Genomic DNA, 283,801 nt, shown 5'->3' with positions numbered 1-283,801 from the left:
ACCACTTCAGGCAACCATAGACTTTTCTAAACAACCCCACTATACCACAATCCCAATACCTACCAAAACCCCAAGACAAAACACACCACATAATAAACCCATTTCACACCCTGGCCTGACCAAAGTAATAAAGAAAACACAAAATACTAAGACCAGGGCGTGACGGACTCCCGGCCGCACAACTAAACCCAAAGGGGAGGGTCCGGGTGGGCGTCTGTCCACGGTGGCGGCTCCGGCGCGGGACGTGGACCCCACTCCAACAAAGTCTTAGTCCATTTGCATCGCGTCCCTAGAGAGGCGACCCTCGCCGCCGACCTTGGCCTAGTAACCCTCACCAAGGACCCCACTGGACTGAGGGGCAGCTCGGGACTGAGGGGTAGCTCGGGACTGAGGGGTAGCTCGGGACTGAGGGGTAGCTCGGCACTGAGTGGAAGCTCGGCACTGAGGGGAAGCTCGGCACTGAGGGGAAGCTCAGTACTGAGAGGAAGCTCAGTACTGAGAGGAAGCTCAGGCAGGTTAATGGAACTGGCAGATCCAGGCTGACTGGCGTTTCTGGCAGATCCTGGCTGACTGGGGGTTCTGGCAGATCCTGGCTGACTGGCGGTACTGGCAGATCCTGGCTGAATAGCGGATCCATGCTGACTGGCGACTCTGGCTGCTCCATGCTGACTGGCGGCTCTGGCTGCTCCATGCAGACTGGCGGCTCTGGCTGCTCCATGCAGACTGGCGGCTCTGGCTGCTCCATGCTGACTGGCAACTCTGGCTGCTCCATGCTGACTGGCGGCTCTGGCTGCTCCATGCAGACTGGCGGCTCTGGCTGCTCCATGCAGACTGGCGGCTCTGGCTGCTCCATGCAGACTGGCGGCTCTGGCTGCTCCATGCAGACTGGCGGCTCTGGCTACTCCATGCAGACTGGTGGCTCTGGCTGCTCCATGCAGACTGGCGGCTCCTTGCAGACTGGCAGCTCTGGCGGCATCCTGCAGACTGGCAGCTCTGGCAGCTCCTTGCAGACTGGCAGCTTCTTGCAGACTGGCAGCTCTGGCGGCTACTTGCAGACTGGCAGCTCTGGCGGCTCCTTGCAGACTGGCAGTTCTGGCGGCTCCTTGCAGACTGGCAGCTCTGGCGGCATCCTGCAGACTGGCAGCTCTGGCAGCTCCTTGCAGACTGGCAGCTCCTTGCAGACTGGCAGCTCCTTGCAGACAGGCTGCTCTGGCTGCTCCTTGCAGACTGGCAGCTCTGGCTGCTCCTTGCAGACTGACAGCTCTGGCTGCTCCTTGCAGACTGGCAGCTCTGGCTGCTCCTTGCAGACTGGCAGCTCTGGCTGCTCCTTGCAGACTGGCAGCGCTGAACATGCGGGAGACTCCGGCAGCGCTGGAGAGGAGGAAGGCTCTGGCAGCGCTGGACAGGCGAGGCGCACTGTAGGCCTGATGCGTGGTGCTGGCACTGGTGGTACTGGGCCAAGGACACACACAGGAAGCCTGGTGCGGGGAGCTGCCACCGGAGGGCTGATGCGTGGAGGTGGTACTGGATAGACCGGACCGTGCAGGCGCACTGGAGCTCTTGAGCACCGAGCCTGCCCAACCTTAACTGGTTGAATACTCCCGGTCGCCCTGCCAGTGCGGCGAGGTGGAATAGCCCGCACTGAGCTGTGCAGGCGAACCGGAGACACCGAGCGCAGGCTGGTGCCATGTAAGCCGGCCCAAGGAGATGCACTGGAGACCAGATGCGTAGAGCCGGCTTCATGACACTTGGCTCGATGCTTACTCTAGCCCGGCCGATACGCGGAGCTGGTATGTACCGCACCGGGCTATGCAACCGCAAAAATACATTTTTGGGGCTGACTCTCGGGCTTCCATCCGCGTCGCCGTGCTGCCTCCTCATACCAGCGCCTCTCCGCTTTCGCCGCCTCCAGTTCTTCTTTGGGGTTGCGATATTCTCCAGGCTGTGCCCAGGGTCCTTTGCGGTCCAATATCTGACCAAAATAATAAAGAAAACATAAAATACTAAGACCAGGGCATGACACAACATTTCTCCAAGTTTCACCATCATTGTAAAGCCCTAGTTATTTTGTTGCTTTGACAAAATCATTTCTGAAGATTATTATTTATTTATTTAATGTGATCCCTTACTGAAAAAACACATGATTTCACATGCGGAAAAAACACATGATTTCACATAACATTTTATGTGAAATCAGATGAAAACTTGTTGTTGGAACACTTCACATGACCACTGCACGTGTAGTTTCATGTTATCACATGTTGCTTTACATGTTGTCACGATATCATATTAACTTCAAATAACATCACAGGTGATCACATGAAAACATGTGTTTTTACAACACTTCCCATGTGATCACGTGAAATTCATGTGTTTTTGTGGTAAGGGATAACACGTCAATCCATAGATAGACAGGCTTACATTCAATTGCCACACCCTGTTGCACACAACAAGCTCACTGTCACACGGTGATTTATAGCCACCCTGCTACTTAATTTGGCACTTAATAAGCATTTACTATAGTAATTTGTTAATTTAACCTTTTGAGATCGAAAAATGTGTTTTTAGGTGAAATCTAGACTCATTATGAATATGCAAATAAGATTCGGTTTTTGGTTACTTTGTGTATTAACAACATTGAAATCTGTATCTACATAAACCAAATTACATATAACTTTAAAAGAACTTGCTTCCCACAGAGAAACTAAACTAAACATACTAAATGTACTAAATATACTAAACAACATGTATTAAAAATTCCTGTCCAACGTCAAATCATCAGCATGCTAATGAAGAAAAGAGGAAATACTGAATATTTCCCAAATCAATTTAAAAAAATTAATATTGTTATGTAGCTACTGTACAACATTTACATGAGAGAAATGTGAACACTATGGGGATGTTGGCCTTGATGTTTAAATGGAATTTACATGAGCCAAGTGATAACTGAGCAATGAGCTTTTAACCAATGAATGTTTCATAGACCATGAATACAATTTTAATATTTAAAACAACCAAAACGAAATCAAAGTTCATAACTATCAACTTTTTGAGTGAACTTTGGAGTTTGCAGTCCTGTGGAAGACCTTTGTCTAAAGCTTGTTGAATGCTCGCACTGAATCAATCAGAAAACACAATACAAAAACAACATTAGGATACTGAAAACAATTTTTTGATTGACGTCTTAAAAAGGTAGACTCAGCTGCTAAAGGGTTTGTGTGGCTTTGGAAAAACAGAGTCAGCTGTTACAAAGTTGCCTTGATGTTGCTATGCTTCTCATTTAAACAGGCATTCTATATATTTTTTCAGCAGTCTATGTATTTTTTTTAGCATATAAACAAACTATGTTGCTTGCATAAACTGTGACTTAGGCCTACTAAGTCTATCCTTAAATGTGTCGCCAACTGTTCCTAGAGAGCCACAATATACAATTTTTTCTCCAGCCAAGCCTCAACACAACTGATGCAAACTAATCAACTAATTATGACTCAGGTGTATAAGGCTTAGGTGGAAGAAAAGCGACATAAAATTTAGTTTGTAAAGGGATTGTTGTACTTTTTACAGTAACTTACAGGCAGCTCAGTGGCAAGTAAAATGTTGTATTTCATATTACAGTACATCTACCGTAATCATAATGGATGAATTAAATTATTTGAGGATATGTATTTCACAGTATTTTACTGTAATTACAAGGGATTGGTGCAAGCAGGTTGACACACTACAACATATTAATTCATATTTGGTAGTTTATTTCACTTGCACTTCTAGAGCTCTTAACAAAGGCTTCCATACTTGCAGCGACTACAGGGCAAAACAGATCAAAAGGACATGAAAAAATGCTCAAAAAGCATTAGCATTTAAGACTACCTGCCTCTCCAATCTGTCCCCTATACATTTCGAATTGATGGGACACTATAACTACCCTTCCGGAAAAAAACACACATTTTTCACATTTAAACATGTGGATGCAAAATTTCAACATGTGATAACATGAAACTACACGTGACAACATGTGAGCAAGTGAAAACATGATCTCGTGAAATAAATGTGACAACATGGGGATGCAAAAGTTCAACATATGATAACATGAAACTACATGTGACAACATTTGAGGACGTGAAAAACCAGGTGTCAAATGGAATTGAGAATATTTTACTTTAAAATGCATAACTGACATTACTTCAATTTAAACAGTCATGGTGCCCTGCAGGTTTTATCTAGTTCCTGGTATGTTCCAGGTACGTTTTTAGAACATTGTGACATTCATTGTGACTCAACCTCGCTTGGGATTTGGACTCACAACCTCTTGGTTGCTAGGTACCTGAAGTACCAGCTGCGCCACCAGCTCTGTGGAAATAATGGAGATTATATCTAAAAAAATATTCATATTTTTCCGTCATTGTCTTTTGATGAACGAAAACATGTTCTATCATAGTAGCTCAAAATGTATCAGAAATTACTACTCTGCTTTGCTCTTTGCAATTTTGTTTTTTGTTCTTCCTCCTCACAAACTTGTCCTTTGTCTCTGTGATACTGTAATTCTTGTTCTTTGTTGATATGAACCTGCAACCAGTCAAAATCTATTGAGCAGTCAGTACTGTTAATAAATGGAAAGCACAATGTTCAGGGCCATACAATTTGTCCATTGTACAGTATACAGCCTACAATGCACTGTACTACAGTATACAATACTAAAAGGGACACAAATCAAAGGAGTAAACATGTGATCAATGTGCTTCTTCTTGTCTTTGGGCTGGGTCAGGCCAGAGCACTTTGTCGACATCACAAGCAATATTGTACCTCCTGAGGTAACGGGGGAAGAAGCCTCTTGTGTGCCGTATCCAGCCCTGACATGATTCCTCACCTATATCACCACAGGCTAAATCCATGGCTTGCAGCAGATTTACTCAGGTTTAGGGTTGTCTGTCATACACTTTCCATCTCCAAGAGGAGAAAAACTCCTCAATCGGATTCAGGAAAGGCGAGTATGGAGGGAGGTACAAGTTCATAAACTACCCATTGATGTTAAACCATTCCCTTACCTGAGCAACTCGGTGGAAACTGACATTGTCCCACACTATCACATAGGTGGGAATGGGATTCTCATTTAGCTCTTGACCCTGCTGCTCTTTAACCTGCTGCTCAAATAAATAATATCTTAGATTGGCAATAAATCTTAGAAGGTGCTGGGTGTTATATGGCCCGAGTGTAACATGGTGATGTAGAACACCATGGTTGCTGATAGCAGCACAGATTGTGACATTGCCACCTCGTTGACCAGGGACTTCAACAATGGCCCGCTGTCCAATCATGTTTCGGCCTCTCTTTCTCCTCTTTGTTAGATTGAAGCCTGCTTCATCGACAAAGATGAACTCATGGGGTCTGTCCAAGGATTCCAAGTCAAATATTGTCTGTGTAGAAATGCAATATACTGTATGTAGGATTTTGTAAGTCGTACAGAGACAGTGCATTACTGTAGAGTACAATTAGGCTTCTGATTCACATACATTGTATGTACTGAAGAGTAATGTAATTTACATAGTATGTGTTAAATCAAATCAAATCAAATTTATTTATATAGCCCTTCGTACATCAGCTGATATCTCAAAGTGCTGTACAGAAACCCAGCCTAAAACCCCAAACAGCAAGCAATGCAGGTATAGAAGCACAGTGGCTAGGAAAAACTCCCTAGAAAGACCAAAACCTAGGAAGAAACCTAGAGAGGAACAAGGCTATGTGGGATAGCCAGTCTTCTTCTGGCTGTGCCGGGTGGAGATTATAACAGAACATGGCAAGATGTTCAAATGTTCATAAATGACCAGCATGGTCGAATAATAATAAGGCAGTTGAAACTGGAGCAGCAGCACGGCCAGGTGGACTGGGGACAGCAAGGAGTCATCATGTCAGGTAGTCCTGGGGCATGGTCCTAGGGCTCAGGTCCTCTGAGAGAGAGAAAGAAAGAGAGAAGGAGAGAATTAGAGAACGCACACTTAGATTCACACAGGACACCGAATAGGACAGGAGAAGTACTCCAGATATAACAAACTGACCCTAGCCCCCTGACACATAAACTACTGCAGCATAAAATACTGGAGGCTGAGACAGGAGGGGTCAGGAGACACTGTGGCCCCATCCGAGGACACCCCCGGACAGGGCCAAACTTGGAAGGATATAACCCCACCCACTTTGCCAAAGCACAGCCCCCACACCACTAGAGGGATATCTTCAACCACCAACTTACCATCCTGAGACAAGGCTGAGTATAGCCCACAAAGATCTCCGCCATGGCACAACCCAAGGGGGAGCGCCAACCCAGACAGGATGACCACATCAGTGAATCAACCCACTCAGGTGACGCACCCCTTTCAGGGACGGCATGAGAGAGCCCCAGTAAGCCAGTGACTCAGCCCCTGTAATAGGGTTAGAGGCAGAGAATCCCAGTGGAAAGAGGGGAACCGGCCAGGCAGAGACAGCAACGACAACAGACTGCATAGTTAGCTAAATATGTCCAGGCAACTGAGAACTTTGTTCAGCCCATGGGTTTTAGTGTTTTAGCAATTGAGAAAAACTGTAATGTGCCTAGTTAGCTGTCTTTCATTTTGTGACTTGCCCGGGTATGTTAAAAATGGCGTTGTTGCTCCATCAGTATGCATCAGGTATAATGGTACAATAGTACACATATTTTGCACTTATTAGCAAATTATTAGTGTATTGGTGTACAACATTTATAAAATGTAATGAGTCTTTTGAAAATATGAACATGTACATTTTGTACAATGTATTTTTTGTTGATACTCTTACTAAGAGTTTGCTCAGAGCGTGATGAGGAGAGGCAAATATACTTGTATGGAGTCCAGACTGCAGCAGTAACTTTTGTCTTGTATTTGTATCCATTCCATGCAGTCATTAACCTCTCTGGGATCGTTTGGGACGCTAGCGTCCCACCTCGCCAACAGCCAGTGAAATTGCAGGGCGCCAAATTCAAAACAACAGAAATCTCATAATTACAATTCCTCAACCATACAAGTATTTTACACCATTTTAAAGATACACTTCTCGTTAATCCAACCACAGTGTCCGATTTCAAAAAGTATTTTCAGCGAAAGCAGAACATATAATTTTGTTAGGTCAGCAACTAGTTACGGAAAGCATACAGCCATTTTCCAACCAAAGAGAGGTGTCACAAAAAGCACAAATATAGATAGAATTAATCACTAACCTTTGACGATCTTCATCAGATGACACTCCCGGGACTCAATGTTACACAATGCATGTATGTTTTGTTCGATCAAGTTCATATTTATATCCAAAAACCTCAGTTTACATTGGCGCCATGTTCAAAAATGCCTCCAAAACATCCGGAGAAATTGCAGAGAGCCACATCAAATAACATAAATACTCATCATAAACTTTGATGAAAGATACATGTTTTTACATAGAATTAAAGATAAACTTGTTCTTAATGCAACCGCCGTGTCAGATTTCAAAAAAGCTTTACGGCAAAAGCACAATATTCAATCATCTGAGAACAGCGTTCAGCCACAAAAGCAAGCCATACAGTTACCCACCAAATTGTGGAGTCAACAAAAGTCATAAATAGCATTATAAATCTTCACTTACCTTTGCTGATCTTCGTCCAAATGCACTCCCAGGACTCCCACTTCCACAAGAAATGTTTGTTTTGTTTGATTACGTCCATATTTATGTCCAAATACCTCTGTTTTGTTCGCGTTTTTAGTTCACTATTCCAAAGGCACAATGCGCAATCTCAAATTCCCGATGAAAAGTCAAAAGAGTTCCATTACAGTTTGTAGAAACATGTCAAACGATGTTTACAATCAATCCTTATGGTCTTTTTATAATAAATCTTCAATAATATTCCAACCGGACAATAGCGTATTCATTACAGAGGAAAAAGAAGGCACCGCGTGAACGCACAGTAAACAACTGATTGGCCACAGCCTAGTCCGCTCTGTGGGGGGTGACATCATAATTGAGATCTGGGGTGACATCATAATTCATACAAATGTGAACCTGATGAAAACACTACTGCACTTTTGCATCATGAGTTGATTATAGTACCATAAAATCTGCGTTACTGGGTGCATGCGTAAAATGTGTGTGTGTGTATGTGTGTGTGCATGAGCAACATCCGTTCAACACCATATTGCCCATGAAGCTCATCATTAAGCTAAGGACTCCGAGACTCAACACCTCACTCTGCAACTGGATCTTGGACTTCCTGACGGGCTGCCGCCAGGTGGTAAGAGTAGACAACAACACGTCTGCCACGCTGATCCTTAACACTGGGGCCCCTCAGGGGTGTGTACTTTGTCCCCTCCTGTATTCCCTGTTCACCCACGACTGCGTGGCCAAACACGACTCCTGTATTCCCTGTTCACCCACGACTGCATTGCCAAACACGACTCCGACACCATCATTAGGTTTGCTGATGACACAACAGTGGTAGGCCTGATCACCGACAACAATGAGACGGCCTCTATAGGGAGGTGGTCAGAGAACTGGCAGTGTGGTGCCAGGACAACAATCTCTCCCTCAATGTGAGCAAGAGGAGCTGATCGTGAACAACAGGAAAAGGCTGGCCGAACAGGTGGCTTCTACCTCGGGTTCAGATCCTTGGAGCTCCCAGCCTCACCAGACCGTGAGGCTGCCTGAGAGACTGGCCCATTCAACATCACCAGCTGTCATCATAGGCAGCTCTATGGTGAGAAACATCTCGGGTCCCCAAGGTAAAAACCCTGTGCTACCCAGGAGTCCAAGTACAGGACATAACAAGGCTGCTTCCGACTGTTCTATCACAGATGCCGAGAGCTGACACTGTCATAGTCCATGTGGGGTCAAATGACATTAGGAGGGCTAGCTCGGAACATTTGAAAATTGATTTTAAATAACTGATTTTAGCATTAAAAGACTCAAAAAAACTGCCAATAATTTCAGGTTCGGTACCATTGTTGGGCCGCGGCTATGAAAGATTTACTAGACTGCTGGCATACACATCTGGCTAAAAGACCACTGTAGCTCTGCTGTAGTCAGTTTTATTGACGACTTTGACACCTTCTGGAAACAGAAGATACTTTACAGGAATGACAAATCCATCTAAATCATCTTGGCTCCTGGACTCTGTCCACGATTTTCAAGGCTGCGTTGAAACAATGACTGGTAAATGATCCAAGACCAGCTCAGTTAATCCCTACCATTGTGACAATGAGTTGTCATAATGCTGCATCAAATGTACATGATATTGGGGTCATTGGCAAACACAATGTAATTTAATATATGTATCCCTAATTGCACCGAATACATCTGTTTATCCTACAGCTATTGTAAGCAGTAATCATGAGCCTATAAACCAGAGTTACACTGTTAGCACTGTGCAACAGTAGGAAGACCACTTTATGCAGCTCACCCTGCACTATCCGCTCCAATGTAAACAACATGACGAAGTCTACCTCTGATAATCTTCCCAGTAAAGCATTAAAAACAATCACGCAACCCAGAAAAGTGCTACAAATTCCCATATTAACATATGTAGCCTAAGAACAAGGTCCTTGAAGTCAAGAACTTGCTTGTAACCGATGACATTCATATTCTGACTATCTCTGAAACTCACTTAGATAATACCTTTGATGATACAGTGGTAGCAATACATGGTTAAAACATTTACTGAAAAGAAAGAACTGCCAACGGAGGTGATGTTCAGAACCACATTCCTGTAAAGCTTAGAGACAATCTAATGTTAAATACTGTTGAAGTAATATGGCTACAGGTTCATCCTCATAACCTAAAGCCCATTCTTATGGGAAGCTGCTATAGACCACCAAGTGCTAACAGTCACTATCTGGATAATATGTGTGAAATGCTTGACAAGGTATGTGATATCAACAGAGAAGTATATTTTCTGGGTGATTTAAATATTGACTGGCTATCATCAAGCTGCCTACTCAGGAGAAAACTTCAAACTGTAACCAGTGCCTGCAACCTGGATCAGGTTGTCAGTCATTCTACCAGGGTAGATACAAACAGCACAGGAATTAAATCATCAACATGTATAGATCACATCTTTACTAACACTGCTGATATTTGCTTTAAAGCAGTATTCAAATCCATAGGATGTAGTGATCACAATATAATAGCCATACTGTATCTAGGAAAACCAAAGTTCCAAAGGCTAGGCCTAATATAATGCCTAAAAGGTCATACAATAAGTTTGTAGTGGTTCATATGTTGATGATGTAAAGAATATTTGCTGGTCTGGTGTGTAATGAGGAGCAACCAGACGCTGCACTTGACACATTTATGAAACTACTTATTCCAGTTACTAATAAGCACGCACCCATTAAGAAAATGACTGTAAAAACTGTTGAATGCCCTTGGATTGATGAGGAATTGTATGGTTGGGAGGGATGAGGCAAAAGGTATGGCAAATAATCTGTCAGCCCAACTGACTGGCAAACATACTGCAAATTAAGAAACCATGTGACTAAACTAAATAAAAAATAAACTATACTATGAAACAAAGATAAATGATATAAAGAATGATAGCAAAAAGCTTTGGGGCACCTTACATGACATTTTGGGAAAAAGCCAACTCGGCTCCTTTACTCATTGAATCAGATGGCTCATTCATCACAAAGCCCACTGATAATGCAAACTACTTTAATTACTTTTTCATTGGCAAGATAAGCAAACTTAGGGATGACATGCCAGCATCAAACGCTGACACTAAACATCCAACTATATTGGACCAAATTATGAAAGACAAGAATTATAATTTTGAATTCCGTAAAGTCTGTGTGGAAGAGGTTAAAAAATGATTGTTGTCTCAACAATGACAAGCTACTGGGGTCTGACAATCTGGATGGAAAATTACTGAGGATAATAGCACACGATATTGCCACTCCTATTTGCCACATCTTCAATTTAAGAATACTAGAGAGCATGTGCCCTCAGGCCTGGAGGGAAGCTAAAGTCATTCCGCTTCCCAAGAATAGTAAAGCCCCCTTTACTGGCTCAAATAGCCGACCAATCAGCCTGTTACCAACCCGTAGTAACCCTCTGGAAAAAATGATGTTTGACCAGATACAATTCTATTATTCAGTAAACAAATTGACAACAGAATTTCAGCATGCTTGTCATGTTGGACACTCAACAAGCACAGCACTTACACAAACTACTGATGATTGGCTGAGAGAAATTGATGATAAAATGATTGCGGGGGCTGTCTTGTTAGACTTCAGTGCAGCTTTTGACATTATCGATCATAGTCTGCTGCTGGAAAAAGGTATGTGTTGTGGCGTTACACCCCCTGCTATAATGTGGATAAAGAGTTACTTGTCTAACAGAACACAGAGGGTGTTTTTTAATGGAAGCCTCTGAAATCTATTCCAGTTAGAATCAGGAATTCCCCAGGGTAGCTGTTTAGGCCCCTTGCTTTTTTCAATTTCTACTCTTGACATGCCATTGACTTTGAGTAAAGCCAGTGTCTATACACGTCAGCTACTACAGCGACTGAAATGACTTCAACACTCAACAAAGAGCTGCAGTTAGTTTCAGAGTGGGTGGCAAGGAATAAGTTAGCCCTAAATATTTCTAAAACTAAAAGCATTGTATTTGGAACAAAACACTCACTAAACCCTAAACCTCAACTAAATCTTGTAATAAATCATGTGGAAATTGAGCAAGTTGCGATGACTATACAGCTTGGAGTAACCCTAGATTGTAAACTGTCATGGTCAAAACATATTGATGCAGTAGTAGCTAAGATGGGGAGAAGTCTGTCTATAATAAAGCGATGCTCTGCCTTCTAAACAACACTATCAACAAGGCAGGTCCTACAGGCCCTAGTTTTTTTGCACCTGGACACTGTTCAGTGGCGTGGTCAGGTGCCACAAAAAAGGACTTAGGAACATTTCAATTGGCTCAGAACAGGGCAGCACGGCTAGCCCTTGGATGTACACAGAGAGCTAATAATAATATGCATGTCAATCTCTCCTGGCTAAAAGTGGAGGAGAGATCGACTTCATAACTACTTTTATTTATGAGAGGTATTGACATGTTGAATGCACCGAGCTGTCTCTCTAACTACTATCACGCAGCTCAGACACCCATGCATTCCCCACAAGACATGCTACAAGAGGTCTCTTCACAGTCCCCAAGTCCAGAGCAGACTATGGGAGGCACACAGTACTACATATACCCATGACTACATGGAACTCCATTCCACATTAAGTAACTGACGTAAGCAGTAAAATAAGATTTAAAAAACAGACAAAAAAAACACCTTATGGAACAGCGGGGACTGTAAAGCATACACACACACACACACACACACACACACACACACACACACACACAATAACATACACACTATACATACACATGGATTTAGTACTGTAGATAAAGTTGAAGTCGGACGTTTACATACACCTTAGCCAAATACATTTAAACTCAGTTTTTCAGAATTCCTGGCATTTAATCCTAGTAAGTCCCTGTCTTATGTCAGTTAGGATCACCACTTTATTTTAAGAATGTGAAATGTCAGAATAATAGTACAGAGAATGTTTTATTTAATATTTTATTTCTTTCATCACATTCCCAGTGAGTCAGAAGTTTACATACAGTCAATTAGTATTTGGTAGCATTGCCTTCAAATTGTTTGGTCAAATGTTTCAGGTAGCCTTCCACAAGCTTCCCACAATAAGCTGGGTGAATTTTGGCCCATTCCTCCTGACAGAGCTGGTGTAACTGAGTCAGGATTGTAGGCCTCCTTGCTCGCACACACTTTTTCAGTTCTGCCCACACATTTTCTATAGGATTGAGGTCAGGGCTTTGTAATGGTCACTCCAATACCTTGACTTTGTTGTCCTTAAGCCATTTTTCCACAACTTTGGAAGTATGCTTGGGTTCATTGTCCATTTGGAAGACCCATTTGTGACCAACCTTTAACTTCCTGACTGATGTCTTGAGATGTTGCTTCAATATATCCACATAATTTTCCTTCCTCATGATGCCATCTATTTTGCTAAGCACACCTGTCCCTCCTGCAGCAAAGCTCCCCCACAACATGATGCTGCCACCTCCGTGCTTCACGGTTGGGATGGTATTCTTCGGCTTGCAAGCCTCCCCCTTTTTCCTCCAAACATAACGATGGTCATTATGGCCAAACAGTTCTATTTTTTCTTTCATCAGACCAGAGGACATTTCTCCAAAAAGTATGATCTTTGTACCCATGTGCAATTGCAAACCGTAGTCTGGCTTTTATATGGTGGTTTTGGAGCAGAGGCTTCTTCCTTGCTGAGTGGCCTTTCAGGTTATGGCAATATAGGACTCATCTTACTGTGGATATAGATACTTTTGTACCTGTTTCCTCCAGCATCTTCACAAGGTCCTTTGTTTTTGTTCTGGGATTGATTTGCACTTTTCGACACCAAAGTACGTTAATCTCTAGGAGACAGAACGCGTCTCCTTCCTGAGCGGTATGACGGCTGTGTGGTCCCATGGTGTTTATACTCGCACACTATTGTTTGTACAGGCATTTGGAAATTGCTCCCAAGGATGAACCAGACTTGTGGAGGTCTACAATTTTTTTTCTGAAGTCTTGGCTGATTCCTTTTGATTTTCCCATGATGGCGGGCAAAGAGGCACTGAGTTTGAAGGTAGGCCTTGAAATACATACACATGTACACTTCCAATTGACTCAAATTATGTCAATTAGCCTATCAGAAGCTTCTAAAGTCATGACATCATTTTCTGGAATTTCCCAAGCTGTTTAAAGGCAGGTTCAACTTTCTGAACCACTGGAATTGTGATACAGTGAATTATAAGTGAAATAATGTGCCAGGAGAGGAGCTGGGGGAGAATGGGGAGTAGCCGGTTTGTTGTGTTGCTTTCCCTTTTTGGCCATGGCCTTTTGGTCAACAGCTTAGTTTCTGTTTATTTGTTTTGTTATGCTTGTGTTTCAGTTTTACCTCTACTGGAGTTATTTTGTCGGGTGAAAGAAGACCCGTTTAGTAAAAGATAATAAAAGAAGAGGAACTACAACCAATGTATCTGGCCCTTTAATTTTATGCCTCCCGCCTGTGTTAGGGTGCTTTTGACAAGATGATCCATTTACAATTCATATCTTATATTGTGAGAACATGGCAACCATGTCCTGTGCATGTTTGGTGGGACGGTGGTGGAATATTCAGAAAAATGGACGCGTGAATGTTCTTTCTATGTCCCATAATAAGCTTTTAGACCATTGTTGTATAGTCTGAGAACATTGTAACCACGTTCTGCATAAGCTATGTTTGACATTAAGGCAATGGTCTCCTAACTTTAACACCTAAACACGCTAAAAATGTTACCAGAAGGTTTTTGCTAACATAGATAGTTAGGGGAACATTCTAACGGAAAACTAGACACAAACATTAGGAGAACATTAGGGTTACAAAAAACATGACTTGACTCACGGACTGACTTAGTGACTGATTGAGTTCATTTGAATCAAAGTTTGTTCTTTTCTCTCAGAGGTTGTAAATTACCGTAACTGGTTTGTGTAGTTAAGGACCTGCTGACTGTTAGGATTAAATGGGTTTTGAGGCCATGTGTGTTCCTTTGTGTTGTTGGACAGGGTTGAAGAGCCTAAAGGGCACACTGGACATTCCACACCGCTGTCCTTTCTGAGGCTCTTTGTGGTTCTCATGGTAACGTTAATTTGAGCTCTCTCCTCTCTCTCTCCATCTCTTCCGGTCCTTGTAAAGATGTGTAATAGGTTCGTTCCATGAAATGAGTGCCTTTTGCGTCCCTTTGATACTTTAAGTGGAAATTGTGCACCAATACTGCATTTTAAAAGCCTGTTATATTAAATGATGTGCCCTTTAATATAGACCACATGGAGAATTCAATCAATCTGATTTTTAATATGAATACAAACTTGCTAAAGTGCCAAAATTCAGCATTCTAGGATGTCCCTCTGTGCACCCTCTGTGCACCCTCTGTGACTTATAGAAAGATTTTAACCCACTTAACCCCAACATTTCTCCAAATTGTCACCATCATTGTAAATCCCTAGTTATTGTGTTGCAATGACAGTCATTTCTGAAGACTATAATTTATTTCATGTGATTAGTCAGTTATTTACATCTGTCCCTCATTTTAAGGACAAACCTGTTACGTGAAACTTTTCCTTTAAAACTTTTTTTTTTCAGAAGAATCATTGAACATCTAATAGTCAAATCAAAGTGGAAAAGCTGGTTGAACTGGCTCCCCTCCATTTAGCCATTTGCCCGTGTTTGTGGTGGAAAACTGAGCGGGTCGAGCATAACACGTCAACCCTGTTAAGCACAGATAGGCAGGCTAGAAATAATTTAACAATTTATTTAAAATTGACATGCAAAGGACAGTTTCCAAGAGACCATTCCCTTCATGTCAAATAGAACTTACCCAGAACGTGATTACCATGTTGTGAGAATATTCAATATTAATGTTCTAGACATGTTTCATGGGAACGTTGCAAGAAAATGAATGTGTCCAGTTCTCTAAGGGTTATGAGAGAATTCCATCAATGTTCCACCAAAATACATGGGTGACATGTTCTCAGAATATAATATATGAATGTTCTAGACACGTTTTATGGGAACATTGCATGAACATTCCTGTGTTGCCTGATGGTTCCAAAGAAACTTCCTTGTTTCATCATTACACATCACCCCCTTGTTGCTGTGGCCGAGCACATCAATGGTCTGATTGGTGAACCACTGATCCATTCACTGCCCTTTGTTAACACAAATAATGCATTTAATGTAAAGTGTTTATAAATGTCCATATTTGCCGCACTTTGACATACAGTGCCTTCAGAAAGTATTCACACCCCTTGACTTATTCCACATTTTGTTGTGTTACAGCCTGAATTCAAAATGGATTAAATAGATTTTTTTCCTCATCCATCTACACACAATACCTTATAATGACAAAGTGAAAACATGGTTTTAAACAGTTTTGCAAATGTATTGAAAATAAAAATGCAGAAATATCTCTTACATAAGTATTCACACCCCTGAGTCAATATAACCACCTTGGCAGTGATTTATAGCTGTGAGTCTTTCTGGGTGGGTCTCTAAGAGCTTTCCACACCTGGATTGTGCAACATTTGTCCATTATTCTTTCAAAATTCAGGAAGCTCTCTCAAATTGGTTGTTCATTATTGCTAGACAACCATTTTCAGGTCTTGCCATAGATTTTCACTCTGCCACTCATAGTCTTCTTGGAGAGCAACTCCAGTGTAGATTTGGCCTTGCGTTTTAGGTTAATGTCCTGCTGAAAGGGGATTTAATCTCCCAGTGTTTGGTGGAAAGCAGACTGAACCAGGTTTTCCTCTATGATTTTGTCTGTACTTAGCTACATTCCGTTTCGCTTTTATCCTGACAAACTCCCCAGACCTTAATGATTACAAACATACCCATAACATGATGCAGCCACCACTATGCTTGAAAATATGGAGAGTGCTACTCATTAATGTGTTGTATTGGATTTGCCTCAAATATAACACTTCATGTTCAGGACAAAAAGTTATTTGGCACATTTTTTGGAGTATTAATTTAGTGCCTTGTTGCAAACAGGATGCATGTTTTTGAATATTTGGGGTATTGTGTAGGCCAGTGACACAAAATCTACATTTAACCCATTTTAAATTCAGGCTGAAACACAACAAAATGTGGAAGGGGTGTGAATACTTTCTGAAGAGACTGCACGCAGAATGTTCCCATAATTAACGAAAAACTGGACACTCAAACATCTGGGGAATATTACTAAAACTTTCTCTATCACTAGAATTGTTAGCTTGGATTCCCCCTGTCACAAGGAGTTTTATGGCTGATTTAAGATGTTACGATGAATCTGCAGTGTTTTCTTTCTTTATTTACCTCGTGAAATGGGAAAACATTTATTGATGAAGTTGATCATGTGCTCTTTATAACAGAGTGATAAAATTAGGGGAAATCAAAAATATGTTTTGGGACCATGTCACACTTCTTAAAAGTCACCAAATTGGTGCAACGACCCAATATCCTCTTTAATCTGCCTCTTAGTGATGATAGCTGTGTTTAAGTGTACCTCAATTACTGTATATAGTTCCAGAAATGGTGTATTAACCCCCTAAATGCCCCTGGATTCAGTATGTATTGATTTAGCATGCAATGTGTGAGAAGTGTGAGTAAGAGTCAAAGACATTTGTTTCAAAACTTTATTTCTCTCTCTTTGAGCATATATTTACAATATAACTTAGCAAAAACAAAGCAAAGTACAGTGGTTGTATTTTGAACTTTAGTTTCACACACCAAATAAATCTGTACAAGTCTCCATTAAACCAAACAAAATGACTGTTGTTGATTCTATAATTTGTGCAGGGGTTGCATATGCAGTCTTGGCTGTACATCTGGACTGTATCCTTGATGACTGATGCTGATATGCACAAAGTGCATATAATTTTCACCCATTATTTACAGAGCAAGAAAATTAACAAAGATAATACGTGAATGGTTTCAGATTTAGTTGCAATCTCAGAATTGGTAGGCCTTAACACCAGCAGCATGCTTTTGGGGTATTTTTCATATCAAAACTTGTCTCAAGAGTGTTTTCACCTGTTGGTGGTTCTTTGTGTCCTGTCTAAGCTGTTTCGTTCTGCTCTATGTTGGCCACCAGGCCCTTGGTGTCCACAGTGGCTGTTGGGCGGATGGGGTTGTTGAAGTACAAGGTGTTGTCGAAAGTACACTCTCCCAGGACGGGGGTAGGCATCCGTTTGCGGAGTAGGAAGGCACCGAGTCCTACCACTGTGATTATCACCAAGACGACTGCCACAGCGATGCCGGCATAACCATGGGTAGCTTCCTCCACTAGGGGAGCTAGAAGAAAGGAAGTCACAGTGTTAATGGCAAAATTATTGGTGGAATTGGTTTTAGTCCCTGTATAATGTTCAGAAATGTGGAGTAGAGTGAAGTTGCCCCTAGACGCTGATCTTGGGTCAGTTTTGCATTTTCTCCACTAATGGTTACGGATTGGGTGAGGGGAAACTGATCCCAGGACTATGCCCTGGAGCAAGAAAAGCATTGATTTGACTGTCAAAACTGATCAAATGTATCATTCTTTACGCTAACCAATTATATCTGCTGTGAGACACTCACCAGCAACTGGTTGCTTCTCTGTTGGTGTGATGACTGCAAAAGAAAGAGATAAAGTTGTTCACAAAACATAATTGCAAGACAATTCTAAGCTGATGCAACAAACACAGGATGACTTGAATAATGACTCTGATATCATCCCATCTTAAATACTTGAATCTATCAGCTGAGTCCGACTCACCTTTGGCTGTTTTGCAGATGTACGACTTGTACCGGTTGCAGCTGTTAGTGCTCCAAAGACCACTATCAGACTGGATCTCCACACATTGTTCTCCACTCTTTGGCATCCCTTGTTTCCAGTTGGTATAGTCCACCACACTGTTGTCAATCCACATCCAGTCACCTGGAACAAGAACAATGGGTCAAACCTATATCCTTTGACATGGGTGATTCATTGTCATTGAACAACTATAAATCGATAAACATTGTTTTGAAGAAACGCAAGACGTGGGTTCCCTTCAGGGGTTACTGCTACGCCTTCCTCAACTCTGTGGTGGACAACTGGGCCCACGCCACTGTGGAGATCACCAGGTCAGACAAGGCATTTACTCCATTGGTTGTGAAATTGGGACATAATCTTAGAATTGCAAGGTACTGTACTTGCCAAATTCCGGTAAATTTCCAGTAATTTTTTCTGAATTCCTTGGTTTTCCAGAAATCCTGTTTGGGAATTTGGGTAAATGTCGCTGAATTTTGTAACTATAGGTACTGACCTTCGTGGCTCTTGTGCATGCCAATCCAGAATGACTTGGATCCATCCTGCAGTAGCTCAAGGTTCTTCTGGATGAAGCTGGCCTCCAAGGGATCCTCGACACTCACCAGGGATGCTCCTGTTGTCAGAGAAACTTACTACCCGTATTCATCATCACCATCAATCACTTTGAATTTCTTGCATTCAATTAATATATATGTTCATATGCTCTACATTCAATTAAGACATTGGGTATGTCTCAAATAGCACCCCATTTCCTATGTAGTGTACTACTTTTTGACCATGGAATAGCATGCCGTTTGGGACGCTATTCCATTCTGGTCTGAATGACAGTTGGTGTAAAAGAGGTGAAGTGTGTACCCATTCGGAGACATTCCACAGTGGCGTGGGCCCAGTTGTCCACCACAGAGTTGAGGAAGGCGTAGCAGTAACCCCTGAAGGGAACCCACGTCTTGCGTTTCTTGGGCTCGGGGCAGTTGCCAGGGAGCTGAGGGGGCTGGCTGGGGGCTATGTCTTTAAAAGAGGCCAGAGAAGTTCACATACTGAAGTTGATGTACATGAGATGTAAATGGTCAATGTTGGCACAACTGATACATTACTGCATACAACACCTTTAAAAGACACACTTTTGGATTGATCAAGCATTAAACACAGACATTGTGGGTAAATGGAGTAAAGGCCTTGTCTGACCTGGTGATCTCTTGCACAGTGAGGAGTAGGTGTTACTACAGTCGCCTGTCTTCCACTTGGCGTCTGTATCCATGTAAACACAGGCAATATTGTTCTTTGGCTCATCTACGCCCCATTTGGTGTAAGATAGAGGCCAGTTATCCACCCACTTAAAATGCCCTTCAGTCTGAGAGACAGAGACAAAGACAACAAAACACAATGGGTGAAAGGTCCAGCTGAAAACTTACAGGTTTAAAAACACAAAACCGCTTTGGTTTCTTAAATGAACACGTCAGAGTAGGAGATCCAATGGATAACAGTGGGAGATCATGTCAATGCTAAGTCCTCTTTGGCGCTGCACTAGCTCTTAAACCAAAGTCCTAAAAATTAAGTCATTTTTTACATGCTGTGCCTTGTAAAAATGAATTTTAAGATTTTACAATTATTGAACTAGGCAAGTCAGTTAAGAACAAATTCTTATTTTCAATGACGTCCTAGGAATAGTGGGTTAACTGCCTTGTTCAGGGGCAGAACAACAGATTTATACCTTGTCAGCTCGGGGAGTCGATCTTGCAACATTTTGTTTATGAGTCCAACGCTCTAACCACTAGGCTACACTGCCGCCCCAAGATCACAAAGCTCCATAATTAAAATTAATCTGATCAACATATTGTTTAGAATATTTTGTCTCTGTAACCCAAATGATTGGCATAGAGCAATGTCAGTACCATAGCAGGCAGGCTAGCGGTTAGAGCGTTGGACCAGTAACCGGAAGGTTACTGACAAGGTACAAATCTGTTGCTCTGCGCCCGAACAAGGCAGTTAACTCCCAGGTTCCGTGGATGTTGATTAAGGCACCTCTCGGATTCAGAGGGGTTGGGTTAAATGCGGAAGACACATTTCAGTTGAATACATTCAGCTGGACAACTGACTAGGTATCCCACTTTCCTCCTCTTTTACCAAATTGTTGTTGAGGCCAATCCACATGGGCCCATTGTATTTTTGGATCTGCATTGTGATGAAGGCCTGGGTGATGGGGTTCAGGATGCTAGCCATCTCTGCATCGTCTGCTTTACATTGCCTCCGGGCCTCGTCCCAGTTCATCTTCTGGACCACCAGTTTGAAGGAGTCATTTCCCAGCTTGTAGAATGTCTTCGTTGACTCTGTGGTGGCAGGGACCACAATCTGAGAATCTGAAACCAAAGGAGACTTGTTGGAGGGGAACCTAAAGAGGGATACTCTATTGGACCACATACCGAAGAATTGGATTTGAACAGCCTCACTAGGGTTGTCGATAACTTGCCAAAAACTGGCAGGTTCTCCAGAAATGCAGCTTGGAAGATTCACGGATTTCTGGAAAACCTGGGGATTTTGAGAAAGTTACTGGAATTTTGCAAACCTAGAGCAGCCTCACTGAACTATGGCTTCTTCTCACCAATATTCCTTTTGCAGATAAAACCACGGGATACTAAGCAGTCCTCGACCTTCCACATTCCTGTCTGTTTTTGAGAGCTGCCCACCAGAACCACACAGTCAAACACCTGGAAGAGAGATTGGGAAGGAGATGAAAAGGTTAGATTCCTCTTCAGAATTCTCATTTGACTGGTTAAGGCTGTTTTGCATTTGGATTTATTGACAATAACTCAATCAAAATCCCAAAGCCTAACATCTTAAGGTTCCCAAACCCAGATTGAAGGCGCAGTCCTGGATTAAAAATAATTCTCAATAAAGAATCTTCCGTGAAAGTAGATTTTAGTCTACCTACTTTCAAGGGGGATTCTCTATTCAGAACTATTTTTTATCTGTTTCCAGGAAGTCACTTAATCTGTGTTCAGCAAACAGCAGTTATTTTTACTGTACGTCTTGTACCTCTTCCATAAATGAATATCTTCCGTCTGGCACTGACGTTGGATGCCCTTTTGCCCAGTTGGTATAGGAAACCCCTCTCCCCTCCGTCCATAGGAAGCGCATCTCCCAGTTGATGTCGTTCAGACCTATCCAAATGTCCTGGGGATTCCCAAGCATCTGGGTGGTAAGGAACGCTGGGTGGAAGACCAGTCAGAACAATGAAGAGTCAACAAGTGAATCCATATATACTGTTTACATAAAAATATTTATCAACCCCTGTTCCATTGGTTAACATTTCAATTATTTGGCACTCGTTAACCAATGTCTATAGGATTTCTTGTTGCATGCTTATAATTGCACAAATCCTCAATATAATTGAACACACACAATTTTACAGAATAGCTCAGGTAGCTTTAGCAGTGAGGTGTAAAGGGATAGACTTCTCACCCACCTTGCTCGTTCTCGCTAAGGACAGAGGCCAGGTTCCCTCCCTGGTTAATGCAGTAGGTCCTGGCCTCCTGCCACGGCTTCTTATCGCTGTCTCCAATGAATTTGTAGCACTGTGGAAACATGATGCATCATAGTAGTGCACTATGAAGGGAATAAGGTGCCATTTGGTATGCAGGCAATGACTCAACTCTCCACACACAGGTCAGCATCACATTGGGTCATCACCCGGGCCTTGATTTTTTTCCTTGACACATGATAAGGAAAGTAGTTTGTGTGAGGTTCTCTCTGCTGATGCACCATAGGCTACATACTATACAGTATGTAGCCTATGGTATGATTTTATAGTACGTGGTGGTGGTACTGTAGTAGTGTACCAGTTACCTTCCCCTGGAAAGCAATCCATTCTGGGGCACATCCTCCCTTGGGTACAGTGGTGGGGGCCATGGTCGTGTTAGTGAATCTGGTGGTTCTTTTACAAATGGAGGCCAGCTCTACGCCACAGTTGATGTCATTCCAGTACCCTAGAGATGCAGAGAAACAAAGAGACACAACCCGATATAGACCCAGCTTACAAAATGACATCCTGGGAGCGTCCCCTGAATGTTAGTGAAAGTCCCATGGACGTTGCAGTATAACAACACTGTAACGAGAGCATAACTGCTAAATCCCTCTGGAATTAGACGTACCCATACTCTTGTATATCGTCACACAGTTCTCATCATTGTTGGCGAAGTTGGGTTCGTTTTGATCCCATGCGGTAAACACAACAGGAGACCCATCCAACCAGCTGAAACATACAGTACACAAACCTAGTCTGAACTGTGAGCATCTATTCAATCAACTACACACCTTGAAAGCACACGTTTCTCCACTCGACAGAGAAGCACAGATTTCAGGCATGTTCACTGGACTGTGACAAACAAAACATGCTCATGCACAAATATCTCTGAAAAGAGATGGTAGGACTTCAGGTTGTTTTAAATGTCCAGGGAACAGTCAACAGTCATTTTACATACCTAAAAGACTTATCCAAACCAACGGTCATTCCAATGTAATATTGTCCCTCGGATCCTCTAGATATCTGGAAAAAAGTTGCAACTCTTTGAGGAAACAACCATTTCTAGATTGAACATTTCAGTGACACTTGTTGTTATCCTGTCATAGTGTAAAATCCTCTCTTTATCAGATCCCAAGAACCAAAGCTTTTCGGATGTCACAGGACTGCATATACACAAATATAAACACAACATGTAAAGTTTTGGTCTCATGTTTCATGAGCTGAAATAAAACATCTCCGAAATGTTCAGTAACGCACAAAAAAGCTTATTTCTCTCAATTTTAGTGCACACGTTTGTTTACATCCCTGTTAGTGAGCATTTCTCCTTTGTCAAGATAATCTGTCCACCAGGTAGGTGTGGCATATCAAGAAGCTGATTAAACAGTGTGATCATTATACAGGTGCACCTTGTGGTGGGGACAAGGAAAGGCCACTCTAAAATGTGCAGTTTTGTCATACAACCCAATGCCACAGATGTCTCAAGTTTTGCGGGAACGTGCAATTAGCATGCTGACTCCAGGAATGTTCACCAGAGCTGTTGCCAGATCATTGAATATTCAGTTCTCTACAATATGCCGCCTCCAATGTCATTTTAGAGAATGACGTCCAACCGACGTCACAACTGCAGACTACGTGTCTTGTGGGTGAGACAATAATGTGAAGAGAGTGCACCATGGTGGCGGCGGGGTTATTATGGTATGGGCAGGCATAAGCTACAGACAACGAACACAATTGCATTTTATAGACTGTGACGATATCCTGAGGCCCATTGTCGTGCCATTCATTCACCACCATCACCTCATGTTTCAGCCATTGAAGAGGAATGGGACAACATTCCACAGGCCACAATCACCAGCCTGATCAACTCTATGCGAATGAAGTGTCATGAGGCAAATGGTGGGCACACCAGATACTGACTGGTATTCTGATCCACGCCCCTAAATTTTTTCAAGGTATCTGTGACCAATAGATGCAAATCAGTATTCCAAGTGATATGAAATCCATAGATTAGGGCCTAATTTATTTATTTAATTGACAGATTTACTTACAGTACCAGTCAGGTTTGGACACAGCTACTCATTCAAGGGTTTTTCTTTATTTTTACTGTTTTCTAATTTGTAGAATAATAGTGAAGACATCAACACATATGAAATAACACATATGTATGAAACACACACATCATGTAGTAACCAAAAAAGTGTTAAACAAATCAAAATATATTTTATATTTGAGATTCTTCAAAGTAGCCACCCTTTGCCTTGATGACGTCTTTGCACACTGTTGTCATTCTCTCAACCAGCTTCATGAGGTAGTCACCTGGAATGCATTTCAATTAACAGGTGTGCCTTGTAACAAGTTCAGATGTGGAATTTATTTCCTTCTTAATTAATACATTTGAGCTAATCAGTTGTGTTGTGACAAGGTAGGGGTGGTATACAGAAGATAGCCTTATTTGGTAAAATACCAAGTCCATATTATGGCAAGAACAGCTCAAATAACCAAAGAGAAACGACAGTCCATCATTACTTTAAGACTTGATAGTCAGTCAATTCGGAAAATAAATTTCAGTCCAAATAAATGCTTCACAGAGTTCAAGTAACAGACACATCTCAACATCAACTGTTCAGAGGAGACTGCGTGGTAGAATTTCTACAAAGAAACCACTACTAAAGGACAATAATAATAATAATAATAATAATAAGAGATTGTCTTGGGGCAAGAAACACGAGCAATGGTCATTAGACCGGTGGAAATCTGTCCTTTGGTCTGATGAGACCAACCGCCCTATCTTTGTGAGACGCAGAGTATGTGAACGGATGATCCTCATATGTGTGGTTCCCAGCATGAAGCATGGAGGGGGAGATGTAATGGTACTTTGTTGATGACACTGTTGGTTATTTATTTAGAATTCAAGGCACACTCAACCAGCATGGCTACCACAGCATTCTGCAGCGATACGCCATCTAATCTGGTTTGCACTTAGTGGGACTCTCATTTGTTTTTCAACAGAACAATGACCCAAAACACACCTCCAGGCTGTGTAAGGGCTATTTGACCAAGAAGGAGAGGGATGGAGTGCTGCATCAGATGACCTGGCCTCCACAATCACCCGACCTCAACCCAATTGAGATGGTTTGGGATGAGTTGGACCACAGAGTGAAGGAAACGCAGCCAACAAGTTCTCAGCATATGTGGGACCTCCTTCAAGACTTGGAAAAGCGTTCCAGGTGAAGCTGGTTGAGAGAATGCCAAGAGTGTGCAAAGCTGTCATCAAGGAAAAAGGTGGCTACTTTAAAGAATCTCAAATATAAAATATTTGGATTTGTTTAATACTTTTTTGGTTACTACATGATTCCATATGTGTTATTTCATAGTAGTGATGTGTATACTATTATTCTATTATGTAGAAAATAGTAAAAATAAAGAAAACGTGTGTCCAAACAGTTGACTGGTACTGTATATGAACTGACATTTTTTCATGTTGCATTTATATTTTTGTTCAGTATAGAAGTGTCTACCTGTTTCCATATAAACTTCCTCTCGCTCTCTGCAGTGATGACCACCAGGTCACCAAAGTTCTTTTTACAGAATTCTCTCGCCTCGTCCATGGGGAGATTCTCAGTGTTGAAGAAATACTGAGTGTCGTTGTACTCAATCCAGCCGTCCTTTGTAGTGTTGTACACTGAAAAGGCATGTAAAAAAGGAGTACATTTCCTGTTAGGCATTTTTAATAGTACATTTCACAGAGTACATTTTCTCTTAGTGTTTGTGTTGAACTATGCTTCGCAAACTAAATGATAGAAGAAGGTGTGCAATACATTATGTCCATTGATTAATTTAACTTAAGGGAAAGGCCAAGAGCTTGAAGGAGAGCAGGGATAGTGAGAAGGAGGAAGTGGAGACAGGAAGTGGAGGAATGAGAAACAGGAAACTGGACATATTCCTAAGATCCTATGCATTACCTGGCTCAACTTGAGTGGGATGGGGCTTTGGGGTAACCCCTGTGGATATCAAAAAAAGTTTGGGTGAGCACATCTGCAAGGTTGAGGGTCAAAATTCTATGTTCATCAATAGTTTCATGACTGACATGAACTGCACGCCCATTGGGCACACACACTGGTTGAATCAATGTCGTTTAAACGTCATTTCAGTGAAATGACGTTGAACCAACGTGGAATAGATGTTGAATTGACGTCTGTGCCCAGTGGCCGGTGAAGTCAGTGCTCCAGCAGATATGGTCTACTGTACCTTTGCGAATCTCGCAAATCCAGTCATTGTAGGCATCACAGTGTCGATCATTCCAATGGCGTCCGAAGTAAAACTGGACCTCTGTGCATTTTTCATTATCGTTGTAGTCGTTTGGTTCTCCAAATCCCCAATTCTCATAGCTGAACTGGAGAACAACATTGGAATAATGTTACACAGTAGCACTGTATGGTGTCCATATTAGCCTCAGGCTGAGGCTGTCCTTATATGGACACCATAGTACTGTATTAAAGACAATGACTGCAAATCAAAGATTGAAACAAGAGTAGTGAGTAATAAACTACTTCTAAGGAGAAGGAATATCACAGTAAAGATGAGGTGGCAGGCTACTCACTGCTGATCCGTCAGCCCAGACGAAACCTGCGGAGGGATCCAGATTGCTGAGGCCGATCCAGGCTGCATCAGAGGAATGATACCTGAACAGAGAGAATGGAAACCACAGACAGTGGTTATTATGACTGTGTGGTTTTCAACCACAGACAGTGGTTATTCTGACTGTGTGGTTTTCAACCGCAGACAGTGGTTATTCTGACTGTGTGGTTTTCAACCGCAGACAGTGGTTATTCTGACTGTGTGGTTTCCAACCGCAGACAGTGGTTATTCTGACTGTGTGGTTTCCAACCACAGACAGTGGTTATTGTGACCATGTGGATTTCAACCATAAAGAGTGGTTATTATGACCGTGTGGATTTCAACCATAAACAGTGGTTATTACGACCGTGCTGATTTTGATTTCAACCACAGACTGTGGTTAATAGGACCACACTGGTTTTGACTGATACTCATGGCAACAGAAACAGTTATGAGGATAACTTACGGAGAGCTGTTCAGGTCTGTGGCACTGTGAATGCTCATCAGATCACCACCAATGGCCTTGCAGAATTCCCGCGCCTCTGACCATGACTTCTTGTTTGCAGTCTCTTTTCTGTAAAGCTTATTGAGGGGAGAGAAAATGATTATTGATGAATTATTAATTAATTATTATAATAAAGGATTATCAATGATTTCATGCTCATTGATTAAATTATTGATAAAAGCAACTATTCACTTAAATTCACTGATCAAAGTGTTTGTTTCACATACAGAACATGTACAGCATATACCCCAACTGTACCTTGTAACAGACATTCCTTTTAGCAGCAGGTGACCACCCAGAAGGACAGCTCAGTGCCGGGGTGGTGGGAGGAGCCATTGTTGATGTGACGCCCTCCGCCATTTTCTTACAGATGTACTTCTCCTTGTTGCTGCAGCTGACCACATCCCACAGACCAGCAAACATTCCAGTTGTCATAGCTACGCAGCCTTGTTTTCTGTCTTTTTTCAAACACACAGAAAGATGAGAAAAATTGAGTAGTTTAATTTAGTTCCAACATTTGCCATGCAGTTAAGGTGTGGGAGAAAGTAGTCGTCATACCAATGACAGTTCCTGCTACAAATCTGTCACGCACTGGCCATAGAGAGGCTTTTATTCTCTATTTTGGTTAGGCCAGGGTGTGACTAGTTTGGGCATTTTAGTTTCTTTATTTCTGGGCAAAGGCTGGAGAGTATCCGCGTCCAAGGGGGAGATAGAGGCGGCGAAAGCAGAGCGGCGACAATACGAGGAGTTGGCACAGCGGAGCAGGCACGAGAGGCAGCCCCCCCAAAAATGGGGGGGAGCACACGAGGAGATTGGCTGAGTCAGGTTGGAGACCTGAGCCAACTCCCTGTGCTTACCCTGGGGAGAGTGTGACTGGTCAGGCACCGTGTTATGCAGTGATGCGTACGGTGTCTCCAGTGCGCACTCATAGCCGGTGTGTTATATTCCAGCTCCCCGCATTGGCCGGGCTAAAGTGGGCATACAGCCAGGACGGATGGTGCCGGCTCTGCGCATCTGGCCTCCAGTGCGTCTCTTCGGCCCAGGATATCCTGTGCCGGCTCTGCGCACTGTGTCTCCGGTGCGTCTGCACAGCCCAGTGCGTCCTGTGCTAGCACCCCTCAATTGCCGGGCGAAAGTAACCATCCAGCCAGGACGGGTTGTGCCGGCTCTACGCTCGAGACCTCCAGTGCGCCTCCACGGCCCAGTGTATCCGGTGCCTGCTCCAAGAACCAAGCCTCCAGTATTTCTCCCCAGCCTGGTGAGTCCTGTGCCTGCTCCCAGAACCAGGCCTCCAGTATGTCTCCCCAGCCTGGTGAGTCCTGTGCCTGCTCCCAGAACCAAGCCTCCTGTATGTTCCCCAGCCTGGTGAGTCCTGTGGCAGCTCCACACACCAGGCTGCCTGTACGTCTCCTCACTCCAGTGATGATCTATGGCACAAAGCCTCCAGTGGTGATCCATGGTATGAAGCCTCCAGTGACGATCCATGGCACGAAGCCTCCAGTGACGATTCATGGCACGAAGCCTCCAGCGACTGTCTCCAGTCCGAAGCCTCCAGCGACTGTCTCCAGTCCGAAGTCTCCAGCGACTGTCTCCAGTCCGAAGCCTCCAGCGACTGTCTCCAGTCCGAAGCCTCCAGCGACTGTCTCCAGTCCGGAGCCTCCAGCGACTGTCTCCAGTCCGGAGCCTCCAGCGACTGTCTCCAGTCCGGAGCCTCCAGCGACTGTCTCCAGTCCGGAGCCTCCAGCGACTGTCTCCAGTCCGGAGCCTCCAGCGACTGTCTCCAGTCCGGAGCCGCCAGCGACTGTCCCCAGTCCGGAGCCTGCAGCGAGGGTCCCCAGTCCGGGGCCTGCAGCGAGGGTCCCCAGTCCGGGGCCTGCAGCGAGGGTCCCCAGTCCGGGGCCTGCAGCGAGGGTCCCCAGTCCGGGGCCTGCAGCGAGGGTCCCCAGTCCGGGGCCTGCAGCGAGGGTCCCCAGTCCGGAGCCTGCAGCGAGGGTCCCCAGTCCGGGGCCTGCAGCGAGGGTCCCCAGTCCGGGACTTGCAGCGAGGGTCCCCAGACCAGAGCCGCCACCAAAGTAGATGCCCACCCGGACCCTCCCCTATAGAGTCGGGTTTTGCGGCCGGAGTCGGCATCTTTGGGGGGGGGGGGGGGGGGGGGGGGGGGGGTACTGTCACACCCTGGCCATAGAGAGGCTTCTATTCTCTAATTTGGTTAGGCCAGGGTGTGACTAGGGTGGGCATTCTAGTTTCTTTATTTCTATGTTTTCTGTTTCTATGTTTTGGCTTGGTATGGTTCTCAATCAGGGACAGCTGTCTATCGTTGTCTCTGATTGGAAATTATACTTAGGCAGCCTGTTTTGCCACCTTAGTTGTGGGTAGTTGTGGGTAGTTGACTTTGGTAGTGGCCTGTATAGCCCTAGTAAGCTTCACGTTCGTATTGTTGTTTCTTGTTTTTGTTGGTGACATTCATAATAAAAAGAAATGTACGCTCACCACGCTGAACCTTGGTCCGGTCATTTCCCTGACGATGTTTGTGACACAATCGATCATCAGTTGCTACAATCAATCACCATTGTGGGAAAAGGACACTGTACCTGGCATGCCCACGTTGAAGTGGGTGAACTTGACCTCCGAACTGGTAGTCCACTTGAACGTGTCTATATCCGCCATGTTGGAAAGTCCACTCCAGAAGTACTTCTCCGGCCTCAAACCCACCAAACTGACCAGGAAGGCATTTTCATACCTACAAACCAACCAACAAACACACACGTTCAATCTGTTATCTGACAACTTATCTTGTCCAGGATATGACTCAAATAAGTGAGTCAAATATATCTTATCCTTATAAAATGGTCATGATGTGATACCGTACCTGTCAGCCACTTCCACCAGGATTGAGTCACTCTGCTGGCAGGTCTGCTTGGCCTCATCAAATGTTTTGGTTTCTGATCCAACTTTGTAGCAGTAAGAACCATACCGGATCCAGCCCTTGATGACAAAAATACAGAAACAATTATCCTCCTACTGGTGGATCTTTGTCAGTCAAGATGACACCATTCTAGTCCTTATCTAGAATCATTTTCAAGCTTCCATTTCATGTGATATAATTCTGTATTCATTAGTTACTGTACTCTCCCTTTCAACAAACAGGAAATGACCTCACTCACCAGCTTACATCCTGGACTATCTTCCTCCGGGGCACCTGCCACCGGTTTGGTGGAGGCCTTTTTCTTACACATGTACCCGTAGGTCTTCTCACACAAATTATCAGCCCACTTCCCATCCTGTGAGAGAATATGGAGTCCACATTGTCACAATACCACATGTATTACTGCGTTGACACCACTGTTAAACGTTGTCATCATTGCCATTGTTAGCCGTAGCATTCAGCTAGTGTTCGCATTTATCTAGCATCAGCATTTACCTAGAACTAGCATATAGCGAGTGTTAGGGTTAGTTATACAAAATCTGTGGTGTAAGCATTTAGCTAGCGTTAGTATTAGCATGAACCTAGTCTGTCCATTGAGGGACCAATGTGAATGTTACCTTTCCTCTGATCAGGACACAGTCCTCCTGGAGGTTGGCACCGTGAGAGGGCTCCCCTGTCTGCCAGTGGCTGAATGTCACATGGGATCGGTCGGTCCACTCAAACAGCAATGCGTTCCTTTGGTCATTCAGGCCGATCCACAGCTCATCTGTGGCCGCTGAAGTCAAGCAGAAGGACATTAAGAGTCAGAGCCAGGAAGACAGTGATAAACACCTGATATACTTATCATTGCCTTTGGCTGATCAAATTGACTGAGGTGACATTATGATTATTATTATTTATTCATGGAAGCCCAATTTAGACCAGGGTCTCATTCACAATCATGCCCTGAGTACAAACATTTTCACAATGAAGAAAATTAACATTCCAAAGAAAACAAGACGAATAAAAAGTCGACAAGGTACAGTTACAGTACTACCATTTCAACAAATGAACCATTACATCAATAAAAACAACTTTTATACTTTAGCGACAAAGCTAGGTAAATTAGATGTTTGTGTAGTGGAACGTTGTAAATAGAAAGGGAGTAATGAACTGATCTACAGGACTTCAATGAGGACCAGCCAATGTTTTGATACAGGATGCAGTGGTGAGTATTAAAATTGTCACCTGTGATAAAGTGAAGGAAATTATGGTAGACGGCATCCAAATGTTTAAGACTTGTGGCTTCTGCAATCTGGTAAATGGTGTCACCATAGTCAAGAGCGGGCAGGAATATTGACGGTACAATCTGCTGCCTGCTATTTAGGGAGAAGCCAGATCTATTTTTTTTTAAATAGCTTTTTAACTAGCTCATCCGCATGCTTTTTAAACATCAACTCTTTGTCAATCCAAATACCCAGACTTTTATTGGGACACATCTCAGAATGGTTTTCAAAACTGATAGAAATGACAACCCATGAGAAAGATCCTTGAAGTGCATAACAGATCTATCAGATATAGAGGTAATCGTAGCTACAACATGGATAGTGTACTCACTATATCCTGACTGAGAGATGATGAAGCTTTGTTCTTCTATGTTGTGGATGCTGGCCAGGTCCCCTCCATCTTTGTGGCAGGCGGCCAGGGCATCCCTCCACATCTTCTTGGTACGTTGTAGGTAGTAGCAGTGGCCTGCATAGGGAATCCAGTGACTGGTGCAGAAGGTGGGCTGATCTTTCCCTACTGAGGGGGGTCAAAGTTCAATAGTCAGAGAGAAGGTAGAATGTTCAGAAAGTGGTAGACTGTAATGTTTTATCTGTTTGACCCAAACAACCTCTGGGTCCGTATTCATAATCTATCTCGGGGTGAGAGTGCTGATCTAGGATCAGCCCGCCCTGTCTATGTAACCTTTTTCATTATAATCTAAAAAGCTAAACTGACACTAGCTCAGCACTCCTACTCTGAGACAATTAGTGAAATTTGGCACTAATATATAAATGTTCAGTTTACCCTACCCTACACAACCTGACCTGGTGTTGTTAACCTTGTGTTGCATGACATTTGAACTAAGTCGAAAATCGTGTGTAGGTCATGACTGTTATGTACTGTATGATTCAACTCTTACCTATAGGGGCAGAGGCCAGAGCAGTGGAGTTTCCTTTGCGACAGATATATCCCAGCTTCTTGGAACATTCATTGGTCTCCCATTTCGAGGCCTTGCCAGCATTCAGGGTTGCACAGCTGAGCCCGGGTTCAGTTGATGGATGTCCTTTAGGAAATATTGACCCATGTGTTTATTAATTGTCTTCCTGCAACATTGAAAGTCACAACATACTTGGATAACCTCAGTTGTTCCCTAGGCTGTCAAGTATAGTATGATGTGTTGCATGCAGTTGCACTCACCTGGGGCCCAGTTTAAATATCTGAATGGGTTTCCATTGCTCCACTGCCATCCAGCCTCAAAGTCTAGGCTATTCAGTCCAATCCACAGAGATGTGCCCAGGATATTGGTCAACCCTGCATTAATAAAAAGCATCACAATACGTCCACGAGAGTAGTGTAATATTCTTAATAAGGAATTGACTGTATCAGATTGATTTATCTCTAAATCAAGGTGAGGTTGTAGGTTAGACTGCATTGTAGGACTACATTGTAGGTTGTAGGACATTGTAGGTTGTAGGTTAGACTACCATTCTGTATACATCTGGCCCTTCTTTGGACAGTGTGCTAACAAACCTCCAAACGAGCTTCAATGCCATAAAACAAGCCTTCCGTGGCCTCCAACATAGCTTTTAAATGCTACTAAAACTAAGTGCACGTTCTTCAACCGATTGCTGCCTGCACCCTCCCGCCCGACCAGCATCACTACTCTGGACGGTTCTGACCTAGAACATGTGGACAACTACAAATACCTAGGTATCTGGTTAGACTGTAAACCCTCTTTCCAGACTCACATTAAGCATCTCCGATCCAAAATTTAATCTAGAATCGGATTCCTTTTTCGCAACAAAGCCTGTTTCACTCATGCTGCCAAACATACCCTCGTAAAAGGGACTATCCTAACGATCCTTGACTTCGGCAATTTAATTTACAAAATAGCCCCCAACACTCTACTCAGCAAATTGGATGTATCACAGTGCCATCCGTTTTATCAGCAAAGCCCCATATACTACCCACCACTGCGACCTGTATGCTCTCGTTGGCAGGCCCTCACCACATATCCGTCACCAAACCCACTGGCTCCAGGTCATCTATAAGTCTTTGCTAGGTAAAGCCCCGCCTTATCTCAGCTCACTGGTCACCATAGCAGCACCCACCCGTAGCACGAGTATAAAAGCACTGGTCATCCCCAAAACCGACACTTCCTTTGGCCGCCTTTCCTTCCAGTTCTCTGCTGCCAATGACTGGACGAATTGCAGAAATCTTTGAAGCTGGAGTCTTATATCTCCCTCTCTAACTTTAAGCATCAGCTGTCTGAGCAGCTTACCAATCACTGTACTTGTACACAGCCAATCTTTAAATAGCACACGCGACTTCCTCATCCCCATAGTATTACATACCCTCTTGCCCTTTTTCACCTCAGTATCTCTACTTGCACATCATCATGTGCACATCTTTCACTCCAGTGTTAATGTGAAAATGGTATTATTTTTTGCCTCTCGGACTATTTATTGCCTACCTCACTAATCTTCTACATTTGCACTCACTGTGCATAGCTGTATGTTTGTTTATGTGTAACTCTGTTGTTGTTTCTGTCTCACTGCTTTGCTTTATCTTGGCATGGTCACAGTTGTAAATGAGAACTTGTTCTCAACTGGCCTACCTGGTTAAATAAACGTGAAATTATTATTTTTATTTTTTTAAATAGACTGGCCATAGCGCACTTTGGGCAAATGCCATGGTCCATCTTCGGGCCGGTGTGTCAGAAATGCCTGGGCTGGTTCCTGGTCCCAGTCCTCCCTTGGACAACAGGTTAGACTATACCTCAGATGTAGGTCTGGCCAGGTCTGACTGTACATACCTCAGATGTAGGTCTGACCAGGTCTGACTGTACATACCAGAGATGTAGGTCTGACCAGGTCTGACTGTACATACCTGAGATGTAGGTCTGACCAGGTCTGACTGTACATACCAGAGATGTAGGTCTGACCAGGTCTGACTGTACATACCTGAGATGTAGGTCTGACCAGGTCTGACTGTACATACCTCAAATGTAGGTCTGACCAGGTCTGACTGTACATACCTCAGATGTAGGTCTGACCAGGTCTGACTGTACATACCTCAAATGTAGGTCTGACCAGGTCTGACTGTACATACCTCAGATGTAGGTCTGACCAGGTCTGACTGTACATACCAGAGATGTAGGTCTGACCAGGTCTGACTGTACATACCTGAGATGTAGGTCTGACCAGGTCTGACTGTACATACCAGAGATGTAGGTCTGACCAGGTCTGACTGTACATACCTGAGATGTAGGTCTGACCAGGTCTGACTGTACATACCTCAGATGTAGGTCTGACCAGGTCTGACTGTACATACCAGAGATGTAGGTCTGACCAGGTCTGACTGTACATACCTGAGATGTAGGTCTGACCAGGTCTGACTGTACATACCAGAGATGTAGGTCTGACCAGGTCTGACTGTACATACCTGAGATGTAGGTCTGCTCGTGGAGCTCTACTATACTGAGCAGGTCGGCTCCTTGCTGCTGGCAGCTCTTCCTCGCCTGGTGCCAAGTCAACACAGACTGGGTGTTCCTCTGGTACAGGACACCTGTCACTGGGTCACTGTCCCATCCTGAGGACGCTGAGGGGGACACGGAAACATTAGGACACACTTAAGGTGGGAAAAATAAATCATCAATAACAGTCCAAGAACTGAATCAAATCGTGTTCTGTTCATCTCTATCACTTTATGTCATGACAGAACTGCCCCTCATATCTGTGACTATGGTGGCAGTTCACCAGGAACTATAGTGAAAGGGGGCTTCCTTCCTTTTCCTGTCCCAGTTTTGGAGCTGTGTCAGGGGTAACACAGGAATGAGCTCCAATCAGGATGGAAGGGTAAAGAGACACAGAGCTGCCTCCACAGCTAGAGGAACTAGAGGATGTGTTTGTGTTTTTCTGTCAGGAGGTCAGAGACCAGACCTTTCAGCGCTGACCTGGCCAGTCCTTTATGGCATTTTTTGAATGGGATACCATCCCCACATTTTAAACCATGGTCGTTTGCCTTGTTTTTACAGACTCATCAGAGTCCAGTATAGAGTAGGCAACTGATATTAGAGATTTCTGTACTCCCATGAGTCAAATTGATTTGACCTTTATTCATAAAGCATCCCCGACTAGGAGCGATGATACAGGAACAGGTCCCCTCTTGTCCTTCTAATGTTGATCTGAAAGGCCAAACTGATCCCAAATCAGCACTCCTATTCTGAGATGCTTGATACATACGGCTCATGATTTTTTACAGGTGTCACCTGCTGACCCTTTTCCTGATCACTGGAAAATGGCAGTAAATTACAAAAAACATAGCATGAATTGTGAGGTTTGACTCACATTTCGAGGGACAGAAGCCCCACTTCTTGGCTTTATTGTAATCTGTCTCTGTGGCGCACCAGAGCTGTCCATCTGAGCGCCCCTGCGGAGTGCACTCAGCATACCACTTCTCCCCAAACTGAAAGGGGAACTGGCAGGGACTTCCAAAGGCATTCCCCCCTAGTGTGAACACCTCTGATAAAGGGGACAAAACAGTTTGTTACATTTAACATTTCTGTAATGTAGCAGATGCTCTTATCCACAACGACTTACAGTTAGTGCATTCATCGTAGGATAGCTAGGCGGGACAACCACATACTGTATCTCAATCATAGTAAGTACATTCTTCCGTAATAAAGTAGCTATCAGCTATCAGTCAGTGCTAGTAGGAAAAATATACATTGTTAACAGTATGAATCATCCCAGGTCAGACATTCATTCCCTGGCTTTAAGAAAGTTTATGACAACAGCATCTTACACTTCTGATTCCTACCTCCAATCTCCAACCTCCAGTAACAGTGAGTGTGTCTTGTAGCTTACTTACCTTGGTAGCCCTTGGAGCAGAGGTCTTTCTGAGTACCATACATCTTCCAACAGCTCCAAGACCCAGATCCCTGGTAGATCATCATATTCTTCTCGTTGCGGTTGCCATAGTTTAAGTGCAGCGCCTTGTCTTTGAGGCCGAACAGGGTCTCGTTCTTACACTGCCAGTACTGGAGCTCGCTCTTCTCATCACAGGGGAAGAGCAGCACCTTGACCCAGTCCTTCAGGTCCTGAGCCCCCAGGCAGAGCTTCAGGGAGATGCTGAGGAGACGAGACTGTGAGGCCCAGCGGAATTGCTGGTTCTGGGACGTGTGGTCACAGGGAGCCACTGTGACTTGATTGGCGCTCACCGCCACCACACACTTGTTGTGATCCTGGTTGTAGATCAGGAAGGAGCTGCTGTCTGCAGCACGGGGGATAAGGTTCTTCTTATTTCTTATTTTTTTATCTGTTTTTGTTCTACAGTACCTTGTTATTTTTAGTATTACATTGTTAGTGATTACTGCATTGGTGGGGTTAGAGCTTTCAAGCAAGGCATTTCACTGTAATTGCACATGTGACATTGATACTTGAAACTAAGGACAATGGTGTGATCTATCCCAGGTCTCATCCTTCTTTCAGGCTCTACAGCTGCTCTCATAAACAGCACTGCAATGCTATTTAACTGTGACATTGTGTCTAATTGTACAGGAACTGTAATTTAAAAATATATAAAAATCTAGGTCCAACTACAGTAAGTTGCATAAGAAAGCCTGTGTATATAAATATTTGTTGCACTTTCTTATTTTCTGTACTTTCAGCGGTTAAAACTGTTTACAGCATTCAAATTATTTTCAATAATTTTTAAGAACTCACAGTGTATGTAACTACAATTGAAATACATGTGTTTTTAAGCCACTCAAAAAAATAGGCCACTTTAATGTTTATATCTGAAAGCATCTAAAACGCCTTATAATATTCTAAACGTTATCCAGCTCGTCAAATGGTTCACTCGTGACTCCTGGAATAGATTCCATCACAATATATCTCGCTGTGTCTGCCAATGAAGCAAAACTTACTGAAGGACCTAGAAATTCTGGATATATATCTTACCAGTCTACAAAAATAGTTACTTTCTAGCAGCCTCAACCTTGTCTTCCGTTTATTGGTAAAGCATATTAACAAATATCATTTGTAACACTTTCATTATACAGAATGCTTAACCATTGCATGAAACCAATTAAAGTGGAATAAAACCCTACATACCTATCTCAGCAGTGCAGCGCAGAGCATGCATAAGGCACAGGAGCACAGCGAGGGATGGACTGGATGCCATCGTAGCTAGTGCAAGGTTTGCTATCCCAGGACGAAAAAGGTGGTGTAAAGTAGCTGTACAGACCAGAGCGGAGAGGAGAGAGGGATCTGGCTGTGGTGTATTCAGGTGTCTCTCATGGAAGAACAGTGACACAGACACATGAATGCTGCCCCCTTAATGCAGCCAATGTGTATCCTGTCACATGGGTTGGCGGGGGGTCGGCCAAAACCACTGACATCAGGAGAGGAGAGGGGAAGGAGGAAATGTGCAGCCACTATTCATTCCCTTATCAGGAGCACACAGGGGACGAGAAGAGCCACAGGTCTGAGATCAGCCAGAGCATCAATGAGCCAAGCCTCACTCACTTTGATTGGATAGTCAAACAAGGACCAGCTCTCAGGGCAACTCTCTATGGACGATCTGTAAAATCTAAATACAGAGGTTCGTCTTTTAAAGAATATGGTAGAAGTCCTTTTGATGACTGAGGAACATCCTTAATTTCACAATATTCCATGCAAGAGACCTTTTGCGCCCCTATTTTAAGTAGAAATTGTGCAACAATATTGCATTTTAAAAGCCTGTTATATTAAATGAAGTGCCCTTTAATATAGACCACATGGATAATACAATAAATCAGATTTTTTAGTTTAATAAAAGCTTGCTAAAGTGCAAAAAATCTGCATTTTGACATGTTACTTCCTAGGAAGATTTCAACCCACTTAATACCAACATGTTTCACCATCATTTTAAAGCCATAATTATTTTGTTGCTTTGACAAAATCATTTCTGAAGATTATTATTTATTTAATGTGATTAGTGATTCATTTATGCATGTCCCTCTTTAAGGTCAACTCTAATGTGAACTGAACTCTCGTTTTAATATGGTGAAACTATTCCTTTAAAAATATATATATTTTTAAACATTGAACATCTAATCGTCCAATCAGAGGGAAATTCATGTGAGCTGGCTCTACTCTTTTTGACCATTTTCTGGTGTTTTGTGTTGGAAAAATGAGCAGGTTGAGCATCCCTTACAGAAAAAACACAATTTCACATGTGGAAAAATCACAACATTTCACATAGAATTTGATGTGAAATCTGATAACTTGTTTTTGGAACACTTCACATGATCACTACACGTGTAGTTTCATGTTATCACATGTTGCTTTACATGTTGTCACATTACCTTCACATAACATCACAGGTGATCACATGAAAACATGTGATTTTACAACACTTCACTTGTGATCACGTGAAATGTATGTGTTTTTGCGGTAAGGGATAACACGTCAATCCATAGACAGTCAGGCTTACAGTCAATTGCCACACCCTGCTGCACACAACAAGCTTCCATTCCCACTGTCAAAGAGGTGATTTAATGCCACTGTTACTATTTTTGGCACTTAATAAGCATTTACTATATTAATGTGTTTAAGTAACCTTCCGAGATGGAAAAACATGTTTAGGTGAAATGAATGTTTCTTTTACAACGTACACTTCTCAAAAGGCACCGGATTGGTGAAACGATACAGTAAACACAGAAGACCAGATCCACAGGAAAACTCACCAAAAAAAACAGGCTTCTTGCCAACAGTTGTGGCAAATATTTGGCAAGCTCATATTTTCACATGCAAAGTAGTTGAGGCAAACTTCTCCAAATACATTATGAATATTCAACTTAGATCATGTTTTTTGTTACTTTGTGTATTAACAACATGTTGTATCTACATCGACCAAATCACATTTAACTTTAATGGTAGCGTGAAGCCAAGAGCAGAGAATGAACCAGACCAGGAATCAGCAGCTTGGAAAAAAACAGAAATAATTTAATTGGAAAACATAACAATACAGGAAAACTAAAAACAACAAACACTCAAACTCACGCAGTGGAATCATACAGGGAACATAATTAATGAAATAACAAAGGGAACAGACAACACACCTCGCTTAAAGGGGAAACAATGAAATGATAAGAAACACCTGAGTAACAGGTGGGATTCTCTGCCTCTAACCCTATTACAGGGGCTGAGTCACTGGCTTACTGGGGCTCTTTCATACCGTCCCTGGGAGGGGTGCGTCACCTGAGTGGGTTGAGTCACTGATGTGATCATCCTGTCTGGGTTGGCACCCATGCCCGCTCCTCGGGACCGTAGCTCTCCCAGTCCAACAGGTACTGCAGGGTCCTTAGGACGTGGTGAGCCTCCAACAAACGCCCGACAGTGTAGGCCGGGCGGCCATCCACAAGTCGAGGGGCGGAGGAGTAAGTGTGGGGGGAGAGATGGGACTGGTCCTTAACCACATGAGATGGGAGACATGGAAGGATGGACAGACCCTCATGAACCTGGAAAGCTGGAGACGATAGGTAACCGGGTTGATGAGACTCAGGATCTTAAAGGGTCCTAGGTAGCGAGGAGCGAGCTCCCGCAAATTCACCTTTAACAGGATACTCTGCCCAGACGAGGAACCTGCTCCAGTTGCTGGCCTGGGTGAAGACGAAGCAGCGGAGGAACTTCTCTAGCTCCTGGTTGGCCTTCTCAGTTTTCCCATTCGACTGTGGGTGGAACCCTGAGGAGAAACTCAACGATGCACCCAACAGGGAGCAGAAGGCCTTCCAATACCGATCAACGACCACCAGACCCTTGAGATGGAGGTAGCCTGGTGATAAAGTTTACCAACAGATGAGACCAGGGCCGACTTGGGATAGGCAGAGGTTGGAGCAGCCCGACCGGTCACTGACGGAAGACCTGCATTGGGCACAGATGGAACAGGCTGTAACCAAGGAAATCACATCCTCAATCATGCTGGACCACCATAATTTACACCTCAGGATCTCCAGTGTCCAATTAACTTCTGGATGCCCAGTTAATTTAGAGGAGTGTCCCCATTGTAGTACTCGGGACCGGGGTGATCGCGGAACATAAGGTCTGTTAGTGGGTCCCCCGCCGGGGTTCTCGGGTCTGTGCTTGTCAGACCATGGTCTCAATACTCCATATCACAGGGGCCACAATGCGTGAGCTGGGGATGATGGGCTAGGTGTTGGTGGGACAGGGCGTCTGCTTTCTTATGTTCTTATGGTCCGTCCAGATCACGAAAGGATGAGGTGCCACCTCCAACCAGTGTCTCCACCCATCACGGGCCCACTCAACTGCCAAGTGTTCCTGGATGCCTACATCATGGTTGCGTTCTGCTTGAGAGAACTGCTTGGAGAGAAAGACGCATGGGTGCAGTTTTTTGTCCTCCTCTGGTGGAATAACCGTTTATGTGCAGCACTCAGAATGGACGGACAAGCGCACAACTTTTCTGTTGCTGATGAAAATCGCAGAAATGTGGGAAAGAAACGTAAAGAATGGAAAGACAGGCAAAGGAAGATCTTACGGGATGTGGGAAAGCCCTATACAAATCGTAAGGGTCAAGAAAAAAAACTGGGAAAAGCTGTCCAAAAGCGGTATGTGGAACTAGCTAGCTATAGAGTACAGTAACTAACATGTATGTTCTGGGTTGTCTCATTTGTAACTATAGAGAAAACATATTTACCAAAGTTCATTGGCTACTAATTTATACATTATCGTTACAAATATTATTGCTAGATTATAGAAGAAATATAGATAGCTACTTTTTCTCCATCCACCGGATGATTCGACATGGCTACAGTAGCTAGCTAGTTATATGTAACGTTACACTGTATCCTGCAGGGATTGCACACCGAAGGTCCATTGAGGTTACAAGCTGCATGTTGAAGTGGGTAAAGACAAAATTCACACCACTCACGAAACCAGAGGTGCGCAAGTTGATCATCTTCAGTGACAGATGCTGTGGGCAGAATAACAACTGGTGGATGCTCAATCTGATGTCGATGCTCGTCTCTATGGGTTACTTTACCCAAGTTGAGCAGAAGTTCATGGTCTCTGGTCATTCTTTTCTTCCTTGTGATCGATCTTTTGCCACCATCGAGAAGAGGCGCAAGGTGTTAGTCCTTCATACACCTGATGATGTTTCATAGTTGATACTTGAAGCACAACCAGCAAAACCATTCAAGGTGATGAGCATGCAATGTGAACACTTCAGGCACCTCCTGGACTCTGTCCTCAAGCGACCAGCTCGACTACAGATCACATCAGTGAGGTGGTTAAAAGTCCCAGGTATTGCACAGAGAATAGTTTACTAACATCCCATCAACATGCAACATGTTGTTCTGTCACGATCGTCGTATTGAGGAGACCAAGGCGCAGCGTGATATGAATACATCTTCTATTTATTAATGAAGACCAACACTAAACAAACTATACAAAATAACAAGACGACCGTGACCACTATAGAAACTGAGTGCTAACATGCAACATCACATAGACAATAACCCTCGAACCACAATACAAAACAGGCTACCTAAATGTGGTTCCCAATCAGAGACAATGACAAACACCTGCCTCTGATTGAGAACCATATCAGGCCAAAACACATAGAAACAGACTAACTGGACATGCAACATAGATTGCCCACTCATATCACACCCTGACCAAACAAAACATAGAAACAAACAACTCAAATAATGGTCAGAGTGTGACATGTTCTAACAATAAAATATCCTAATGCTTGACTGTGGAAGTTGTTTATTGATGTCAGGAACTTAAAATGTTTCTGTTCTAATTTCAGTTGAGGATCCTTGGAATCTGTACGCCAAACAGAGCCACAGTCTATTTGAGGGATGGAAGTCGTGGCTGATCTCCAAACCAAAAGGAGGAGCTACACCTCAGCCTCCCTATTTTGCAAGCCACTACCCTAGAGCATATGAGAGTCCTCTGCCCATCAAAAAAAACAAGTACCAAGATCTGATGACCATGCTCAACTACTTGCCAGCTGCTGCACGCTCTTTTTATAAATCACTGCAGAGTGAATAATTTGTTGTTAAACCAAGCTACATAATTAACCATTTTTTCTGTGAGTTTATGATCCCCTGAACCTGTATAGTATGTTGAATCTGAATACATTTCAGAAGACATGTCACCCCTGTTGTAGGAAATTAAATGTATAGTAGGTGTTTTCTATGTGAATCAATTTGTGTATGATTTGAACCAGCACAATATATTGAATGAATGTCATTTTAAGATGTTGTTCCTAGTGTAGAAAATGTTATGTACAATGTGTTCTGTTGAGAATTATTTTGTGTGTGATCATTTGGACCTTTTTTAATCTGAATGAATTAAAAACAAATTAGTCATCACATACAGTATGTGAGTGTTCATTTGATCTTAATTCCCTTTTTTTTATTCATTACAATATACAGTATGTCTCTCTGTGACCACATTTAGCATGAACTCTAAGCAGTTAATACTTATTTACTGCTGTCACCTCAGTGCAGAAGGACATTTCTTGCCTTTAGCATGGGTTTAACGCAATTCAAAACTGAATTGCTTATCATAGTGTTAAACGCAAAGAGAATGGTTTTCTGAACGTTTTGTAATTATTGACCTTCGGGACCTGCATAATGGACATGCATATTGGCACATCACATTTATCCCTATTTGATATTTACAAGTTGTGCTTGTTTTGATTGAATTAATTTAATTGTATTCTATTTTGGTAGTTCTATGGTATGTTCACATTGAGGGCTTCATTTTAAATGAGACTACGATTTCATGACTCAACTTTTAAGAAAAGTCATCAGTGCTAAAATTGATAGACCTCCTTTAACTGAACCTCCATACAAATGAGTTAACTACATATTGCATTTAAGTTATTTACATGAAGGGCATATGTACTTGAAAGTACTTAAAACATCATATCAGGTGTTAAAAAAGGACATCTTACAAGAGTCATGCAAAATGTCACATATACTGTTCTTCCACAAACTGAAATCATCACTGGAGATATACTGTTCTTCCACAAACTGAAATCATCACTGGAGATATACTGTTCTTCCACAAACTGAAATCATCACTGGAGATATACTGTTCTTCCACAAACTGAAATCATCACTGGAGATATACTGTTCTTCCACAAACTGAGATCATCACTGGAGATATACTGTTCTTCCACAAACTGAAATCATCACTGGAGATATACTGTTCTTCCACAAACTGAGATCATCACTGGAGATATACTGTTCTTCCACAAACTGAAATCATCACTGGAGATATACTGTTCTTCCACAAACTGAAATCATCACTGGAGATATACTGTTCTTCCACAAACTGAGATCATCACTGGAGATATACTGTTCTTCCACAAACTGAAATCATCACTGGAGATATACTGTTCTTCTACAAACTGAAATCATCACTGGAGATATACTGTTCTTCCACATTTGGGCATGGTGATATGGGTATGGTGAATTATTTGTCAACCATGAAACACCTAATGTGGTACACACAATTAATAATATACAAATAACAGATTTTCTTAAAATGGAAACATTTTCACGTATATGGTTCTTCGTCTGTAGGATTCAATTACTGAAAACATTTTCTATTTTGACGTCTTGAAAGGTAGACTCAGGGTTGGTTTGGCTTTGGAAAAACAAGGTCTGCTGTTACAAAGTTGCCTTGATGTTGCTCTGCTTCTCACTTAAACAGGCATTCTATATTTTTTTTTCAGAATTCTATATCATTTTTAGCATATAAAAACAATGCTGCTAGCATAAACTTGGTCTTAGACCTACTAAATCCACCTTTAAATGTGTGGGCAACTGTTCCTAGAGAGCCACAGTATACAATATTTTTCTCCAGCCAAGTCTCAACACAATTGATTCAAAGCAATCAACAAATAAAAACACCAGACACCTGGAGACCGTGTCAGCGTGCATTGCGCCCTGCCCGCCACAGGAGTCGCTTGTGCACGATTGGACAAAAACATCCCTGTTGGCAAAACCCTCCCCTAACCCGGACGACGCTGGGCCAATTGTGCACCGACCCATGGGTCTCCCGGTCACGGCTGGCTGCAACAGAGCCTGGACTCGAATCAGGATCTCTAGTGACACAGCTAGCACGGCAATGCAGTGTCTTTAGACCACTGCACCACTCTGGAGTCCTGAAACAAAGAATTAGTAACAAAGATGTTTTTTCTACTAACAATAGAAAATGAACAGCTGTACAGAAAGACTCATGTGAAGGCCAAATTACAGAGAAACGTATTGATTCATTTAAAGCCTTTAAGTCTGGGAAAACTCCAGGGCTGGAATCCCAGTTGAGGTATACCAAACCTTTTTTGATGTACTTAGAAGACCGTTATTAGCATGTTTTAACCACTCCAAACCAAATCTATAATATTAGTAAGAATGTCTCACCTCATGGTCAAAATATATTATGGTTAGACTCAAATATACTAATTGATAAAAATAAAAAAAACATTTATATATAAAAAAATATAAAAAAACATTTTTTTAAATATTTTTTTTTTAAAGAATCATAAATAGGACTGGTGCAGTTATGTCACACTTGCAGCTAACCCACACTAATTGCAGCATTACCGCAGAAAGGAAAGTGGAAGAGGGAGAAAGTAAGGAACTTGTCTGTCGGCCCTGCATTAAAGACCATAATTGGTTGAAGAAAGTTGTGATAAATAAAAAAGTATACCAGTTTCATTTAAGGACCAAAAATGTGTCAGCTGTGCCATATAGATTTTTGATGTTCCGATTCCATGGCACATGGTTAATGAACTGATGCACAAAACTACGCTGGATTCAAAACATCACAGCACTAAAATATATGGCATCTAGAAATCCAAACTGGATGATGTTCAGAGATCAATGGCAGGGGTTGAGTGGAGCTGAATTGAGGGACCAAAAAAAACAACATAACTAATGTAAAATATACTGTGTCGGTAAAATGTATATAGTATGTATAAGCTGGAAGTAGAAGCCTAAGTGTTGTTGCCCATTAGTTTACTCCAATTAGGGGAGGGGTGGTAGGGTTAGGGGACAATAATAAAGGAAAATAGATTTATAAATATATATATATTTACAAAAAAATATATATGGGGGATTGGAAATGATGCAGACAATTACAGGACATTGATGGAAGCCACAATCTATCTGCAATATTAAAGTTGATCTACCCTCTGTGTATCATAAAGCTGAATTCATCTACCCTCTGTATCATAAACACTGTGTATCATAAAGCTGAATTCATCTACCCTCTGTATCATAAACACTGTGTATCATAAAGCTGAATTCATCTACCCTCTGTATCATAAACACTGTGTATCATAAAGCTGAATTCATCTACCCTCTGTATCATAAGCACTGTGTATCATAAAGCTGAATTCATCTACCCTCTGTATCATAAACACTGTGTATCATAAAGCTGAATTCATCTACCCTCTGTATCATAAACACTGTGTATCATAAAGCTGAATTCATCTACCCTCTGTATCATAAACACTGTGTATCATAAAGCTGAATTCATCTACCCTCTGTATCATAAACACTGTGTATCATAAAGCTGAATTCATCTACCCTCTGTATCATAAACACTGTGTATCATAAAGCTGAATTCATCTACCCTCTGTATCATAAACACTGTGTATCATAAAGCTGAATTAATCTACCCTCTGTATCATAAGCACTGTGTATCATAAAGCTGAATTAATCTACCCCCTGTATCATAAGCACTGTGTATCATAAAGCTGAATTAATCTACCCTCTGTATCATAAGCACTGTGTATCATAAAGCTGAATTATTCTACCCTCTGTATCATAAGCACTGTGTATCATAAAGCTGAATTAATCTACCCTCTGTATCATAAACACTTTGTATCATAAAGCTGAATTAATCTACCCTCTGTATCATAAGCACTGTGTATCATAAAGCTGAATTAATCTACCCCCTGTATCATAAGCACTGTGTATCATAAAGCTGAATTAATCTACCCTCTGTATCATAAGCACTGTGTATCATAAAGCTGAATTAATCTACCCTCTGTATCATAAACACTTTGTATCATAAAGCTGAATTAATCTACCCTCTGTATCATAAGCACTGTGTATCATAAAGCTGAATTAATCTACCCCCTGTATCATAAGCACTGTGTATCATAAAGCTGAATTAATCTACCCTCTGTATCATAAGCACTGTGTATCATAAAGCTGAATTCATCTACCCTCTGTATCATAAACACTGTGTATCATAAAGCTGAATTAATCTACCCTCTGTATCATAAACACTTTGTATCATAAAGCTGAATTAATCTACCCTCTGTATCATAAGCACTGTGTATCATAAAGCTTACTTTTTGTTTCACACATGAAGTGTTCCAAAAACAAATATGATATTTGCTCAAAAACCACATTTTCAAAATTTGCAATATTATATGTGAAGTATCATGTGATTATCTACATGTGAAACTATGTAGCCGGTCTGTAAGAGCCCATTTGTACAGCATTTGCACTCACGGGTGCAACAATTGTTGCTGCTTACAAATCACGCCTCAAAATATGTTCATGAGCCAGAAACAACAATAGCATGAGACTAGTGGTCAAAAGGATTTTGGCGCTCCAAAGATACGGTACAGTACTGTATTCTGTGGGGTGGAATTCGAAATACTGCAATTCTTTCCCGACCACAACATTTTCCCACAATGTACTATAATTGACAGCATGCTGCCCTAAAACAAGTATTTTATTGTTGATAATACCCCCAAAATTAATTTTTAAATGACAGTTTCCATTTAAGTGTACATCTCAAAACCATGTATGCAAGAAACCTTGACCTGGTGCACACATATTTCTCTTTCCTCAGTTTGATTGAAGGCCTCAATCTGTCTTTTTGCCTTGTGACTGATTCCTTCTAGAAAGAAAGGAAGAAGCCACGACACAGCTAGCTACTAGTTTAAAGCAATGAAAGATCTAATTATTACAAAGGTTGAATGTATAGGCTACATTTATGAGAATAATACATGCAGCTTATCAAGCTCGAAGACGATACACTCATTTACCACTCAATAAATTGTTATGAGTGAGTGCACCACAAGTATCTTTTCAGGGTGTTGATGCACCCCCTTCCCAACGCAGCCTCTTCCAACACAACGGTCAGAGATGGGCAGTATTTCTGTTACATGTATTTGAAATATATACAGTGGGGCAAAAAGTATTTAGTCAGCCACCAATTGTGCAAGTTCTCCCACTTAAAAAGATGAGAGAGGCCTGTAATTTTCATCATAGGTACATTTCAACTATGACAGACACAATGAGAAAATCCAGAAAATCACATTGTAGGATTTTTAATGAATTTATTTGCACATTATGGTGGAAAATAAGTATTTGGTCAATAACAAAAGTTTCTCAATACTTTGTTATATACCCTTTGTTGGCAATGACAGAGGTCAAACGTTTTCTGTAAGTCTTCACAAGGTTTTCACACACTTTTGCTGGTATTTTGGCCGATTCCTCCATCCAGATCTCCTCTAGAGCAGTGATGTTTTGGGGCTGTTGCTGGGCAACACGGACTTTCAACTCCCTACAAAGATTTTCAATGGGGTTGAGATCTGGAGACTGGCTAGGCCACTCCAGGACCTTGAAATGCTTCTTACGAAGCCACTCCTTCGTTGCCCGGGCGGTGTGTTTGGGATCATTGTCATGCTGAAAGATCCAGCCACATTTCATCTTCAATGCCCTTGCTGATGGAAGGAGGCTTTCACTCAAAATCTCATGATACATGGCACCATTCATTCTTTCCTTTACACGGATCAGTTGTCCTGGTCCCTTTGCAGAAAAACAGCCCCAAAGCATGATGTTTCTACCCCCATGCTTCACAGTAGGTATGGTGTTCTTTGGATGCAACTCAGCAGTCTTTGTCCTCCAAACACGACGAGTTGAGTTTTTACCAAAAAGTTATATTTTGGTTTCATCTGACCATATGACATTCTCCCAAACTTCTTCTGGATCATCCAAATGCTCTCTAGCAAACTTCAGACAGGCCTGGACATGTACTGGCTTAAGCAGGGGGACACGTCTGGCACTGCAGGATTTGAGTCCATGGCGGCGTAGTGTGTTACTGATGGTAGGCTTTGTTACTTTGGTCCCAGCTCTCTGCAGGTCATTCACTAGGTACCCCCGTGTGGTTCTGGGATTTTTGCTCACCGTTCTTGTGATCATTTTGACCCCACGGGGTGAGATCTTGCGTGGAGCCCCAGATCGAGGGAGATTATCAGTGGTCTTGTATGTCTTCCATTTCCTAATAATTGCACCCAAAGTTGATGTCTTCAAACCAAGCTGCTTACCTATTGCAGATTCAGTCTTCCCAACCTGGTGCAGGTCTACAATTTTGTTTCTGGTGTCCTTTGACAGCTCTTTGGTCTTGGCCATAGTGGAGTTTGGAGTGTGACTGTTTGAGGTTGTGGACAGGAGTCTTTTATACTGATAACAAGTTCAAACAGGTGCCATTAATACAGGTAACAAGTGGAGGACAGAGTAGCCTCTCAAAGAAGAAGTTACAGGTCTGTGAGAGCCAGAAATCTTGCTTGTTTGTAGGTGACCAAATACTTATTTTCCACCATAATTTGCAAATAAATTAATTAAAAATTCTACAATGTGATTTTCTGGATTTTTTTTTCTTATCATTTTGTCTGTCATAGTTGAAGTGTACCTCTCTCATCTTTTTAAGTGGGAGAACTTGCACAATTGGTGGCTGACTAAATACTTTTTTGCACCACTGTATATTGTATTACACTGGGCTGAACTACACTCAATGTTTTTTGTAACAAGGTACTTTTGAGAGCTGTAATTTGCATTTTCACCATTTTGTGGCCCCCTTTCACCCTGCATTGGTATCAGAAGTCTGATGGCACTATGGTGTGATATGGGAGTCTGCTTAATGAACTAAATATAAATGTATATGTAAAAATTGGCAATTGCAAAGCATGCTGAGTATTATTCTAATGAGCTCTGTCGCAAAACAAGGTTTTGTCTAGAAGGGTAACACGTTTTTCTAAATTAGCAGGTTTAGGGAATATGGTGTAATTGCAGACTGATGTGGGTGTTCCCTGATATTAGGAAATGCCCATTGATACCTGCCATTGGTCAGTTCCGTTGTGATGAGACTGATGGTTTCTCGAGACAGAAAATTTGTTTTCCTAGCAGGTTAGGTAAATTCAAGTCAAATCAAATTGTATTTGCCACATGCGCCGAACACAACACCTTACAGTGAAATGCTTCCTTACAAGCCCTTAACCTACAATGCAGTTTTAAGAAAAGAAGTGTTAAGTAAAAAATGGATAAATTAAAAATGAAAGAAACACTAAAATAACAGTAGCGAGGCTATATACAGATGGTACCGGTACAGAGTCAATGTGCTGGAGCACAGGTTAGTCAAGGTAATTGAGATAATATGTAGATGTAGGTAGAGTTAAAGTGACTATGCATAGATAATAAACAGAGTTGCAGCAGCGTAAAAGAGAGGGGGACAAAGCAAATAGTCTGGGAGGCCATTTGATTAGCTGTTCAGGAGTCTTATGGCTTGGGGGTAGTAGCTGTTAAGAAGCCTGTTGGACCTAGACTTGACGCTCCGGTAGCACTTGCCGTGCGGTAGCAGAGAGAACAGTCTTTGACTAGTGTGGCTGGAGTCTGACACCGCCTGGTATAGAGGTCATGGATAGCAGGAAGCTTGGCCCCGGTGATGTACTGGGCCGTACTCACTACCCTCTGTAGTGCCTGGCGGTCGGAGGCCGAGCAGTTTCCATACCCGGCAGTGATGCAACCAGATGGTGCATCTGTAAAACATTTTGAGGATCTGAGAACCCATGCCAAAGATTTTTTGTCTTCTGAGGCGGAATAGCTTTTGTCTTGCCCGCTTCACTACTGTCTTGGTGTGCTTGGACCATGTTAGTTTGTTGGTGATGTGGACACCAAGGAACTTGAAACTCTCAACCTGCTCCACTACAGCCCCATCAATGAGAATGCGGGGGGGGTCAGTTGTCCTTTTCCTGTAGTCCACAATCATGTCCTTTGTCTTGATCACGTTGAGGGAGAGGTTGTTGTCCTTGCACCACACGGTCAGGTCTCTGACCTCCTCCCTATAGGCTGTCTCATCGTTGTTGATGATCAGGCCTACCACTGTTGTGTCATCGGCAAATTTAATGATGGTGTTGGAGTCGTGCCTGGCCATGCAGTCATGAGTGAACAGGGAGTACAGGAGGGGACTGTGCCTAATAACCTTAGTGTTCTTGGGCACAGGGACTATGGTGGTCTCCTTGAAACATGTTGGTATTCCAGACTCAGTCTGGGACAGGTTGAAAATGTCAGTGAAGACACTTTCCAGTTGGTCAGCGCATGCTCGGGGTATATGTCCTGGTAATACGTCTGGCCCTGCGGCCTTGTGAATGTTGACCTGTTTAAAGGTCTTACTCACATCGGCTACGGAGAGTGTGATCACACAGTCGTCCAGAACCGCTGATGCTCTCATACATTCTTCAGTGTTGCTTGCCTTGAAGCGAGCATAGAAGTAATTTAGTTTGTCTGGTAGCCTTGTGTCACTGGGCAGCTCGCAGCTGTGCTTCCCTTTGTAGTCTGTAATAGTTTGCAAGCCCTGCCACATTCGGCGAGCGTCGGAGCCGGTGTAGTACGATTCAATCTTAGTCCTGTATTGACACGTTGCCTGTTTGATGGTTCGTCGGAGGGCATAGCGGGATACCTTATAAGCTTCCGGGTTAGAGTCCCGCTCCTTGAAAACGTCAGCTCTACACTTTAGCTCTACCATCACATATCACAGTTGTAGCAAGTAAAAGGTTTTTGTAACCGTTACTGAGAATGTTGTTGCTGTTCAGGCCGGCTACTTGCAAATGTATTTTAGTATTTTAAAATACAAGCATTGTGAAGTTTATATTGATAGAATGATATTTATTGTATTTTGTAATTCAATTTTGTAATTGTGTTTGGTCATTTTTGCCCATCCCATCCCTGTAAGGGAAGGGTAAAAGTGATGTTTTACTTTAATGTCAAGTCAGTTCATATTGTTGCTACCTTAGCTGTTGTGCTAGCTAACATGCTACTGAACAGTGACACTAGCATAATGACATGCATATTAATGATATTAGCTAAAATACAGAAATGTATTCACCAAAAAATATGTGCTTAGGCAAATCATTATCAATTGTGCAAAATATGATATCTAATGTTGGCTAGCTAAGTGCTAGCCACTAACTAACTGGCTTGCTAGCCAGTCAGTGCTGCTGACAGATTGAAACTAATCCATCAACAAAATGTTTTCCACTCTATTCCATAACACATGATATTGCTAAGCAGGCATCAATTATTCAACAAAATGTTTATTAGGATGTTAGACACTCACCAAACAACTTCAGTAGGTAGCTACATTGGTTGGTTTACATTTTCTAACCGATTTTTCTTCACCCCCTGACTAGTCGTCAATGGTTACTGGTCTTGGAACTCATGTGTTCACCAGAAACGGTAAACTGGTAAACTGTTTGCCACTAGTGGCAATACATGTTGTCGCCACAGATTCAAATAGAATCTTGAGAGAATTGTTTGCCAGAAAAAGTTTACTAGTGGCAATAAATATTATTGTCGTAGATTCACCACTAGAGGCAAGCATTTGCAAACTTCTGGCAATATTTTGTGGCACACTATTTAGTTTGCAGCAAATTTGCCATAGATTTGCGGGAAGTTTATGGCACAGGGGGTGACAGTTGGTCATGAAGATGTGTGTGTTTTCAGAGGACAATAATGAGCTGTGTGTCATATAAGGGAACATTTTCATCAGACAGGACATTTGAAAGATACAGTAGGAGGCAGTTTGCACCAAAAGTGTTTGGTGTGTGTTTTATCACACTGCCCACATCATACTCACTGTATGCCGAAAAAAGGCCCTTGAGGTAGATGATACGTGACGAGAGCAGACAAGAGAAATGTGTAAACAATGCCCAGAAGCTTGTATTTTTGGAATTGAAGTGATTTAGTGGCCAACTGTTTTGGGAAATTACACTGTAAAGATGTCAGATCAGCCAAGTGAATAAGGCCACGGTAGCCCCAAATGAAATAACTTTTGCTGACTTAGTGGCATGGAAGGGAGAAGGATGGGAGAGGGATGGGGGAGAAGGATGGGGGAGGGATGGGGGGAGAAATGGGCATGCTCTTCTCCTCTACCACACAGACTGCTGATGTTGTGGATTGGTGGGACAATAACCACTCAGGAGGAATTGTGAGGGCACCGCGGGGATGGATGGTTCTCCAGAAAAGAGGGGACAGAAGAAGGGAGGATATCCTGCTTCCTGCCAGGGGAAGTGAGGGGAGGCCAGAGCGTGCAGACCCATTGTGGAAAGCCCAACATGGAGCCCTGTCACCCTGCACCATCATAGGCTGAACGAGGCTGGGGAGGGCCTGAAAAAAAAACACAATCATGCACCATCATGTACTAACGTACAGAGAAATACATGAACAGAATGTAAACACACATGTAAATGTAGTCATACACAGTCCATGCTCATGTGAAATCATGTCCTGAAACAGATTTCTTTCTCTTTTTCTTTATTATTTTTTACCCCCCCAAAAAATATGTTTCATTTGTACAAACTCACGCTTTGTTTTTGTGGATAATATCATAACCTAGCAAAGAAAATACATCTGGGATGTAAAACAACATTGATGTATATTCTTACACATTCACTGCACTTAGTAATAGAATAGAAAAATCATATATTCTCTGTTATAAAATCTGTAAGAAGTGACATGACAGGTTTTTTACATTCTCAAAGTGCCATAGTTCAGGTTGGGGGCAAGGGGAATTGGAGGGTAAAACAATCCCACTTGGAACAAGGAGGAAATAAGATAACACTGAGACATCACATAGTCATCTGACAGTTAATGTCCTCCCTCCCCTTTACGGGAACACATTACCGAAGAGTTCCCTTTTAACTTGAAAAAAGCACCACAATGTCGTCCTGTCCCTCCTTTCATCAAAATCATCATTATGAAATGGATCCATCTGTCTTGGCTGTGGTGCACACAGTAATGCTCTCCAATTCTTCTCATGTTCTCCATAACATCCTATTGTCATCGCTGTGTGAGCCTGTTCTTGTTTTTGTCTTCCTTTGTTTTGGTGACTCATTTGTCTCTGTCATAAAGTCTATCACAGTCCATAGTTTTTTCTCATACGTGGCCGGCAGCTCACATCAGAACATCCTCTCGGTGTTGAAGACCCTCAGCTTGGTCATGAAGTTGAAGTAGATGAAGGCCAGACAAACAAGCAAGTTCTTCATCAGGTAGAGGAGTGGCGTTACAAAGCCGAAGAAGGCAATGAGGCCGATACGCACAAACAGGAAAGGCAGATCCTGCAGGGCCACGCCTAGCAACGACAGCAGGGGACTGTGGGGCATGACTACCAGCCGCAGGCACGACAGGTAGCTGAAGATGTAGATAGGGAACACCCAGCCCGAGTAGTAGACCGCCGGGTGCCCTGCCACCCTCACCATCTCCACCGTGTCCATCCAGAACAGAAAGCTGTCCACAAACACTTCGGCTCGGGCATCGCTGGCACACAAGAAGCGCAACGCGCCTGTGTAGGCATTTGGTGAGACGCTGTGGTCTGCGGACATGCTGGCCGAGCGTGCAGAGCATGCCGAGCGCGAGCTCAGGCCTGACATGCTGAACTGTCTGCCTTGTATCTGGTTACCTGGCATCCCCTGGAGTGTCCAATTGGCCTCTGTTTGAGACCCCGCCCCGTTCTGGTCCTGCCCATTTGGACTACCAGGTTGCCCTGGTTGTGTAGGGTGCCTGGGCACACCTGGCATTACGGGTGCCGCAGGGTTTTCTGGGTTTACCGGTGTCACTGGGGTTACGTTCGTGAGGAGAGTGGAAGGGATCTCAGCATCTCGGGCCAATTCGTTAGCTGGATGGAAAGACAACAGCACATGGGTATGTTAGCCATGTCATAACAACCCAGATCAGAACATCTCATTATGGCACAGAACCATGGAGCACACCACGTCATTTCAACGTGGAGATTTGGGTAATATTTGGTTGAGACGTTGATAGATAAGATTACAACCTACATTCACTCCCTCAAGAAAACAGCCAAAAGTTTGTTGAATACCAAATGTGTTAACACTATGCTTTCAACCGTCTAAAAGCACAGGCAAATGTTTATGGAAAAACCGTGTCTGATTTTTGGTTAAGTTGTCACTGAAATGTTTTATCACTGCACTTTCAAACATTTTTTCAACAATGTTCAAATGGGAATACGTCAGATATTTTGTTAATTTATAAAAAAAAAAAACATGAATGTGTTACCACTGCGCTTTATCTTATCGCACAACCAAATGACCTGGATTGCAGTACTTTAAAAGTACTTTAAACTATGCATAGTGCAAGTGATCAATGCTCTTTGAAATTCTTTATTGTAGCAATTGTGAAGATTTCCACAGAACTGCGACCTTTGCATGCTATCTTGATTATGCACCCTTTCTATGATTACATAGGAGGACATTATAGTTACAGTAACTTCAAAATGTGGCCGTGGATGTGTTACTCTTTAGGCCATTTACTGTATTAGAAAAGTAATTGTGTTTGGTTGACAATGCAACCAAATATCAACATTTAAAAGGAGATGTATCTACTTCTTGGATAGTTTCATCTGAGCCACTGGCTTAATCCTCTTCTTTAACTTTCATTTTTTGGTAGAGTTGCAGATGTGAATCCAACATATAATTTGTTAACACGTAAATAGGCTATCGACTCTATTGCAAAAGTGATATTGAATTGTGTTTTGTTTGTCAACACAACCAAATGTCAACATTTGAAGGAGATGTGTCTTCTGCTGGGGTAGTTCTTTGCCACTGACTTAATAAATTATATGTTGGATTCGGTCTCCATCTCAACCAAAAATCTAAGTTAAAGAATAGGATACAAATCCAATCACAACTTTGCTGAGAGAGATGGGTTTATTTGCAGAGCAATTTAGTTGAGAGATTCCTGTTGACATATCAGTGCAATGTAATGTAAAGTGTGACCTAGGTTATTCAGACTTTTTTTCATGAAGACCACATATTCTCAACCATTTGAGAGCTTTTCACACAGCCTCATCATTATTAGACTCACAATCTAACACTTGATTTTCTATATATATATATATATATATATATATATATATATATATATTTTTTTTTTTTAAAACTAATCTCACTTCTGATGAAGTCTCAGTCTCACTGTGATTAGTAGATTCCCAAATGACCTCACGATTGGCCAATTCCTTATTTCTTTCCTCTGAATTGGCATGATTGTGAAACAGGGACATCCTTTTTTCTAGTAATTATCTTTTGAGTAAGCAAAATTAGTCAGAAATGTTGTTGTAGCTTAGCTATGAATGTGTGCTTGAGAGAAATGCCTCCCTTCAGACTGTTGTTCTGATACTCTCACTCTGAAAGTTTTCTTATTTATTTATACACTTTATATTAATAGTGCAAATATGAAAATATATTTTGACTCATAAACTTTTTTATACATAGAAAATTGCCTGCTATTTACTCTATTGCAAAAGTGATATAGTATTGTGTTTGATTGTCTATGCAACAACAGCTCAACATTAGAAGGTTATGTACACTACATTACCAAAAGTATGTGGACACCTGCTCGTCGAACATCTCATTCTGAAATCATGAGCATTAATATGGAGTTGTTCCCCCTTTTGCTGCCTAACAGCCTCCACTATTCTGGGAAGGCTTTCCACTAGATGTTGCAACACTGCTGGGATTTGCTTCTATTCAGCCATGAAAGCATTAGTGAGGTCGGGCACTGATGTTGGGCAATCAAGTCTGGCTTGCAGTCGGTGTTCCAATTAATCTCAAAGGTGTTTGATGGGGTTGAGGTCAGGGCTCTGTGCAGGTCAGTCAAGTTCTTCCACACTGATCTCAACAAACCATTTCTGTATGGACCTTGCTTTTTGCACAAATTTGTCATTATATGTTGTACTGTTAAGATTTCCCTTTACTAGAACTAAGGGACCTAAACCAAAACATTAAAACATTGAATTGGCACTATGCATTGGGGCATCCGCCAAACCCATCCGCCTGGGAGATTCATCACTCCAGAGAACGCATTTCCACTGCTCCAGAGTCCAATGGCGGTGAGCTTTACACCACTCCAGCCAACTCTTGGAATTGTGCATGGTGATCTTAGGCTTGTGTGTGGCTGCTTGTTCATGGAACCCCATTTCATGAAATTCCCAACGAACTGTTATTGTGCTGACATTGCTTCCAGAGGCAGTTTGGAACTTGGTAGTGAATGTTGCAACCAAGGACAGGCGATTTTTACGTGCTACGCGCTTCAGCACTCGGAGGTCTCCGAGCCGTTGTTGCGCCTAAACATTTCCACTTTACACCTTTCAGCAATGGGTGTGGGTGAAATAGCCAAATCCACTCATTTGAAGGGGTGTTCACATACTTTTGTATATACTGTATAGTGTATGTTCTGTTTGGATAGATCCATCTGTGCCACTGACTTAGACTGGCTTTAATTCCAATTTGTCTATAAATTAATCAGTTATATGTTGGATCTCAACCAAAAATCTGAAAGAATGTCACGCCCTGATCTGTTTCACCTGTTCCTGTGATTGTCTCCACCCCCTCCAGGTGTCGCTTATTTTCCCCAGTGTATTTATCCCTGTGTTTCCTGTCTCTCTGTGCCAGTTCGTCTTGTCTGTTTCAAGTCAACCAGCGTGTTTTTCCCCGTGCTTTTGATATTCCCTCTTTTGCTAGTCCTCCCGGTTTTGACCCTTGCCTGTTTTCTGGACTCTGTTCCCGCCTGCCTGACCAGTCTGCCTGCCGTGACCTCGAGCCTGCCTGCCACTCTGTACCTCCTGGACTCTGATCTGGTTTTGACCTTTTGCCTGTCCATGACTATTCTCTTGCCTACCCCTTTTGGAACTAATAAATATCAATCACTCAAACCATCTGGGTCTGGCCCTGAGCCCTTATAAAGAAATAATACGACTAAACAGTACTAAATCAAATCAAACTTTAAATGCACTTTAAATCATTTTTATTTGATTTAGTCCTATTCCTCACTTACATTTGTTTGAGATGGAGATGTGAATCCAACATATTAATAACTCACGTGTAGATTACATTTGAAATCAACCAAAGCATGAAACTCTATATTTAGTTGAATCCTGGGTTGAATTGAAACGATACCTGTTCTATATAGGCCTAAACAGTATAATTCATGATATACAGTATGATTAATAATGTATGGTTTCATTTAATTTCATGTCATCAAACTTACTCTTTGAAATCACTTCAATAGCAACAGTGAATCTATAAACATTTTAAGTGGAGAATTCTCAATAGTCATTCTCACGATAGCACATTTGTCGTAGCCAGTGTCAAATAGCTACGCTGGGCTTGGTTGAAACCCTGGATCGGAGACCAAAGGGTAGCTATAGATCAATTCTCCAGTAGGAGGTGCTGCCCAGCCTATTGCTTTTTTTCTGATTGTGGATATAAATAACATTGAAGATCTGACGTTGTTTCAAAAGGTACAAATTCAACGTTATTTTATTATACAAGATGTGTCTATGTTGAAAATTGGTTAGCATTACATAATCCTGGGGTTGAAATTTCAACTTCAAAAAAGTTGGACTTTTTGCAAATCCAATGTGCTTTAAAAACATAGATTCCACATCACAATACATTGACAAATGACATTAGAACAACGTTGATTTAACCAACAAAGTAGAACACAGCACAAATACAGGGATTTTCTGGGCTATGTAGGCACTATATTTGACCAATAGCTTTTCTGATCAGTGGAAAAGGACGAACGTTTTGGATCTGGCCCTTTCTTCAAATAAAGGGATTCCAAGAAAATGACAGCCACCCTTAGAACAACGTCATGGTTTTTGCCAATTCGGCACTGTTACCAATAATCAGTTGGTGGGTCATACATAGCATTTCCTGTTCATTTCCTGAGATAGAGAACATATCCCCTGATAGTGTGAGTATTGTTGTCGTCATGAAATTACACTACTGTTGGTCCCGCTGCATGTGACAAGAGGTTGTGCTCAGTGAATCATGTATTGTTTGGTTGAGTAGATGCAACAGCTGCTCAGCCTGGCCTCAGATCCATACAAAGCATACTACACGTATTTGTGTACATCTACAAGACGTATGATATGTACTAATGGTCTAGTAACTTTAGACAGAAACGAAAGTAGGGAGGTTGGTCGGGAGGATGGACGAGCGTCTAGCAATCCAAAGGTTGCGTGTTCCACTCACGTCAGGGACAACTGTAGCTTTTAGCTAATCCTTCTCCTAACCCTTTTCCTAAACTTAACCTAGTTCTCCTAAACTTTTACATAGATTATCCTAACCTTTGTCATTAGTTCTCCTAACCACTAATGTAAATTCTCCCAGTAATTCTAATTTGTTGTTACAACGCAACAAGCAACATGGTCTCAGCGAAAGACGCATAATACTATGTCATCCAATTCATATGCTACTGTACAACCGAGCAAGAAGTATTATACTATACATCCTCTAATTTGTATGATATTGTAAGACTGCTATTCTATTCACAAAGTAAAGTAATATACACTATATATACAAAAGTATGTGGACGCCCCTTCAAATTAGTGGATTGGGCTATTTCAGCCACACACGGTTCTGATAGGTGTATAAAATTGAGCAAACAGCCATGCAATCTCCATAGACAATCATTTACAGTAGAATGGCCTTACTGAAGAGCTCAGTGACTTTCAACATCGCACCGTCATGCGACAAGTCAGTTTGTCAAATTTCTGCCATGCAAGAGATGCCTCGGTCAACTTCAAGTGCTGTTATTGTGAAGTGAAAATGTCTAGGAGCAACAACAACTCAGCCGTGAAGTGGTAGGCCACACAAGCTCACAAAACGGGACCGCAGAGTGCTGAAGCACTTAACTCGTAAAAAGGCATCTTTCCTCAGTTGCAACACTCACTAGCAAGTTTAAAACTGCCTCTGGGCCTCCCGAATGGCTCAGCAGTCTAAAGCACTGCATCGCAGTGCTAGCTGTGCCACTAGAGATTCTGGGTTCGAGTCCAGGCTCTGTCCTAGCTTGCCGCGATTGGGAGACCAGGAGGCGGCGCACAATTGGCCCAATGTCATCTGGGTTAGGGAAGGGTTTGGCCGGCAGGGATGTCCTTGTCCCATCGCGCACTAGCGACTCCTGTGACGGGCCGGGCACAGTGCACGCTGACACAATGTTTCCTCCTTGGTGCAGCTGGCTTCCGGGTTAAGTGGGCATTGCGGCTGGGTTGGGTTGTGTTTTGGAGGACGTACGACTCTCGACCTTCGCCTCTCCCGAGTCCGTACGGGAGTTGTAGCGATGGGACAAGACTGTAACTACCGATTGGATACCACAAAATTGGGGCGAAAAAGGGGTAAAAAAAACTAGCACAAGTACTGGAAATGCGTTCTCTGAAGTGATGAATCACGCTTCACCATCTGGCAGTCCAACAGACAAATCTGAGTTTGGCAGATGCCAGGTGAACCCTACCTTCCCCAATGCATAGTACCAACTGTAAAGTTTGGTGGAGGAGGAATAATGTTCTGCGGCTGTTTTTAGGCCCCTTAGTTCCGGTGAAGGGAAATCTCAATGCTATAGCATACAATTACATTCTAGACAATTATGTGCTTCAAACTTTGTGGCAACAGTTTGGGGAAGGCCCTTTCCTGTTTCAGCATGACAATGCCCCTGTGCACAAAGCGAGGTCCATTCAGAAAAGGTTTCTCGAGATCGGTGCGGAAGAACTTGACTGGCCTGCACAGAGCCCTGATCTCAAATCCATCAAACATATTTGAAATGAATTGGAATGCAGAGACATGCCTAATCGCCCAACATCAGTGCCGGATGTTCACTAATGCACTTGTGGCTGAATGGAAGCAAGTTCCCGCAGCAGTTTTGCAACATCTAATGGAAAGCCTTCCCAGAAGAGTGGAGGCTGTTATAGCAGCAGAAGGAGGACTAACTTCATATTAATGCAGATGATTTTGGAATGAGATGTTCAAACGAGCAGGTGTCCATATACTTTTGGTCATGTAGTGTATCTTTCTAAATGGAGGGAACTCATTTACATACCAAATCCAACAAATTGCCCTTAGACCAAGTTGAGTAGCTAGCCAATGTTCAATTAAAGTGTGTGTTTAACACAGAGCTTTGTATTCTCACCGTGTCCAGTGAGTCGACTGTGGCGGATCCTCTCCACAATATCGATGCAGATGAGAGAGAAGAGCACCAACGACACGGGGAGCTCTGCAAACGTATCCTGTCTTATACTGTTATTGATCTGCACCTGAGAGAAAACAATGATCAAAACCAATCAGTGATTCAAATCAGACTACAATGCTAGCCCCGATTGTGATCTAATGAAACCGTCATGTGCCAGTCAGGTACCAGCTTGACTTCCCCTCCAAATCTTCTCCAAACACTACATACAACCCTATGAGTGCTGTACATTGAGTGTACAAAACATTAGGAACGCCTGCTCTTTCCAGGACATAGACTGACCAGGTGAAAACTATGATCCCTTATTACTGTCACTTGTTAAATCTACTTCAGTCAGTGTAGATGAAGGGGCTGAGGTTAAAGGACAATTTTTGAGCCTTGAGACGATTGAGGCATGGATTGTGTATGTGTGCCATTCAGAGGGTGAATTGGCAAGACAAAATATTTAAGTGCCTTTGAAGGGGGTATGGTAGTAGGTGCCAGGCGCACTGGTTTGAGTATGTCAAGAACTGCAATGCTGATTGGGTTTTTCACGCTCAACAGTTTCCCGTGTGTATCAACAACAGTCCACCACCCAAAGGACATCCAGCCAACATGACTCAATTATGGGAAGCATTGGAGTCAACATGGGCCAGCATCCCTGTGGAACGTGCCCTGATTAATTGAGGCTGTTCTGAGGTGGGGGGGGGGGGGGGGGGGGGGAAGAGTGTGCAACTTAATATTAGGAAGGTGTTCCTAATGTTTTGTACACTCAGTGTATACCCTCTGTGACACTTGGTTAGTGAGCTAATCACTTAGCTCTGGTATGTACTCTACAGGACACGGAACAAAAGAGACTGGGCTGAATTTATGGCTCCTCTTATGTAAAAGAGAGCAGATAAACCAAGGACCTGAGTCACCCATGGACCTTTTGTAACCTTTAAAAAGTGCTTCATAGACAGCTAATAGGAGGTGGGCACATCACAGACAGGAAGTGGGAAAGTGCCAGACAGACAGCCAATGTGACCAGGATGGCTGGGGCAGGATGAGGAACTCAGCTGCTTATCAGTTGCTCCTTGGTCATAGGTCTGTAGATTGCTCCCCTGAGAACCCAACTGTTCCTCTGCTCTCATTACCTTTACCCCCTCCTCTCTCATAAGACCCCCGCTATGACACTGCACTTCAAGGAACTTTCATAATGCTGTGGTGGTGCCATAATGGTAGAATAGGTAGACTACAGTCGGCATTCTGTGTAGTAGGGTTTGATGTGCATGGAACCATCTAGACAAGGGATGGGCAACTTTATGGGGGTGGGGGCCCACAAAAAAAAACTGAATTCATCATGAGGGGCCGCAGTGGCTCTTCGGTCTGCCCAGTGGCTACTGGGCCCCCCTGTGAGCAAAACATTTTAGCGGCACCTTAATAGCGGCATCTTAAAAAGTTAATTTCCTGCAATTATGCACATTTTGTCATGGGGCAGAGAGAAAATGTTGCCGTTTTAAATGAGGCAGTTACCCATCCCTGATCTAGACATACAGTAGAATGACATAGAAGTGGAGTAGTACAATCCAGACATTGACGTCTACTTGTTTTCATCATTCCTCGACTCCAATCAGGGACGGATTTAGACCTGGTACATCAGGTGAGTGGACTCTCGGGCTGCTCGATGGCATTAATCTATTAATCAGCTACTGGCGGGAGGAGGAACTGAAAACTAGCAGTACTGCAGACCTCAAGGCCTGGGAGTGAATACCTCTGACTTAGAAGGTAACCAACAGGTCGAGTGTCAATGGTCAAACATAGACACACTGAGATGAGAATTAACAAATGATGGATACTACTGGGGTCACATGGTTTACCTCTGAGCTGGCGATGAGAAAGGCAAAGCAGGGTAATGTGGAAAGGATCATATAGACCAGGGCCACCGGCCTCCTGAGAGAGAGAGAGAGAGAGAGAGAGAGAGAGAGAGAGAGAGAGAGAGAGAGAGAGAGAGAGAGAGAGAAAAGGAGATAGATAAGAGAGGGATAGTTTGAGTTATAGGCTAGAGGTTTTCAAAAATTAAAATATTGATGCATTTGGAAATGTACGTATACTGCAAAAACAATTGCAAGCCCGTCGAGAATCGGACACAGCACAGCTACCGGTCAGGTTCACGCCACAAAGACCCGACAGCCATTACTACACCCCAAGGCTCTGTTCCAGAAAACACTGTGCTGTTATATCACAGCTACAGCTCCTAGCTCCTAGCTTAGACAGTGGATTCCCAACTAGGCCACAGACCAGACAGGCCAGACAGACACTCACCACTTCTTCCTCCCGACAAGAAACTTCTTATTCGTGAACACCATGTACTTCATGGGCACCCAGACAAGCAGGGCAGCAGAGGTGACATAGGCGATGGAGGAGGCCACGGTGAGCCAGTAGGCGGTGCTTGCGTCGCCGGGTGGCTGCGCCATGCTCTTGACCCGCGCTACAATGAGGGCGAACCTCTGCATGACGATGAAGAGCGGCACGCACAGGCCTGCGAACTGCAGCACCTCGCACAGGGCGAACTTCAGCGTCCTCCCCGAGGCCATGCTGTGGCAGCCCCTGTGCTGGGGGCACTGAAAAAAAAGAGGGAGGGAGGGAGAGAGGGGGCTGTTGTCGCAGTGAAGCAACCCCTGTCCCTCTGAGGGCTGGTTAGGCCTTGGCCCGCTGCATTGTCTGTGTCCACTAGCATTTTCCACACGCTACAACCCCAGCTCACTGCTCTGCCGTTTGCTTACACTGCACTAGGCATTGTGTACCTATATCAGCGCCAGCGGGACGGTGTGATGCGGCTGCCCCTCTAACCTCTTTATGGAGGTTACAAAACAAATTGTCTCGCTCTCTCTGGCCCTTCAAGGATATTATTTTTCAGAAAGAGGCTGAAGCCTTGGAAGAGATGTGAAACCAAAAGGAAAAGGTCTATGGAGCAGAATCATGTGGAATAATATAATGATAACACCATACATGTCCAGTCTGTTAGTGTTCAAATACTGGAGAGTTGAGACCAAATCACGGACGCTGGACAGAGTGGATTTCAGTTGTAACGAGAGACAGTTTTAATGAGTCAGAGATATCTTGTCCCGCAGTTTTACGTGCACGGACCTAGTTCACATAACTCGGCAAGGAGCCAGGTGAAAAAGAGGCCTATACAATGGTTACATACATTTTTATACATAGAATAAAGTAGGTGGAGTCTTGTCGTTTCGGTCTTCTTGACTGGTCCGAGGGTTGGAGGCGGGCCTTGCTCTAGCCAGAGCGGGCCCCATTGGTGCACAGCAAAAGTTCTTTGCTCTTGGGACCGGCCAGTTAGAGGGAGATGAGATGTGTGTTTATATAAGGAAGAGGGGGTCAGTCTTATGGCTGGGTGTATGTGTTCTTACGACGGAATGTCTTTGTTTATATGAGCTATGTGTATGAATATTTATATAACAAGTCCCATGTTAAATTAGCAGAGAGAAAGAGAGCTCTTCATGCTTTGGCTGTCCTGTGCTTTGCATGTTTATTCATGCCATGACTACACATTCCCATCTTGTGGTACTCTGCAGCACTCTGCCAGCAGTGTGACACAACATAGTGTTGGGCTGCAACCAAAAGCCATAAAAACATCAATCTCAAGAAGTGTGTTCTCTGATACTGTAAAAGAGATGTAGAGATGATGTATCCCCTTCCAGGCCAGACCGAAGTGAGTGTAGGGGAGACAGGAAGAGAACAAGCACAAGGGATGGAGGGAGTAATAGAGAGCGGGGAAGAAGAAAGAGGTGTAAGAGAGGAAAAGAGAGGTAGAGAGTCAACTTTGAAGACAAGCTCGATCAAGTGTTACTGAAGAGAAATGGAATTATGTTAGTCTTGAATTATTTGATCTTATTTGTACTGACATGTATGTGATCAGTTACACAGTACATACACACAAAAAGTAGGCCACACGGCGTTGTGCCGTGAGGTGTTGCTTTATATGTTTTTTTGAAACCAGGTTTTCTGTTCACTTACGCTATATAAGATGGAAGGGAGTTCCATGCACTCATTTGTTCTGGACCTGGGGACTGTGAATTCCGATTAGTAAATGACAAATAAAATCATAATAAAGAGTAACTCTATCTGACTGATATACAAGAAGCTATGAGAAAGATAATCCGACGGGCACTCTGTAGTCGTGAACCTAACCATGCAAGTTTACCTACAATAATGAGATGTATTTATGCGCACTGACTCCCTGCCTCCAGGGTCCTCCCCCACATATAGTCTGCTCTGGGCAGACGTTGGGATTACCGTCTAACACAAACATCGTGCTTGGATCAAATGGCAAATATGACTAGGCTCCCAATTGCATCTACAAGCATCAGGTTACTCTCCAGTGACCCTTTACTGGTGGTGAGGTATTCGCTTGTTGTGTGACGACACACTGCTCGAAGCATGCCACAACATACGTCCTGCCAATTCAGTACTGCTAAAATACAAATACACTGTATAAATCAATAGTTAATAACCTCTCTGGTTGTATTCTGCTGAGCTTACATGCTGGCAATCAAGTTCTGATGTTAATGAGTCGTTCCACCAATTCGGTGCCTTTTGGGAAGTGTACTTGGTCCCTACAAAATGTGATTTCATCTCATTTTTACATTCTGTCATAAAGAACACATGTTCAAGTCCATAAAAAATATATATTTTCCCACCTCAAGAGGGTAGCCCTTTCCTGCAATCAAATGACCTAGTGGCCTCGTGGGTAGAATATTATAAATATTTTGGATAATTTCATAATTAATAAACATTATTTATTTAAAAAACAATGAAAATCTTGTGTTTCTATGTCAAACAGTTTTGTTATATTTCAGTCTGTGATGTATATAAAGTGTACTATTGGGATGCGAACTCAAAATGTAAACTATACAGAGTATCTGACATGGTACAGGTGTCTTCTTTTATAAAGCCCATAACCGTGTGTGAGGTTTATACTTTTGTTTCAAAGTATATTTGTTTAAGACTACCAAGAAACACTCTGTGTGACCCTGATTTAGCCCGCAGTAAAATGTTGAATAAAAACATGCAGTTTGGATTAAGATATAATTTAGATATAATGGAGGCTTTAAGTGAGAAGTTTAATGCCTTAATATTCATTAGTTTTTACCCTCCAAACTCATGTTCGCTATATAAATAAGCCTGTTTAACATTATCTGGTTTGCTATTTAAAAATAAACAATATGTTATTTTTTCACATTACTTTAAAAAAGATTCTCATGGAGCCGGTAGAGCCATTAACAGATAAGTAAACTGCGATATCACTAGGGAATAAATCAGAGTAATTTTTCCATAGATGGACAGGTAGATTTCTGAAGATTTTCCGTCCCTGTCCACGGTTTCAAGATCCTATTTATTTTGCTAAGTTTACTATGAAAGTTAATAGTTTCAAGAGCGTTAGTCTTTTCCGGGATGTGTACACCAAGCACATCAACTTCCCCATCCACCCATTTAATCAGGAGACCACATGGCAATTTAAAGTTTGTATCTTTTGCATACCCAATCTGTAATATATAGTACACTTATCATAGTTGGGTTTTAGTCCAGAGAAACTGGAAAAATTATCCAGGTCCTCAATAAGGCCCTTCAAGGTTGAATATTTAGGACTCAAGAGAAACTTATATCATCGGAGTATATTGATACTTTTGTCAACCATTCATTTTTATCCCCTCAATGTTGTCATTGGATCTGATTTTTACCTGTAACATTTCAATGGCCATAATAAATAGGTATGGTGACAGAGGGCAACCTTGTTTTACACCTCTATCTTTTGGTAACAGGGTTGACACGCAAGGTTTCCCACCAAAAAAACACCGGTACATTTCTGAAACAAGTAGACCCAGTTCACCTGCTTTTACACTATGATTTGACTATTAGTCCAATGTTTCTTTTGTAAAAAAAGTATGTTTTTAAAAGGAATAGTTTCACCAAGGAAATGAGACCTTAAAATGAGGGACAGACGTAAATTAATCCCTAATCAGATTAAACAAATAACAATCTTCAGAAATGACTTTGTTAAAGCAACAAAATAACTAGGGCTTTTCAATGATGGTGAAAACTTGGAGAAATGTTGGGGTTAAGTGGGTTAAAATCTTCCTCGAAATCACAGAGGGTGCACTGAGGGACCTGTCAAAATGTAACATTTTGGCAATTTAGCAAGTTTTTATTCATACATAAAATATGATTTATTCAATTCTCCATATGGTCTACATAAAATGGCATTTAATTTAAGAATCCACCCCTTTTTTTTAATGTTGCCTAAAATAACATACCCAAATCTAACTGTCTGTAACTCAGGACCTGAAGCAAGAATATGCATATTCTTGATACCATTTGAAATGAAACACTTTGAAATGTGTGGAAATGTGAAATGAATGTTGGAGAATATAACACATTAGTGTCACGATCGTCGTAAGAAGCGGACCAAAGCGCAGCGTGGTGTGAATGCATCATTTAATAGATGACAACAAAAAACACAAAGTAAACTGTATAAAACCAAATAAACAAATAACGACCGTGAAGCTATCCTAAGAACCTAAATATGGCTCCCAATCAGAGACAATGACTGACACCCGCCTCTGATTGAGAACCATATCAGGCCAAACACAGAAACAGACAAACTAGACATCCAACATAGAATGCCCACTCAGATCACACCCTGACCAAACAAAACGTATAAACATACAAAGCAAACTATGGTCAGGGTGTGACAATTAGATCATCTTTGAAACGCAAGAGAAAGGTGATAATGTATTATTCCAGCCCAGTTGCAATTTAGATTTTGGCCACTAGATGGCAGCAGTGTATGTGCAGCGTTTTAGACTGATCCAATGATCCATTGCATTTCAGTTCAAAATGTGGATCAAGACTGCCCAAATGTGCATAATTTGTTTATTAATAACTTTTCAAGTTCATAACTGTGCACTCTCCTCAAACAAGAGCATGGTATTATTTCACTGTAATAACTACTGTAAATTGGACAGTGCAGTTGGATTAACAAGAATTTAAACTTTCTGCCATTATCAGATATGGCTTTGTCCTGGGAAATGTTCTTGTCACTTACAACATCATGCTAATCGCATTAGCCTACGTTAGCTCAACCGTCCCGCAGGGGACCCACCGATCCTGTAGAAGTTTTAAGCTGCAATAGGTAACTTTTTCGGACACTGGACCAAATACACATAGAAATGTCATACTCTAACTTCCACTATTCATGCAAGGCCCTCCCCCGCCCTCCTTTCGGCAAATCGGACCACGATTCCATTTTGCTCCTATAGGCAAAAACTCAAACAGGATGTACCCGTGACAAGTAGCCCCACAAGGGTGCGTGCCCAGCCCCCTCCTGTACTTCCTGTTCACCCATGACTGCGTGGCCATGCACGCCTCCAACTCAATCATCAAGTTGGCAGATGACACAACAGTAGTAGGCTTGATCACCACCAACGACGAGACAGTCTATAGGAAGGAGGTAAGGGCACTCAGAGTGTGGTGTCAGGAAAACAACCTCTCACTCAACATCAACAAAACAAAGGAGATGATCGTGGACTTCAGGAAACAGCAGAGGGAGCACCCCCCTATCTACATCGACGGGACAACAGTGGAGAAGGTGGAAAGCTTTAAGTTCCTAGGTGTACACATCACTGACAAACTGAAATGGTCCACCCACACAGACAGTGTTGTGAAGAAGGCGCAACAGTTCATAATTTTTATGAATATTTATTTGAATTGCGTGCCCTCCAGTTTCACCGGAAGTTGTCCCGCTAGCCTATCCCAGAGAGAAAAATCTTTAAAGATTCATACGGGCACAAAAGGCACTCTTTTTGTGGAACGACCCTGATGACTATCAGTTTCAGAGAGTTGATGATAGCCTACCCTCCTCATCTGGCCAGATACCTTCTTTAAGCATAAGGACATACTTGGCAAGAGAGTACTCCAACAATGGGAGGATGTCTGTGATTCAATCACTGAGTTGTGAATGATGCCCACGATCTCCATGTCATTCACACACAGAGAGTAGTAAAGAAAGGATAGTGATATGAACACACACACAAACTCATGAGCACACACACACACACACACTGTGTGTGTCATTGTTGAATCCAACATTGAGACAGAAATTTGAGCACTTGTTGCTGGATCAGGATTATGTGGCCTGCACTATATTTGCTGCCGTCTTTAGTTTACACAAATTTCTACTGGGCACTACGAGTGGAGCTAATTTTACATCCTGCAGTGATGCACTTTCTCAGGCTGTGTCTCCACTACTGAGTGCTCTAGTCCAACACTACTCCTTTAACCCAGTCCAACAGTACTCCTTTAACCCAGTCCAACACTGTCCCTTTAACCCATTCCAACACTGTCCCTTTAACCCAGTTCAACACTGTCCCTTTAACCCAGTTCAACACTGTCCCTTTAACCCATTCCAACACTGTCCCTTTAACCCAGTCCAACACTGCACCTTTAACCCAGGCCAACACTGAGTCTTTTACCCGTGACAACACTGCACCTTTTACTGCAGTGGGCTAAATCAGGGTCACACAGAGTGTTTCTTGGTAGTTTTACACAAATCTACAAAAGTATACACCTCAAACACATGGTTATGGTCTTATAAAAAAGAAGACACCTGTAGATATAGAGTTGAAATGTATTCAATTTTGAGTTTGCATCCCAATATTACACTTTTTAGACATCACATATTACTGAAATATAAGAACACCACTAAAACACCAGATTTTCAGTTGTAATTAAAAAAAAACATGTTTATTCATTATGAAATTATGAAAAATATTCATAACATTCGACCCATGAAGCCACTAGAGGGCGATTTTGTCCTTTGACTGCAGGGAATTAACCCAAATACATTTAAAAACTCCACAGTTAAAGCTTTAGGGTTTTGAATGCAACCCTGATCATACCAAGAGAGAATCTCAATTCCAAAACCTTACATCCTCTCTCCTCGCCTCCTCAAAACCCATTGGATGAATAGGCCAGAGGTCATGCCCCTCGAACCTTCAACCTTCTCCTCCAATGGGTTTTGAGAAGGAGGCGAGGATAAAGGAGAGAGGACGTGAGGAGAATGCAATTGAGATTCTCCCCAAATCTACTTCTAGCCCCTGAAGGCAGAGGGCAGTACCCTACTGTAAATCTGAAAGAGATCAGAGATTGGGAAGAGATCTGAAAGAAAATTCAACATAAAGTGGAGATCATTTGGATTAGTGATGTTGAAGGACATTTTTTTTTAAAAGTTCAACGCCCCAATTGCCTATCTATTTATCCACACTTAAAACAAGTTGGAGCTATTTAAATTGATTTGTATTTATAGATTTGAGAAGGACAAAATTAATGGCACAGAGAATTAGGATGACATCAAACTTCTTGTTATCAATGTAGGCCTAAACTGTTCATCAGGCTACAAAACGAGTTTTATTTTTAATAATAAATGTATGTAATTACCATTTCAAACGTGTAGTCAAGAACTAATCAACAGTTACAGTTACATTAAATTGTTCTAATGAAGGCCTACTGGTAGTGTCACTATGGGTCAAATGTTTGATTGAATGACTCATCGACAGTGGGACTTTCCTTAGGGACTTGCCACCACACGCACTTGTGAAGCAATAGTCCCGCGAGAGGGGTGTCGTGGATACATGGATGCATGACCCTGCTGCTCCCAGTCCCAGTCGCGCTTGCGCAGCGTTTCTGACTTTCCCACTCTGTCCCCCGTACCATGGCGTCCACGGAGGAGGACGGCTCGGTTGAAGAGAAGGAAAACAACAACAAGAAGAGGACGAAAAGTGCCATCGCTGTCGCATGGCTTACATTTTACAACATCGCCATGACGGCCGGGTATGTCAATTATTCTGCCCTATCGCTGATTATAAAGTAGCCACTCCCTTAAAACTTCGTTATGCACCAGAGCGCTGTGAGCAAGCGCGTATGGCTGTTTATAGGTCCGCGGTGTCTCTGACAGCGCAAGTGCCCATTCTGTTGCCGAATTTAGTGACAGACAGCGCCCATGAAGTTTGAACAGTGAGAAAAATAAATGTAAAGGACTTGATAGGGAGGGTGTCCAAGTAGACAATTCTCAAGTAATCAATATGTGGATCTTTTTTATGAAAATAACGGCGGTACAAGTGCGGCCCCCGGCGCGGGTTCAGCCTTTCCAAATACGGTCGATTACACTGTGTCAACGTCACGCCCAGCACTACCTCGACAGTTGCAGTGATAAGTATAGACAGCGCGCTGACACTGGAGCTTCGGTTTGGGCGAGTGAAATGCCCAATAAGCAGATTTTAATAACTGTAAGTTTATGCGCTACAGAGCGCGCTGTGTGCGATGACGCAATTATTTCACTGTGTTCGTATAGTCCTTGTAATGAACACACAAAACGAACTTAATTTAATAGTTGTCAAGTTTTCGATGATTTATTAAGCTGTTGATAGTGTCTTAAGTTCATTTTCATTGGTCTGGGTCACTTGAACTGAGAATGGCACTTTTTGGAGATATGCGTAAAATGCGCATTTATGGAGCTGTTGGAGCCATGTTTTCTCAACTTACACTCATTGTACTGTAGCTCCCATTCATCCATCCTCTGCTACTCACATAATGGGTATTTTAGTATTACATGAAGGTTTGAAAACTAGGTTCATTTACCTAGTTCAAGAGACATGCACATTGAGGTAGTTATAAGCCCCTGTATATGATAAGAGTAAACATATACCAATGCTGATTCAAACAGTCAAAGAGCTGTCAAAGAGCTGTTAAAATTGTGACTATTGGAATCAATGTACATTTGTCCCTTCTCTTGCACTAACCTACACCTATATTATCCAATCATCTTTATATGATAGTAACTGTTAGTAACAGAACCCTTATGCAAGTCCTAAACTATATCAATGTAATTAGCATCAAATAAACCCTAATTAATTATTGTGCTGAGACAGAGATCATATATTTGCAATACAATAGTAATGTACTCTCGGGTAATAAACTGAAGTGGTTGTATTCAGTAGGTCCTAAATGATGTTGATTTTTTTCAAACAGATTGTGTCTTCAAACATATAATACACTTGTTGCACAGCTTGAGCACCTGACCCATTGACCTAGCACCTGAGCACAAACACTGAACAGTAGCCACTAGGCTACAGCAGTAGCTACAAACGTATCAGATCAATCTGGTTTAACAGACGCACATCCCTTTTATAACAGGCGGTGGCAGTAGTGTATGTCTCACTAATCCCTGACAAAGTTTGATTTAACTTCAAGGTACACTCTGAAACGTCACATAAACGGTGGAGATTTACTTGACACCTCGTCGGATTTAGATGATGTCGTGTAATGTCCTAGGACTAAACCTATGAGCCCGTTTACTCATGAATACCGAATCAAGGTGTGATTGTAGAAAATTCCCACTCACTCTCCACCAATTACCAGTCACACACATTTACAGGTTCCTGCAGATACCCTCCTCTCACCTTGTGTTCTTACACAAGCTGTTTTTCAGTGATCTAAATAAGGGACGTCAAAATGTGACAAAAAATTGTAAATTCTTTTGTCGTAAACGATTGTTGGACATCTTCACTCGTTCATTATGACGGTCTAGGTCTGCCGATTTAAGAACGACTACGTGCTTATTAGGCTGCGATAAAGTTCAGTCAGTGTCAGAATTAGTTTGTCTTTATCGTGTGACGTTAGTGTGACAGTGTTACAAGCCGATCTCGGTGACTGACCAATAGGAACACGGCCGGCATTGAGTATGCACACAATACGATTATTGTGAATAGTCAGATTAATATAATATTTTGATTTAAACATTTAGATGCTGTGAAAGAATAACGATTTCCCAAATAAACTTGTTTAGCCTACATGTCACATCTGAAATCAGGCTACTGATGGGATTTTTATAAATGCAAACAAAATAAACGTTCTACCACAGCGGCCATGTTATTTTGGGGAAGCTTATTTGCTTCCGAGTTCGGACATATAAAGTTTGTATGTGAAAACTATTTCTAAAATGCATATATTTTTCTGAACTCTTCTCGTGCAGATACTGAGGCTTGTGCTGCTGGTGCTGGCACATGCGCAAGCCAATTCTTTATTATATCTTTATTATATATATATATATATATATATCTTTTTTTACCTTTTATTTAACTAGGCAAGTCAGTTAAGAACAAATTATTATTTACAATGACGGCCTACCCCTGCCAAACCCTAACATGCTGACCAGACCGGACACGTCGCGTGCGCTAGTGTCGCAAAATACATTTAGAAATCCATGTTATTCAATTATTGCACCCACACTGCTCACGCCAACGAGTGTCTGCGTTACCAAAGGCTAAAATAGAAGTCATTCCTATTTCTGACGCAGAAATAGCATGAAGTCCTGCCTCTCCCATCTCCTCATTGGTTTATAGAAGCAGGTACCCACGTGCCATCTCCTCATTGGTTATACCCACGTGGGTGATTAAAAGACAAACTTTGTTGCCGGTTGTCATGGTAATACAATGAAAGTTTAGATGATAAACCATATAAATTCAAAGATGAAAAAGCCTGGAAGGAGGAGACATGACTAGAAATGATTCGGTTGGCCGTTTTATGTGTGGATTAATTGTCGGAGTAGAGGTGCTTGTGCATTTCAGGTAAAATAACAACTCAATGTTTATATCCCAGGACAAATTAGCTAGCAACAGCAAGCTAGCTAAATAGGACAAATTAGTTAGCAAGTGCAAGCTAACTAGCTAAATTGCCATACATGTTTAATGCATTTTGACCTATCCCCAAATTAATGTCATTGGTTCAGAGTTTGTTTTGATATTTTAACCTGTGTGTCGTGATCGCGTTTGGTTTAGGGGGACAAAATACATTTTTGCACGATAGCGCACGCGCGAAGCCGGTTTGGATTCCGTGTAACCTGGAATTGTAGAATGTCGCAGAATGTGACGACAGAAATTAAGCGAATTGTGCAATCTGGCCTGGTTGATATCAAGATTTTAATTTGGTAACCTCGCACAGTGTGACGGATTATCGTAAAAGACTGGATCCAACGTGCAGTCTGCAAAGACCTTTAGTGGAATAATGGATACAGTTGAGGAAGTGATGGAATTTGGCCTCCATCATTGCTAATACTGTGTGTTTGTGATCCTATAACATTTTTGTTGTTGTGAAGTTACCTATTTTAGAGGAAAAGAACAACTGTATGCCGAGACCCTTAGACACCTTCAGAAACATACCTTCAGAGAGATCCATCGCACAGCTGACCTAGTAGACTAGTGAATGTAAAGGGAGCACAGTCTGTTTCCTCTGTAGAGCTCAACAAGGGACTGTATTTATCAAGCGTCTCAGAGTAGGAGTGTTGATTTAGGATTAGTTTTGCCCTTTAGATCCCAATAATAAAGATTACATGGACAGGGAGGACCTGATCCTAGATCAGAACTCCTTCTCTTGACAAATGATACATACAGCCCCTGGTCTTCTGTGTAAGTTCTGTACAAGAACTCTCACACCTCTGTTTACCCTGATCGTTACCCATGACTAAAGCTATGGATAATTAGCTTTAAATGGTCCTCAAAATGGACCCGCAATTACATTGAACAAAAATATGAAATGCAACAATTTCAAAGATTTGACTGAATTACAGTTCATACTGTATAAGAAAAGCAGTCAATTGAAATACATTCATTGGGACCTAATCTATGAATTTCACATGAATGAAAATACAGATATGCACAGATACCTTCAAAAAAAGGTAGGAGGGTGGATCAGAAAACCAGTCAGTATCTAGTGTGACCACCATTTGTCTCATGCAGCGCTTCACATCTCCTTCGCATAGAGTTGATCAGGCTGTTGATTGTGGCCTGTGGAATGTTGTCCCACTCCTCTTCAATGGCTGTGCGAAGAGGCTGGATATTGGCGGGAACTGGAACACGCTGTCATACATGTCGATCCAAAGTATCCCAAACATGCTCAATGGGTGACATAACTGGCAAGTATGCATGCCATGGAACTGGGACATTTTCAGTACAGATCCTTACAACATGGGGCCGTGCATTATCCTGCTGAAACATTAGGTGATGGCAGCGGATTAATGGCAGTACAATGGGCCTCAGGATCTCGTCGTCACGGTATCTCACAGCATTCAAATTGCCATCGATAAAATGCAATTGTGTTCGTTGTCCGTAGCTTATGCCTGCCCATACCATAACCCTACTGTCACAATTGACCACACAACGCCATACTGCCCAGTACAGTTGACACTGGGACTAATCCGCGAAGAGCACACTTTTCCAGCATGCCAGTGGCTATTTCAAAGGTGAGCATTTGTCCACTCAAGTCAGTTACGACGCCAAACTGCAGACAGGTCAGGACCCTGGTGAGCTTCCCTGAGACAGTTTCTGACAGTTTGTGCAGAAATTAATCGGTTGTGCAAACCCACAGTTTCATCTCAGACGATCCCGCAGGTGAAGAAGCCGGATGTGGAGGTCCTGGGCTGGCTTGGTTACATGTGGTCTGCGGTTGTGAGGCCAGTTGGACGTTCTGCCAAATTCTCTAAAACGACATTGCAGGCTGCTTATGGTAGAGAAATTAACATTTCATTCTCTGGCAACAGCTCTAGTGGATATTCCTGCAGTCAGCATGCCAATTGCATGCTCCCTCAACTTAAGACATCTGTGGCATTGTGTTGTGTGACAAAAATGCACATTTTAGACAGGCCTTTTATTGTTCGCAGCACAAGGTGCACCTGTGTAGTGATCAGCTAATTTTACATGCCACACCTGTTAGGTGGATGGATTATCTTGGCAAAACAAACAATATCACAAACAGGAATATAAACATATTTGTGCACAAAATTTGAGAGAAACAAGCTTTTTGTTTGTGTGGAACATTTTTGCAATCTTTCATTTCAGCTCAAGAAACATGGGACCAACACTTTACATGTTGCGTTTATATTTTTGCTCAGTATACAGTGGGGCAAAAAAGTATTTAGTCAGCCACCAATTGTGCAAGTTCTCCCACTTAAAAAGATGAGAGAGTCTGTAATTTTCATCATAGGTACACTTCAACTATGACAGACAAAATGAGAAAAAAAATCCAGAAAATCACATTGTAAGATTTTTAATGAATTTATTTGCAAATTATGGTGGAAAATATTTGGTCAATAACAAAAGTTTATCTCAATACTTTGTTATATACCCTTTGTTGGCAATGACAGAGGTCAAACGTTTTCTGTAAGTCTTCACAAGGTTTTCACACACTGTTGCTGGTATTTTGGCTCATTCCTCCATGCAGATCTCCTCTAGAGCAGTGATGTTTTGGGGCTGATGCTGGGCAACACGGACTTTCAACTCCCTCCAAAGATTTTCTATGGGGTTGAGATCTGGAGACTGGCTAGGCCACTCCAGGACCTTGAAATGCTTCTTACGAAGCCACTCCTTCGTTGCCCGGGCGGTGTGTTTGGGATCATTGTCAAGCTGAAAGACCCAGCCAAGTTTCATCTTCAATGCCCTTGCTGATGGAAGGAGGTTTTCACTCAAAATCTCACGATACATGGCCCCATTCATTCTTTCCTTTACACGGATCAGTCGTCCTGGTCCCTTTGCAGAAAAACAGGCCCAAAGCATGATGTTTCCATCCCCATGCTTCACAGTAGGTATGGTGTTCTTTGGATGCAACTCAGCATTCTTTGTTCTCCAAACACGACGAGTTGAGTTTTTACCAAAAAGTTATATTTTGGTTTCATCTGACCATATGACATTCTCCCAAACTTCTTCTGGATCATCCAAATGCTCTCTAGCTAACTTCAGACGGGCCTGGACATGTACTGGCTTAAGCAGGGGGACACGTCTGGCACTGCAGGATTTGAGTCCGTGGCGACGTAGTGTGTTACTGATGGTAGGCTTTGGTCCCAGCTCTCTGCAGGTCATTCACTAGGTCCCCCCGTGTGGTTCTGTGATTTTTGCTCACCGTTCTTGTGATCATTTTGACCCCACGGGGTGAGATCTTGCGTGGAGCCCCAGATCGAGGGAGATTACCAGTGGTCTTGTATGTCTTCAATTTCCTAATAATTGCTCCCACAGTTGATTTCTTCAAACCAAGCTGCTTATTGCAGATTCAGTCTTCCCAGCCTGGTGCAGGTCTACAATTTAGTTTCTGGTGTCCTTTGACATCTCTTTGGTCTTGGCCATAGTGGAGTTTGGAGTGTGACTGTTTGAGGTTGTGGACAGGTCTTTTATACTGATAACAAGTTCAAAGAGGTGCCATTAATACAGGTAACGAGTGGAGGACAGAGGAGCCTCTTAAAGAAGACGTTACAGGTCTGTGAGAGACAGAAATCTTGCTTGTTTGTAGGTGACCAAATACTTATTTTCCACCATAATTTGCAAATAAAGTCATAAAAAATCCTACAATGTGATTTTCTGCATTTTTTTTCTCATTGTGTCTGTCATAGTTGAAGTGTACCTATGATGAAAATTACAGGCCTCTCTCATCTTTTTAAGTGGGAGAACTTGCACAATTGGTGGCTGACTAAATACTTTTTTGCCCCACTGTAAATACTAAAATATGTATTTTGATTCAAATATAATTTTACAGAAAGGTCACAAGGTTGGTCTTATTGGTCTTATTACTGTGACAGCAAAAACGTACATATTTGTGTTGTATCCTGATTGTAATAGACCAATAAAGATCGCATTGTATTTAGTATAGTGCTCTACATATTAAACATACTTTATTGTAGATATAAATGGTGTCTGCACCAGATTGTACAGTGATTTCCTTGAAAAATTTTCATTCATTATTCACATATACAGTACCAGCCAAAAGTTTGGACACACCATCTCATTCCAGGCTTTTTATTTATTTGTACTAATTTCTACATTGTAGAATAATAGTGAAGACATCAAAACTATGAAATAACACATATGGACTCATGTAGTAACCAACAAAGGTGTTTTTCCAATCTGTGTTTACATTCTGTCTGGCTTATAGCTGTGCTGTAATGACTGATGTACAGTATAAATAGATTATTGTGAAGTACCAGGCTAGAGATAAAGTCTTGTTCACATTGGCAATTTGAAGTGACTAAAATATATATATATATATATATAATATCCAATTAATCCAATTAATCCAATTAAAATCTGTTATTTTTCCTGCAGTCTGAACAGCCAAAAAACACATGCAATCAGATATTTCAAGCCACATTTCAAACCACCTTCGTGATTCCTGACCATGCGACTCGTCTAAACGGTCAAATCTGATTTATTTGCCCTCAAGTGGTTTGAAATGTTTGACAAGAACATGTGGTAGCTAACTAGCTAAATGTGCTCGAACGCGAAACAGCTACTAAGTGACTGCTGTGGCTAGCCAAAAAGGACTCATTTTTTAAAGCCTCAAAGGATATGATCCAACTTTCAAGTGTTCTTACACTATGATTTTTGAACATTCAAAGCAACTGGGACACGTCCATGGCAGGCATTGTTGTCACCTTAGCTTGCTACATAACTTCTGAGGGATAAAAAGTATGAGCACCACCACCAATCAGCCTACACCACTGTGCGCACACACCCATTGTTACTATGACAACTAGCATAGCCAGGATGACTGTTGTCTGAACACACACAAATCTGATTTGATCACTTGTAACTTGATGTTTGGACAGTCAGAATTTGAAAAACAATACTGATTTGAGTATTAAGGCCTGCAGTGTGTACAAGGCCTTAGATGTCGTGTAGAAGGGAGTTGGCCCTCGCTGTTTCCCCAACTGACGCTGTGTTTGCGTCCCAAATCGCACCTTATTCACTACATAGTGCATTACTTTTGACTAGAGCCCTGGTCAGAAGTAGTGGTCTATGTGAGGAATATGGTGCAATTTGGGATGAATCGTTGGTGATGAGGCATACAAGTTTTGCTGGTGTCAATGCTACTTCCTGACAATAGTACTGGAAAACTACATAGCTCAACACTCACACACAAGTAGGTTAGGTCATAAAAGTTGAGACCGAAAAAGCTAAAAACCCTAACCTTAACTATGGAAACAAAGTGATTGAACCAATAACTTTTGAGATCTAACTATAAAGTGGTACACTACATCAGTGAACATGTCATTCCAAAGTCATGGGCATTAATATGCTGTAACAGCCTCCACTCTTCTGGGAAGGCTTTCCACTAGATGTTGGAACGTTGCTGCCGGGACTTGTTTCCATTCTGCCACAAGAGCATTAGTGAGATCGAGCACGGATGTTGGGCGAGTAGGTCTGGCTCGCAGTCGGCATTCCAGGTCAGTCAAGTTCTTCCACACCGACCTTGACAAACAATTTCTGTATGGACCTCGCTTTGCGCATGGGGTCATTGTCATACTAAAACAGGAAATGGTATTTCCCCAAACTGTTGACGCAAAGTTGGAAGCACAGAATTGTCTAGAATGTCATTGTATGCTGTAGCATTAAGATTTCCCTTCACTACCATGAAAACAGCCCCAGACCATTATTCCTCCTCCACCAAGCTTTACAGTTGGCACTATGCATTAGGGCAGGTAGCGTTCTCCTGGCATCCGCCAAACCCAGATTCATCTGTCGGACTGCCAGATGGTAAAACATGATTCATCACTCCAGAGAGTGCATTTCCACAGCTTCAGAATCCAATGGTGGCGAACTTTACACCACTCCAACCAACGCTTGGCATTGCACATGGTGATCTTAGGCTTGTGTGAGGCTGCTCGGCCATATAAACCCATTTTATGAAGCTCCCGACGAACAGTTCTTGTGCTGACATTTCTTCCAGAGGCAGTTTGGACCGCGGTAGTGAGTGTTGCAACCGAGGACAGAATTTTTTTTTAGGCACTTCAGCTCTCACTGGTCCCGTTCTGTGAGCTTGTGTGGCCTACTACTTCACGGCTGAGCCGTTGTTTCTCCTAGACGTTTCCACTTCACAATAACAGCACTTACAGTTGACCGGGGCAGCTTTAGCAGGGAAGAAATGTGACAAACTGACTTGTTGAAAAGGTAACATCCTATGATGGTGCCACATTGAATGTCACTGAGCTCTTTAGTAAGGACATTCTACTACCAATGTTTGTCTATGGAGATTGCATGGCTGTGTGCTCGATTTTATATACCAACTTTTGTATATATGTAAAAGTATAACCTTAGTCCGTCCCCTCGCCCATACCCGGGCTCGAACCAGGGACCCTCTGCACACAGACAACAGTCACCCACGAAGCATCGTTACCCATCGCTACACAAAAGCCGCGGCCCTTGCAGAGCAAGGGGAACCACTACTTCAAGGTCTCAAAGCGAGTGACGTCACCGATTGAAACGCTATTAGCGTGCACCACCGCTAACTAGCTAGCCATTTCATATCCGTTACATATATAGTGTATCTATTAAGTAATCTTTATCCTTCTCATGTACACTTACTACTTTAATGAATGAATAAATACAGTTTTTCAGATGTTGTAAATATTGTCTCTTTTCCAGGTGGCTGGTTTTGGCTATAGCAATGATGCGCTTCTACATCCAGAAAGGCACACACAAGGGTCTGTACAAAAGTATAGCAAGGACACTCAAGTTTTTCCAGACCATTGCGCTAGTTGAGGTGAGTTTCTGAAATGTCATCATAGTTCACTAGTAGCCACACTCACACAAACACACACTCGTCTCAAAGTATTCCATGAAAACAGATGATAAAGCAGTTAAACGTTGAAATCATTGGCAAGATCCTTCTAATGTGAGCTTGAAATACTCTGAAGCTGAGCTTTGATACTGAGATCCTTGGTTAATACTAAGAAGTGAGAAGAAAGAATTCACCTGATTCGGTTTTTAAAATTATTTTGTTTGGTAATGTGATAAAGAGTCATGGAGTTCTAAAAGTGCAGTGGGCCGGATTTGAATCCTTGCTGGCAGTGGTATATCATACATGTACTTCAGAGGCAGCGGCTTAGACCGCTAGACCACCCAAGGCCACGAGTCACTGATTCTTATTTGTTGTCTTTCAGGTGGTGCATTGTGCAATCGGTATGTATGGTCTTGAATAACAACCATACAATGTGAATATAACCGGATCTCCTACTTCTGACGTTAATGTTGATTTCCATGGTTCTCGTCGTATAGGAATCGTGAGGACCTCTGTAATTGTGACTGGGGTTCAAGTATGTTCACGAATCTTCATGGTGTGGTTCATCACCAACAGCATCAAACAGGTGACTATCTCATTTATCACCAAAGAGGTGTCTTACCATCTACAGTAAGGGGCCTTGGAGTTGGGGTGAGGTGAAGTTTCCCAGAGACTCTGATCTTGGATCAGTTTAGCATTGTCCCCAATAATGGTTAAGTTTAGGATTGGGGGACGGGAAGCTGATCCTAGATCTGCACCTAGGGGACCCCCCCCCCGGTGGTCAACATGGACCCCCTTAAGTGTTAACTATCTTCTTCCTCCTTGTTTTGTCCCATTCTTTGTTGGAAGATCCAGAACGAAGAAAGTGTAATCCTCTTCTTGGCCGTTTGGACGTTTACAGAGATTACCAGATATTCCTTCTATACATTCAATCTGCTCAACCACCTGCCATACTTCATCAAATGGGCCAGGTGGAGATGGGGATGGGAGGGCTGGGTTTTGGGTAGCTCTGGTCCAGGGCGTTTATGTGCACCTTGCTGATGACGAGCGTTCTCAGCATCAGCAAGTCGCATGCAAACGCCCTGGACCAGCACTAGGGTTTCCGGTGCTGTCGCAGTTCTTGGAATGTTGGTCTGGTTTGATTGGTGTTTGCCGTGGCATGCTTCCCACTACAGACAGACTGGTTTCACATCAGTATTGTGATGTCACAGGGAATACAGTAGTAGCCTGGGGAAGGTATCTCCTGGCTTATAACCATACAGCATGTGATCAGCATGAGTGTGTTGTTTATTGATTAGCACCTTGTTAGCCATTCTCTATGGACGTTGGTTGACCTAATCGCTAATACTTAGTACTCTGGCATTATCACTTTGATTTATGCGCTAGGAGACGGTTATCGATGGATTACATGGGAGGTGATCAGGCATTGATAAGCATACAGATCAGAGATTGGAGAAAAAGTGGTCACACTATCAGTGCAGGGATTCAGATTTATTCCGGGGCCATATGTATCAACTATCAATCTATGCTCATTAAGGATCAGTTTTCACAATGCGTAAGATTTTTTTCTTTAAGCAATGGCTTTTTTCTGGCCACTCTTCCGTAAAGCCCAGCACTGTGGAGCGTATGGCTTAAAGTGGTCCTATGGACAGATACTACAATCTCCGCTGTGGAGCTTTGCAGCTCCTTCAAGGTTCTTTGGTCTCTTTGTTGCCTCTCTGATTAATGCCCTCCTTGCCTGGTCCATGAGTTTTGGTGGGCGGCCCTCTCTTGGCAGGTTTGTTGTGGTGCCATATTCTTTCCATATTATTATAATGGATTTAATGGTGCTCCGTGGGATGTTCAAAGTTTTGAATATTTTTTTATAACCCAACCCTGATCTGTAATTCTCCATAACTTTGTCCCTGACCTGTTTGGAGAGCTCCTTGGTCTTCATGGTGCCACTTGCTTGGTGGTACCCCTTGCTTAGTGGTGTTGCAGACTATGGGGCCTTTCAGAACAGGTGTGTGTATATATACGGAGATCATGTGACAGATCATCTGACACTTAGATTGCACACAGGTGGACTTTATTTATTTATTTAATTTTTTTGATTTTTTTTAAACAAGGTTTTCTTTTCATTTCACTTCACCAATTTGCACTATTTCATGTATGTCCCATTACATGAAATCCACATAAAAATCTATTTCAATTACAGGTTGTAATGCAACAAAATAGCAAAAACGCCAATGGGGATAAATACTTTTGCAAGGCACATGGACAGCGGGGAGCTGATCCTATATCAGCACTCCTACTCTGAGACGCTTGATACTTTGGGGTCCTGGTCAAGAGAAGAGTGACATTATCCTCAATATCATGAAGGGGCAGGGTGTAATGTATTTAAGTGATAATGCCCAAGAAGCTGGTGTTTGGAGGATATATTGGCACGGGTGTTGTTAGGCCCAAGATGAAGTCGAGTGCCGGCAAACTGTGCCAATATATCCTCCAAACACCGGCTTTGTGGGCATGATCACTTTTCATTAATTCATTATTTTCATTCAACTTTATTCGGATTAATTTATTTATACTATTTAATCCTTCCACAAAATAAAGTCCCAACTCAAATCTAGAGTTGCTACCCAAGCTGGCCGGCGTCTAGGTTGCCAGAGACGCGATCCAGACGTGCAGTCTTTTATTTCTATTTCTATGGATGCAACCCAGTCGTTCTTTCTAAATGTCCCATTGCCATGTTGGCTGACATCATTTTTATATCCCTTGCTTGTTAGCTAGCCAACTACGGCTAACAAAGTCACATCAACAGTGCAGCCAGAATAACAGCAAAGTAGCTGCATTTGTTTGTTTAAGCTGTTTTCTCTTGACATTTTATTTGGTTACATCCATGACAAAGGGCAATGATGTGCGATTTTGAATGGCATAGAATACTTGCCCTCGTCACTGTTCAGAGGAGTTAGGCAACTACACCGCTAACACAATCACTTCAAACTGAAGCTGGAACGATGGCAAACTAGCTGCGTTTCGTTTAATGTGACCTGTTTGTCTATTGACATTTCTTCATATATATCCATAAAAATTATGATTCATGATTTCGACTGGCTGAGAAAATATATCTCGTCCTGACCTGTTAATCCTCAATGGGACAGTGGAGATCGAATTTCAATATTGAAATGATGTTGCAAATGTCGGAGAGACAGACAGCCAGTGTTGCCAACTCCTCAGTAAGGAAAGTAGCTATTGGTTGTCCTAAAAGTTGATAAATGACGTCATTACCTAATTTGCATAATTGGACATGTGCATGTAATTGTGATGGACGCTGTAGGAGAGAGGAATAATGTCGTGGGAGAGACAAGAAGTGAGTGAAAAACACCCTAAATATGTTAAGAACTACAAAGGAACTTTATTCTGTTGATTCTTGTTTTTTTAATGTCACAACAGGTCTCTTGGGCTTGGGACTGGCAAAAGTGACCCAAAAGAGACACTCTGGCAGAGTCACTTAGTTTTTTATTTTATTCAATTTTTTAGTTTTTTAGTTTAGTTCTTAATTTGGTTTGGTTTTTAACCTTATGGTCCACTTAGGAGCCTACAATAAGTCACAGTAAAACAGGAACATTTTTAACCATAACATTTTTTACATTTTTTGGTATACAATCTTAATGGACCAAAAAGAGACCATAGAAAAACTGTCAATGTCAATGTGAGAAAATTATGGTAACTAGTCTGGCCCTAAAAAAATATTTGAATGTAAGCCAGGGCGGTATCAGCCAGCGGAGAGGAGAACATCTCCTGCTCTGACTGCAGCTGGGAGGGACTGCTGCGCGAGGACTGGACCGCCTGTGAGTGCTTTGGGACAGGGGTGGGGCCCACCGCAGCACCCGCTGCTCATTGAGAAGAACAATACGTGCTTTCACGTCAGAGTCTCCAAAAGTCTCCAATAACACCAGAAAAAGTCGCTAGATTTGTCGCTAGTCGCTGAATACTCGCTAAATACAGCGTCAAAGTCGCTAAGTTGGCAACACTGCAGGCAGCAAGGTTTATTCAAATCTCTGTTGTGGAAAACCAAATGTTAGAGGCAAGGGCAAGGGGAGATAATGTCTAGAGGCTTTTTTACAGTGGGAGATCAAGTTTCTAAATTGCCTTTCTGGGCTGATGAGACAGTGGATTGCTCAATGAGATGGAACAGTAAATACACATTTCAACGTCATAGCTTTAGCCGGTGGTAATTTGTGGAATAGACACCGGTTGGAATACGGTTTTAACCAATCAGCATCAAGGATTAGGCCCAACCAATGTATAACTCCTCATATTCAACTCCTCCAACTGTAAGTCAAAGTGTTATTGTCTTTCCAGGTGTGAATGACATAAGGATGTTGTAATCTTTTGTCTCATACTTTCAACATTAATTCACGCCTCTTTGATGTCGGCTCACAGCTTATGTGGCCAGTAGCACCACTAGTTTTGAGTCTCACATACACTTCACCAGACCTGGGTTCAAATGCTATGTCAAATAAATTAAAATACTTTATCTGTGATTTAGCTTGAGGTTTAAAAGCTTCATGTAAGCTTCATCAACTTGTGTAAAAACCCTGAAGAAGGCCAAAAACCGAAACGCTTTGGTTCTACTTTTAACACTAAAAAAGCTTTTTTATTTAATTCCATTGTCCTCCGAGAGTTGCTGAATCTTCTCTATACTTCAGTTTGCCCCTCAATTCATTCACCTTGGTTGGAAAGCGATAGTGATCCCTTACCACTTGATTAAGCTTGCTTGCCAGCACATCTGACTCTTGAAGCAGTCTAGCGAAAATGCTCCCATAATTTGAATGATTTCAAATATACTGAACAAAAAGCGCTCGCCCACACGACGCCATACACATGGTCTGCGGTTGTGAAGCTGGTTAGATGTACTGCCAAATTCTCTAAAACAATGTTTTATAGCAGCCGCTCTGATGGACATTCCTGGAGTCAGCATGACAATTGCACGCTCCCTCAAAACATGAGACATCTGTGGCATTGTGTTATGTGTCAAAACGGCACATTTTAGAGTAGCCTTTTATTGTCCCCAGCACAAGGTGCACCTGTGTAATGACCATGCTGTTTATTCGGCTTTTTGATATGCCACACCTATCAGGTGGATGGATTACCTTGGCAAAGGAGAAATGCTCACTTACAGGGATGTAAAAAGAATTTTTGCACAGGGGTTGAGAGAAATAATATTTTTGTGCGGCTGGAACATTTCTGAGATCTTTTATTTCAGCTCATGAAACATGGGACCAACACTTTACATGTTGCGTTTATATTTTTGTTACGTGTAGTATTTGAACCCAGATCTGCGCTTCACAGTCTGACATACAGAAACAACTACACACAAAAAATGTTGGGTTATTTGGTAAGGGTGATGGTTCTATGTGGAACACAATGACGTAACGTAACCCTTTTAAGCCCTTCAAAGGTTCTTTACAGTGCACAAAAGGATTCTTTGCTCTTTTAGTGATAATTCAAATGTAGCGGAGGCAGCTCACAGCTCTTTTTGTGCTACCGTGAGTGAGAGTTTCATACCAGTTGATCTAATGTAATGTGTTGTGTTATGTAATTAAATATTATATATCACTATGGCTAGTGACAGAGTTTTGTGAACGACTCATGTATGGCCTTGTGTCAATTAAGAATGGTTGACTAAATCAGTCAGTGGATGTCAATTATTTTCTCATGGACCCCCCCCCACCGGCTGTTCCAAAGGTAGCTTTCTTGATTCAACTTGTCAGTTAACAAAATAATAACACATGGAATTTTAAGATTGAAAGGTTATTTTGTATGAACATTCTCCTACAAAGAGCCATTAAAAAAAGGATTATATTGTATATAGCCCCAAAAAGGGTTGTTACCATAGTGGAACCCTTTTTTTTAGTTGCTATATAGAAGCTTTTTTCATGTTTCATGTTTATATAGAACCTTAGGGTTATTTATAGCACCTTACAGGTTCCATTTAAAACCTTATGAGTATTTATTGAATCTCCCCCCCCCCAAAAAACATTTTTGGGATTTTTATATATATAGCACTAAAGACGATTCCGCAATGGAAGCCAAAAAAACCCAATCTGGTACTATTTTAATGTGTGTACTTTAACACATGGTACCAGCTGATGGTGACAGGGGGTCAGGTGTCTGTGTTAGACCCCAGTCCAACAGCTAAGCAGTGCTGTAGTAAAAATGCCAATTTCTCATGTCTGTCATTATACACGACACTCATAAAAACCTCTATTTACTGCCGCTGTCAGCAGACTGGTGACATAACGTGGGCCTATCAGGAGCAGTAGTGATGTGTAACTGTCAGCCTCGCATATCTGAGGGCCCTCATATGAAATGTGAGCACTGGTGAGGAATGCCGACTACACACGTGGGGAGCAATCCGACCGACCCATAGTTCTGGGATCCTATTGCTAAGAGCACGCTTCTTTCCGTTCAAAATATGAATGTCTAAAAATCCGATTCGAGACAGACACCGTTTATTGGCTGTGTAGTGGCTATGAATTGGGGGGACACTGAGACACCTGCTTTTTGAGTGACTTCAGCAAGTCAGGTCTTGTTCCTGTGACCGCAGTATGGTTCATTCGATATTTTTCATTTACATGTGCGACAGGTCTCTTGGGTTTGCAGGTTTGCTTCCCTTGTCTTGATCAGTTAGTATAGCCCCCGTTCTCCCCCCTCTTGTCCTCCTCCCTTTCCCCATTCCCCTCCGAGTGTTCTAAGGGGTTCATTTACACAGGGAGGGGAGCAGCCAGGCCCACACAGGGAGGGGGGGGGGGGCTCATATTCAGCTGCTCCTGTTTTTAAGACCATCTGTTTTGGGCATGGAATGCTCGCCCAACATTTCTCTCACATCCTCCGAAGACACTCCCCAGTGCCGCCGCCACGATCTTGAGTAAATTCAGGGTTCTTACGCACCGCCGTCTCCACATATATAGATCCCTCTCCATTGATAACCGACTGGTTTGTTTGCCCCTACATTTTTGTGCCCTTTGCCCCTACATTTTTGTGCCCTTTTGGAATTGAATACAGTGGTGTTATAAAAATAAATATTTCTGGGTTGATTATTAACCAATGCAGACGTTTTTATCTCAATATCATTCATTTCTGGGTAACAAGTACCGTACTGTGATGTGTTTTCAGTTAAAATGGTCAAAAATAGCTTCTTGGCAAAGAGTCATTTCACAAGCAACAATTTTGTTAGGACTGTCTGGGAGTGGCCTGGTGAGGAGGGGAAAACAGAACACTAGCTGTTATTGGCAGAGAGGTTTGGAACTCTCTTTCTTATTGGCCTAACTAATTTGCCGCCTGGTGACAATTCCATCCCTCCAAAACAAACAGAAATTTCAGGCAGTCTTTTCAAACAGCTCTTAGACCAAAATGTATTCACAGTATTATTCCAACCTCATGGTGTGGAAATCACGTTTTCAACTGCACTGGGACTTTAAACATCTCCATTGAAAGTGTTTTTAAGTCCGGGACTAGGCTTAATCTGTGTCCAGGAAACAGCGCCACAGTGTTTTAATACCGGTATTTTCTCATGATGTGCAGAATTTTTAAATAAGTGTTCATGATGTGCAGAAATACAATAATGTTAAAACACTTTGAAAATCATTAATGGAGCTGATCCTTTGGGGACATTCCAAATTACACACTATTCCTAGAGACATATATGGGCCCTGAGTAATGCACTATATAGGGAATAGGGAGCCATTTGGGACACCTCCATAGTAACTATGACATTGCATGAAGATACACTGTAACATATTGCTGTAAATTTACAGAAAAACTTTAACAATTAGCTACTATAATTCTATAGTACAGTACTGTAATGAGCAATACATTATGGGAGCTAAATAGCATTATACTACACTATTGTAAAATTACAACACAACTTTACAGTAAAGTACTGTATTATTATATTTACAGCAGCAAACTGTAAATTGTGGAAAAATGTTGTGGGCGGCAAAAATAATCTCCGGCTCATTAACATATTTTGAGGCGTGCATTGTTGCACTAATTATTAAGAATGCGGTACCCCACGGAATACAGTACCATACCATATTTTTGGGGTATTTGTCCTGTAAATCTACAGTAACTTACTGGCTATTGTGCTGCCAGTAATTTACTGTTATTCAGTATGAGAATACACTACCATACTGTATTTTTGAAATCTAAAAACCTTTGCCTGTAAATCTACAGTAATTACTGGCTACTGTGCTACCAGTAACTTACTGTAATTCACCCCCACATAATACAGTACAATACTGTAATTTTGGAGTGCTAAAAACCTTTAGTGAGTGCATGGTTTTGTTGTGGCTCATTAACACATTGAAGTGTGCCTTGTAAGAAGCCATACTTGTTGCACCCGTCAGTGAGAATGCTGTACCAATTTAAGTGGTATGTGGTAGTACTTCCCTAACAATTAATGTATATAGGGGACAGGTCAGAGTGAAAGTAAGTCTCAAACCTTTAATGGGTGAGTGTTTAGCCATATCCTTTTGACCTGTAGTCCCTACCAGTTTAGAAGCCTTTGTTAAATCAGGCCTTTGCAAGTGATATGAGACACCAAATATTTATTGGTATGCTGTAATATGTAATTACATATTCACTGTTAGCAATTGCTGTAATTGTCTTAAAATACAATTGTCTAATAAAAAGCATGAACTGGCACACTCCCAGAGAAAATAATTTAGTATAGAGGCTGACGAACGGTGATATATATATATACTACCGTTCAAGTGTTTGGGGTCACTTAGAAATGTCCTTGTTTTTGAAAGAAAAGCACTTTTTTTGTCCATTTAAAATAACTTTAAATTGATCAGAAGACATTGTTAATGTTGTAAATGACTATTGTTGCTGGAAACTGCAGATTTTTTTGAATATCTACATAGGTGTACGTTATCAGCAACCATCACTCCTGTGTTCCAATGGCACGTTTTGTTAGCTAATCCAAGTTTATCATTTTAAAAGGTGAATTGATCATTAGAAAACCCTTTTGCAATTATGTTAGCACAGCTGAAAAATGTTGTCCTGATTAAAGAAGCAATACAACTGTCCTTCTTTAGACTAGTTGAGTATCTGGAGCATCAGCATTTGTGGGTTCGATTACAGGCTCAAAATGGCCAGAAACAAAGACCTTTCTTCTGAAACTCGTCAGTCTACTCGAGTTCTGAGAAATGAAGGCTATTCCATGCAAGAAATTGCCAAGAAACTGAAGATCTCGTACAATGCTGTGTACTACTCCCTTCACAGAATAGCACAAACTGTCTCTAACCAGAATAGAAAGAGGAGTGGGAGGCCCCAGTGCACAACTGAGCAAGAGGACAAGTACATTAGAGTGTCTAGTTTGAGAAACAGATGCCTTACAAGTCCTCAACTGGCAGCTTCATTAAATAGTACCCGCAAAACACCAGTCTCAACGTCAACAGTGAAGAGGCGACTCCGGGATGCTGGCCTTGTTCAGAGGCAGAGCGCACAGTTTTTATCTTGTCAGCCCGGGGATTCAATCTGAGCAACCTTTCGGTTACTGGCCCAACGCTCTTATCTACTAGGCTACCTGCCGCCCCCACTCTTATCCAGAGCGACTTACAGTCAGTGTATTAAACTAAGGTAAACAAGAATATACCACAGTCATAGTAAGTAAAAAATGTATATTACCATTACTGAGAATGTTGTAGTTAAACAGGCTACTTGCAAGTATATATATTTGTATTAGAAAATACAAAATACATGTATTCTAATGAAACTTTAACAAAATAGGCTGCATGAATTGTAGTTCAGGCCAGTGAATATTTTTATTTTTTTACATACATACATTTTTTTTTAATACAAATTACAAAATGGGTATTGAAAGTATTGAAATACCTATATCAAATACATGTAACAGAAATACTGCCCGACATTGGCACAAGCTACCTGCACTGTAAATTTGCAACAGTTGATTAACCACTGTGCTTCCATTAATGCACTGTAAATTCTAGAAATACAGCATGTTGCTGTAGTCAGATGTTCCAGTAATATGCTGTAAATGTGGTTACAGTAAATGTCATGTAAGTCTATAGTAATTTACTGGCTTCTGTGCTACCAGTAATTTACTGTAAGTTTACAGTAACCTACTGGCTACTTTGCTGCCAGTCATTTATTGTAAAAAATTACAATAAATGTTTTATAGTGTAAGGTGACAAATAGCCTACAGCGAGTGAGACAGCACCATGTCAAATGTTGTTCTGGTGTCGGTGTGTTAAGACAAGTGGTTCCCAACCAGGGATACTAGAACCCCTGGGGAGAAGACTTATGAAACTCATGAGAGCATAGGCCAAATGTACACGAGAGTGTACTTCAGGGGTACACCGAGCAGAGCAAAATTCAATTGGTGGTACAGTGACCCGAAAAAGGTTGGGAACCACTGTGTTTAGATAATAAAAACATGTCAGCTGTCACTTTGGTAATCAGCCAATTAGTGGCCTAATTCTTCATTTTGCAGTGCAGTAATCCAACAGTGTGAATTTCTGTTTTTTAGTTGTTCTTTGCTGCACGGCCCCTGAGCTGAATAGTGTGCATGTGTGTGCATGCCTCTATGTTCGTTAATAATGACTCTCCTCTCCCTGTCAGATACAACATGTTTATCATCATGTACCCTCTCGGAGTGGCCGGAGAACTCCTGACCATTTACACTGCTCTGCCATATGTTCGCAAAACCGGAATGTTGTCCGTGAGGCTCCCCAACAAGTATAACGTCTCCTTTGACTACTACTACTTCCTCGTTATCGTCATGCTCTCCTATATCCCATGTAAGCAGCCTACGTACAACGTGTTTGTGTGTTCAGCCGATAGGTGGACGTCAGTTACTCATGGGTCTTCACTGTCTCTTGTTTTGACCAGCAGAATTGTTGTTCATTTGGAATTGTTTTGGGATGTTTTGAATAATTAGTAGGGCCTAGTGTTTGATCTAACAAAAATTAGGTTCAAGTGCATTTCTGTCTTTTATGGCTAGTTGCATACTAGATCTAGACCCAATACTCACCTCTATCCCAGCCCTGAGAACTTCCCTGAAGGCTCTTTGTTAAAATATTGATCTGGACTGGATAAGTGTTTAGATTGGTGGGTAAATAGCTCTCGCTCTCTTCTCTCCTCTCCCCTCGTCTCTCTCTCTCTCTCTCCTAGTGTTCCCACAGCTCTACTTCCACATGCTCCGTCAGAGGAGAAAGGTGCTTCTTGGGGAGATCATAGTAGAGAAGGATGAGTAGAACCGCCTCACAGTCCAGCAGCTGGCGTTCGTTTTGGGACAGCGAGTCAGCACAGCTCCCCTGCCGCCACATCCATTCACCTTTGGTACCGCGCTCCACCGCACTCCACATGCAACAAAATGGACCGGGAGAGTCGGACGAATACTAACATCGCAGGAATAGCCATGTTATAATCGCGGAAAAAGAATGAAACATCACAGTCACCACAATAACCCAACTGGACTAAATACAGTGCTGCAAGAGAAATCATAACCCAACAGGAATAACAGTCATCAGAATCGTCACTGAATCAGTCATCACCAAATTCATCAATCAACGAGAGGAATCATTACAGAACTGGAATAGTCATCATTGTGGAACGAATGAATAAATATCATCTCTAGCCCGGAATCATTATCATCGCAAAACTGGAACGTACTGCTGCCACTGTGTCTTCACTGTCCAGGTTTAGATATCTAGATCCCCAGAAAGAGAACGCACTGAATCCATCAGCCAGTGTGGCCACAGCATACTGCACTGAAACCTGATAGCATAATACTGCACTGATTACTTTCTACACCTGCTAAAAAAACAAAATACTGGAAGGCGCCTGCTGTCCATTGAGTCAACCACACAGCAGACACATACTGCACCCACCTTCAGTGCAAGATAGTAGAAGTTCAAGGGAACCAGGGAATGGTGATATGGAAGGCTGGAGGAGGAGAGATGATAGTTGAGTCCCCTGAGCAGTTTTTTTTTTTTCAAACGGCTATTTATTTTTGTAGAAATTTATAAGCGTTTTCCACCACAGTGATTTTATACGTAAATAGCGTGTGGCAACAATGACTAGACAGAAGCTTTAAAAAAATAGAAACAATTATGCATAGACGTATTATACCTCGACAATAAACAGACATTTGGGCAATATGCTGCTTCCTTGGTTTATGTGTGTTGTACTTTATTTGTAAACAATGTGAAACAGCAACATTAGTAGGCTATTTTATGCACAGATCGGATCATTTGAAGAATGACTTAATTTATTCACATATCACCTGGTTGGCAATATTATATGGTTTGTAAGGCAGTAATACACTTGTATTGAATGTTATTAGTACGTTCGGTGTAGCTGAGACTGCTCAAACTTCTTAACTTGTTTTCCTAATGTTCTCTCCATGTTGCTTTAATGTTTACCAAGAGCTCAGTCAAATGTATTTACAAGTGTGCATCTTAAACAAAGGTTACAACTTTACAGAAAAGCTCTTTGTTTTTTAAAAGTTCAAGCCAACTTAGAAGACAGAAGATAAGAGAGGAATGATTTCTGAGCTCTCACAGTCTTCAGTTAGTCACTGTTTTGTTCTTTATGCTTAAAAATCTGTGTTCGGGATCCCATTGTCCTGGTTGGTATTGTACTGGTAGTTAGCGTTAGATTCCCTCTACTAAAAGGTGCTACTGTGTCAGATCGTTTCAAACTTCTGTGCAGCTGAAGGAGAAACTGGAATAGGGATGGAGGTAGGAACGGAAAAACAGAATGTGAAATGTTTTGGGGAAAAGATGTACCACTTGAAGTGTTTCTCTAATTATATGCACTGTGATATCGAGCCCCGTGCTACAGTGTACTGAATGAATTGACATAATGCTATGAATCAGGGTTAGACAAGAAAGAAAGAAACAATAAAACTCAATGTTCAAAAATCACTGGACAATTATTATTTTTTCCAGCCACAAATGTACAGTACATGTGAAGATGCAGTACAGTATCTTATAAGTACTGTAAGTACAAAAACGTGGATCCAAGGATGGAATCAACTTCCTAGCACCCTAAAGGCAAATGAGACCTCTGGCAAGATCTCCAGCAGGAGAGACGTGCTGTGTTCTCGCCTGACTATATTACACTGCCAGAACTCGCAGCACCTGGATAGGTGTTCAACCGCCACGTCATATGATATAGCTTTACAGATTCCGCGACATGTAGAAATGTAAAGGTAATTTCCAATTAAGCCGACGTATGCAGTGTTTACCGTGAATGCGGTCTCTGCTAATGCAGTTGCCTTTAAATTTCAATCATGCTGAAAAGCTGAACATCCGCGATGCGGTTTGAATAGAGCCCTAAGTATACTTAACAAAAATATAAACGCAACATGTAAAGTGTTGGTCCCATGTTTCATGAGCTGAAATAAAAGATCCCAGACATTTTTCATACACACAAAAAGCTTATTTCTCTCAAATTGTGTACACAAATATGTTTACATCCCTGTTAGTGAGCATTTCTCCAAGATAATCCATCCACCTGGCAAGTGTGGCATATCAAAAAGCTGATTGAACAGCATGATCATTACACAGGGGCACCTTATGCTGGGAACAATAAAAGACCACTTTAAAATGTGCAGTTTAGTCACACAAGACGATGCCACAGATGTCTCAAGTTTTGAGAGAGTGGGTAATTGGCATGCTGACTACAGGAATGTCCACCAGAGCTGCTGCCAGATAATATAATGTTAATTTCTCCACTATAAACTGCCTCCAATGTCGTTTTAGAGAATTTGTCAGTACGTCCAATCGGCCTCACAACCACAGACCATCCCAGGACCTCCACATGTGGCTTCTTCACCTGCGGGATCGTCGGGGACGGGACGACGGGGTGGGGACGACGTGGTGGGGAAGACGGGGTGGGGGTGGGTTGCTGAGGCATATTTCTGTCTGTAACAAAGGCCTTTTGTGGGGAAAAACTATGCCCTCCCAGGCCCACCCACCTCCCGCTTTGGGCTGGATGAATCAATGTGTAGTTCCTACATGTATAATCTATGATAAGAATTACTGTCTTGCCTCAATTAGCCACAAAATATCTAGTTTGAATGCAACTGTTTTTCTAGAAGCTGTTCTCCCTACATTTTCCCCCACATGGGCCAGCCCCCTAGCAATTTCAGTTCTATGAGCCAATGAACTTCAGTCCCTCGCCATTTGAGTGACAGCTAGCAAGATGCATACATAGTACAGCGAATGAGAGCAATGATGTGGCGTTCATATCTGCAAGTGTGACATGGTACGCAATTTATTTGGCTCGGAATTGTTTTGGCTCATGAGCATTACTTTCAGAATTACTGGCTAAAAAGTGACTATCAAAACCAGGGAACATGAATTCCATTTGTGCAGAAAAATGTACTTTAAATTAGATATTGTTAGGTATGAGCAAGAGGCAGCGTTCCAGGCTGACTACATTGCCGATGCCACACAACGCCTGGAAAGGTGTTTATCAAAACAGCTGCCCACATCATATGGTATAGTAATCTGATGCCCGGCAGCACTGTCGATTATTAGTCCCTCGCTCCCTCCAGGATTCTGCGATTTCACATCTTTTTGAAACGTCAACAATTCCCCGCATACTTGCAAATTTGACAAATCACTGCACTATTTCCTCATAAAACAGTAAAATAATTGCAATATTATCACATAAAACTAAAACCGACCCATCATCGCAGCACATAAATTGGACTCAATTTCAACCAATCACCCACCGTACATTTACCGCAAAAAATATGGTTCAATCAAGCCACATCTCAACAACCTTTTTCCCTCGTCCCCGCATTTTAGTGACACATTGGTCGGACAAACTCATTGCATATTGGCATGCAAAATGTCAGAATTGCCGCAGCAAAATCAAGCATTTTTGCCTGCAGATATCCCTGCGATATCCCAGAGGGACAGGATGATGTGGCGTGCAACCATTAGTTGATGCAATTCAATGTCTGCATTGATACCAGCCTGGAACATGACCATAGTCACTTGTTATATTGTGGAAAGTACAAACTCATACACCATACAGGCCCCATACGCAAATATACAGTACCATACATATAGAAATACTAACATGTAAACTTGTGCAGTCTTGACTTCATTACCAAGCAGACTTTCTGACTGTTATTATGTGTAAATACTTCATTTATTTAGATGAATGTGTATAATAACATACTTATATATAGCTAGACAGTTCTTGATGTTTGAGAAGGGACATATCGGCGACATTTCTTTGGTTTATTTTGCGCATCATTTTGCACCTCACATAATTATGGAGGAACTAGACGATCAACTGTGAAAGACACTGTGGTGAGTCCCATTGGCGCCGTAAAATAATGGTCTACATTGAAAAACCGCAATATGAAAATATACATTCAGATAATCAGTTATAAATGGACTTAACGTCACACAAAAAACAGCATTTAAAAACAATTAAATGAGACAAATCTATATGAGTCAATTACTTTGGTGATTATTAAAAAAATTTAAAAAAACGATTGATCTTCCCCTCAACACTTGATTGTCATGTTGCTGGAATGCAAATTCTGGAAGTAGTGGTCTGGATTCACTTTGGAGGAGAGCTGAATCTGGCTATCAGTGGGGGAAATCTCAGTGAATGCAGCCACAGTCTCGATTCAGGCTTGTGAAGCTTGTCCCTCGTATCTCTCCACATAGCATGTCCATGCATAGGGTGTCAGATGGCTAGTGTCACTTGTGGGCGGGGCCTAATGATGCTCATCATACCGCCTCTGACTCAACCATGCCTCCTCTGTTTCTTCTCCTTCCACAGCGGGTGCTATAATCCTGGAGTTTTTGCTGCAGAAAACGACATTGCTTGTAGATTACCAAACGCATTTTTGCAAACAAAACATCTATGACTAGAAAAAGAACAACAAATATACATCTAGAAAACTTGACGGACAAGACAAACAGACACACAAAGAGACAGAGGGATACTGTAGATGGATACTCACGGATACTCGATGGCTTTCTCGCAGATGTAGCTGATGAGATCTTCACAGAAGAAATCATTCCACAATCCCTCGTGGATGAGGCCAGCGCAGTCCTCTCCTCTCTCGTGCCCATGGCTCCAGTTGTCTGGCTGTCCTGGCTTCCACTGCCTACAGTCACACAGCAGAGGGCACTCACACACTGAAACCTAACTTGAGACACATGCATGTAACTGCGTCTTCCCCTTTAGTCTTGCATTGATATAATGGGATTATCTCGGCTGTGAAAGACTAGCATCGGCCTTGACACTGAGGTACTATACATACGAGAAGGCAGGTTCGGTTCCATCCAGCCAGCGCCATGCATTCTCCTCCTCCCTGTCTGTCAGACCCATCCAGAAGTAGCCCTTTCCAGAGGTCTGCTTTTGCAGCCATTTCTGAGAGAAAACAAGGAAACATGATGTCAGAAATGTCACTCATTTTATGACTGTTTGAACAGTTGTGCTTTTGATTTTGAAAGGCCTCTATGAGGATGACTCTTCTTACCTGTTCATCGTTATCGTTAATGATCACCATTGACGCAGTCTGGGCATCACAGCTTTTCTTTGCATCGTCAAAGTTGTGCAGCTCTTTGGAGAAGTGATAGCATTTGTCTCTGAAGCCAACCCACTCTTGAGGACAACCTGCAGTGAACGGTTATTGTTATACTATCACAATGAACTAATGTCCTGTCTATCATAGATGGTGTTGACAGAGTGATACAGACATATCGATGGTGTATAAAAACAAATGTGTATCACCTGGGGCCGACACAGTAGGAGCGGGGGCCTCACTCTGCATCGAGAAAGGGACCAAAGGCACCGCTGCTGCTGCTGCAGATCGGGCAGTGAGTCCTGGCAGTCCAGGTGGCCCTGGGGCCCCTATGGGCCCCACTGGTCCCCTGGGTCCCTGTGCCCCAGCCGGCCCCACCTGTCCTCGGTCTCCCGACGGACCTTGTGGCCCCTGAGGACCGGCCTGTCCATCTCTCCCAGGGAGCCCAGCAGTGCCTGGCTCACCATTCGCCCCCGGGGGTCCTGCCCTGCCCCCTGACCCTCGGGAGCCCTTTGAACCTGGGTTCCCCCGTGAGCCTGGCTGACCTTTGAACCCTTGTATTCCTGGTGGTCCTGGAAATCCCTTCTCTCCACGTAGCCCCTGCACCCCAGGCCCACCCGTATCCCCTTTCTCCCCTTTCTGACCGGGCTGACCGGCTCCTCCCTGGGGTCCTTTGTCTCCACGCGGGCCTCTTGGACCAGGTGGACCTGAAACAAGAAACAATAAAAAAATATATAAACCTGCGTCTGATCAACTGTTCAAAGTGTAGTAGAGGAGTGTGAGTGTCACTTTACCCTGCTTTCATGTACATACTGTATCTACCTCAAATCCTCGTACCTCTGCACATTGATCTAGTACTGGAACTCCCCGTATATAGCTCCATTCTGTGTCATTTATTTTACTCCTCTTGTGTTACTAAACTCAGCAAAAAAAGAAACGTCCCTTTTTCAGGACCCTGTCTTTCAAAGATAATTAAGTAAAAATCAAAATAACTTCACAGATCTTCATTGTAAAGGGTTTAAATACTGTTTCCCATGCTTGTTCAATGAACCATAAACAATTAATGAACATGCACCTGTGGAACGGTCGTTAAGACGCTAACAGCTTACAGACGGTAGGCAAGTAAGGTCACAGTTATGAAAACTTAGGACACTAAAGAGGCCTTTCTACTGACTCTGAAAAACACCAAAAGAAAGATGCCCAGGGTCCCTGCTCATCTGCGTCAACGTGCCTAAGGCATGCTGCAAGGAGGCATGAGGACTGCAGATGTGACCATGGCAATAAATTGCAATGTCCGTACTGTGAGACGCCTAAGAAAGCGCTACAGGGTGACAGGCCGGACAGCTGATCATCCTCGCAGTGGCAGACCACATGTAACAACACCTGCAAAGGATCGGTATATCTGAACATCACACCTGCGGGACAGGTACAGGATGGCAACTACAACATTTCCCAGAGTTACACCAGGAACGCACAATCCATCAGTGCTCAGACTGTTCGCAATAGGCTGAGAGAGGCTGGACTGAGGGCTTGTAGGCCTGTTGTAAGGCAGGACCTCACCAGACATCACCGGCAACAACGACGCCTATGGGCACAAACCCACCGTCTCTGGACCAGACAGGACTGGCAAAAAGTGCTCTTCACTGATGAGTTGCTGTTTTGTCTCACCAGGGGTGATAGTCGGATTTGTGTTTATCGTAAAAGGAATGAGCATTACACCGAGGCCTGTACTCTGGAGCGGGATCGATTTGGAGGTGGAGGGTCTGTCATGGTCTGGGACGGTGTGTCACAGCATCATCTGACTGAGCTTGTTGTCATTGCAGGCAATCTCAATGCTGTGGGTTACAGGGAAGACATCCTCCTCCCTCGTGGTACCCTTCCTGCAGGCTCATCCTGACATGACCCTCCAGCATGACAATGCCACCAGCCATACTGCTCGTTATGTGCGTGATTTCCTGCAAGACAGGAATGTCAGTGTTCTGCCATGGCCAGCGAAGAGCCCGGATCTCAATCCCATTTAGCATGTCTGGGACCTGTTGGATTGGAGGGTGAGGGCTAGGGCCATTCCCTCCAGAAATGTCCAGGAACTTGCAGGTGCCTTGGTGGAAGAGTGGGGTAATATCTCACAGCAAGAACTGGCAAATCTGGTGCAGTCCATGAGGAGGAGATGCACTGCAGTACTTAATGCAGCTGGTGGCCACACCAGATACTGACTGTTACTTTTGATTTTGACCTCTTTGTTCAGGGACACATTATTCAATTTCTGTTAGTCATACAGTGCCTTGCGAAAGTATTCGGCCCCCTTGAACTTTGCTACCTTTTGCCACATCAAATCAAATCAAATTTTATTTGTCACATACACATGGTTAGCAGATGTTAATGTGAGTGTAGCGAAATGCTTGTAATTTCAGGCTTCAAACATAAAGATATAAAACTGTATTTTTTTGTGAAGAATCAACAACAAGTGGGACACAATCATGAAGTGGAACGACATTTATTGGATATTTCAAACTTTTTTAACAAATCAAAAACTGAAAAATTGGGCGTGCAAAATTATTCAGCCCCCTTAAGTTAATACTTTGTAGCGCCACCTTTTGCTGCGATTACAGCTGTATGTCGCTTGGGGTATGTCTCTATCAGTTTTGCACATCGAGAGACTGACATTTTTTCCCATTCCTCCTTGCAAAACAGCTCGAGCTCAGTGAGGTTGGATTTGTGAACAGCAGTTTTCAGTTCTTTCCACAGATTCTCGATTGGATTCAGGTCTGGACTTTGACTTGGCCATTTTAACACCTGGATATGTTTATTTTTGAACCATTCCATTGTAGATTTTGCTTTATGTTTTGGATCATTGTCTTGTTGGAAGACAAATCTCCGTCCCAGTCTCAGGTCTTTTGCAGACTCCATCAGGTTTTCTTCCAGAATGGTCCTGTATTTGGCTCCATCCATCTTCCCATCAATTTTAACCATCTTCCCTGTCCCTGCTGAAGAAAAGCAGGCCCAAACCATGATGCTGCCACCACCATGTTTGACAGTGGGTATGGTGTGTTCAGGGTGATGAGCTGTGTTGCTTTTACGCCAAACATAACGTTTTGCATTGTTGCCAAAAAGTTCCATTTTGGTTTCATCTGACCAGAGCACCTTCTTCCACATGTTTGGTGTGTCTCCCAGGTGGCTTGTGGCAAACTTTAAACAACACTTTTTATGGATATCTTTAAGAAATGGCTTTCTTCTTGCCACTCTTCCATAAAGGCCAGATTTGTGCAATATACGACTGATTGTTGTCCTATGGACAGTCTCCCACCTCAGCTGTAGATCTCTGCAGTTCATCCAGAGTGATCATGGGCCTCTTGGCTGCATCTCTGATCAGTCTTCTCCTTGTATGAGCTGAACGTTTAGAGGGACGGCCAGGTCTTGGTAGATTTGCAGTGGTCTGATACTCCTTCCATTTCAATATTATCGCTTGCACAGTGCTCCTTGGGATGTTTAAAGCTTGGGAAATCTTTTTGTATCCAAATCCGGCTTTAAACTTCTTCACAACAGTATCTCGGACCTGCCTGGTGTGTTCCTTGTTCTTCATGATGCTCTCTGCGCTTTTGACGGACCTCTGAGACTATCACAGTGCAGGTGCATTTATACGGAGACTTGATTACACACAGGTGGATTGTATTTATCATCATTAGTCATTTAGGTCAACATTGGATCATTCAGAGATCCTCACTGAACTTCTGGAGAGAGTTTGCTGCACTGAAAGTAAAGGGGCTGAATAATTTTGCACGCCCAATTTTTCAGTTTTTGATTTGTTAAAAAACGTTTGAAATATCCAATAAATGTGGTTCCACTTCATGATTGTGTCCCACTTGTTGTTGATTCTTCACAAAAAAATACAGTTTTATATCTTTATGTTTGAAGCCTGAAATGTGGCAAAAGGTTGCGAAGTTCAAGGGGGCCGAATACTTTCGCAAGGCACTGTATGTCTGTGGAACTTGTTCAGTTTATGTCTCAGTTGTTAAATCTGGTTATGTTCATACAAATAAACGCAGTTGACAGTGAGAGGACGTTTCTTTTTTTGCTGAGTTTATTTAATTTTTAAAGGGCTACAAAGCAAGCATTGCACGGTAAAGTCTACACCAGTTGTATAAGACACATGTAAATGTGATTTCATTTGATTTACCCTGTAGGATGGTGAAGTTGGTGATGAGCTGTGAGTGTTTGCTGTCTACCAGCTTCATCTCCTCCATGATGATGGAGAGGCTGGTGACCTCCTTGTCCAGGCGGGCCACCAGGTCGTCCTGCTGCGACCTCAGTGTGGTGGCGTCCGACCTCACGTCCGACACAGTGGCATTCAAGTCGGACAGGTAGTCGGAGTGGCGCCCCACTGTCTCAGCGCAGGTGCGCAGCTCGTTGAGGTTCAGGTTGATGGCGCCCAGGAGTTGGGTAGTAAAGCTGATGTTGCCTGTCACACGGTCGATGCTCCCCTCTGACTCGTCCAGGCGTATCTCCAGCTGGTCGAACTTAGAGGAGGTGAGGTTGTCGTGGTCGCGCTGCTGGTCCATGATCTCCCTAAGAGTCTGGTCGTGGTTCTCTGCCAGGCTGGAGGTGTTCTGGAGCTGTCCAGACAGCGAGGCAAGCTGAGATCCCACGTCCTCCAGGCTGTCGTTGTTGGACTTGGCCAGGGCAGAGGCGTTGGAGGCCAGCACCTGGAGGTTCTGCACCTTCTCCTTCAGCCAATCAGCGTCCGACTTCGTCTGCCTGGCCGTCTGCTCCAGGCTCTGGAAGTCGTTTCGGATCTTCTGGATGGCCTGGCTGGTGTCGTCCACAGATCTCTGCAAAGCCGAGATCAGGCCCCTCTGTTGGGCCTGGGTGAGGTTAAGATTCCCGATGCTCAGCAGGGCCTGGCTCTGCTGCCGAACCTGCTCCTGGAGCTCAGTTTGCAGCCGAGCCGTGTCCTCCTGAAGACCCTCCATGGTGCCACCGTAGGCCCGCAGGGTGCCATTGACCGACCTCAGCGTGGCCGTGTTGGCCTCCAGCAGACCCTGTATGGAGCCCTGGCTGCCCTGCATGTCCAGGCCAGAATCCTGCAGACGACCCAGGGCCGCCCGGTTACTGCTGCTCCTCTCTGCCACCTCAGACAGCTGCCGCTGCAGAGCCCGGATGTTGTTCTTAAAGGCCTGGATCTCTGTGGTAGTGTTCTCTGACTTCTCCCCAGTCTGGTCATCTGGGGACATGGTGTGAAATAAATGATTACATAATGGTTGGTGTGGTTACTCTTCAATCAAAGATTAAACAGACTTAAATGAAAGACTTCAGTAAAAACAGTAACTCTTAACTGTTATTGTTCAACACAATGCACATGCTTAAGTTACAAAGGATTATGCATGGTCAACTTGCTATAGGTAGTGGGGAAACTCACCTAGCTTTTTCAAGTCTGTTTCCACAGCAATGATCTTCCCCCCATAGCTCTCGATACCTTCGGACACATTGTCAACCTTTTGCACGACTGCAACACAAACAACACAACACAGTTCAGGGTTAGCGCTTCAGCACAGTGGTGGGCTCCATACAATATTACGAGTCTGAGAAGGATGGGCAGAATACCCTGCAATCACAGACACCATGTATAAAAGGGATCAGAAAGAATGATTATGAAACCTCACTCAGACACAATATATAAGATGTCTATATGTCTGGTGGGTATGTAATAATGGTCGCCTCAGCAATCACAAGCTTTAGGATTAGGAAATGGTCATGTAATACACAATAATGTCTCAATGACTGGGTGTGTCCATGAAGACTGAGCATGAGACACTGAAGACACTGGCAGATGAGCGCAGAGTGGGTGGGTGGTCAGAGGGAGTAGGGTCTGGAGAGGAGGGGGGATAGGACAGAGACACTGGAGGGACCCTGGGGGACAGGAAGCAACCTGAGGGGGGTCCTCAGTAAACAGGGGGATCAAAGGGTACCCTAAGGAGACAGACGCTGTGTCAGGGAGGGTCTTTACTCCCCCACAGGCGGCAGGACCCTTCATTTCCTCTGGAATGTGTCTGAGATTCCATGGAATCACCCCACCACCACCACCACCACTTCCACAGGCTAGGGAGCCATCTCTAACCAGCTAACTGGAGACCACAGGGGTTACAACTAAGGGAGCACGATATATCGGTACGCATATCAGAATCGGCCGATATTAGCTAAAATGACAACATCGGCATCTAGTTTAATGCCAATGTGCAAAACTATTTCTAACTAGATCTATTTTGAAGTTTCAAAGGAAGATAACAAAAAGGCCATCTGCAACATTTGTGCTGCTATTATTTCCCGAGGAAGGAAGAGAGTGAAATCTTTCAATACCACAAACCTAATTACTCACTTGAAAGTGCATCACCCCCAGACGTTCAGCGACTACTTAAAACAAAATCTGAAAAAAACTAAGCGCACACAACTAAACAAGTTCAAGTCGAGCAGTCATATGAGAGTAAGAACATTTCAGCGAGACAACTCAAAGGCGAAATCCATTAACACCAATATAATGGAATTCATTGCTCTGGACAATTAATCCAATTAATCTCTCTCATGGATGATGCTGGCTTTCGTCCGACTGGTCGAGCACCTCAAGAACCGATAAACACTAACAAGTAGATGCTATTTTTCAGATGTTGCCCTACCGGAGTTACACAGTATTGTTGAAATGCACATCCATGAGCTACTTGCTATGGGCGTCAATGCTATTAGCTTCGCGACTGACATTTGGACCAGTGATGTCAGCCCCATGAGCATGCTGAGTCTGACAGCACAGTGGGTCGACGAAGATTTCATACTGAGGAAAGCCGTATTGCATGCTCAAGAATGTGCTGGTTCTCATACTGATTCTGCCATTTCAGAACATGTTTGAAACTTGGAAACATGAACACACTCCTAGCTCCATTGGAAACAACTGACTTGAGAAATAAGCTCATCAACTGCGTCTGCAGCAGACGTGATACCCTCTGTCAAGGCATTGAAACTCCTGCTCAACAAAACTGCTGACACAGACCGTATGGTTAAAACTTGCAAAAGTACTCTACTAGAGGCTGTGAACAAGCGATTCAGTGGCATTCTCTCTGAGCCTCTTTACTGTGTCGCCACCCTGCTCGATGCTAGGTACAAGGACCTAGGTACAAGGATCAAACTGAGGAATAGACAGATAAAGAGGAGGCAATCAATAAAGTGAGTCCAAGTGAGTCCAATGAAGCGCTGATGCGTGTAACAATGGTGACAGGTGTGCGTAATGATGAGCAGCCTGGCGCCCTCGAGCGCCAGAGAGGGGGAACGGGTGCAGGCATGACAGAGCTGAAACTTCACTGCTTGATATGTATGATGAAATCCTGGTTTAGAATGAAAAGACTGAACAAGTTATTAAAAGAGCACAGCAAGTAAGTGAAAGAAATAGGTTTTGATTTTGTTTTACTGTGTGTGTGTGTGTGTGTGTGTGTGTGTGTGTGTGTGTGTGTGTGTGTGTGTGTGTGTGTGTGTGTGTGTGTGTGTGTGTGTGTGTGTGTGTGTGTGTGTGTGTGTGTGTGTGTTTGTGTGTGTGTTTCAACGATTTAACTGTTCTAGAATACTTAAAAGGCCGCAAAATGTCATAATCGGTTATCGGTATCAGGTTTTTTGGCAATGAAAATATTGAATATCGGCCAAAAATGTCATATAGGTGCATCCATAGTTACAACCAGTGAAAACTATACCCTAGCTGTTATTTCTATCCTCCACTTAAGAAAACAGGTAAAGACCAACTAACTAATCAAGCTCAAAGACCCCACCGAGCTCAACCCTTAAATGGATATCATCATTCACTTTATTCTAGACCACCAAGGGTCGAATCATCATAAAGATCATAAAGACACAAGAGGAGAAGATGCACGAGCACCTCAATTCCTCCTTCTGACTGAGAGCACTGGAGGACATGGATAGATCCCACTGTTCTGACTGAGTGTGTTTATCTGGGCAAGCTGTACAGATGTAGCATCTTCATTTGAGCCAGTTTGCTACAGCAGGAAATGAATCCAGCAGCAACAGGAAATGTGAATTATTATGTGGATTATAATTAATGGGCATTTTTATAGGGGTTGATCAATTTCTCTTAAAGGAAAATCAAGTCTGAAATGTCAAAGTGTAAATTACAAACATCGGGAGACTTTTTAAACCTCAAATGCGCTCTTTGGAAATGGGGATGGATACAAAAGTGATGGAGTATGCACTGCAGGTAGGCATATGTGAATAGTGCAAAAGCATGTCAGCAAAAGCCTCATGAGTATACCATTTAGAAAACATTTGATGGATAGGTTGCTTGGCAAATGCGTGTCAGGATTAGAAAGAATCCGGACACATTGCTGTTGAACCAGCGTTCATTATAATAATGTAAGGGTAGGCTACAAGGGCTTGTTCTTTAATAAAAACTCAAATGGAAAACAGGCAATTGTTACAGGAAAATAACAAATGTTTCTAAATATGAAGATAACTCATATAAGACAGGTAAATTACTAATCATGGCGCTATGGTTTGAAAATAGAAGAGTACCGGCTTTAACAGGTCGAAATTGCAAACAAGTTTGTGTTTGACAATTGTGCTGGCTTAACACCAGCCCAAAATAGAGCCCTATAAATGTAACATTTCCTGCATGGCACTTTTCCAATCATAAGAGGTTACATTTTTTAAATGACTACAGTAAGTGCCTATTAAGTGCCAAATAAAGTAGCATGGTTGACCATAACAGGGTTGTCGATTTCATCTTAAATCGGCCATAAATCAGGGGAAATGGAAGCTTGTTTTTCAAACATTTCTAGCCTGTCGATCTATGGGTAACAGGGTTGACGCGTTACGCTCAACGCGCTCAGTTGTCCAACACAAAACACCACAAAATGGCCAAAAAGAGTAGAACCAGCTCACCTGCTTTTACACTATGGTTTGACTAATAGATGTTCAATGTTTCTTTTGCAAAAAAAAATATTTGAAAAGGAATAGTTCCACCATATTAAAACGACAGTTCAGTTGACAGAACAGCCCACTGGCCACAGACGTCAGTTCAACGTGTATTCCACATTGGTTCAACGTCATTTCATTGAGACAACATAGATTCAACCAGTGTGTGCCAAGTGGGAGGGTCGACCTTAAAATGAGGGACAGGTTTTTGTTTTACTTTAAAATGAATCACTAATCACATGAAGTAAATAATCCATGTTCAGAAATAACTAGGGCTTTACACGGATGGTAAAAACTTTGAGAACTGTTGGGGTTAAGTGGGTTAAGATCTTCCTGGAAATCACAGAGGGTGCACAGAGGGGCATGTCAAAATGCTAATTTATTATATTTTCCACGTGGTTTATATTAAAGGGCACTTAATTGAATATAACCAGCTTTTAAAATTCTATATTAGTGCACAATTTCTACTTAAAATATCAAAGGGAAGCAAAAGGCACTCATTTCACGGAACATCCCAATTAAGGAAGAAGTAAAGTGATGATAGAACATCTAACTAACAACGACAGAGAGGATGGAAGGCAACAGCTTGGAAATGAGAGATGAGAGACAGAAAAACAACAATGTGTCATTCTTCAAACCCGCCAAGGATGAGTGTACTTTTCTCATTGTCAACAAATGCCTTGCGGAAATAGAAACCCAGAAGTTCATGCATGCTTTTAATGACTTGCATGTGTTCGTCTGTAATTGTGCTAAGCTAAAATGGGAGTAGACTGAATCAATTGATTCATGCCATATTCACATGCATGCATAACATGGAATTCAGCCCAAAAGTAGCCTATAATTACATTTTCCCATTTAGATGGAATTTATTTCAGGTGAGTGTCTTATCAAGAGTGCTGTGGTGTTAGAAGCACTCCTACCTGATAGTGTTGACTGGGGCCCATATTCACAAAGCGTCTCAGAGTAGGAGTGCTGATCTAGGATCAGGTCCCACCCCCTTCTTATTCATTAAGATTTAAGGCAAAGATCATCCTAGATCAGCACTCGTACTCTGAGTCTCTTTCTGGATATGGGCCTGGTATGGGTGGTGTCATAGACATGTAGTAGTGTTTGTGAAACTCAGAAGTAATTGCTTTCGCATGTTTCGGAAAGTGTTTACTACCTAAACTCTCTGAATGTATAATCCTCCCAGGATCCCACTCTTTCCATTGCAGGAAACAAGAGATCAAAACAACATTCCCAACCATTCCTAGAAATGTCTCCAGAATTGAAACATAGAAAAGTCATAAAATTATGATGGAAAATGGCTTCATACAGAGTAGACATCCTAATATTTTGGGAAAATCAAGTCGCCTGCATATGGAATATCAAATGCCACTCGGGATTTAGCCTTCTCAACCTGGTGGACGGATGTACACTACGGGTCAAAGGTTTGGACACACCTACTCATTCAAGGGTTTTTCTTTATTTTTACTATTTTCTAAATTGTAGAATTATAGTGAAGACATCAAAACTATGAAATAACACATATGAAATCATGTAGTAACCAAAAAAGTTGTAAAAGATGGCGCCGGAGAAGATGGCTGCTGTTTTACGGACTCCTAACCAATTGTGCTATTGTGTGTGTGTTTTTTTAACGTTATTTGTAACTTATTTTGTACATAATGTTTCTGCCACCGTCTCTTATGACCGAAAAAAGCTTCTGGATATCAGGACAGCGATTACTCACCTCGTACTGGACAAAGCCTTTTTCTTTGACGCGAAGGATTTACTTCAGACACCCAACAAGGCCCAAATCCCCATCATTCGCATGAAGAAGATACAGAAATATTGTGGACGTAGGTCTGGGTGCCTCGTAAGGATCCGACGGTGAGTGAGTAATCCCCCTTGGATAATAAAATGGATGAGATCTGATAAGATGATCCTACCATCGGGACATTAAAAACTGTAATATCTTATGTTTCACCGAGTCGTGACTGGACATGGATAACTTACAACATACGACATGGATAACATACAACTGTCTGGGTGTTTCGGTCCATCGGCAAGATAGAACAGCTGCCTCCAGTAAGACAAGGGGTGGCGGTCTGTGTCTATTTCTCTCAAGGTTTTGCTCACCTGAGGTAGAGTATCACATGATAAGCTATAGACCAAGAGAGTTTTCATCTATATTTTTCGTAGCTGTCTATTTACCACCACGAACCGACGCTGGCACTAAGACAGCACTCAACGAGCTGTATAAAGCCATAAGCAAACAAGATAATGCTCATTCAGAGGCGGCGCTCCTAGTGGCAGGGGACTTTAATGCAGGGAAACTTAAATCCGTTTTACCTCATTTCTACCGGCATGTTACATGTGCAACCAGAGGGAAAAAAACTCTAGACCACCTTTACACTACACACAGAGACACTTACAAAGATCTTCCTCACCCTCCATTTGGTAAATCTGACTATAACTCAATCGTCCTGATTCCTGCTGACAAGCAAAAACGAAAGCACGAAGTACCAGTTACTCGCTTAATGAGGAAGTGGTCAGATGACGCAGATGTTAAGCTACAGGACTGTTTTGCTAGCATAGATTGGAATCTGTTCCGGGATTCTTACAATGGCATTGAGGAGTACACCACATCAGTCACTGGCTTCATCAAAAAGTGCATTGATGGCGTCGTCCCCACAGTGACCACACGTACATACTCCAACCAGAAGTCATGGATTACAGGCAACTTCAGCACTGAGCTAAAGGGTAGAGCTGCCGCTTTCAAGGAGTGGGACTCTAACCTGAACGCTTATAAGAAATCCCGCTATGCCCTCCGACGAACTATCAAACAGTCAAAGCGTCAATACAGGACTAAGATTGAATAGTACTACACCGGCTTCACGCTCATCGGATGTGGCAGGGCTGGCCAACTATTACGGACTACAAAGGGAAGCACAGCCGTGAGCTGCCCAGTGACACGAGCCTACCAGACGAGCTAAATAACTTATATGCTCGCTTCGAGGCAAGCAACACTGAAGCATGATTGAGAGCATCAGCTCTTCCAGAAGACTGTGTGATCACGCTCTCCATAGCCAATGTGAGTAAGACCTTTAAACAGGTCAACATTCACAAGGCCGCAAGGCCAAACAAATTACCAGGATGTGTACTCTGAGCATGCGCTGACACACTGGCAAGTATCTTCACTGACATTTTCAACCTGTCCCTGACCGAATCTGTAATACCAACATGTTTCAAGCAGACCACCATAGTCCCTGTGCCCAAGAACACCAATTTAACCTGCATATATTACTACTGACCCGTAGCACTCACGTCTGTAGCCATGAAGTGCTTTGAAAGGCTGGTCATGGCTCACATCAACACCATTATTCCAGAAACCCTAGACCCACTTCAATTTACATTCTGCCCCAACAAATCCACAAATGATGCAATCTCTATTGCACTCAAAACTGCCCTTTCCCACCTGGACAAAAGGAACACCTATGTGAGAATGCTATTCATTGACAACAGTTCAGCATTCAACACCATGGTGCCCTCAAAGTTCACCTCTGAGCTAAGGACCCTGGGACTAAACACCTCCCTTTTCAACTGGATCCTGGACTTCCTGATGGGCCGGCCCCAGATGGTAAGGGTAGGTAACAACACATCTGCCACGATGATCCTCAACATGGGGGCCCCTCAGGAGGGGGTGCTCAGTCCCCTCCTGTACTCCCTGTTCACCCATGACTGCATGGCCAAGTACGACTCCAACAGTATGACTCCAACACCATCATTAAGTTTGCCGACGACACAACAGCCTGATCACCGACAAAGAGACAGACTATAGGGAGGAGGTCAGAATCCTGGCAGTGTGGTGCCAGGATAAGAACCTCTCCCTCAACGTGATCAAGACAAAAGAGATGATGGTGGACTACAGGAAAAGGAGGGCCGAGCACCCCCCCCCTTCTCATCAACAAGGCTGTAGTGGAGCAGGTCGAGAGCTTCAAGTTCCTTGGTGTCCACATCACCAACAAACTATGTTCCAAACACACCAAGACAGTCGTGAAGAGGGCACAACAATGCCTATTCTCTATCAGGAGACTGAAAAGATTTAGAATCGGTCCTCAGATCCTCAAAAAGTTCTACAGCTGCACTGGTTGCATCACCGCCTGGTATGGCAACTGCTCGGCCTCCGACCGCAAGGCAGTACAGAAGGTTGTGCGTACGGCCCAGTACATCACTGGGGCCAAGCTTCTTGCCATTCAGGACCTCCATACCAGGCGGTGTCAGAGGAATTTTGTGGAATTTCTTTCCTTCTTAATGCGTTTGAGCCAATCAGTTGTGTTGTGACAAGGTAAGGGTGGTATACAGACGATAGCCCTATTTGTTAAAAGACCAGGTCCATATTATGGCAAGAACAGCTCAAATAAGCAAAGAGAAACGACAGTCCAACATTCCTTTAAGACATGAAGGTAAGTCAATTTGGAAAATTTCAAAAGCTTTGAATGTGCAGTCACAAAAACCATCAAGCACCTATGATGAAACATGAGGACCACCACAGGAAAGAAAGACCCAGAGTTTCCTTTGCTGCCGTGGATAAGTTCATCAGAGTTACCAGCCTCAGAAATTGCAGCCCAAATAAATACTTCACAGAGTTCAAGTAACAGACACCTTTTAACATCATCTGTTCAGAGAAGACTGCGTGAATCAGGCCTTCATGGTCGAATTGCTGCAAAGAAACAACTACTAATGGACACCAATAATATGAAGAGACTTGCTTGGGCCAAGAAACACAAGCAATTGACAATAGACTGGTGGACATTTGTCTTCTGGTCTGATGAGTCCAAATTTGAGATTTTTGGTTCCAACCGCCGTGTCTTTGTGAGACGCTGAGTAGGGGAACGGATGATCTCCGCATGTGTAGTTCCCAACGTGAAGTACGGAGGAGGTATGATGATGTGGGGGTCCGTTGCTGGTGACACAGTCTGTGATTTATTTAGAATTCAAGGCACCCTTAAACAACTTCTTTGGGATGGGTGTCCCGTCCACGGAAGGTTAAGCTAACGTAGGCTACTTCGATTAGCATGGAAAAGTTATTAAAAAACAAATTAGGCACATTTGAGCAGTCTTGATACCACATTTTGAACAGAAATGCAATGGTTCATTGGATCAGTCTAAACCTTTGCACATACACTGCTGCCATCTAGTGGGCAGAATTGCATCTGGGCTGGAATAATACATTATGGCCTTTCTCTTGCATTTCAAAGATGATGGTACAACAAAATTTCAAAAGAACGGTTGTTTTTTTCTTTGTATTATTTTTTACCAGATCTATTGTGTTATATTTTCCTACATTCTTTCACATTTCCACAAACTTCAAAGAGTTCCCTTTCAAATGGTACCAAGAATACGCATATCCTTGCTTCAAAATTTAAAAAAAGGAGTGGATCCTTAAGAGGTTTTAATGGCTACCACAGTATTTTGCAGCGATACACCATCCCATCTTGTTTGTGCTGAGTGGGACTATCATTATTTTTTCATCAGGACAATGACCCAACACACCTTAAGGCTGTGTAAGGGCTATTTGACCAAGGAGAGTCATGGAGTACTGCATCAGATGACCTGGCCTCCACGATCACCCGACCTCAACCCAATTGAGATGGTTTGGGATTAGAGTGAAGAAAAAGCAGCCAACAAGTACTCAGCATATGTGGGAACTCCTTCAAGACTATCGCAAAAGTATTTCAGGTGAAGCTGGTTGAGAGAATGCCAAGAGTGTGCAAACCTGTCATCAAGGCAAAGGCTAGCTACTTTGAAGAATCTCAAATCTCAAATATATTTTGATATGTTTAACACTTTTTTGGTTACTACATGATTCCATATGTGTTATTTCATAGTGTTGATGTCTTCACTATTATTCTATAATGTAGAAAATAGTCAAATAAAGAAAATCCCTTGAATGAGTAGGTGTGTCCAAACTTTAGACTGGTACTGTATGTTTCACATTTTCGCCTTCATAGATGACTAACCACCCAAAATACTTTTGAAATACAAAAACAACTATGACAGTTTTGAGAAAGCCATATGATCTATAAAAACTCCCTGTCTATTGAAAGAGTAGTTTTACCTCAGATTGGATAGGTATGGCCAGTCTGAATGAAATGTTACATTGCAAACTAAATGAGACACATTTCCAGACACCATACACTACTGTACCACACAGAGCTCGAAAGACACACTCACATTAAACCATGCATTTACTGTACATTGTTTCTCTGCATAACACACACACACAAACACACACAGACACACACACACCAACACTCACATACACACACACACACACACACTGTATAATATCTGGTCAAGAGCTATGCCCTACTATGGCATGTGTAGTAGGCCAGCTGTGCTGCAGCTGTGGTTTCTGGGTGTCATCCCTTCCTCACACACAACACACACACACCCACACACTGAGCAGGCACTGAGTATGCACGCACAAAAGCATGCACACACACACACACACACGTGTGCATACACACATACACACAACCTGACAACTCCGCTTATTTTGGCTAAAGCTTTGATTATAGCCCAGAATGTAGTGGCAGATCCCATGCACACAGCCTGAGCACAGAGAGAAACAGAGGAAAAGAAAGAAAGGGAAAAATAAATGAATGCTGCAAGAGTGCTGAGTGAGGACAACGAGTGGGGAGACTCCCCCTACACCCTCTAATTCCCCTCTCTGTGTCCTCTCCTTCCTCATATTCATATTTTTCTGATCCCTACCTCATCCAAACTGGGTTGTGTCTCAAATGCCACCCTATTCCCTATATAGTGCACTACTTTTGACCAGAGCCCCCTGGTCAAAAGTAGTGGACTATATAGGGAATAGGCTGCCATTTGGGATGCAGCCCTAGTCTTGCCTGCAAGGAAAGCCTATATCATGGAGGTTCTATATCTCAGTGGAGACCACATACACACCATAAAGAGATAAAGAGACAAAGCGAGGACATTGCTATGGGTGAGAGTAGAGAGCACAGGGTGAGAGATATGCTGTATTCTACAGTACAGAATACAGATGTGAGGTGAATAGAGCATTGGGATCTCACTCCACATAACCATCTGGACCTGACTGCATGTTTAGGCTGGTGGAGCTGTGGTTCCCTGGACAGCCCAGTACTACAGCTCCGCCAGTAAAAACCCAATTTCAGTGGGTTCTGCTAGAGTGGCACCGAGTTCACCGCTCATCTGGTCTAAATTAGGGATGCATTCAAATGTGCAGCGGGGAGCAAGGATGAGGATTGACTGCTGACTGACTGAACCCAATTGTGAGTGTAAAGGACATTACTTTTAATGCAGTTGAGAATCCCCCAATAACCACGAGAGATGTAAACCAGTGTCATTTTGAGATGTTGTAAATAGGGAGGAAAAAAAACATGTGTACACATATGGGAATGGTTTAGTGCAATTATCACAGGAACAGTCTTAAGTTTGGCCTTCGGACCGTTGCGGGACAGTTTTCCCAAAGCTGGAAAAATCAGAACGCAGGAAGTGGAGCTAAGCAAAGCCGCGGGTTGGTTCCCGGAGGTGTGATTGGGGGTGTTGGTTAAATAAACAGAGACAGGGTGAATGGGGGGACGTGTGCAGGGGTGCAGGAAGGGTGCAAGGGGGAGGACAGACAACTGCACTGAGGTTTCGTGGAAAAGCAAAAAAAAGGGGGCAGGCTGCGGGTGGCAGACTGTGTGTAAATGTTACTTTGGAGAGAAAAGGGCTTGTTTTAGTTTCAGAGAGTGTGATGATCTCGCAGAGTGGGATCTCTCAGAGTTTCCATGACTCTTCCACTTACCTTAATGAATAACAATGAAACATTGTCCGACAGCATCTATGTCATGTTTGGGCAGACCGAATGGGGTCACTGGGGGGGATGTTAGGCACACAAACACACAACACACACACAGCCTGGTCCCCCCCACACACACACTCTCCAATGTAATCTTATTTCCTGGCAGGATATGAACAAGGACCCCACGCACAGTTTGGACAATCACTTTCTCAACAAACCAAACGACTTCAGTGAAATATGTCAAGTAGCAACATGCAGGTTTGTTTGAACGATGCTAGCCACCACGGTTGGACAATGACATACACTTTCTATTCTATGTCTCAAAAGTAGCATGCCCTTTTGACAGACACACCAGCATGAAAATATGTCTCTCCCTACCTCTTTAAGGTTGACACCTTATTCCCTATGGGTCCTGGTCAAAAGTTGTGCACTACATAGGGAATATGGTGCCATTTGGGACGCAGACATGCATGCACTTTGACTGACAGATAGATGTGTGTCTCCGCTTACCTTTATACCCGAGGACAGCCACAGCGATGGTGAGTAGAGTGCACAGCACGTAGAGTAGTGCTATGGAGGTCTTTAACGCCCACTCATTCTTACACTTAGTGCACTGGGTCCCCTCCTGGATCCCTACACAAGGGAGAGAAATGCAGATTAATAAACATTTGGGAAAATAGTTAGCATATATCCTTTCCTTCCTACATCAATATTCACAATGTAACCATACGAAGTGAAAGGATGTTAAGGTTATCATACCAAAACATTTATTACATTGTATGAAGGACCTGGGTCTCTGTGCATTGCCTGTGGCAGGGTTATTCAACTCTTACCCTACGAGGTCCAGAGCCTGCTGGTTTTCTGTTCTACCTGATAATTAATTGCACCCACTTAAATCAGTCCCTGATTAGAGGGGAACAATGAAAAAACATAGTGAAACTGGTTTCGAAGTCCAGAGTTGAGTTTGAGGGGCCTAGGGGATAGGGTGCCATTGTCATAAGTAGTGGACTATATAGGTAACAGGATGCCATTTGGAACACATGTGATCAGGTGTCTATTGTGGCTCAGATGGCTGCCGAGTCAGGCTATGTGGAGACAGCAGCGAGCGAGGTCAGAGTGGGGCCTAGCTGGCCCTATGTGGGCTGGGAATCTGGGGTCTATCCAGGTTCTGGGTCTGAATCTCCAGATCAACACATCTGGACAAACAGCCTGGAGGCCACATTAAAGGGCCCACTGGTCCCCCGAGGGCCCGGTTGGTGAGGGGGTGAGGGACACCAAACAAACACATAAGATGAAGAGATATGATACCAACCTCCTCTGATTCAAACCATGGACCTTCAAGTGGGGAAAGTCACAGAGCCACGCAAGCATTCTCCTACATTCTCTTGGAATATTTCTTTCCAAGGATATCTTTCCTGACAGATGAGTGCCGAGATCCGCAGTGCTGACGGGAACACAGCTGTATTTCATTTGAATTCAGGAAGTGGGGGAAAATGAAAGGTCTGCTTTCCATGTACCTGAAATAAAACTCCTTTGCATGTTCAGCGCAAGGAAAGCCACTTCCAAGACATGGACATTTCCATGGTAACACAAAGGCAGCCTGTGCCAATGCAATCTTTGTGTTAACACTTCTTGGCCTATGCTTAATATATGCCTATTGAGCTTCCTGTTTTGTTTAAAGTGATTATGATAAAGAATTATATCCTAATAATTTCCATTAAAAGCATTGGTGTAGAAATTGTGATTTCCATTGTAGCCTAGTCTTAAAAATAAAGGTTCCAGTTGGAACCAAATAAGAACCTTAAATAGGATGGCTCTTTGAGGAAGAGCACACGCCCTATTATTTTATGCAAATAAGGTGTTTAGCCTTATTTACATATTTCCCAGGGTGTCTTTCAAGTGAATTTTTAGAGTACCACCCATGACTATGTTTTCTAGTAACAGAGACATGGTTGTTTCTTTCATTCATTTTTATCCGTGTCACATTTGCCAAGTGAGATCCTAATTGAATGACTCAATGTTTAAAGACAATTTATATTTCATAAGGCCTTATTTTGAGGGTCTAGTTAAACCCTAACAAGGTCACCTGAAACTCATGGTTTACAGGCCACAGCAGGCCTGTAAAGTAATGTGTTATTCTTATTAGAAACCAGACAGAGTAGGGATAACCAGCATTCTGAATTTGTTTTCACCTGCAACCTATATTCAGAATGACTGCTAGGGTTGGGAGGACTAAGATACTGTATGATACTACCTAAAGCAGAGGTATTCAACTCTTACCCTACAAGATCCAGAGCCTGCTGGTTTTCTGTTCTACCTGATAATTAATTGCACACAGCTGCTGTCCCAGGTCTAAATCAGTCCCTGATTAAAGGGGGACAGTAAAAAGAATATTCATAATGCAGTGGAACTGGCTTCAAGGCCCAGAGTTGAGTTTGAAGGACCTAAAGCATCTAAACTGGAACAACTATTTCAGTAACGGGTGCAATAAGTCCAAGTAACAGATTTGATTCGTTTAGAAAAATGTATGTTATTTATATTTGAGTAGCATAAGATTAGTTAATCAATCAAAAACATAGGTATTGAAACAAACAATTCTAAAAATCAATGCATGCTGTGAAATATGATAATGATGGGGGTGGTTTTGCTTCACCTATGGTTATTAACACCAACATCTGCAGCCTTCCATACATTTCAAGAACCTTTTAGAACTTTGAAGAACCATATATGCCACGCGAAGAACCCCACTCTTAACTAAAAAGGTTATTCTTTATCGGGCAAGAGTTCTCCAAGGAACCTTAAGAGCTGAGGAAGAACCATTTAAGAATCTTAATTTTCTTTAGTGCACTGGAACCATTTGGTGCCCGAGCACTTGAGTCACCATCCATACAGTTGAAAAGAGGTATAGCTAGCAAGGGATAGCTTTAGCCAATTAGAAAAAAAACTGGAGTGATCAGGTCGTCATTGTAAATAATAAATCATTTTTTAATTGATTGTAAATAGTTTGTCAGGTTGCTCGGCTGCTATAGAGCCGCAGTGGGACTTGAAGATGCATTGTGTCCACACAGCCAAGTCAGAGTGAACATTTTCTTTACCTGAATGAGTGTTGAGGCACGGACAAAGCAAACGCAAACACAGTTCCACACTCCAAGCTTTCACTAGCTCCTAGCCAACCTTGAGTCATTCGTGTTGACTCAACTCCCTGGCGGTCCGAGCAAGCAGCAGTCCACTAACTTCACTTTAGCTCACCAAGGCTAATTATGCACTCCCCATCGCCCCTAACAACCCCATGGAGCACTTCAGCAGTCGGCACACTGCTCGATGACACAACATGTTAAGACAACACAACTGGAGAGCTGTTCTTTTCATTACTGTTACTCTTTAACAGAAGTCACTACAGCGCATTCGGAAAGTGTTCAGGCCCCTTGTCTTTTTTCACATTTAGTTACCTTACAGCCTTATTCTAAAATGGATCTATTTTATTTTTCCTCATCAATCTACACACAATGACAAAGCAAAAATAGGGTTTTTAGACATTTTATGTTGTCCTTCTGGAAGATTCTCCCATCTCCACAGAGGAACTCCGGAGCTCCTTCAGAGTGACCATTGGGTTCTTGGTCACCTCCCCGACCTTTCTCCCCCAATTGCTCAGTTTGGCTGGGCGGCCAGCTCTAGGAAGAGTCTTGGTGCTTCCAGACTTCTTCCATTTAAGAATGATGGAGGCCACTGTGTTCTTGGGGACCTGCAGATATTTTTTGGAGTACTTCCCCAGAGCTGTGCCTCTACACAATCCTGTCTCGGCGCTCTACGGACAATTCCTTCAACCTCATGGCTTGGTTTTTTTTCTCTGATATGCACTGTCAACTGTAGGACCTTATATAGACAGGTGTGTGTTGTTCCAAATCATGTCCAATCAATTGAATTTACCACTGCTGGACTCCAATCAAGTTGTAGAAACATCTCAAGGATGATCAATGGAAACAGGAAGTACCTGAGCTCAATTTTGAGTCTCACAGCAAAGTGTCTGAATACTTGTAAAAAATAAGATATCTGTTTTTATTTTTAATAAATATGCTAAAATGTCTTTGTCATTATGGGGTATTGTGTGTAGATTGAGGAGGAAAAAGGTCAATTTCATCAATTTTAGAATACGGCTGTATCATAACAAATGTGGAAAAATGAAAAGGGTCTGAACGCTTTCTGAATGCACTGTAATTACAGCTAAAGAAGGTAATCAAGAGGAAGTCAAAGAAGGAGAGTAGAGATGGACAAAGAGCGATAGCAGTTGGGAAGCAGCAAGAAAGAAGAGAGAGGACAAAGACAGAGAGGGAAATAAAGAGAATGAGACAGAAATGAGAGAGAGAGAGAGAGAGAGAGAGAGAGAGAGAGAGAGAAAGAGAGAGAGAGAGAGAGATATGAATGATAGCACCTGTACACCTTGCTATCCTGACATCACATGTTTCCCTTTGGAGCTGAGGTACCTTGTCCAGCTCTCAGTGAGTCACGAATGGCACCCTCACATGGCTTATGATGCCCCCATCTATAACTGGCCCCTCGGTGGCCCCCTTAAAGTCTCTTAACAAGGACTAGCGCTTACCAAGAATATCTCTTACAATCACTGTGCAAGTTCTGTGTGTGCAGTCAGTTACACAGAATCACGTCAGACAGGTCCAATAGCAGCTGACAAATGTCTTGGTCAGTGACAAAGATCCGCTTCAATCTGTGGTTTGCCGCTATGCATAGATCGTTGTAGATCATAGCAATGGTCGTTGAGTATGTAGCCGCCAGGGCTAAACAAAATGGATATCAGAGCTTCCGAACATTTATAACGACTGACGTGTGTTTGGAGTACAAACCCAATGCCGGCTTCCACTGCTAAACAAGCACATGAGAACACCACTTCAAAGTCATCAAAAAGCCTTGCTCCAGAAACAGCAGTGCTATCTAAATATGTTGACAGAGTTCTTATACATCTATTGCTCTGAAAGTAAATCAAAACACTAGAAAATGAATTTCTACAATACACAGACAAGGCGTTCCAACTTTTTCGTCATTAGACAATGTGGACAGGATCAACCGAGCTGCCAGGATTAGCTGTCCAAGTAAACAACATGGAGGACAGCTGTCAAAACACAAACATGGCCGCCACAACAACAAAGCAACCTGCAACCCCCTCCATTTTCCAGCTCATTCCATCCCCACTCTTTCCAATCGATGGTCAGGTTTAGAGAGAAGGGGGCTGGAGGTATCAGATGAAGCAGCTGTGTTCTGTTGGGCTCTTGTGTTTTTCTGCACCCCAGTGAGATCCCAGTGACAGTCTCAGTCCAAGGTCGTGATCCAAAGGTCATGGCTTGGTTGTTTGTCGCCCAGTGGGTGACTTCCTGGATGGGCCCTTCAGTCTGACAACAGACACAGGCTATGTCCTAAATGGCACCTTATTCCCTTTGGTCAAAAGTAGTGCACTCTATAGGGAATAAAGTGCCATTTGCCCTGGTCAAAATTAGTGCACTATATAGGGAATAGGATGCTTTTTGGGACACCGTATAGATGCTGGACTCCTGACTGAGTCACATCAAAGTTAGGTCAATAAACATTGTCACTCACTGGGAAAGCATCGTTATGTTCATGCCGTAGGCACCTGGGATAAAAGGCCCACAGATTCCCTTGTTGAATGTTAGAAGACTAGTAATCATCTGACAGATGTACAATGGACAATTCAAACAAAATGTGAAACATAAACTTTCTGTTCTCATATCAGATCACCAAACCAAATCCACAAAACAGACGGCAACATAGAGTAGAGAACCACTGATAGCTGATGCCATTTAAACATTGAGTTTTGAATTTACCAGAGATGAAGAGGCAAAGCGAGAGGTTTTACTCCGGCCGAAATCTGTCAACGAAAGATGAGCCCACGAAGTGACTGTAGGCTACAGTGACTATACACATTTTTTGAGGAAGGATCTGAGAGAAATTAGAGCAGACTCCAGAGAAATGGAGAAGAATGAATGCGGCGCTTCCTTCTTCACAGTTTAACAACAATGCGTTGTCTATCTGTGGAGTTTCATGGTTCCTTCAGACTGGCTGCTACTCATTGAATTGGACAGTGGGTCGTCATCACTTCCCACAGCTGCACGGTCAAACCTAGGTTAGCCTTGCCGACCACGACCACAAAACAACCAACATCCAGGATACTGAGACCATACTGAGACCACAGACTGACAAAAACACTTTTATTGCTCACAGCAAAACACAATGCTGCTCCAAACACTAAGAACGTTTTCCATAACAAGTAAAGAACACCAATCTCTTTTCCAAACTAAGTGCTGCTTGGGATGAACAGTGTAGGCTATTGTTCCTCTAATATTATTGAGTTCTGACATCCTGACAATGTCTACCTTGTTCACATCGGAGTATGCTGTCATGTCCCAGAGCTTTGCCTTTGACTAACGTTTGGTCAACGTATCCTCACCAAGCCTCATCAACTTGTTCTCTTCTACAAATCGACCATTAAAGGGTCACTCTGGGATTAGAAAAACATAAAACTGCTCGAGTGGCCAATGGCTTGTGTCATTCATTTCACAGTCCGAAAACGGATGTACCAATCCCGGATTGCCCTTTAAACTCTTGGCCAGAATGTCAAACGGGACATTAGAAGACAGGGTTCATTTACAGTAAATATGAGGAGAAAGCTATATTAACCGATGAGGAGCGGAGGTCAGTAAGAGGAGGTCAGGCTAAGAGGGATCTGGAACTGTGCCCTGCCTAACACACACTCAAACCCTTTCCAGAAATCAGCACAAAATCAGCTCCAGGAGGGCAATCATCGCATTGCTATGTGAAAGTGAACTTCTGGCATCACGGATGGTTGAGATGGTTGAGAAATAGACTAGTTAGATAGACTCCTGGTGAGAGCACATAAAGACAATGGACAGTCATGGAGAACCTTGTTGTGCCAAAAGACCAAAACGGTGTCTTTCGAAAAAGCAGGACAATACGGTTGGAATGGTACATTTGTTTTGTAAATCATGCTAAATTCTGGACTTTTCCTGCAGCCCATCTGTGGCTCTTTACTCCAAATAGAAATGAGAAGTTTAATAAGATCGTTTGATATACTGTAAACCAAGCCAAGAGCTCTTTTTACAATTTGGAGGGGGAGGAAGGCTCAATGACTGACTCATACGCAGCGCTGACTTCTTCAATGGCATAAAGTAGTACAAAGTACGAGACAAAGTGTGTGTGTGTGTGTGTGTGTGTGTGTGTGTGTGTGTGTGTGTGTGTGTGTGTGTGTGTGTGTGTGTGTGTGTGTGTGTGTACGTGTGTGCGTGTGTGCGTGTGTGCGTGTGTGCATGTGTGTGTGTGTGTGTGTGCGTGTACGTGTACGTGTGTGCGTGTGTGTGTGTGTGCTCATGCCTATGTCTCTGTGTGAATGAATATGCATGAATAAACACATTAGGAAAGTTGAGAAATACACCTAAGGCTGTGGCGGTCATAACATTTTGTCAGACGGTAATTGTCAAGCAAATAACTGCCTGTCTCACGGTAATTGTCACTTAATTAACATAAACACATTCAGCATCTCCTGGTTTCCACACAAGCCACTGATGCAGACCTTTGGAAAATCTTAATTTTAAAAAGTCTAATAAATCCATTTAATTAAAACATTTTTTTTTTACTTAACTTTTATTTAACTAGGCACGCCAGTTAAATAACAAATTCTTATTTACAATGATGGCCTTCCCCGGCCAAACCCGGACTACGCTGGGCGCCGTATTGTGCGCCGTAATATAGCCTACACCTTCACAATAAATCCATAATTTATTTTAGACAGGTCTGAAGAAACACAATATGAAGAAAATGTAGTCTATTTCAGATGAACAGAATAGCATACTCTGAGTTGTCCTTATGCTAGGCCCTGATCTGGGCTACACTATTTCATTTAGCAGACACAATTTGGATAGAATTCCGTGGCATTATTTTATATTATTTTATAGTATGAAGAATACAATTGAACATACTTTCTCCAAGCGATTTGAGGGAGTGCGCAAATGCGACTATTCGGTGTTGAGCAGTTAACAAAGAAACAGGTCCTCCTGTATACTTCATTTAGAGTTATTTATGCAACTTATTTGTGATACAAATGTTGGGATATATGTTTTGATTGTTAATACATTCTAAGGCTGTATGATGTGAATCTAATTATGATTTGAAAAAAGTCTCATGGCTGCACACACTTCATCAGTCTCTCATTCACAATTTGACAAGCACTTAATAATGACTCTGTCACACCAGCCTTCGCTTTGGCTCCCCATCCTGTCCAGCTCAGGTGTTCAGCGTCGCCGGCCTTCTAGCTGCTGCCGAACCTACTGCTGGCAAACGTCCTTCACTCATCAACTCCGGACTTGTCTCGTCATCATTACACACACCTGGTTCCAATCCCCACTCTATCACTGTATATATACTCCCTCTGACATTTGTCTTTGTCGGTCATTGAAAATGTTACTCTCTCAGATTCTAAATTATTATTAGCCAAAGCTTGTCACGTGATCGGGTCCTTCTCAAAGGCTACTAATGAAGACATACACATCGGGGACGCAACTGCAAGCGTCCTTTCAAATTCCAAGGCGCATATTGAAGATGTTGGAAGAACTGTCCACATTTACATTTTGTCATCCAACAAGATAGTCAGCCAACAAGATGAGTAGCCCTAACGAACAGCAAAAGCACCAGCCTATGTCAATCTACTATCCCCCATAGTACAAAAGGTGGCCTATTCTATTCTGCGCAAGAAATTAATATTCCAAGCATAGTCAAGTGAAAGGTGAATATTGTCACCCATCAGACTATTCTTGATTTAATCTTGTCTTTACACATACTAAATAATATATGTGTGACATTTGTTTTGATTTAGAATGGACCAATATCATGCACCTGTTTCAAAACTTGGGAGGGGGAAAAAATACATGTCATCTATGCACTTAAATAGATAATGGAGGATGCTTTTCCCATGGTTCGTTTTCATGCCAGCCAGGTAGGCTATACTCCTGTTGTAAAGATAAGCAATGTGTTCGAAATTAGGAAAGTTGAGAAATAAATATAGTAGATCCTCATCTTTTTAAATATGGGATCCTCCTCTTTTTAATAGAGGCCATTTACACTAGATAATTCCCATTAAAACTCTTGTGTTGTCACGCAATTGCTCACGGGCTCTCATGAAGTGTTTGATTAGAATTTCGATGACATTTGCAATGATGTCAGAGTGATTAGAGGGACAATAGAGTGCACCAATGTTAAATCCTGTCATTAAATGACAATGCATAAAGCCAATGTATTTGTGTGTGACTGACTAGGAGGTATCACTGTGGTTGGTACAGCAGAGATCCAGCTCTGCTTCCCATTACCAGGATTCTGCTCTGTGGGGAGGGGGAGGTCAGCCACCGTGGCTTAGGGCTTGGTTCAACTTTACGCACAGGCTCCAAACTGGGCCTCCAAGCTAAATAAGCTAAATGTGCTCAAACAACCATTCAGTCCAGCTCTGGTCCTGGCAGTACAGCCTGCCTAATAACTGACTGTTTAACAGCTTGGATTGAATCGAATCCAAAAACATGTCCCCTGTGTTCACTTAGTTTGTACCTGTGAATGACGTAATACATAGCGAGTGGAGAAACCAAGCGGGCCAGAGGGCTCTAAGTTCATGCAATCGTTCTTGGGGGCCCCAGGAAACTGACACCATCTCTGCTGCATGTGTGGCCTGATTTAGACTCCATCTCTTGTATTACATGTGATGGAAACCATACGCCTCCACCACACGAGACAGGCGGGGGTGATGCGAGCGGTTATGAGTGAAGAGGGATGGAGGGAGGGTGGCAAGAGGAAAGGGGGATGCTGAGATTGAGATACAGAGGATGAGGGAGAGAAATGTGGAGAGGGGGGACAGAGAGGAACAGAGAGAGAGGGGGAGGATACAGAGAAACAGAGAGAGAAGAAGAGGACGAGAGAAACATGGACAGACATAGAGAAAGCAGAGCAGATGTAGTAGTGACAGTAGAGAACACAGACAGTAACTCCTGTCACGCTACAGTAAAGTGTGACAAGCCAGGCAGGAAGTGTTTGACACCGTGACAGAGATCTTAGGAGAGTCTGAGACAGGGATCTGCCACGTCCCCATAGATGGAACCAGTGATCCTCCTACCAACCCACAAAGTAATTCTATCACATATCTACTGGTCTCAACTGGTCACCTACTGGTCTCTATACTCTTAGAAAAAAGGTTATTTGCAGAGGGATAGGGTTCTACCAAGAACAGTTTTGATCAGAGGAACCACTTTTAGATGATTTTTTATTTAACCAGGCAAGTCAGTTAAGAACAAATTCTTAATTACAATGACAGCCTACCCAGACAACGCTGGGCCAATTGTGCGCCACCCTATGGGACTCCCAATCACAGCCGGTTGTGATACAGCCTGGAATCAAACCAGGGTCTGTAGTGACACCTCTAGCACTAGAGATGCAGTGCCTTAGACCACTGCACCACTCAGGAGGATAAAGTGTTTTTGTAAGGCAAAGAGTTCTACCTAGAACCTTTAACATCCTAAGAACCGCTTTTCTTTTGCAGGCAAGAAAGATTCTTTGCAAAGCAAGAAGTGTTCAACATATACCAAATATCATATTTCCCAGCATGCTCTATTGCAGGATGTTTTTCAGAATTGTTTGTTCTAATATCTGTGTTTTTGATTGATTGATACATTTTATGCTGCGCAGAGATAAATAGCACACATTTTTCTAAACTAATCCAATCTGTTAGGAGTTGGACTTATGGCACCCGTTACTGAGATATTGTTCCAGTTTAGATAATTGAGTTTGTCTCAATATTCAATCTTCCCTGCCTTGGCAGTAATTCTGAATGTAGGTTGTGGGTGATTAAAAAAATATCCACTTGTTGGCTCGCTTAACTCTGGTTTGATTCCAATAGGAATTAAACACCACTTTGCAAGTCAACATAATGTGACTTGCAGGTCTGATGTGGCCTGTAAACCAGGAGTTTCCTAACAGCATTGTGTTTAGGTTTATACAATGGGTGGGTCTAATCCTGAATGCTGATTTTTTTAAAACTGCATTCCAGCCAGTGTCTATTCCACAAGTTATCACCGGCTAAATCTTTGATGTTCCATCTGACAGTGCAATCCACTGTCTCATCAGCCCAGCCAGGCAATTTATGAACTTGATCTCCACTATAAAAAGCATCTAGACATTACCTCACATTTCTTTTAGACTAGCATTTCATTTTCAACAGCAGAGATTTGTATAAACCATGCTGTCTTTCTCTCTGACATTTGCAACATTGTTTCAATATTCAAATTCGATCTCCAGCTGTTATCAACGGGTCGGGAGTCGGGACCAGACAGACAGGCAGGCAGCACTTCTCCTCTGAACAACAGCATCCTGACAAGAGAGCAAATTTTAATGAGGCAAAATTGCATCTCATTAGTTCATTGTTATGGATGTGTTCAAATAAATTTCACTAGAAAACAGCTTAAACAATTGCAAATATTGCTACTGTTGTTATTCTGGCTGCACTGTTTGACATGACACAAGTTAGCCATAGTTGGCTAGCTAGCAAGCAAGAGATAAGCCAGTATGGCAATGGAACATTTAGAATGAATGACCGAGTAGAGTCCATAGATACAGAACAAAAAGACTGAACGACTGCCCGAAACGATAGAACGAATGACCAGCCAGCTTGGATAGCAACCCTAGATTTGTGTCGGGACTATATCTAGTGGAAGGATGAAATAGTATGAATAAATTCATTAAAAAAAACGTTTTTAATGAAAATATGTAAATCATTATTTGAATATGTTGGTAACCAGCTGTATAAAAGTGATAATTTCCTCGATGCCAACTTTGTCTGGGGCCTAACAACACCCGTGCCAACATATCCTCCAAACACTGTCTTCTCTGGCATTATCACTTAAATAACTAGGCCCTCAAAGAAAGATATTTTGATATATGTAATGTATTGTCATAAATAATTACATTTTAAAGGCTAATAAGGCTGGTGGAATCATTCATAGAGGGTTCTAGGAAGAACCCTCCAAAGATACTGTTCTCTACTGGTGTCTAATACCTACTGGTCTCTACTGGTCTATAACTGGCCTTTACTGGTCACCTAAGAGAATCCTCAATAGTAGAACACTACCATGTAAAACACACTGCTCACAATCATTCAAATTCTTTCAAATTCCCATAATGCATGCTTATATTTCCCCATGGTATTTCCCTGGTTCTGTACTCATAAAGGGAGCCGGGTACATGTATTTTACATGGTGTAACAACCTCTCTAAATCTCCCAGACACCCCCTCTGATCTATTGAGTAATGTCAGACAGATAAAAGGAGTGTATTGCGCTTGAGATAAAGATAAATGGTGCCTCTACAGTGGATATGAAGGTGGCCAAATTCCTCACTCTTCTTCAGGTAAATAAATAAACACCTCCAGAATTGTTCTCAAATGAGTTGCGGTTCAACTTTAAGGCATGCAGGCAAAGAGGCGGACAGGCAGGCACGGATGCAGGCAGGGAGTCAGGCAGGGAGGCAGATAGGGAGGGAGGCAGGCAGGGAGTCAGGCAGGGAGGCAGATAGGGAGGGAGGCAGGCAGGGAGTCAGGCAGGGAGGCAGATAGGGAGGGAGGCAGGGAGGAAGGAAGGCAGGGAGGGAGGGAGGCAGATAGGGAGGGAGGCAGGGAGGCAGATAGAGAGGGAGGCAGGGAAGAAGGAAGGCAGGGAGGGAGGTAGGCAGGGAGGCAGATAGGGAGGGAGGCAGGGAAGAAGGAAGGCAGGGAGGGAGGCAGGCAGGGAGGCAGATAGGGAGGGAGGCAGGGAAGAAGGAAGGCAGGGAGGGAGACAGGCAGGGAGGCAGATAGGGAGGGAGGCAGGGAGGCAGATAGGTAGGGAGGCAGGGAGGCAGATAGGGAGGGAGGCAGGGAGGCAGATAGGGAGGGAGGCAGGGAGGAAGGCAGCAGTATATGCTGTGTTCCTGCTTAGCCAACTAGCTCCCCACCCCAACCCCGATCAGAGGCCCTCCCTGTGTCTGTACAGACTCAGCTTTTTGCAGCAGTTCCACAAACAGGCCATCTTTCCAGAAAACTACATCAACAATGGTGTGGAGTGAGGGGGTGGAAAGGCCCCTTTTAGTGTGGTGATTTGAGGCCCAAGAAATGACTTGGGTTTTGGTTACAAAGCAAAACAAGGATTTTAAGCTGCAGCTAACCCCCCCCCCCCCCCCCCCCCCCCTTCAAGCAGTCTGTCAGTGTGTGTGTGTGTGTGTGTGTGTGTGTGTGTGTGTGTGTGTGTGTGTGTGTGTGTGTGTGTGTGTGTGTGTGTGTGTGTGTGTGTGTGTGTGTGTGTGTGTAGCCTATTTGCGTGTGGTCCAAAGGTTGCTGACCACCATCAGTGACAGGAGTTTAATATAATACTTTCCAAAAAAGGAAAATAAATAACAGTAACTGGAAGGAGTGTTGATGACTATAACAATACATAGCCAGATACAACATCAACTGAAGCACAGAACATGCATTTCAACAGAAAAGAAGTCAAGAAGCCCTTGGCTTAGCCTACAAAAAACTGTGGAGGTCTAAAAAATGTACAGTACCAGTCAAAAGTTTGGACACACCTACTCATTCAAGGGTTTTTCTTTATTTGTACTATTTTGTACATTGTAGAATAATAGTGAAGACATCAAAACTATGAAATAACACATATGGAATCATGTAGAAACCAAAAAAGTGTTAAACAAATCAAAATATATTTTATATATGAGATTCTTCAAAGTAGACACCATTGCCTTGATGACAGCTTGGCACACTCTTGGCATTCTCTCAACCAGCTTCACCTGGAATGCTTTTCCATCAGTCTTGAAGGAGTTCCCACATATGCTGAGCACTGTTGGTTGCTTTTCCTTCACTCTGTGGTCCAACTCATCACAAACCACCTCAATTGGGTTGAGATCGGGTGATTGTGGAGGCCAGGTCATCTGATGCAGTACTACATCACTCTCCTTTCTGGTCAAATAGCCCTTACACAGCCTGGATGTGTGTTGGGTCATTGTCCTGTTGAAAAACAAATGATAGTCCAACTAAGCACAAACCAGATGGGATGGCATACTGCTGCAGAATGCTGTGTGCCTTGAACTCTAATTAATAATAATAATAATAAGTGTGCCTTGAATTCTAAATAATAAATAAATCACTGATAGCGTCAACGGCAAAGCACCCCCACACCATCACACCTCCTCCATGCTTCACAGTGGGAACCACACATGCAGAGATCATCCGTTCTCCTACTCTGCGTCTCACAAAGACACAGCGGTTGGAACTAAAAATCTCAAATTTGGACTCCACCGGTCTAATGTTGATTGCTTGTGTTTCTTGGCCCAAAACAAGTATTTTCTTCTTATTGATGTCCTTTAATAGTGGTTAACTTTGCAGCAATTCCACCATCAAGGCCTGATTCACGCAGTCTCCTCTGAACAGTTGATGTTGAGATGTGTCTGTTACTTGAACTCTGTGAAGCATTTATTTAGGCTGCAATCTGAGGTGCAGTTAACTCTAATGAACTTATCCTCCGCAGCAGAGGTAACTCTGGGTCTTCCTTTCTTGTGGCGGTCCTCATCAGAGCCAGTGTCATCACAGCGCTTGATGGTTTTTGCGACTGCACTTGAAGAAACTTTCAAAGTTCTTGAAATGTTCCACATTGACTGACCTTCATGTCTTAAAGTAATGATGGACTGTCATTTCTGTTTGCTTATTTGAGCTGTTCTTGTCATAATATGGACTCGGTCTTTTACCAAATAGGGCTATCTTCTGTATACCACCCATACCTTTTCTTTTACCAAGTAGGGCTATCTTCTGTATACCAACCCTACCTTGTCACAACACAACTGACACACCTGTTAATTGAAATGCATTTCAGGTGACTACCTCATGAAGCTGGTTGAGAGAATGCCAAGAGTGTGCAAAGCTGTCATCAAGGAAAAGGGTGTCTACTTTGAAGAATCTCAAATATAAAATATATTTAGATTTTTTTAACACTTTTATGGTTAGTACATGATTCCATGTGTTATTTCATGGTTTTGATGTCTTCACTACTATTCTACAATGTAGAAAACAGTAAAAAATAAAATTAAAATAAAAACCTTGAATGAGTAGGTGTGTCCAAATGTTTGACTGGTACAGTATATTTTTAAATATAATATGTGCACACTCAACTCAAAAGGTCTAGAGAAAAAGCTCCATCAGAGAAAGTTATTTACGAAAGGTCAGCATTTTCAACAGTAATGCAGTATTTTGGCAGAGATGTGTCTCTCTTTCCCCTTTCTTTCATAACCATCCCGCTGAGTTCCAGAACCTTCCATGCAATTTCTCTATGCTCTGCTTAGTGTTTTTGTAATGTTTGGATCTGGGCCTATGTAGCCGCCCCTTTAAAAATCGACTCATCTCATTGGTCTCCGTCCCCCTGGGTCTCATCTCCTACTGGATCATTCAGGTGGCAATCAAAATTAACCCAGATGCCACAAAGACCCCCAGTGACGATAGAGCCAAGGGAGAATGTCAAACAGAAACAAACAAGTTACATTTAACTATTTGGGGGAAAGGAAAGAAAACAAACAAGAGGTAATTTATCCTCTGATGCAAACAGCTGGAAAAATAAACCATGAGCTGGTATTTGAGGCATGACATTTTCTGACTGGTTCCTTTTGTTGCCATTGCTAGACCATCTGTAATGGCTACACTGGGAATAGCATCTTCCAGTGATTTCTTTCTTTCTTTCGCTCTCTCTCTCTGTCTCTCTCTATTAATCCCTTTCTCTTTCTCTCCCTCCTCCTCTCCTAACTTCCTAACCGGGGTAGTATCCAGAGCCCTTGTTAGCCTGAGCATTGCGCTCCGTGTCCAAAAGTTTGCGTTTAATTTCTAATACACCATAAACAAAATGCCGGTGTATGTGAAGCCTACTTTATTGACAGTGGTGGGAAAAGTACCCAATTGTTATATTTGAGTAAAGGTAAAAATACCTTAATAGAAAAGGACTCAAGTAAAAGTGAAAGTCATCCAGTAAAATACTACTTGACTAAAAGTCTAAAAACATTTGGTTTAAAATATACATAAGTTTCAAAAGTAAATGTAATTGCTCAAATGTACCTAAGTATCAAAAGTAAAAGTTTAAATCATTTCAAATTCCTCATATTAATTAAACCAGACGGCACAATTTTAAAGTTTTTATTTATTTACGGAGAGCCAGGGGCACACTCCAACACTCAGACATATTTACAAACGAAGCATTTATGTTTAGTGAGTTCACCAGAGTAGGGATGACCAGGGATGTTCTCTTGATAAGTGCGTTTTCCTGTCCTGCTAAGCATTCAAAATGTAATGGATTACTTTTCCATGTCAGGGAAAATGTATGGAGTAAAAAGTACATTGTTTTCCTTAGGAATGTAGTGAAGTAAAACAAAAGAAATTATATAAATAGTAAAGTACAGATATCCTAAAAAATGACTTAAGTAGTACTTTAAAGTATTTTTACTTAAGTACTTTACACCACTGTTTATTGAGCAGTGCAAATGAACTCCCCCCTGTGCAACATGACAACACTCGCATGTCCAGACTGAGTTCATTCCTCATAAAGAGGAGATGTATACTACTCTCTCCCCGCACACCTCATGTAGCCTAGCCCATAGGCCTATAAGTTTCAATAAGGTTTGTATCACAACAAAAGTGGCCAAATAACTTCTTAAAATGAAGCACATTAATCTGCTTCACAAGAGGTGTAGAGCCTAACTGGCATACATAAGCAGCGAGTGAGTTTCAAGTTTGGGGATGATAATTTTCACCATAAAAATGCACCTTTATAATAAAAGCATTACATGCATAATTGCATTTGCGGTCACTTTTGATAATGGTGTTTTCCGCTAATGGAACATTGGCACTTATAGCCTACTGCCATGTGCGCATTGCTGCGCGTATAATGTGAAGAAATAGTCTAATAGTTCATCAACATTTGAAGTTAAATGTTCTGATCTGTTGCGTCAGCAAAATTGCATAAAAACATTTTTATGATTATATTCATCTGGGATCTATCGCATCCCACAACTGTCCCAGACTATGTTTGGAATATTTATTTCTCGCACAGCATAGGTCTACTTTTGTACTATTGTGGATAGTAGATTGACATAGGCTAGTGCTTTTGCTGTTCATTTTTTTTTTACCCCCAATTGTTAGTAGTTACAGTCTTGTCTCATTGCAACAACTCCCACACAGACTCAGGAGACGCGAAGATTGAGAGCCATGCGTCCTCTGAAACACAACCCAACCAAGCCACACTGCTTCTTAACACAGCACACATCCAACCCAGAAGCCAGCCACACCAATGTGCCGGAGGAAACACCATACACCTAGCAACCTGGTCAGCGTGCACTGCGCCCAGCCCACTACAGGAGTCACTAGTGTGCAATGAGACAAGGATATCCCTGCCGGCCAAACCCTCCCTAACCCAGACGACACAAGGCCAATTGAGCCTGGGCTCAAACCCAGAGTCTCTGGTGGCACAGCTAGTACTGCGATGCAGTGTCTTAGGCCACTGCGCCACCAGGGAGGCCACTCTTTTGCTGTTTGTTAGCCCTACTCATATTGTTAGCTGATGACATGTAAATGTGAACAGTTCTTCCAATATCTTCAATATGCACCTCGGAATTTGATAAGGATGTGCGCAGTTGCGTCCCTGATGTGTCTGTCTTCACTTGTAGCCTGTGAGAAAGACCCAATCACGTGATGGCGCAAGCAGCATTCAGCGAGAAGGGCACACCGGCCACTGGCCGCAAAAGGCATGGATTTTTTTAGGGTGCATTACGGCCACACAAAGGGGATGCCGCCTTGAATTTTTTGGGCTTGTCAAATTGTGAATGTGTGACTGATGAAGTGTGTACAGCCTGCCCCAAAAAACTAAGCAAGCTAATGCCTTTAAGCTACTTTTTTCAAGTCATAATTTCAAATAATCTTTAGAGTCGCATCATGCAGGTTTACAATGTATTCAAAATCAAAACATATAGCCCAAAGTTTGTAGAACAACTAAAGTTCCATTAATACCTCGGCAGGTAGCATAGTGGTTAGAGCGTTGGGCCAGTAACCGAAAGGTTGCTAGATTGAATCCCCGAGCTGACAAGGTAAAGATCTGTAGTTCTGCCCCTGAACAAGGCAGTTAACCTTGTTCAGGCTGTCATTGTAAATAAGAATTTGTTCTAAACTGACTTGCTTAGTAAAATGAAACTCTAAATTAAGCATAAAGGAATACATATTTCTTTGTTAACTGCTCAACACAGAATAGCTATTTTAGTTATATTTTTCAATTGTATTCTTCATACTATAAAATAATGCCACGGAATGAATTCTAAGCAAATCTTGTCTGCTAAATTAACTAGTGTAGCCCACAACCATTCGGCATAGCCAGATTAGGACCTAACATAAGGACAACTCAGAGTATGCTATTCTGTTCTTCTGAAATAGACTACATTTTCTTCATATCATAATAAATAATGGATTTATTGTGAAGGTGTAGGCTATATTACATGGATTTATTAGACTTTTTAAAATGTAGCTGTTCCAAAGGTCAGCATCAGTGGCTTGTTGGCTATGTGTGGAAGCCAGAAGATACTAAATGTGTTTATGTTAATTAACGGTCAATTACAGTGAGACCGATAGTTATTTGTTGACAATCACCGGCTGACGAAATTTCGTGACCGCCACAGCCCTACCTGCAACCTAAAAAATATGTTCACATTTAAACGTTAAAAAAACATTCTGTTTTACCGGTCAGGAAACGTGTGGCTTCGTTCCCACAACCAATGTGAAACCAAAAAAAGACGTTCCCACAACTTCCAAGGAACAACATGTGCTAGCTGGGTATCTATCATGGAGCAAGCTCAACTGTGTTCCACCATGGCTGCACCCTATTCCCTATTTAGTGTACTACTGTACTTTTGACCAGGACCATTTAGGACACATACCCGTGACAACTGATAACAGTATCTTACAGTGCCCCAGTCAAACCCAAGACCCATTACGTGTTTGGTTATGTGATAAAGTGTGTGAGTGTTTGATTTTAAGACAGGTATGTGCGTGACCCATTGATTGCATGGTGTGTATAACTGAGTTTGTGTGCGTGAGTGTTAAACGCAGTGGTACAGAGAGATGGGTGGAGAATAAACTCCTAACACAGCTCCTCTGCCAGAAGTGATTTAACTTCAGAAGGAGCCATGAGGTTCTACTCAAATCACCCCAGTCACACACACGCACGTGTGCGCACGCACACAGTGAGTGACTACACTGTTGGGGCTAAAAGCTTGTTACACTCCGACCAAAACAGCTCCGACAATGTAATGTCATCATTTACAGGCACTGTGTACTGTACAGTTGATGTATTTGTTCTGTAAGACCAAAAACACAGCAGGTCTGCTTCAGTGTTGCAGATGTGGAGTCCAGATAAAACCATGAGGAACCATGAGGCCATAAAAGTGTTGAACAGATTCTTGGGCTAGTTCACAGGAAACAGGTTGAGAGAGTCACAATGGGCCAACTCTTTTACTGCCTAGGCTAACACACATCAGCCAAACTCATCACTGTCTTGGTCACATCGCTCAGTAACGCTCAGAAACAGGACCATATGGAGAGCTGACCTAACATACCTCTTTCCCACATGAAAAAATACTACTATAATATACTACAGTACGTACTATACAATTCTGTAGAAAACTGTAGTATACTTTAGAATAGTATACTACACATTGTAATATCCCTTGATACTACGGTATACTATAGATCGCAAAAGCACTACAGTAAATACTAGAGTAATGTCTGCAAAAATACTACAGTAAATACTGAAGGGGTTAGGGTCCCAAAGACCCTCCCAATTATTGATTAAGGGGACTATAAGATTTATATGTTTTGCTCCAGGCCTTATAATAGATACGGTTACTATGTGTCTAAAAACTCTCCCACTATACATTGCACAAGCAATCTCTATTGGCCTTTGTGGTCAAGCCCTAGCTGTTACAAGAGTGTGCTTGCAGGCTAGGTCTGAGTCAGACCGAAACTAGATAAAAAGAAGAAACCACTGTCTGGTTTTGACATTTTGATCTTGTGTGACAGTGGACAATGCTAATGAATTCAGAGAAGCTACTGTACTAGGTTGCCTTATAAGCTAACCTCAGCATATTGCTGCATACATACATTGACGTAGGTGATCATACCACTAGGGAGTGACCACATGTATAAAATCAGCTGCGCCCCCGGGTGGGGTTGCAGAATTTACTCTGAGACATACATGCTGTGTTTCCATTGTCAACTTCTGTCTGCAATTGCATTAATAAAGGTTTGATTGATTTGCTTAAAGATATTGTCTGACTGCTGATTTCACCAATAAGCCAATGATGTCCGCAAAAACACTACAGTCAGCAAAAACACTGCTGTAATTACTATAGTACAGTATATACTACAGTATTTAATTTACATATACCCTGCCCCTTCCCATCCCCCATATTCCAATTTGTGCCACTCGTAAGTGAGAAACCTACATGCCAAGTACAGACCATACATTGTATTCCTTTCATGTTATAGAAAAGAGCACAAGTGCTGAACTGCCTGTTCAGTCCTCAGTCCTCAGTCCTACCTACAGGTCATGGAAAATAGATAATAAAACACTATAGAAAATACTACAGTATACTACAGTCCGCAAAAACACTACAGTAAATACTATAGTACTCAGATATAGAGTATTCAGTCACTGTAGTCATGTCCTCACAGCTGAGCCAATTAGAGAAGACTTCCTGCTTCTAGAAGTCTCCCAAATGGCACCCTATTCCCTTTATAGTGCACTACTTTCGACCAGGGGCTGAGCCTGGTCAAAAGTAGTGTATTATATAGGGAATAAGGTGCTATTTGAGACACAGGCAGAGGCATGCATGCCAATGGGACCCCATGTTCTGTTACGTTACTCTACCCCCTCACTCACCTCACTATGGTGTTGGTCGTGGTTTGGTTTTCATTGTTTCTGGTCAATCTGGAAGAAGCCACTCTCTGATTTGGGGGTTTTAGGTTAGGTTGTAATAAGTAACTCTGCCATTCACAGGAATAATAGCTTTTACAGAGCCTTATGTTAAGATGGTTTGCATAGGATTGCCTAGTGAAACTAAAAACCAGTGTGGACTTGTTTTTGTTGGATCTATAGCTTCTCAAGTGGTTCATGTCATTCTTAGTAAAATGTCTCTTCGTGACTCACTTGAGGACTGGTGAGCATTTTAGGATGCGTAAGGACTGGGTTGGTCAAGTCTTCCACTCTAACTTTCATAGTAAATCAAGAGGTGCTGCCATTTTGGTTGATAAATCTACTCCCTTTGTAGCTTCTGAGGTTATTGCTGATCCTAAGGGACGATACGTCATAGTAACCGGTAAACTGTTTTCTACCCCTCTTGTTTTGGCTAGTGTTTATGCTCCCAATTGGGATGACACAAGTTTAATTTATTCCTTTTTGTCTGCTATACCCAATTTAGATTCTCATTTGTTGATTTTAGGGGGGGATTTCAACTGTAAAATATCCCCAGTTCTTGACAAGTCCTCACGAACAACTACAGGCCCATCTAAATGTGCCCTACTTATTCAATCCTTTCTTCAGAAATATGCTATGTGTGAGGCCTGGTGTTTCCTACATCCTACAGATAGACAGTATTCCTTTTATTCTCATGTTCATTAAAGATACTCCCGGATTGATTACTTCTTTTTGGACAAAAAACTTCTGCCTAATCGTCGGCGGTGTACTTACAAGAGTATTGTTATCTCTGACCATTCACCATTAGTGCTTGAACTAGAGTTTCCCCAGTGACCTCCTAGGTGTTATCAATGGCGTCTCAACCCCATTTTACTCTCAGATAAGGAGTTTGTCAATTTCATTTCTTCTGAAATTACCTTATTCCTAGAAACTAATTCAACACCAGGTATGTCCTGCTCTACCATATGGGAGTCTCTCAAAGCATACCTACGTGGCCAAATTATTTCTTATACAGCCAACCAAAACAGAGTTCGCTCTCAGCGACTTCGGGACCTGAGCGAGTCCATAGCCACATTGGATGAGAAGTATGCTACGGATCCTTCCTCTGATTTGCATAAAGAGCGCCAACTCCTCCAATCTGAATTTGATGAGCTTTCTACATGGCAAGCTGAACAGTTACTCTTGCGAGCTCGATGCAAAGTGTATGAACAAGGCGATAAGGCCAGTAAACTCCTTGCACATCAGATCCGTAAATCTGAGGCCTCACGTTTAATCCCACAGATAAGGACCCCCGTCTGGTGCCACCAGTTATACATAAAGAGATCAATGATCAATTCAAACAATTTTACTCTGCTCTATACACCTCTGAATCCCCTCAAGACCCTTTGCTGATTGATTCCTTCTTTAATGGCTTGAATATGCCTTCAATTGATACAGACTCCCATGACTGTCTAGAAGAAGAATTTACACCTGAGGAGATTGCAACAGCAGTGTCCGCAATGAGAAGTGGTAAATCACTGGGTCCGGACGGTTTTCCAACCGAATTTTACAGGACGTTTTCTGGTCTGCTTTGCCCATTCTTGTCTCGACTATTTGCAGAGTGCCTTAATACCTCAAAGCTACCGCCTAGTCTTTATCAGGCTTCAATTTCATTACTATTAAAGGATAAAGATTCTTTATTTTCCCCCCATGGCTTCGGTACGGACTAATAACTTGTCCTCTGACTATTTTCCCTTGCGCTGCGGATCCAGACAGGGTTGTTCACTGTCCCCCTTGTTGTTTGCTTTGGCAATCGAGCCTCTCGCCATTACACTACGCTCTAATGATGCCATTCAAGGTATAATCAGGACGGGCTTAGAGCAGAAAGTCTCGCTATATGCTGACGCCCTCCTTTTGTTTATCTCCAACCCTGATACCTCATTGCCACGTGCCTTATCTGTTCTTAAAAAGTTTGGATCAATCTCAGGGTACAAGCTGAATCTAGGCAAGAGTGAGCTTTTTCCTGTAAACAAGGCTGCCTCAAAGTGCTCTTTTACAAGTTCTCAGTTTAGGATTGTCCGGGATCAATTCACCTACTTGGGAGTGAAAGTGACAAGGAAATATTCAAATTTGTTTCAGGAAAACTTTGTTGCTCTAGCAGACAGATTGAAACAATCTTTTACTTTTCGGAATTCACTACCTCTTTCTCTTATCAGAAGGATTAATGTCATTAAAATGAGTGTGTTGCCCAAATTTTTATATTTATTTCAATGTTTACCCAATTTTAGTCCAAAATCTTTTTTTATTTCACTGGATCAAACATTCATGCATTTTATTTGGGATGGAAAGGTACCACGGATTGGTAGAAAACATTTACAGAAGCCTAAGTCATTGGGGGGTTTAGCTCTACCAAATTTTCAGACATACTATTGGGCTGCAAATTTCAGAGCCCTTCTGTACTGGCTGCAGACTGATCCTACTGGCCCTAGACCACTCTGGGTCCAGATGGAGTCTGAATCGTGTAAACCTGCTGCACTTTCCTCTGTGCTGTGCTTGTCTCTCCCAGTGTCCCTTGGCAAAAGGTGTGTCAACCCAATTGTAAAGCAGTCCCTTAAAATGTGGAATCAGTTCCGTTTAGCCTTCAGCCTCCGAGGCTTTTCTCTATCAGGCCCAATCAATCAGAACATTTTATTTCCTTTCAATGATGGGACTTTTGGCATCTGGCACTCACTAGGCCTCTCCTCACTAGCCCAATTATTATTTGACGATACATTTGCCTCTTTTGCTCAGCTGCAGGAAAAGTTCAACCTCCCCCAATCCCACTTTTTCCGCTATCTCCAGACTAGGAACTTTGTCAGAGCTAACACACCTGCATTTCCCCATAGGCCTGCGAATACAGCTATAGAGAGCATCTTGGAGCTGAACAAGCTTCATAGGGGCGCAATTTCAGATGTATATGCAATCATTCATGACTTACAGAACCCTTCTTTTGTGCCTTTAAAGACTCGATGGGAAAAGGATTTGGGGGAGGAACTTGGGGAAGACACCTGGGAGTCTGTGCAGCACAGGGTACATTCTTCCTCTTTTAGCACTAGACACAGCCTCATTCAATTCAAGGTGGTTCACCGTATCCACTGGTCGTGGGCCAAACTTGGAAGAATATTCTCTGATTTTGATCCTACCTGTGTCAGATGTAAAGTAGAACCAGACACACCATTGCATATGTTTTGGTGCTGTCATAAACTGTCAGGTTTCTGGGAATTAATATTTAAATGTTTCTCTGATATATATGACACTGTTATAGATCCGTCTCCCCTTACAGCCCTTTTTGGAGTACTGCCCATAGGTACCCCCCTGTCAAGAATCCAGTCGGACACTGTTGCTTATACAACTCTTTTAGATAGACGGCTAATACTACAGAACTGGAAGATGGCAGCTCCCCCATCTTATAAATATTGGGTGAGAGATGTGTTGTGCTCTCTGAAACTAGAAAAAAATTCAATTCAATTCACGGGGGAACCCCAAACTTTTTATTTTTGATCCAGTGGATGGTCGGTCTGTGGCCATGACTGTCTGTGAGTGGTTGCATTTCTCCACCCCTATCCCTTGACTGTTTACAGCAACAATGGTGAGGTGTTTGCACTGACCCTGTACTATAGATTGCCCTTTAACCTTTGTAGCCTTCTGCCTGGTGTGTTTAAATTGTCTAAAGTATGGTATCTTTGATTATTTATTATTTGTATTTTTTCTGTTGAGTATATTATTTATATTGCTTTGTCTTGTCTTGCATGTCTCTCTGTGTGTGTGTAAAACGTAATAAACAGAGTAAAAAAGAAAATTGTCTCTTCGTTACAGTCAGTACACAAAGCAGAGAGAAGTTGTGTGTCAGTCTCAAAGTTAAAGTAAGGAAGGAAGATTCACTCAATGGAACGTTAGTGGTATTAAACTGTTACTAAAGAGACAAAAAAAACTATCCATTTGAAGGCCAGCTTTCAGTTGGACAAAAACTACAAGTGAAAGATAAAAAATAAAAAATAAAAGTGAGATTAGGATAACTTCTGTGAGTTGAAAGCAGGAGCACAATTCCACATGGACACATTTGAATGAGAGAAAACCACATGGACGATGATATTTAACCAAAATACATGTTTTCCTTCCAAAATCTTAGAAACGTCCAACATCAACAGATCAACATGCAAAAGAAAACAGGCGCAGCCATGAAAGTCATGGGCTGCATTCTGAGGGCTGTAACAATAGAAGCCATCTCCTGTCTGCGTTGGTGCATCGTGGGTGATGGAGTTTGATGGAGTTCTCTCTGGGTGGCCTACCACATCTATGGCTGGATGTGGGGGAGTGGCCTGTCAGTCGCCATGACAGTGAGCCATCGGCTGCAGCTAGTTGGACTGGAAGGGACACACGCCAGACTAGAGAGTGGCACGCTCTCCGCCGGAAAACCTTGGTTTAGCCTATTAGAGATGAGGGAACCAGTGCAGACATCTGACTGTCAGACATCTGGGCTTGCGATTCATGCCAAGTAAATACCACTTACTGGAACACACGCTAATCAACAACAGACAAAATTGTGTTCAAATTAGATCACTTACTATGGAGTAGTCTGGTAGTTTAGTATTCGTGAGGACAAGTTGAAGGATGAGCTGAAGAGAACACTCCTCACTCTAAACTCTCTGAACAAATATTTTCAGTGATAAAAACAATGTCCAAGCCTTATGTATACAGGTCAGGGCACTGACCTTTTAGGATAACATTTTTGGAGAAATAAGTAACAGAAGTGACCTCCCAAGTCTGTGAAGTTGAGAGCTCAACAAGGCGAGTTCAACAAGGCCTCTGTTTGCAGCGAACATGTTGCGCCAGAGTAACAATTTCAGTTGAGCGACTTTAATGAACATTCCAAAATGTTACGGTGAAACAGCAAACAGCTACTTTTTGTAACGTTTACTGTGGCTTTTTTAGAGAATAGTCCAACTGAAAACGATTTGGCTATATCTACTAAATATAGAAAGTTTACATGGCCACTTGATTGTATTTAGCGGCAGTTTGGACACGCACATTCGCCACACACTATCTTCTCAGACTGTTAGCTAACGTTAGCGAACGGTCGTGGCTAACACAAAACAAATGGAACATGTTAGCTTTTCTTTTGTCAACATGATTATTTTACCTTTATTTAACTAGGCAAGTCAGTTAAGAACACATTCTTATTTACAACGTCGGCCTAACAGCTAACGCTAACAAACTATTTCCCTTGTTGAATGCACCTCTGTTCTACATGTATAAGTGGTATTTTTCAGCCAATGACAGAGCTGAAGAGGCCTGGCCGGATGTTTAGAGATCTTACTAAGATGAGGACACAATACTATAAAAGAAGTGATTTTGGAAAAATGCCAACTCACTAGGCAACTCACGTAAAAAAAAAAAATTGGCTCATGCCGACTGTCATTCTGAAAATTGTGTTTCCTAGTGTCATTGTCGTAAACCCACCCCTTTGCATTTGCAGTGGCGGAATATGCAGAGCAAGCAAAAACAGGTATACTGGGTTTAGAAAAAGGAAATATAACTGCAAAATTCTCTCCGTCTCAGTCTTGGCCACGTCTGAGAATGTGATAGTCATTATGGGTTTGACTGGGATTTGGACCAGAATATACATCATCTTCTCCACTTCAGCTGTTTTTCTAAACCAGGAAGCAGTAAGTTGATCTTGGCATCTGGCTGAGTCAATATCTGGCTGAGTCAATTTCTTTCTTTCATTAATGTTTCAAACTTCCCAAAACAGATTTAGGATTTGTATTGGTAGTTTCTACTAAACCAGTAGAAATTACAATCCCCAAATTCATCATCGCGCACGCACACACACACACACACACACACACACACGCACGCGCGCACGCGCGCACCCGCACACACACACACACACACACACACACACACACACACACACAGCATTACATAATTTTAAAGACAGAGTATGTAGGCTTCCAGTATAGTAGGCAGTGGTACAAAGGACTGCCTGCTTGCCAAGTGTAATAGGCTTCTATACTGAACAAAAACATGCAACAATTTCAAATATTTTACTGAGTTACAGTTCATATAAGGAAATCAGCCAACTGAAATTAATTCATTAGGACCTAATCTATGGATTTCACCTGACTGGGAATACAGATATGCATCTGTTGGTCAGAGATACCTTAAAAAATTAGGGGTATGGATCAGAAAACCAGTCAGTATCTGGTGTAACCACCATTTGCCTCATGCAGTGCAACACATCTCCTTCGCATACAGTCGACCAGGCTGTTGATTATCGCCTGTGGAATGTTGTCCCACTCCTCTTCAATGACTGTGCAAAGTTGCTGGATATGGGCGAGAACACGCTGTTGTACACATCAATACAGAGCATCCCAAACATGCTCAATGACATGTGACATGTCTGGTGAGTATGCAGGCCATGGAAGGACATTTTCAGCTTCCAGGAATTGTGTACAGATCCTTGCGACATGGGGCCGTGCATTATCATGCTGAAACATGAGGTGATGGTGGCGGATAAATGGCACGACAGTGGGCCTCAGGAACTCGTCACGGTTTCTATGTGCATTCAAATTGCCATCGATAAAATGCAATTGTGTTCATTGTCCATAGATTATGCCTGCCCATACCATAATCTCACCACCACCATGGGGCACTCTGTTCACAACATTGAGATCAACAAACCGCTCGCCCACACAATGCCATCCATGTGGTCTGCGGTTGTGAGGCCGGTTGGACGTACTGCCAAATTCTCTAAAATGATGTTCGAGGCGGCTTATGGTAGAGAAATTACCATTAAATTCTCTGGCAACAGCTCTGGTGGACATTCCTGCAGTCAGCATGCCAATTGCACGCTGCCTCAAAACTTGAGACATCTGTGGCATTGTGTTGTGTGTGGCCTTTTATTGTCCCTGGGATCTTTCATTTCAGCTCATGAAACATGGGACCAACACTTCACATGTTGCCTTTATATTTTTGTTGAGTGTACTTGTTATTTTAAAATACATTTGGGGATATACAGATCCCCTGCGTGGAAAACTTCTAAAATGGTTCTCAAAAGGAGGTAATATTGAACCTAATTCAAAAAGAAGAAAATTGATGTACATGGGTCAGTCCAAGGACACGATGGGGATATTATGGTGTGTGTTCTTGCATTTGTGCGTGTGTGTCTGTGTGCGTGCATTCATGCATGTGTGCATGTGCCTGTGTCTCCCTGTGTGTGTCTGTGTGCGTGTGTTCGTCAGTGCGTGCATGAATGTGTGTGTCTGTGTGTCTCTGTGTGTGTATTTGTGTGCGTGTGTATGGGGAAGCTGCTTTTCCTCACAGACAGGTGAGCCAGAGTCACTGACACTCTGGATTACCAAATTCAATTTAAATCAGGTTTAAGCATCAGCTTAATGTGTTACTCTGGCAAAAACATCACTGTTCTCCCTGAATTTCAAATCTTTACTTCGACGCCTCAATTAACACCACCTACTCCTTAATTCTGCTGAAGGAGCAGAATCTTTTATAAGCTTATTCTAATGCTTTTGGTGGCCATTTTGGTTGTACAGGAGACAAAGAGTGCCAAATCTATGAAAACCTTTCAACCTTGTTTTTGCCAAAATTGATAGTCTCTGGACCCAAGAAATCTGTTTTTCTACTCACTGTTGTCTTCTACCTAAAATATTTTGATCGCTGTTTTGGTATGAAGGCTCTGTCCCAAGTGGCACACTATTCCGTGTGTAGTGCACGACTTTTGACCAGGGCACATAGGGCTGTGGTCAAAAGAAGTGCACTATATAGGGAATAGGGAACCCTTTCAGATGCAGCCTCTGATTTGGTGATGAGCCCATGAGTGGAGGTCTCTCTGGAAAGAAAAGATTCATGTCCTTTATGATATTAGGCCATTTCTCACTTGGCACTCGTGCCTGGTTCCGATCGTTCTGGGAGATTCCAAATCGATAGGAGCAAGTTATGACTGTCTGGAGAGCATGTCTGTCTGAGGGAGAATGTGAACGCGTGAGAAAGAAAGCCAAAGTATGTCATGAAAAATAATAAAAAAGATGATAAAGACATTATAAACATAAGTCGCTTTAATGCTACTTCGCCATTGAAGGGAAATCGTCAGCACATCTCTGTCCATATCAATGTAGCTACACATCACAGCTTAAGCATTAGAAATGTAAGAACGGTGTATAAGAGTTTGCAACATGTGACTGGACAAATTATCTGCAGGTCATTGCTTCATATCAACATAAACACCATGTTCGGCTGAAATTCCCCAAGTAGGGAAGAACACTCACTCCTTCACACACATGCACACACACACACGCACACAAGTACACACACAAATACACACACAAATACACACACAAATACACACACACACACACACACACACACACACACGCACACACGCACACACGCACACACACACACAGTGTAAGTGTGTAACTAGATATTGGACATTCTTATCTCCCCACAAAGAGCTCCCTTTTCCCTTCCTGCTCCTGTCTTTCATCAGCCCTGTTTTCCTTCAACTTGTCTTCACTCTTAATTTTCACTCCCTTCCTCTCTCCCGGGTTGAGCCCCCCACTCCCTCTCAACACCTCTTGTTCTTCTTGCTCATACTCCCCATCAATGTTATCTCTCTCCCCATCCCTCTGTCATTCCCCCCATGCTTCTTTCTCTCTCCCATCCCTCTGTCTCTCTACGGGTGTAGGATTCTCCTTTACCAGAGCAGATACGTCCTTGTATATATTCTGACAGTGGCTCCATGAGGGCCTCAGCCTCAGCTTCTTACTCGTATTGGTTTATTCTCTCAGTGTGACCAGTCTGTTCCCTGGACAGAGAAAGGAATACGTAGGACAACCTTGAATATTTTTGCACTGAGCCGGAGATGTGGAATTAAGAACTTGTCCTGTTCTCTTTAACGACTGGTTTTACATTTTATGCTTCAGTCTTTCAGCTAGAGATTTATGGTTTTCCACCCCCCTCCGCTAACTAAACATTCCCTCTGTTTCTCTTTCTCTCTCCTTCCTTCTCTCTTTCTTACTCATTCTTCATCCACTGGCACTCTCTCTCCTCTTTCTCTTTTTTTTCTCTCCTTCTTTCTTCTGTTCTCTCATTCTCTTCTCCCTCTCTTTTCTCTCTGGCCTGCAGGAAGGTTTTGCAAGGTTGAGCCTCAGGTTTGTAGCCGTGTCCCTGGGTGACTTCCATAAGTACTTTCCCTTCCCATCTCTCCCTGCTTTCACCACGACTTAGCAGGAGGTGCACCGGTGGATGACCGTACGTACACAGTCACGTGGTCACCCGGTCAGGTCAGGTTAAGTGTGTAGTTTTGGCCTCTCAGGTCAAACCTGTGTCTTAGTTTTCTGGTTTCAGAGACTCAGTCTGACTGAGTGATGACTGATGATGATGTGTGTAATTACTAGTAGGGTTTGACCACGAGCTAACCAATCGAAACATTGGCCTGGCTCTCGTTCATCTCTTTCGCTCTGTTGGTTCTCGCTATGTCAAAGAGTTATCCTCATCATTGTTTTTACTTCATTCTAGAAGAGTATTGCCCCCCCCCCCCCCCCCCCCCCCGCCTCCATGCTGCTCCTACTCTCTGTTATTATCTATACATAGCCACTTTAATAACTCTACCTACATTTCCTCAACACCGGTCGCCCCGCACATTGACACATTGACTCTGTGCCGGTACCCCCTGTATATAGACCCGCTATTGTTATTTACTGCTGCTCTTTATTTGTTATTCTTATCTCTTACTTTTTTTGTTGTGGTATTTTCTTAAAACTGCATGGTTGGTTAGGGCTTGTAAGTAAGAATTTCACTGCCAGGTCTACACCTGTTGTATTCGACGCATGTGACAAATACAATTTGATTGGATTTGATTTGACATTCACTGAGAATTTAAAATATTCCTCATAGGAAAAGTGTCAATGAGGGCATAGCCATGGAATATTTTACTTAGGCAATGAGCGTAAATGTAATTAAGCCATCTCCAAACTGTCTGAACACAACCAAAGGACAATCAAAATGTATTATGGGCCAAAAGCATGCACATTAAAAGAGAGGGAAAAACAGAGACGAAGAGAGATGTGAACATGTTGAAAGAGTAACAACCTAAGAGTCTGGGGGACTCCCTCTGCCCCCTATGGCACAAATGAACCCCTTGAAGGCAGAGGGCGTGGCAAGAACATTTATGGCATTCCTTCAACAATAAAGGGTCATCAAAACCAACCATAGGCTTTCAACAGAGAGAGCAATATGGGGACAGGGGAGTTATACTGCAACGCCACAACTTCTGATGTGAAAAGGGCTTTAGAAATACATTTGATTGATTGATTGATTGAACTTCAGTAAGAGACGAAAACCACATAAAAGTGCATTCCACCCCTTCATAGTGCTGCCTAACACTGCATAGCACCGGCAGATTGATGACGCAGCTTAATCCATAGGGGTCAGTGGGAAAGATTCAGTGGCACGCTACGCCTCATTCCACGTCAATATCCTTCGCTATTGACTAACTCATTTTCCCACTACACCAAACATTGGGCAGGGACACTCGTGAGATGGTGAGGATAGGAAGAGGGGGAGTCAGAGAAGGGGTGAGGTTGGGTAGGGGAAGGTTGCGTGTGGTGCGTCCCGTTGGAGTGAAACCACCAGTACGGCTGGTGTACTGCTGCTGCTGACACAGCTGGGCCCGGGCACTGACTCCAGCACCACCGCCGCACCGCACTCCTGGAATGTACCAGGCTGTGCCGACGGGGAGTGAAACCATAACAAGTGCAGGAAACTGATCAGCACACTCTGGATTTCACGCCGTCCGCAGGACGCCTGGCGAGGACTCCAGAAACCCAGATGTGTGGTAGAAGAAGAAGTCTTCATCCCAAATGGCACCCTATTTCCTTCACGGTGCACTAGGGGATAGGGTGTCATTTGGGACTTGTTTCAAGAGAAACCCTCAAACCTAGACCTCAGACCTCAAGCCCCAGATCCCAGGAGTCCACCCACCGGGACAGCTGCTTACAATAATTACTTATCTACGTGTTCTTCTCTGGCTGTTCCCAGCCTTTACTCTCCTGTACCTGGAAACTCACACATGAAAGCCCACCAATAAAAAGTCACACTGAGCTGACTCATCCACATCAGTAGCTGGCAGCAGAAGATCTGAAGGTATTGATGCCCAGGTTGGTGATTGAAGTCCAAGATGGCCCATGACAAATCCTCCTTTATCCACAGATTTAAAAGGAGATGTGGGGGTTCGGCCCGAAAAGCTAATGGCCTTCCTATGTCAACCACCCACAGAAAAATAAATATGTCCGAAACCTTGAGGACTAGGGAGGCAATCTTGAGCTGGCTTCAATTTGGCAGAGGAGAGACTGATGGGAATACCATATGAATTCACTCAGCCCATGCGTGTGTGTGAGAGGGAGAAGTGGAAAAGACAGACGGCAAAAGGAGAAACAGTAAAAAGAATATCTGTTGAATATGTATCTTTGCATAAACCCAAGGTCATATCCGCTCAGCTTCTTCGAACACTCAGAGAAAAAAAGAGAAAGACAGTTCAATGGTTATCTGGGTGACTCCGCACATATGTCAGTACTTGTGTCAAGACTCCACCAAAAGCACATATACACATTTCAACATGTGGTCACAAAATGTTAGTGGGACATGTGTGTTGATATTACACCTTCTAGCTTTTTATATGACGATCCCAAGGTCTTTGTGCTGGAAAGAATGCCCGAGCTAAGCTTGAGTTCACTCCGCTCGCTCTCACTCTGAAATTCAGCCATCTTGTCCTGAGAGAGTTTGGATATGCTGAGAAAAGGTGGAAAAGGGTGGTTGGCTCAATGTTCTGCGAATACCTGTACCTGCCTTACGGATCAGCCTGCATTTCATGAGAACACTGGGACTACTACTGCCAGCTGTAGTCCCAAAATGACTGGAATTCCCCAAAAGAGGTTAAACGGAAGGACATACTCGAGGAGGAGGAAGTCTGATAAACAACTTGAGAGAGACAAGGTAAACAAAAGGGACAAAAAAACTTTTACAATCATCCCTTTCACTTTCAGTGAGACATCGTATTGTAAAATCACCCCCGTCCCAGACTATACAATTTGAGGACAATGTCCTTAGTATAACACCAGGACAACACCAGTGCCACAGTGGAAGAGGTATTTTTGGGAGGCCAGGACATACCACACAATATATACAAAAGTAAGTGGGCACCCCTTCAAATTAGTGGATTTGGCTATTTCAGCTATGCCCGTTGCTGACAGGTGTATAAATTTGAGCACTCAGCCATAGACAAACATTGGCAGTAGAATGGCCTTACTGAAGAGTTCAGAGACTTTCAACGTGGCACTGTCATAGGATGTCACCTTTGTAAAGTGGAAACACCTAGGAGCAACAACGGCTCAGCCGCGAAGTGGTAGGCCACGCAAGCTTACAGAACGGGACCGCGAGGTCCATATAGAAATGGTTTGTCGAGATTGGGGTGGAAGAACTTGACTGGCCTGCACAGAGCCCTGACCTTAACCCCATCGAACATCTTTAGGATTAATTGGAACGCCAACTGCGAGCGAGGCCTAATCGTCCAACATCAGTGCCCGACCTCACTAATACTCTTGTGGCTGAAAGGAAGCAAGGCCCCGCAACAATGTTCCAACATCTACTGTAAGTGGAGGCTGGTATAGTAGCAAAGGGGGGACCAACTCCATATTTAAGGTAATGTTCGACGAGAACACATAGTTGGAATCACCAAAGTCTATGTCTTTAGGCCAAACTCCGGGGTAAAGTCATACAATGTTGGTTGAGAGTCTCCCCTATGCAGTTTAGAAGACACCCCTCTCCATCGAACCTGGTGACTTCAGGGGTTTAATACTCAAGCTAGGCATTGAGAAATATAAATGGTTCATTTACACTATAGTTTAAAAGTTACAAGCACTGCACTTAATGATCATCATGCAAATAGTTATTTTGTACAATAACAGCTTCAGAGTGAGGAGACGGGCCTATAAGAGCATGGTAGGCCAGGCCAACAGCTGCCATTGCCTGTGTCCCAAATAGAAACCCTATTCCCTATATAGTGCACTACTTTTAGCATAGTCCTCCCAGGGCCAAGAGCAGAATCCCCTCCCTGGTTGGGTTGCACAGAGTTCAGCAGCTACTCTCCTCAGCCTGGCTCTTCTCTGCTCCTACGAGGCCTTACACATGTCCAGAGTTCATTTAAATAAATGTAAAAGCGAAACTGGCCTTTGCTATTTGGCCTCGTTCCCTGAGAGCTCTTGTCTAGTCCGGATGCGTCCAAATTGGCACCCTTTAATCTTCCATAGGGCTCTGGCCAAGAGTAGTGCACTACATAGGGAATAGGGTGCCATTTTGGACATATCCAATGAGTGGAGGGCTGGCGTCTCTCGATGCAGCCCGCTCACACAAACACAAACAGGATGCTTCCTCTCAGGTGACACCTTGATGAGAGAGATTGTGTTTTAGCACAGTTTGAGTTTGTCTCCACTGGTGCCGGGATAAACATGGGGGACCATTCCTCCCTCTATCGCTTCATCACTCCATCCTCCCTGATGGACCTGAGTCACACTATGTGTGGATGACTAATTCTGGACTGAAGCATCATCCTCCAGACTTTTTGGATCAACAGAACAATGGCAGAGTACTCTCTCTCTCGCTCTCTCTCTCTCTCTCTCTCTCTCTCTCTCTCTCTCTCTCTGTCCCTCAATTAAGTTCAATTCAAGGGGCTTTATTAGCATTGTAAACATATGTTTACATTGCCAAAGCAAGTGAAATAGATACTAAACAAAAGTGAAATAAACAATAAAACATTAACGGTAAACATTACAAACATTCCAAAAGAATAAAGACATTTCAAATGTCATACTATGTCTACATACAGTGTTGTAACAATATGCAAATAGTTAAAGTAAAAAAGGGAAAATAAATAAGCATAAATATGAGTTGTATTTACAATGGTGTTTGTTCTTCACTGGTTGACCTTTTCTTGTGGCAACAGGTCACAAATCTTGCTGCTGTGATTGCACACTGTGTCACGCCCTGATCTGTTTCACCTGTTCCTGTGATTGTCTCCACCCCCTCCAGGTGTCGCTTATTTTCCCCAGTGTATTTATCCCTGTGTTTCCTGGCTCTCTGTGCCAGTTTGTCTTGTATGTTAATCAAGTCAACCGGTGTGTCACTAAGTCTGTACATAGTCAAAGCTTTCCTAAAGTTTGTTTCAGGTACAGTGGTCAGGTATTCTGCCACTGTACTCTCTGTTAAACAGCTTGGAAAATTCCAGAAGATGATGTCATGTGTTTAGAGGCTTCTGATAGGCTAATTGACATAATTTGAGTCAACTGGAAGTGTACCTGTGGATGTATTTCAAGGCCTACATTCAAACTCAGTGCCTCTTTCCTTGACATCATGGGAAAGTCCAAAGAAATCAGCCAAGACTTCAGAAAAACAATTGTAGACCTCCACAAGTCTGGCTCATCCTTGGGATCAATTTCCAAATGCCTGAAGGTACCACGTTCATCTGTACAAACAATAGTACGCAAGCATAAACACTATAGGACCACGCAGCCGTCATACCGCTCAGGAAGGAGACATGTTCTATCTCCTAGAGATGAACGTACTTTGGTGTGAAAAGTGCAAATCAATCCCAGAACAACAGCAAAGGACCTTGTGAAGATGCTGGAGGAAACAGGTAAAAAGTATCTATATCCACAGTAAAATTAGTCCTATATCGACATAACCGTAAAGGCCGCTCAACAACGAAGATTCCACTGCTCCATAACCACCATAAAAAAGCCAGACTAGGGTTTGTAACTGCACATAGGGACAAAGATCGTACTTTTTTGGAGAAGTCCTCTGGTCTGATGAAACAAAAATAGAACTGTTTGGCCATAATGACCATTGTTATGTTTGGAGGGAAAGGGGGAGGCTTGCAAGCCGAAGAACACCATCCCAACCGTGAAGCACGATGGTGGCAGCATCATGTTGTGGGGGTGCTTTGCTGCAGAAGGGACTGGTGCACTTCACAAAATAGATGGCATCATGAGCCAGGAAAATTGTGGATATATCGAAGCAAAGTCTCAAGACATCAGTCAGGAATTTAAAGCTTGGTTGCAAATGGGTCTTTCAAATGGACAATGACCCCAAGCAAACTTCCAAAGTTGTTGCAAAATGGCTTAAGGACAACAAAGTCAAGGTATTGGAGTGGCCATCACAAAGCCCTGACCTCAAACCCATAGAAAATTTGTTGGCAGAACTGAAACTGTGTGTGAACAAGGAGGCCTAGAAACCTGACTTAGTTACACCAGCTCTGTCAGGAGAAATGGGCCAAAATTCACCCAACTTATTGTGGGACGCTTGTGGAAGGCTACTAAGGTTTGACCCAAGTTAAACAATGTAATGGCAATGCTACCAAATACTAATTGAGTGTATATAAACTTCTGACCCACTGGGAATGTGATCAAAGAAATTAAAGCTGAAATAAATAATTATTTCTACTATTATTCTGACATTTCACATTAAAATAAAGTGGTGATCCTAACTGACCTAAGACAGGGAATTTTTACTTGGATTAAATGTCAGGAATTGTGAAAAACTGAGTTTAAATGTATTTGGCTAAGGCGTATGTAAACTTCCGACTTCAACTGTATATGTTGAAAAATGTGGGGCTTAAGCTGCATCCCTGTCTCACCACTGTGGAAAGAAATGTGTGTTTTTTGCCAATTTTAACCGCACACTTGTTTCTTTACATGGATTTTATAATGTCGTGTGTTTTTTCCCAACACCATTTTCCATCAATTTGTATAGTAGACTCTCATGCCAAATTTAATTTCTGAAATCAAAGCACGAGAAGACTTTGCCTTTGTTTTGGTTTGTTTGTTGGTCAATTAGGATGTGCATGGTGAATATGATAATTTGGTAAAAAGCCAATTTGACATTTGCTCAGTACATTGTTTTCACTGAAGAAATGTACAAGTCTGCTGTTAATGATAATGCCGAGGATTTTCCCAAGGTTGCTGTTGACGCATATCAAACGGGAGTTACTGGAGTCAAACGTGTCTCCACTTTTGTGCATTGGGGTTATCAGTCCTTGGTTCTGAATATTGGGGAAGATGCCAGAGCTGAGGATGATGTTAAAGATCTTAAGTATAGCCAATTGGAATTTGTGATCTGTATATTTTATCATTTCATGTAGGATACCACAGGCCTTTTTGGGTTGGAGGGTTTGTATTTTGTCCTGTAGTTCATTCAATGTAATTGGATAATACAGTGGGTTCTAGTAGTCTTTAAAAGCTGATTCTAAGATTTGCAATTGATAATGTATATGTATGTTTTTGTTTTTTGTTCTTTGTTATAGAGCCAAAAAGATTGGAGAAGTGGTTTATCCACATCTTTGTTTTGGATAGATAACTCTTCATGTTGTTTGTTTAGTGTGTTCCAATCTTCCCAGAAGTGGTTAGATTCTATGAACTCTTCAATTACATTGAGCTGATTTCTGACGTGCTGTTGCTTCTTTTTCCGTACTGTATTTCTTTATTGTTTTAGTGATTCACCATGGTGAAGGTGTAGACTCAGGTTTTCTGGGTATCTATGTTTTTGGTTAGAATGGTTTCTCAATTTCTTTCTTATATTTTTCATTCTTCATCAAACCATTTGTCATTGTTTTTCATTTTCTTAGATTGTCTACTTGAATTTTTTTTATTTGATAGGGAAGCTGAAAGGTCAAATATACTGTTTACACTTTCTAACGGCAAGTTTACATCTTCACTATTAGAGTGAAATATTTTGTCCAGGAAGTCAACTAAAAGGGATTGAATTTGTTTTTGGTAGATTTCTACACTACATTCCTTCCATCTATAGCATTTCCTCGATGTCCCATGATTGAAGATTGCTCTGTTCAGTTAGACTCTCTCTCCCTCGAGGGGTGTTTCTGTCTCCCTCTTCTCTCTTTTACTCTGTATGTATGTATGTTTGAGAGTGTGAGTGTGCACGGTGTGTGTCTATCAGTGACTGAGTGTATGTGTATTTATGAAGTTGTGACATCCTGACCCAAGCAGGCTGTGATTGCTGCTTTTGGACCAGTGGCGAGGTTGGATCGCACACGCTGTCAGCCAGAATGAGCTGTTGTGTTTAACCCTGCGCGGTCCAGACAGGAACGCATCACTGACCCCCTGACCCAAAGGCAGTGGGGAGACAGACTGCCTTGTGTGATGCATTCCTTTTCACCATAGCCCTATGGGTAGTGCACTTCATAGGGAATGAGTTGTCATGTGAGACGCATGCAAAGTATCACACGATGGTGATAAGGGAGATTGATATTTCTCTCAGTGGGGAATTGAGTAAAGAGAGTAAGGAGAGTTGTGCTCTACTCACCGAACCTCTTGTATCCAAAAGACTGTACTTCCTCCTCGTCTGCAAAATCGTCTGTGGGCATGACAACAGAGACATGTGTGTTACCATGAGGTCTGAGAGAGAAATCACACACGGCAACGAATGGACCGTGTAGCCTATACTCCATTGGTTCCAGAACAAAAACACCATATAGATCAAGAAGATGGTAAAGTCACATCACACACTGAAATCAACTGCGTGGGTTGACTACATTTACCACAATGGAAATACGTTTTGACTTTTTTTGTGTCATCCTCAATGATTTTAAATGCGTTAGGATGTGGTTGTATTGTGTATTGAATGATCAACTAAATATATCTCTCTATAATCCTTCATATACACTGCATTATTGCATCCCAAATGGCACCCTACTTACTGTATAGGGTCCTATACTACTATAGTATATGGGCCCTGGTCAAAAAACATTTGACACTGAATATATCAACTCCCCAGAGGAATGAGTACCCCACCCAACCTCAGCAAAGGTCAGGACAGAATGTTCTCCCCGGAACTGTTCTGTTACCATGGTTCTCTCTGGTTGAGAGACCTTGTGATATAACCAAGCATTTTCAGCCTTTAACTATCACAACAAAAATGGCAAGATCCTGGAGGGACTGTTATATGTACACACGTTAGCACTCCACGTTTCACAGGGAATCCAGTGTATGTGATAAAAGTACAACTGACACAGACTGTTTATAATATGACACTTCCGGCATGTCTGAAGAATTATGCAGCACCGGGGATGTGTCCACAATGGCACCTGTCGTGCACTACTTTTAACCAGGGCTTACATGGCTGTAGTCAAATGTAGTGCACTATAAAGGGAATAGGGTGCCATTTGAGACGTAACCCTAGGTAACCAAATGGATGCAGGACACCAACAGGCATTTGCTGCAGCCCAGGACACTACACAAATGTCTTTCTCTCTGGGGGCGAATGTATAGGCCTTACTCAGCACATAGCTTTATCATCGTGGTATGTTATAGAGGCTATAACTCCCCATCAAGAGCCTCTTTCTATGTGGAAAGGAGACAGGAGGACTCAGGCCTGTAAAAGCCACAAGCTGCGGTTTCTCTGGGTTGTTGACTTTAAACCCTAATTACACTTTGCCACACTACACTGCACTCCACTTACACTAGAAGCCAGCGCAGGGAGGCTGCAGAAAGATAAGAACATCACTGACAATGGCTAGCAGATGTAGGAGAGGGAGAGATGCAGTTTTGACTGGGGGCAGTGTGAGGGGGAGGGGAGAAGGAGGTTGAGGAGGGCGGTAGTACACAACATAGAGAATAGGGCGCCATTTGGGATGCAACCTGTGTGACAGAGAGGTCCAAAATGGACATATGAGATGTTCTACACTAAGACATTTCCTGTATTTTGTTTTACAATAAATTACTGGCAGCACAGTAGCTAGTAGGTTACTGTAAATGTGCAGTAAATTACTAGCAGCACAGAAACCAGTAAATTACTGTAGATTTATATGACCTTTACTGAAACACAAATTTACAGCATATTACTGGACCACCTGACTACAGCAACATGCTGTATTTCTCGAATTTACGGTGCATTACTGTTGCAGATTTACAGCCCAGGCAGCTAGTTCCAACGATCTGCAGTATTTCTGTTACATGTATTCAATATAGGTATTTCCATATTTTCAATACCTATATTGAATACCTGTATTTTCTAATACAAAAAAAAAACTTACAAGGTGCTCGCTTAACGACAACATTTTTCGGTAATGGTAACATCATCTTTTTACTTGCCATGATTGTGATATGTTCTTGTTGATCTTCCTTAGTTCAATGCACTGACTGTAAGTCACTCTGGATAAGAGTGTCTGCTAAATGACGTTGATGAAATAAAAAACCTAGCACAATAATAGCAAGTAAAAAGTTACTGAGAATGTTGTTGTAGTTAAGGATACATTGGTCTTCATTTGTAACAAGGTACCTTTTGATGTATCTTTGCCCATCTCTGGCTAGTGCAAAGACTGTTACTGTAATATTCACAGTAACTTGAAGTTACTGTAATGTCCGAGCAACTGTAATATCCGAGCAACGATACAGTACAATACTTAAAAATGTACCTACTATTGTCACGCCCTGACCTTAGAGAGACTTTTTTATGCCTCTTTTTGGTTTGGTCAGGGTGTGATTTGGGTGGGCATTTTCTGCCCTTTATTTCTATGATTTGTGTTTCTATGTGTTGGCAGGGACAGCTGTCTATCGTCGTCTCTGATTGGGAGTCATACTTAGGTAGCCCTTTTTCCCCCCTCCTTTCAGTGTGGGTAGTTGTTTGTGGCACTTAGCCCTGTTAAGCTTCAAGGTTGTTTCTTTCGTTTGTTGTTTTGTTGGCGACATTTTAAAATACAAATCACCACCACGCTGCACCTTGGTCTACTTCCAACGACACCCGTGACAACTATACTGTATGAAAGTAAATGCTACTGTAATCGTAATATTGGTATTTTACTGTAATTACACGGGACTGGTGCAAACAGGTTGACTGCTAGGCATTTGTATAGTACAGAATATTTATGAATATTTGGTGTTTTATATCGCTTGCAAAGACTTCCAAAGTGGCTGTGACTACAGCGCCAAGCAGACCAAAAGGACTTGGCAAAAAACTCAACCAGTAAAGGTTTAAGACTTGTTGCCACTCTGATCTGTCCCCTTTACACATGAAATGATTAGGGAACTTCAACCACATATCAGTTCAATTGCTACAGCATTCTCACTAACGGATGCACCAAATACCGTAGAGCCACTTACAAGTCACGCCAAAATATGTTGAGCTATCGATTCTTTCCCCTTCCACAACATTTATCCCAAAACTTTGCCATAATTTAAAGAATGCTGCAATAAATATACAACACAACAATATAGTACTTTATGGTTAAAGCTGCAATATGTAACTTTTTGGGGGTTGACCTGACTGAATTCAAATACAAATGTGAGTTATAGATATGTAATTTGCATTAAAAGCAAGTCTAAGAAGTGGTAGATCTGTTCTATGTGCACTATTTCTTTGCTTCCCGTTCTTAAGTTACTTTCGGTTTAGTACCCCAGCTTCAAACAGCTGAAAATACAATATTTTTAGTTATGTAAAATATATCCCACAGCGGTTTAGATGGTACAACGATTCTCCACACTATACTTGTTTTGTCACATAAATTGAAATTAACCAAATTTTAGCAACAAAGAAATGGCGGAGCAATTTTAGCATATTGCACAAATGTAGCCCCCATAATGCATTGCTCTTTACAGTACTGTACTGTAATATAGATTTACAGTAGGTCTATGTACATCTTTCGCTGGAAACTTACAGCAATTGTTACAGTGATATTGTTCCCTGATCACTTCTGAATTTGAGAGACACATCTATCTGAGTACTACCATCTATGGTGTTAAGTTTTTATTTCGCACAGGTAAGATAACAAAACGGTGTTTCGCAGGGGAGTTAACATAACTATATAATGGAATACATCGATTTATAAGGAGAAAATGACAGATCCGTGTAAAACACAAAAAAATAATCTAATACGCAATACACTACCATGCATAAAATATGGTTCAAATGTCACTTGAGTAATATTACTGCAGCCTAGACCAAAGATATCACTGCTATCATACATGTAGGGCATATCACCAACGACCAAATTATCAAACAAAGACAGCCACTCTCTCATTGTCCAACTATAGAGAATGATGCGACTGGCGGAGAAAGGCCAAGTCATTTCCCAACGCAGCTGAACTCCACACCACAGGCTCTTAATCTCATCCAGATGTGCAACACACAGCCCAACGCACAAATAAGCACGCACGCACACATATACAGAAAACCGTCAATTCATCGAAATCATAGTTTAGCTACGACTTCAAACTTCTCAAAACTCAATTTTAAGATGAACATAACTGTGCATAACACATACTGTACCTTTCATGGCGTTATATAAATCTGTTAGGAGTGTAGAAGAGATGAGAGTCTCTATGTCACTTTTAGCGCATCTCAAAGTTCCGTCCAACCGGGCAGAGTTGAATCAGTTGCTTTGAGAACAGAAAACTAAACGTGTACACAAAAAGTTCAGCTCCCCCAACTGCAAAATGTAATGATTGCGCACGAACCGCTCCGTTAGGCTATTTGTTCATCCCGAACATCCCGTTAGAATGTCATCGTTCCGTTATTTGCATACATAGTTGAATAAAATATGTAGCTTGCGTTGGAGAGAAATTTAAAAGTTCACGTATTCGTAATATTTTGTGTAGCTCTGTAAAATGCACCCGTGGCAATAGTGTTAGGTTGTTGATGTCTTCTTTCCAGTACGCTGCGCCTGCCACAATCACAAACCCACAAAAATGTCAAAGCCAAAGGAAGTCCCGCGTCTGGAGCCCCGTTCTAGCAGCAAACCACGTGTGTTCTACATCTGTCCGATTCCCCCCCACTCCTCGCACTCCTTAAAGGGGAAAAGGTGAGGATGCCTTTCAGCGCGAACTCTGGGACCCTTGTGGAGCTGCTAGCAGGAGATGAGATTAGATTACTGGCTTGATGGCGATCGCGTCCTCTGGGTGAAAAATCTGGTACTCATTAAAGACCATTTCAAAGGGGTTGCGGAGGGGGCTCAACCAACATCACTGAACCAACCTGGGACATTAGACAGTGCACTGCATTTTTTTGTGTGCATTCTTTCTCACTTCAAGTAGTATTTATAGGATATTAGACAAAACAGTTGGAATGTTCAATATCCATCCACTCTTTTATAAAGTTGTAAGTTTGCACTACCACCAATAACTATTATCACCCTTGAGAGAAGTTACTACTCTCACAGCTGGGAATGTTGCTAGGAATGCCAGACCATTTTATTCAGCCTAATGGGAACCCAAACACAGACCTTACCCTCTTTGGTTTGTGGCCCCTGAAATGTCATTGCCCTGCAGATGCAGCTCGCTGATCAAATACACAGGGTCTTCTCAGGCTAATTAGGACATCAAGGCAATTAGTATATTTTATCTTATCTTAAAGCCACATGTTTTACTGAGTGTCAATGGGATACGAGTACACACGGCGTTTCTGTTTCGTCTAAAACGGCCCAAAGTAATATAGAGTCACCTACGTTTGGCGCTTATGTCCACATTGAACAAAGCATTAATTGTGTACGTGTGTGTGCGCGTGCTTATGTGCGTGTGTGTGTGGGGGGGTGTTTGTGTGCGGGTGCATGCATGTGTTTTGCGGCACACTCCCTTGGTGTTCGCACTCAAGCTGATCCTCTGGCACGCGTTCAGTCACAATCTGATTCTACAAACAGATCGATTTCAGGGAAAAACTGAAAATCCCCCAAGCTTTAAAGAGCAGCCACAGATCACCTCGTAAAGCTTCCGGTGCATTCCAAATGGCACAATATCCTGTTTGACAAGAGCCCATAGCGCATTATATAGGGAATATGGTGCCATTTGGGACTCAGTTTTCTTATTTATGGATAAGAGCCCATAACCAAGCCTAACCCAGGCTCAGTGTTAAGGGCTTGGGTTATGACACAGTCCGTATCGGCTTCTAGACCAGTCTGAAATAATTTGAGGGGTCATCCAGTGTTTTCCATAGGGCTGCAAAACTGTTTTTTTAATTTATTTTTTTAACGTTTTTTTTTTTTTTTTACTGTTGGCTATAATTGGAGCAGCAGGTTGGTATTAGTGCCCAGGTAGAGATCAGGGCTTGCTGATAGAAAGCAGTTGAGTGGCAGGTAGTCTATATACCAGACTCCTGCTGGGCCTCATTTAGAGGTTGGGACCTCATTTGCTGTGTCAGGGCTCTGTGCAGTACAGAGGGTTCATATTAACCAGGCAAGAAATACAGTGCCTTCAGTAAGTATTCACACCCCTTGACTTTTTCCACATTTTGTTGTCTTACAGCCTGAATTTAAAATGTATTCAAATTTGATTTTGTGTCACTGGCCAACACACAATATCCCATAATGTCAAAGTGGAATTATGTTTTTTGAAATGTTTCAGAATTAATTAAAATTGAAAACTTAAATGTCTTGAGTCAATAAGTATTCAACCCCTTTGTTATGGCAAGCCCTCATAAGTTCAGGAGTAAAAATGTGCTTAAGAAGTCACTAAAAAAGTTGCATGGACTCTGTCTACAATGATGTTTACATGATTTTGAATGACTACCTCATCTATGTATCCCACACATCTGTAAGGTCCCTCAGTTGAGCAGTGAATTTAAAAAACAGATTCAACCACAAAGACCAGGGAGGTTTTCAAATGCCTCGCAAAGAAGGGCACCTATTGGTAGATTGGTATAAAAAAAAAAAGCAGACATTGAATATCCCTTTGAGCATGGTGAAGTTATTAATTACACTTTGGATTGTGTATCAATACACCCAGTCACTACAAAGATACAATAATAATATTCCAAAATATGTATTCTGTTTGCTATTTGGCACTAAAGTAAAACTTTATGTCCGGAATACAAAGAATGATGTTTGGGGCAAATTCAACACAACACATCACTGATTACCACTCTTCATACTTTCAAGCATGCTGGTGGCTGCATCATGTTATGGGTATGCTTGTCATCAACAAGGTCTAGGGTATTTTTTAGGATAAAAAGGAACGCAATAGAGCTAAGCACAGGCAAAATTCTTGAGGCAAACCTGGTTCAGTCTGCTTTCCAACAGACACTGAGACAAATTCACCTTTCAGCAAGACAATAACATAAAACATAAGGCCAAATATACACTGGAATTGCTTACCAACATGACATTGAATGTTCCTGAGTAGCCTAGTTACAGTTCTGACTTAAATCGTCTTGAAATCTATGGCAAGACTTGAAAACGTACATACCCCAATCAGAAGCCATGGATTACAGGCAACATCCGCACTGAGCTAAAGGGTAGAGCTGCCGCTATCAAGGAGTGGGACTTTAACCCGGACGCTTATAAGAAATCCCGCTATGCCCTCCGACGAACCATCAAGCAGTCAAAGTGTCATTACAGCACTAAGATTGAATCTTACTACACCGGATCCGACGTTTGCCGGATGTGGCAGGGTTTACAAACTATTACGGACTACAAAGGGAAGCACAGCCGTGTGCTGCCCAGTGACACGAGCCTACCAAATGAGCTAAATAACTTCTATGATCGCTTCGAGGCAAGCAACACTGAAGCATGCATGAGAGTATCAGCTGTTCCAGACGAATGTGTGATCATGCTCTCCATAGCCAATGTGAGTAAGACCTTTAAACAGGTCAACATTCACAAGGCTGCAGGGCCAGATGGACCAGCAGGACGTGTACTCAGAGCATGCGCTGACCAACTGACAAATGTCTTCCCTGGCATTTACAAACTTTCCCTGCCCGAGTCTGTAATACCAACATGTTTCAAGCAGACCACCATAATCCACGTGCCCAAGAACACCAAGGTAACCTGCCTAAATGACTACCGACCCGTAGCACTCACATCTGTAGGCACAGATGACGCAATCTCTATTATACTCCACACTGCCCTTTCCCACCTGGACAAAAGGAACACCTACATGAGAATGCTATTCATTGACTACAACTTAGTGTTCAACACCATGTGGCCTCAAAGTCCATCACTAAGCTAAGGACCCTGGGACTAAACACCTCCCTCTGCAACTGGATCCTGGACTTCCTGACGGGCCGCCCCCAGGTGGTAAGGGTAGGTAACAACCCATCTGCCACGCTGATCTTTAACACAGGGGACTCTCAGGGGTGCGTGCTTAGTCCCCTCCTGTACTCCCTGTTCACCCATGACTGCATTGCGAAGCACGACTCCATCATTAAGTTTGCCGACGAAACAACAGTGGTAGGCCTGATCACCAACAATGATGAGACAGCCTATAGGGAGGAGGTCAGAGTCCTGGCAGTGTGGTCTCTCCCTCCCTCAACGTGATCAAGACTAAGGAGATGATTGTGGACTACAGGAAAAGGAGTACCGGGCATGCCCCCATTCTCATCGACGGGGCTGTAGTGGAGCAGGTTGAAAGCTTCAATTTCATTGGTGTCCACACCACCAACAAACTATCATGGTCCAAACACACCAAGACAGTTGTGAAGAGGGCTCAACAACACCTATTCCCCCTCAGGAGACTAAAAATATTTGGCATGTGTCCTCAGATCCTCAAAAAGTTTGACAGCTGCACCATCGAGAGCATTCTAACTGGTTGCATTACCGCCTGGTATGGCAACTGCTTGGCCTCCGACCGCTAGGCACTACATAGGGTAGTGCGTACGGCCCAGTACATCACATGGGGCCAAGCTTCCTGCCATCTAGGACCTCTATACCAGGCGGTGTCAGAGAAAGAAAAACATTGTAATTGCCAAAGACTCCAGCCACCCTAGTCATAGACCGTTCTCTCTGCTACCGCACGGCAAGAGGTGCCGGACCACCAAGTCTAGGTCCAAAAGGCTTCTTAACAGCTTCTACCCCCAAGCCATAAGACTCCTGAACAACTAATCAAATGGCTACTCTGACTATTTACATTGTCCCCCCATCCCCATTTTTGCACTGCTGCTAATTTATGTTTATTATCTATGATGATCACTTTAACTCTACCTACATGTACATATTACATCAATTACCAAATTACCAATTACCAATCAATAACCTTTGCCCCCGCACATTGACTCTGAACCGGTACCCCCCTTTATATAGCCTCGCTACTGTTATTTTATTGTTGCTCCTTAATTCTTTTTTATTTCAGTTTATTTTAGTAAATACTTTCTTAACACTTATGTTTCTCAAACTGCATTCTTGGTTAAGTGCTTTTAAGTAAGCATTTCACTGTAAGGTTGTATTCGGCATGTTGACAAATACTATTGTGTTTTATTTTATTTGAAATGGATATCTAGCAATGATCAACAACCAACTTGACACAGCTTGAAGAATTTTGTGCAAATATTGTACAATCCAGGTGTGCAAAGCTCTTAGATACTTACCCAGAGAGACTCACAGCTGTGATTGCTGCCAAAGGTGATTCTAACATGTATTGACTCAGGGGTGTGAATACTTATGTCAATGAGATAATTCTGTATTTAATTTACAATAAATTTGCCAAAAATTACCAAAACATGTTTTCACTTTGTCATTATGGAGTTTTGTGTGTATTTGGGTGAATTTAATTCATTTTAAATTCAGGCTTTAACACAACAAAATGTGGAATATGTCAATACAAATGTGTTCCACATTTACCAACCTGCTACCATACAGTTTAGATATTGACTAGTCCTGGTCCAGGGCGTAAGTCACATTTCTACATTAAGTCAGTCAAGGAACGTGCACCAAGGCCCTGGACCAGAGCTCGATATTAATATAATCAGGATGACGTAAAAATGGTCAGAAAGTGAAAAGGAAACAACATTCCCACAGACCAATTCACACACACACACACACACACACACACACACATACACACACACACACACACACACACACATACACACACACACACACACACACACACACACACACACACACACACACACACACACACACACACACACACACACACACACACACACACACACAGACAGAGAGAGCACAGTCATTTTTCAGTCATGCAAAAGCGAAAGCGGTGTTGCATGCATGGTGGATGTTACGGGGCCCAAGGGAAAGGAGGTCTTCGTGCCATGGGGTTCGGTTTAGAGTTTGGGTCTTTCTGGCATGGAGCCACAGTGAGGCCCTGGGTTGTGTATGTGTGATGGCCATGGCAAACAGATTCGATTCAGAGTAGAGCCAACACTCAAACTTCGGTGCCAATGTCCGCCATGGGTCGGCCTTCTCTCTCTGCAGTGTGAATATGGGCGATTCGTGGAAATAGTTTCACTGAGACACGTAGCCTGTGGAGAAAAGGCTCTGAAGTCCTATGGAAAAGATAAGCAGATTGTTGTTTTTTTTGTTTTGTTATGTATGCACTGAAACGGTAATCTCTAGTCAGCTGTGCAGGTGAGGTGTGGATGACGGCAGGCTTAATGGTCGATATTGCAAATAGGCTAATTGGATCTAAGATGACTGCTGTCTACAGTCATATAAATAGAACAAAATCCTTGGGTTAATGCGAACACATCACGCTCGACCGCACGGCGCTACCAAGTCTGCTGCTTCTGTTTTCTCTCATCTCTCAAGGTAAACGTACGTTTGTGCCATTCATCCTATAGCATGCTCCCATCACGTGTTGTAGCTTTGCTTTCTGATTGGTTTCTGGTATGTATTGAGTAAGTAATTAGGCATGTATGTAGGCTACTATGGATGCTGGTATGCAGGATCTCTGTTCGTATTGGCAATAACTGATGACTGATATTCTGGTATGAGAAAGGTATGGTGTGTTTTGTGATGTGTTTCGCTGTTGCAGTCTTTTCTATGGATGATATTTTTATTATACTGAAATAGAGATTATTGTCAGTAGGAGGAAAACTCTTTTATGTAGTATTGAGTGGCTATCAGGGTTGGAGTCAATTCCAATTTAATTCCAGCCAATTTAGAAAGTAAACCAAATGTTCCTTGTTGAAAAGCATAGAAGAGAATTGGAATTTCAGCGTACTTCCTGAATTGATTGGAAGGGAAACAGAATTGACCCCAACCCTGGTTGCTATTCAGTTTACCATGTTGTTTTCCAGCCACTATTCAGTTACTTCATTTGCATTTCAGTGGAGAGAGACAGATGAGTTATTTTGTGAAGTTGAACATACATATTTTAAGTATAACCCATCTCTAACATTTGAACAATAAGCATAAATAGTCTATTGAGCTATTGATTATTCCCATCCGTTGCCCTTCATGGCTTCGAAATCATTGGCATCTTTTCACCAATCCTTTGAATGCTTAAGATATTTGCACCCCCTGGTGGCAGACAACGGGATCCCTACGTCATGTCAGGTGTCTATTCAAATCCTCTTGTCTGTGAAGATCAGGCAAGATCCAGAACTGTTGATGAATCAATGACTTCCAGGAAGGTTCCGTGAGAAAAAGTCATCTCAAAGTCCACAGCCGGCAGAGCCACGATCATCCGGAGGCCCCATTGTGACATGCCTACGGGGCCAGTCAAGAGAGCACGTTTTTTCTGTATCGCTCTGACGTCAAGTCCTAATATTTAACCAATTGGTTGTGTTTCAGAGCTGCAGCCTGTGAGAGTACGCCAGTGAAGATGAGAGCGCTGCTGATTCTCACCCTCTACATTTCATCTCTTGGAGTCCTGCACTGTGGCCCCGACCCCTCTCCCACAGAACTGAGTGAGGATGTTCTCCAGGGTGAGTTTCGAAATGTACTATACCACATGCAACGTTCTTCACCTTTATCTAACATGTGACGCTCAGCAAAGCCTTTTATCCAAATTGACTTACAGTAGTGCATGCAAACATTTTCATATTCCTTGAACCCACAACCCTGGCATTGGAAGGACCATACTTTACCAGGACTATCGGTGTCACATAATGGCAATCAAAATCAAATCAAATCAAATGTTATTTGTCACGTGCCGAATCCAACAGGGGTAAACCTTGAAATGCTTACTTACAAGCACTTAACCAACAATGCAGTTCAAAAAACAGAGTATTTAATCAAATAAACGAAAGTAAATATTAACACAATAAAATAACAATAACGAGGCTATATACAGGGGGTACCGGTACCGAGTCAATGTGCGGGGGGTACAGGTTAGTCGAGGTAATTTGTACATGTAGATAGGGGTGAAGTGACTATGCATAGATAATAAACAGTGAGTAGCAGCAGTGTAAAAACAAAGGGGGTGTCAATGTAAATAGTCTAGTGGCCATTTGATCAATTGTTCAGCAGTCTTATGGTTGGGGATAGAAGCTGTTAAGGAGCCTTTTGGACCTAGACTTGGCGCTCTGGTACCGCTTGCCGTGAGTTAGCAGGGAGAACAGTCTATGACTTGGGTGACTGGAGTTTGGGCCTTCCTCTGTCACCGCCTAGTATATAGGTCCTGGATGTTAGGTATCTTGGCCCTAGTGATGTACTGGGCTGTACGCACTACCCTCTGAAGCGCCTTATGGTCAGATACCGAGCAGTTGCTATACCAAGTGGTGATGCAACCGGTCAGGATGCTCTCGATGGTGCAGCTGTAGAACTTTTTAAGGATCTGGGGACCCATGCCAAATCTTTTCAGTCTGCTAAGGGGGAATAGGAGTTGTCGTGCCCTCTTCACAACTTTCTTGGTGTGTTTGGACCATGATAGTTTGTTGGTGATGTGGATACCAAGGAACTTGTATTTCTCGACCCGTTCCACTACAGCCCTGTCGATGTGAATGGGGGCTTGTTCGGCCCTCCTTTTCCTGTAGTCCACGATCTCCTTTGTGTTGCTCACGTTGAGAGAGAGGTTGTTGTCCTGGCACCACACTGCCAGGTCTCTGACCTCCTCCCTATAGGCTGTCTCATCGTTGTCGGTGATCAGGCCTACCACCATTGTGTCGTCAGCAAACTTAATGATGGTGTTGGAGTCGTGCTTGCCGCAGTCGTGGGTGAACAGGGAGTACAGGAGGGGACTAAGCACGCACCTCTGAGGGGCCTGTGAGTTGAGGATCAGCGTGGCAGATGTGTTGTGGTCTACCCTTACCACCTGGGGGGCGGCCTGACAGGACGTTTTTGTCCAGGTGGGAAAGAGGCAGTGTGGAGTGCGATTGAGATTGCGTCGTCTGTGGATCTGTTGGGGCGTTATGCAAATTGGAGTGGGTCTAGGGTTTCTGGGATGATGGTGTTGGTGTGAGCCATGACCAGCCTTTCAAAGCACTTCATGGCTACCTACGTGAGTGTTACGGGGCTGTAGTCGTTTAGGCAGGTTACCTTCGCTTCCTTGGGCACAAGGATTATGGTGGTCTGCTTGAAACATGTATAAGGTATAAGAGACTCGGTCAGGGAGAGGTTGAAAATGTCAGTGAATACACTTGCCAGTTGGTCCGCGCATGCTCTGAGTACATGTCCCGGTAATCCGTCTGGCCTATATCCAGATGTTTTCTCTGTTGGTTCTGGGTCCAGGGCTGTCGAGGGATGGTGAGCGTTATGTTGACGAGGAGATGAAGAGAGCCTTGTTTGGGGTGAAACGGATGAAGGAGGTGATGGAGAAGAACCAAGAGAAGCATGAACACCTCATGAAGACCCTCAAAGAAAGTAGCGACAAGAGGAAGGTAAGCCATTTCACAGACACAGCCGTGCACATAAAATCATCATACAGTAACATATACAGTGCATTCGGAAAGTATTCATAGCCCTGGATCAAATTGGTTTTTCCCCCTTCATCATTCCGCACACAATACCCCCAAAATGACAAAGTAAAAACAGGTCTGTAGAACTTTTGTCATATCCAATTGGTAGTTATAAGTCTTATCCCATCGCTGCAACTCCCGTGCGGACTCGGGAGAGGCGAAGATCGAGAGCCGTGCGTCCCTCGAAACACAACCCCGTCAAGCCGCACCGCTCCTTGACACCACGCACGCTTAACCCGGAGGCCAGCCGCACCAATGGGTCAGAGGAAACAAAGATGAATGGAGCAAAGTACAGAGAGAATGGGTGAAACTCATTCTTGCATTGTTATACCCAAGAAGACTTGAGGCTGTTATCGCTGCCAAAGGTTCTTCAACAAAGTACTGAGTAAAGGGTCTGAATACTTATGTAAATGTGATATTTCAGGGCCTCCCGAGTGGCACAGTGGTCTAAAAGGCACTGCATCGCAGTGCTAACTGCGTTACTACAGATCCCGCTGAAGTTTTGGTACCCTTCCCCAGATCTGTGCCTCGACACAATCCTGTCTCGGAGTTCTAAGGACAATTTCCTCTACATCATGGCTTGGTTTTGGCTCTGACATGCACTGTCAACTGTGGGACCTTATATAGACAGGTGTGTGCCTTTCCAATGTCCAATCAAATGAATTTTCGACAGGTGGACTCCAATCAAGTTCCAAACTTCTTCCATTTAGAATGATGGAGGCCACTGTGTTCTTGGGGACCTTAAATGCTGCAGATCTGACTTCCTCATACACAGAAACCCATCACACATTTTCTGCCTCATAAAAAAAGGGTCATACAGAGACCACAAAGCAGACACTGAGTTGTGGATGTGGACTTAAGGAGGGCGTAGACTACAATTTTAAAAAAACTGTTTTTGCATTGTCATTATGGGGTATTGTGTGTAGATTGATGAAGGGAATTAAAAAAAAAATCAATTTTAGAAGAAGGCCCTAACTTTACAACATGTGGAAAAAGTCAAGGGGTCTGAATACTTTCCGAAGGCAATGTGCAAGGTACCATGATAATAACAAATCACAGATTATTATCTGCATATGATTTAGGCAGTGAAAGATAGCACTTGGTTGAACACACCACAGCATTTAAGGCACGAGACAATTTGCGTTAATGTAACTCTATTAAGCATATGTACAAATATGTAAGTTATGCTCTTCCCCGAGGATAAGAATGTCCTCCAAATGAATAAATAACGTCATATCTGATTATATCATCAATAAAATAAACCCCACTGTAAAAAATTCATCCACGGTGAGAGATTGGAGTCCAAAAAAGCATTCATCATCCTGAATCTAACGGGCTGTGTCCCAAATGGCACCCTATTCCCTATGTATTGCATAGGGTTTAGGGTTCCATTTGGGATGCAAACAGGCTCACCATCTTCTACATGCCGTACACTGACACCAACGCTCTGACTTCCCCACACACAGACACCCATCGCATAGTTCCTGCCTCATAAAAAAAAGCTCATACAAAGCAGACAGTGAGTTGTGGATGTGGACCTAAGGAGGGCGTAGAGTACAGCCCAGTCAGGATTAATGGGCTGACTGTAGATTTATGTCTGTGTTCTGCATTCGTTCAGAAGGGAGGGTACTGTGAGCCAGGGCCTAGGAGGACCGCTGAGCTGAAGGGGCCTCAGAACCACATCCTCCTCTTTCTCTCTTCATTGACCACACATTCACCCTACACACTGACAGAGATTAGTACAGAGGTAACCAGGAAGAAATTGAGAGGTTACAAGGACCATTAGGCATGGTTATATTAAAATGCAGCACAGTACTTTTTCATAGTTATGATCATTGAAATGTGCTTCCATTAAGTCAGTCCAGTTGATCTTGCCTGTTAATACCTCTAAAGAACACCCCAGTTTGCTATTGAATTTACAATTTTGGCTGCATTTTAGTTCCCAATATGGTCTATTCCATATTGGAGGGGGGAAATGCAAAACGAACCCAAGATCTGCATCTAAGGGCAACTACAACTTACTCTTTATTTTACTGAAGGGGGCAGTGCAACTGGCCACAGAGGCGGAGCTAAAGCTTCAGAAGGCGGAGGAGCAGTGCCATCATTCGCTAAAGACATCATTTATGGAGTGTCGACCCTGCCTGGAAGACACGTGCAAGACATTTTACACCTCCACCTGCCGGAGAGGCTTCTCCTCCTTCTCTTTCAAAGTAAGGCCTTTATATCTGCCTTCAAGGCCCCTTACACATCCACGGCTGCATTGACCCATGTCTTATCAAGTAGGCCCAAGATTGGTACAAATTCAGCTCCATTTAGGTATTTGGTTCTCTTCTGCTCACAGGTGGAAGAGTTCTTCAGGAAGTTATCCTCTCAACTGGAAACTCCAGACCAGGTTGTCAATCAGAACCAAGATAACCTGAACCAGACCCAGAACTCGGACGATCCAGATCTGGAGCTGGTGCGGCTGAATGCCTCCTTCAGTCAGATGCAAGGGAAAATGAGCTCCCTGCACAACCGGAGCACAGAGCTGGTCAACAACATGCACAAAGAGTTTGGCCATGGCTTCTGGGTGGCCTTCACCACTAAGCTGAAGCCCAAGCCCCTCTCCCCCACACAGGAGTCCCCTAGTGGGGTCTTCTTCATGGGCATGGGCCGCCTTGGCAGCATGGGCCTAGATGATGTGCTGGAGGAAGTATATGACTTTGGCCGGGCGGTAGTGGAAGACTTCAGCGATGCAATGACAGATGTCTTGGACGAGATGCAGGAGGCTGTAGATGAGGAGTCTTGGCAGCAGAGAGGTATCCAATGATAATAGCCATTCGATACACATTCAGACTACTGGCAAATTTGATCATTATCAGATTTGTCAGGAAATACAGTATCTATTTCATATACCATTATATAATGTAGAGATTTCAAGATCTAAGTACTATAGTCAACGATTGTATAGTATGAAGATGCCTAGAAACTGCTCCTCCAATATAAATCCCAGATTGCGCTTGTAGGCGATGTCATGGCAACGTTGGCTAGCTAAGCTCATGCGCATAAACACGTCATCGTGTCTAACTGTCATTCTCGCACCGAACTGCTCATGTGCAGGCCGTCAAATCAGAGGCATCCCTTTCATGAGGTTGGAGTAATAACATGTTCAGCTACGTAAGACATTGACTCGAATCTAGTTTGTGCCTTTAGATTTAGAGAAAAAATAACAACCAATACTTTCTCCCATTGACTTCCCAAACCCCTGATTGGTCTGTCGAGTCTGCTTCGCAAAGTGTTCCCAAAATAATTTCAATGTTGGGCCTCTGGGTTTAGAAACTCTGTGCTATAGTTATCACATTGTGGTGTCTCTCTAATTTGATACAGCTCTGATGATGTTTTCCTGTGTGCTGTACCCCTTTCCAAAAACACAGAGTCCTTCCCTAGCTGGAGCTGGGTCCCAGTTCCATTCCCAGACATGTATCTCTGTAGACAGCTCCGCAGGCAGGTAGCAGAGTGCTGGCAGCTGCAGAGACTGTGCGAGTCCTGTCAGGACACTTTGGTGAAAGGTAAATATTGATGATCATTATTGAACTCTCATTGAATTAAAAGGTTGCCTGTCCTATTGGAACACATGGTTTAAATTACACATTGCGCCCCTTGGGGATTCCCATGAAATGGTGTTCTACGGTCTAGCTTCTAGACTGTTAACTTAAGTGTTTGACCATGCCGTTGTGTAACAGAGTTGGTCTCAATTTGCAAATCACTAGCTTTTCTAGTGTAATTAGCTAAGACAGGGACAGGTAAGGAAGCTTTACTGTTACGCAAGCACAGTGTTATAGGGGGGAATGGGGTAAGTTGAGCAAAATTGGTAAATTGAACTACCCTTGTTTCTAGGAAACCATATGCAGTGGGGCAAAAAAGTATTTAGTCAGCCACCAATTGTGCAAGTTCTCCCACTTAAAAAGATGAGAGAGGCCTGTAATTTTCATCATAGGTACAATTCAACTATGACAGACAAAATGAGAAGAAAAAAATCCAGAAAATCACATTGTAGGATTTTTAATGCATTTATTTGCAAATTATGGTGGAAAATAAGCATTTGGTCAATAACAAAAGTTTCTCAATACTTTGTTATATACCCTTTGTTGGCAATGACAGAGGTCAAACGTTTTCTGTAAGTCTTCACAAGGTTTTCACACACTGTTGCTGGTATTTTGGCCCATTCCTCCATGCAGATCTCCTCTAGAGCAGTGATGTTTTGGGGCTGTTGCTGGGCAACACGGACTTTCAACTCCTTCCAAAGATTTTCTATGGGGTTGAGATCTGGAGACTGGCTAGGCCACTCCAGGACTTTGAAATGCTTCTTACGAAGCCACTCCTTCGTTGCCCGGGCGGTGTGTTTGGGATCATTGTCATACTGAAAGACCCAGCCACGTTTCATCTTCAATGCCCTTAATGATGGAAGGAGGTTTTCACTCAAAATCTCACGATACATGGCCCCATTCATTCTTTCCTTTACACAGATCAGTCGTCCTTGTCACTTTGCAGAAAAACAGCCAAAGCATGATGTTTCCACCCCCATGCTTCACAGTAGGTATGGTGTTATTTGGATGCAACTCAGTATTCTTTGTCCTCCAAACACGACGAGTTGAGTTTTTACCAAAAAGTTATATTTTGGTTTCATCTGACCATATGACATTCTCCCAATCTTATTCTGGATCATCCAAATGCTCTCTAGCAAACTTCAGATGGGCCTGGACATGTACTGGCTTAAGCAGGGGGACACGTCTGGCACTGCAGGATTTGAGTCCCTGGCGGCGTAGTGTGTTACTGATGGTAGGCTTTGTTACTTTGGTCCCAGCTCTCTGCAGGTCATTCACTAGGTCCCCCCGTGTGGTTCTGGGATTTTTGCTCACCGTCCTTGTGATCATTTTGACCCCACGGGGTGAGATCTTGCGTGGAGCCCCAGATCGAGGGAGATTGGTGAGATCAGTGGTCTTGTATGTCTTCCATTTCCTAATAATTGCACCCAAAGTTGATGTCTTCAAACCAAGCTGCTTACCTATTGCAGATTCACTCTTCCCAGCCTGGTGCAGGTCTACAATTTTGTTTCTGGTGTCCTTTGACAGCCCTTTGGTCTTGGCCATAGTGGAGTTTGGAGTGTGGCTGTTTGAGGTTGTGGACAGGTGTCTTTTATACTGATAACAAGTTCAAACAGGTGCCATTAATACAGGTAACGAGTGGAGGACAGAGGAGCCTCTTAAAGAAGAAGTTACAGGTCTGTGAGAGCCAGAAATCTTGCTTGTTTGTAGGTGACCAAATACTTATTTTCCACCATAATTTGCAAATAAATTCATAAAAAATCCTACAATGTGATTTTCTGGATTTTTTCCCCTAAGTTTGTCTGTCATAGTTGAAGTGTACCTATGATGACAATTACAGGCCTCTCTTATCTTTTTAAATGGGAGAACTTGCACAATTGGTGGCTGACTAAATACTTTTTTGCCCCACTGTACAAAATGTCTAATTTCACCAAATATTTAGGAAGAGGTTGTCAATTCATGGAATTTGTGAAGGAAGAAACCACATGGAAAAGGTTGTAACAAATTAGGTCCAAAAACCGATTTTCACCAAGTCAAATTAATATATTGTGTTAGAGGTTTCATGATGCTTGTATCTAAACCAAAGTAGATAATTTAAAGGTTGTTCTCTAGATCAGTTGTGGTCTCTATAAACTTAAATATGAGGTACCTAAACCTAGCATGAAATTGCTTCCTTGTAACTGTGTGGGCTAATATAGTCAAAATGTTTGCCTTACGGTAAATTGAGCCAATGGCAAGTTGAGCAAATTGAAGTGTTTTCTTTTCAGTTGTAATGCAAGGCATTATCGCTGGGATATGAGATAACAACAGGGCCTGGCCTATGTTAAAAGTGTTTTTTTTAAAAGTTAAATCTGTGTTAACAGCTGCTTAAAATGATTAACAGACAAAAACGTGATTGTGTTGAATTGTGTTTGGGAAAGAAAGATAGACATGGTTTTAAAAGGTAGTGGTAATATTACATTTAGTACAGAAACGTGTAGGCGGCTTAACTTACCCTGTCCAGCGGTAATGTTTACATACATTCACAAGGCTGCAGGCCCAGACGGCATCCCCAGCCGCGCCCTCAGAGCATGCGCAGACCAGCTGGCCGGTGTGTTTACGGACATATTCAATCAATCCCTATACCAGTCTGCTGTTCCCACATGCTTCAAGAGGGCCACCATTGTTCCTGTTCCCAAGAAAGCTAAGGTAACTGAGCTAAACGACTACCGCCCCGTAGCACTCACTTCCGTCATCATGAAGTGCTTTGAGAGACTAGTCAAGGACCATATCACCTCCACCCTACCTGACACCCTAGACCCACTCCAATTTGCTTACCGCCCAAATAGGTCCACAGACGATGCAATCTCAACCACACTGCACACCGCCCTAACCCATCTGGACAAGAGGAATACCTATGTGAGAATGCTGTTCATTGACTACAGCTCGGCATTCAACACCATAGTACCCTCCAAGCTCGTCATCAAGCTCGAGACCCTGGGTCTCGACCCCGCCCTGTGCAACTGGGTACTGGACTTCCTGACGGGCCGCCCCCAGGTGGTGAGGGTAGGCAACAACATCTCCTCCCCGCTGATCCTCAACACTGGGGCCCCACAAGGGTGCGTTCTGAGCCCTCTCCTGTACTCCCTGTTCACCCACGACTGCGTGGCCACGCACGCCTCCAACTCAATCATCAAGTTTGCGGACGACACAACAGTGGTAGGCTTGATTACCAACAACGACGAGACGGCCTACAGGGAGGAGGTGAGGGCCCTCGGAGTGTGGTGTCAGGAAAATAACCTCACACTCAACGTCAACAAAACTAAGGAGATGATTGTGGACTTCAGGAAACAGCAGAGGGAACACCCCCCTATCCACATCGATGGAACAGTAGTGGAGAGGGTAGCAAGTTTTAAGTTCCTCGGCATACACATCACAGACAAACTGAATTGGTCCACTCACACAGACAGCATTGTGAAGAAGGCGCAGCAGCGCCTCTTCAACCTCAGGAGGCTGAAGAAATTTGGCTTGTCACCAAAAGCACTCACAAACTTCTACAGATGCACAATCGAGAGCATCCTGGCGGGCTGTATCACCGCCTGGTACGGCAACTGCTCCGCCCTCAACCGTAAGGCTCTCCAGAGGGTGGTGAGGTCTGCACAACGCATCACCGGGGGCAAACTACCTGCCCTCCAGGACACCTACACCACCCGATGTCACAGGAAGGCCATAAAGATCATCAAGGACATCAACCACCCGAGCCACTGCCTGTTCACCCCGCTATCATCCAGAAGGCGAGGTCAGTACAGGTGCATCAAAGCTGGGACCGAGAGACTGAAAAACAGCTTCTATCTCAAGGCCATCAGACTGTTAAACAGCCACCACTAACATTGAGTGGCTGCTGCCAACACACTGACACTGACTCAACTCCAGCCACTTTAATAATGGGAATTGATGGGAAATGATGTAAATATATCACTAGCCACTTTAAACAATGCTACCTTATATAATGTTACTTACCCTACATTATTCATCTCATATGCATACGTATATACTGTACTCTATATCATCGACTGTATCCTTATGTAATACATGTATCACTAGCCACTTTAAACTATGCCACTTTGTTTACATACTCATCTCATTTGTACATACTGTACTCGATACCATCTACTGTATCTTGCCTATGCTGCTCTGTACCATCACTCATTCATATATCCTTATGTACATATTCTTTATCCCCTTACACTGTGTACAAGACAGTAGTTTTGGAATTGTTAGTTAGATTACTTGTTGGTTATTACTGCATTGTCGGAACTAGAAGCACAAGCATTTCGCTACACTCGCATTAACATCTGCTAACCATGTGTATGTGACAAATAAAATTTGATTTGATTTGATTTGACATTCTGATTATTTCCAGGGATACACAACATCCTGACATACATGTAGACATCTTCGTTATAAAGAATACTATATTTCCCTTGACAGAGTTGATGCTGAATGTAAGAAATTACTACATTTCTCCCCACTCTCCCCTTATCTGTATCATGTTCCCCCAGAGTGTCCCAGTGTTAGGGAACTCCACTCTGCGCTGGAGGAGACCTACCGGCTGCTCAACACGTCTCGTCTGCAGTATGAGGAGATGCTGCAGGTGGTCCAGAAACACACGGATGACACACGCACCTGGCTCAGCGCCATGGAGGCCAAATATGGCTGGGTGACGCAGCTCACCAATGGCACCCTGGGTCCTCAGTACGTCTTCGGTGTGAGCGCGGTAAGTTCACAGTACACACGTATAATGGTTGTCCCTTTGTACCTCTGATGGTGATGATGATGTTGTTGATGATGATTTCAGCCCTTTAGAAAAAAAAAAAAGAATATTATTTTCATGATTACTGTGTTGTAATATGTTTCCAGGTGGTTCTACAGGTGAGGGATAACGGGTTTAAAGGTGACACCAGAGTGGTGTTGAACATCCTGAACTCTCCTTCATTAACCCTCTCCGTCCCAGCAGAGCTAGAGGTGCAGGACTCTGCCTTCATTCAGTATGTGGCCCAAGAGGCCCTGGCCCACTACAAACAGTCAAAGGTAAGTATAAAGTCTGCAGCTAGGCAAAACTACATGCCATGATCACAGTACCCAGACAATTACTTATAATTTAAATGTCTCATACAGTATGCTATAGGCCCAAGCTAGTTATACATGACAAAAGTAATGGGTTGTATCCTGCATTGTTTCTGATCCTTTCACAGATATGAAGTAATCTGAGGATTTTGCAAGCTGTGCTATTCATAAGCCTCAATTTACCATTGTGTGTCTACCAGTTCCTTGGAATGAAGCATTATGTTTAAGGTTGTATGCAACATTTGGTCGAGCTACGAGCTATACTCTATACACTAAGTGATGGAATAAAATAATGTAAGCAACATGTGTTTGATCAACTTTTACATTTTACTGATGATTAAACTGTGACTGTGAACATTTCCATGGATATTTTTATTTATTTATGTTCGTACATCACTCGTTTCTGATCACTCGTCTCTATATTCGCGGCATATAGAGAGGCGGGGATTACCTTTTGCGCCTTTTTTCCCCAATCTCCCATTGGTCCAGTTGTAAAACCAAGAATCACGCTTGCCCTCGTCTTTTACTTGATTGGAGGAATATCTTCTATGTAGGTGTGTCTTCGAGGGAAAACCAAAATAAACCAGGAAATGTTCAATTTAACACAGGAGTAGAAGAAATCAACCACTGCATGAATTGTGTCAGTATTTTTTGTTGTTGTTAAACCAACCAACAAAATGCCTGCTACTTCTGATATACACACAGCGGAACCTTGTAATAACGAAGAGCCTAAGAAGGCAGATAGTCAGGTGGGACAAAGTTCGTTCTCTCTCTTCTGTGATGAACGCGGGTATCTGAACCAATGTGAATACATTTTGCAACATGGACATCGAAAGGGAGACCGAACAGGAACGGGGGTCATCTCTGTTTTCGGTTCACAAACGAGATACAGTCTCCGGGGTAAGTCGATTTAACTAATGTTAAGTATGTGTGGGAAGTTGTGCGTAGACGGTTAATGCGCGATTAAAACATATGTAATTTTCCCGCCATGGCGGGAATTGCACAACCTAAGTTGAACGTTGCCTTCTTAACTGGCTTTGCATGGGACCTCTGTTCAAATGACTAGCTTTTTTTTTCCGTTTATCATTCCAGATCAGTTTCCTTTGCTGACGACGAAAAGGGTTTTCTGGAAAGGAATTCTCGAAGAACTACTGTGGTTTATCAAAGTAAGAAGGAAGCCATGTCCCCCGAAATAATGCATCAGTGACCACGTTTACATGCACACCAATATCCAGAAATTATTCGGAATACTCAAGTATTCTGTTTTTTGAGTTGGCTAATATTAACGTCATATCCCTTTAACAATGACCGGAATACAAGCTTTCCCGGGTTATGTAAAACTAGGAGAAAATGCCTAGGATATGGTGCTTTTTAGACGGGGAAACTCATGTAAACATCTTATTCGGTTTACTGTTTTACGCGGTCTGCGCAGGCTCCGGTTGCATAAATCGTGCCATCGTCACACAACACCCTAGACTGCGAACACCCGTGACTCAAACGTCATCGCACAACACCATAGACTGTTGGCAGTCTGGTGACGTTTCCATCTGATTGTCAAAACAAATCACTTCAAAAAGTAGGCTAGCTGTGCAGTTAGATCCACCATTAATAATGGCATTTATTTTTCTGATATTCCATACGGGACCTTAATGCATACTGGCTATTTTCACCCCCAATAATTAACTACATTTGTTAGGCCATTTGTTTGTCAACTATAGTTAAATACACGCAGCTTCTATTCTGTCATAACTTGTTGCCTTGTAAGACTAGTCCTCACCAAAACAATGTCATGCATCGATAGAATGAATGCATTAATCTAGTTAACACAGGTGAAGTTGTCTATTTCGTTTAGGAACCGGGAGAAAACGCCAACAACTCAAACCGTGGAAAGATTGGAGCTGTGTAAAATGTCCAATGCCGTCAGTTTGATCGGTTTTAAAGAAACACGTTTCTGATAAGACTTCAGTTCGTCTGGGACGCATGTTTTATGTGGTTGAAATACAGTCTGTGTGCATAAGTGTCGAAGATAACACTCGAGATGCTGAACAATATTATTTCTTCACTCCTGTTGCTGAGAAAATGATTATTTGTTGTATCCATTATTCTGCAAGAGTGAATATTATATTTCCCTACATGTGAAAGGTTATAGGCCTACAGCCAGTGTCCGTCCACACTTCAGTTTTCTGTTCCATTTTACCCATATGAAGTTCAATTAGGAATATTCTGTTTATTCACGGATACAGGGATACTCGTGAACGGGATATCACATGTGCATGTAAACAGATATTCCTGAATCAGATCTTAAGCGCGATATGAGCTGCTATCTGGAATACTGTATGCATGTAAACGTGGTCACTGTTATAATGCATTGAATTGAATGTTTCCACTAGATGGCGCGCCATACCAATACATCGGGCAGAGACCTTGACGGATCTTGTTCTGTGTGTTTGCTGTAGGGCTCAACAAATGCCAAGGAGCTCGCAGAGAAAGGGGTGAAGATCTGGGATGCAAATGGATCGAGACAGTTCCTGGACAAAATGGGGTTTACAGACCGGGAGGAGGGAGACTTGGGACCCGTGTACGGTTTCCAGTGGAGGCACTATGGTGCAGAATACAGCGACATGCACAAAGGTCCATCACCCTGACATGGTGTTGTAGGATTATGTTGTGTTTCAATCCAACCAATTTGAACTGTAGTGCTTAATTCTCTTGCCTAATACTTCACTTTGTAGATTACACAGGACAAGGTGTGGACCAACTACAGATGGTTATTGACACTATCAAGACTAATCCAGAAGACAGGAGAATCATAATGTGTGCATGGAACCCCAAGGGTATTTGACTAAAATATCCCATTCTGATTTTGCACAGACATTTGCAGTAATGATTTCAATGTGTATTCCACACTTAACAGTCAGTGTTGGTTTGTATCGCTCACACCCACTCCTGTGCTGTTCTCAGACCTGCCCCACATGGCGCTGCCCCCCTGCCATGCCCTGTGCCAGTTCTATGTCATTGACGGGGAGCTGTCGTGCCAGCTGTACCAGCGCTCGGGGGACATGGGCTTGGGAGTGCCCTTCAACATCGCCAGCTACGCCCTCCTCACCTACATGATCGCTCACATCACAGGACTCAAGGTGGGGCAGACACTGGTTTAAATATCCTACTCTCAACACCTCCCTTCCTTTGACTAAAAGCAAAGAGGAAATTTTAATAAGGGGTGTAGTAAATTTAAGAGATTTCTTGCCTTTTTTTCCCCCTTTAGCCTGGGGACTTTGTGCACACTCTGGGAGATGCTCACATCTACAGCAACCACGTCGAACCCCTCAAAGTGCAGGTAGGTTCATGACCCGATACAGCAACACGGGCAACTTTGACATTGAGATATACACTGCAGTGACAGGTGTGTAATGCTACAGCCAATGAGATGTGTATGCATACAGTACCAGTTAAGTTTGGCCACACCTACTCATTCAAGGGTTCTTCTTTATTTTTTACAATGTAATAATATTGTCCATTTTGATGTTGTCCGTCAACGGATGACTCCCATTTTAAGAACCATTGTCTCGATCTATAGTTTTTGGACACAATGTCTGGCCGCAGCCTAAACGTGATGACCCTTCCCTTACAGCTCCAGAGAGAGATTCGGCCCTTCCCCAAGCTGAAGCTCCTCCGGACGGTTGAGAAAATAGATGACTTCCGTGCAGAAGACTTTGAGATTGTTGACTACAATCCCCACCCCACCATCAAAATGCAGATGGCAGTTTAAATGGGCTTCAATTAACTAATATATGGGGGGTTGTCCTTTTTAATTGATTTAAATATTCAGGTACAGTCTACCTGTTGCCTTTTTTTTTAAACATTTTTTTAGATTTTATTGTGTATTTTGTTTGTCATGTGATTATTTTTTTTTTGTAAATAAAGAATTTATACATTTAGTTGACTTGTTAGTTGGCACAGAGCTTGGAAACATGTTCTAATTATTAAACAACAATTTATTGAGACCGAACATTAGATTACAGATCTAGGATCAGCTTACACTCCCCCAGTCATAACCTTAACAATTCGTGAGGGGAAATTAATAACGGACCCAAGATCCACTTCTAGGGCCACTTCACCCTACTCCACATTCCTCACGGGTCCAGGAGCTTCTTCCACATTTCTGAAGGGTATCAGTGTCTGCACTGAGTCCCAACATCTCACTGGAGTAGCCTGGATCCTGATGGAACAATGACCAACAGAAATGATGGTCATTGTGATCATTATGATTAAAACATACCTTGGGAGGCATGTAGTGGGTGTTCTGAATCACATGACTTAAAGTGTTCATCCTGAGAAAGACTGGAACAGAATTAATTTCAGCTCCTGACCCCAGGTCAAATATTAGTTATAATCACATGGATTTAAAGTAATTATGGGAGTCATGGTTATATTGAATGTTTTGTCATTGTGGCTGGAATATTACCCTAAGTGACAAGAGTGAAAGGAAGCCTCTACAAAATACAAATATTCCAAATTATGCATCGTGTTTGCAGTAAGGGACTAAAGTAAAACTGCAAAACATTTGGCAAATAAATTCACTTTGTCCTGAATACAAAGTATTATGTTTGGGGCAAATACAACACATCACTAAGTACCACTCTTCATATTTTCAAGCATGGTGGTGGCTTCCTGTTATGGGTATGCTTGTCATCTGCAAGGACTAGGGAGTTTTTTTTAGGATACAAATAAATGCCATAAGCACAGGAAAAATCCTAGAGGAATACCTGGTCTGCTTTCCAACAGACACTGGGAGACAAATTCACCTTTCAGCAGGACAATAACCTAGAACACAAGGCCAAATATACTCTGAAGTTGCTTACCAAGACGATATTGAATGTTACTGAGTGACCTAGTTACAAAATCTATGGCAAGACTTGAAAATGGCTGTCTAGCAACAACCAACTTGACAGAGCTTGAATTATGTTCAATGATTAATTGTACAATCTAGGTGTGCAAAGCTTAGACATACCCAGAAAGACTCACAGATGTAATCACTGCCAAAGGTTATTCTAACATGTACTGACTCAGGGTTGTAAATTAAATATTTCATTTTCAAAACATTCACAAAAAAAAATCTAAAAACATGTTTTCACTTTGTCATTACGGGGTATTGTGTGTAGATGGGTGAGAGAGAGAAATCGATTTAATCCATTTTGAATTCAGGCTGTAACAACAAAATGTGGAATAAGTCAAGGGGTGTGAATACTTTCTGAAGGCTCTGTATCTATGTCAGTCTGTGTCTCTCTGTGTATGTTCCTATAGTTGTGCACTGCATTGAGGTTTACTGCATCCAATGGCGTAACAGATTAGATTTACAAGTGTGTTGTTGGGTCCAATCATCTACCGTATGAGACTTCACTGGCAAATGTCATTCTCTAGGTCAGCCCCCACAGTCTTGCACTAAATGATGGATGGACCAAGTTCAAAGTGATGGTGGGGGCTGACCTTGAGTCTCATACGGCAGATGATTGGACCCAACAACACACAGGTAAATTGAATCTGTTATGCCATTGGATGCAGTAAACATCATAATGCAGTTGATTGGACCAATTCATCCTGCAGCCAATTGTCTTCTCTGTTTAAGACGATTGATGCCAACCAGAGTTTGGACGTAGGTGACCTGGGGGACCAGGCTGGCTGAGTACAAACCCATAGGGATCAAAGAGCCCACCTCCCCCGACAACATCCTGGGACATGCTGCCATCTCCAAGGTGGTAAGGGGAAGTGAGAAGGATCTGAGGCCTGGGCTCTTTCTGAATGTGTCTTTCTGTGATTCCTCACATCCTATTTCCTCACTTCCTTCTCAACTATGTTGGAGAAGGTCCAAGGTCTTTCCACCCGGACCTTCTTCAAAAACCTTTAAAAAAAAAAAATGTTTTAATGTTTGCAAATATATTAAAAAACTAAAACAGAAATACCTTATTTACATAAGTATTCAAACCCTTTGCTATGAGACTTGAGGAACGACAATGGTGTTGATCCATCCTCAGTCTTTTCATATCACAACCATTAAACTCTGTTTTAAAGTCAAATCAAATCTTATTTGTCACGTGCCGAATACAACAGGTTACCATGCACCGAATACAACCTTACCGTATAATGTTTACTTATAAGCCCTCGGCCTCTTGGTGAAATCCGTGAGCACTTTCCTTCCTCTACGGCAACTGAGTTAGGAAGGACGTCTATATCGTTGTAGTGACTGGGTGTATTGATACACTATCCCAAGTGTAATTATTAACTTCACCATGCTCAAAGGGATATTCAATGTTATATTATATCAATGATATTCAATTAACCCATTTACCAATAGGTGCCTTCTTTGCAAGGCATTGGAAAACCTCCCTGGTCTTTGTGGTTGATTCTGTGTTTGAAATTCCCTGCTTGACTGATGGACCTCACAGATAATGTGTGGAGTACAGAGATGAGGTGATCATTCAATAGAGTGAGTCCATGCAACTTATGTGACATGTTAAGCACATGTTTTTCTCCTGAACTTATTTAGGCTTGCCATAACAAAGGCTTTGAATACTTATTGACTCAATACATTTCAGCTTTTCAATTATTCATTTGTAAACATTTCTAAAAACATAATTCCACTATGACATTATGGGGTGTGTGTAGGCCAGTCATGCAAAATCACAATTTAATGTATTTTAAATTACACAACCAAATTTTGGGAAAAGTGAATACTTTGTGTATTAAAGTAGTCAAAAGTTTAGAATTTGGTTCCATATTCCTAGCACGCAATGACAACATCAAGCTTCCGACTCTACATATCAGTTGGATGTTTTGCAGCTCTGATTCTACCGATAGCTACGCTATTGAGGAAAAATGTACTTTCTATGCCTGTGCTATGTGGTTGTCCCACCTAAGCATTTTAAGAGGAATGCACTAACTAAGTCGCTCTGGATAACAGTGTCTGCTAAATTACTGAAATGTTAAAAATGTAACACTGCATTCAGGACCGCCGCTGTGGCCAACTGAATTAATCATTTCTCTCGTCCAATCCGGCACAAAATGGGGAAAAGTGCTGCACACACCTTTCAGTGAAGGGCGGCAGGTGACCTAGCGGAGAGAGCGTTGCGCCAGTAACTGAACGGTTGCTAGATCAAATCCCCAAGCTGACAAGGTAAAAATCTGTCGTTCTGCCCCTGAACAAGGCCGTTAACTCATCATTGTAAATAAGAATTTGTTCTTAACCGACTTGCCTAGTGGAGTGGCTGTGTGTAGGCCTGCTCACCCATCACATCTGCCCACTGCTGGCGAGAAGGTAAAATACACAGAAATAACTCAATCTCCTCTAGATTTCCCCACAACTAGGGTTGACAGGGTTTCCACAGCACACACCACCGCAGTTTGAAGGGACAAAAGTGAAAGTTAGTGATTCATTTGAAAACAGCAGATAGTATTATCCTCAGACTAGCAGGTAGGTTGACATTGGGACAACTAGCATTAAATCTGTGAAATAATATGGTCAGCTTGCATTTGTTCTAGTTGTGCCTATTAATACAAAGCCAGCCTGTATTGTCTTGACGCTGTGGATAACATGTATTTGTTGGTTACAGAAAGCCAACCAATTATAATACTCCAAATGTATTTAAATTGTGTAGTTTGTGGATCAAGAATCTGACCAATTTCTGTGCCCCTGCCCACAGTAAATCTCAACCCATATCCTCGCATTCCTTGATCAGTTTCGATGACAACATAGGCGACAGAGTAGTCCAGGTTGGTGATGAAAGAAGCAAATGTATTATTGCATTGTGTAATAGTTAGAACTACTGGTGGTACCTTATGTATAACATTTTACGTGAAGCAAGCGCAGCAGCAATTAACTTTTGTCTGCAACTTCTGCAAGAAATCAGTTATTACATTGATGCACGTACCATTGCGCCTGAACAATGATGCTCAAAATACGTTTGAAAATCTGACATCACTGACTGTCAATTTGATATTTGTAAAATTCAAATAAAAAAAAGCTAACAGGGAAGTAGCCCCTTCTGTACTATCGCAATTTCAACAGGGAGTCCCGCCCACTGCGACTGGTTGAAATGCCTCTGCACCTAGCAATAATGTTATTGTCACATGACTTCATGCATAGTGGCTGCAATGTAACTGACAAAAATCAATTCATGCCAAGAATATGAATCATTCTGACAGCTCGAGATTCATAAAATGTTGTGCCTGTTGTCCGTATTAAACTAATGAATCTCACGAATTCAATACAGAATAACATACAAATTAGAATCAGAAATGTTTTATTTTCCAACTGTACAAATTCCACAGATTAGTATCTAAACCATAATTATTTATCTTTCACCCAACGTCTTTGCTGTCCTTTTTATAAAATCAGGATTTTGTACAAAGCCCTTCTTTAAAACCCCAGTTGACCAATCTATGTTCTGCCCATCTGTGTAAGTATGCATAATCAAATGTAACACTTAACTGATGAGTTTAAAGAAAAGAGTCAAATGACCCCTGTGGATGCGACATGACGTATTAAAATGACCTTCCTCCATTTTGCGGTCTTAAAATATGACTAACCGTTCACTGGTTCTGACTAATGTATTAAAGGTAGACTCGGCGATATGTAGGTGCACAAAATAAACAGCATAGTGGGTCAAATTCCGCAACTACTAAGAGCTTTGAAGCGCGAGGCTAAACTCCCCCACTGTTTTGGTCCCGTACCTTCCACGCTCTTACAGCGTGAAGGGAACCCTTGCGCAAGCACCGTCTGTGACTAAGGGAGCAAAGGCTTGCATCTCGCTCGTCGCAATATCTGCGGTGCTGCTCGTGGCAACGTCATTTCGCTGAGTCTACCTTTAAAAACAAAAATGTCTGAATAAAAACGTATCCTCTTTGTATCTAGGCTGAAACTGTTGACTGAATGAAATCCGTTCACACTATAAAATCACATGTAGTCAAAATAAAACAGTGTTCAGGTGCTTTGGCAATATTTTCCCATAAAGGTGAAATGGTTTCCTTTTCGAGCATCTTTAGGTCTGAAAATGGAACATGTGATGAGTCTAGTAAATGACTTAACCATGTAAGTGAAAGAAAAGGCCAAGTCCTTTTTAACATAATTGTGTACAAGTTATTGCTGGCATGTAACTGCCAAATCAGGTGGTTGCATCCATAAATTCTAATTCTGGTCCTAGAACACATTTAGTCTATACTAGCTCCATTCAATATTGCCTCCTGTTGCGTAGTGCTATGACATGTGCAGAGACAATCTGCAATGGCATGTAGCTTAGTGATCTACAGGGCTGTCGGCATTGCCAGGTGAGAGCTGAATATTCTCCTATCTCACAGTGATACATTGCTCCGGGGTAAAGTTTCCCTTAGATAGAGATCTAGGATCAGCTTCCACTCCTGTAATCCTCACCTAAAGAATTTGTAGGGAAAATGCTAAACTGTCTCCAGATCAGAGTACAAGGGAAACAAGGTTTAGTCATATGCTGTAGTGATCTTTAAAGAGGTAATATAACTTGGCATGGCAACAGTTTGTCTTGGACACATAACAGGATGGACTTAGTGTTGTAGAAATGTCCTGTATGTTAATGAAGGACTTGAGGGCTTCACATGAACCTAGAACCATTTCCATGATATTAATAATTCTTAGTTTATATAGAATAAAATCAACTAATAGAAATAAAATAGAAAATGAGCAGACAAGACGGACCCAAGCAACTGTCCCTGATCCGTGCCACTCAAGTCGATCATTCAGAAAAACATGTAGAAAGAAAAGCATTTTCCAGTTGAACACAGAACTGAATTCTCATTTGAAATATTCCCACAGTACTTGCCTTCGAGTTTACACAGGCAGCCCAACTCTAATCTTATTTTCACTAATTGATTTTTTACCCAATCAGATCAGCTCTGAAAAATATTTAAAAAGATCTGAATCGATTGGTCAAAAGACCAATTAGTGGAAAAATGAGCAGAATTGGGCTGCCTATGTGTAAACGCAGCCTTACAGTACATCCTTCTCTCTTGTCCTCCATTTCAAAGAGCTATCATTCTGAGAGCCTCTACCTGATGGGCTTTCGTGCCATTTTCATGGTTCAACAAATTTGTTAAAACAACTACACAGTTGAATGATTGGTCACTTTGAAAATGAACATGATCATTGAGGACAAAATAAAGGATACAAAATAAAATAGTAAATTCATACAAACTAAGACTATATGTAGTACCTGAAATTAAAAATAAACAGAACGTAAAAAAAAAAAAAAAAAGTACTTTTTTAAAAAATCATCAGCGATAGCAGTGGTTTTGTGCAACTTGATAACCAAGCTTCCAGTTGGCTTTTCTGAAGCACATTATTCATAGAATTACATCTCCATGCGTCTGTATCCAAGTCTGCTCCTCCTGGGTGGAGAGATACATTGCACGGTGAAGTGGTCCAGGGCTGCGCTGCGGCCAGGCCTGACTATAGGTTATCCCCAGGCTGGTATTGTGGCTCCGTGGCTGTGAAGTAGTCCTCCAGGAAGGACTGGATGTACTCGAAGGTGGGCCTCTCGTCAGGGTCCTTCTTCCAGCACAGCTTCATCATCTCGTGGAGGGACTCTGGGCAGCCCTGGGGGCAGGGCATACGGTACCCCCGCTCCACCTGCTCCAGGACCTCCCTGTTCACCATGCCTGGGTGGAGAGAGAATAAGACAGCGAGAGAAAGAGAAACACAGAAGGAGGGGGAGGGGGGGGGGGGGGGGTCAGTCTATTTAGTGCCCATTACATTAACAGTGCAGTAAACCATGTGAGTTAAGTCACAATAAAAATCAAGATTATCCACAACAAAACAAGGTCAGTGATCTATTTCCATTGTCACAGTCACGAGATGGCAGTGCATTGTGAAATCACCCAATAGCTCCATTCGACTATTACACCCCCCCAAAAAGCATAAATAAAAAAGGGGTCTGAAGGTTAGTGTGTGTGTGTCAGCGTTTCACAGCACCCGTCAGCCTCTCTCTCTCCCCTGAGCCCGATCAGTCTGGGACAGATGGTTATAAACAAGAGTGGTGTTCAATCTTCAGATCAGACCCTACCAGATGGTTCTCTCTAACCTCAGTCAGTGTTTATCCCGTAGAGACAAAAACAGCCATCATGACAGTGTCACCCCCAGCCCACTTCCTAGGACAGTATTAACTAGTCTAGGCTACAAAGACTTCCTTGTTTACATTGTGTTGGCACGACTCCTCCTGGTTACACAAGACACCTACTTCCCTAGCGTTGGAGATCACACAATTGACTAATCCTAACCAGATAGACAGCCTCCAGACCGCCATTGTTGTTATGGGATTTGCATTCTAAAAGGCATTGTAATCCCTACATAGTGCTCTCTCCAAGTCAAAAGAAGTGAAGTATATAGAACAGGGGTATTCAACTCTTACCCTACGAGGTCCGAAGCCTGCTCGTTTTCTGCAAAACCTGATAATTAATTGCACCCACCTGGTGTCCCGGGTCTATGTTAGTCCCTGATTGGAGGGGAACAATGAAAGAACACAGTGGAACTGGTTTGGAGGTCCAGAGTTGAGTTTGAGGGATATAGGGGGCCCATGTGGGACACAAACATTGTTTCGTCTGTTCTCACCTGGGTAGGGCACCCTGCCCTTGGTGACCAGTTCAGTGAGTAAGATGCCGAAGGACCAGCCGTCTGACTTGATGGTGAAGCGGCCGTACAGGGCAGCCTCAGGAGCCGTCCACTTGATGGGGAACTTGGCACCTACAAACCAGGAGCAGGAGGGGAAGAGATGGGCAGAGACAAAGAAGAGAGGGGAGAGAGGGGGAGAGAGAACATTAACTTCCACTAGGGGTCATTAGGGAGCCTAGAGTCATAATAGAACCACTGAGAATAGAACCACTGAGAATAGAACCAGAGAATTTACCCATATCAAAGTTCATGCTTCAGTCTGCCATGACAATTACACTATTGACCTCGAACAAAACAATTCAACATTTTTCTTTAACCTATCATACTTGGTTTTTAAAAATGGTTTAAGTCAGATCTAATTGCAAAGGAAACTGATTGAACTAAGATACAAGAATCTGTCTTTATTGACAATGTTGCATGTGAACTGCAGGGTAAAAACAAAGTCACATTCCATAAAGTTTAAGACTCGTGTTGAGTGGGAAAAACAGTGGTATTGTCAGGGACGCCTGTTTCTCTGCTCAAACCATTGGTCTTAAATGGTTAAGCAGCAGGCAACTTGAGAATCAGAGTTTACTCACCGCAACTAATCAGAGTAAATATGAGCATCTGCTTTCCGCTATTAGCTTAACTTACCATGGTAGGAAACAACAGGGTTTAATCTACGCCAGTGACCTCACACTTCCACCCCCCCCACCCCCCCATATACATCTCAAACGACTGTGACATTAAACCCTGTGTCCCCGTAATCTCTCCTTTTTCCTGAAGTGTGCACCCGTTGACTACTTCCCCTAAATGTAAAAGCATTGTAGTGGTGTAGGCATGGGGTAGAGGAAGGTTCCATACATTAATAATAACACAATAATATACAAGTCATTTCAAATCCATGACGGGAAGTGAACAAGTAAGGAACACTTCGGGAGAAAGGAGAGATTATTGGGACGCAACCAGAGAGTTCTAAGCCCTCTGTCTGTCTGTCTCGGGGCCTAGCGGTTAACAACGCTAGGCCAGTAACCAAAAGGTTGCTGGTTCGAATCTCCGAGCCGGCAAAGGTGGAAAAATCTGCTGTTCTGTCCTTGAGCAAGGCAGTTCACCCCAAACAACAACTGTTCCCCGGGGACCGATGACGTGGATGTCGATTGAGGCAGCACCCCGCACCCCTCTGATTCAGAGAGGGGTTGTGTTAAATGCGGAAGACACATTTCAGGTTGAATGCATTCAGTTGTGCAACTGGCTAGGTATCCTCTTTCCACCCATACACACCTGTAACAACTGGGATTCTAAGTCCCTCTGTCTCAGTGCTCTACTAACCTTGCCTAGCAGTGTACTCGTTGTCCTCGATCAGCCTAGCCAGACCGAAGTCGGCGATCTTGCACACCAGGTTGTCCCCGACCAGGATGTTAGCGGCGCGCAGGTCCCTGTGGATGTAGTTCATCCTCTCGATGAAAGCCATACCGTCAGCGATCTGAGAAAACAAGCAGATTAATTTAACACGCCGTTTGATCACAGAGGCTCGGGTTAATAATTGATGTGATCCACTCGGAGAGCAGAGCCGTCGGTCTTGTGTAAGTCCCAAATGGCACCCTATTCCCTATTTAGTCAACTCCCTTTGACCAGGGCTCTTTGGGGATGCAGCCTTACAAACAGGAGGGAGAATGCTGGTGATGGATGCGAAAGAGTGCACTAAATTGGTTTTCTTGTACAGCAGTGTACTACGGGGATTAAAAACAGCTCAAACCTATCCTTAGGAGGAAACACAGAGGGGCGAGACACTTGGAAACATACATGGCAGCTACTAGCTACATATGCAGAAATGTCAATGTTTACTGAGAGGTTGACTTTGGACTTACCTGTGCTGCCATATCCACCAGCAAGGGAAGCTTGAGGAATTTACCGTCTCCCTCCTTTAGGAAGTCCAGCAAACTTCCTACAAAAACAACATCAGCAAAACATGACAGTTACAGTACCAGAGAGACTGCAGCTAAATGTTGCAACAGTGAAATACCACCATAGAAATAGTGAGACTGAAGACTTCTTAAAATACACCTTTAATATTCATGATCCTTCCCTTGGTATTGATGAAGCTAGCAGCTTGTGTCTATGTTCGGTACACGGCTCCTAATGACATCTAGTGCGTGCTCCTAATGACATCTAGTGCGTGCCCCAAATGGCACCCTATTCCCTATATAGTGCACTACTTTTGACCAGAGCCCTATGGGACCCTGGTGGAAAAAGTAGCAGACTATATAGGGAATAGGGTGCCATTTGGGGCGTAGGCGGCGCCATTTCCTCCGTGTGAGAGAGGGACATTGTTCTTTTAATTGACCCCTGAACCAAGATTAGAATCAAGGGGATACCAACGGAATAAACACACACGTTCCTCTGGTGCATTTATACATATATACACAGGGGTCACTGAGTCCATTTAAAAAGGGATGAGTCATCAGCGTTCTATCACTAATAAAAAAAGAAACAGGGTGACGCATTGCAGCTGAGAAAGATGAAAGCTTGCCACAAAACTGCTGCAGTTTTCAATTAAATATCTCTGCTTCGGGCCTTATAAAACCCCACATGGGATTCCCAAGGACTTTCAAACTGTAGGGTACGTTAATTAAAAACGGCCATACATTTTAAATGGGGTCCTTTAAGGAAATTGTCCGGGATACATGCCGATAGGACGACGTGTGTGTTGTGGCGTGATATCTAGAAGTTCGGATTTCGAAACATCTCATCAATTCGGCGCCTGAACAACCTTCGGCGTCGTGCAACAACTGACATCAAAATCTCTGGCATGTGGCCAACGTTCACTACGTTTAATAAAATACCAAGTTCTCCAACTCCATCACACACACGTATAACAAGGTCCAGCTGAGCCAGCCAGCTAATCACCTCCCCCAGGCATGTGTGTGTATGGGACCCTTCTGGAGAGAAACTCCAGCTATAATGTTTTAATTACACATCTAATCAGCCGTGAGGAATCTATGTCAACATCACGCTGCCAGCCACATACGTCACCGCATCTGGACTGGAGAAGGAGAGGCTGTGTTTATCTGTGTCTGTAGAGGAAAGTATTCAGACCCCTTGACTTGTCCCACATTTTGTTACGTTACAGCCAATTTCTAAAATGTATTACATTTTGCCCCCCCATCAATCTACACACAATACACCCATTATGACAAAGCAAAAACAGTTTTTTTTATGTTTGCAAGCAAAAAGACAAAAAGAACTGAAACATCACATTTACATAAGTATTCAGACCCTTTACTCAGTACTTTGTTGAAGCGCCTTTGGCAGCGATTACAGTCTTGAGTCTTCTTGGGCATGATGCTACAAGCTTGGTACACCTGTATTTGGGGAGTTTCGCCCCTTCTACTCTGCAATCCCTCTCAAGCTCTGTCAGGTTGGATGGGGAGCGTCGCCGCACAGCTATTTTCAGTTTTCTCCAGAGATGTTTTATCGGGTTCAAGTCCGGTCTCTGGCTGGGCCACACAAAGACATTCAGAGACTTGTCCCGAAGCCACTCCTGCGTTGTCTTGGCTGTGCGCTTAGGGTCATTGTCCCGTTGGAAGGTGAATCTTTGCCCCAGTCTGAGGCCCTGAGCGCTCTGGAGCAGGTTTTCATCAAGGATCTCTCTTTACTGTGCTCCATTCATCTTTCCCTGGATCCTGACTAGACTTTTACTGAGGAGTGGCTTCTGTCTGGCCACTACCATAAATGCCTAATTGGTGGAGAGCTGCAGAGATGGTTGTCCTTCTGGAAGGTTCTCCCATCTCCACAGGGGAACTCTGGAGCTCTGTCAGGGTGACCTGACCAAGGCCCTTCTCCCCAGATTGCTCAGTTTGCCCGGGCGGCCAGCTCTAGGAAGAGGTTCCAATCTTCTTTCATTTAAAAATGATGTAAAGCCACTGTGTTCTTGGGGACCTTCAATGCTGCAGAAATGTTTTGGTACCCTTCCCCAGATCTGTGCCTCGACACAATCCTATCTTGGAGCTTTACGGACAATTCCTTTAACCTCATGGCTTGGTTTTTGCTCTGACATGCACAATCAACTGTGGGACCTTATATAGACAGGTGTGTGCCTTTCCAAATCATGTCCAATCAATTGAATTTACCACATGTGGACTCCAATCAAGTTGTAGAAACATCTCAAGGATGATTAATGGAAACAGGATGCATCTGAGCTCAATTTTGAGTCTCATAGCAAAGGGTCTGAATACTTAAGGGTCTGAATACTTAATAAGGTTTCTGTTTTTTTATTTGTAATATATTTGCAAAAAAATGTTTACAACTATTTTCGCTTTGTCAATCTACTACACACAATACCCCATAACGACAATGCAAAAATAGGTTTTTATATTTCTCTGATATTTCATTTTTCTAAATGTATTTTTTAAATACATTTCCCAACATTAAAAAAACAACATGTTTTTGCTTTCTCATTATGGGGTATTGTGTGCAGATTGATAAGAAACACCCCCACTAATTTAAAACATTTTAGAATAAGCTGTAATGTAACAAAATGTGGAAAAAGTCAACGGGTCTGAATACTTTCCAAATGCACTGTATCCACACACACACACACACACACACACACACACACACACACACACACACACACACACACACACACACACACACACACCTTTGGCCATGTACTCAGTGACGATGTAGATGGGTTCCTCAGACACCACGGCGTAGAGGGGCACCAACTTGTCGTGTCTCAGCTTCTTCATGATCTGGGCCTCCTGGAGGAAGGCCTCGGGGGACATGGTGCCTGGCTTCAGGGTCTTAATGGCCACCTTGGTGGTGCCGTTCCACGTGCCTGAATAGAATTACAGAATTAGAATGAGCCGGGTCATGCTGCTGCTTACTGAAGAAGCAAGACAATGGTGTAAAAACAGGAGTAAACAAATAGTAGTGTTCAGCACAGTACACATTCTGGCACCATATTCCCTATACAGCCCGGTCAAAAGTAGTGCACTACATAGAGAATAGGGTGCCATTTGAGATGCAGCCCCCCCGACATAATACAGTACGGGTGTATTTGGGTACATGAACACATGTAGTTATGAGCTGTGGCTGGATGGACTTGTGTCTCGCTCTGAAAGAGAATGCTACTTCCTCCGGAGATAAAGATAAACGGAGGAAGCATCTGAAGGAAGTGAAAGATTCCCTGGCCTGGGATAAAAATAGTGTAATATATTTCCTGTCTGTTCAGACCATCCAGATTGTGTGTGTGTGTGGGCGCGCATATTTGTTCTTTGTGTGTGTGTGTGTGTGTGTGCGCGCGCGCGCGTCTGTCTGTGTCTAAACAGTATTTGGTCTTACCCATCCAGACCTCTCCGAAGCATCCCTGGCCCAGTTTGAGCTCCAGGCGTAGGGACTCCCGGGGGATCTCCCAGGCATCCTTGGCCAGTCCCTGGGTCTGGGGCTTCACCGTGGGGCACACCGTGGTCAGCCGGTAGCACAGACCGTCTGCATGCTCTGCGTGGGGGGCACAAGCAATCATGTAGGGATTCTTATGAATCCCAGCAGTAAAGTACGAGGGAAACCCAGCGAGGCTTAAAAAGGGGAAATTTCACACAACACTTCAAGTATGCCCGTCAGACATGCGATACGGCTGAATTTAGACATGCCTATAATAACAGAGCTAAATATGAATGAGAATCGGATGATTTAACACGACTGGGACCTCTTGCTTTTATAGTGCACCAGAGCGAGGTTCTCTTTGCCCCAAATGCCACCCTATTCCCTATATGGTGCAATGTTTTTTTTTTTATGTAGGGAGCAGGGTGCCATTTGTGACGGAGACGTAAAGTGGGCTCTCCCAGAGAGTTTTAACCGCTCTCCTTCTGCTGAAAGGAAGGCATTTTAGGGAAGGTCTTTATTAAATATTCAATCTGTGAGCCATTCATCTAGCTGGGGAAAATCACAGGGTCAATTACAGGTAAGCCTGCTACTACAGAAGCACAGATGTGAGAGAGAGACCGCAGTGAATGAGTGTGGCTTTATCATCAGAAACTGCACTTGGAGAAGGGGAGGAAGCTGTGAATAAGACAGTTACTGCGGAGCTACACTGGGGGTTGTTGGGAAAAACAGGTTTTAACTGCGACATTTTGCCAGCGCGAACAGAACGTGAGCCACTTTATCAAGTGTTCTCTTGCGTGAGCTACCCGTCAAACTCTTGAAAATAGAACCAGAGTGTTATTTTACGCTGAGCCGTGTTGCTTAGGCCCAGGTTTCATAGAAATGAAGAGGAGCATCTCACGCTCAGCAAGGTTACGTTTCCAGTGTAGCAGGCCTGTTAAAGAGTGAGTTTGAGAGAGAAAGTGAGTGTTGGAGAGTTCGAGAGACCAGAAATAAAAGGAGGTAGAAGACATACCTGTGTAGTGTTTGACCAGTTTCTGCAGCGTGTCAAACTGGGCGCGCGTGGTGATGTAGTAACCCCCGTTGTCAAGTTTGCGGATCTTGTAGTGTTTCACATTGTCGCCTTTGGCATCGTCCCAGTCTCGTATGGACAGGGAGTAAGCACCTGGAGACAATGACCAGATTCTTCGTCCATCCCAAGCAACAGTATTAAGACCTAGGCTTTATTCATGGAAATGTGAGTGTCACTGGCTATTTCTCAAATGACTCCATATTCCCCATTATAGTGCACGACTTTGTCTTAGGGTACCATATGACTTCAGGGCCAGTATTCACAAAGTGGGTCAGAGTGCTGACCTACGATCAGTTCCCACTTGTCCATGTAGTCTTATTCAGTGTGATCTCAAAGGCTAAACTGATCCTTAAAAATCAGCAGTCATACTCTGAGATGCTTGGAACATACCGGACCCCAGTCAACACAAAAGTAGTGCACTACATTGAGAAATGGCGTGTAACTAGAGACGCAGCCCGTGCACGTTCGCACGTCAATCGTCTTCACCTTTAGTAGTTTCACTCTCTCGCACAAGGAAGGTGCCTCGGTTGTTGCCTTGATTCAACAGCAGCCTCTCAGCATCTTTACGTCCCATTTTACCAAAGTACCACCTGAGGAAGGACACAGAAATAGAATGAGTAGAGCCTTTGTAAAATGTTGCAGTACAGCAGTTTCCCAAATCTGTCCTTGAGAATCCCCAGCCGCTCCAAGGATTTGAAGAGCATTTTATGTGTTCCAGAACTAGCACACCATTCTATTTCTATGGAAGGACCCACATTTACAGAAACACCAGCTTATGTTACTATGAACTTTACTTGAATCAATACTAGCAAACTTCAAATACACAACGAGAGGAAATAAAGCATTGACTCCATCAGGGTCAATCTAACAAACGGGATAACATTCAATTTCCTTGCTAAACGATCAACCTCTAGGCTCATTTAGGAGATTGTGGCTGAAACCCCCTGTGGCCATATGTATGAAGTGCAGGGCTCTACACAGAGTACATGTGCTCCTAAATTGAAAAATGTAGGAACACAAAGAAATGTAAGAGCACAATGAAAGTATTTTAGGAAGAGTATTGATAAGAAATGATTAAAAATGTTGATAAATAAAAAAAGTATTAAAAAGCACAATGCCTCAAATATTTAGTTACTGAGGGTAGACAAATGTTCAGCTGCCCCTTTAACGGCAGGTTGGCGTGGTAACAGGGCACTGGCGTGGTAACAGGGCACTCGCATGGCATGCAGGCTCGCACGTCTGTGAGGTCTCTTCACTAGCAGTTGAGCAAGTTCAAACTAAAAACAACCTAGCGTGTGAACAAAACGACGTAGCCTAAATAGCCAAGAAACACAAGGACAAGGTCGCACTTCAGTAGTCTCCGATGCCAGTGCGCACTCACAGTGCTCCGACTGGGAAAAATTGTTTTGAGATGTCACCCAACTTGGAATTCAAACTCGGAAACTCGGCTCTCTTTCTAGCGCTCCGACTTTCTGACCTGGAGATCGTTGACGTCATGAATTTACCTAGTATTTTTCCAAGTTCACAGTTGTCTTGAATGCATCATAAGTCAGTCGCGTGAACTACCCCTTGTTATAACATATTTGGTCTGACAGACGAGACAACCAGAATGCATTGTATGATGTCAACAAACATGGCGCAACACATAGCCAGTAAATAGCTTAGCATTCGCTCATCACAACCAGTACAACATTCAAAAAAGTATTTTACACGCATCATATGTGTCCATTACAATCTATGCAAGAATCGGAATGCATGATTTGTCACCAGTACTTGAAAACGTGAATAAAATAGTAAATAGATTATGACACATACATACATACTAGGAGGTCGACCGATTAATCGGAATGGCCGATTTCAAGTTTTCATAACAATCGGAAATCGGTATTTTTGGACACAGATTTTTAAAAAAATATACACCTTTATTTAATCTTTATTTAACTAGGCAAGTCAGTTAAGAACACATTCTTATTTTCAATGACGGCATAGGAACGGTGGGCTAACTGCCTCGTGAACGACAGATTTTCACCTTGTCAGCTCGGGGGATCCAATCTTACAGTTAACTAGTCCAACACAATAACAACCTGCCTCTCTCTCGTTGCACTCCACAAGGAGACTTGCCTGTTACGCGAATGCAGTAGGCCAGGGTAAGTTGCTAGCTAGCATGAAACTTATCTTATAAAAAAAACAATCAATCATAATCACTTGTTAACTACACATGGTTGATGATATTATCTAGCGTGTCCTGCGTTGCATATAATCTGACTGAGCATACAAGTATCTAAGTATCTGACTGAGTGGTGGTAGGCAGAAGCAGGCGTGTAAACATTAATTCAAACAGCACTTTTGTGCGTTTTGCCAGCAGCTCTTCGTTGTGCGTCAAGCATTACGCTCATTATGACTTCAAGCCTATCAACTCCCGAGATGAGGCTGGTGTAACCGAAGTGAAATGGCTAGCTAGTTATCGCGCGCTAATAGCGTTTCCAACTTCACTCGCTCTGAGCCCTGGGGTGGTTGTTTCTCTTGCTCTGCATGGGTAACGCTGCTTCGATGGTGGCTGTTGTTGTTGTGTTGCTGGTTCGAGGCCAGGGAGGAGTGAGGAGAGGGACAGAAGCTAAACTGTTACACTGGCAATACTAAAGTGCCTATAAGAACCTATAAGAACATCCAATAGTCAAAGGTTCATGAAATACAAATGATAGAGGGAAATAGTCTTATAATTCCAATAATAACTACAACTTAAAACTTCAATATTGAAGACTCATGTTAAAAGGAACCACCAGCTATGTTCTCATGTTCTGAGCAAGAAACATTAGCTTTCTTACAAAGCACATATTGCACTTTTACTTTCTTCTCCAACACTTTGTTTTTGCATTATTTAAACCAAATTGAACATGTTTCATTATTTTTTTGAAGCTAAATTGAATTTGATGTTATATTAAGTTAAAATAAGTGTTCATTCAGTATTGTTGTAATTGTCATTATTACAAATAAATAAATAAATAAAATTGGTCGATTAATAGGTATCTGCTTTTTTGGTCGGTCGAACACACACACACACACACACACAGTGGAGCAAAAAAGTATTTAGACAGCCACCAATTGTGCAAGTTCTCCAAAGTCCAATTTGTAAGGAAAAATAACCATGAAGGCAATGCAAACACCAGACAGAAAATGTTTGTGCAAGGCCTGTTCTGACTAGTGATGCGCAATGTCTTCATACTTGATCTCGGGAAACACTAGGGAAGTGCTTGGGCACTAGTTGAAGAGAAGATTAGCCGGCTCAGTAAAGCTTCAAACATAAGTGATCCGCAACAGTGAAATGGGCTACTTCTTATGTGAATTAACGAGGCGGCGGAACACACCCCAATTAAAACAGTTTGAGAAAATAATTTGAAATTGACAAGTTGAAACATAGCCTATAGATAATTAGCAGGCAGCGTGCCTTGGTTTGAGGGCAGCGCGGATAACTGTTCTGTTGTGTAACAATCACATTTTGGAACAGTGAGAGCATAGACATCATGAGCAAAAAAACAAACAAAAAAAAAAAACTCACGCAGGGGCGACGGTTAGAGATATTTGGAACTCACGCTTTAAAAAAGGTCAACACTCTTGAATACCACATGATTCCATGTGTGTTTTCATCGTTTTGATGTCTTCACTATTATTCTACAATGTAGAAAATAGTGAAAATAAAGAAAATGAATAGGTGTCCAAGCTTTAGACCGGGACTGTATATATTTGCAAATATCACTGTCATCTTTGAAAACACCAGTGACCGTGTAAATAAATCCAACACTAATTTGCACCTCTACCTGACAGCCTCCTGCTGAATTGCAGGAGTCCTTCTAGCAGTCCTTGTGACTGCTAGAAGGCTCCTATTTTACACTGAGACAGCGCAACGGAGATAGGTTGACGGCGAAATCTGTAGCACGTCACTTGACAAGCACTCAATGATCTAGGAATCTCTTTGTTTATTATGGTATAGCGTGATGTTGGCAGAATTCAATATAATTCCAACACAAGAAACCACCAAAAATGTAGCCCCTTCGCTGATTTCAACTGCCCCCTTAGTCACTTTATCCTGGCGCCAGATCTGACAGGATTTGTAGTTCTTTGAGTATTTAGCTACCATATATAGCTAGTTTTGATTCCAATTGACCTTTCACTAAGCCCCACCCCATAATTGTGGGCAACCAATCGCAGCGCTCCAACGGACACATTTTTAAGGCTGCCCCAGCACCTTTTGGTTGATTTAGCAACTTTCCTGTTTGTGTGCCCACTCTTGGATCACTATGGATGAGATAACCTGGACAGGTGGAACCTGATCTTAGATCAGCACTCCTACTCCCGAGACACTTGATACATATGGACCCAGGAGAACAGGAGAAGCTCTGAGATCTTCTAGTGAACGTGCCTCCAGCGAGAGCTGTGTGGTGTAATGGTCACGCTGCAGTTATTAGGCTAGCTCTATTTGCTGTTGTAGCCGTGGATAGTCTTAAAATAAGGTTATGAGTGACAAGGGTCTTACTCTTCAGCCTGGATCGAGTCAGCTGGTGCCACATAGTTACTGGGGATGTAACCCTTCTTCCCTGTGTTGATGGAGCGCGCCTCCCACCAGTCCCCTTCTCTGTAAGGGGGGACAGACAGAGAGAGATACAGACAGACAGAGAGAATTATAAAGAATCATCCAGATAGATATATCACTACTATGTCTGTACAACGATAGTCTGGTTATGAAAGGGACTTGTATGCTTGTTTTATCTGTGTCTTGGCAGTGAGCTTGTACATGCTGTCTTTTATGCATGGATTCTATTGCTATATTATTAAGGCATGCAGCAAAGTATTACATTTGAATTGAACAAAGTCAACCAAGGCTACATTTTAGAGCAGAAAGTTATATATGACCTATATGACCTCAAATGAAAGTCTCCAAAAAAACAGGATCGGGGGGGGGGGGACAAATCTAACCCATTTAGGAAGAACACTGTACAGAACTGGTAGTGTTCTTAAAGATATTCTGTCATCGTTACACCACTACTCTACGGGAATAAGCCCCTGATCATGATGAATGATGTTCTCAGAGGGAGCATGCGTCCCAAATGGCATTCCATTCCCTATATAGTGTGCTACTTTTGACCAGGGCCCATGGGGACTCACGTGTTGTTGATGATCTGGAAGCGGTCCCCTTTTTTGAACGACAGGTCGTCTGAGGTTCTGGCTTCATAGTCGTACAAGGCCACAAAGAACGTAACCCCACCTGAATACAGACACAGAAAACATTAAATAAAACATTTAAGTTAAATGCACAAGTGAAATTCATGACAGTATGTCCATTTAAGAGGCTGAAATTGTTTTCGTTGACTAACTCGCAGAGATAAGGAGGAGAACCAGTTAGAATATGAAGGAATTCAGAGCTACTAATAGCCTATTAAAAGATACAAAGACTTCCTATAAATACCTACTGACCTTTGTGCCAAGATTGACAGAAACAATGTTGCTGAATGTTCACAGTACCAAACTCTGCGGCAAAGCTGTGCAGGCCCATTGAAATGACAGGAGACCAAGGGACCAATGGAAGATGAGTCAGAGAATATAGACCTGTAGTGGCGGTTCTGTTTCCATAGCGGCCGTGACTGACTGGTGTCTGTGGTGTGAATGTTCGTGAGGGGAGAGTAGCATCTGTGTTCTCTAGCCTGCACACCCCCTAACAATTTTTCACTGTCGGTAATTCTACTCTATAGAAATTGCCAGTGTATAGATTAGAAATAAATGTAATGTTGGTCCGGTAACGGACCGGCCATAGGGCAGTTTGGGCGAATGCCAGATGGGTCGGTCTATCTTAAGCCCAGTGGGCTGGTCTTTGGTGTGTGATTTTTTTAAATGATCATTATGGCTAATGATGGGGGCCTCAAAAGAGAGAGAAAAAAAAAAAAATGGGGAGATGTGTTAGAAATGCCCAGGCCAATTTCTTCTCCTGGTCCATCCCTGTGTAGGGCTTACTAATGGCAGTGGGATGGGTACGGTTCTGACAGGGAGTCTAAATCAGTCGGGGAGCGGATTTAATGGTCCGGCATGGTAGTTGTTTGCTTAGAGTCGTAAAGGAAATGATTACGTCAGCTCGGTGCAAAGCGAACATCGTTACAAGACATGAATAATAACATATCACAGGTCAATCTCATCTCGCAGTTACGTAATGTCAATAAATACACTGTAAACCATTCTGCTTAGTGGGCAGAGAATAGACACGGCAGATTGTGTGGATAATAGGGCTGTGACCATTACAGTACCATGAAACAGAGCAGGCCAACTCTTTGGTCCTTTAAAAACCTACATACCTGCTGTATGTAAAAAAAACATATATATATATTTTTTAAAGTGTGCTATAGCTTGGGAAATAAATACATGTGACTGGATGACAACATCATGATGTTGGTTTCCAACATTAGGGCAGTTTTCCTAAAGAAGTTAAATCCCTTTGTGTTTTGTTTCCTTGCCACGATTCTAACAAGTATCGCGATACTGCTATCATCCTGGCCCTGGCGGATAAATATCTATACGTTCGTCCCAAATGGCAGCCTATTACCTATATAGTGCCCTTAGGGCTCTGCTCAAAAGTAGTGCACTACATAGGGGCAGTGTTTCCCCAACTCCGGTCCTCAAGCACTCCCAACAGTACATATTTTTGTTGCGGCCCCAGACAAGCACACCTGCTTGAAATCAGGTGTTTTTGGGAAACACTGACATAGGATGTGTCCCAAATGGCACCCACTTCCCTATGACACCCCTCAGGGGGAGCTCATATTCATCATACCCATTGCTGAACCACCAAGCTGCCAAAACCAATCCCATTATCTGGTCCAGGAACTCAATACCGTGCCCTGTAACTCCCCCCCCTACACACACGAGCAGATAATCCAACAAAGAGGGGGATTACAAACCTAATCCAACCCAAACAGGAGAGCTCAATCTCATCTCACTGCTCTTTGGGCCTTATCAGATTGATTAGTCTCCCTGCCACCTTTAAAAATCAATCGTTGTTGATTTGTTGCGAATGACACCTATGGACAACGTGATTGAAGGACATCTTAAGGCATCCGCGTGCTTCCGAGCCGAAACAGTGGAACGGTATTGAGTTCCTGGGCCAGATGATGGGATTGGTTTTGGCAGCTTGGTTGTTCAGCAGTGGGTACGATGAATATGAGCTCCCCATGGGGGGTGTCATAGGATGTGTCCCAAACGGCAGTTTGGTAGAGTTGGTGCATATATTATATGACGACATTTTGTGATGTTTTTGGTAATTTTTTAATTCAGTGAGGGTTTTGTCTGTTCAAGCACACAAATTCTTTCCTGGAGGCAAGCCGAAGTCTATGCCCCTTCATCAGTGATTGGTCAACAGTAGGGAATCTTCATTAAAGTCAAGAAGAACTCATTTTCATGCACATTTGTTCATTGAAAAATACTGCACCAAACAGCTTAGTTAGATGTAAAAGATCTTTGGCAAAAACATCAAAATTAATGACAGATTTCTTGAGTTATCGTAGAGTCATTCTGACTACTTTGAGGAAGTGTATACTGGCTATGGCATCTCAAAATGGACAAACAGCCAAACTGAAGCATGCTGACGCCTTAAGAAGGAAATGGTGAGAGACCACTGGATTTGAATAATCTGAAACGCAATGGCAGGTGGACTTTGGAGTGACTCCAGATATTGGAGTTGTCAGATCAGCAGCTATTCTGTTGTGGGGAATAAGCATATGGGTCCTTGTGAAGGAACTATAGAAGAAGTTTCAAATGGCAAACTTTAGAGTACTTATATAGTATCGATGTGGTAAAGAGGACAATGGGACTAGACCAAAACAATGGAAATGCCAAGAAAATTTACAGACATTTAGGCTATTGTTTATGTGTCTATTTCACACTATGTTGAGGTAAAAATCAGCGTATAATGCTTGTATGGATGTCAACCCCAATACAGATGTTGAATGTGTGCCAATCCGGAATCTTTCTTTTATCCCCCACCTTCTGCTTTATTGTAGTTACGCTAGAAAGGCATACAGGTGCGTAAGGAAATGCACACAAACGCATCGCACAAATCATCCATTGATGTCAACGTGTGATTTGCGCAAACATTTTTATGTAGGCTATGCTTGAAGATTTCAAGTTAGGATCGTGTGGATAATATAGGCAAGTCTCACCTGAGACGGCACCGGGGAACGTGCCGGGTAGAGCGCCGGAGAAGGAGGTGGAAGCCCCTCCGAAGGGGGTCATGATGGAGGAAGCTCCTCCGAAGGGGGTGATGGCGTGGGGATTGAAACCTGCAGCGGGCCCCGTGGAGGACGATTGGTTCTGCTGCAGCTGGGTGGGGTCGGGCCCATAGTGGCCCACGTGGGGGCCGATGACATCTGAGACCGGAGCGTTATCCGGGCGGTACTTCATGGTAGGCCCCTTGTCCTCTTTACTCTTGATGCAGCCCATGGTCAAGTCTGGAGAGAAACAAAGTTAAGAGCTTAGTTTCAGGACAGGACTGAAACAAATCCACAGGACAGTACAGGACTGAATATTCACTCCTGTGTCAGCCACCGTTGGCATAGATGTGATACACCCCCCCCCCCCCCAACTCCACACACTCAGTCTAAGCTTAAGATAACAACATACATACTGGTTAGAAGGATTCCATTAATGAGACGTCGACTACTACTGTAGCCACAACCTAGAGAATTGTACGTCTATAAACATTTACATTTGTAAAAATAATAATAATAAAAATAAATTGTTGTCAAACTATATGATGTACTTTTATTTTATGGCTAAAGCCATGAGTACATGTGCTGTATATCTTGGACAAAAATCCTAAATCTCTCAAAAATCCTAAATCTGATCTGAAATTATTTGGTTGTAGAGCGTCACTTGCGGTCATAATCAAAAAAAAAAGTGAGTGACCTGGCTCAATCATACACATGACAGAACTAGTCTAGGGTATCCTATGCAAAGTACATACATCATGTTATACTGATTGACGGTCTAAACATTTTATAAGTGGGTTTAGAGCTGTTGTGTTTATCTGTATGACTTTAGGAGATAACATGTTCATTACATGAATATCCAACTGACAGCAGATGAAAAGCCATGCTGATGCAAATAGTAAGAATTCTGGGAAACGCATGTTTTACATTTGCTGCTTTTTTTGTGGGTCAACCCTTCACAATAATGGTTGCAACACATGGTCAGCAGCCATTTAAAAACAAAGTACATTAGGCTATGTCCCAATTCTCCACACTTCTCCCGAAGTGTGCACTTGCACACTCCCCGTCATGGATTTAAAGGCATAGGATTGGTGCAAGCATTGGCAGGAGAGAGAGTTTCCACCTTGCCTCAACCCATGCAAGGAAGTGTGCAAGTAGACTACATACTAATTAAAATCACCAGCAACTCTTAGGTCAAACCATTGTCCCAAAAAAGCAAGACTTTTATACTGGCGTGTTCACCATCTGCATTGTTCTCATTCTTCCCTCTCAACAGAATTGGCCAGTGTTACCCCGAGGTATTCCCTTTGTGAAGAGAAGGCCACGTAAATATGCTCCAGTCAGGGGATGTTTTGACTGATCTGGAAACAGCTGCCCTAGACTGAGAGGGTTACAGCCATGACTCGCAATCGTTTTCTTCACCAGGGGGGTGGGCTAGACTTCTACGAAATTGTGAACCTTCTTCGAAATCTCAAGCTCGGCTTGCTTGCAAACTACGAATGGCTGTCAAGGGAACTAGGGGCTGGCAAACAAGGTGTGATGAATTCATAACTTTGGAGGAGAATTTCAATTTACACTTGAGCTGACTAAAATGAGTTTGAACCGACCATCTGAGGGACCTGTCAGTTAGCAACGTCCCGGATACTTATACGGACACATTTCCCCCCCAAAATGTCCTGCTCATTCCCTCCTGACCACAGCAATATTCAAACTGAGCTTTCTGGAAAACCTGGGAATTTTGGGGAAAGTTAACAGAATGTTGCATCTCTATGACTGTGAAACACTGGTCTAGTAGACAGAGACAGAGAAAAAAGGAATGGCAGAAGTTCACTGAGTTTTTTCAGCTGCCGAGCTGCCAAGTAAAACAACAAAAAACGGGGGCAAACCGCAAGAGGACTTCACAAGAAATGAGGGCATTTTGCTCAAATAAAAATTGTACACGGAATACATTTCATGCTATGGTTCGAATGGCGTGTTGATAGATCTCTATAAAAGTGATTTAAGAGTGGTCAGTCGTAGGTAATAGGCCTACATTAAGTCAAAATGAGATTTAAAAAGAAATGAAAAGGAAGATACGGTTCATTTAAATCTAATCTCAGATGTTCAGATCGGAGGCCAAGACATTCTTGTCAGCCACATGAATATGGAACCAGCCCTCACTTTAAGGGAGTCTAACCCACTCTCCCCTTTAACTTGAGATGGTATGCTGGTCTCCTTGGAGGGTAAGAGAGATTGGGTTGGTTGACTGCGGGGTTTGAAGTTCACCATCAGAATGAAGTGGCCCAGAGACTCAGGGTCAGCACTCAACTTGCCACACCATAAAAACACAGTTCCAGGCCTACATCCTGGTCATATAGCTGCAGCCTGCATCCCAGCTTTTACGACATCTCAATAAAACACAGACCATCTGTTCTAGGATTTATTTGTCTCTCAACAAAACACAGTTAACCATTCGCCAACTCTGCCCTTACGTCACATTTGGTCATATAGTCATACACTGAGTATACAAAACATTAAGAACACCTGCTCTTTCCATGACATAGACTGAGCAGGTGAAAGCTATGATCCCTTATTGAGGTCACTTGTTAAATCTCCTTTCAAAATCAGTGTAGATGAAGGGGAGGAGATGGCTTAAAAATCCTTAATTAACCTTTGAGACAATTGAGACATGGATTGCGTACGTGTGCCATTCAGAGTGTGAACAGGGAAGACGAAATATTTAAGTGCCTCTGAACGGGGTATGGTTGTAGGCACCAGGCACACCGGTTTGTGTCAAGAACTGCAACGCTGCTGGGTTTTTCACGCTCAACAGTTTCCCGTGTGCATCAACAATAGTCCACCACCCAAAAGGTCATCCAGCCAAATTGACAACTGTGGGAAGCATTGGAGTCAACACGGGCCAGCATCTCTGTGGAACGCTTTGGACATCATGTGGAGTCCATGCCCTGGCTAACTGAAGCTGTTCAGAGGGCACAACTCAATATTAGGAAAGTAATCTACTCAGTGTATAATGACCTCTGTCTCTCCGAGGAAACAGACTGGATTGGTTTCGGGCTGGCAGTGACACAGATATGTAAAGTTGGAGAGGCAGTGTATATTCAGTAGCACCCGACTGTGTGTGTGTACACACACACACACACACACATACACGTTCCTCTGGTGCATTTATATAAACAGATAGCAGAGGAGGGAAACATGATCTTATGATCCAAGCATTCACACCAGTGCCGTTTTAAAAGCCCCTTCACTAACCCGCCATGGCCTAAGCATAACACTTATCCTATCCTAAGTAACTGGGGAGACTGAAGCAGGTTCATATTGCCATGAATAGGCCAAGTACAGTATTACAAGTGATTGTTTTTCATCTCGTGTCATTCTTTCACCCACACACTAATCCCTATAGCCCTGCCTCTTACACAAATGCCGATAAGCGAAGCAAAACTCCATTGCATGGCAAAGCGGGAGGGAGAGACATTTGCTATGAATGTAGAGATAAAATGACATTAGTATTTGTGTGTGTATCAAAGAGAGACAGGCTGGGAATGGGACATTGTGCCAAATCCTCTCACATGGGTGACTGTCAGCACAGAGAAGAGCAAGCTGAGAAAAGCCACACAGAGAGCGAGCGAGAGGAGCCAGAGAACGAGCGAGAGGAGCAAGGAGCCAGAGAACGAGCGGAGCCAGAGAGCGAGCATGCGAGAGAGGAGCCAGAGTGAGAGAAAAGCCAGAGCAAGAGCGTGAAGCCAGAGCGAGAGAGAAGCCAGAGCAAGAGCGCGAAGCCAGAGCGAGAGAGAAGCCAGAGCAAGAGAGCGTGAGAGAGGAGCCAGGGTGAGAGAGCGTGAGAGAGGAGCCAGGGTGAGAGAGCGAGAGAGAGAAGCCAGAGCGAGAGAGAGAAGCCAGAGCGAGAGAGAGAAGCCAGAGCGAGAAGCCAGAGCGAGAGAGCGAAGCCAGAGCGAGAGAGCGAGAAGCCAGAGCGAGAGAGCGAGAAGCCAGAGCGAGAGAGCGAAGCCAGAGCGAGAGAGCGAAGCCAGAGCGAGAGAGCGAAGCCAGAGCGAGAGAGCGAAGCCAGAGCGAGAGAGCGAAGCCAGAGCGAGAGCGCGAAGCCAGAGCGAGAGAGCGAAGCCAGAGCGAAGCCAGAGCGAAGCCAGAGCGAGAGAGAGCGAAGCCAGAGCGAGAGAGAGCGAAGCCAGAGCGAGAGAGAGCGAAGCCAGAGCGAGAGAGAGCGAAGCCAGAGCGAGAGAGAGCGAAGCCAGAGCGAGAGAGAGCGAAGCCAGAGCGAGAGAGAGCGAAGCCAGAGCGAGAGAGAGCGAAGCCAGAGCGAGAGAGAGCGAAGCCAGAGCGAGAGAGAGCGAAGCCAGAGCGAGAGAGAGCGAAGCCAGAGCGAGAGAGAGCGAAGCCAGAGCGAGAGAGAGCGAAGCCAGAGCGAGAGAGAGCGAAGCCAGGCCTCCTGGGTGGCGCAGTGGTTCAGGGCGCTGTACTGCAGCGCCAGCTGTGCCATCAGAGTCCCTGGGTTGGCGCCCAGGCTCTGTCGTAACCGGCCGCGACCGGGAGGTCCGTGGGGCGACGCACAATTGGCCTAGCGTCGTCCGAGTTAGGGAGGAATTGGTCGGTAGGGATCTCCTTGTCTCATCGCGCACCAGCGACTCCTGTGGCGGGCCGGGCGCAGTGCGCGCTAGCCAAGGTTGCCAGGTGCACAGTGTAGCCTCCGACACATTGGTGCGGCTGGCTTCCGGGTTGGATGCGCGCTGTGTTAAGAAGCAGTACGGCTGGTTGGGTTGTGTATCGGAGGACGCATGACATTCAACCTTCGTCTCTCCCGAGCCCGTACGGGAGTTGTAGCAATGAGACAAGATAGTAGCTACAACAACAATTGGAAACCACGAAATTGGGGAGAAAAAGGGGTAAAATTTAAAAATTTTAAAAATTAGTGAGCGAAGCCAGAGCGAGAGAGCAAAGCCAGAGCGAGAGAGCAAAGCCAGAGCGAGAGAGCAAAGCCAGAGCGAGAGAGCAAAGCCAGAGCGAGAGAGCGAAGCCAGAGCGAGAGAGCGAAGCCAGAGCGGGAGAGCGAAGCCAGAGCGAGAGAGCGAAGCCAGAGCGAGAGAGCGAAGCCAGAGCGAGAGAGCGAAGCCAGAGCGAGAGAGTGAAGCCAGAGTGAAGCCAGAGCGAAGCCAGAGCGAAGCCAGCCAGAGCGAGAGAGCACGAGAGTGAAGCCAGAGCGAGAGTGAAGCCAGGGCGAGAGAGTGAAGCCAGAGCGAGAGAGTGAAGCCAGAGCGAGAGAGTGAAGCCAGCGCGAGAGCGTGAAGCCAGAGCGAGAGCGTGAAGCCAGAGCGAGAGCGTGAAGCCAGAGCGAGAGCGTGAAGCCAGAGCGAGAGCGTGAAGCCAGAGCGAGAGCGTGAAGCCAGAGCGAGAGCGTGAAGCCAGAGCGAGAGCGTGAAGCCAGAGCGAGAGCGTGAAGCCAGAGCGAGAGCGTGAAGCCAGAGCGAGAGAGAAGCCAGAGCAAGAGCATGAAGCCAGAGCAAGAGCATGAAGCCAGAGCGAGAGAGTGAAGCCAGAGCATGAAGCGAGAGCGTGAAGCCAGAGCGAGAGAGTGAAGCCAGAGCGAGAGCATGAAGCCAGAGCGAGAGAGAAGCCAGAGCGAGAGCGTGAAGCCAGAGCGAGAGCGCGTGAGAGAGGAGCCAGAGCGTGAAGCCAGAGCGTGAAGCCAGAGCGAGCGTGAAGCCAGAGCGAGAGCGTGAAGCCAGAGCGAGAGCGTGAAGCCAGAGCGAGAGCGTGAAGCCAGAGCGAGAGCGTGAAGCCAGAGCGAGAGCGTGAAGCCAGAGCGAGAGCGTGAAGCCAGAGCGAGAGAGAAGCCAGAGCGAGAGAGAAGCCAGAGCAAGAGCATGAAGCCAGAGCGAGAGCGTGAAGCCAGAGCGAGAGCGTGAAGCCAGAGCATGAAGCCAGAGCGTGAAGCCAGAGCGAGAGAGTGAAGCCAGAGCGAGAGCATGAAGCCAGAGCGAGAGAGAAGCCAGAGCGAGAGCGTGAAGCCAGAGCGAGAGCGCGTGAGAGAGGAGCCAGAGCGAGAGAGCGTGAGAGAGCGAGAGAGCAAAGCCAGAGCGAGAAAGCCAGAGCGAGAGAGCAAAGCCAGAGCGAGAGAGGGTGGAAATGCACACCATAGGTGTTGTCTTATTAGGGAGAAACTCAGACTTCTCAGGAGTTGTTTCATTACAGTCCGTTAGATGATGCTGAAATAGAAGTGTCCTTTCGAAACTAGGTCAAAGTTTGTGCATAGTTCCGTCTGTCTAAATCAAAAGCATTTGTGATTTGAGACAGCGAAAGAGTCAGGAATAAAAAGACAGCTAAAGACAGCTACGCTATGTAGCAGGCGGAGGAAAAACCTACACATTTTGTCCTCAAAAGTATAGACCTGCTTTGCATAGGGATCTTGTGGCACTGACTTTACCCTAGTATATTTGGAATGCTATAGCTGGTGTAGGGTGAAGTTGCCCCTATACACTGAACTTGGGTCAGTTTTTCATTTCCCCCCACTAAGGATTGGGGAGGGGAAGCTGATCCTAGATCTGTAGAGCTGCACTGTATGCCCTTCATACATTCCAGAGGGACATGAAGTTACACCTCCACCTGAGGCTCCTTGACCTCTGATCCTTGACCTCCACACCCCTGGTGTGCCCACCTTACCTAGGGCTCAGGCCTCACAGAACACATAAGATTAAAGGGCCCAAGTGGGACCCTTCAGTGTGATCCCAAAGGTCAGCCCAGATTGGTGGGTCAGGGCTGGAGAGGAGGTAACATAGCTAGGGGCGATTATTTAAAGCTGTATAGATTTAAATCAGTTGGTAGTCTGCACTGTGTTATTCAGTTCACTTTACTCCAGTTATCTTTGGATGCATACCAATAAAGATTATAGTCACGCAATGAAAGTTTCAATTGTAGAGGATTAAAAAAAAAAATTGCCACCCCAAATCCACATCAAAACAGGAGAATACGCTTCCATAGTCAGTTTGCACAAAGGGATTTGATGTGCTTTCTCTAAATCTGAGAATCTGAATATTTCTGTAGAGATAATGTCAAACAGTATCAAAAACTGCATTCAATCAGAATGAGATGTCTTCTCTTATTCTGCTGAACATGGCAAAACTGAACTATAGTAAACGGTTCTGTGTATTGTATCCTACACCCTGGCCCATTCCTCTCCTGACCGTTGGAGAGAACTGGGAATTCCACAGAAAGGCCCTGGGCTGAAACAGCCTGGATGGAGAGTGGAGTTCTGGCTTTGGGGGGACGTTTCCCCTAGGTACAGATCTAGGATCAGCTTCCCCTCCCCAAATCATAACCTTAACCATAGTGGGGAAAACTGACCCAAGATCAGCATCTAGGCAACTTCACCCTACTCTGGAGTCTGCATCAGACTTCCGCTCGACAAGTTGATCACATTGGGGTGAATCCTAACTTCCACGTCATCAATGCATGACTACAAAGTGAATATTTTACTTAGGATTCAGTCCATCATGCTGAAAATGGCATGATAGAGGTAGAGTAGAGCTGTTTGAGGACTGGCCTGATAAAACAGATCTGAGTCCAGATCTAGGACTGGGTTTTTGCCAACTCAATTGCTGTCATTGTTTGGCATGACAACTCAAGAGAGCAGAAACAGACTGGCACCCCGGCTAGAGCTCATAGCAAAGAGGGACATCAAATCCCCTGTACTGAAATGGAGGGAGTGCTGGGATGATCAGTGAGAAATTAACAGATCCCTCTGGCCCGGACGTCCTTCCGCCAGGCCTTTGTGTTCCAGACCACCTGCTGTAGCTTTCACTGAGAGGAATGCAGGCAGGCAGAAACACGCACACACAAAAAAAACGCAAGCACATATGATAGCCTACACACCAGCGCCCTTGCACACACACAAAGACATGTGCACGCTACGGAAACTCATCGATGAATACACACTCAGTACAGCCAAGAGACCTCTATTTGCTCCTCCTACGAGGGAGATAGACATGGAGACAAGGAGTGGGAAAGAAAACAGGCTAAAACTGGTTAGCTGATGGATATCAGTCAACCCTGTGGTTCTGGAACTGCTGAGACATGGTTTTTGTTACCAAACAGGGTAACTTAGACATAAAACTGATGCCTGACATAAATGAAAGCTGCAGGTGAAATAACATGCAGACGCGGCTAAATATCAGTTAGTAACAGAGACATCGATTGACACTTTGTTACGCAAGGAGAACTATCCCTACGGTTTGATGCTGGGAGTTTCCACAGCAACTAGGGGTCTGTGAGTAGCCCCACCCTCGACGTGGACAGCTGTTAGCAGCTGACACCAAGACTGCAGACAGGGAAGGCTTTACCATGCTTACAACTGCCAACAGATGCCATTGGAGGAAGACAAAGTAAGGGTTACACTGCCCATGGGAAAGTGCAGTTGTACAATATCAAAGAGTATATGCCTATTGCTACTGTAGTTTCAATAAATATTAAAAGGAAGGAAGTTGGAACATCACTTTGCTTTGATACCATAGTCTATCAGCATGAATACAGAATTAGGCCTAATGTAGTCTCTCACAAGTGTGGCATGTGAGACTAGGCCTTACATGAATTCTAAAGCAAGAAGCAGTATAAAATGTTGCTGTGATGATTAAGGATGTGTTACTCTGTTCAAACACCACCGAGTCTACTGTTGGCAAGACATCTCTCCACCTCTGGAGCTGTACCAGGCTGCCAGCCTCACAGAATACCTGGCTACGCGTCTGCCAACACATGGGTCAGCTGATGCTTACTCATAGCCATGTCTCAGGCTCGACAGTAGACACAGGACTCATTCTAAGGCTGGCCCTGGAGGACAACCTAAAGGCAGGAGTTCACACGAGTGTGTAGGAGCTATTTTAGTAGCGGGAGGTGACCACAGTAAGTCAGAGAGAGGCGGTTTAAACTATCAACGCCTACTTCTCACTCAGGGGTTGCCCTGAGTGCCAATGTGTGATGTGGTAACTTCAGTGACCTCACCATTACTAAGCATTCCTTCACACACTGTGTGCGCTCTGTCACACCAATGTACACAACTGTGGTACTGCAGTAGGGCTAATAAGATTAAGCTATATCCTATGCTACATACTTCAAAAATAGGCTCCCTGGTGTGAGTTCACTCAATTTCAATGGTTCCACACTTGAAAATGATCTCTCTGTTATGCTTAGACAAAACAGACAGACACTACCATGGAATCACCAAGGACAAGGGTCATATCTTTCAGTGTACACAGTAGCAAAACATAGTGGAATGAAAATGATGGCATCTTTTATTGAAGTTCAGGTAGTCCCTCCCAATTTCAGTCCGTTTCCCCACCCGCTGGTGCCTAGTACATACGGCCCAGTTCTGCCATTGCCCACCTTTTACCAACAGCTCACAGAAGGTCTTCCACATACTCCTCAACTCTTCAATATGCAGTATCTGTCCCAGATCCAAGTGAGATTCTGGCTTCAAGGCACAGGCGTAGGGCATGAATTGTCCACATTCCCACTGACTGTCTAGAGCCCTCAAACTCAACTCTGGACCTAGAAATCAGTTCCACTGCATTTTTTCATTGTTCCCCTCTAAATCAGGGACTGATTTAGACCTGGGACACCAGGTGGGTGCAATTATTTATCAGGTAGAACAGAAAAACAGCAGGCTCCGGACCTCATAGGGTAAGAAAGAGTTGAATACCCCTGGTCTAGAGAATGAGAGCCAGCCATGTATCTCCAGTCATGACCTACTGTATAAGAGGGAGACGTTCTCATTCTTCAATCACAGTGGCTTAGAATTTTTCTGAAGGCATATGTTATTATTGTGAGGTTACACTCCTGTTTCTTCGTAGCCTAAATACCTGGTCATTTCTATACCATAACATTAAGTGCAACCGATATCACATAGAGCAACACAAGTACCAACTCCAGTGAATACTAGTGGACATTAAGCTGACAAACTAATGTTGGTACAAAACATGACCCCACTCGGCTTAATGCATCCAAGATCAGCCATGGTTGGTTCATCGCTTTCTTTGTACATATTCCTTTTGTCCAGTGTGATGGTGTTGTCTGTAAACCGCCCCAACAGGTCACACTGCCCTATCCCATCTGGACAAAAGGAATACCAATGTAAGTATGCCTTTCATTGACTACAACTCAGCATTCAACACCATAGTACCCTCCAAGCTCATCATCAAGCTGGAGGTCCTTGGTCCCAACCCTGCCCTGTGCAATTGAGTCCTGGACTTTGACGGGCCGCCACCCCAAGGTGGTGAAGGTAGGAAACAACATCTCCACTTCGCTGACCCTCAACACTGGGACCCCACAAGGGTGCTTGATCAGCCCCCTCCTGTGTGACCATGCACGCCTCCAATGCAATCATCAAGTTTGCAGACGACACAACAGTAGTGGGCTTGATTACCAACAACGGCGAGACAGCCTACAGGGAGGTGGTGAGGGCACTTGGAGTGTGGTGTCAGGAAAACAACCTCTCACTCAACATAAAAAAAAGGAGATGATTGTGGATTTCAGGAAACAGCAGAGGGAGCACCCCCACTATCCACATCAAAGGGACAACAGTGGACAAGGTGGAAAGTTAAGTTCCTAGGCGTATACATCACAGACAAACTGAAAGGGTCCACCCAAACAGACATTTCTTCAACCTCAGGAGGATGAAGAAATGTGGCTTGTCATCTAAAACCCTCAAACTTTTACAGATGCACAATCGAGAGCATCCTGTCGGGCTGTATCGTAGCCTGGTACGGCAACTGCACCGCCCTCAACCGCAAGGCTCTCCATAGGGTGGTGCACAACGCATCACCGGGGGCAAACTACCGGCACAGTAAAAAAGTTGGTGTAAAAATTACAGTGTTGACTTATATTAACCCAGGATTAGTATTTGTATTGTATTTTCAACATTATGAGGAGTCAATGAACTCGTGTCGGAATTAAATCGGAGTGTAAAATTATGCAGTCATTGCAGTGTTAATTCAACTCAATTCAGTGGAATGAAAATGTGACACTACCTGTAGAGTAACTTTAACACTATGTAGACTGGGAACAAATGTTTTCTAAAACAGTGTTGAATTCAACTCTATCAGAGTTAAACTAACAATTATTTTTACATTGTGCCCTCTATGACAGCTAGAGCAGCCGATGTCACAGGAAGGCCAAAAAGATCATCAAGGACATCAACCACCTGAGCCACTGCCTGTTCACACAGCTACCATCCAGAAGGCGAGGTCAGTACAGGTACATCAAAGCTGGGACCGAGAGACTGAAAAACAGCTTCTATCTCAAGGCCGTCAGACTGCTAAACAGCAATCACTAACTCAGAGGCTGCTGCCTACACTGGCCACTTTAATAAATGGATCACTAGTCACTTTATACAATGCCACTCAAAATAATGTCACTTTAATAATGTTTACATATCTTACATTACTCATATCATATCATATGAAAATACTGTATTTTATACCATCTGTTGCACCTTGTCTATGCCACTCAGCCATCGCTCATCTATATATTTATATGTACATTTTCTCATTCATCCCTTTAGATGTGTGTATTAGGTTGTTGCCGGGGAATTGTTAAGATTACTTGTTAGATATTACTGCACTGTTGGAACTAGAAGCACAAGCATTTCGCTACACTGGCATTAACATCTGCTAGCCATGTGTATGTGACAAATAAAATGTGATTTATGTTCTAGCCTAGGGGGTCACACTTGGGGCTTGTCTAGGTTGCTCTGAATCCCGAGGCCAACCGTAGACATTACAATGCGCAAAGGCCTTGGAACTTTTAGACACAGTGGTTTAGTCCCAGCAACACTAGTCAGTCCGTAGTTCTCTCCTGTTAACTGACACCACTCCAAAACATCGGATGTGTCCTTGGATGTGGAAGTGTTATTATTAACAAACTCAAGCATATGCCTCAGAAATTTTGTAACGTGGTGTGGAGTTGGTACATTTTTACGAGGTTGGTACTCTAGCCCCTTCTACCAAAATAACCTATGCATTCAGGGATTACTACTGTAGGCCTATAAGTAAATATAATTTGAGGTCATTTATTTTACGATCAGTACTGGCAATCATGGGCTACGTGTAGCCTGCAGATGCACATTCTTCAGCTAACCACAATCACATTCCATAACACACAGTTAAGTTGCTTTATCTCAATTAACTAGTAGCGACTATCAGGAATATGATGTGTTACAATTGACCAAGGCCATGTGGTGAGAGTCCAGACAATGCTAGTGTTGCTACTTCAGCTAGCTGTTCCATGTGTTCCGTATTGGAACAGCCGTCTTGCGTTATCGGACACTACCCTGGAGCAAACTGGACTGGCTTGATTGTCCAACAAGAAACAATTGTTTGTCAGTGTTTGAGAAATTAATTATTTCACTTAACATCTTATATATAACGTCTTATATATAAGACGTTAAATAAAATGCTGTCTTTGGGGACGTTAAAGCCGTAACCTACATTTAAAACTTCAATTAGTCTACAGGCTCACATCAGAGAGAGTGAACTACAGTAGGTCTATGTTGGTCTCAAAACATATTTGAACTCAACACTTTATACGAATTTAATGTATCTTTAATAATAGGCTATATTTACCGCAATTCTTCGGGTCAGAACAAATATATGCAGACAATGCTCTGGAAAATCGATCCTACCAGAGGACTGGTGGGGCCCATCATTGGGTTATTGGATTGTCAACTTATTTTTCTCATTTAAAAAAGCTTACCTTTTAAGAAATTCACGCTGTTGTGTCGCTTGTTTGTATTTCCAATTTATTTCTGGGTTCGACGAAAAATCAGCTAGTATTCCAACATGGAAATCACAGTCGCCCCCATCCCGCCTCCCTCCAACACAGGTCTTTCTCAATCGTTTTTGTGCTCGGTGAATGAAATAACAATGAAGTTAAATCAAAGCAAAACGAAGGATGAAGAAATTAAACGATTAGAGGGGTTGACACAGACAGAACGCCTTAATGAATAAAACCCCAGCTAAATGTATCCAGCGACATGACAAAATAAGTCCCCAAAAGTAGGCTAACCCAGTTCCTGTAGCTACACTTCCTACCTCTAAACTTGCATCAACCCCCACTACAACATGGCCGACGCGATTCCAGTAAATGACGCCGCAGTTGGAGATATCAATCCTGCAGACCGGTGTCGAGATCGTTAGACGATCATCACAGACACAAGTGACTATAGCAACAAAAAAAAAATCTATAAACAAAACCTTGAAAGGTTGAAGTAATTTTGGGAACCAAAAATGCGTCTGTATGCCGTGTGTGTGGCTTTAAAGGGATTTGTGTATTAAAGAAGAATATAATTCTCTCTCCAAAACTGGTCTTCTATCGCCATCTACTGGCAGTATCGCCTAATATTGGGTTACTGTATTAGTGGTCGAGTGTGGAAGTGGTTACATCTTTTGCTACAGGGGCCAAGGGCCAATCTGACTCTTCTTGTCTGCTGCTGTTGAGGCACTGAGGCCTAATACATCATTTAATTAAATCCAAGTATTAGTATTTAGTATTTTATTAAGATCCCTATTAGCTGCAGCCAAGGCAGCCACTAGTCTTCCTGGGATCCAAACAGGAACAAAACAACACATCACAACAAAACATCATCTACATCATCAATAAAACAATACATCACACCAGACATTGTGCACTATGCATATTTACACGGCTAAACCAGTACACATTTACAAGATAAAATGTACAATATTCCAAAAATACAATACTAAAATATAAGAAATGTGCTCACTGATGAAGTCTTTGAAGTCCAGCTTTCTAGCTAACTGACTTTCAATGGACAGCATGGCAAGACTGCAAAGCCTGTCCTGGGACATAATGGACCTCAAATCGTTTTTTATCAGTTTTAGCTTACTGAAAGCTCTCTCACCACCAGCGACAGTCAAAGGCAGTGTGCAAAATATACGTAAAGCAATCCACACTTCTCCAAAAACGCTTTGCAGCTGCATCTTACAAATTGCATTCAGGAGACCAAGTTAGGGGGGAAAGTGGCAGCATGAACAGCATGTACAGGAGTAAGATCTCTGGAATACTTCATCATCAGTGGTTGGCACACAAAAGGGACTTTATCCTCACTAATCTGCCCCACTTTCAGAACAGCAGAATATTATTCTACAATTTTTACAGTAGTGTGGAACCTAGTGTCCAAGTCACTTATGATGTTGGCCATAGCAGTAAAAAAAAACACTGTGTTCCGAAACACCTTTGCTGCACTGTCCTGAGCTGTCTCCTCTTGAGAGGTCTCATCATGGATTCTCTTCCCTTTCCTCTTTTGGCTGTGTTCCTTGCTAAATTGAGGTACAACATCCATTTGTGTAGCAATCAGTGTTGCCCTAGACAGGAGAGACTCCCATCCATCTCTAAGAGCCTGCATATCTTCTTTTAAGGCTCTGATATTGCCTGCCTTTGTCTCAAGTGATATTTTTCCTGACTGGAGAATTACATTCCTGTCCTCAATGCATTGCAGTACCTGCAATTATGTCAACTGACATGTCATTCAACACAATGCTGCTCACCTCCTTCTTCAGTTGGGAGTAGCGCTGGTTCAGGGTATGGGGATGGGGAGACAGGGCTGGTTCAGGGGTATGGGGATGGGGAGACAGGGCTGATTCAGGGCTATGGGGATGGGGAGACAGGGCTGGTTAAGGGGTATGGGGATGGGGAGACAGGGCTGATTCAGGGCTATGGGGATGGGGAGACAGGGCTGGTTCAGGGGTATGGGGATGGGGAGACAGGGCTGGTTTAAGGGTATGGGGATGGGGAGACAAGGCTGGTTCAGGGGTATGGGGATGGGGAGACAGGGCTGGTTCAGGGGTATGGGGATGGGGAGACAGGGCTGGTTCAGGGGTATGGGGATGGGGAGACAGGGCTGGTTCAGAGGTATGGGGTTGAAGAGACAGGGCTGGTTCAGGGGTATGGGGATGGAGAGACAGGGCTGGTTCAGGGGTATGGGGATGGGGAGACAGGGCTGGTTCAGGGGTATGGGGATGGGGAGACAGGGCTGGTTCAGGGCTATGGGGATGGGGAGACAGGGCTGGTTCAGGGGTATGGGGATGGGGAGACAGGGCTGGTTCAGGGGTATGGGGATGGGGAGACAGGGCTGGTTCAGGGGTATGGGGATGGGGAGACAGGGCTGGTTCAGAGGTATGGAGTTGAAGAGACAGGGCTGGTTCAGGGGTATGGGGATGGAGAGACAGGGCTGGTTCAGGGGTATGGGGATGGGGAGACAGGGCTGGTTCAGGGGTATGGGGATGGGGAGACAGGGCTGGTTCAGGGCTATGGGGATGGGGAGACAGGGCTGGTTCAGGGGTATGGGGATGGGGAGACAGGGCTGGTTCAGGGGTATGGGGATGGGGAGACAGGGCTGGTTCAGGGGTATGGGGATGGGGAGACAGGGCTGCTGAGCCTGAAGCTGCATCTGTTGGACCTGGCACCAGACGGGGCAGGGACAACTGATTCAGCCTCCAGTATTTATGCTGCAGTAGTTTATGTGTCGGGGGTCTAGGGTCAGTCTGTTATATCTGGAGTATTTCTCCTGTCTTATCCAGTGTCCTGTGTGAATTTAAGTATGCTCTCTCTAATTCTCTCTTTCTTTCTCTCTCTCGGAGGACCTGAGCCCTAGGACCATGCCTCAGGACTACCTGGTATGATGACTCCTTGTTGTCCCCAGTCCACCTGGCCGTGCTGCTGCTCCAGTTTCAACTATTCTGCTTGCGGCTATGGAACGCTGACCTGTTCACTGTGATTACTATTATTTGACCATGCTGGTCATTTATGAACATTTGAAAATATTGCCCATGTTCTGTTATAATCTCCACCTGGCACAGCCAGAAGAGGACTGGCCACCCCTCATAGCCTGGTTCCTCTCTAGGTTTCTTCCTAGGTTCTGGCCTTTCTAGGGAGTTTTTCCTAGCCACCGTGCTTCTACACCTGCATTGCTTGCCATTTGTGGTTTTAGGCTGGGTTTCTGTACAGCACTTTGATATATCAGCTTATGTAAGAAGGGCTATATAAATACATTTGATTTGATTTAGCATGAATAGCTTGCTAAAAGTTTGCCTGCATTGATTAAATGTCTGCTAAAAGAGGAGCGAAATGTAAACACTCAGAATTTTCTATGAAGATATTAAGTAACTAATGTTAGGGTAGACAAATTAGCCTATTTTACTAGGACTAAACTAACAGGTTAATTTCCACCACTCACGACTACACCCACCTTCCTTTGTGAAAAAGTGTGTGACATACTTTCGCCCTTTTATTTCTCCTGTCTTTCTTTTTGTTTTTGAAAGCCAGATTTTTCTTTAGGAAGCTGAGACATGATGCTCCCCCGGCACTCTTCGCTCGCAATTCACTGCTAGCAAGTACAGTTCGCGCCTGGTTTGTGGGCAAGACCGAACCATTTCATGTAAATAGACGGGGGTTGGGCAATACATAAGCTCTCTGGAAGGAAACCGTTAATTTTATTAGTACATTGTAAATAAAATATTATGTTAATGATGATAGGTTAATAATTTATTCCTGAAAAAAATGTACCTAATGTTCTAATAATTTTTGTCAGTCACAGGCCCTTTGAATCGTCGGAACTTTCCCCCTCATACAACGCACCTGACACCAAGCAGTTAAGTCTCCTCAACTTGCTCAATTGCCATATTACATTGCAAGATTTAGATGAGGTTTAGGGTTTAGAGAATGATTTGTCCCAAATACAATGTATTTCGTTTTTGATATATTTATTCTAAAACTTATTCTAAAACTGACTGCAGCTCTTTGTTAAGGGTTGCAGTGATTTTGCTTGCTGTGGTAACTGACATGTATAATGTTGAATCATCAGAGTACATAGACACACAGGCTATACTCAGGGCTAGTGGTAGATCATTAGTAAAAAATAAAAAGGACCAAGACAGCTGCCCTGAGGTATACCGCACTCTACTTGGCTTACATTAGAGAGGCTTCTATTAAATGCCATTTTTAAATGTGTGAACATCAGACTTCAAAAGTAGCAGACTCTTTGGTAACACTTTAAATTACAATGGCATACTCATGTACACTGAGTGTACAAAACATTAGGAACACCTTCCGAGTATTGAGTTGCACCCCCCTTTTGCCCTCAGAACAGCCTCTTTTTGTTGGGGTATGGACTCTATATGGTGTCAAAAGCATTCCATAGGGATGCTGGATCATGTTGACTCCAATGCTTCCCACAGTTGTGTTAAGTTTGCTGGATGTCGTTTGGGTGGTGGACCATTCTTGATATCTTGACATTCTTCAATGTCTGCTTTTTAAAATTTTGACATCTACCAATAGGTGGCCTTCTTTGCGAGGCATTGGCAAACCAACCTGTTCGTTGTAGTTTAATCTGTGTTTGAAATTCACTGCTTGACTGAGGAACCTTACTGATAATATTATGTGTGGGATACAGAGATGAGGTAGTCATTCAAAAATCATGTTAAACACTGTTATTGCTAACAGAGTGAGTCCATGCAACTTATTATGTGACTTGTTAAGCACATTTTTACTGATGAACTTTTTTAGGCTTGTGCCATAACAAAGGGGTTGAATACTTATTATTTAAAAAATTATGTTTTTATGTTACAATGTTGGATGTTTATGGGTCGTTCCACAAATAGAGTATATTTCACATCCCTTTGATATTTTAAACCCCTAAGGTCGATGTCTGAACCCCTGTGGAAATCTAATTAGCATAAAATAAAAATCCCCATAAAAATCTGTCAGTTTAAGCTAGAGCGATCTTTTTTTTTTTCATCAACCCACTGCATCCAACTATGGGTAGCTGCGGCCCAATATGACAACCGGAGTATGGGCGAGTGGGTGTGTTGAAAGGAGTGGGTGTATGGAAAGCGAATCAGCTAATTGGGCAGATTTGTTGACAGTTAAGATTGTTTTGTGTGGCTGATTGGGCTGTACAACTAGTGGATAAGCCGGTGCACCGGTGTTATATCGACTTGCCTGTGGACCCGCCTGTTTTACTCACAAAATCGTCTGTGGCATCAGCAATGGTGTGACCCCTCTTTGGAAATATGAGACTTTCACGAACACTTGATTCGCTCTGCCCTTTTGCTCTAGAATGCCCACAGGCTCATTTGAAGGTCCCCCGGTACCAGTTGAATCTTTCTTATACAGTGGGGCAAAAAAGTATTTAGTCAGCCACCAATTGTGCAAGTTCTCCCACTTAAAAAGATGAGAGAAGCCTGTAATTTTCATCATAGGTACACTTCAACTATGACAGACAAAATGAGGAAAAAAAATCCAGAAAATCACATTGTAGGATTTTTAATTTATTTATTTGCAAATTATCTCAATACTTTGTTATATACCCTTTGTTGGCAATGACAGAGGTCAAACGTTTTCTGTAAGTCTTCACAAGGTTTTCACACACTGTTGCTGGTATTTTGGCCCATTCCTCCATGCAGATCTCCTCTAGAGCAGTGATGTTTGGGGGCTGTTGCTGGGCAACACAGACTTTCAACTCCCTCCAAAGATTTTCTATGGCGTTGATATCTGGAGACTGGCTAGGCCACTCCAGGACCTTGAAATGCTTCTTACGAAGCCACTCCTTCGTTGCCTGGGCGGTGTGTTTGGGATCATTGTCATGCTGAAAGACCCAGCCACGTTTCATCTTGAATAAAATTCATTCTTCTTGCTGATGGAAGGAGGTTTTCACTCAAAATCTCATGATACGTGGCCCCATTCATTCTTTCCTTTACACGGATCAGTCGTCCTGGTCCCTTTGCAGAAAAACAGCCCCAAAGCATGATGTTTCCACCTCCATGCTTCACAGTAGGTATGGTGTTCTTTGGATGCAACTCAGCATTCTTTGTCCTCCAAACACGACGAGTTGAGTTTTTACCAGAAAGTTCTATTTTGTTTTCATCTAACCATATGACATTCTCCCAATCTTCTTCTGGATCATCCAAATGCTCTCAAGGAAACTTCAGACAGGCCTGGACATGTACTGGCTTAAGCGGTGGGTCCCGTCAGGCACTGCAGGAATTGACTCCCTGGCAGCGTAGTGTGTTACTGATGGTAGGCTTTGTTACTTTGGTCCCAGCTCTCTGCAGGTCATTCACTAGGTTCCCCCGTGTGGTTCTGGGATTTTTGCTCCCCGTTCTTGTGATCATTTTGACCCCACGGGGTGAGATCTTGCGTGGAGCCCCAGATCAAAGGAAGATTATCAGTGGTCTTGTATGTCTTCCATTTCCAAATAATTGCTCCCACAGTTGATTTCTTCAAACCAAGCTGCTTACCTATTGCAGATTCAGTCTTCCCAGCCTGGTGCAGGTCTACAATTTTGTTTCTGGTGTCCTTTGACAGCTCTTTGGTCTTGGCCATAGTGGAGTTTGAAGTGTAACTGTTTGAGGTTGTGGACAGGTGTCTTTTATACTGATAACAAGTTCAAACAGGTGCCATTAATACAGGTAACGAGTGGAGGACAGAGGAGCCTCTTAAAGAAGAAGTTACAGGTCTGTGAGAGCCAGAAATCTTGCTTGTTTGTAGGTGACCAAATACTTCTTTTCCACCATAATTTGCAAATAAATTCATTAAAAATTCTACAATGTGATTTTCTGGATTTCTGGATTTCTATGATGAAAATTACAGGCCTCTCTCATATTTTTAAGTGGGAGAACTTGCACAATTGGTGGCTGACTAAATACTTTTTTGCCCCACTGTATCTCTCTGACTTTTTGGGGGGGACGATCTATTGTTCCATGTAGTGAATCTGTTATTCATTGCATTTGTATGGGCTAATAGCAGCAAGAAAATACATTTTTATATATTGTTTTGATACTTCAAATGGGTCTTAAAATTCAAATCAAATAGCAAAATTATCATTGGTATGACCTTCTTAAAACAATTCCATATACCTTAGTAGACCCTAAATATGATGGAACACCATCTAAATACCATGGCTTCCTACTCCAGTGCTCCCTCTACCGAGCCCCAACCAGAGCTCCAAGGTTGCTACGTTTATTTCTCTGCTGAATGGGCAGGCATTGGAGTAGACTACGGCCGTCTGGGAGAGAGGAGGAGCTGGATTCAGAGGGGGTTCATGGCTCTGTTCAGAGGTACCTTTGATCATCCACTGGAGGGCAGAGAGAGGGGTGAGCACCTATTCCAACTATGGCAGGATGATCAGACCACTGCCGAGTACGCGCTCACCTTCTGGACTGTAGCAGCATCCAACTGATGGAATGAGCCGGCGCTCCATACTCTATTCAGACTGCTTGAGGAGGTCCACGGAACTGGCATGTCGAGATGACAACCGTGATGGCCATCCATCTGGATAACCTACTTCGGGAGAGCCGGTACCCTCATCGCTTCTCTCCCTCCCTCAGTGACCACTCTGTATCAGAGCCTGAACCCATGGAGGTAGGGGGTCACACGCCTCCCCATGGCTGAACGACGTAGACAGAGACAACTGGGGCTCTGTTCCTATTGTGGTCAAGGAGGGCTTCAGCAGTGTCCAGTACGTCCCAACGTGGGATCCACGAGAGCAGAGGGACGGTCATGTGATCTTCAACCTCCTGGGACAGGTGTGAGTATCCCATCATTTTCTTGCAAACCCTTTTTAGTGTCGATCACACTTGCTGGCTGTCCCTCATGTACTGTTTCTACAATGCTAGTCGATTCTGGTGCCGCAGGGAACTTTTTTGACCAGACCCTTGCCTCTCTTAAAATCAACTCATACCCACTCTCCGGTCCAAGCCCTTGATAATCGACCAGTAGGCTCTGGAACCATTACACACATCACCACACCACACCCCTCACCATGGAGTCCTTTCATCAGGAGAATATTCTCTCAATCACTAGAATATTCTCTCCATCACTAGTGCACCAGCTCACAAGATCCTCCTCAGCCTCCCATGGCTCCAACGCCATAACCCCATCATCTCATGGTCGAGGATAAGAATCATGGACAGGTCACCTGAATGCCAGAGGACCTGCTTTCTAGTTCCATTGAGTCATATCTCCTGTGGTCTGGGAAGTAGATGTGGACGTTCGCCAGGCTCTGGAGAGGGAACCGGCACCCACTACCTGTCGTCCTGAGCGCATCTATGTTCCCACGGATAAGGGAGCAGCTGTTGACCTGGGCACACACAGCTGTCATCGCTGGACATCATTGGATCACCCCTACAATTCAATCTCTCCAAGAAGTATTGGTGGCCCACCTTGCCGCAGAATGTTATTCGTTACGTCAACTCCTGTTCTGTGTGTGCCCAGACTAAGCACCCCTCACCCCACACCCCCTGGCACACTCCAGCAGAGAAGGTCCTTCCCGTGCCTCAGCTTCCCTGGTCTCATCTGTCCATTGACTTTGTTACCGATCTCCCCTCTGACTGTTTCACCACCACCCTGGTGGTTGTAGACAGATTTTCAAAATAATGTATTCCTCTCTCTGGTCTCCCCACAGCTCTCCATGTTGCTAAGGCACTGTTCTAGCAAATCTTCCGACACTGTGGCCTTCCGGAGGACATCGGCTTTGACTGGGGGCCCCCCAATTCACGTCACGGGTATGGAGGGCTTTCATGGAGAAACTGGGGGTCATGGTCAGCCTCATTTCTGGGTACCGGCCTCAGTCCAACGGGCAGGTAGAGAGAATGAACCAGGAGCTGGGGATGTTCCTGAGGAGTTACTGATAGGACTGGCAGGGGTTGTGTGCCTGATTCCTTCCCTGGGCAGAATATTACCAGAATTCATCACGTCACTCCTCCACTGGGCTTACTCCCTTCCAGTGTGTCCTGGGTTATCAGCCGGCCCTGGCTCTGTGGACTGAGCCAGACCGAAGCCCCTGCAGTGGACAAATGTTTTCGGTGGGCAGGGGAGGTTTAGAGTGAAGCTCATGTGAGGCTCCAGCATTCCGTTCGTCATCAGAAGGAGCAGGCGGATCACCACCGCAGTGAGGTGCCCGTGTTCCATCCTGGTGATCACATCTGGCTCTTTACCAGGAACCTCCCACTTCGCCTGCCCTGCAAGAAGCTGAGCCCACGGTTTGTAGGGCCATTCAAAGTTCTCCAGACGGTCAACGTGGTGACGTATAGGTTACAGCTTCCTAGTGACTACCGTATTGTCCCTTTTTGTCTCCCTTCTCAGGCCGGTGGTCCCCTGGCTGATGCCGTCCACTACGACCCCCCTCATCCCCCCGGACATCAGGTCCCGCCTATGCCGTAAGATCCCTACTGGACTCCCGACGTCGTGGGGGTCGGCTCGAGTACCTGGTGGACTGGGAGGGGTACGGCCCAGAGGAGCGGTGTTGGGTTCCGGTGGAGGACTTTCTGGATTCCAACATCCTCTGTGATTTCCATCATCGCTGCCGGCCATCTCCTCATCCTTGGGGCAGTCCCTCTACACTCCCTTAGGTTCATTCCACAGGCAGTATAGACTGTTTCATGTCTGTACGCTGCTCGTGTTTCTTGTATTGTTCCGTTTATTAAACTCACCACCTGCACTTGCTTCCCGAATCCCAGCGTCCACGTTACAAAATAGTCGGTAAATGTCCCTCATCATGTTTGTCCGACTTTTTTTACCCATTTAACCCAAACATTTCTTCAAGTTTTCACCATTATTGTAAAGCCCTGGTTATGTTCTTGCTATGACAAAGTCCTTTCTGAAGATTATTATTGAACGTCATTAGTGTTTCATTTACATCTGTCCCTCAGTTGAAGGTCAGTCCTGTTACATGAAATGAACTCGTGTTTAATCTCAAAGTCTAAGCCTTTAAATCATAGGGAATAAGGTTTTTAAGTGTCTGTCCTATATCTAGGAAATACGGTATATTCAATTGTATGGGTTGCCTTCAGATGAGTCCAGTGACACTTGTGGGGGATCATAGAGAAATGCCACTGTGTTCATGAGTCCCCCCTTTCCATAGTGGTCATAAATGTTTGTACGCTTCAGACGTTTTCGCGAGAAGACCTTTATTCTCGGGGGGGGATATGGTCTGACAAACTCCGCTCTAGCTCTGCCACCTTTCACAGCAGATGCGGAAGGTCGACATAGGAGGATGTGGTGGATTTGTATTTATTTTCTTAAAGCTGTGACTGACGCACGGGTGTGTCAATACTCTTAAAGATTTGAATATGGTGAAACTATTCCTTTAAATATTTTTTCCAAAGGAACATATAACAGTCAAATCAGTGTAAAAGCAGGTGAGCTGATACTAGAACACGTCAACCCTGTTACCATAGCAGGGTTTGGGTCAATTCGAACAATGGGAGTCATTTCAGAACAAACTAATTCCAATTCATTAACTGCAAAAATGTCGTATTTTCAGTGAATTAAAAAAACAAACATTTATTTAGCCAGGGCATGATGCTCTTTTGCAGATTAGCCCTGCATGAACATGTCAAAAAACAATTCCACCATATCTATAGACAGTGTGTACAAAACATTAAGAACACCTTCCTAATTTTGTGAACAGCCTCAATTTGTCAGGACTCTACAAGGTGTTGAAAGCGTTCTTCTCCATTCTTCCCATAGTTGTGTTAAGTTGGCTGGATGTCCTCTGGGTGGTTGACCATTCTTGATACACACGGGAAACTGTTGAGTGTGAAAAATCGAGCAGCATTGCAGTTGTTGACACAAACCGGTGCACCTACTACCATACCCTGTTCAAAGACACCTAAATATTTTGTCTTGCCCATTCACCGTCTGAATGGCAAACACACACAATCCATGTCTCAATTGTCTCAAGGTTTAAAAATCCTCCTTTAACCTGTCTCCTAACCTTCATCTACACTGATTGAAGTGGATTTAACAGGTGACATCAATAAAGGATCATAGCTTTTGTCTGGATTCACCTGGTCAGTCTATCATGGAAAGAGCACTCAGCGTACACATCAATTACACAATAGATTAAATAAACTGACAAGTAGAAGCTATTTATTTCTGAATTTTGAATTCAAATCACTTCCTGAATTGACTGCTTTCATTTCGGATTGACCCCCCCCCCCCCATAGGCTAGAAATGTTTTAACAATTAAAAATGTTTGTGAAGCTTGCAATTAATTGCCCCTCTCTGTTGCACACAGCAAAGTTCCATTCTCCCTTGTCACAAGGGGATTTATAGCTGATTTAAGAGGAAAACACTGTTATGGTCAACCCTGCTACTTTAATGACCTTTTATTCGCTCTTACTATAGTAATTTTTTACATTTCACCCCTTGAGATGTGAAAACATGTTTTTTATGAACATGAACAGAATATTCAAATTAGGTGAAACAATTAATAAACGTTTTCTTACCAAGTTACACAATAAAAAATGTACTCTATTCGTGGAACGACCAATATGGCAATGAACAATTAATTGCAATAATGCTTTAAAATTGCTCCGAAATGTCTTCATCATTGGTGTTTTTGCTTTGGCTTTAATCTAATCATTTTTATCATTGATGCGTGTTCTGTTGGGATATTTTGATTAAAACAGATCAAGCTACTATATTCTATCAGTGAAAAATGTATTGAAGCTTTATTTAGTAATTTCAAGAATGGAAGATCAAGATACATTTCTTAATCAAAATCTAATTAAAACCCCCTGCTGTAAGAAACTCATTACACACACACACACACAGACACACACAGACACACAGACACACAGACACACAGACACACACACACACACACACACAAACACACACAGACACACACACACACACACACAGACACACAGACACACACACACACACACAGACACACAGACACACACACAGACACACAGACACACAGACACACACACACACACACACACACACACACACAACACACTAGTGAGATACATATTTGCCCACTGCATAATAAAATATTGTACCTGTTAACCCTGTATAATTAAGACACTAGTATTGTCAACAGAAGTGGTTATTATTATTATTACAGTGAGTCAGATATGCCTTTTTAGTAACCCTTGTTTATCACTCAATACGATAAGAGGTGCCCTATTGCCTGGTTTAAATGATCCTACTCCTGGATGTGGGTCGTATAGTCATTAAAAGATTGAGATTTAGCAGAAATAATGTTTGTGTATCTACTCAGGCAAACAGTGGACATGATGATCAAGGGGGGTATTGTGCAGGTCCAATGATGAGTTCCGTGCCTCATATAAACTCCTTCTGTCCTTTGTGTATAGTGTGATATTGGCTACAGATGTTATGAAGGCTGTATAAACTCTGATCCTATCAGAAAGCACGAGTAAATCTGCGTCCCTCTGTGAAAATGTATGAGTCAGTTACACATCAAATAAAGCCTGGAAAGAGCTGAGCAGGGGGCTCCGTACCAAATAGCACCCTATTCCTTACATTGTACTACTGGTCAAAAGTAGTCCACTATGAAAGGAATAGGTGATATTTGTGACACACCCTTGATATCTTTTCGTGAGGGGTTTGTCCTTGTATAAACACAATACTACATTTGTTCTAAACAAAAGAAAGAACATTTATTCAAACTCATCTGAGTTTTCTAGATTGTGGTCAGGCCTTGTCCTCTAATAACAGTTGACTTCATGTTTTTGGTAGCAGTAAAAGCTTATGGTTACAACAGCCAGCTGCAACCTCAATTAGCCCTCTCAGCTGGGAATGGCTCTAATGTTCATTAGCTTCACTTAACGATTTGTGGATATTCCCAAACAAACATTTACATTTACATTTGAGTCATTTAACAGACACTCTATCCAGAGTGACTTACAGTAAACCTTTGTCAACAAAGTGAGAACGGGTTGGTTTCAGAGTGGCCACATATTATGACAGGAAGTAGCCAAAGCACTTTGTGTAAACCCTTAATGGCATGTCTCAGAAATGATGGGATATAAATAACCTCATCAATCTTCCTGACAGGCATTCACATCCTTTTTTTATCCCTGCACTTCTGAAATGATGATGGGTTATTGATTGTGTTCTTGTTATTAGATTCCACCCCTCCTAAAATTGGATGATATTTCTGGGAATTATATCTTTCTGATAAAAAAGGTATTCAGCTGCCAGGTGATCAGAAACGGTATCTTTAGTATTAGTTTATGATAGATTTTTTGTGACTTGTGTTTATGTTGTACATGCCTCATACAGCATTTGAATCTGTCATGTGTGAATTTTGCTGTTATATATATATATATATCTTTATCTACATTTCCCTCTGGGAACAATAAAGTTACTATATTATATTTAACTGAAGTATATTTATGTTCCCTTCATGTGGTTCAAAATAGTCTACATACATTGAATTAGCATGGATACTTATATTTCATTGTTAACATTGTATTCATAGGGCAAACGGTCAAGAATAGTTATTAGACATGAAAATAATATCTACTGAAAATGTATAGTCTGTCTATAATATCCACAGTATTTAAAGGTCCAATGCAGCCCTTTAATTTTTTTAAATCAATATCAAATCATTTCTGGGTAACAATGAAGTACCTTACTGTGATTGTTTTCATTAAAATGGTCAAAAAGAAACAAAAATAGCTTCTTTGCAAAAAGCAGTTTCTCAAGCAAGAATTTTGCTAGGACTGTCTGGGAGTGGAGTGGGGAGGGGAAAACTGAAATCTAGCTGTTGACAGAGAGGTTTGGAACTATTTTTCTTAGTTGTCTATTAGGCTAACTAATTTACTGCCTGGTGATGTCAGTCTGAAATTTCAGGCAGTCTTTTCAAACGGTTTTTACACTAAAAGGGCTTTATCATTATTTTCACAATTTCCCAGTATTATGGGAATATATATAAAACACGGGAAAATCACGGGCCTTTATTGTTGGCAAACTTCATGACCGACCTTTCTCATTATGACGCACTTACTCCACATCACCACTTGGGAGCGGTGCTCGCTCAGCGGTGCTTGGAGCGGCCACTTTATGTAAGCGACGTTTTTCTGAGCAACTTTTCGTTTCATCCCTGGAATGAAAAATACAAAAAGTACACGAGTATCTGCAAGCGGTACTTAAATGTTCGCCACAATACGTCAGAGTGAGGGTCTGAATCATTCACTAAAGATTCCACACATGATCCTGACATGGGCGTGGAATAGACAGACAGGCAATGGTCAATCATGAATGATGAAAACATGCGGAACTTTGGGATTTTGTATAAAACAAAGTCTGTTGCTTCTCCATGATAATTTCCACTGATTGCTATTTCTCATCATAAAATTCCATTCAGCACCTATAGATACAATTGAAAAACTGGATATAACATTTGATATAATTTTCAATAGAATATTATTTGTGAATCTGTGTCGAAGATCCCTATTACAACAATGTACATGTTGTATTTTTTAGACATCTTGTGGGATCTTTGTTTTATAAACAAATAAATTCTAAAAATCCAAATATTCTCATATGATAAATAAACGTCATAGGCCTCTATGGCTTGTTAAGTAACCCAAATATATATTAAGTAACCCTATAATATATATATATATATATATATATATATATATATATATATATATATATATATATATATATATTTATTTTAAACTTTATTAAACTAGGCAAGTCAGTTGCGAACAAATTCTTATTTACAATGACGGCCTACCCCGGCCAAACCCCAACCCGGACGACGCTAGGCCAATTGTGCGCCGCCCTATGGGGCAAACAATCACTGCCGGTTGTGGTACAGCCTGGAATTTAACCAGGGTCTGTAGTGACGCCTCTAGCACTGAGATGCAGTACCTTTAGACCACTGTGCCACTCGGGAGCACCGCTGCGCCACTCGTTCGAGCGTGGGCATAACAGAGAAAAGCCTATGGTGTATAATGCGTTGAAGGCACGGAGGCTATATCAAGTCCTAAAACATTTAGAATAACATTAAATAGAGAGTGAGAATGTACATATTGTTTTCCTGTTTCAAATCAACTTTTTGTGTGCAACAAGCACCCCAAGCCTTCACATTTTCTTGTTAAAACGCGCCCATTCAACCATTGCCAGTTCCAGGGTTGCCTCGTTTCAGCACCTGAGTACTGGACATCTCCCGCTCTGTTGCCTACCTATCATGGGCCAATGGAGATGCACGCCCTTGACCTTGATAATTTTCACCATATATGGCTATAATTGAAGGGTGGATCAGGTTGGTTTTAAGTTTGACGGGGGCGATTTGATTTTAGTCATTTGATTGAGGTATTGAAATGAACCACGCACATTGACCTCACTTGGCATACCGCCTATCTATGTCACGCTGACAAATATTAGCATTCATTCATTGTCCCACAATTACGTGATTGAACTAAACATGCATATGCACTTTATGACTCCGGCCATCTCATTGACGGGAAAGGAAAAGTACTACATTATTACATTCGGAGAGGATGGGGGCGATGACGTAGATAGTATCCCCTAACGTGACTAGTGAAAAAGGCATGCCATTCGATTCAAGAATAAAAAAGCCGAGGGAAGCAAGTCTTCAGAACAAAAAGTTTCCTCTGTGAAGACAAATGTTTGGCCTCTTTCTCCCGGGGTTGTGTGCATACAGAGATCCGAGAATCGCGTTTTATGTGTGACCGCACGGAGGGTTGGACAAATTGAAGGAGCAACAGGAGGCGGCAGAGACGCTTTCCAGAAGAATCAAGGGGAGAGAGAGAGGGAAGGCGAGAAAGGGAGAGAGAGAGAGACTATCTCACTCTCCCAGTCGTAGTTGCAACCGGATCGCATACAGCGTCTATTTCGACACTGCAATAGGTACGTGATGCTTTCCGAACTTTTACGCACACAAATCGAGAATACAGCAACAGGCTTGGGTACTTTAGAATGTTTGGAGGTAATGTTTAACACTTTAGAATGTTTGGGTCAACACATTTTAGGTACTTTGAGGCACTGTTGAATAGATGGGGAGTTTTTGATCATTTTTGTAAGCTTATTACATTATTCTCCCAAATTTAAGAATAACCTGTCCATTCTTATAATATGCATTCATTTCGTTTTTCCTCAGTCTGACTGTGGAAATGTTAGATAGCCTTCGCACATGTAACGTTGTGATATTTCTTTTCCACAGCAGGACAATGTCTAGTAAAGCGACTTTAGCCTTACTCATCTATGGAATCATAATGCACTACAGTGTCTACTGCTCACCTCTCGGGCTTAACTATCCTAACCTTAGGTAAGGTACCTGTTCACCCCTCCTTCAACTGAGCATCTCTGCATGTAAAGGATTTGTAAACTGAACATTGGCAAACGCATTGTTTCTGCTGCTGAGCGCCGAGGGACGAGCACAGCAGTTTGTTTATCAGTTATACCTGCAACCACATAGGTATATAGACCTATGCCATTTAATGCTACACACATTTTTTTTTCGTTCAATCAATGTGTGTATAATTTTTATTTCGTTTATAGCTAAATTAATACGCAATATTTTTGACATTTTCAGAGCATCTTATTAATTTGGGTATAAAATGAATGCCATAGCCTACATTGGAAGATACTGGTAAATGTGTTTTATTTTCAGTGTCAATATGCCGCAATGTTTTGTTATGAGGGGCTTTAGAGCACTTGGAATCATATCACTGGAACAGGGCATATTAGCAGCTATTGGTAGATCAAGCGTCTGATACAGAACTGTAGCTCTGCGTGCAGACGCGTCCCATGGGAATGACAGAGAGGCGTAATTTTCTGAGGAATGAGGCAAACGAAGGAGCCACTAATTCACAGAATAACAAAATCGATTTTTTGTGATTCTCTTAACTAAGAAGTCATAACCTGCATCATTTTATTTTAGAACGACAACTCTACATTTTCTTTTTGAGATCAGGTCATGGTGTTATTTCATTCACAATGGCAAATATTTTAAATTAAACGTTTTTCTCTTCCTATTTCCGATGGGGTGGGGTTTGGTTGCCTTTTAAGGGCTATAGCCCATGTTTCGACTAAATATGTTCTGTAAAGTGATGTAGCCAAAATTAGGATTGGCCGATAGCAATTACAATTATTTAGAATTTAAGCAGATACGTGTTGGCTATTGTATCAAACATGTATATATAAAATATAGGCTACAATCTAAAAAATACATTACTCATTTATTTCAGTGTTTATTTTCAGAATTGGTTTAGTCATGATAATGCACGATCAAAAAGCATATAATATTCAAATGCATTTCCGATTTCAGACTTGAAAATGAGGTTTATGACGAGGATGGGAATTCGTTACCGGCCTTGGCTTTTGACAGTGATCAAATTGCTATAAGAAGTCCCCCGTCTGTGGCTGACGATTTGTACACTTTATACTACCCACCGGAGAAAAGGTGACTATCATTATATCACTATTCTCAACCTATTGTTTAATGTTGTTGACGTTCTTGCTAGACATTTCATTATTTGGGCTCGTATTTCTGTTCTTCTATGTTATATGTTGTGTGTTAGTAAATGTACTGTACTGTCAATAATCACATTTTGTTGTAGAACCTTTTTTTTTGTGTGTGTGTGGGGGGGGGGGGGGGGGGGGGGGGGGTGATGGCTCGGTGGTACTGGTACCCTGGTATTCCAACGAAACTGATCGGAAAGCTTTTGTAGTATAATGTAGTAGAAAGTATTCTATTTACTGAGCAAAATTAAACATAACGAAACACCTTTAATCTGAACTGGCCATTTCCAAAGTCATAAAAGTAACTATTCACTATTTAAGCTCACATTTTTGGAAAACAGCTCATATGACGAGTTGGATTTGGCATAGGCTACATTAATGTTGCCACTTAACGCTGGGTGTGTGTTGAGTGTGGTCATTTATTGTTTGGCGTTTTATCATCCCAGAACGGAAAGGCATGCAGACGGAATGTTTAATAAAGCCTACAGGAAAGCGCTGGGTCAGTTATCAGCAAGAAAATATCTTCATTCTCTGATGGCAAAGCGTGTAGGGTAAGGACATCTTCTTGGTTGTCGTCTCTTATTTTGTGATCTAAGTTATTTTTTGGTGTTCGTTTTTCTTTTAACTCTGATATTCATTCTGTTTCGTTTAATTTTCCCTTGTGTCTATGTGTGTGGTCTTCCCACCTGAATTTGACGCCTTGACGCGCAGAGTAGGTTGACTTGATAAAATCTTCAAGAGTGCAAATCCGGGTGCGGCATTAGATCGAATCGGTGAATCTCAGTGCTGATATTGTCTCTTTAAGGAGCAAAGCACATGATACACGTGGCTGAATACATTTACTTTTCATTATGAATAATTAATGTGGTGGATTAGTCCCAAGGGTTGAAGATAAATATAGGCTTCAATTATTCCCTACAATATCCTCAACCAGCCAGCCTAACCATGATGATATCGAAATAAAAATATATTTCGGAGGGTTGATTTAAAAGCGTAAGTTTAAATCAGAACTGTGCAGCGCATCCTATGGGCTACAGTCCTCCGAGGCAGGGTATACGTCTCCTAACAGAGAGAACTCTTCTACTCTTCCCCTTTCTAGTGGAGGGAGCACCATGGAAGACGACACAGAGCCTCTGTCAAAGCGACATTCGGATGGGATCTTCACAGATAGCTACAGCCGCTACCGAAAGCAAATGGCAGTCAAGAAATACCTGGCGGCAGTCCTTGGGAAAAGGTATAGACAGAGATATAGAAACAAAGGACGCCGGCTAGCGTATTTGTAGCGTTGCTAACCCAAACTACCATGTGTGTACAGCCCAGATCAAGTCATTTTGAGATAACTGAACAATCAATCAGTGGATCGCTCTTGTGTTCTTTAAACATGTATTTATGTATGAAGTAAAGCCATTAAAATGAATATTTTGATAATAATATTGTTTTTCTTTTGTACTTTAGCACTTGAGAACGCACAGATCTACTTTATGGACCAATCTTTTTGTTCAACCTAAATATAGCCTATATTTATTTATTTTTTAGACCTACTTATAAAATAAGATTAAATTATGAGCAAATGATCAATATGCTCTTTACCCTGTCTTTTAAACATTTAAATATATGAATGTGAGGAAAATAAATCGTTTAAAAGACAATTCATGTATTGAATGTACATTTTTGGCAACTGAAATTAAGAGATTAGTGTCTTTATTTGCAACAGCCCTGAAGACTTAGGTTTTCACCATATTCTACAAGACATAGACTTTGATGCCCTCCCGGATGGGGATGAGTTTGAGGCTATTTTGGGAGACTGGCTGAAACAGTTCTCTCCCGAATTTCCGGTGAGTTCCAGGCTCTTTCCCGAGGCCTTGTCTTGAGGGATGTCTCCTGTCTCTCCCTCTTTTTCTCACCGTAACCTAAACCTGTGATCTTACACTCCAAATACTTGATACAACCCAATCGCCTCCTTTCCTCAATTGTGCTCCTGTCTCTCTAGAGATACTGTATCTACTATATTCACACCTATATAATGCATGTCAAGCATGCATGTACAGAATATGTAAGAACGTGAATATAGATGCATAGATATGTTATACACATATACCGTGTGTCGATATACTGTACATATTTTTTAAAATTCCCCATAAATATCCTATCATAGGCTGTAGGATAACAATGTGATGTCAAACAGTATTATAAAGAAATTAATGATTTAAGACCAAAACAGACATGACCCAACTGGCTTTAGAAGCCTTACATATGGTGGTAATCCAGCCACTAAAGTGAAATACTTGTTAGAATGACCCTTTGACCCCTATATGACCCCGATATATAAGATGAGGACCAGAGTGCTTTTGAGCTTTTTCTTTTCTTCCGGTTGTTCTTCTTCAGTGTTAACGAAAATAAGCTTACACTTTTGAACTTTGTGCAAAGTATCTATCTTGTGTTCCTCTCTAGTGCTATCCATGTGTTTGAAAAGATCTTGAAAACCTGGAATGCTGTTAAAGGTTTTCCATATGTCTCTTCTCGCCACATAAGAAGTATCATGAACATAGAATAACCTAGAATGTTAGCAGACTCAAAAGAAAGAAAGAAAAAAATTCAGACCGTTTCGACTAACATGATACTTTTTATATGGCTTCATTTAATTTCACAAATGTTGTTATTTTTCATGAGGAACATAGCAGAGGTAATCTGAAGACGTATGTGTTGCACCTTCCTGGTTGCTCTACTGTGCTTCCCCTCTATTGTCATGTGAACCAATGTAAAGCTAGACTGCATGATTAAAGTAATTGCACTAGCCACAAAATCTGTGCAAACTATTGCAATTGGCTGGTTTTGTTTGCTCACTGATTGACGTATCTACATATCTGTGTTTCTGGATGTTGTTTTGTTTTTGTTCTTCCCCAACATTACTGCACAACGTGTGTGATTGAACGTCTGACCCCTGTCCTCTGTCGAGGAAACTCGGATGAATGTACTGCAGAGGAGAAGCTCTTAGAAAGAGTCTTGTCATGTTGTCCTTTTAGTCTCTTCTCAATGGGACTTGAGGCAAGATTTTGTTACATTCCAAATGTAATATATGCCAAAAACAATTCTTGAATGACCGTTGTTTTGAATGACCTATCCTGGTAGCCCAAGCGCAGCACAGTAAAACTTCTACCTAATCAACAGTTAGATAAAGCCTTAAACATAATGAACCGTGCCTGTACTATTGTGAACACCACCAATCCCAAACTAGCTCCTCAGTTTACTTGCCTCTTTGCAGTTGATGTAAATGATCACAAGAAGAGTAGCAGAGAACCTGTTGAGTGCTAGATAGACCTAAGTATGAGAGGAGTGGGAAGAAGAGAGAGGAAGGAGGATAGTTGGTGCGAGAGAGGAGAACAAAGAGAAAGAGGGACACAGAGAAAGAGGGAGAGTCCATGACCAATCAATTTGAGAGAGCAAAACAGTGGTCTTTGGCTTTAAAAGGGAGTTACCAGGCAAAGGTTTCCACACTTCATTAGAAGAACCTAGCCTCTCTTCTCACTTGTACCCATCAGTGACATATAGACAATGGTTACTCAGACAGAACAAGCCACACTTCTTCTAACTAGAAGCATGATTGGGTTAGCGACTTCTGTAATAGCCATCCCGGGTTTTGGCAGCATAAAAAAAATTGCTAATAAGATCATGAAAAATGTTGCTTCTGAATCCCCACAGTATACTTCCCCTTCCTGGTCCCAACACCTCATTAGCCCACTTGTCTAAAAAGCAAGGAGATCTAACTCCAATAATGCAACAGGCAGATTCTACAGACACTGTAGGTTAGGTTTGAGCTTTGTAACACTGAGCAGTAGGACAAAGTTCTTCGATCTGTGCCTGTGTGTATGAAATCAATCTTTCTTTAATTCTGCATTCCCCTCCAGGCTTTGTGACGCAGGATGCAGCTTGCGGCTGTGGTGCCTTGCTCCGACTTTAAAATCGCCACGAATCACAGATGGCTATTTAGTAGCCCTACAATGCTGCACATCATCAGCTTACATTTCACCCTTTGGTTGTTGTTTTTGTGTTGCGCAGACATTTGATTGGATCTTTAGTGCCATTCGGTGTAGTCTCCGAGCACTCTTGCTCGCGATCATTTCTTTTGGGGTTTTTTTTTCATTTTTTTTTAGAGCACATAGACTTAGATAATTGTGATAGATAGTTGCAAACATCATGATTGCCCTCTCTCCATAATGTGTATCATTTTGAAAGCGCCAACAGCCTTACTAAACGTGAAGATTAAACTTAAAACATATATTTATTGTGTAGAAAATTGATATTAGAGAGTACTATTGTAATGAAGAAGAAAAAATGGCGAACCCGCAAGGGTCAAGTCTATAAATGTTTAAAAAAAAGGTGTTGTAAGATTTGTATGAATAAATTTTTGTAAACAACACAATTTGTCTAATCTTTGAAACACATAACACTAGAAGTAGTTTTCCTGAGCACATACGAGAGAATGCTAGTACAGATAACTCTGCAGTACCATTTCTATTGTTGATTGTTAATTGTATCACAGAATTAAATAGGGGTCTAAATAATTCTCTTAAACAATAAACAAACAAAAACAACAACAAATGGATATAGAAGGAACTAAGTGTCCAGAACTACATTCTTCTAAAAGCACCAGTGTTAAACATGTCCATGTTCTGCTGCCAGAAGTATAAAACAATTTCCCTTTCTGAGTGTGGATGCCTTACTAAACAAATAAACAAATTACTGTGAATAGTACATCTACAATAAGATACCACTACCCATAGGAATCATGGGTATGAGGATGAAAAAGCCAGACTGCTGCCTCTGCTCTGGTTTCCGAGAATCAGAGAACACTAAATTGCTGTTTGGTGTGAATTCTGTGAAACCCTGACACTTCATTTGCCCGTGTGTCCATACCCCCATATCCCCAGACTCCCTTGGGATGGCACCAGACATGGGAGGGATCACCCGACCAGTACCACCCACCGCTGTCCTGCTATACCCAGCATCCGACTACGACGTCACGGACGAAGATCTCGGACCATGGTGGCATCTCTAAAAAGCCTATAGTATATACCATACCTCCCATTCTCAATAACACATTCTTTACTCTCGTAGCAAAGGAAAAGGAACATTGCCACTACCTCCCTCTTCAACCAAGGTGCACAAATTGAGGAGCAAACTGAAGTAAAAGAGAACATTTTGCATCCTTACAAACATAGCAAAACACCAAGTTAACTCAACATGCTAAACAGTCAACCAAAAAGTTATATCCAATACACACATGAAAATGTATGCAAACACATGGCATACTACATAGCCAATCCAACAAGTGTCTGTAGCTACTGAGGTGTCTCGAAGCTGGAAACTCCATCCAAAGCAGTCAATATTACCGTACACAACACTAATCAATAACGTCATGTTGCTCCATATCTTAGTGTGAGGTTATGGATGAATCAGACACACACTATATATATAAAAAAAGTATGTGGACACCCTTTAAAATGAGTGGAATTGACTATTTCAGCCACACCAGTCGCTGACAAGTATGTAAAATCGAGCACAGATGATTCTGTGTTTCCAACTTTGTGGCAACAGATTGGGGAAGGCCCTTTCCTGTTTCAGCATGACAATGCCCCTGTGCACAAAGCGAGGTCCATACAGAAATAGTTTGCAGAGATCGGTGTGGAGGAACTAAACTGGTCTGCACAGAGCCCTGACCTGAACACCTTTGGGATGAATTGGAACGCCAACTGGGAGCCAGGCCTAATTGCCTAACATCAGTGCCCGACGTAACTAATGCTGTTGTGGCTGAATGGAAGCAAGTCCCCGCAGCAATGTTCCAACATCTAGTGGAAAGCCTTCATAGTAGAGCGGAGGCTGTTATAGCAGCAAAGGGAGGACCAACTCTGTATTAATGCCCATGATTTTGAAAAAAGTATGTCCACATACTTTTGGTCATGTAGAATATTTACTTAACTGTAAATATGTATTTTAGACACGACTCACTTCACACACAAGTTAAAGCTAGAATCGTTAGGGCTCTCATGACTGAAATTTAAAGGCAGTGTTCCCGCCTTAGCGGAGACTGCATTCACGGTAAACGCTGTAGATGTCGGCTCAATAGGTCATTACCTTTAAACAGCAATAAAGATTGAATTGAGCCCTTTGATTTTACATCAAGTTTTGGACTTTTAAATTTGTAATGTAATTTTGATTCTTGAAGAATATAACTTATAAATGCCTCATGAGCTCAGCTGAACTGCCGTACCCCATCAGAACCCAAAATATAAGCTTGTTTGACTACAATGTTTGTAAACGTTGTGAGTGTAAACAAACATGCTATAGCCTTTAAACACTTACAACTATACATGTTATTTCATTGATGGCAGCCATAGCTCTGTCTATGAATCTAAGAGTGGTTACATTTCTTCAGCCCCATCCCTTAGCTTCTTATCAAAACAGGGGCAGGGAGATGCTTTGTTATTGTTTAAATTAAGGATTATAGCTTTATACCCAGGCAGGCAGGCTCTTAACAGGCTGCTTGTGGGTTGCAGCTTTGTCAAGGGTCCAGTCCCACAATAGCTACAAGAACACCCAGTGCCTCAGTCCCCATAGTAACAAAGCAGAAGACAACAGAAGACAGACCTTCACGTCCATCTTAGAAGTGAAAATGAGCACCACATGATTTGCGTGGAATGAACACGATATGTATGAAAAGAGTTGTCACAGGAATCAAGTGCTGTAAAAAAAGCACGTAATATGCTGTTTGGACTTATTTTGGTTGATTGCCTTTTTTAGTTTTGTTGCCACACCTGTGTTCTGGGTGAGTTTCGTCTATATGTTTGACTTAGTGCTCAGTGGAGTGGCATTACAATGCCTGAGTGTGTTCCACTGAGGTGGTGATGCTAATCAGAGTTGGGTCCTGTGTCAGGCCACTGTCTCTGTGCCCTCTGGGGCACCCTGGGTCTGCCCCAGAAGGGGGTGGAGGTGTGAGGTGGTGCCCCTGCTGGGTCGTGCCTCTCAGAGGTACCTGGAATGCCACCAGGAACCCCCCCAGCTGGACGGCAGCGGAACTTTTTAATGCCTGTCGCGCCGGATTGGAGCTAATGACCTCAAACTGAGCCCCCCACATTTTATGTGGCCACCGCAGGGACGGCCAGGGACCTTTCACAGACATCACAGACTCTGCTTACGACCAACCAACCCAGCCCTGCTCCACCTGCCATTTCTCCCCCACAAGGGTTCAATTAAAATGTCATCAGAAGTCGATGGGAGATTGAGGAGTCGCGGTTACAGACCGTCTGCAGGGCAAACTGTACAGTAAGGATGTCAGGTTGAGGTTGTCGCCAAAGCCTCATAAAGCCTGGTGTGTCTTCCCCCTTTCACCCTACGTGCATAATAACCCCCTCCCTCCCAGCCCCGGACCTCAGTGGAGCGCGGAGATAGGATGATCAATGGGAGTGATCTGATTCCTCTAGCCCGGTGCCAGACCCCCTCTTAACCCTGCTAACCCAATCAGCCTGTGTTGCCAGGCAACGGGCCACAGTAGGATGCACTAGGGATGCGGTGGAGATGGGCGGGGCAGTGGTGGCCTTCATAGACATCTGAAGATCCTACTAGATATATTTCACTCAAATGGCTTTTGTCGGTGGACTCGGCGCTGGCCGCGCTGTGTTTTACCAGCTCTGATGGCAGCAGGGAGGGGCTATTGATGAATGGGTTCTCAGAGGCAGAGAGAGGTAGTGCCAGATCCTAACAACACACACACGCACACACACACACACACACACACACACGCACACACACACACACCCAGACACACCCAGACACACCCAGACACACCACAGAGCCTCAGTGTCATGTCCTAGTAGCACAATCACACAAAGACACACACAGCTTCACACAACTACAGTATGCAGACAACCACAGCCATACACTGCTTCATAAAATGAGACAAAAGCATCAAACCACACACAAACAAAGGCTCAGACAGGCATAAGATACAGAGATACAGTTACCTTTCTATACCGCCAGCCTGATGTACAGCCGAAGTGTTTCATATCCTTGTAGTTTACTGAAAAATCCATGAGAATAAGGATGTGTAGATCAAACTTTTATTATGGCATGGAGTTTGAGAATGTATTTATTGTTGTTCTCATTTGTCTTTTTTATTTTACCTGGTGGAGCGTACAGTAACATGGTTAAATGGTTCAACAGTGACAGGCATATCACTCTTTTATTCCTAGCCTCCATGTCTCTCCCTCCCCCCCCACTGTGTTTCTCTCTCCCCCGTCTCTTTGCCTAGCTACCGCTCCCTCTCGCTTGCCCTTTCATATTTAATATTCCTGCTTTCAGCTCTGTAATAGATATATCTAACTGACTCACTTATTGATCTCCAATCAATGTCTGGGTGTGGCCAGAAAACCTGCCTCCAATTACTGAATCCTGTCACAGATTGAGATAGAAAGCTGAAAAGAGATAGAGATAGAAAGATACAAAGAGATAGGGATAGAAAGATACAAAGAGATAGAGACAGAAAGATACAAAGAGATAGCGATAGAAAGATACAAAGAGATAGGGACAGAAAGATACAAAGAGATAGCGACAGAAAGATACAAAGAGATAGGGATAGAAAGATACAAAGAGATTGAGATAGAAAGATACAAAGAGATAGAGATACCACAGCCAGAGCTAGAGAGCGAGATGAGAGAGAGTGAGATGGGGGTTGAGATCAACAAAGGTCTTTCCTCGCTCTCTACTGCTGTGTTGTTACAGTATTGTTGTCATCATGCACTCTGCCTAGCCCCTCTACCCCACCCGCCCCGCCCCCTGCTCCACACATCTCCGCCCCACCCGAGGAACCCCATGGCCATGTGGAGGCCGGCTGAGTGACAGCTTTCTGGAGGGGAATCCACATGCCACAGCCCTTTCATCAGCACCTCCCTCTGGGTGCTGCCAGTCTGACTGCTCAACAATGCAGCATGGATGGAAACGTGTTTGGGGAACGTAGAGCTGTGTTTGGCTTACATGAGGTGTTTGTGTTTGCGATGTGTGAGGAGTGGGGGTTGTGTGTGTGAGTAGGGCGTTTTCTTGTATGTGTGTGTGTGTGTGTGGGGGGGGGGGGGGGGACATCAGCAATAAGCAAAAATGGACTTAGTCATCAAGCTAGGTAAGATATCATTGTTAATGTTTGAGTGATTGATTGATTAACTACCAAACTAGAACAAAGGTAATTAAATAATGACTATTGTGTCACATCTTAACCTCTTAATAAAAGCAAAGTACAAAGATATAACTTTTGATGGTTTTTATAAAGACTTTCTCTATATAAAACATCACCCAATTCAGAGAATATTTCAAGTTTTTGCCATTTACCCAGAAAGTAATCTGTGGGGCCAGGAGAGACAGACAATCATTAATCAGAATTTCTTCAAAAACCACTGCCAATTTGAGCGAACTGTGGCCAAAATAATCCCAAAACAATGTGAGTGATGGGAGAAAGCTCCCCATGTTCAAACATTGTGGCCAAATAACCTCTAAGTAACTTCAAACCACATTTTTGAGTTGATTTGGTCATGCAATTTTGAACATGGTGAGCTTGTCTATTGTTTTTCGGTAACGTTAGCTTAAAGTTAAACAATATATCATTTCATACGGTGAGCCTATGTGCTCACCGTAGTCAGTTAAGAACAAATTCTTATTTTCAATGACAGCCTAGGAACAGTGGGTTAACTGCCTGTTCAGGGGCAGAACAACAGATTTGTACCTTGTCAGCTCGGGGACATGAACTTGCAACCTTCCGGTTACTAGTCCAACACTCTAACCACTAGGCTACCCTGCCGCCCCATAATCCTTTATCTGAACGAGGAGTTCTTGGCTTATTCATGTGATTTAGGCTGCATTTTGTGACGACCTTGGTCTTTCGGGCTTGACAAGAACCTTTATTAGGGCTCTGGTCTACTTTTTAGCGATGGTGAAAGCCAGAGGCAGACATGGCCGACGTTTACAATGCTCAAGTCCAATGCATTCTTCTGAATACTTCGTTTTTTTTCTGTATTACATTAAATCAAATCAAATCAAATCAAATCACTACTGCCCTATTACCAAATGCTTGTTTTAAGATAGCGATAACATGGACCATAGCACCATTTTATTGTCTATTATAGGACACTTGGGGGTATCTGAAACAACTGTATAAAAAATAATTTAATTAAACTTTTGGATCTGCCTTATAAATAACACAAAGATAAGTCAAATCAGGTTAATGCCAATTCTCAGTCTGAATGAAATGTGCTTTGAAGTGGTTACAACACATCAGACAGGTATTTGGAAGTTCAGAAAGCAGATGGAAGATCACCAGGATAATAGTGTATTTCAGTCATTCTGATCGGTTTAGTCACAGTCGTTTCTACTGAGTCCTGTGCGACTTGTGAACAGTTGTAAACAGAAGACACATATGTGTTCCTGAGAGCCTTAGCGTTCAGGGATGGGGTCTTATTTGGCTAATAGCCCAAATCGTTCAAACGCTAGAGCTAAGTTCCTAGCAAGAAAACAAATTCAACATGCCTCTCTGGATTTAGAAACCACTGGGGGGGATGCAATTTCAGAATGTGTGTGGGGGGGGGATGACTCCCCGTCCCCGTCCCTAGTGAAAGATGTGCCCCTGCAAGTATGCTTCTGTGCGTGCTTCCTTGCATGTCTGTGTTCTTGGGTGCTGATTGGCTGCTGCGATCTCAGTCATTTCCAGAGACACAGTTGGCCTTGTTAGTAGTCTTGAGTGAGGAGAAGTGGGTGAGATATCTTGCCAGGGGTCTGCGTGGTGAAGCTTGAGGTGAAGGAGAGGTTTTGGTAAATGTATTATTTTCAAAAAGGTCTCTGTAAAAGAAAGGGTTCAATACGGAGCCGTGCCACTTGAAGTATTGAAACATCACTTTTACATTCATATCTCTGTCTGTCTCTCTCCAACTGCCTTGACTCAATATTTATATTTTTCTCGAGATATCCTGCCTTGTCTTGTCTCTCCATCAATCAGCCAACATCTGACTTTACCACCTAACCCTGAAATTAGAGCAGTGGGTCATCATGTCTCTACTGGGTCCACGGTCAGATCATTATATTACATATTAATATCTTATTATAATATTGTCATTATATCTCTGATTCTCTCTCTCTCTCTCTCTCTGTCAATTACATGTACATTTTAGTCATTTAGTAGAGGCTGTTGTCCTGAGCGACTTACAATAGTGAGTGCATATTTTTTTTTTATAGAGAGAGCAGTGATATGACCCAATTAACATTATCCTCGCTGGTTCGTCATGGCAGTCAGGGTTCATAGGTTAGGGGTAAGGGAACAGGTTCCTGGATTGGGACTGAACCGTGTACTCATTACCCAGCTGTCAGCTGCCCCCACATGTCACCTCCTCGCATCATTAGAGACCATGTCCTCTCCAACAAGTCTCACAGACACGCACGTACACACATAACCAAGCGCACAAAAAAAACATGCACACACGAATGCTTGCACACGCACGCACGCACGCACACACGCACACACACCAACAAAAACATTTGCCACCAAGAAGCAATGGAGAGAAGCCCTTCACCTCCACAAGTAGACATTTTGGTCAGTGTGTTCATAGAAACACACATATATCAAGTCATCCACAGAGTTGTTTGTGTGGGCAACATTCCCAGTCCTGAGCATAACAGCACATGGTCCATGCCACAGATATCTGAGGTAGCAATTTACTGGTGTGCAAAAGTTGGGGGGAAAATAAGCGGATAAAGGAGAGAAGGCATACCGGAAATCACTTTATTTTATAAGCCATACAGTTGTGCTGAGGGAAGCTTACTTTTTAAATAAGAGCTCTGCGTGACTTTATTCAATCAAGAAAAAGAAGCCGTTTCTAGTCTAGTCGTTCGTCATCTCTTCCCTCACATCAATCCACAATGTGTTGGAGTTGACTGATGCGGACCCCAGTGAATAAAGCAGCCACTAGTTACAGATGCAATTGATGTGGGTTCACCTGTCTTTGCTCGGTTCTGAACAGAAGTACAGATCAGGTGTAAATAACAAGGCAGCTCGCTCAAGATTGAATTCGAAAATTTGGCATCTGTCCATGTACTAAGGACATCGGAAAATGCCTTCAAAACCATCCATTAGGGGCAACAGTGAACACTATTACCGTCAAGTAGGCTTGGGTTTTTCTAGAGTGTTGTGGACGGGGTAGTATAAGGGCATAATCCAATGTCTCCGGATCAGAAGGTTAACCCTATCCCAAGATCATCAGATTGCGTGTACAATCCCAGTGGTAGACATTCATTTTAAATGCTTTTGTTTTAACCCTATCCCAAACCTTAACCTTTAACTTAACCATTCGGGAATAATCCAATCACTCCGGATCCGAAGGTATCCAAAACCTTAACCCTTAAATGAAACATCTTGGAGAAACAGAACTATGCAGAGCAGTAGGAGTCAACCCAAGGTGTCAAAAACACTTTTAAATATGACGTTTAAAGACACGTGGCTAAATGTCAGCATCTGAAGTCAAATTGGTAAAACTGTGAGATCTTGTTGGTAAAGAAATCATGGACGAATTTAGTTCTCAATCTCAGGGCAAAATCCAGCCATCTCATTATTTATGAACTAACGTCAGAGAGTGATGTGAGTGAGCAATTCCTTTCCCGGTGAGATACTTCTCTATCCCCACAGCGATTCTTCCTAAACTCTGTAATTTCTCATTTCAGAAGTACACCTTTATCCTGAGAAATGGTCCTTTCCTTGGGCTGTCAATTAAGAGAACCAAGCCTTTTTCCCCTCAAGGTTTCCTTTATACCTGATGTAAAGTAATATACTCCTCTGTAGTATGTACAATATATTCTAGACAGCCCCTATTCAATCCAAAACTACAGGTACACTCAACCTCTTGATTGTACTGGGAGATGGTAGCTGTGTGAGTCACCTTGGTTATGCAGAAATTGCCCTGGTTTGTCTGTCTGTCTGCTGTCTATCTGTCCGTTTGTCTGTCTCTCAGCTACTGGTACAGAATAAGTCCATGGAAACTGTGCTTTCAGAAAGTATTCACAGCCCCGGACTTGTTCCACATTTTGCTGTGTTACAGCCTGAATTTAAAATGGATTACATCGGATATTCTCTGGCACTGGCCTACACACACAATACCCCATAATGTCAAAGTGGAATTTAGAAATGTTTACAAATTAATTACAAATGGAAAGCTGAAATGTCTTGAGTAAATTAGTATTCAACCCGTTTGTTATGGCGAGCCTAAATAAGTTCAGTAGTAAAGATGTGCTTAACATGTCACATAATAAGTTGCATGGACTCACTCTGTGTGCAATAACATTGCTTAACATTCTTTTTGAGTGACCACCTCATCTCTATGCCCCTCACATAAAATGATCTGTAAGGTCCCTCAGTTGAGCAGTACATTTCAAACACAGATTCAACCACAAAGACCAGGGAGGTTTTCCAATGCCTCGCAAAGAAGGGCACCTATTGGTAGATGGTTTAAAAAAGAAAAAAAAATAGACATTGAACATCCCTGTAATGGACGTCGTTGGTGGAAGAAGGTGAGTACCAATGTGCAGCGTGGTACGTGTTCATCTTTTTAATAAAATAAACTGAACACTGAATAACAAAACAACAGAGAAACAACCGGAACAGTTCTGTCTGGTGTAGACACACAAAGACTGAAAACAACCACCCACCAAACACAATCGAAAACAGGCTACCTAAATATGGTTCTCAATCAGGGACAACGATTGACTGCTGCCTCTGATTGAGAACCATACCAGGCCGAACATAGAAATAGAAAATCATAGAAAAATTCACATAGACAACCCACCCAACTCACCCACCCTACTAAAACAAAAGACAAAACAAAGGAACTAAGGTCAGAACGTGACAATCCCTTCGAGTATGGTGAAGTATATAACTATACTTTGGATGGTGTATCAATACACCCAGTCACTACAAAGATACAGGTGTCCTTCCTAACTCCGTTTCCGAAGAGGAAGGAAACCCGCTCAGGGATTTCAACATGAGGCCAATGGTGACTTTAAAACAGTTATAGAGTTCAATGGCTGTGATAGGAGAAAACTGAGGATGGATCAACAACATTGTAGTTACTCCACAATACTAACCTACATGAAAAAGTGAAAAGAACTCAGCTTGTACATAACACAAATATTCAAAAACATGCATCCTGTTTGCAATTAGGAACTAAAGTAAAACTGAAATAACAAATGGCAAAGAAATTAACTTTGTCCTGAATATAAAGCATTATGTTTTGAGCAAATCCAACAGAACACATCAGTGAGTACCACTCTTCATATTTTCAAGCATGGAGGTGGCTGTATCATGTTATGTGTATGCTTGTCATCAGCAAGGACTAGGGAGTTTTTGAGGATGATAATAAATGAAATAAAGCTAAGCACAGGCACAATCCTACAGGAAAACCTGGTTCAGTCTGCTTTCCAACAGACACTGGGACAAAAATTCACCTTTCAGCAGGAAAATTACCTAAAACACAAGGGTAAATATACACTGGAGTTGCTTACCAAGATGACTTAGAAAGTTCCTGAGTGGCCTAGTTACAGTTTTAACTTAAAAGGGGTTGAAAATCTATGGCAAGACTTGAAAATGGCTGTAGCAATGATCAACAACCAACTTGCTTGAAGAATTTTCAAAAGAATAATGTGAAAATATGATGGGTGAGAATTTTTACAATATTTAATCCATTTTGAATTCAGGTTGTAAAACAAAAAAAATGTGGAATAAGTCAAGGGGTATGAATACTTTCTGAAGGCACTCTATTTTAGACACTCCCACTGTGAGCACAGAGAGATTTGAGTTGAGGTGCCTCTCTACCCAAGAGAGCGCACTGTGAATTAAACCACTCGTCTCTCTGGGGAGGGGAGAGTAGCCACAGCAATGGGGGCTATCACCGAGGCGATGACCCCCGGCGACTGTGAGACCTTTTCATCCGGTGTCAGTCATCCCGGGATGCGTTCTAAATTAACCCTGGTCCAAAGTAGAGCACTATAAAGGTTATAGGGTGCCATTTGGGACACAGGCTGGTTTTATTTTTGTATTTATTTAACCTTGATTTAACTAGGCAAGTCAGCTAATTAACAACGACGTCCTTCCCCAGACGACGCCGGGCCAATTGTGCGCCGCCCTATGGGGCTCCCAATCACGGCAAGTTGTGATACAGCCTGGAATCGAACCAGGGTCTGTGTTGTGGCCTTTAGCACTGAGCTGCAGTGCCTTAGACCGCTGCGCCACTTGGGAGAAAGAGCAGACTCACCTTCAGTTTATCTCTTTTCACACTCTTCCCTCACTCTGAGAGACATAAAGAACGGGAGAAGCTCTTTCATCTGTAGGTGGCTATTCCCAGGGCTTCTTTTTTTTCTCACCCTTTCTCGATCTCTCCAGTCTACTGTTCCTTGCAGAACACATTACCTCACTCTTCAAAAAAGAGAAGGGAGCCATCACAAGCATAGAACCACTGCATAACAAGAGTTGAGGAGACATTATGATCGCTGCGAACACAAGGCAGGGTAAGAATCTACTTCCTTATTTGTTTTGGACTGACGTCACAGGGAACTCTTGGGTAAGAGATTGCCTCTGAAAAAAGAGAGATAATGTGTCACAAATGGCACCATTTTACATATACACAACATGTCAAAAGTTTGGACACACCTACTCATTCAAGGGTTTTTCTTTATTTTGAATATTTTCTACATTGTAGAATAATAGTGAAAACATCACAACTATGAAATAACTCATATGGAATCATGTGGTAATCAAAAAAGTGTTAAACAAATTTTATATTTGAGATTCTCCAAAGTAGCCACCCTTTGCCTTGATGACAGCTTTGCACACTCTTGGCATTCTCTCAACCATATTCATGAGGTAATCACCTGGAATGCATTTCAATTAACATATGTGCCTTTATTATAAGTTAATTTGGGGTATTTCTTTCCTTCTTAACCTCTCTGCGCACGGAACCCGGTAGCGGGCAGAAATTCCACAACATAGGTGATCGCTACATAAATAGTCATATTAAACATTCATGAAAATACAAGTGTCTCACATGTATCGAAAGCCTAGAATCTTGCTAATCCAACTGCGTTGTCAGATTTAAAAAAGGATTTACTGCGAAAGAATAGAGCCCCATAAAAAACAACCAGCACAGGCGTAACAAAATCACTGCATTAAAATAAATTGTTTCCCTTTGACGATCTTCGTCTGTTTGCAATCCCAAGGCTCATTATTACACAATGAATGATCTTTTTCCTTGATAAAATCAGTTTTATAGCCTAACACGAAACATTTTGTGAACCGCTTGTGTCGTGAATTCCGTCTCATTCCATTTTCGACGACACATGCGAGGTAAATACCCACACAAAACGTGACTTTTCCAATTGTCACGATCGTCCTCCTCTTCATCTGAAGAGGAGAGGCAAAAAGGATCAGAGGACCAATATGCGGCGTGGTAAGTGTCCATGGTAGATCTTTAATAAAGAAAGACTGAACACTATACAAAAGAGTAACAAAAACAATAAACCAAATTCGACCGTGAAGCTACAAAATGAGACCTGTGCTGACACAAGCCACTAACATAGACAATCACCCACAAACAAACAGTGCAACCCAGGCTACCTAAGTATGATTCTCAATCAAAGACAACTAATGACACCTGCCTCTGATTGAGAACCATACTAGGCCGAAACATAGAAATGCCCCAAAACATAGAAAAACAAACATAGACTGCCCACCCAACTCACGCCCTGACCATACTAAATAAATACAAAACAAAGGAAATAGGTCAGAACGTGACACCAATCATGTTTGGTTTCATTGCAATCAACTGGTTTGTTTTATAACACAACCAAACCTGATGGGCCATTTTGTGGGATGTATTGACTGAAAGAAACCGATTTGAAGACAACAAGTAATGATATCACTGTGCACCAATGATATGACCACTGTTTCGTTGATTGACTGTATTTTAACCCAATGACCACTGATCGTCTTGAAATCTAGCTGGGTAGATAGCCAATGAGCTGAGGTAAACGGCAATATGCAATGGTTATGTGTTGGAAGACCAACCCATGTAATAAACTCCGGTGTAAAGAGAGTCATTCGCTATTGAAGTTTCATACCGGAAGGAGCAACGCATATTACGCGTTTGTTGTTGTTTTGGTAAACTCTCAGATTCAGCTGTTTATATATCAATCAGTATGGCGACTAAGTCAGAGAAAGCTAAATCTAAGTCTAGATATACAGATGTACACACAATTTTAGAATACATTGATTGGGAAAGTGAGACAGAGATTGTTGTAGGACAATTCATTTAGCAATTCCCAAGTGGGGGAATATTTTTTGAACGGAGAGGACATTGTTTTGGACTGGTAAGTTCTTCTCATGCTAATGCCCTTGTTTGAAATTAATAATATAAAATATTATTTGTGATCTTTTAAAATTTTTAGAAGCAATTTATGAAAATGTAATGTAATGAAATGTGAGATGCGTGTGTCTGCCGCCCCACCACAACCCACATGAAATAGCCTATTTGAGGCTGTTGAGGGAGGGCAGGCCCACAACAATGGCTAAAGTTAAATGGAGACAGTAGATACAGCTGGTCTGTTGTAATATAATAAAGACAGTAGATCTAGCTGGTCTGTCATAATATAATAGAGACAGTAAATCTAGCTGAAATGTCACAATATAAAAGAGACAGTAGATCTAGCAGGTCTATAATAATATATTCAACCTTATGTTCCCTGTACTCTATATACGTATATATCCGTTTATTATACCTGTTGATACAGGGCTCATATGTGAAACTATTCAAACTGAACATTTTCTTTCACAGTGACACTGACTCCGAATGGGAGTCCCCAGTGCCAAGGTGTCAATCCCCCACTGAAGCTGGTTCATCCAGCTCCTGCCACAAGTGGTGTTCATCTGCCCAAATGTATTTCTACAGGCTGTGGATGTGCCTCAGGGCCAAAAGGACACAGCATGGAGGCGTCGCTGTGTTCTTTGCTAAATTAAGTCCCCCATCACCTGCGCCACATGCTTGGTGACCCTCTGCTTTACAGCAGAAAGAGACTGCTATGACACCTGGCATCAGCAGCACAATATTGTGTAGAGCTTTGGCAAAGTGGGTGGGGTTATATCCTTCCTGTTTGGCCCTGTCCGGGGGTCGAATCGGATGGGGCCACAGTGTCTCCTGACCCTCCTGTCTCAGCCTCCAGTATTTATGCTGCAGTAGTTTATGTGTCGGGGGGCTAGGGTCAGTTTGTTATATCTGGAGTACTTCTTCTGTCTTATCCGGTGTCCTGTGTGAATTTAAGTATGCTCTCTCTAATTCTCTCATTCTCTCTCTCGGAGGACCTGAGCCCTAGGAGCATGCGTCAGGACTACCTGGCATGATGACTCCTTGCTGTCTCCAGTCCACCTGGCCTTGTTGCTTTTCCAGTTTCAACTGTTCTGCCTGCGGCTATGGAACCCTAAACTGTTCATATTTACTCTTGAGGTGCTGTCCTGTTGCATCCTCTACAACTACTGTGATTATTATTATTTGAACCTGCTGGTCATCTATGAACGTTTGAAAATCTCGGCCATGTTCTGTTATAATCTCCACCCCGCATAGCCAGAAGAGGACTGGCCACCCCTCATAGCCTGGTTCCTCTCTAGGTTTCTTCCTAGGTTTTGGCCTTTCTAGGGAGTTTTTCCTAGCCACCGTGCTTCTACATCTGCATTGCTTGCTGTTTGGGGTTTTAGGCTGGGTTTCTGTACAGCACTTTGAGATATTAGCTGATGTACGAAGGGCTATATAAATACATTTGATTTAATAGAGGACTGAGGGTCTTACAAATATTGAAAGTGTGTAAATAGTTACCCATGTTATTTTGTAAATGTATATATTTTTTTCTTCATATTTTTTTCTTCATTTTTTGGGGGGGTGTGTTAGAATACCATTTTGGCATTTTGTATTTAGTTATTTGTTTCAAAATGTATACCTTCACCAATTTGGCCACTTGGGTACATTTGGGATACTTGTGTGGGACACCTGGGTGACTTCATGATAAATGTCATGTAGCACACTCATTTTAGAAGTTATCATTCTGAAACTTTGCACAAGTACTGTTGCCCTCTTATATGTTTCACTGAAATTGTCCCCATCATCCTCTCTGAATGTTTGTTTTATCTTGTTCATTTTAAAGATCATCATACAACAATAAAAATACAAAACATATGTTTTTTTTCATTGTATTATCTAAACCAGATCTATTGTGTTATATTCTCCTACATTCAATTCATATTTACACAAACTTCAGAGTGTTTTCTTTCAAATGATACCAAGAATATGCATATCCTTGCTTCTGGGCCAGAGCTACAGGCAGTTAGATTTGGGTATGTCTTCAGGCGGAAATTGAAAAAAAGTAGGGGGGTAGCTCTAAGAGGTTTTAATGCATTTGAGCCAATCAGTTGTGTTGTGACAAGGTAGGGGTGGTATCCAGAAGATAGCCCTATTTGGTAAAAGACCAAGTCCATATTATGGCAGGAATAGCTCAAATAAGCAGAGAAACAGCAGTCCATCATTACTTTAAGACATGAAAGTCAGGCAATGTGGAAAATTTGAAGAACTTCAAGCGCTATGATGAAACTGAGGACCGCGACAGAAAAGGTTAACGGCACCTCAGATTGCAGCCCAAATAAACGCTTCACGGAGTTCAAGTAACAGACACATCTCAACATCAACTGTTAATCGGAGACTGCGTGAATCAGGCCTTCACGGTCAAATTGCTGCAAAGAAACCACTACAAAAGGACACCAATAATAATAAGAGACTTGTTTGGGCCAAGAAACACGAGCAATGGACATTAGACCAGTGGAAATCTGTCCTTTCGTCTGATGAGTCCAAATTTGAGATTTTTGCTTCCAACCGCCGTGTCTTTGTGTGAACGGAGGATCTCCGCGTGTGGTTCCCACCATGAAGCATGGAGGAGGAGGTGTGATGGTGTGGGGGTGCTTTGCTGGTGACACTGTCTGTGATTTATTTAGAATTTAAGGCACACTTAACCAGCATGGCTAGCACAGCATTCTGCAGCGATACGCCATCCCATCTGGTTTGCGCTTAGTGGGACTATCAGTTGTTTTTCAACAGGACAATGACCCAAAACACACCTCCAGGCTGTGTGAGATCTATTTGACCATGAAGGAGAGTGATGGAGTGCTGCATCAGATTACCTAGCCTCAACAATCACCCGACCTCAACCCAATTGAGATGGTTTGGGATGAGTTGGACCACAGAGTGAAGGAAAAGCAGCCAACAAGTGATCAGCATATGTGGGAACTCCTTCAAGACTGTTGGAAAAGCATTCCAGGTGAAGCTGGTTGAGAGAATGCCAAGAGTGTGCAAAGCTGTCATCAAAGCAAAGGGTGGCTACTTTGAAGAATCTCAAATATAAAATATATTTTGATTTGTTTAACACTTATTTTGGTTACTACATGATTCCATATGTGTTATTTCATAGTGTTGAGGTCCACTATTATTCTACAATGTAGAAAATAGTAAAAATAAATAAAAACCCTTGAATGAGTAGGTGTGTCCAAACTTTTGACTGGTGATGTACATAGTGCACTGCTTTTGACCAGAGCCCTAAAAAGTGCACTTCATAGGGTGCCATTTGGGACACAGAAAAGAGACGATTCCCTTTATGAGGTTGCTTCCCCCAGGAAGAGACAGGTAGATTTGTGACTCGTGGAAAGACTACAATAACAGAGTCCAACCCTTTTTTGGGTCATTGTGTCTATTTTAACTATTCAACCCTGATTTCACACTATTGTCTTTGTCCTACAGAAAAAAAAGGAATGAAAAGTGCACATCTAGACACAGCTCCTGAGTGACGTGACCAACCATATATTCTCTGGTGGAATGTGACTTCTCACTCATTACAACATAATGAGATTTTATGCTGTACAATGAATTCGAGCGGATGTGGGAGGAGAAGCAGGCATTTGATTGGTACATGAGAGCTATGCCAATAACCCGGATTATGAGGACATGTGCTCACTAAAACGTGACCCCCGAAAAATGAATGAATACAGGGCTTTGGCACTCTAGTATGAAGAGGATGTTAGAGCAGAATGCACAGACAAGACACAGATGCAATGGAACAATGGAGATGTTTGTTTTCCTTGAGTTGAAGTGAGATGGTTGCTGTCTTTCTAAGATTTCTGAGATGGACAGCGTCGCTGCCTGCTTCAATTGTGCTGAATAGCCTCTCGCAGACTTTTTGTATTGAATCTCCATCAGATCCTTTTACGCTGGTGACCACAGCATGGATTTGAAGCATGTATTTCTCCTCCTTGTCTTGCCTTTCTGGACAGACCCACAGAACTATTATATTAATTATATTTCTATGGTTCAAACACAGGTAGGATGCCACATGACGAGTGAGAAAGTGAGAGGAAAATGACTTTTTGGGGTGGGTACTTCTACTTGTACTATTTCAAGTACAAGTGTGTATTATATGTATGTGTGAATTGGAAATGTGTTTTTTGCATGTACCAACTTCCCGAGACACCCTCAGAGAGTGGGGTCACGGCCAGGGTCAGCCATTATCAACTTAGTTGGCTATCTGAGCGGGTTGAGCCGGAGAATGAATGGACATGTCAGCACAGAGTATAAAATTAACATATATCCTATTTCACAATTGTGTCTTGATGCACTTTCTGAGACCTAGTAACAGTCTTCGTGTGAAAGAATGAAATTATGGTCAGTTTGAAATGTTCAATGTACTTGATGGTAGAACAGCCAAAGCAACCACACAGCATCCCATTTTCAAGGTTTATTTGAAGTGAATGTCTGTTTGCCATGTCTCAAGCGGTATCTTAAGATATGAGTAACCATCTCTGCATAAAAGGTTGAGATGAAGGTCAATTTGAATTGGAACTCTTAAGTCTTTCCATGCCCATACTCAAGAATATACAGTCCCGTATGGCTCACTTGCAACTCCAGGCTTGTGGGTTTGATTCTCATGGAGGACCAGTAAGGAAAAAAGTCTGAAAATGAATGCAATCACTACTGTAATCCGCTCTGGATAAGAGTGTCTGTTAAATGCCCCACAAAAATTAAATAATAATAATTTGATTTGAGTGTTTGTACGAAGTGGTGTATTTAGGGAAAGGGATTTTGGTTGAATGCATTCAGCTGTGCAACTGACTAGGTAGGTATCCCCTTTCCTCCCCCACCAAGTGAGAGGATGCAGGTCTGTAGGAGAACTCTGCACTGGGGCTCTGATTAAAGCGTAGAGGAACCACAGGGTGTTGTGTTCAGAATCCACTAGGGGGGGACGGGAGTGACTGAAAACCTCCCCCCACTGTCTGGCCCAGAATGACCTCTGAGGGTAGGTATGGCCCGCTCCCCTGCCTCTGCATGGGCATAATGTGTGTGTGTGTGTGCATGAACAAGGGGAGAGGGAGAGAGAGAGAGAGAGAGAGAGAGAGAGAGAGAGAGAGAGAGAGAGAGAGACAGAGAGAGACAGAGAGAGAGAGAGACAAAGAGAGGTTGAAAAACAGAGAGAGAGAAACAGAGAGATATAATGATAATAATATTATATACTATGATAATATAATATAATGATCTGACCCCAGACCCAGTAGAGGCATGATGACCCACTGCTCTAATTTCAATGTGTTCACATGGTACTGTTCTGAGAACAGTGTTAGGTGGCTGACTGATAGAGAGACAAGATAAGGCAGGATATTTGAATTCTCTTGTACATGTCAATGACTAAAACCACTGGCAAAATAGGAAAGAGAAAGGATGATAGAGTAAAGAGAGAGAGAGAGAGAGAAAGAGAGAGAGAGAGAGAGAGAGAGCAGACCTAACTCACTCCATTAAATTCATCAAAACAGGACAATTTTACATTTGGCTAGAAATTCAAAAGGAAATTATCTTAACAGAGAAAAATGTCCTCCTGTGTGCTACCTATATGCCCCCACTAGAATCCCTATACTTTAATGAAGACAGATTCTCCATCCTGGAGGGGGAAATCAATCATTTCCAGCCCCAGGATATGTACTAGTCTGTGGCAACCTAAATGCCAGAACTGGACAAGAACCTGACACCCTCAGCACACAGGGGGACAAACACCTGCCTGGAGGTGACAGCATTCCCTCCCCCATATGCCCCCCTAGGCACAACTATGACAACATAACCAACAAAAACAGGTCACAACTCTCTGTAGCTCTGTCGCACGCTGGTTATGTACATAGTCAATGGTAGGCTTCGAGGGGACTCCTATGGTAGGTACACCTATAGCTCATCTCTTGTGCAGTAGTACTGTAGACTACTTTATCACTGACCTCAACTCAGGGTCTCTCAGAGCGTTCACAGTCAGCCCACTGACACCACTATCAGACCACAGCAAAATCACAGTCGACTTGAACAGAGCAATACTCAATCATGAGCCATTAAAGCCAAAGGAACTGAGTAATATTAAGAAATGCTATAGATGGAAGGAAACCTACCAAAAAAACAATTAGGCAACAACAAGTTCAATCCCTTTTAGACAACTTCCTGGACAGGGATGCAGCTTAAGCCCCACCTTCTTCAAAATATATATCAACTAATTGGCGAGGGCACTAGAAATGTCTGCAGCACTCGGCCTCACCCTACTAAAACCTGACGTCAAATGTCTATTGATGATCTTGTTCTTCTATCACCAACCAAGGAGGGCTTACAACAGCACCTAGATCTTCTGCACAGATTCCACCAGACTTGGGCCCTGACAGTAAATCTCAGTAAGACCAAAATAATGGTGTTCCAAAAAAGGTCCAGTCGCCAGGACCACAAATACAAATTCCATCTAGACACTGTTGCCCTAGAGCACACAAAAACCTATACATACCTTGTCCAAAACATCAGCGCCACAGTTAACTTCAACAAAGCTGTGAACGATCTGAGAGACAAAGCAAGAAGGGCATTCTATGCCAATTTTATGTTCCTGGCTCTCAAGAGAAGACAGGCTATGTGCACACTGTCCACAAAATGAGGTGGAAACTGAGCTGCACTTCCTAACCTCTTGCCCAATGTATGACCATATTAGAGACAAATATTTCCCTCCAGATTACACAGATCCACAAAGAATTCGAAAAACAATCCAGATTTTGATAAACTCCCATATCTACTGGGTGAAAATACCACAGTGTGCCATCACAGCAGCAATAGTTGTGACCTGTTGCCACAAGAAAAGGTCAACCAGTGAAGAACAAACACCATTGTAAATACAACACATATTTATGCTTATTTATTTTCCCTTTTTTACTTTAACTATTTGCATATTGTTACAACACTGTATGTAGACATAGTATGACATTTGAAATGTCTTTATTATTTTGGAACTTCTGTGAGTGTAATGTTTACTGTTCATTTTTATTGTTTATTTCACTTTTGTATATTATCTACTTCACTTGCTTTGGCAATGTTAAGATATGTTTCGCTTGACAATAAAGCCCCTTGGATTTAATTGAATTGAGAGAGAGAGACAGAGAGAGACAGAGAGACAGAGAGAGACAGAGAGAGACAGAAAGAGACAGAGAGAGATGGAGAGAGAGATGGGATGGTCATAATTTGACCCACAGAGCTAGAAAAGAGGATAAATGCTGAGTGAGTGTACCACAAAGGGGAGAGAAAGGGTTAGAGAGGGTGACAGAGTAAGGACACGTCCCATATGCCACCCTATTCCATACACAGTGTACTACTTTTGACCAGAACCCCATGGACCCTGGTCAATAGATGTGAACTATGTAGAGAATAGGGTTCCATTTGGGACACAGGCGGCGAGAGAGAGGTGTGAGAGAGAGAGCCATGGCACCAGGAGGAAACTCATTATTCATTCACACGTGTAAATCTCAACAGAGTGTGTTCAGCAGGCGGGGTCGAGGAGACTCATTTACAGACGGTGGAGGGAACTCTGTCTTTTTGTCTGTCCGCCACCCCATAAGGGCACATGGTGTGAACTTTCTGTGTGTGTGTGTGTGTGTGTGTGGTGAATGTGTTTGTCTGTGTGTGTGTGTGTGTGTGGTGAATGTGTTTGTCTGTGTGTGCACGTGTGTGGCGCATGCGTGCACGCGTGTGTCTGTGTGAGCATGGGCATACATCTATGTGTATGGGTCTGTGTGTGTGCGCATGTGCATGTGTACACATGCGCGTGTGTGTGTGTGTGTGTGTATTTTCTGACAAGCAGAGAGTGTGATGCCAGAGCTGTCAGTCATCGGGGGGGACTGTAAGACGTTCTTTCAGTGGAACATCTGCTCATGCAGTCGAGCTGTGAAGCTGTCGCGGCTCTAGCTAGCCTAGTGGTCATGGTGTCAAACCTCAACCCAGCTGAAAACTGTACATCCAACACGGTTATGCAATACAGGATGAGGAGGGTTATAACAAGGTTCTGAGATAATTGCAACATAAGTAACATGCTGTAACAAATAAGCGTCCAGGCGTTGATGTTTCAAATCAAATTAGGATCTTGGGGCTGTATGTATTAATCGTCTCAGGGTAGGAGTGCTGATCCAGGATCTGTTTTGCCCTTAAAATGACACCTTTGTCAGACTTCCACACGATGTGTGACTGAGAGAGGAGGTAGGAGGTAACTGAAACGCATCATCCTGTGGGGGCATTAGAACACAAACCTTGTGGTACTTTGTCATGACCCCACCCTGCGTTGTCAGGTGATGTCAGGCGATGTTTACTCTGACGCCCACTCCTTCCAAGACCAGGCCATTCTCGCGGGAGAGACACCATTGATTGATTCTCTATTACACAGTAAAGATGATCTCATTTAAAGCCCAACTCTCAAAGTAAATTTGACATCATGTATCTGATTCATCCTGCCTGACTCAGTGGGGTCAAAACATGACTCAAAATGAGTTGCATCATCTGTCAGACGTTCATAAGGATCCATTTGTTATAAAAATATCAGAATGGATGAAAGGGAAAGGCATCAATGCATTATTGTATGAACTGCACGATGGCAAATCGAATAAAAACAAATTCTATCTAATATATCATCATGTTTGGCCAGCCTCTGGGGTAGACCAATAATACTTTTCATAGAAAAGAAAAGAAGGTAGTCGAGCATCAACCTGAACAGGAGCACTGGTCTTTGAGTTGTAATGGGTGTGCACTCTTTGTAAATGGTTTACCTTTGTGTATCACATCGTAATCCACGCTGCAACTGTCTTTGATAAATGAAGGTTAAAAGCTGCAGGAGCAAATTTGCTCTGGGACTCCAGAGTCTCTGAGAAAAAAGCAGAGCAGCAAAGAGAGGAGATTCAGGTATACCTCTGCATGCAGATACCATCTCTGTGTTCACACAGGCAGCCCATTTCTGATCTTTTTTTTTACACTAATTGGTCTTTTGACCAATCAGATCAGCTCTGAAAACAATCTGATGTGATTGGATTTCACATGACTGGGAATACAGATATGCATCTGCTGGTCACAGATACAGTCATTTAATCTCATAAAATGTGGGACCAATACCTCATATGCGGAATTTATAGTTTTGTTCAGTGTGTTATATATCAACAATGACCATGAAAAGCAATCAACAGAATGAACAGAATAATGCCTATGGCCATTGCACAAGCACAACCAATGGGACATGAGTCCATATTGGGCCTGTCCAATGAGGGTCGGCCTTGGGGGTTCCTTTGATCACAAGGCCAGCTGAGGCCCTGTTGTCAATCTGATGGGGAAGAGGGGCGAGACAGGAGCACAGACACGCGTCCCCCCAGGGATCCGCTCTCGACCTTTCTCCCTCTCCTCATTATCCTCTCCTTGGGTGGAAGGGAGGGGCGTGGTGGGGGGGATGGGAGGCACGGGGGAGGGCTAACCCAATACCCCCCCCCCCCCCACACCCCCTAGGGAGGCAACGAACAGATGGGACCCCTCTCCCTCCACACAAATCACCTCCACTGAAGATCCCCCTGTGCCACCCAACAGCTTCTACACAACATCCCTGTTTATAGATACAGTTGAAGTCGGAAGTTTACATACACCTTAGCCAAATACATTTAAACTCAGTTTTTCACAATTCCTGACATTTAATCCAAATAAAAAAAATCCTGTCTTAGGTCAGTTAGGATCACCACTTTATTTTCAGAATGTGAAACGTCCGAATAATAGAGAGAATTCTTTATTTCAGCTTTTATTTCTTTCATCACATTCCCAGTGGGTCAGAAGTTAACATACACTCAATTAGTATTTGGTAGTATTGCCTTTAAATTGTTTAACTTGGGTCAAATGTTTCAGGTAGCCTTTTGACCCATTCCTCCTGGTTGGTAGGCCTCCTTTGCTCGCACACACACTTTTTCAGTTCAGCCCACAAACGTTCTATAGAATTGAGGTCAGGGCTTATAATGGCCACTCTAATAACTAGACTTTGTTGTCCTTAAGCCATTTTGCCACAACTTTGGAAGTATGTGTGGGGTCATTGTCCATTTGGAAGACCCATTTGTGACCAAGCTTTAACTGATGTCTTGAGATGTTGCTTCAATATATCCACATAATTTTCCATCCTCATGATGCCATCTATTTTGTGAAGTGCACCAGTCCCTCCTGCAGCAAAGCACCCCCACAACATGATGCTGCCACCCCTGTGCTTCACAGTTGGGATGGTGTTCCTTCGGCTTGCAAGCCTCCCCCTTTTTCCTCCAAACATAACGGTAGTCATGATGGCCAAACAGTTTCATCAGACGAGAGGACATTTCTCCAAAAAGTATGATCTTTGTCCCCATGTGCAGTTGCAAACCGTAGTCTGGCAATTTTTTGGTGGTTTTGGAGCAGTGGCTTCTTCCTTACAATTGGCTCATTCATCCCCCTCCTCTCCCCTGTAACTATTCCCCAGGTCGTTGCTGCAAATGAGAATGTGTTCTCAGTCAACTTACCTGGCAAAATAACGGATAAATAAATAAATATAGGACTAGTTTTGCTGTGGATAAAGATACTTTTGTACCTGTCTCCTCCAGCGTCTTCACAAGATCCTTTGCTGTTGTTCAAGGATTTAATTGCACTTTTCGCACCAAAGTACGTTCATCTCTAGGAGACAGAATGCGTCTCCTTCATGAGCGGTATGACGGCTGCGTGGTACCATGGTGTTTATACTTGCGTACTACTGTTTGTACAGAGGAACGTGGTCCCATCAGGTATTTGGAAATTGCTCCCAAGGATGAACCCGACTTGTGGAAGTCTACAATTGTTTTTCTGAGGTCTTGGCTGATTTATTTTGATTTTCTCATGCTGTCAAGCAAAGAGGCACTGAGTTTGAAGGTTGGCCTTGAAATACATCCACATGTACACTTCCAATTTACTCAAATAATGTCAATTAGCCTATCAGAAGCTTCTAAAGCCATGACATCCTTTTCTGAAATTGTCCAAGCTGTTTAAAGGCACAGTCAACTTAGTGTATGTAAACTTCCGACCCACTGGAATTGTGATACAGTGAATTATAAGTGAAATATTCTGTCTGGTAACAATTGTTGGAAAAATTACTTGTGTCAAGCATAAAGTAGATGTCCTAACCAACTTGCCAAAACTATGGTTTGTTTACAAGAAAATTTGTGGAGTGGTTGAAAAACGAGTTTTAATGACTCCAACCTAAATGTATGTAAACTTCCGACTTCAACTGTATATATATATATATATATATATGAGTGTACAAAACACTGACCAGCTAAATCCAGGTGAAAGTTATGATTCCTTATTGGTGTCACCTGTTAAAACCACTTCAATCAGTGTAGATGAAGACAATTGAGACATGGATTGTGTATGTGTGCCATTCAGTGTTAATGGCAAGGCAAAATATTTAAGTGCCTTTGAACAGGGTATGGTAATATGTGCCAGCTTGAGTGTGTCAAGAACTGCAAAGCTGCTAGGTTTTTCACGCTTAACAAGTTTCCTGTGTATATCAAGAATGGTCCACCATCCAAAAGGACATCCAGCCAACTTGACACAACTGTGGGAAGCATTGGTGTCAACATAGGGCAGCATCCCTGTGGAATGCTTTTGACACACAACTAATTGAGGCTGTTTTGAGGGTAAAAAGTGGTTTTGTTTGTATTTCAAGAATTTTATATTGGCCCTCCAATAGTTTAGTTTTTTTTACAGTGTTTTTGTTACATGTACATTATAAACACATTTTACATTCATGCTACTTTTGTACACAATAATACGTAGTTTTTTTATATACACATATACATTTTGGGATGAAGGGGAGTGAGAGATGCTGCTGGAGTGAGGCAATAGATACACACAGACACAATGAGAAAGTAGAGAACATCTACTACAGAGATGATGATGCAGCTCTATATCAACGACTCCATAGTACGCCGTTGAGACACTGTTGTGGCCTAACAAGGGTTAGGCCCAAGTCCATTCACAACCAATAGACGATGAACCCTATCGGATCGTGCAAATCTGGTACATCCAAAACAAAGACCATCAACACGTGGGAGATATTCTGTTTATCAATGTATCAAATTTATACAACAATTTGTAGCTTGAAAGTAGTTGTATTATTTTTGGATTAAATCAGGGATCAGCCTTATTAGTGCAATAACCAATTATGTTATTACAGTCAATAACAAATAGAACACATATATCAAATCAAATGTATTTATATAGCCCTTCGTACATCAGCTGATATCTCAAAGTGCTGTACAGAAACCCAGCCTAAAACCCCAAACAGCAAGCACAATTGGATACACAATTGGATCTACTTTCTCATTGTGTCTGTGTGTATCCAATTGTATATATGTGATAGGTTCTCTATGGTTACAGTTATATCAACCATTATCTTTTGATTGACAACTACTGGGTGTAAACATGTCAGAGAGTAATGTACAAATCTGCGTGGGCCACAGTTAACTTTTATAAGAATTCGCAGTTAACAGATTCTTCCTCCCCAATGGATAATCTTGATGAGGAAATGATTTATTAAGATTGTAATTTACCACTGTCAGAGGACCAGGAATCATGGGAAATGTAGTCATCCACCGGGAGGTAATTAGCGAGCTGCCACCTGCACCTCCTCCCCTCCCCTCCCCTCCCCTCCCATTCTTTCCTCTCCTCTCCTCCGCCAGGCCCAGACAAGCCTCGTTAGAGATCACCGAGCTCGTCTGGGCGAGGGGGAAAAAAAGCTAAATAAATATACAATGGAAATCTGACACTAATTAGTATTTTTGGCGAGAACCCTTCAGAGGTCCATAGAGATAATGTCTATTGATTCACTGACTACATTTTAATTGTGCTTGTTCGATCTGGAAAACAAAACAGATCAAAACACCTCAGCAATTGAATTTTAATGAACAGCCATTAACGAGGCTAAATGACCAAATTGGTAAACCCTATCCTACACAGGCTTGGAGGAGACAAAAAGAGGATGTAAGGATAGGATCCATTGTAGTCAATGACCAGTGTTAGCCAATGGTCTGTCCATGACACTTCATTGGGGGTCTGCAAATGAGAAGAGATTTCAAATCAATGTGTTTTTTTTTTTTCCATTTAGAAGACGCTTCCAGTAGAGACTGAGTGGACCTTGGAGGACCAGGGGGAAAAGGAAGAGATGGTCCCCAGGGTGGGTGTGTGTCTGTGGGCAGCTGTCAGGGAGGATGTGGGGGGTCTAGTGGATGTGATTAAATGTGGCTGCTCAGAGGATTCCCTGGAGAACGCTATCTATATGGCTTTGCCTGGTGATCCACAGAGAGACCAGTGACCCTCATCGACAACATGCATCTCTCTATCCTCTCTAGCAATGAAACTGTAATTTATAGCCGTCACTCTGTCACAGCCTAAAGACGCATGCACCACACGCGTATCTTCCGTAACATCGACCCTCCGTTCCTTTATTATCCTCAATGAAACACCCGTAATAATCAATACGAGACACATTGATCAATTAAGCCCCCATAATAATCCATACGAGACGCATTCAGAGGTTCGATATCATGTCAATGATCATTTAATGTGGAACGGTCGTGTCAAAATGTTAGACTCACTTGAGCATGTGAAAAATATATAAAGAAGCCTAGCTAATCTTCTTGAAGGTAAGTAAGAGTAATAAGAAGAGAATGAAACCATGGTGTAGTCAGTGGGAGGTATTTCCGGGTATGTTCCAAAAATAGATGAAATGAAACTCCGATAAACTCATATTTCACCTCCCACATCCATGAGCCGCCTCTTCAGTTACCGACTTAGAAACCAGATCGTTTCAGCACTGAGGGATTCTCTGCGATTCTCTTAGCGTGAGAAAAGTTGAGCATTTGCAAAAAGAGTACTCCCCTCACAGTAAACTGAACAAATTGGCTGCAGGCTTGAGTGGTAATTTACACCCTTTCTTCTGATGATGAAAGGGCTCTTTGGGGTTGCCAGATATGTCATTGATAAAGTGCAGGCAGCACTCTTTAGGGTTACCAGATTTACAGATATGTTGTCGATACAGGTGAATTTAATGAGTGCTTGTATTCTGTTCAGCCAATAAGCCATCGCTGATGGAACAGATGCCGACGTGTGTACACTGAGATCAGAAACAGACGTTGTTATAGCTAGTCTCTATCACCTCGAAGAGTGAAAGGGATCCAATAATGATAAAGTACATCTCTGTCAGCCACTCTCTATCACTGTACTGAGTCATGTCATCAGAGGATAAGATAGATGGATTCCCAATTAAGCAGCACACTACCTGTGTCACTCAGGCAGACATAGCTGAAGAGCTGGTGAGACCAAGATTCAACCAGGTTCATTGTGTGAAACATTTCAGAGTCAAGTTAGCTCCTAACAAAAAAAGTTAGCTAAATATTGCTTTTTACCTTTACTTAACCTGGCAAGTCAGTTAAGAACAAATTCTTATTTTCAATGACGGCCTAGGAACAGTGGGTTAACTGCCTTGTTTAGGGGTAGAACTACAGATTTTTACCCTGTCAGTTCGGGGATTTGATCTTGCAACCTTTCGGTTACTAGTCCAACTCTCTAACTACTAGGCTACTTTTTTAAAATTGTATGTAGACGCGGCTGTGTATGGATGGATTTCAATTATTACATACAGAAGTATGTGGACACCACTTCAAATGAGTGGATTCGGCTATTTCAGCCACACCTGTTGCTGACAGGTGTGTAAAATCGAGTACACATCCATTGAATATCCATAGACAACATTGGCAGTAGTTTGGCCTTACTGAAGAGCTAAGTGCTTTTCAACATGGCACCGTCATAGGATGCCACCTTTCCAACAAGTCAGTTTGTCAAATTTCTGCCCTGCTAGAGCTGCCCCGGTCACCTGTAAGTGCTGTTATTGTGAAGTGGAAACTTCTAGGAGCAACAACGGCTCAGCCTCAATGTGGTAGGTCACACAAACTCACAGAACGGGACAGCCAAGTGCTGAAGCACGTAAAAATCGCCTGTCCTCGGTTGCAACACTCACTACCGAGTTCCAAACATCAACACAAGAACTGCTCCAAACTGCCTCTGGAAGTAACGTCAGGTCAATAACTGTTCGTCGGGAGCTTGATGAAATGGGTTTCCATGGCCGAGCATCCGCACACAAGCCTAAGATCACCATACGCAATGCCAAACGTCGGCTGGACTGTTGTAAAGCTTGCCGCCATTGAACTCTGGGGCAGTGGAAACGCGTTCTCTGGAGTTATAAATTACGCTTCACTAGTCTGACATACCCATTTGAGTTTGGCGGATCCCAGGAGAATGCTACCTGCCCCAATGCATAGTGCTAACTGTAAAGTTTGGTGGAGGAGGAATAATGGTCTGGGGCTGTTTTTCTTGGTTCGGGTTTGGCCCCTTCGTTCCAGTGAAGGGAATTCTTAACACTACAGCATACAATGACATTCTACAATGCCACTGTACAAAAACTGAGGTCCATACAGAAATGGTTTGTCGAGATCAGTGTGCAAGAACTTGATTGGACTGTACAGAGCCTGCCCAACATCTGCCCAACATCAGTGCCCGACCTCACTAATGCTCTTGTGGCTGAATGGAAGCAAGTCCCTATAGCAATGTTCCAATATCAAGTGGAAAGCCTTCACAGAAGTGTGGAGACTGTTATAGCAGAAAACAGGGGGATCTACATATTAATCCCCAGAATTTTGGAATGAGATGTTCGACAAGCAGGTGTCCACATGCCTTTGGTCATGAATTGCATCTTTTTATATATATTTTTATATATATATTTTTTTAAAACTTTTTCTCCCCAATTTTGTGGTATCCAATTGATAGTGACAGTCTTGTCTCGTCGCTGCAACTCCCATACGGACTCGGGAGAGGCGAAGGTCGAGAGCTGTGAATCCTCCAAAACACAACCCAACCAAGTCGCACAGCTTCTTGACACAATGTCCACTTAACCTGGATGCCAGTCGCAGGAAACACTGTACACCTGCCGACAATGTCAGCATGCACTGCATGCAACAGATCCACAGATTATGCAACCTCTACTGCACTCCACACTGCCCTGTTCCACCTGGACAAAAGGAACACCTATGTGAGAATGCTATTCACTGACTACAGCTGAGTGTTCAACACCATAGTTCCCTCAAAGCTAATCACTAAGCTAAGGATCCTGGGACTAAACACCTCCCTCTGCAACTTTATCCTGAACATCCTGACGGGCAAGGTGGTGAGGGTAGGTAGCAACACATCTGCCATGCTGATCCTCAACACTGGAGCCCCTCAGGGGTGCGTGCTCAGTCCCCTCCTGTACTCCCTGTTCAACCACGACTGCTTGATCAGGCACGACTACAACACCATCATTAGGTTTGCAGACGACACAACAGTGGTAGGCCTGATCACCGACAATGACGAGACAGCCTCATGGAGGAGGTCAGAGACCTGGACGGGTGGTGCCAGAATAACAACCTATCTCTCAACGTAATCAAGACTAAGGAGATGATTGTGGACTACAGGAAAAGAAGGACCACGCCCCCATTCTCATCAACGCGGCTGTAGTGGAGCAGGGTGAGAGCTTCAAGTTCATTGGTGTCCACATCACGAACAAACTAGAATGGTCCAAACACACCAAGACAGTAGTGAAGAGGGCACGACAAAACCAAATCCACCTCAGGAGACTGAAAAGATTTGCCATGTGTCCTCAGATCCTCAAAAGGTTCTTTAGCTCTTTAGCTGCAACATCGAGAGCATCCTGATACCGCCTGTTACGGCAACTGCTCGACCTCCGACCGTTAAAGCACTGGGACCAGGACCTCTACACCAGGCGGTGTCAGACCCCAGCCATCCCAGTCATAGACTGTTCTCTCTGCTACCACATGGCAAGCGGTACCGTAGCGCCAAATCTAGGACCAAAAGGCTTCTAAACAGCTCTCACCCCCAAGCAATAAGACTCCTGAACAGGTAATCAAATATTTATCATCTATGCATCTATGCATAGTCACTTTAACTATGCGGCAGCGTAGAGCAGCAGGTGGTTAGAGCATTGGGCCAGTAACCGAAAGGTTGCTAGATCAAATCCCGAGCTGACAAGGTAAAAATCTGTCTTTCTGCCCCTGAACATTGCAGTTAACCCACTGCTCCTAGGCTGTCATCGTAAATAATAATTTGTTCTTAACTAACTTGCCTAGTTAAATAAGGGTAAAACAATACATATGACCTCAAAATGCCTGACAAACTGGTGCCCTGCACATTGACTCTGTCCCTGTATATAGCCTCGCTACTGTCATTTTACAGTTTTAAAAAAATGTATTGTTACTTTACTTATCTATTGTTTTTTCCTTAAAAATTGCACTGTTGGTTAGGGCTTGTAAGTAAGCATTTCACTGTAAGGTCGGCACCTGTTGTATTCGGAGCACGTGACAAATAAACTTTGATTTGATGGATATCGATCTAACATGAATTCAGTTTTCAGAGATTTGCTGAGACAAAATAAATCCTCACCAAATCCTTAAGACTTTTGTTCCAGTGTTAAAGATATATTTATTACCATGCTGTGTGTTTTCTGCTAACTAAACAACATGCAGGCGTGGTGGCGATACAGTATCCTCTTCTGACTGACAAGTCAACAGATGGCCACGATACACTGTTGCTAGGCAACCACTAATCAAATACCCTTGGCACGCCACAGCTTTCATTTTGTTATTGAGCGTTGAATTCAAATTAATTTTGTTTAACTTTGTTTAAAGCAGTGAGGAGTTGCACTGCTCAGAGGAAAAGGGAGAGGAACTTTGAAACGAAATTATATACAGCTATCACACAGAGTGTGATGATACCTAAATATGAAATATGAGCTGAGATATTGCAACCTGCCATGTTGGAGTTGGCACCAAAAGTCTTCAGGTGGTGCAAAAGGTCACCTTTCTCATCAAGGGCACCGTTAACGAGCTAACATGAATAATTAATGACTGAGCTTGGGGTGGCGGATGGGGAGACATCCATAATAGTAAAATGTATCTACATTAGACTCATACCTTTGAGTTGGTTGTTCAACCTAGACAATGGCATATGTTCTTTACTCAATGCTCTTGTATGCAAGACAAATTCCTGTAAAAGGTCAAATAAATGAACTGAACAGAACTGAACATTACAATGGACGCTGTGGCATTCTCAATTTCACACTTCTTGCTAAATAATACATTTGTTGTGGGAGGTGAAAGCTGTCCCGATATCCAGACCAAACCATATATTTATAAAGGGCTGTCTACAACACGGATCAAAAGAGCTAGGGGTGAGCGGTGGGAAACCTGGATGAAACAAACCAATTGTCCTGCAGGAACCACCAGTGGAGGACTGAGAGCACTATTAATTAGCACTCTAAATTTAGACTATGCTCACACACATACACATGATGTCATGGCTGGAGTACATTCCCTTCCAATGCCAAAAAGATGTGAATGAAGTGTAATGTCAACAGAGAAGCATCACAGAGTGACAGTCTGGGAGGATTGCTGTGCTAAGATACAAATGCCTTAAGTAAGAGGTGGGGTGGGGCGGGGCCGACATCTGATCCGAGATGCCTTTAGATGTCCATGTCTCCCCTGACAGAACGTTCAAAGAGCGTGTCGGGAAACATCCATTTCCCCCCGGAGGCAGCTAGGAGGCTGCTCATCTTGACAGTGAAGAGGGGAATATTACAAGAGAAAGACAGAGAGCGAGAAACTAAGGAAAAGAGAGATCAATACACAGCAAGTTATAGTGAAAGGTAAGGCGAATGAGTGCAAGATAGGGGGAGAACTAAAGAACAGAAAAACATTTCTATTACAACATTTATAACATAGTTATAACACATAGCACAGCGGATCTTTCCCTATCACAGTATGATTGAAGTATGGGTATTTGTTCTTAGCCTCTGGGCAGAGTTCAGAGTGGGAGAGCCAAAGTCTTGACAATGAGTTCATCTGACAGATACACTCGTTTTGATCTCTGCACCTGTAGCTCGGCACCTGCTGATTCAGTAGGATTCCAATGTAATTTCACACCGTTTGAATTAGGCATTCCATGAGTGATTCTGAGAGCTTTTGTTGAGGGTTGATAGCATGAAGCTCACTGTGATCCCATACTCTGTCCTCAACCGTCTCAAGTGTATCACTGGCTGAGTCCCAAAAGGCCCCCTATAGTGCGCTAGTTTTTGATCTTGTCTCATCGCTGCAACTCCCCAATGGGCTCAGGAGGCGAAGGTCGAGACATGCAGCCCCCGAAACATGAGTCTGGCCTCCACAATCACCCGACCTCTACCCAAATTAGATGATTTGGGATGAGATGAACCGCAGAGTGAAGGAAAAGCAGACAACAAGTGCTCAGCATATGTGGGAACTCCTTCAAGATTGTTGGAAAAGCATTCCAGGTGAAGCTGGTTGAGAGAATGCCAATTTTGTGCAAAGCTGTCATCAAATATACAGTTGAAGTCAGAAGTTAATATACCTTAGCCAAATACATTTAAACTCAGTTTTTCACAATTCCTGACATTTAATCTGAGTAAGAACTCCCTGTCTTAGGTCAGTTAGGATCACCACTTTATTTTAAGAATGTGAAATGTCAGAATAATAGCAGAGAGAATATTTTTTTCAGCTCTTATTTCTTTCATAACATTCCCAGTTGGTCAGAAGTTTACATACACTCAATTAGTATTTGGTAGCATTGCTTTCAAATTGTTTAACTTGGGTCAAACGTTTTGGGTAGCCTTCCACAAGCTTCCCACAATAAGTTGGATGAATTTTGACCCATTCTTCCTGACAGAGCTGGTGTACTGAGTCAGGTTTGTAGGTCTCCTTGCTCGCACACGCTTTTTCAGTTCTGCCCACAAATTTTCTATAGGATTGAGGTCAGGGCGTTGTGATGGCCACTCCAATACCTTGACTTTGTGGTCCTTAAGCCATTTTGCCACAACTTTGGAAATGTCCTTGGGGTCGTTGTCCATTTGGAATACCCATTTGCGACCAAGCTTTAACTTCCTGACTGATGTCTTCAGATGTTGCTTCAATATATCCACATAATTTTCCTACCTCATGATGCCATCTAGTTTGTGAAGTGCACCAGTCCCTCCTGCAGCAAAGCACCCCACAACATGATGCTGCCACCCCCGTGCTTCATGGTTGGGATGGTGTTCTTCGGCTTGCAAGCCTCCCCTTTTTCCTCCAAACATAACGATGGTCATTATGGCCAAACAGTTTTATTTGTGTTTCATCAGACCAGAGGACATTTCTCCAAAAAGTACGATCTTTATCCCCATGTGCAGTTGCAAACCGTAGTCTGGCTTTTTTATGGCGGTTTTGGAGCAGTGGCTTCTTCCTTGCTGAGTGGCCTTTCAGGTTATGTTGATATTGGGCTTGTTTTACTGTGGATATAGATACTTTTGTACCTGTTTCCTCCAGCATCTTCACAATGTCTTTTGCTGTTGTTCTGGGATTGATTTGCACTTTTCGCACCAAAGTATGTTCATCTCTAGGATACAGAAGGTGTCTCCTTCCTGAGCAGTATGACAGCTGCATGGTCCCATTGTGTTTATACTTGCGTGCTATTGTTTGTACAGAGGAACGAGGTACCTTCAGGCATTTGGAAATCCACAGGTACACCCCCAACTGACTCAAATTATGTAAATTAGCCTTCTAAAGTCATGACATAATTTTCTGTAATTTCCCAAGCTGTTTAAAAGCACAGTCAACTTAGTGTATGTTAACTTCTGACCCACTGGAATTGTGATACAGTGAATTGTAAGTGAAATAATCTGTCTGTAAACAATTGTTGGAAAAATTACTTGTGTCAGGCACAAAGTAGATGTCCTAACCGACTTGCCAAAACTATAGTTTGTTAACAAGAAATTTGTGGAGTGGATGAAAGAACAAGTTTTAATGACTCCAAACTTAGTGTATGTAAACTTCTGACTTCAACTGTATACAGGTAAGATAGCTTGCTACATTTTCAGATATTACACATTTCAAATTTTGACAGAAAGTGGTTTCATTCCAAGTGTACTGTTAGCTAGCTAGCTATTGTTAGCTGGCTGGCTCCCTAGCTGACGTTATTCGTATCCCAGAGCTGTTTGCTTTGCTAGTTAGAGCCTAATGTTAGCCAACTAACATCAAACCTGGTTGGTTAGCTCCCAGCATATTCATGCAGAGTAGTAATGACATGATTTGGCACTATGTTAATTGTTGTTTAACTAGCAAATGTTAACTGGGGCAGAATGACAGATTTGTACCTTGTCAGCTCGGGGATATGAACTTGCAACCTCTCAGTTACTAGCCCAACGCTCTAACCACTAGACTACCCTGCCACCCCATAGACTGATAAGTTTCATAAGAAAGTACTTTTTTTCTGGCCATTTTGAGCCTGTCATCGATCCCACAAGTGCTGATGCTCCAGATACTCAACTAGTCTAAAGAAGGCCAGTTTTATTGCTTCTTTAATCATATCAACACTTTTCAGCTGTGCTAATATACAGTAATTGCAAAAGGGTTTTCTAATGATCAATTCACCTTTTAAAAGGATCAACTTGGATTAGCTAATTGGAACACAGGAGTGATGGTTGCTGATAATGGGCCTCTGTATGCCTACGTAGATATTCCATAAAAAATCGTCAGTTCCCAGCTACAATAGTCATTTACAACATTAACAATGTCTACACTGTATTTCTGATCAATTTGATGTTATTTTAATGGACTATTATTTTTTGCATTTCTTCCAAAAATCAAGGACATTTCTAAGTGACCCCAAACTTTTGAACGGTAGTGTAAGTATTCAGACCCTTTGCTATGAGACTCAAAATGGTTTTCAGGTGCATCCTTTTTCCATTGATCATCCTTGAAATGATTCTACATCATGATTGGAGTGGAAAGGAACACACCTGTTTAAATAAGTTCCCACAGTTGACAGTGCATGTCAGAGCAAAAAACACAAGCCTTGAGGCCGAAGGAATTGTTCGTAGATTGTGTTAAGGCACAATCTGGGGAAGGGTACCAAAACATGTCTGCAGCATTGAAGGTCCCCAAGAACACAGTGGCCTCCATCATTCTTAAATGGTAGACGTTTGGAACCACCAAGATTCTTCTTTGAGCTGGCCGCATGGCCAAACTGTGCAAACGGGGGAGAACGGCCTTGGTCAGGGAGGTGACCAAGAACCCAATGGTCACTCTGACAGAGCTCCAAAGCTCCTCTGTGGAGATGGGAGAACCTTCCAGAAGGACAATCATCTCTACATCACTCCACCAATCAGGTCTTTGCGGTGGAGTGGCCAGACAGAAGCCACTCCTCAGTAAAAGGCACATCACAGCCCACTTGGAGATTGCCAAAAGGCACCTAAAGACGCTTAGACCATGAGAAATAAGACTTTCTGGTCTGATGAAAACTACTTGAACTGGAGGATACCTGGCACCATCCCCGGTGAAGCATGGTGATGGCAGCATCATGCTATAGGAATGTTTTCTCCGGCAGGGACTGGGATACTAGTCAGGATCGAGGCAAAAATGAACAGAGAAAAGTACAGAGATCCTTGATGAAAACCTGCTCCAGAGCTCTCAGGATCTCAGACTGGGGCAAAGGTTCACCTTCCAACAGGACAATGACCATAAGAACACAGCCAAGACAACGTAGGAGTGGCTTTGGGACAAGTCTTTGAATGTCCTTGAGTGGCCCAGCCAGAGCCTGGACTTCAACCCGATCAAATGTGACCAATACCAATCTGAAGAGACCTAAAAATAGCTGAGCAGTGACGCTCCCCATCCAACCTGACAGAGCTTGAGAGGATCTGCAGAGAAGAATGTGAGAAACTCCCAAAATATAGGTGTGCCAAGCTTGTAGCGTCATACCCAAGAAGACCTGAGGCTGTAATCGATGCCAAAGGTGCTTCAACAAAGAACTGAGTTAAGGATCTGAATTCTTATGTAAATTTGATATTTCAGTTTTTTATTTTTAACACATTTGCAAAATGTAAAAAAAACTGTTTTTGCTTTGTCATTGTGGGGTATTGTGTGCAGATTAATGAGGGGAAAAAAACAATTTAATCCATTTTAATCCAGAATAACATAACAACATTTGGAAAAAGTCAAGGGGTCTGAATACTTTCCGAATGCACTGTATATATAATAAAGAAAACAAGAGAAATCAGAAATAAGAGAGGAAGTTATATACAGGGTCAGTACCAGTACCAAATGTACAATGTGCAGGCATACTGGAATATTTGAGGTAGATATGTACATGTAGGTGGGGATTAGGAGAAAGTGACTGGTAGCAGGATAAATAATACAAACAATAGTTAACAGTATGGCAGAAGCCTAAGTGGTGGATGAGTGTAAGTGATTGTGTGAATGTGTGAGTGAGTTTTTATTTTATTTATTTGACCTTTATTTAACCAGGCAGGTTAAGAACAAATTCTTATTTTCAATGACGGCCTGGGAACAGTGGGTTAACTGCCTGTTCAGGGGCAGAACGACAGATTTGTACCTTGTCAGCTCAGGGGTTTGAACTCGCAACCTTCCGGTTACTAGTCCAACGCTCTAACCACTAACCACCCTGCCGCCCCGTGAGCGAGTGAGTGAGTGAGCGAGTGAGTGAGTTTGTGCAAAAGTGTAGGATATGCATTTAAACGGGGCTGAAAAGTGACTGGTAGCAGAAACATATTAATATTATGGTAATATGCTAGTGGTAATATATACAGCACAAGTGAATAGGAGTATTTGTGACTAGTAGCAGGAGAAATAGATAGGTACTAATGGTAATGGTAACGGCAATCAATAATCAATGAACAGCAGCGTAGTGGTACTAACACATCTACCTCATACTCATTTTAAAGAAGTGTAGGGCTATAGGGTATATAAGTACACAGTTAAAATATAAAGACTCCATCATTGCGTAGTAAAACCATGAAAAGTATTGCACCTAAACTGAGATCTGAGCTGCATTCCAAACACTTAAAAGACACACCCTCTCCCCTCGGCCCTTAAATTAAGTGGACACAACTGACGACGGATCGTGACGTCTGACGAGTTGACACTTGCAGGGCGAGGGAAGAATGAACGAATTTTAAATGGGCCTCTCTTGCCGGAAACGTGTCACTCCTTCATCTCACGGTTGTGCTGCCGATCATCATGGAACCACCAGTAGCTGTGTGTTCCTTATATGCTCTACATTCAATTAGGATTGCATTTCCTATCTTGGCTAGAAGACAACGCATCTGCAGACATCGAATGTTAGCCATCCTACCATATCTGTCACGACTTCCACCGGAGTCGGCTCCTCTCCTTGTTCGGGCGGTGTTCGGCGATCGACGTCACCGGCTTTCTAGCCATCGCCGCTCCATTTTTCATATTTCTATTTGTTTTGTCTTGCTTCCATACACACCTGGTTTTCATTATCTAATAACACTGCATGTAATTTAGTCCTCTGTTCCCCTCCATGTCTTTGTGTGTAATTGTTTATTGTTATGTGAGATGTTCACGCGCTATACTTTTGTACATGTTCCGTGTTTTCTTTTGGGCACTTTGATGTCATTTTGTGTCTATTTCTTGACCGGAATAAAAGTGTGAATAAAAGTGCGCATGTTAAATTTACTCTGCTCTCCTGCACCCGACTTCGCCTCCCATACACAGCCGTAACAATATCTGGTAAATCCAAAAGCAAACCAAACAAAAACATAATTACTTTTATGAAGTGTTTGAGCCGTCATGTGCATCAATAGCACAATTTCTAACTTATTTACATTCATTTTTAATTACGCTTGTATGTTGAATTCTCCATATTAATGTTAAGTTTTGGCAGACTTTTCTTAGCAGATGTACAATCATCGTGAATTAAATGATGGGGCGTTTCAGGCCCCAGAGTGAACATAATTGTACACTCGCAAACTCAATCAAAAACGAGGGCTAACTTCCCTTGCTTGGCTAATCACTTGGACCGACGACAAAGATGGCCGCAGGGATTCACCCAAGGGCATAAGGCGAGGGAGGGTACGTGGAGGAGGGTGTTTGTCTTTTATGAGTTTGAAACGCAGCCCTTGTGTTTGGAGGGTGTTTCAATGTAAACCCAATGTAAGCGTTATAATACACTGAAAAGTATTTCAAAACAGAATGGTATTCTGAGCCGTCCAAAGTGGTTCTTCAATCTAAATAATTGTGTTTTAAGTGAATGTTGTGAAAACATGCATGTAAAAGGCAGCACCCAAACACCAAATGTTTTGGCAGACTGTGCCTTTCATATAATATAATTAATGTTTCTACATTGCAAATTGTTTATAGCATAAATATTGATAGAATAATCAGTAAATATATTTATCAACATTTTAAAGAAAACACTGGGAACGTAATACTTATCCCAGGTTAAAATGTGGTACTATTTATAGGCTGCAGTTGCCAGGCAACTTTGTGAGATTATAAATAATGTTACAATCAAAATGTTTAGGGATATCTAAGTTATATCAGAGGTGACATGTATGAAGTGAGCCTTCATCACTGGTATTCATGTGAGAAGGCGGACGTGAACCCAGTTCTCTTGCTTGTCAAAACACTGTCTTAGTCCACTAATCCAGTCTTCAGGAGTTAACTGTTGTGCAGAACCACCCTTGTTACACCCATCACACGGGGCCTGATTCAGACTTGAGATAAGTAGACTTAACATGGACTGAATCCAAAAAAAAGATGACTGTAGTCAATTTTAAGTCAAGGTTAAATCAACTTTTGTATTTTATTTTATTTAACATTTAGTTAACTAGGCAAGTCAGTTAAGAACAAGTTCTGATGACGGCCTACCCTGGCCAAACCCTAACGACGCTGGGCCAATTGTGCGCCGCCCTATGGGACTCCCAATCACGGCCGGTTGTGATACAGCCTACAATGTAGAAAATAGTAAAAATAAAGAAAAACCCTGGAATGAGTAGTGTGTCCAAACTTTTGACTGGTACTGTACATACATACTATGTTACCCACCAGCTGTCCAATCCTAACAAAAGCCAATCAAAACCAGGGTCACAACTGAACTGTCCATTGTCAATCATATCATCTAACTCAACTGTACAATGATTTAATTCATCTGAACAACCTTCCATGCCATGTACCATCTGAATAATAAGACTCATGTCAGGAAATTAGCACAATGGATGACTGGTGGATGGTATTTAGCCCTGGGCTGAAGTTTTTACAAGATTTGTATGAGTGCTACTTTGTATGAGTGCTACTTCTGTATTTTTTTTCCATGAATGTGAAATATAATGACACATTTCTGTTGATTTTGAAGAATATGACACTGTAAATACCTTACAGATCGTTGAATTCTCTTTAACCATAAAAACATGTTCAAGACCTTTCAATGTTTTGTCATGTGATAATTTGCTAATAAAATAGAAAGCATTTGAAGCTTCAATCGTGTCTTGAAAAAGTACTTCTGTACTCATTGCTCGTTATCCTGGACAAAATTGTGTCCTTTGTTTTAGCATAATACTGTTGTCAGGACTTCCGCCGAAGTTGGCTCCCCTGCCTGTTCGGGCGGTGCTCGGCGGTCGTCGTCACCGTCCTACTAGCCGCTACCGATCCCTTTTTCGTTTGTCTGTTGGTTTTGTCTTATCAGTTTCACCTGTGTGTATTTTGGTTTAATTAGCTTCCAAACTATGTAGTAGTTTGACCCGCCCTTGTTTTGTGCGGGATTGTCTTTTGTTATGTGTGTACATATTAGGTTGTGGTGTATTTTATTTTCTATACTGGACACCCTGTGGTTTTGGGTTGTCTGGTATAGTGTCCTGCGCCCTGTATTGTATTGGGTTTATCAGTTTGGTGTGCAATAGTAAAGCACTTTACTCCGTTACTCTCTCTCTGTGTCTGATTCCTGCACACACACCTAGTCCTGCGTGACAACTGTACATTTTACCTTATGGAATTACTGATGTCATGTTTCAAAATACCTCAGGATGAATGTTTCCGTACACATGGAATCTTTCCCAATTCCCTCACAACCATGTGACCATGTGTTTCAATAATACAGCAACATTTGATTATTGTCTCCTTTAAGTTGGTGGCAGCTCAGTTGCCAGTAGTTTTGGTGTTATAAAGCACTTCTTTTGTACAGCGTGGTGCACTAAACAGGGAATAGGGTGCCATTTGGGACACAACCAGTATGTGTAAGGTTGTGTAACTTTCCCGAATATGTAAGGGATTAGGGTATAAAATGATGTTTGAAGATGAACGGGAAGGGGTTTAGATAAAATACCGTTTTTTCAAAGGCGAGCAACCAAGACACTCAAAAGACAGTGACTGGAATGATTGGCTGAAGAAATGGTCATCAACATCCCATCCATTCAGTGTTATCAATTAAAAAGGGTTGGAAGGGGCTTTATTTGTCAAGCGCTGCTTGTTTGTGGTTGCGACTGGTGTTATCTCTCAGCATATGTGTGTGTGTGTTTATGAGTCTGTGTGTGTGTGTGTGTGTGTGTGTGTGCGTGCACGTGTGTTTCGAGCCCTACCCTAGCAACATCACACATCGCCACTGACGTGCGCGTATACACCTCCACCCACACACTGCCTCGCCGGGAATTAGCATGGCGAAGAAGAAAAAACCCTCAAAGCAGCACAGTGTCGGCAATTAAACACAAACACTCACAGTAACAAAACAGAGAAAGAGAAAGAAATGAAAGAAGTGGGATACAATTGGGGGTAAAAAAAAAAGAAGTAAAAGATTTGAGTGCAAATCAAATGTGGCAGTTGAGCAAGTCAAATGCGAGGCAAATATTCCTTCTCGAGACGTGCTAAGTTGAAGTGGAGACATCTAATGAATGATTAATGGACGAATGGCTATCAATATTGTAGGAGCTGGGGTCTGTTTAATTCTTGATCAGGTCTGTGGTTATACTTCCTGCAGACTGTGCATGGGCTGGTTGCATACGTAGGCTGACATGTTCTGGGCTCATGTAAGAAAGGATTTCATGAGGAAACTGCAGAGCTCTGATTTCCATAATTCAGTCACCCGAGGATGTATTGGGATACAAAGGGTTCCATGCTGGATCAAATTCAATGACTTGCATATTAATGCATGCAGAGGCATTTATTCTTCATTCCGGCTCAAAACGACACAGATGCCAATTGACTTCTTGTTAAATCGGGAAACCTCTTGAGATTATCTCCTTGTGGAGGGTTCTGAGAGGTACGGAAGATGGAAGTGACAGTCTAAACAAATAGGAAGATTTCCCCTTTACTGTATGTGTTTGTACTTGAGCATGACTGAGAGCCCATCTTAGCCCATTTCACCATGTCTGCTCACTTTGCTGATCCACCATACGCAAAACAGGAACAGGAATGAACAATGACCTTTCCAATTATTGTCAAGAGGAAACACAAAGCATATTGTTGTATTTTTCAAATAATAGCTTTTCTTTGACCCTAAGCAATTACTTACCCTTCTGGACCTGTATACTATCGCTTACATTTACCGTACCATTAAGTGATTAGTTAAACGGCCATAGAATGAGAGAAATTAGAGAAAGCTGGGAGGAATTGGTCACGGTATTGATTGACTGTACTGACTAACAGTCTTTTGTGCCTCAAAGCAAAGGTGTAGAAGCATAATAACAGATTGTGCGCAGAGCGTATTCAGCTCTCAAGGTTAAACACATCATGTTTTTACCACACAGTGACGGAAGTAACAGCACAGTCTCGCCTATACATTTTCAGTCTTGTCCTTGTGGCTTACCAGGATTTACAGATGATAACAGAAAACCTCTGGCCAAAAGAGAATAAACAGCTCAGATCCCTTCAATGAGATCTATTGTTAGTTACAAATCATTGATTTTGGAATTATTATCAGCACTGTATTACCATCTGTGTGACCAGGATATAGAACAAAATATTTGTACATTGTGCATGAATAAACAGCATAAGGCAAAATGTTTCAGTTCCCTTGTCCAAACGTTGTTGTGTTCCACATTTCCATGTGTTAGACCAGTAGTGCCTCTCATTCAATCAAATCCTTAATTTCCCATGTTACAGTACACCTCTATGGCCACTTTAATCATGCCATTTCCAAGCATCAAAGCAGCACACTCTACTGGAGAGAGATCTGATCCTAAATTGGTTTGTGACTGACTCCCGAACAATCAATTGATTCTCGCACGCAGCGGCCCGCTCTTGCTTGGCTAGGGACATGCTCGCGCATGCAAACAGCGGGATTATGACATTTGAGACGACTTGTCGACTTCAGAGCCAGATAACCGAGCGGGGGGATAGCATGGGGAAATCATGAGCAAGAGACCCCAGTGTGATCCTACCAGGCTCGCCTGAGCTGAATAAATAACAGATCCAATAGTGTGTGTGTGCGCGCATGTATGTGCATGTTGTGTATCCACATAGCATTAAAGATATTTAAAGCATTTTTTTTATTTTATTGAGTAAAATCAAAAGGTTTCCAACCATGAAGAGGTCCTGCTGTGTTTTCCTGCTACTCTTAAACACTCACCTGGCGACGTCTCCATCAAGGTAACCCTGTTTGTGAGCGTGTGTCAGTGGTGGCTGGTGACTTGAAAAATGGAGGAGGATGGGAGACCAACTGTAAAGGCACGTCAACGGAGACGACAAAGCGTGTTTCAAAAATCGTGAAAGACTATTATTTTAACCTAATATAGACAATTATAGTACAATATTATGGGGAATGAGAAGGCTACTTACAGTGTTGGGAAGGGATCACAGCAGTGATTGAATGAGGGTATGAGGCTTGAGTTCAGTGCAGGACAGGGGTTGATGTGTTCATAGGCTTCAATGCAGGACAGCTAGGCTCATCATGGATAGATGGTGTTGGAGAAGAGCTTAACTCTTCCACTGAGGGCAGGACAGGATTTGACTAGGAAGACAAAAAAACAATAACACAACACACTACACAGTTAGACAAAAGAGCTAAGAACGAGTTAGTCCATTATTGTTGTGTAATAACGTGATTGTGTTTGTGTACGTGATTGACTCCACATAGAAATTTGACATGTCTACTCACAGTGCTTGGAGAGGAAACATTCAATGTGCCAGTGGATGAGAGGGAACATGAGACGTTTCTTCAGTTCATGTCAGGAGAGAGTTGACAATGGTAGTGGAGTGGACTGGTCATCACCTCTTGATCAGGGAACAGGAGGGGACTTAGCTGGAAATACAAATAGCAGATACATTCCATTACATCAGCGGCACCATAGGTTTGGGCAACAAAGTTTCTCCGTGAAGTTAAACTGAAGACATCTCAGAATTCACAAAGTCAAACACAGATTGTACATCTCATCCACTTGACATATCAAAGTAGCCCAAGAAATGTTCCTGAATAAAGCCCTGATCATCCATATGCTTGACGATAACTAACAACTGCGAGCAGAGTAGTGGCATCATGAGGCCCAGAGTGGTGGGGCAATTTGTTCCCCCTGGGGTCAGGAGTTTTTCCTTATCTGGTAACCTAACCAGGAAAACTCCAGACTCTATAGGGTATGACAGTGATTAATCTGTTGTGAAAAGGTTTTATAAGGGCTATGATGGGACCAGTTTTTCCTAATCAGGTCATATTGTTTAAAAAAAAACTCCTGGAAAAAACTCCTGGGCCTTGGGAGGATGAAAACCCTTTCAAACTGCAGCTATCTTATACTTGTTCATATGATTTGTATTTAGACTAGGCTAACAGGGGGGTTTCCTCTACCCAGACACAAAGACAACAACTAATGGACAATAGAACTCACAGGGCTGAGCTTGCTTTATGCATGTTTGCATAGTGCAGGCCTATGCAACTGTAGGCCTAATTAAACATGTACACACAGTCTATGTCATCACTATTATGTTGATTGATTCATTCCAGTTAATAATTTTGGAATTAAATGGTCTAGGCAGCCTAGCCAGCCCAAGTTTGCATATAAGCCAAATTTGATCACATTCACATGTTCTCCTGACAAACAAATGGACTATAAATACATACCGTGGGGCAAAAAAGTATTTAGTCAGCCACCAATTGTGCAAGTTCTCCCACTTAAAAAGATGAGAGAGGCCTGTAATTTTCATCATATGTACACTTCACCTATGACAGACACAATGAGAAAAAAAATCCATAAAATCACATTGTAGGATTTTTAATGAATTTATTTGCAAATTATGGTGGAAAATAAGTATTTGGTCACCTACAAACAAGCAAGATTTCTGGCTCTCACAGACCTGTAACTTCTTCTTTAAGAGGCTCCTCTGTCCTCCACTCGTTACCTGTATGAATGGCACCTGTTTGAACTTGTTATCAGTATAAAAGACACCTGTCCACAACCTCAAACAGTCACACTCCAAACTCCACTATGGCCAAGACCAAACAGCTGTCAAAGGACAGCAGAATCAAAATTGTAGACCTGCACCAGGCTGGGAAGACTGAATCTGCAATAGGTAAGCAGCTTGGTTTGAAGAAAACAACTGTGGGAGCAATTATTAGGAAATGGAAGACATACAAGACCACTGATAATCTCCCTCGATCTGGGGCTCCACGCAAGATCTCACCCCGTGGGGTCAAAATGATCACAAGCACGGTGAGCAAAAATCCCAGAACCACACAGGGGGGACCTAGTGAATGACCTGTAGAGAGCTGGGACCAAAGTAACAAAGCCTTCCATCAGCAAGGGCATTGAAGATGAAACGTGGCTGGGTCTTTCAGCATGACAATGATCCCAAACACTGTTTCAATCTCACTTTTAATGGATGATGTGATGGAAGCGATCACATCATTCTGAACTGATTTCGACATCCCAGAGTAGACAGTAGAAACGTCCATATGCTCAGCAAGGAAAGCATCATAACGTGCAATTACCTCTGAAAGCTCCTTGTAGTTGCCCTTGTTAGCTGAACTTTCCCTCTCAACGTGCCCCTAAGTAAAATCCAACTCTTGCTAATAAGCTGCTTTGAACATGTTTCTTCTTAATTTTTTTATATATTTTGATTGAACCTTTATTTAACTTGGCAAGCCAGTTAAGAACACCGTCCAAAATCTAACCAGGACGACGCTGGGCCAAAAATGCTCAACTATCTCTCTTCACTCTCAATCTCTATCCAATATGTCCAAACTCACCAACCTTCTCAACACATAGAACCTCCATAATGCTCTGTGGCACAACCCTAATACATTGTTCGTTCTCTGATCCTAATCCTATGATTGGATGGACAACAAGTCAGTTCAAATTGCAAAAGCTTTGATTGGATGGAGGACGTCCTCCGGAAGTGGTAATAATTACCTAGGGAAGGGGGTAAGGCCTACGAGCCTCCTAGGTTTTGTATTACAATCACTGTAGCCAGTGAAGGAAGGCAAATAGCTGTCCTCTGGCTACACCATGGTGCTAGCCCAGAGTGTGTGTTTGTAATCTCCCTGTAATTCTCTAACATTAATCTAAGCCATGTAAAGCCTCACTGTCATCTTAGAGTAGAAGGTTAGCCGTGTCATTTAAGAATGCAAATTATTTCATAACTTGGAAGAGAGTTTCCCAAAGTTGAATTTTTTTTATCCACAGCAGGATGTATTAGCATCTCTTTGAATCCGACACCTGGACAGGAGAGGAAGTAATACATTAGTACAAAGAGCTTCACACTGAAGCGATTCAAGTTTAACAGAGAGGATGAGTGCAATTAAAAACACAGCAGTGAGTCATGTCCCCATGGGTAGTCCCCTAGACATGAAAACAAGTCACAACAAACAACAGTAAAACTCCACTATCCTCGTTCTGGTCTAAGTGCTTCATTGTTCATATAACAGACATTCAAAGTAAACAGTCCACCTACACTTGACCGTAATTGGGCTGAAAAAATTAGCATGACTTTAGGAAGAAAAAAAAAAAAAAGTTTCTTCAGGACTGCCTTGATGGGAAAAGTAAGAACCACAAATCATGTTTCTACCTTTTTTGTTTACTACGTGGTGGCGACCATCCCCTTTGTTTTTCTGACACCATGGCTAGCCTGGTATACATTAGCCATATGTGTATGTGATTTAGCTACCAGGCTAGCAAGGCCCACGTACTGAATAGGCTGATTGACTTCTCCCTGTGGTCTCAGTGGTGATGGGAAGCTTTTGTAGAGGCTTGAGGTTGGCTAGCCTTTAGGTGAACTCAGGACATAGAAAGGCTTCTTCCTTTCACCTGCCCCCCCCCCCCCCCCCCCCCCCACGTTCTACTCCTCTATTCCACCCACTGCACCCCAGGGAGAGGATCGGCAATCAATGGCAGGTCCAGTCCCTGCAATACCACGCAATAACTAATTAGCCCACAGTACACTGTGTCTTCATACATTTTGAGGTAGATTTGCTAGATATGCAAAGAGGGTGAATCTATGAAATAATGAGGCTATCACAAAACCATGTGAGAAATGTGATTTTGTAGGAGGAATACATTTGGAATTGCTCTAGGCTCTTCTGCAATAGTTCTAGGCTATTTTGCAATTTCACTCAATAACCACCCACAGACCTTCCCACAGCAAAATATGCACTCATTGGCAGAGTTAGATATGCGAAATTTACGCAGGCAGGGAGGTTCTATGAAATAATGCTGATGATGCGATTAGAAAACCAAATGAGAAATGATTTTGTAGGAGGAATACATTTTCAATTGTGTTGTTGGCTTGGACTAGTTGTAGGCTCTTCTGCAGATACTGAAGGAGAAATTAGCAAAGACATGGTGCTAGTTGCTACATATATATGGTGTACATATTAGGATAGCCTCCGCAGGATTTGTTTCAATCTCAGGAGGGCATGTATAACGTTTTTGTTTCCGCTTACTTCTTCCTGACGTCTCAAAGGTTCTTGAGTAAAATGAGCAGCAGAGTTTTGCCGACAGAGGCTGAGCATTTCTGAGTTAACCGAACTGCCAATAGACAGATTAATATTGACACTGGTGTTCCACCATGGCTTAGGATAAATAAGCCATCAACACAATAAGGCCATGAGTCAGGGTTGGGTAGGTTAATTTCTAAATGTAATCCATTACCGTTACTAGTTACCTTTCCAAAATTGTAATCAGAAACTGTTGGATTACCCAAACTCAGTTGCAAAATCTGATTACTTTCAGGTACTTTTAGATTACTTTCCCCTTAAGAGGCGCAGGTTAGTGTTTTTTTGTCATGCATCTTGTTCTGGACGCAGCTCTGCAGAATGGACATTAGCTGGCACAGCCACAAATCTGTTTTTAAACCTAACCCTAACCTTAACAACACTGAAAATCTTCATTTCCGGTCACAATTTGTGGACTTGTTTACGTGCTGCTGTGTGGTTTGTTGCTAACGTTACTTTGCTACCTGTCAACTTTACGTTTTTTACTTTTTAATTACCATTTTAAATTTATATTTTTTCTCTCTCTCAACTTTTTAAATTAAACTTTTTCACCCTGGCCGCTTTATCTGGACATGGTTCTACAGGACCTCCACTAGCCGAAGCTAAGTAGTAACATTAATATCATGCCTTCTAATTGCAGTCGCTGTTCTCGTAGTATACAGGAGAACGATCGCCTTATGGTGAGGATAGCCGTGCTGCAAGCCCAGCTTCAGATGCAATCGTTAGGCAAGGGCAATTTAAGTGTAGGAAAGGATGAAACAGCGTCTGTGCCACCAATGAGTACAGATAGTAGTATAAATCCCCTCGCACAGTCTCCGCAGCTGGACAATTTTCTCATGCCTTCTGGAAGGAAATGCTGTAGGAACTCTCAACCGGTGTCGCTCATTCAGCCAACAGAAACCTTCAACCGGTTCTCCCCATTAAGCAACGAGTCGGAGTCAGAGGCCAAGCCTTCTCTGGTTTCTGCTCCACCCGTAATGGGGTCTGAGACGCCGAAGCCTCCCACCATTAGCGCTGACAAATTGAAAACCCTAGTCATTGGTGACTCCATTACTAGCAGTGTTACACTTAAAAAGAATCATCCAGCGATCATACACTGTTTACCAGGGAGCAAGGCTAACAACATTAAGGCTAATTTGAAGATGGTGCTGGCTAAGGCTAAAACTGGCGAGCGTAGAGAGTATAGGGATATTGTTATCCACGTCGATGTTAGGATGAAACAGTCAAAGGTCACCAATCGCAACATAGCTTCAGCGTGTACATCAGCTAGAAAGAAGTATCGGCATCGAGTAATTGTCATCTGGGCCCCTCCCAGTTAGGGGGGGTGATGAGCTCTACAGCAGAGTCTCACAACTCAATTGCTGGTTGAAAACTGTTTTCTGCCCCTCCCAAAAGAGGGGCAGAAAAAAAAAGTTTTAGATAATTGGCCCTCTTTCTGGGACTCACCCACAAACAGGACCAAGTGTGGCCTGCTGAGGAGTGACAGACTCCATCCTAGCTGGAGGGATGCGCTCATCTTATCTATGAACATAGACAGGGCTCTAACTCATCTAACTCCACAATGAGATAGGGTGCAGGCCAGGCAGCAGGCTGTTAGCCAGCCTGCCAGCTTAGTAGAGTCTTCCACTAGCACAGTCAGTGTAGTCAGCTCAGCTATTCCCATTGAGACCGTGTCTGTGCCTCAGTCTAGGTTGGGCGAAACTAAACATGGCAGTGTTCACTTTAGCAATCTCACTAGAATAAAGACCTCCTCCATTCC

The 283,801-nt window shown here is 42.8% G+C and overlaps 8 protein-coding genes across 14 annotated transcripts; 4 read left to right on the top strand and 4 right to left on the bottom strand.

The window, feature by feature from the left end:
* Window positions 1-17,231: 17,231 nt before the first annotated feature.
* On the bottom strand, window positions 17,232-37,533 carry LOC110489948 (macrophage mannose receptor 1). The gene is made up of 30 exons (XM_021562980.2): window positions 37,326-37,533; window positions 36,082-36,483; window positions 35,559-35,732; window positions 34,654-34,809; window positions 32,407-32,520; window positions 32,129-32,272; window positions 31,561-31,746; window positions 30,582-30,739; window positions 30,203-30,319; window positions 29,908-30,023; window positions 29,630-29,778; window positions 27,297-27,496; window positions 27,000-27,115; window positions 26,517-26,598; window positions 26,165-26,309; window positions 25,879-25,917; window positions 25,435-25,598; window positions 22,875-22,939; window positions 22,545-22,645; window positions 22,240-22,379; window positions 21,860-21,968; window positions 21,430-21,602; window positions 20,996-21,101; window positions 20,521-20,753; window positions 19,582-19,747; window positions 19,252-19,404; window positions 18,893-19,009; window positions 18,361-18,522; window positions 18,183-18,215; window positions 17,232-17,903 (listed from the first exon to the last, which is right to left on the bottom strand). The coding sequence occupies exons 1-30, from the start codon at window positions 37,393-37,395 to the stop codon at window positions 17,668-17,670; spliced, it is 4,326 nt and encodes a 1,441-aa protein (XP_021418655.2). The 5' UTR covers window positions 37,396-37,533; the 3' UTR covers window positions 17,232-17,667.
* A 15,311-nt stretch (window positions 37,534-52,844) lies between these two features.
* LOC110490831 (transmembrane protein 236) lies at window positions 52,845-63,245 on the bottom strand. Its single transcript, XM_021564278.2, has 4 exons — window positions 62,858-63,245; window positions 62,413-62,485; window positions 60,518-60,641; window positions 52,845-54,206 (listed from the first exon to the last, which is right to left on the bottom strand). The coding sequence occupies exons 1-4, from the start codon at window positions 63,127-63,129 to the stop codon at window positions 53,491-53,493; spliced, it is 1,185 nt and encodes a 394-aa protein (XP_021419953.1). The 5' UTR covers window positions 63,130-63,245; the 3' UTR covers window positions 52,845-53,490.
* A 6,950-nt stretch (window positions 63,246-70,195) lies between these two features.
* LOC110489947 (very-long-chain (3R)-3-hydroxyacyl-CoA dehydratase 1) lies at window positions 70,196-93,144 on the top strand. The gene is made up of 7 exons (XM_021562977.2): window positions 70,196-70,438; window positions 80,068-80,185; window positions 80,586-80,604; window positions 80,701-80,789; window positions 81,053-81,174; window positions 90,836-91,014; window positions 91,388-93,144. Exons 1-7 carry the CDS (start codon window positions 70,320-70,322, stop codon window positions 91,468-91,470), a joined length of 729 nt encoding a protein of 242 aa, XP_021418652.2. The 5' UTR covers window positions 70,196-70,319; the 3' UTR covers window positions 91,471-93,144.
* A 2,220-nt stretch (window positions 93,145-95,364) lies between these two features.
* LOC100136716 (collectin sub-family member 12) lies at window positions 95,365-156,574 on the bottom strand. 2 transcript variants are annotated; one of them, XM_021562976.2, is made up of 10 exons: window positions 156,014-156,574; window positions 152,054-152,104; window positions 114,067-114,189; window positions 102,196-102,282; window positions 100,957-102,000; window positions 96,992-97,489; window positions 96,738-96,874; window positions 96,519-96,628; window positions 96,216-96,362; window positions 95,365-96,057 (listed from the first exon to the last, which is right to left on the bottom strand). In XM_021562976.2, exons 1-10 carry the CDS (start codon window positions 156,018-156,020, stop codon window positions 95,967-95,969), a joined length of 2,295 nt encoding a protein of 764 aa, XP_021418651.1. In that variant the 5' UTR covers window positions 156,021-156,574; the 3' UTR covers window positions 95,365-95,966. The 2 variants fall into 2 exon arrangements, with proteins under 2 accessions (XP_021418651.1, XP_036800130.1); XM_036944235.1 differs by lacking the exon at window positions 156,014-156,574 and having other exon boundaries at window positions 152,054-152,114.
* Window positions 156,575-161,800: 5,226 nt separating this feature from the next.
* On the top strand, window positions 161,801-174,483 carry LOC110489945 (clusterin-like protein 1). The gene is made up of 9 exons (XM_021562974.2): window positions 161,801-162,221; window positions 163,209-163,342; window positions 165,087-165,235; window positions 167,353-167,523; window positions 167,655-168,111; window positions 168,727-168,861; window positions 173,439-173,653; window positions 173,797-173,967; window positions 174,132-174,483. Exons 1-9 carry the CDS (start codon window positions 162,151-162,153, stop codon window positions 174,135-174,137), a joined length of 1,509 nt encoding a protein of 502 aa, XP_021418649.2. The 5' UTR covers window positions 161,801-162,150; the 3' UTR covers window positions 174,138-174,483.
* An 86-nt stretch (window positions 174,484-174,569) lies between these two features.
* tyms (thymidylate synthetase) lies at window positions 174,570-177,854 on the top strand. The gene is made up of 7 exons (XM_021562975.2): window positions 174,570-174,903; window positions 175,096-175,169; window positions 176,460-176,634; window positions 176,736-176,837; window positions 176,965-177,140; window positions 177,269-177,340; window positions 177,635-177,854. Exons 1-7 carry the CDS (start codon window positions 174,681-174,683, stop codon window positions 177,770-177,772), a joined length of 960 nt encoding a protein of 319 aa, XP_021418650.1. The 5' UTR covers window positions 174,570-174,680; the 3' UTR covers window positions 177,773-177,854.
* A 4,429-nt stretch (window positions 177,855-182,283) lies between these two features.
* On the bottom strand, window positions 182,284-213,698 carry LOC110489944 (tyrosine-protein kinase yes). The gene is made up of 12 exons (XM_036944234.1): window positions 213,128-213,698; window positions 200,327-200,614; window positions 197,289-197,388; window positions 196,660-196,758; window positions 192,615-192,718; window positions 192,072-192,221; window positions 191,018-191,173; window positions 190,332-190,511; window positions 187,540-187,616; window positions 187,001-187,154; window positions 185,633-185,764; window positions 182,284-184,683 (listed from the first exon to the last, which is right to left on the bottom strand). The coding sequence occupies exons 2-12, from the start codon at window positions 200,604-200,606 to the stop codon at window positions 184,475-184,477; spliced, it is 1,641 nt and encodes a 546-aa protein (XP_036800129.1). The 5' UTR covers window positions 200,607-200,614; window positions 213,128-213,698; the 3' UTR covers window positions 182,284-184,474.
* A 15,081-nt stretch (window positions 213,699-228,779) lies between these two features.
* On the top strand, window positions 228,780-235,127 carry adcyap1a (adenylate cyclase activating polypeptide 1a). Of its 6 annotated transcripts, XM_021562969.2 has the most exons (7): window positions 228,782-229,096; window positions 229,410-229,514; window positions 230,517-230,651; window positions 231,157-231,261; window positions 231,810-231,944; window positions 232,425-232,545; window positions 234,616-235,127. In XM_021562969.2, the coding sequence occupies exons 2-7, from the start codon at window positions 229,417-229,419 to the stop codon at window positions 234,622-234,624; spliced, it is 603 nt and encodes a 200-aa protein (XP_021418644.1). In that variant the 5' UTR covers window positions 228,782-229,096; window positions 229,410-229,416; the 3' UTR covers window positions 234,625-235,127. The 6 variants fall into 6 exon arrangements, with proteins under 6 accessions (XP_021418643.1, XP_021418642.1, XP_021418644.1 ...); XM_021562968.2 differs by having other exon boundaries at window positions 228,780-229,096; window positions 229,413-229,514; window positions 232,425-235,127; XM_021562967.2 differs by having other exon boundaries at window positions 228,780-229,175; window positions 232,425-235,127.
* The last annotated feature ends 48,674 nt before the right edge of the window (window positions 235,128-283,801 follow it).

Source organism: Oncorhynchus mykiss, chromosome 15 (assembly GCF_013265735.2).
Source record: "Oncorhynchus mykiss isolate Arlee chromosome 15, USDA_OmykA_1.1, whole genome shotgun sequence".
Lineage (NCBI taxonomy): Eukaryota > Metazoa > Chordata > Actinopteri > Salmoniformes > Salmonidae > Oncorhynchus > Oncorhynchus mykiss.
The sequence above is the reverse complement of the archived record's forward strand: the minus strand, read 5'-3'. Positions and strand labels throughout refer to the sequence as shown.

Coding starts and splice junctions, on each gene's coding strand:
- LOC110489948 (XM_021562980.2), bottom strand. CDS start 37,395: ATGGCATCCAGTCCATCCCTCGCTGTGCTCCTGTGCCTTATGCATGCT. Junction 36,484..37,325: donor GCGCTGCACTGCTGAGATAG/GTATGTAGGGTT, acceptor CCCGTGCTGCAG/ACAGCAGCTCCTTCCTGATC. Junction 32,521..34,653: donor CGAGCAGACCTACATCTCAG/GTATGTACAGTC, acceptor TTATTAATGCAG/GGTTGACCAATATCCTGGGC.
- LOC110490831 (XM_021564278.2), bottom strand. CDS start 63,129: ATGGCCTCGGGGAGGACGCTGAAGTTCGCCCTGTGCGAGGTGCTGCAG. Junction 62,486..62,857: donor CTTGTCGGGAGGAAGAAGTG/GTGAGTGTCTGT, acceptor TCTCTCTCTCAG/GAGGCCGGTGGCCCTGGTCT. Junction 54,207..60,517: donor CAGTCGACTCACTGGACACG/GTGAGAATACAA, acceptor CTTTCCATCCAG/CTAACGAATTGGCCCGAGAT.
- LOC110489947 (XM_021562977.2), top strand. CDS start 70,320: ATGGCGTCCACGGAGGAGGACGGCTCGGTTGAAGAGAAGGAAAACAAC. Junction 70,439..80,067: donor AACATCGCCATGACGGCCGG/GTATGTCAATTA, acceptor TCTCTTTTCCAG/GTGGCTGGTTTTGGCTATAG. Junction 80,790..81,052: donor TCACCAACAGCATCAAACAG/GTGACTATCTCA, acceptor CTTTGTTGGAAG/ATCCAGAACGAAGAAAGTGT.
- LOC100136716 (XM_036944235.1), bottom strand. CDS start 152,114: ATGCCCACAGACGATTTTGCAGACGAGGAGGAAGTACAGTCTTTTGGA. Junction 102,001..102,195: donor AACAGACTTGAAAAAGCTAG/GTGAGTTTCCCC, acceptor CCATGTCCCCAG/ATGACCAGACTGGGGAGAAG. Junction 96,629..96,737: donor TTAACGATAACGATGAACAG/GTAAGAAGAGTC, acceptor GTTTTCTCTCAG/AAATGGCTGCAAAAGCAGAC.
- LOC110489945 (XM_021562974.2), top strand. CDS start 162,151: ATGCGAACACATCACGCTCGACCGCACGGCGCTACCAAGTCTGCTGCT. Junction 162,222..163,208: donor GTTTTCTCTCATCTCTCAAG/GTAAACGTACGT, acceptor GTTGTGTTTCAG/AGCTGCAGCCTGTGAGAGTA. Junction 168,112..168,726: donor GGAGTCTTGGCAGCAGAGAG/GTATCCAATGAT, acceptor CCAAAAACACAG/AGTCCTTCCCTAGCTGGAGC.
- tyms (XM_021562975.2), top strand. CDS start 174,681: ATGCCTGCTACTTCTGATATACACACAGCGGAACCTTGTAATAACGAA. Junction 174,904..175,095: donor AACGAGATACAGTCTCCGGG/GTAAGTCGATTT, acceptor TTATCATTCCAG/ATCAGTTTCCTTTGCTGACG. Junction 175,170..176,459: donor AACTACTGTGGTTTATCAAA/GTAAGAAGGAAG, acceptor TGTTTGCTGTAG/GGCTCAACAAATGCCAAGGA.
- LOC110489944 (XM_036944234.1), bottom strand. CDS start 200,606: ATGGGCTGCATCAAGAGTAAAGAGGACAAGGGGCCTACCATGAAGTAC. Junction 191,174..192,071: donor ACTGGTCAAACACTACACAG/GTATGTCTTCTA, acceptor CCCCCCACGCAG/AGCATGCAGACGGTCTGTGC. Junction 187,617..190,331: donor CACTGAGTACATGGCCAAAG/GTGTGTGTGTGT, acceptor TTGTTTTTGTAG/GAAGTTTGCTGGACTTCCTA.
- adcyap1a (XM_021562968.2), top strand. CDS start 229,417: ATGTCTAGTAAAGCGACTTTAGCCTTACTCATCTATGGAATCATAATG. Junction 229,515..230,516: donor CTTAACTATCCTAACCTTAG/GTAAGGTACCTG, acceptor TTCCGATTTCAG/ACTTGAAAATGAGGTTTATG. Junction 231,945..232,424: donor GCGGCAGTCCTTGGGAAAAG/GTATAGACAGAG, acceptor TATTTGCAACAG/CCCTGAAGACTTAGGTTTTC.